The 288,358-nt window shown below is 43.9% G+C and overlaps 3 protein-coding genes across 3 annotated transcripts; 2 read left to right on the top strand and 1 right to left on the bottom strand.

The window, feature by feature from the left end:
- The first annotated feature begins 2,977 nt into the window (after positions 1–2,977).
- On the top strand, positions 2,978–15,542 carry LOC115462862 (immediate early response 3-interacting protein 1). Its single transcript, XM_030192916.1, has 3 exons — positions 2,978–3,123; positions 11,320–11,421; positions 15,046–15,542. The coding sequence occupies exons 1-3, from the start codon at positions 3,033–3,035 to the stop codon at positions 15,099–15,101; spliced, it is 249 nt and encodes an 82-aa protein (XP_030048776.1). The 5' UTR covers positions 2,978–3,032; the 3' UTR covers positions 15,102–15,542.
- A 15,019-nt stretch (positions 15,543–30,561) lies between these two features.
- Positions 30,562–92,330, top strand: LOC115462861 (haloacid dehalogenase-like hydrolase domain-containing protein 2). The gene is made up of 7 exons (XM_030192915.1): positions 30,562–30,651; positions 50,239–50,343; positions 52,097–52,305; positions 57,325–57,409; positions 75,858–76,074; positions 81,638–81,701; positions 91,258–92,330. Exons 2-7 carry the CDS (start codon positions 50,243–50,245, stop codon positions 91,359–91,361), a joined length of 780 nt encoding a protein of 259 aa, XP_030048775.1. The 5' UTR covers positions 30,562–30,651; positions 50,239–50,242; the 3' UTR covers positions 91,362–92,330.
- Positions 92,331–104,819: 12,489 nt separating this feature from the next.
- KATNAL2 (katanin catalytic subunit A1 like 2) lies at positions 104,820–264,546 on the bottom strand. Its single transcript, XM_030192914.1, has 16 exons — positions 264,419–264,546; positions 249,367–249,437; positions 235,792–235,958; positions 231,339–231,384; positions 213,293–213,419; positions 202,561–202,659; positions 193,009–193,107; positions 190,032–190,109; positions 183,408–183,506; positions 178,282–178,345; positions 171,641–171,759; positions 155,705–155,796; positions 138,415–138,525; positions 130,907–131,069; positions 113,898–114,000; positions 104,820–105,955 (listed from the first exon to the last, which is right to left on the bottom strand). Exons 1-16 carry the CDS (start codon positions 264,467–264,469, stop codon positions 105,816–105,818), a joined length of 1,629 nt encoding a protein of 542 aa, XP_030048774.1. The 5' UTR covers positions 264,470–264,546; the 3' UTR covers positions 104,820–105,815.
- Between the last annotated feature and the right edge of the window lie 23,812 nt (positions 264,547–288,358).

The following is a 288,358-nucleotide window of genomic DNA, read 5'->3' as shown; positions in this document are numbered from 1 at the left end:
GCAGCGTTTACATATCGCTGCTGCCAACAGCCAGGAAGTTTGGAGGCCTGCTCCCGCCCCAGTACCCTGGCTGCTCATTACTCAGCTGTCTGTGAGGGAGGCCGGGGCTGCGGGACATTATGTTGCCTCCCTCCTGTGCTTAGCCCTGGGCTCTTCCTCATCTTCTCCCCAGGAACAAGGTAAAAAATGGATTAAAATCGGAGAAAGTTTTTCTTCACCCAACGCGTAATTAAATTCTGGAATTCGTTGTCGGAGAACGTGGTGAAGGCGGTTAGCTTAGCAGAGTTTTAAAAGGGGTTAGACGGTTTCCTAAAGAACAAGTCCATAAACCACTACTAAATGGACTTGGGAAAAATCCACAATTCCAGGAATAACATGTATAGAATGTTTGTACGTTTGGGAAGCTCGCCAGGTGCCCTTGGCCTGGATTGGCTGCTGTCATGGACAGGATGCTGGACTCGATGGACCTTTGGTCCTTTCCCAGTGTGGAATTACTTATGTACAAGGGGGCATGGGTTGGGAGATGGTGCATGGGGGAGAGAGGGAGAAATATTGGACATGATGTGTGGTGGGGCGGAGACCTGTGTGGCTGGGGGGGAATGCAGACCTGTGTGGACGTGGGGGGGGGGGTGCCACGAAAAATTGCTCAGACACGAAGGGTGCCGTGAACCAAAAAAGTTTGGGAACCACTGAGTTAGACTCTTTTGTGGGATCTAGCACCTCAGTTCTGTTCCCTGTATGCAGTCCTGCTTGCTTGCTTGCTTACCTGTTACTGGGGTATACAGCAGTTTATCTCATCTCTTCAAACTTCAAAGGGCTTTATTCTGTCCTTATTATAAGTACATAAGTATTGCCTTGACCTCTGTGTCCTCTGCTTTAGACTCCAGTAACCACCATCTGTTTCTTGATACCCAACCTTTACTTTGAATTCAAGATTAGGTTCTATACTGGTTCTTATCTTACCTTTCCTAGTTCTCGATCAGAGGATCCACATCTTCAGCAGTTCTATTATCAGTTGCTATGCCTCAGGACTCTGTCCTGGGACCTCTCTTCTCTCTATATCTTTATTCCTTAGTAAGCTTACCTCCTCCCATAGATTCCAATAACATCTACCTCTGTGCATTAAAATATCATTGAGCATTCAATCACAAATCTCTTCCTGCTTGTCCAACATTGCTGCCTGGATGTTCCAGCACTGCCATAAAAATCAGAATATAGTTTGTACGATGACTTCCATGAAGTAATGTCTTCTGATCTGCATCTGTTGTGGGGAGGTTGAACTTTTGTGGATGCAGGCATATGTTTACATTTATTTATTTATTTTTATTTATTGCATTTGTATCCCACATTTTCCCACCTTTTTGCAGGCTCAATGTGGCTTATAATACATCATAAATGATGAAGATATAGTAGAAAAATAGGCAATTTAGTTAACAGAAGAATCATGGTAACATGATAATGATATAACAGGATAGTAATATAACAAGCAGATATTATAAGGCAGTTCTGAATATCTGTGAAGGAGTAGTGTATGTTTACATTTGTTGATCTTTGTGGTATGCTTTATTAAAGAGATGGGTCTTATAATAACTGCTATACTGTCAGACCAACATTAAAGTTATGTTTACAGTATTAATATTTTATATTTACATACAAACCCTGGTCCCTGGTAGAATACTTAACATACAAAAAAATGACCAAGGGGGCAATTCTATAACTTGGCACCTCATTAGGTGTCACAATGAAGCATGCTTAGTGACATTTCTATAACGGCTTCAAGGCACATCTATGGTGTGCTGAAAGTTAGGTGCTCCAACTTATATCATGTCAGTGGCTGGTGCTGGATGGGGGAAGGGGTGGCGGTTGTTGAAAGGAAAGCACATTCCAGGGCACTGGGGTGGCAGGAGAGAAGCTGGGAAAAACAAGAGAAATGTGTGTATTGGGGGGGGAGGGGTGCTGGGGCTTTAAAGCTAGGAAAAGAGGAATAAAATATTCAGGGGGAGGGCAAAAGCTGGAGAAAAAAAAGAAAATATTCAGGGGCTGGGGGGAGGGGGACAAATGGTAAGAGGAGAAAATATTGGGGGAAAGAAAGCTGGGGAAGAGAAGAAAACATTCTTGGGCAGGAGGCTGGTTGAGGAGGGAAAGCTGGTGAACAGTAGTTTGTGCAGCTCATACTACCAGATTGGCCCAATGTGGGGGTGGGGCACAAAACAAAAATTGGTCCTAGGTGCCACAACCTCTTAAGCTGGATTTAACTGCTGGCTGGGCCAGCATGTTTCTAAATATAACTGACTCTGGGCAGAACTTCTGCATGAAGGCAGCTCTTCCCTCATTATTCATTAAATAGTAGTAATTAAAAATATCTAGTGAATACTTATAATACACCACTGCGTTCCAGAAAACAGAAAGTGCATGTTCCCACATACCATCTTTCTCTTTAGATCTAGGCACTGGGGAAAAAATTCTAAATTCCTTTCAGGTTTCAACCTAATTAAGGTTTAAAAAAAAAAAACCCGTTGTAGTTTAAAATAAAAACTCTGAATGTTCAACACCTGATTCTCAGAACACGATGTCTGTTAGTGGCCCTTTACTAGGTGAAACAATCTCTGCATTAATACAAGGTCTGTTAGGGTGTCCCTACAACCAGCCCCTCGAAATGACACACTAATTATTACTCTAACCGAGCAAAAGTTATTCCGTTCTGATACTTTCTCTGTCTACATCTGTATGCCGCACAAGCCAGCAGCATGTTTCTGCCATTAAACCTTGTTTCAAACTGTAACGCAGACAAAGTAAGTATAACATGATCAACGTGTACACATCAGTCGTTTTACACTAGCCAATATTGCGGCTGCGCGAGAAGGACTTATTTCAGCTCCTTGACGTCATCGTGGACTCCTCCTCCTAGTATACCTCCTTGAGCTACGCCGATGGATGAAGTTTGTTTCTTGTGGCTTGCCGTACTTGTACAGATTTGTCATTCGTAGAGAAGTTGGGTCGAGCAAGCGATATAGGACGCTGAGAGTGCCAACATGGCGTTTACGTTGTACTCTTTGATCCAGGCGGCTTTGCTTTGTGTGAATGCTATTGCCGTGCTACACGAAGAGAGGTTTCTTAGCAAGAGTGAGTAATATCTTGTAATGAAAAAGCTGAACAGAAGTTAGGGATAGTTGTTTCATTGCTCGTTTAAAACTATACAGCTATTACTAAAAAAAAAACAACAACCCAAAAAGTAGTCAGGAATTCTAATTCCATTGATAGCCCAACCCAGCTTCTCAAAGATCGGCCTTATCTATTACTGTCATTCTAATGCCATCTCAATTGACTGCAATCCAGTGATCATCTCCCTTACCCTTAATTGTTCTCTCTGTCTGTCTGCCTGTCTTATCTAGATAAGCTCTTTGAGCAGGGGCTGTCTTTTTGTGTATGGTGTACAGTGCTGCGTATGCCTTGTAGCGCTATAGAAATGATAAGTAGTAGTAGTGGTATCTCAATCTCTTACCTCTTATCCTGAATGCTAACCTGTAATACTAGAGCTTTTTTTTCAGGGAGTACTGGAACCTTTTTCATTGCATGTTAAAATTGACCCATTGTACCCAAGTATTAATGAAAGAACCCAGGCTTTCCATATGAAGTCTGCCTCTTCATGGATTCTGTGGCTGGCTTTAGGGGGCCAGGCTACTGGAGAGTTGGTCCTTCAGTATTCACCAGGCATTGGCTAGGAAAAAAATGCACTGTGTATTTTATTTGTTTATTTATTACATTTGTATCCCACATTTTCCCACATAGCAGTAGGCTCAATGTGGTTTACAGGTTCCGGAGAGGAGAGTACCAACTCTGGGAATATATACAGAGTGGAAAATAGAGTAACAGTAGGTGAAGGAAGCTGATAAGGTTCCGGAAAAGAGAATACAACTCTGGGACGAATATATAGTACTACTTAACATACAGAGAAAAGTAATCCCAATGAGGCTGATAAGTCTCTGCGGATGGGACTACAGCTTCAAGTGAGTAATACAGAGTAGGATAAGGGTAGAAGTACACTTAATTATAACTAGAGTGGTAAAATTCGTACAGTTTGAAATAATAGGATTATGTGGAAAGGGTATTGTTCATTTCTTAGATCGAAAGATGTGATGCATTGTTCATTAATTAGTTCAGGTGTGCTGGGTAGGCTTTCCGGAAGAGGTGAGTCTTGAGGTATTTTTGAAACTTTAGATGGGTGTTTACAGTTCTAATGTTTCTAGGTAAAGCGTTCCAGAGCTGGGTGCAAATGTAGGAAAAGCTGGATGTGTTGATTTGTATTTTAGTCCTTTACAGTTTGGGTAATGCAGGTTTAGAAACGTTCTAGATGATTCGATGATGTTTCTAGTTGGTAAGTCGATAAGTTCAGTCATGTAGGTTAGGGCCAGACCATGGATTATTTTGTGGACCAGAGTGCAAATTTTGAAGGCTATTCGTTCCTTGGTTGGTAGCCAGTGCAGTATTTCGCGTAGGGGTTTAGCACTTTCGAATCTTGTCTTTCCAAAAATGAGTCTAGCTGCCGTGTTCTGTGCGGTCTGGAGTTTCCTTCTGTTCTTTGCATCCCGCATATACGGAGTTACAGTAGTCAACATGTGATAGTACCATTGTTTGAATTATATTACGGAAAGTTTCCCTTGGAAAGAATTGTTTGATCCGATTGAGTTTCCACATTGCATGGAACATTTTCTTCGTGGTGGCAGAGGCTTGGCTCTCCAGGGTTAGGTTGGTGTCAATAGTAATTCCAAGGATCTTCAGTTTGTCCAATATTGGGAGAGTGTGTTCCTGGGTTTTTATGGATGAAGGGAGGTTTGTTTTGTGGTGAGAAGAGAAAATAAGGCAGTGAATTTTTTCCTTGTTGAATTTGAATGCCGATGCCCAGGCATCCATTAAGCTTAAGCTAGTCTTTATTGCAACAGTGATTTCTGTTGGATTAGAGTAGAATGGTATGTAAATGGAGACATCATCCGCATACAGAAAAGGATTAAGATTATGCTTGTATGGGGCATGAGCAAGGGGGATCATCATCAGATTAAATAATATGGGTGAGAGAGGTGAACCCTGGGGTACTCCGCAATGATGGTGATATGTTTGAGTTTGCTTTTACTTGATAAGATCTCGTGGTTAGGAAAGGGGAGGTTGTTAGTTCTCCTGTGCAGGTGATGATTGTGATGACAGAGAGATATATTTTCAAAGCACTTAGCCTTCCAAAGTTCCATAGGTTTCTATGGAACTTTGGAAGGCTAAGCGCTTTGAAAATATGCCTCCTAGTGTATTGCATCCACATCAAAGGCCATTGTACTAAAAAGATAAAGGCTGGAGGTAGGTGTGATAAACTTTGTCAGAATGGTGTGAGTCCTATACCAGTAGTCCTGTCTGATGAAAATTAAGTGTCTAAATATGTATACTCAGGTGGAAGACTGGCCTAGTAGTGAGAGCAACAGGCTGAGAACTAGGGAAGTCAGTGTTCAGATCGCACGTATACAATTTGTGAGTGTAGTCAATTCACTTATTTATTATACTGTTTTGAAGAAATTCATCCAAGGTGGTGTACAACAAGAATAAGCTGGATGTAGACAGTAAAAATATTCAAATAAAAACAATACATATTTATGGCATAGTACGCTATTTCCTTTAATCACCTTGTGTTAAACCACAAAAATACCTAAATAGGGACCACTGGTGAACTATTCTAATGTTGTATTACCAGGTGGTGGTCAAAATATTCTGCTTCAAACAACTGCAGCTGGTTGTAAATCACACTTATTTATTCTTACTTTTATTAAGAGGACCTCAAATCTTCCCAGCTTGGCTGTTCTATTCAGAACTCATTTGCATGATATTTTCTTACATGCGCTCAAGCTGTTTTCTGAAAGTATTTATTATCACTGGTCCTGTATTTACTATCAAAATCTTTCAGAGGTCAGGTTTCTTACGTCACTGAAAAAAACTCCCAATGGGAGAAAAACCAGTGACTCCTGCCCTCTGAAAAACAGCTTCCCCTTGTACCAAGCAGAATATTTTCTGCAACTGATTCTGTCATTCGTTTACATTTGAATAGGGTTAAATGCAGTGCTCAATCTTCACATTATCCAACCCAGCTTTTCTCTTGGCATTTGGTTTGTGGATCTCTATCCACCCCAAACAAAAACAGTCTGTACTTAGCTTCAGGTCAGGGTTGTCCCTGAGCTGCCAGCTACAAGCTGCACGTATCACAGCTTATTTCCTCTTTCCCATTATGATGTTCTCTAAATCCTTCTGTCCCTTCAACAAGAACGTCTCGTTTCGCTGCTCTCACTGCTGCGTCAGGAAGGAAACACTATCTCTGTCTACTATCCTCCTTGCACATTTTCAAAATGGCCGCAGGTTTTTATAACAAACGCTCAGGCTTGTTCTTATCCAATCAGATTTTCCATTATATTTAAAGGGCTATTCTTTTCTCTTCTTGTACTTGAAAGAACTACTTTCTAGAAAAACGCCTTCCATTCAACATTTTTATTTAAACCATGTGGTTCTACTGTATTATACTGATAAATTAACTTTAGTTCTTTTTGCCACAGTTTCAATGAAACTGTGGCAAAAAGACAGAGAAACAGCTTTATCTTTTCAGTCAAACACCATGGACCCTGAGGCAGTATTTCGAAACTTGGGCCGTGGATGGTGTTCTTTTGACTGCTGAATATAAAAGATAAGTGTACCGATTAGTGAATATTCACACGGTTTTCTTGTGAAGTATTTGAGCAGATCAGCCATACTTTTGTAAAAAGAGGTTTTTGCCTATGATGATTTAGAGGACCTCCTTTATGTTGATGTTATCAACAACGGAGTGTTCCTCTAGATTTTGAGGCTTTTTCTCTACTTAAGTGTATACATCAGATAATTATGGATATTGATTATAGCTAGAAAATAAAGGTGGCCAACTTAAATTACACATGAAGTCAGAAAAGGTACAAGAAAATATCAGCTAGAGTAGGACTGCCACAGTATGTGCAGTTGGTGTTATCCCTTGTGTGTGGGGTTAGCTAGTTAGGTGTTTCTTCCATTAAAGGCTTGGGAGTAGAGCTAAGCTTTCACCTGCTTCCTGAAGTGGAGATGGTAGTTAGGTAAAGCCCTTCTGAGAGTGTGCCCCAAAGGGTGGAGACTACTCCAGAGAAGACTTGTTGGCAGGTGTTAACATTGTGTGATTTTCTTTGGCGAAGATGTAGTTAGGGATATTCCTTGGTAAGCCTTTAGTGCCCTTGGAGGTGTGTGTAGAGAGAGAGATCCTGTTCTTAAGTTCTCTGGCCCATGTCTTTTAAGGGCCTTGAAGTTCAGACGTGGAGTTTTAAGTTTAGCCCTGTATCGTACTGGTAGCCAATGAAGTTTTTTTTGCAAAAATAGAAGATTGTAAGCAATGTGATCACATTGTACCATCAGTCATGCTGTTGCAGGCTCTTCGTATCGAGAACAAAAGTAAGATGGGGGGCATCAGCTCAAAACTTTTTTAAACAGACCTGACATGGTCCGTGTTTTGGTGAAACCACCTGTGTCGGGAATTTAAATGAAATATATATAAAAATACATAAACATGAATTAGTAAATACAAACTTAGACAAGTCATGAATTAGTAAATACAAACTTAGACAAGTCATAATTGTAAAAGGCTACGCAGTAAAGCCACATGTGGCTTCTGCTGCAAAATTAAAACCACATGATTCAGTAAGATAATGAGATGCTGATTTCAAGTGCGCAGAACTTGTGCGCTAATTGGAGGAAGCCTGCCAGACCCATGTGGTGAGGGCCGCTTACTGTGCGTATATCTGAACAAAACAAAAGTGTCAGCACACACATGCACCTGTTGTTCAGTGCACAAATATTAGCCTCACAAAAATTTCTTGGACAAAAAATTTTTGCGAGGCTGATATTTATACACGGGTTTCAGTAAGTCTGAGATTAAACAATATGTGTTGTAAAATACTTCTTTCCTTACCACAAGACCAGCAATTTTGAGACATGGTCGATTCTGTATAGTGTGATCTGACAGGGGTCCATTATGTCCTGAGAGCTAAAAAGTACTTGGACTGTGTTATATTCGCAGATCTAGAAGAAGAAAAGATTGTAGACCTCTCCCACTCCCTCTCTTGGAAGGTGTTAGTTTAAATCTTCTTGCCATGATCTCTGAACCCAAACGATCACTTATGATTAATATGTGTAAGTAGCTTATAGAAATGGGAAGCAGAGTGACCTAATGCATTGAAGTGTCTGCAGTATGTTAGAAGGGAGGGGGGGGGCACAGAGGCATATATACATTGAATTCCTGAATTTTTAATTGAGTGTAATAATTGAAGCCATTTATTTTTTTTTTTTTTAATGTCAGGAAGAGCAAGCTTGATTTTAGCTGTGCAAAAGTTTTAAATGTTGAGGAGGGTTTGTCAGTACTATTACAACCAGAAGAGGAGGAGATAGGTTCATTGTGCGGATTTGTACAAGAGCACAAGTCTCTGATGTCCCATACTCCTAAAGCTTGCCAGCGGGCCCAATACACTTTTTTTTTTTTAAAATCAATTAAGGTGCATGGATTGTACCATTATAGAACTATGTTGAGACCGAGACCAGGGTATATCCAAGGAAGTATCTTAATTCTTTAAGAAGACTATAGGTAGTCTTAATTATGGGGTTGGAGAGAAGGGTAGTTGGGAGCGACATGCCAGGGGTTCTAAATAATAGGATAGGGGACAACAAGAACTGTGCAATTCGTAACCAGCTTTCTAGTGACGTATTGGCATTAGAATTAGTACTGGCTGATAGCCGTATTGCTCCCTGACATAGAATGCATGCTTTGCGATATTTTGTTAAATCAGGAAAATTGACTCCACCAGAGAGTTTGGGGGCCTTCAGTTTAATCAAAGATATCCTAGGTGTTTTCTTCGGTCAGAGGAATTTAACCATTAGTTTCCCTAGTGATGTGCAGAAGGTGGGAGGAAACACAGTGGGAAGCATGTTCAAGGCATACAATATTTTAGGTACTATCATCATTTTCAGGGTGTCTAACCTACCCCACTATGAAGGGTGGAGGTGGGGGGGTCCAGAGGGATAGAGCTTGTTTAACTGTGGTAAGTATTTTATCCATATTGACTTTAATTAAGGATTGTAAATCTCGGACAAACAGGATTCCAAGATATAGGAAATATTCAATCGAAATAGGCAGTCTGGGATGGTAAAAGGAGTAGAAACTTGATTCAATGGCATGCATTTGGTTTTGTCCCAATTTACCTGGTATCCTGAGAGGAAAGAGAACACTGGAACAATACATGTAAATTGCAGTAGTAATGATTATTAGACATATATAACAAAATATCGTCTACATATGCGGCTAACTTAAATTCTAAATGATGAATATTAATACCAGTTATGAGAAGGTCCGGTCTAATCTTGCCCTTGAGCCATTCCTGGCCATGATTAAACAAAAGAGAGGATATAGGGCATCCTTGATGGGTGCCTCTATGTAAGGTAAATAAATCTGATAAGGCACCATTAGCAAAAATCCTTGCGGAAGGAGAAGAGTATAGTAATTTGACCATATGGATAAAAGGTTCAAGAAAGCCAAAGTGTTTGTAAAACTCAAAAAAGGTATGTCCACTCCACTTAGTCAAATGTCTTTTCAGCATCAGTAGACACCATAAGTAAGGGATCAGGCCTTGACCGAGCAGAGTGGAAGAGGTGGTAAAATATCCTGGTGTTCTCAGATCCAAATCGGCCTTTTATACACCCAGATCAGGTTGGCTTTTTAAGTAAAGTGATAACTTTTTCCAATCTGCTAACCATTAATTTGGTAAAAAAATGTTATAATCCAAGTTCAATAGGGATATAGGAAGGTAGTTTTGCACTAATTGTGGGTCACGGTTGGTTTTAGGGAGGATCATTGTGTGTGCCTCCAGAATCCACCCAGTAGAGTGTGGCTGTTGTAATAAGTCCTGAAAGTATAGCTCCAGTTTTGGAGCGAGAAGAGAAGAAAAGGTCTTAAAGAATTCAGCCGGTAGACCGTCTGGTCCAGGTGCTTTAGAAAATGAAAGGGCTTTAATAGCCATTTGTATTTCAGAGATGGTAATATTTTGAGATGGGTATAAGCCACCTGGTCAAGGTGAAATTGAATAGAATCCAAAAAGTCCGAAATGTGTACATTTGTCACAGTTGATTCAATTCTGTAAAGGTCATTATAGATAACGTTTGAAAGACTTGTAGTATATCTGGAGTAGAAGTCTTTATGAATCCAGAATGATGTTTGACAGCAGAGACTCTTTTGTACGTTGCCCTTTTAAAATATGATGCTAATAATTTGCCTGCCTTGTTGGCCGAGGCATAATACACAGAACTCTGTTTGAAATGAATGGCTGTTATGATCTGGCTGAAGATATATTTGAGTTTTAAAGATTAATTCTGATTATTGCTTCTTCTTTTGAAATGTGTTGTAAATAATTACTTCTCCTTGGAGCCCTAAAAAAACCCCCTCAAACCAGTGGATCCCAAACCTGGTCCTGGAGGCACTCCAGCCAGTCAGGTTTTCAGGACACCCACAATGAATATTCATAAGAGAGATTTGCATGCACTGCTCAACTGCATGCAGATCTATCTCATGAATATTCACTGTAGATATACTGAAAACCTGAGTTGCTGGGGTGCCTCCAGGACCAGAATGGAAACCACTGCTTCCAACACAATCGGCACTACATACACTCCTGTTCCCTAGCCTTTCCTCTCTCCTCCCCCTTTCTCACACCTATACACTTGTATGTTGCAGTTTGAATTGGGTTGTAAGACTTCATTTAGCTGAATTTTAAAACCATGCAAACATCATTAATAGATTTTCAAAATTGCAATGACTGCATTTGTGGATCAATCTAAACTAAACTGAGGTATCAAAAGTCAATTTGAAATAGATAATAGAGATGGTCGCTGTATATGTAAGTGTATTTATAGCTGTGGCAGTGTTCTGATAATCTTTCAGTTGAAATAAGAAGAATTCTTTTAAAAGTATTCACTACACTTGTTGCTGTTTGTATATTGTAATTAAGACCAAAGGAAAAACATTATTTCTAAATGTTTACTGTACCACTCTTCATCCTGGCTTAGCAATCAGGGTGGTTTAAAAGTTGACTGATCTCAAAAAGGAGAGGCAGCAGAGAGCAGCAAAAGAAGAATGGGTGGAGGGAGAAACACAGATGGGTATCACCTCTCTACCGCTGGGCCATCATTTAAAGGAAAGGTCAAATAAACAGTTTTTCCAGTAAGTAAAGTTGTGGCTTTTGTTTGTTTTTTTAGTTGGTTGGGGTGCAGACCAAGGCATTGGAGGCTTCGGAGAAGAGCCGGGAGTTAAATCACAACTAATGAACCTTATTCGATCTGTTCGAACTGTTATGAGAGGTAAGACATAAAAGCTTGACTGTGTGCTTACTGTCCTGCACAGTAGGTTTTAAAGCTTTTGGTACTGAGGGTCTGTTGACAAACCCTAACGATTTCACTAAAAACGTACTAATACCTTCTTATGACCTACTGGTACTACTTTGTAGCAAGCTACCTCCTTCTCTCCTCACAAAACAAGAAACATGCCCCTGCTGAAGAGGAGACGGGAAAAGATATAGAAAGTCCAAGCTTCATCCACAAATCTTAGAAGGTAGAACAAAAATTACTTTACTTTGGGGTTCATTTTCAAAAGAGAAACATGACTAAAAAGTGGCATAAAGCAGCATTTGGACGTTTTTCTCACAAAAACGTGCAAATCAGTATTTTCAAAACCTATTTGTAGATGTTTTCCTATGAAGGCCGTCAGAAGTGCATTCAAATCACAAGGGAGTGTATTGGGGGCGTTTCGAAGGCAGGATTAGGGCATGCCTAACACTTGGACATTTTACAGCTATAATGGGACAAAACAAAAACGTCCAGGACTTGAACCAAGACGTTCAGAACGAATAAGGCATAAAAAGGTGCCCTAAATGAAGATGAGCACTGGAGGGAATCGGGGGTGACCCCCCCCAAATGTGAATAAAAATATGACCAGCCTCTATGATGGCTTTAGATGTTAAAATCAGATCTATCAGAGCAGCATGCAGGTCCCTAGAGTAGTGTAGTGGTCGGTGGAGTACACAGTGGGGGACCGAGGTCCCTATCTCCCTCTAGCTATCACACTTGTGGAAGCTATAACCCTCTCCCAAGGTCACCAAAACCCTACTGTACCCACATATAGGTGCCCCTTCACCCATAAGGGCTATTGTATTGGAGGACGGTGGGTTTTGGAGGGCTTAGGACAAGATAAGGGAGCAAAGGTGAGATGAGTACCTGGGAGAATTTTTATGAAGTGCCCTCTAGGGTACCCCATTGCTCTCCTGGGATGTCTGGGGGACCAGTCTACTAAAAATGCTGGCTCCTCCTATATCCCAATGGCATGAATCTGTACATTTTGCACCTTTTTTTTTTTTTTTTTTCAAAATGGGCCAAATCACAAAACCTTGTTCAAAACAGTATTTTCAAAAAAAAAAAAAAAAGATAAAAGCTTTTCTTTTTTGAAAATGACCTTCTTTCCTAGTCAGTTTGGACGTTTTGCGCAAAATGTCCAAAATCAGACTTATGTCATAACGAAAATGCCCGTTTATCACTTTTTTTTGTGCTCATTTTTCTGCTATTTCATATCTACTCTGGGGGATAGGAACAGTGCTAGTCAATGGTGGCAGCTGTCCTGTTAGGCCCAGACCAGCACAGGATGCTAATTGAAGTGCCAGAATATTTTCCACCCCTGCCTCAGCTTCCTCTTTCACCTGCAGTGCCACAGACAGAACAAACCTTTAAAAGACAGAACATTTAGTTCCTTCCTCCTCTCTCAAACATTGTCCTACAAAACCCCCAAACACAATCGGGTAGCACTGCATATACTCCGGTTCCCTAGCCTTTTCTCTCCTCTCCCCCTTTCTCACTCGTAACTTTCCTTTCCTATCCTCCCTTTTTTTCTCCAATCACCATTAAGCCCTGTACATGCACCTGCTTCTTCTCTCTTGCTAATCCTCTTTCCTGTACGTCTGTTTATCTGTAATCCCCCTCGCTATCCTTCTGCCTAAACTTCTATGTCTATAATCTATTTCAATACCTTGTCCTCTCACTAACCATAAGGGCTGTACACTTGTAATCTTGCCAAATGTGAGATTCTAGAAGGCTGTCGTGACAATCTATTTATTTTTTTGTTAAATAACTTTTGCTAATTAACAGTGCTGCTTCCTATTTGCATCTTCTACAATACCATATTTTTATGCATATAAAGCACGCAAATTGAGTGCCTATGTAAAAATAAACTGATATGTGCCCACGCATATAATGCGCGGTATACAGATTTATTTTTCTAAGATGCGCTAATTGCAAAACTAACACATTCGTTTTTAAGAGCTTTTTAGGTTCTTGCAGGCATTATTAGTTCATGAAACCTGCAAAAAACTTAAAAAAAAAAAAAAAAAAAAAGCCTTAAAAACCAATGCGTTAATTTTGCAATTAGCGCAAATTAATAAAAATACACTGGTATATTGCACCCACACATATAGCGCACAGAGGATACACAGAGTGTGTTATGTGTTGTGTGAAAATACAGTAATTGGTAGAAATTTTCTAGTGTCCTTCCTTCCCTGTTCATCCATTATGTAATTTGAAGGTAGTTAAACTCTCCTTTTGTTCCCTCTTCCAGTCTTTAAGGTTCAGTTGGAATCGTGTTAGACCCTCAGTATTGCTGTGCCAAAGGATGTGGCCTAGTAGTTATCCTGGACCTGTAATGCTCTCATTGTAAGGTTTCCTCATAACTAAGCTCAACTGTACCGATTTTTTTAAAAGCGCTGGGCCAGCCCCATGACAGTGATATAGCTGTGGACTGCCATTTGTGAAACTGGGTTTGTTTTTTCAAATCTGGTGTCTACTCTTCAGGGCAGAGAATATAGAAAGACATCATTCAGAGGCTTTACAGCAAGAGGAAGGATTCCTAGTCATTACGCAACAGTGACGCCTATTGCACAGTTTTAAGGTGTGCAGGTAGAAGGTTCTTGAGGGAATAACGAGTTGTGACCTCTGGCCAAGGGCTGTCGTTGTAATGGCTGGTTAGAGAAAGGAGAGGGTTTAAAATGGAGAGATGCCTGGACCACTGAAAATGAGTCGATGACTCAGTGGATAAACCTGGGTATTATTTAAGTTGATTTTAATTTTGAATTCTGCTGTAGTTTGCTATGTCTGTGCTTTTATTTGCCTTGTTTGACTGCCTTGAGTCTTTTATAGAAAAGCTGTTCTACAAATCGATTAAATAGAGGCTGCTTTTGACAGCTGAAAACCCAATAAAGCAGGAGGAAACTGCAGACCAATGCAGAAAACAAAACTACTGTTTTTCTACACTTTTGTGTTTTGGAATTGTCTAATATTGAGCTTACCGTGTTTCCCCGAAAATAAGACACTGTCTTATATTAATTTTTGTCCCCCAAAATGTGCTAGGTCTTATTTTCAGGGGCTGTCTTATTTTTCGGGAAAACATCGGGGTTGGCCCACTCGCCCTCCGTCACTCCTGGAACTAACCTTAAACGCCTCCTTTCACCTTCGCAGCAGGTCAGGCCACTCCTTCCTTCCGTGTCCCGCCCTCGCGTGACGTAACGTCCGCGAGGGTGGGGCACGGAAGGAGGTCTGCCCTGCTGCTGCTTGCTGCGAAGGTGAAAGGAGGCGTTTAAGGTTAGTTCCGGGAGCGACGGAGGGTGGGTGGAGGGGGGCCCGGTGACCTTGGGTGGGGAGGGAGGCCCGGGGGTGGCCTTGTCCGGCTCTCGGCGGCCCTGCTTTCAAACAAAAATTTGCTAGGTCTTACTTTCGGGGGAGGCCTTATATCTACCAATTCAGGAAAACCTCTACTAGGTCTTATTTTCGGGGGATGTCTCACTTTCGGGGAAACAGGGTAAAATATTGCGATAACTGTAAATGATCTCTTGTTAAACGCAGATGGTTATGCTATATTTATAATGTGTAATTTGTTTTCTTTTGCAGTGCCACTAATAGTAGTGAATTCAGTAACCATTGTGTTGCTGTTACTCTTTGGTTAGAAGATGACGCTCCGGAGAAGTTAGTAGCAGCCTTAACCAGAGAGAGACCAGCAAAAGCCATCACTCTAAATGTTACTAAGATGCAAGACAGACGCGTCGCACACATCAGTCATTTTCAAGCCTAGAATTTTTTTTAATCATTTTTGGCCCTACAGTGACAATTACTGGCCAGGAACTACAGTTCTGTGCAGAACATGACTAGCGTGGACTGATTGTCTGGCCACCAGCAATCGCAGTTGATCAGTGAAGGAGAATTCCTTTCCTCAGATGCTGTGGACACTTCCTCCACAGCATCCCTAGCTGACCCGGGGAACAAAAATCATGATGATGTGCAACCCTTTCCACCTGGCTGGCCCCCCTACATTTACTTTTAAACACCAGATGCAGTTTTGTTATGTTCAGACAACAAGGTTGGGGCTGAATAAAAGCACAGGGCTCTCTCTCCTCGGTGCATTTTATTAATGACTGCTTAATAGTTTAACATTGTGTGTTGTAATTGTTAAAGGGGGGGGGGACTGGGGATTTTTGTGCCTTTTAGTAAGAGATGTGCTGTTACTTAGCATACTCGGTATGAGTTCAGATTGGATTGTTTGCATATTGAACATATCTTGCTGGAGCAATCTAAGATTGATGTATATGAGCAATCTTTTCAGGCCCCGAGGGCCTACCTTCAGATGTGCTTAGAAGAAGGGGAATCAGGTCTCAAATGCTTGTGAGCAACCTTGAGGGCCACAATCCAGGTGGATTTTCAAAATGTCTACAACGAATATGGAGGAGATTGATTTGCATGCACTGCTTCCATTGTATGCAAATAGATCTCATTCATATTCATTCTGCAAATCTTGAAAACCCAACTGGGTTGTTGCCCACCCCTGTTCTGATCATTTTAATTTAACCAGTAAAAGGTGTTAAATTTTTGTAGGATCAATATGGCTTGTAGAACCCTGCATGAGCTAACTGTTTTAATTATTGTTTTGAACAGGGAACAAATGGAATGCCCAGGGGTATTGCATATTTACAAAGTAAGATAAATTTTTTGCTAAAAGACTACTCCAGTACATACACAAAATTGTAATGAGATAAGGAGCCTATTCCTATTCTAGGAATAATGAGACTAGTGGGAGCTTTATATAGCCATAAATCTTGGTCAATCAAGATTACTAGTTTCAGTCTTCAACTTGTGTAAGGCATTCTGTGTAGCTGGGTGTCTCAGAGAATTGAGTCTTAAGGATTTTTCTGAGGCACTGCATGGGAGAAGCCAATCCTGAAATAAAAGTCCAAATAGCAATGAAATGGTAACCTCCATCGAAGTCGGACCTTGAACTCCAGGACATATCTACCTGCAGATAGGGGATTTCTATCCCGAGCCTGGTTTACCCTTTCTACATATACACATGCTGGACTGAGTCTTAAGGTTTGAATTGGGATCTGGGAATATTTACCAGTTATGTGAGCTTTGCCACCTGCCACCCCTTAGTTTTATGTCTGCCAAATCACCGTCTACCACATTGGAGTCTGTGGAATAAATTGTATGCTGAGCCCATAATATTGAAGCTGACTTAGGCTGTACCGGAAGCAAAAAAAAAAATGCACTATTCCCAACCATAATTTATTTCAAAATGCAGAGAGAAGTGTTTCAAACTCTTCAGAAAAATGCATTGTTTTATGAAATGAAAACAATTCAGTCCTACTTTAACTATCCTCTTTTAGACGTATTCTAGCCCGATTATTTTACTCGTTCAAAAAATGTACTACGTATATTTTGTTTTCCACAGATTGTAGGAGTTCGTTCTCATGCCTAGTTTATTGGCTCACCCTAAATAAATGTTTCTAGAAAAAGATTTAAACCAAAGTTTAAAAGTGCGTAGTCCGTCGCAGTATTTTACAGAAGTGTCCTCATTTGTATTCAATAATTGTAAATAAAATAAAATTGGTAAGGCTTTTGTGACTAGCTAGTAAACACAATTTCTTTTTTTTAGAGATGGTGGCTGGATGAAATCTGAATGTCATTTTTTCCACTGGTACACAAGTGTAAGGTTCTTCAGTTTCAGCATTTTTAAAACTTCACACTGGGACAAGTAGGAAAGTGAAAAAATGCACCAGAATATTCCTGGCCCTAATTGGGTGATTTAGTTCTTTTCCATTTCCAGGACTGGTTTTTACCATTGTAAATCACTTGACTTTTTCACAATTGAAAGGCGATATATCAAAAATTTAAAAAACAAACAAACATACTTTAGGTCCATCTAAAGGGAAGGTTTACTCCTTGAGCTACTATTGAAAAAGGTGTGAGCTTAATCCAAATCACTTCCCTTGAGGAAGTTAATCTGTATGTTGCCAAATTGAAAAATTAGGATTACTATGGTTTGTGGTTTATTAGATTTGCTATACTGCCTTTTAAAATATAACACCACTGTATACATAAGAATTAATATAGAAATATTTTTAAATGCCATTTTTAGATATGACAACCTTGTACATATTCAACCAAAGGCACCATACTAATGCACATATTCTTCAAAAAGAGATCATAAACAGAAGAAAGGGTCATAATCCACTCACTCCTGGTTCACAAGCATAGCAACATTCCCAGCACAATGGCTATGGTGAACATAGCGCTGATTGTATGAAACTATAGCCAAGGGTATGCAAATGTACTTGGCTTTTTTTACATAAAAATGTGGCTCAAAGTGACTCAGGAAGAGCATTTCAATGTGTTAAGTATTTGCTTAAGGTCTCCATAGCTGGTAATCTTATGGAGAGTGATTATAAAGTACTCTGGCATTGGTATTTTACCCCACAATTCCTTATTAGAATGTTTGGCCAGGATACAGGACTGTGCTGGAGGACCTGTGGAGCTTCCAGAGATATGTATTACATCTAATGATCCTGCTCCATGGGCACAACAGTATTGGATGGAGATACTACAGTTTGTTCAGCAAATACACTGGGTAACATACCCTGCCAAGGCAGGCTGTTGTTTCCTCCAAGAGAATGGCACACAATAGACAAGAGCGGAGATTTACAGAAAAGGACTTTTATCGTATCTGGACGCTGTTCTGGCAGACACTACCCCCAGGGGGTAGAGACCGTATCTGGAATATGTGATCAGAAGTGTGGATAAAAAGCTGCAAGTAGTGAACTGTTACGAATGGGGGAAGGAAAGATAAGGAGAGAAGATGGGAGGGAAGGGGAGAGGGTTTAATGTAATAACAGGTTAGTTGGATTAGTTAGAGTTCGGATTACCTTGGAGTCCCAAAGAAGGCCAGCATCTATATGAACACTCATGGGACTGATAAGGAAGTTTCCGAATACCTGCGAAGTAGAGACTTACTGAAAGCAGGCCAAGGAAGAATCCTAGCTTTGTGTGGTTTAGGACTACTATTACTACTTATCATTTCTATAGTGCTACAAGGCATACGCAGCGCTGTACACCATATACAAAAAGACAGTCCCTGCTCAAAGAGCTTACAATCTAGATAAGACAGGCAGACAGATAGAACAATTATGGGTAAGGGAATAAAGAGGATAAAAAGAACAGGGCAAGTGAGCAGTGGATAGGAGTCAAAAGCAGTGGTAAAGAGGTGGGCTTTAAGTTTGGACTTGAAAACAGCCAAAGAGGGGGCTAGACGTACAGGCTCGGGAAGTTTATTCCAGGTGTGAGGTGCAGCAAGATAAAAGGAACAGAGTCTGGAATTAGCAATATGGGAGAGATCTGCATGAGATATATTTGAATGCACTGCCTCCACTACATGCAAATCTCTCTCATGAATATTCATTGTGAATAAACTGAAAACCCGACTGGCTGGGGTACCTCCAGGACCATGCCTGGGAGCCACTGAGTTAGTGCAAGTGCTAGTAGATACAAATGTTGTCTCTCTTGTTAAAACTAATAAAAAGATTTAAAAATAAAATAAATTAAGCCTGTTGGGGTGAAAACAACTTCATGAATTTGCAAAAAATATATTTGTTGCTAGTAAAATAGCTTTGGCAGCAGCCTGGAAACAGCCCACTCTTCCTTCCACAGTAACAGTGATTCGTTAGCTGGACTATATTTATCAGATGCTATTGACAGCTATACAGATTGGTCATCTATTTAACTTTCATAAGACATAGGATGTGTACTGTGTTTGGAAGCCTTACTATAGACTCTGCCTCACTAACTGCCTTTCTAAGGGTGGGGGTTAGGGGATTTTAGTTGTTTCTTGGATTTCTGTGTAGGTGTGTGTTTTTCATGTGTTGCTATGCTAATTTGTATTTTTATGTTGATTGATAAAGCATTAAAAAAGCACAACAAAAGGAAGAGCATTGCAAAGTCTTGAAGTGATGAAGACAAAAGCACTATCAGATATTGCAAAGAACCTTGTTGATGACTGATGTTAATTAGATGGTGTTCTAACACAAACTTAGCAATAGTGACATGCTATAGTTAGACTATAAGCAAAGGTCAGACCAATGGTCAATCTAGCGCAGTATCCTGTTTCTAACAATGGCCAATCCAGGTCACACGTACCCGGCAAAAACCTAAATAATAGCAACATTCCATGCTGTCAATCCCAGGGAAAGCAGTGGCTTCCCCATATTTGTCTCAATAGCAGACTGGACTTTCCTCCAGGAACTTGTCAAAACCTTTTAAAACCCAGATACACTGGTAAGGTTTGCCTCGTTGCTGATTATACCAAACTCTGCAATAGGGTAGACACCCCTAATGGCATGGATAGCATGAGTAGAGATCCAGCAATGCTTGAAGAATGGTCCAGAATTTGGCACTAAAATTTAATGCTAAAAAAATGCTGGGTTGTGAATTTGGGCTCCAAAAACCCAAGAGAGTGGTACAGTGTAGGGGGTGAAGAACTTTTGTGCATGAAAGAGGAGCAGGACTTGGTTGTGATCATGTGTGATGATCTTAAGGTGGCCAAACAGATAGAAAAGGTGATGGCAAACATTACAAGGATGCTTGGGTGCATAGGGAAAGGAATGTTCAGAAGAAAAAAGGAGGAGATGATGCTTCTGTATAAGTATCTAGTGAGTCCGCATTTAGAGTACAATTCTGGAGATTGCAACTTCAAAAAGATAAATTGTATGGAGTCAGGCCAGAGGGTGGCTTACTAAAATGGTCCGTGCTCATAAAGTGTATGGGAACAGTCTTAAAAATCTCAATAGGTATACTGTGAAAGAAAGGTGGAGAGATACATCAGAGACGTTTAAATATCTCTGGCGAGTCTGTTTCAATAGAAAGGAAGCTGTGGAATGAGGGGGCATAGGATGAAGGTAAAAGGGGACAGACTCAGGAGAAACCTAAGGAAACATTTCTTCATGGAAAGGGTGGTGAATTTGTGGAATGGCTTCCTGATGGCAATGAAGACTGTATCTGAACTCAAGACATCTTAGGTGAAATTCATAGGATCTCTAAGAAATAGTATGAATGGGCACATTGGATAAGCCACATGGTCATTACCTGCCTTGATTTTTCTATATTTCTATGTAAGCTAAGTATAATATTTCATGAAATTGCAATCCTGATGGGGATCTCCATTTCACCCAAGGCTTCTTCAGGGAACAACCTGGTGCTGCAGTGCTTGAACACAATGAGCTAATCATCCATGCTGCATTACAGCTAGTTGAGAGTGCCTTCTTAAATTACTGATCAGGAGCATGGTATCTCCTGCTAATAAACTCCCACCCTGCCAATTAGCTCCTAATTGACAATTTGAGAAGACGCTCTGAACTAGCTAAAATGTGGCTTGGATGATTACTTCATTGTATTCAAGACTGGTAGCACCGGGTTGTCCCCTGAAGAAGCCTTGGGTGAAATGGAGATCTCAATTGGGACTGCATTTTATGTTTCAACATTTTTATTGACCAACCAATACAGAAATAAAATTTGCACACATGAATCTACAAAAGCAATTGTCGTCTGTGATCATTATCATAATCTAACATTATTTTTCCCCCCTTTTCACCCTCCTCCCCTCTTCTTTCCAGTGATACCATCCGATTGTTTTACCCTTCACCCCTCCTGCCCCCTATCCCTCCCTCCCCTATCTCCCTCCTGGCTTGTGTTCTGATAGCCCGGAGAGATTCCTCCCCCTCCGTCTGTTAACTACGAAATTTATGTGTGATCAGGGCTATCTTTAACCTTCAAGTTAGGGTGTTGCATTATGCCAATTAAGTAGTAAACTACGCCCTCTAGGGCTTAATGCCTCCAGATAAGGGCCCCATATCTGTTTAAAATGTACATATCTCTTCGGGGAGCCCCGTGCTTCCCATGTTGCCAAAAGGTGTACCTGATTTCTCCAGTGCCAGTAAGCCGGCGACTCCGGAGCCGTCCAATACTGCAGAACAGTCTTCCGCGCCACCAAGCTCAGCTTACGGCATAAGGTGCGGGCCCCCGCTGAGTGTGTCCTGAAGGCCCTTTTCGTGTTCAATTCAAAGTGATCCCAAGTTCCCGTTACTGATGATCCTAGTATCCGGGACAAGAATCTCTCAACCTGTGTCCAGAAAGCCCTTACCCCTGGACATGCCCAAAATGCATGGAACAATGTATGTGGGGTTTGACTGCATTTAATGCAACTCGCTCCTTGCAGGAGGCCTATATGTGACAACTGTTGCTCTGACATATATGCACGCATGATTGTCCGATAGCCATACTCACGTAGCCTTTCATCTGACATAAGGGTTGCTATTCCCTTCAGCATGGTTCCCCCTTCCCAACCCACCAGGGGTCTCCCTGCTTCTTGTTCCCATCTACCTTTTATAACCTCATAATTCTTTGCCAGAGATCCCCGACGGATCAATGCTTTATGAACTGCCGACACTGACAGGCCTGTTGCTTCTGTTTCTTGAAAAAAAATCCCTCACTCTTTGCCCCAAACCCTGTCTCAGCATAGGTTGATCTAAAGCAGATACATAGTGTTTAATTTGGACATATGCGAACTTATTCCCCCAAGAGACTCCTACTCGTCTCTGCAATTCTTCATAACCTATTAGTTCTCCATCTCTCCCCAGGAGGTGTTTTGGGACTGCATTTTAAGATAGGTGCTCTCAACTTGTATTTTGTTCTCTGCCACAAGTTTATAAGGAGCTCACCAGTAAGAATTTGTTTTGTCATCAATGTCGTTGTAGAGAATTCCCACCTCTAGTCTGGCAGCTTCTGTGCTGCCTTGGAGGAGGGAGGTCTCCTAGAAGGAGAGCATCACCCTGGTGAAGTAGGAAGTACTACTGTAGCCAGGACCTGCCCACCAGGGGATACACTATCCTCTCGCACCAAGGATATGTCTCTGAGAACTTCTGCCCAGGTGGGAAGAATTAGGACAGCTGTTGTAGTTGGTGATTTGATCATTGGGCATGAGGATTGCCTGGCCACTTGCCTGCCTGGTGCGAAGGTGGCAGACCTAATGCATCACCTAGACAGAATCTTAGATAGTGCTGGGAAGGAGCCAGTTGTCTTGGTACGTGTGGGTACCAATTACATAGGAAAATGTGGGAGGGAGGTTCTGGAAGCCAAATTTAGCTCTGACAGGCAGATGAGCAAAAGCCCCACGCTGTTCCAAACAGCGCTCTAAAAATAGCACTGGAACAGCGTGGGGCTTTACCGCACCTATGATCAGAGATAATGCATGCAAATTTAAGCAGCGCAATTATCTCTGATCATCGGTAGAAGTGTGGGCAAATTGTGCCTGTGCATGCGCTCAGCACAATCCTCCCGCAATTGTTTGACAGGTCTGGGCTGTCAAAAGCCCACTCCTGTCAAACACCCGAAAGATCTGCCCCATCCCCTGCCCCGAGCAACGGGGGCTGAAGGTCCGGTGGACCTCCGGTCCCCCCGACGATCCCAGCCCCCCCCCCCCAGGTTCAGGGAGGGCTAGAGATCCGGTGGGTCTCCAGCCCCCCCAACCCCCCCCCCCCGAAACTGGTCCATGGTGGTCACAGCAAAACACCCTCTCACCCAGCAAGTGATCGGGGGGGAGGGGGGGAATGGAGGTCTGGCGGACCTCCAGCCCACCCCAACTCCCCCCCCCCCCCCACAGCATTGTCCGAGCAGTCCCTGGTGTTAGGACAACCCCCTCCCGGCCCCCCTACCTTCAGTTGGAGGAGGGACGCAGTCTGCCTCCCTCCTCTACTTTGGGCTGACGTCGCCGCAAAATGGCGGCACCCAGTGCATCTTGGGATATGCTGGAGTGATTCCCTTACATGGTCTGTAGCCCCACCCAGCACATCCCAAGATGCACGGGGCGGGGCTGGGTGCTGCCATTTTGCGGCTGCGTCAGCCCAAAGAAGAGGAGGGAGGCAGGCTGTGTTCCTCCTCCAACTGAAGGTAGGGGGGCCAGGAGGGGGTTGTCCTAACACTAGATCACCAGGGACTGCTCGGATAATGCTGGGGCGGGGGGGAGTTGGGGTGGGCTGGAGGTATATATATGCAGCTGCAAAGACTTATTGGAACAGTATCAGATAAATTGCTCTGACCATCACCCTCCCATATAACAAAATCTAGCTGGGTGGATACCTAAGTCCATCAACACATCTCCAAAGAACAAAAGTCTGCATACTGGATGAAACTCAGACAATGACTGAGAGACTGAAAAGTCCATCTACCCACCTAACATGACACAAGAAGCCCATCTATGCCAGACTCTTTTAATCCTGTCAAATATGGATGTGTATCTACCAGCAGATGTCCAGACAGAAAGTCTTTTGATGTCATTAATGCATGTGACCAGTTACCATGCTGCATCTCAAAACCAGATGAAACCAGTTTTCAGCTAGCCCTGAGTTTTCATTGGATTGAGTATACCCCAGCTGACGTCAGCCTATGTTCCATCATCAAGAGATTATAAAAAGCCTGGAACATTTTCAGTTCGCTCTCTTGGCTCTTCGCTCTGCCTCTCGCCTCTCTGCTATTCCTGATCTGCACCTCCATGGACCTTGCTAGACTTCATATACATCTAAGATAAGACCCTCTCCAGGCTCCAGCAACAACTCTGCAACAAAAGACTTCTTTTCCAGCAAGGATCTCCTTCATCACTCCAACCAGCAGCCTCCATCAAAGTGAGTTACCATTAATCCAGCCTAATTTATAATTCAGACTTGCTATCTTGAAAAGCACATTCCCACGGTGAATGGAACTACTGTCATTCAATACCACAGCACAGAGTAATCAGTTGTGGGTTACGATGGAATGTAACCTTTTGTTTTAACCTGCTGTGATGGACAATTGACTTAATCAATGGACTAATTGCCACAGGGCAATAGAAAGTTTACAGCAGGTTACCAATAGATTAAGAGAGGATCGTAATGAAGAAGAAATGTTTTTGAATGTCAGCATAATCTACAAGTTTTACACCAGTATTGCTATTGAAAGCAACATTTTTGTTATAAGATCATAAGTGATTCTATTATTCCGGGTGTTCTATTGTTATATTGTTATAGAGTTTGATATTTTGATATTAGTTTTATAAATGTGAATTAGAGTGAATGGATGAATGAATGAATGATAGATATATGGGGATTTTAGACAATAATTGTTAGGTTTATGAGATTAATTGATGTAATAAAGATAAAAATAAATGCAATAGTTGTTGTGTATATTGTATTGTTTAATATTATTACATTACCTTTATTGTAAATACACATTTTAAAGTTAAGTATATGGTCTTTATGTTCTGAGCACATGTCCTTAAACCTTACAGTGCAGGTTAATGTAATTCAACAAATATATTATTTAATTTCCCTTTTCTTACATATTCTTATCATATGACATTATATTTAATTGGTGGAGAATAGAATAGAATACATTGCAATCCGCTTAAGTGCAAGGGTCTGAGACCAAAGAAATACATGCAGTTAACCGGAGTGTGCACTTAACCGTTGTGACCCAAAAAAGAAGCTTGACATCTGATAAACATATGTACAGTATACAGTCTCCATTAACTGACAGGCTTACTTGAAGTAATCAGTCATAGCCCTCTGTACACTCTTGTGTCTGTGATTTCCATAGACTACGTCTGCCAGACGGTAAAAACTGTCATAGCACTGACATCCAGTGGCCTACGGGTAGGCCCGCACAGTGTTGAGACTCTCCAGTACTCTTGCAAAAGTGACAGGAGGTTGTTGAATTTCGTCAGCATGTGCCTCGCTCATTTCATCATCTGTTTCATCATCAGCCGTTGCCTGCATGTAGGCGCATATCTCGACATCAGTGCTGTCGTAAGCTGTTTGTAGATCGTAATCAACAGCTACGTAGTGATGAAACTCCTCTTCAGTAACACCGGCTGGGATGTCAATAGCCTGTTCATCTGACGCGTTTGTAACAGCTGCATCTGTTTCGTCTCTCTCCACATCCCTAACAAAGCTTACCTGCTTGTAGTAGTTCACAATGGTTGCCTGTGTAACATGATTCCAGGCTTCTTTCTGCATATGTAGGGAATCCAACAGTGATAGATTATGAGCCAGTTCAACAGCACGTTTATCCTTGCCAGTCTGGTCATCCATAACGCTCATCAGACGACGTAGCACAAGAGCCCGATAATGTTGTTTGAAATTGGCTATTATGCCCTGATCCATAGGTTGGATCAGAGAGGTAGTGTTTGGTGGCAGGAAGACCACCTTGACGTTAGACAGCCTGACCTCATCACTGTGTGCAGCACAATTATCACAAAGCAACAAAATCTGACGCTTTTGTGCCCGCATTCTAACTTCTTTAGCCACTGTTTCCAAATTTACACAGTCATCCATGAATTTGCGTTAGCCTCGTATGACACAGGAAGTCGCTTAACATTCTTGAAGCAACAGGGCTGTTTGCTCTTTCCAAAGACGAGTGGTTCTAACTTCTCACTCCCATCCGTATTGCAGCAAAGGAGGATCGTCAGTCGGTCCTTTGACGTTTTACTTCCTGTAGTTTCTGCTTGTTTGAATGCAAGTGTTCTATCAGGAATTGCTTGCCAGTACAGTCTGTTTTCATCAGCACTGAAAATGTCAGGAGGTGCAAACGCGTTCAAGATGGTAGGAAGAACTGAAACAACCCAATTTTCAGCACCAAAGTCATCAGCGTCTTGTTTTTCACCATGTTGTTTTTTGAATTTTATGTTGTTCCTCTCCTTCCATCTTTCCAACCATCCAACAGTGGCTTTGAATTCAGTTAGTCCAAGACTTTCAGCTAGCTGATTAGCTTTCTCCATAAGCAATGGACCACTGACAGGAAACTGTCTGCTCCTGACTTGAGAAAACCACCGAAGAAGAGCATCTTCTACCTCCTCAGCTTTTCCCGCCCATTTTCACTTCTGGTGTGGATTTGTATTGTTTTGCCAGTCTTCCAGAAGCTGGTCTTTCTGCTTCAAGATACGTGAAATTTGACTGGGATTGACACCATATTCTTTAAAACAAAAGGGCAGACGATCTGCAAACTCCAAGGTGGAAAAATGACAAAGCAGATCTATATAAGACAAACAATAGTTTATTATTGTAAATCTAATGTCTTCATATTTGTATTCCCTTGTTCTGTTTTTGGTAAGGGTCTATCTGTGTTTTGCATGTGACCAAAGTGTGGTATTCTATCTGCATGTAGTTTCTGTATAGAACTCTGTAGCAGTCCCACTTGTTTTGTTTTACTAGTAGTAGGTGTATTGGCATTCTAGGACCCTGTGTAATATTGTAGTGCTGCCTATTTGTTGGTAGCATTCATGTTGTTTGAATCATAGGAATTAGTACTACTGTTGTATGGTAGGTTTCATACGTGTATGTTGAGTTAGGATTTTTTCAGGTTTGGTAGCGGAGAGATTTATATTGCTGTTATTCAGATGGCATGAGAATCAGAATATATATATATATTTTTTTAATATGATAAATTTCCATGGAACAAATGTGCTAGTTATGATCTGTATCTGTTGTTGGGAGGACATAGGGTTTTTATGGATGCAGGACATGTTTACATTTAATTCATAAGACCTGACATACTGCATCGGACAAAAGGTCCATGGGGGTCATGTACACAGTATCATATATGAAAGCACTGCCCATTAGGTGTGTCCCAAATGAAAAAGGTTGAGAACCACTATACTAGACCAGTCCACACCAGTGGGTCCTGTTCCTTCCTGACCAGCATATGGAGTCTTATCACAATGTCATGAATGTTTCAGTACCAGATTACCTGCTGCTGCTACAGTACATTTTCAGTCTTTTTAAAGACTACTGTACAGTCAATATATTTTTGTCTCTATATCCCTTACAATATTAGACACAGATTATTGAAAAGCATAACATTCATGACATTGTGATAAGACTCCTGATGCAGGCTTCTTAGCCAAAACATGGAGCTGTGTCGAATCTCAAATACTTGCCTTTTAAAATAAAGACTACTCGTTTGAGAATTACTCGACTGCATCGCCGTCCTTCCTTGTGTGGAGAATTGTCCTGCTGCATACACTATTGCTTTGTTTCTTCTTCATGTTCATAGTGTTTGTGTTCTTCCACCTTGGTGGTTTTTCTTTGGTTGGCACAGTATAAGTCATCATAAGAACAAAATATAAGCAAACCAATGGACTCCATTAGGGGCTTATAGCCCATTTAGTTATGTTTAAACAAATGAGAGATCTGCATGAAACAAAATATTTATTTTTATTATTTTGACTTATATTGACTTATAAAACTACTTGTCCCTGAAACGTGCTCAAAACAGATTAATCCATTTATGTATCTAAAATGTCAACTTCTACAAAAGAAATGAAGTGAAGATGTAATTCCATGGGCCCCAATGAGAGTTTAGTTTTACTTCCATTTAATTTCAATATACTCTATCTTACCAGGTTTCCCAAGGCAGATTACAACAGTTAAGATAAACCCATCAGGAAACAGGATATCCTCACTGAGATTTGTTCATGTACTGTATTGTATAGAACAGTGTAGAAAAATGAGCACAAAATTCTAAGAATTTATTACTGCTGTTTCTACCTACTATAATAATTTTTAATGCTGTTTTAGTGATTTTCAATTTGATATATCTCTACATATGGAAAGCTTTCAAATAAAAAAACAACACAGGGGCTCATTTTTAAAGTGGGGTGTTTTTCTCGCATTCCAGGGCCCTTTTATTACAACAGGTAAAAAGCCCCCAGACAAACACAGCCATACAGCAGGGAACCCTTACCACAAGTGATGATCCTAGGTCAGCTGCCACCCGGGTGCAGCACCCCCCCCCCCCCCCCCCCCCCCCGGCGCATCAACCCCCCACCAGGTGCATCTTTACCTGCGGGGAGCAGCTGTGTTACTCTCGGCTCTGCTGACTCCCTGCTCCCTCTGCCCCGGAACAGGAAGTAACCTGTTCCGGGGCAGAGGGAGCAGGGAACCAGCGGAGCCGACAGGCGCGCGGCACCCCCCCCCCCCCCAGTAGCGTGCACCTGGGGCGGACTGCCCCGGCCTTGGTACGCCGCTGCTTACCACCACCCATTGTGGTGGCAATAAGGGATCCCACGATAACTGGGCACCGCACAGCAATGCCCGATTATCACCAGGTTACCGCCATGCAAGCTATTTCCAGGGGAGTTTCTTTTTCCTCTTGGAATGGTGCACACTTGGGGCAGAACTACCACCGATGGTCACTAAGTGCTTTGAAAATAGCATCTATGTAACTTTGTGTCAGTGCTTTGAAAATATGCCTCAAAGGCAGTCATAAGCATTCGCTATTGTTTTTACATAGAAATATCTTTATCGACATCATAAGGAAAACATAAAGGCATATAGCGCGGAACTGACATCTATAATACAGCACTGCAAATAACAAAGCAAGCTCTGCAGCACTGACAAATACATGTTGAATATAACCCTCCACCCTTCACAGAAGGGGGTAGCTAGGTGGGGCCACGGAAGCATGGGCCCCCACAGATTTAGGCCTGGCCCCTTCTACTTTCGACCCCCTGCCGCCAGGTACCTTTGCTGACGGAGGTCCCCAACCCCCGCCAGCCGAAGTCTTCTTCAGCGCCGGTCTCCGGCGCCTTTGCTGATCTGTTTCTGTCCTGACTCCAGATGTCCTGCATGTAGCCCAATACAGGACGTGCGTGCAGGGTGTCAGGACTGACAGAAACAGATCAGCGACGGAGACCAGCGCTGAAGAAGACTTCGGCTGGTGGGGGTTGGGGACCCCCACCAGTAAAGGTACCTGGCGGCGGCTTGGGGAGGCAAGCTAAACTGTGCCCCCCCCCCCCCACCTCTGAACCCCCTCCCGCCGAGGTCTGGCTACGACCCTGCTTCACATACCCTACTACTATTTAGCATTTTTATAGCGCTACAAAGCGTACGCAGCGCTGCACAAACATAGAAGAAGAAAGACAGCCCCTGCTCAAAGAGCTTAAAATCTTAACAGACAAAAAATGAAGCAAGCAAATCAATTAATCTGTAGAGGAGAGGAGGGTAGGTGGAGGCGAGTGGTTACAAGTCAAAAGCAAGGCTAAAGAGGTGGGCTTTCAATCTAGATTTAAAGATGGTCAAGAATGGGGCAAGACGTAGGGGCTCAGGAAGTCTATTCCAGGCGTCGGGTGCAGACCCCTCGAAAACTCCCCACACATCCCCTCCCCTCCTCGCAGAGAGAAGACAAAACCTAGTAGGTTTAATAAAACAATATAAACCTCACAAGTTTGCTACTGTTTTGTCTTATTAAATCTCTTCGGGTTCATGCCGTCTCCTGGTCTTTCTCTAATCTCACCTATCCACACCCACCCTGTTAGAATATCAATGATATGCTTTGATGTCCCCATGCATACTTCCTACCCACCCCCATCCTCCCACCCTGTCAGACTGTCATAGTAATGCTTGAATGTTTTCACTTATATACACTGTCAGCTAGCACATTTGCTTATTTCCGATCTGACGAAGAAGGGCAACCTTCGAAAGCTAATCAAGAAATGTATTAAGTTATGTCCAATAAAAAAGGTATCATCTTATTTTCTTTTCCATGTTTTATTTTGTTTGATTTCTATAGATTCTACATGGAATGTTGCTATTCCACTAGCAACATTCCATGTAGAAGTCAGCCCTTGCAGATCACCAATGTGGCCGCGCAGGCTTCTCCATGGAATGTTGCTAGTGGAATAGCAACATTCCATGTAGAATCTCCAATAGTAGCAACATTCCATGTAGAATCTCCAATAGTATCTATTTTACTGTCATAGTAATGCTTGAATGTTTTCACTTATATACACTGTCAGCTAGCACATTTGCTTATTTCCGATCTGAGGAAGAAGGGCAACCTTCGAAAGCTAATCAAGAAATGTATTAAGTTATGTCCAATAAAAAAGGTATCATCTTATTTTCTTTTCCATGTTTTATTTTGTTTGATTTCTATTGATAACCTTAAGAGCCTAACACGGCTACCACACTCCTCTAATCTCCCGGAGTCCCTGCTTGCGACCCCCCTTTTCATTCGATGATTCTTTTCTCTGTGCCGGAAACAAGAAGTTACGTCAGAGGGGGCGGGACGCCGAGGAGGAAGCGTCAGGCTGCTTTGACTTGGGCAAAATTTGTTTGAATTGCTGCGGTGCCGATTCCAATGACAAGCTGGAAGGTAGGACTCGGAAGTGGGGGAGTTTGAGAACGAAGACAAGATTAGGGAGCGGAAAGAAAGATGCCGCGTGAGGACATTAAAATGCGTGTGACTTGGTATTTTTGGACTGCAAAGTTGTTCCCTGGAGTACTTTATATTTTTAGTGGGGGTGGAGGGGGGATGGGCTGCCGCCTAGCAATATTTCGTTGCTGCTGTTTGTAATACATTTTTATTTTGCTGTTCGTTTGAGCTTTCAGCTGAACCAAAGAACTAGCCAAGCAAGGTGCAACACAGAATTTATGGCAGGGGGGGTGCCGACATTTGAGTACTCCCCCCACCTTCCTACCCAACCTGTTGTTTGCAAAGACAACGTGTGCAGGACTAGAGCATGGTTCTTAAGCAAGCGCTGTGCAGAAAGGAACTCTGGTGTAAGTCTGACAAGAATTGTGCCAGGGTTCCTCCTTGCTCTGTGGAACAGTAGAGGTAGGTTACTGGGCAGCCATAAGGGAGGGTGCCAAAAGCCCTGTCTCCAACCCAGGGGCCAGTCTCTGCAGGGTTACCAGTTCCCAAAGCCTTCGTTTGCAGCTCCTTCCAAATCTGCCACTTAAATTCAGTTATAATTAGTATAGTTTCACAAATGGTGCACGATGCATTAACTGTTGGCACTTATTCCGTCCAGTTGCCTCATACATATACCCCCTGATGTTGAAAGCTATTTAACCAGCTATGTTTAGCAGTTAAAATAGGCCTGTCTTGAACTGCTAAAAAGTAAACCAGTTAGCGCTGAATATCTGCATAACCGGTTAACTTTTCAGTGGTTAAAACTAACCTGGATGTTCAGTGCCGGTCGCCGGGAACAGCCCGGAATTGAATATCCAGGTTTAATGTCGGTGGCATACAGCAAAAGCACAGCCCGCTGAACATTAGGCCCACACTCAATTTAGTCTTTTGTCCTCTGTCCTCTCCCTTTTTTAGCCCATAATACCGGCTTGTATTTTATTGGGGTTTTAGTTTATACCATAAAGATAGATAAACATCTACTGTCTTTTTAAAATTCTTTACCGCTTCCCTTGATGGTAGATAAGAACCAACTGGCCCATTCAGTAAGCCCACTTGTCTCCTCTACTGCCGTAGCTAAGGATGTAGCCTAGTCATCAACAGTACAGGCTTGACTGTCCATGCTCCTTTATTTCTGGCCATCACTCTTCCTTAACAGGAGTTAATAAGGGTCTCTTGGAGCTCCCGGCTACATAAGCTTGACCACCTGCAGGATCCAAGTTAGCATTTTGTCATTTTTCAGTCCTCTGCTGTTCCAGCGAAATGAGCATGCATGCATGTTCCCAGAGCCAACTCACGGGGTTAGTGTGCCCTGAGCCAACTTTTGCAAGAGCAAAGGAACAAGCTGTCATTGCTGTGAAAGGTCAGCCATGAGGCAGACTTTGTTGATGCTCTTGAGTTTTGGTATCCTGATCCAGTGCCTCATCTGGTTTATGCCTTAAGCTGGCCTTGCAAGGTCCCATACCTGCTGGGTGCTAAGGTGGTAAATTTCCCATATCACCTACATAGGATCTTAGAATGTGCAGGGCAAGGATCAGGTGTCTTGGTGCTCGTTGGTATTAATAGCTTCGAAAGGTGCTAAAATGAGGTTATAAAAGCCCATTTAGGTAGAAAATTGAAATGCAAAACCACCTAGATAGCATTCTTAGAAATTTTGTTTTACATGCAGTTCTCCCAAGGCAGATGGCACTCTGGAGTCTCAATATGTGGATAAGATGATGGTGCAGGAAATAGGGCTTTAGATTTTGTTAAGAACTGGGCAACATTCTAGGGAAGGGAAAGCCTTTTGTGAAATGATAGGTTCACCTTAACCAGAGAAAAACTAGCTTGCTAGTGCTAACGTTTAAAAAGGAGAGAGAACAGTTTTCAACCTAGATCCTGGGAGGAAGACGGTTGTTCAGGGGTATATGTTTCGGAATGTGGTATCTTAGAAGGATACTAACTAAATAGCAAAAATAGGACATCCTGATAGGTTGCAAAAGAAGCTCAGGTGTCTTTAAGTAAAGAGCAGCCAGAATTGAAATTTTCCATATGATCCCTGTCTACTGCTACTACTAAGCACACTGTGTATACAAATAAAAAACATACTTTGAAATGTCTGTATGTAAATGCTTTAAGTCTAGAAAATAGTACTGGAGAGCTAGAATACATATCAGTCAATGAAGAGGCAAATATAATTCATATCACAAGTATTCCACAGAGAAGAATTTATTTAGCAAAAACTTCTAGTTTAATGCTGAAATATTTTTTTGTGTGTGTGCTCATATATTTTCAAAGGACACTCACAGACCAGATCAGTCTAAACCAGTGTTTCCCAAGTCTGGTCCTGGAGTACCCCTTGCCAGTCAGTTTTTTTTAGGATATCCACAATGAATATGCATGAAAGAGATTTGCATATAATGGAGGCAGTGTTTGCAAATCAAGTTCATGCATACTCGTTGTGGATATTTTGAAAACCTGACTGCAAAGGGTACTCCAGGACTGGACTAAGGAAGAAACACTGGTCTAAACTGTAGTCCTAATACTTTAGTCATTGCATGCCATTTAAAAAAAAAAACCTTAGCAAACGTCCACCGTGTGTAATCACTTTTGATTTGAGGTAGATAAGTGGAGATGTGGTAGAAGAAGAACAACCCAAGGCTGGCTCAAGGGACCGTGGTGCTCTGAGCCAACTTTTGGTTTGATCCCTTCCCATTGGCACCTCCTCCCCCCCCCCCCCCCCCAGCCTACCTTTAAAAGCAGTTCCTCCTCCTGAATATTGACAGTGCTTCGACTAACTCTACCCCTATCATCCCCTGTGTCTTCCCTCTGCCATGCCCCTGTGGAAACAGGAAGTTATGTCAAAGTAGGGGCCAGAGCTGATGCAGGTAGCGTTAGGTAAAACGCTGAACTGCACCCTTTTGTAAAACTTTTGTAACATTGTAAGCCACATTGAGCCCGCTCTTGTGGGATAATGCGGGGTATAAATGTACCGAAAATAAATAAATTTATTTTTGGATATAGCTCACACCTTTTCAGTAGCACTTCAAAGTGAGTTACATTCAGGTACAGTATATTAAAGAAGGCATTGAGTTAAACAGGATAAAGTTCTGCAGGAAGCAAAATGCGCTGTGGGTTATTTGTGGATAGGGATTCCATATGTGAAGGGAAAGAGAATAGCAGATGGCGTGTACTACTGTCCACCTGACTACAATGAACAGATAGGTGATAAAATGCTAGTAGAAAATTGGCAATGGGATAGATATTCAAAAGGGTTCAAGCAGGCAGGAGAGGCACCTCCCTGCGTAAACTTTGATCAGTGGGCTGGGAGAGGATATTCAGCAGCATTTAACCAGGCAGTGTAGCTGAACATCCCCTCTGACCACCGTATCACTGTCCAGTGAGTGCCAGTGGTGGAGTTGGAGCAGAGCCACAAAACACTTAAAACATCTCTCTCTGGTACACTAAAGCACAGAATTTAACTGGAGTAAGGAACTAATGACGAAAAAAGAAAACAATTTTCCTAGGAATATTTAAGAAACATAGTACTTTTAGTACTACTGTGCAGGAGTAGCCTAATGGTTGGTACACTGGGCTTTGATCCTGGCAGCCAGGGTTCAGTTCCCACTGCAGCTCCTTGTGACGTTGGGCAAGTCACTTAACACTCCATTGCCCCATGTACAGAAACTTACATTGTGAGCCCTCTAGGTACAGAAAAAGTACCTGTATATAATGTGTACAGCTCTGCGTATGTCTAGTAGCGCTGTAGAAATGATTAGTAGTAGTAATACTACGTATCATTTCTTTAGCGCTACTAGATGTATGAGGCGTTGTACACAGAACATATAAGAGACAGTCCCTGCTCAACAATGTAATTCGTTGATTATATACCGCGCAGATCCCAGTGTGAGGTTCAAGGCGGTTTACAAAGCAGTAATCTACATTGGCCGGGAGGGGAGAGGGGGTAAAAAGGGGGGTGGAGCTTTAAAGGGACAGTGTGTGTCTAATCAAGACAGACAAACAGGACAAATAAGGGAATTACTTGAGGTGGGAATTATGGGTACAAAATAAGTGAATAGGAGTTAGGAGTTAAAAGCAGCCTCAAAAAGGTGGATTTTTAGCTTAGATTTGAAGACGGCCAGAACTGGAACTTGGCGTGATTCAGGAAGTCTATTTCAGGCGTACAGTGCAGCAAGATAAAAGGAACGAAGTCTGGAGTTGGCAGTGGAGGAGAAGGGTATAGATAATAGAGATTTAACTGATGAACAGAGTTCCTGGGGAGGAGTGTAGGGAGAAATAAGAGTGAAGCGGTACTGAGGAGCAGCAGAGCGAATGCTGGTTTAGTGCAGATAGCAATAGGGCTAACATCAGAGGAGTTCTTGCCACTCAAAAAGAAAGGTAATTGAAAAGCTTCAAAAGAAAAAACATATTTCACATCCTGATATTTCATTATACATTTACATGGAAACTTAAGAAGAAACTGAACACCAATTGTAGCACCTTAGGTCACAACAGGAATTGCTTCATTTTTTTCTGAGTGGTCCTTGAAGCATCAGGAAACACCCAAACTTAGAATGCTTATTCTGATGAAGGCAGATGAAGGTAGTCTCTGCTTTCTTATCAAAAGATAAATCATCATAGCAGTTTGAAGCCTTCCTCCAGTGTCTCCAGTGCATGACAAGATTAAAGTATTTAAATTCTTGGTCTTAATCAGTATATGAAATTTTCAGCACTGACAGGCTCGTGCTGCCTTGTGATTTAGCAGGAGAGCCTTAAAACATTCTGAAGTCAGCTTAAACAGTTGGGAGGGAAGCGTGTAAGAGAAAGGGAGTTTGTGTCAGATGGTCTGACTGAAGACAGTTAAAAGTTGTAAAATTTGTCTAATTTCACTTGTAATTCAGTGGAATAATAGAATTAGGGCTCCTTTTTCTATTTTTTTTATTCAGAATTTGCTCACACCTTTTTCAGTAGTAGCTCAAGGTGAGTTTCATTCAGGTACAATGGGTGTTTCTCTGTCCCTGGAGGGCTCACAATCTAAGTTTGTACTTGTGGCAATGGAGGGTTAAGTGACTCGCCCAAGGTCACAAGGAAGCAGTAGTGGGATTTGAACCAGCCACCTCTGGATGTCAAGACCAGTGCTCTAACCACTAGGCCACTCCTCCACTCCACTGTGGATTTAGTACACGCTAACAATTAACACACACACACACACACAACTGCTAAGAAGCCCATTTTATTCCTATGGGCTTTTTAGCATTTAGGAGAATCTGCAGGAGCGGAGAACTCAAAAGACCCTCGGGAAAGTGCAGAAGATATAGAAAAGGTGAGGGATTGACCACGGGTACCAGAGACTGGAGACACTTGTCCTTGAGTAAAAACATTTATTGATAATAAGGATTCAACACAATGTTGTGTTTTGGCCAATTAGTGTGAGCAACTGAAGTAATGGCTGATGGAAAAAGCAAACGCAAGGTCAGGACTGTTCTTGGATGAATGTGTTTTATTGTAGAGCCGAACAAACAAACAATTATGAACTAAAAAACGGATAAGAAATCTGAACATTGTGTTCTTATTTCTGCGCAAAAATGTGACCTTGGCATTGAAGCATTGGATTTGTCCTTGCCAATGTTTTTCTGATGGAAGTATTTCCGTGCGGGGTAAGATCATTTATTCAGTCTACCTTGTATATATAGAGGGACTGTGCTGTAAAACTATGTGAATGTGCCTATATATAAATTTGAGCAGGCTCTCTCTTTAATATAAAGTTGAGGGATGTTTTGCTATAAGGGTTCAAAGTGAACTGAATCTGTTGTTTAGCAGTAGTGACAGCTGAATTATCTTTGGGAAGCTCTGAGAGGGAAATGCTGCTACCAGCTGATAGTTCCTCTGTTAGCTGGTGATCATACATTTATTTAGACCTCTGCTGGCTAAAGAAAATTTGTAGGCAAAACCTGATTGACAGGTTGACTGAAACCAAAATACAGTTAAAAGAACTGTGTGAGAGAGTGTGTGTGAGAGTGAAGAAATTTTAAAGAGAAAAAAAACTGCATTATCTAATAATACACAATTGATAAAAGTTTTTTTTTTAAACGCATATAAGACAAGACTCGGACACATAAACATAAAATAATAGGCAGTTAGGTTCTATTTTTGATTTGGTGAAGTCAGAATAGTAGGGAGCAAGAAGAAAGAAGACAAATGCAATTTACTTATCTGAAAGGGATCCAGAAGAACCTGAGAGACAGTGATAGCCAACGCAAGAAATTTTTTCCTGGGAAGAATAGAATAAAAGTTAAGTGAGAAAATTTACACACTAACTTTAAAATTTCTGATGCACACCAACACAGTTCATATTGTTAAACTTACATGGGAGCTGACCTGGAGTGAAGTAGTCTTCACCTACAGGAAAAGAAACAAAACAAAAACTGAAGTATTTAATTTGGTATATATTGATTAAGATAGGGAAACAGAATAAAACTATGAAGCAAAATCTTGTAGAAGTACTTATCTGAAGAAATTTTTGAGAAACTTTTGTTTTTGGTATTGAGAACAACTTGTAGGTCTTGACAGTTGCTAGGTTCTGTTTTTAAAAAGAAAGCAAGAATTGTATTGAGAAACATTTGTGTTGGTATTGTTAGCAACTTTTTTTTATTCTTGAAATAAATGATTTAAAACATTTATATTCAGTAATAATTTGACACTCCTTGTGTTAATAAATTTGCTCAGCTGTAAAGTATGCTGTTATATATTTAGAATTAGAATGAAACGTTCTAGTATGAATACATACCAATATATTTAACGAGAAGATAAAGAAGCTTTCAGTTGAACACATCTTGCTTGTGTTCCTCACTCCTGAGGTACTAAACACTTGGCCAACTGTGATTTTGCAAGAAAAGTAAGGGATGAGGATGATTGCTATATTTGTCCACCTACAAGAACATCACACCTTCTTCCGTACTCCACTCATCTCTTCTCTACATACACAGAGGTTCAATTTCTGACTTGGTACGGTTGACCTTGTATCCCGGCAATTCTCCAAAACGCTCCAGCAAGGCAGGTATGGATTCTTCCAACTGGGTGAGATACAGAAGGATATCATCAGTGTACAAGGTGTGGATCCTGTGATTTTTCTGTATTCCGTGGCTTCTACCATCTTTCTGTACCCATTTGAAATGGGGACACATTCCACCTTCTTGGTCCCTCTACCAAAGCCAAGTGACTTGCTGGAAAAATCATTCTGTAGTCCAATTGGTTAAGTAGAAGCAAGAAAATGAGATTCCAAAGCAAAGATGTATAACTGCACTGTCAGTGGATAGCAAAGGAGGAGGAACATGATAAAGCATCAGTTATGATCAGAATCTAGAGGGAATTAGGCTCAGGAGTAACATTATTTATGTACTAGTAAAAAAGGCCCATTTCTGACACAAATGAAACAGGCGCTAGCAAGGTTTTCCTCGGCTCCCCTGCAGCCACCCACGTCCAGCGACCCTCCTCTCTCCCCGGCCCCCCCTCTTGCCACCCATGTCCAGCGATCCTCCTGTCCTCCTGCAGCCACCCAGGTCCAGCGACCCTCTTCTCTCCCCTGCCCCCCCTCCTGCCACCCATGTCCAGCAACCCTCCTCTGGACATGGATCAGCTGTGAAGCATGGTTCCCCCCCCCCCCCCCCCCCCGGGTTCTGAAGTTGACATCATAATGGCTACGGTGATGTCAGCCTGATCTACAGAGCCTAGCAGACCAACTCGGAATGAGCCACGGTCCCAGGCAAGTCAGAACGTTGGAGGTGAGAATTATTATATAGGAAAGATTTATATTCTGCCAAAAATTTAGGCAGATCACATAATGATAAAAAATATAAACCATTATAAAACAATATCTGCAATAAAAATGGACATGTCACAAACATCACTGGCATCTAAGAGGCTCATATCACATGATCCCCCCAGACTTACCTTATACAGATCTTACCATAATCTTAACTTGTCAAATAAATGTTTCTTGAATTCTCATCATATGTTGATAGGATGTTACATATCATACCCACCACTAATCATTTCCCCAAAGCCAACTGAGAACAAATACCCTACTATCAGATAAAGTTCTCAGTCTTAATGGAAGTATGTTTCACTCCAGCAACAGAAAAAAAAAAAGAGTAATGTATGCATCTCAAAAGAGGGAATTTCAAGCAGACAGACAATGAAAATCTCTTTTAGAAAGCCTATTGGATTCATAAAACAACTTCCTGAGAGAGGTGTTGGGGACAAAAAAAGCTAAGCGCAGCAGAATTTACCTTTAGGGAAACAAGGATAAAGCCACAGGTAATTTGGGGTCTGGAGTATTGCAGGAGACAGGAAAACAGGCAGACCAGTTACAGCTTGTGGCTATACCATTGTATTTTTTATGAAACAAGTGTAGGCTATATAGTCATATGTGTGTAAATATTTCCAAGTTGTTTACATTCACATCTCCGTGCAAAAATGTGACCTTGGCATTGAAGCATTGGATTTGTCCTTTCCAATTTTTTTCTGCTAAAGTATTAACGTGCGTGGTAAGATCATTTATTGAGTATACCTTTTACCTTAGAAGCATTAGTGTAGTAAGTGGCTGATCTCACCAGCTGATAAATGTGCACTTATCAGTACTGATAAAAAGAGCAGATAAAAGATTTGAGCGGCACTGCTAAATCGCACAGTGTGCAGTGTTTTAAGGTCTTAGATTTCACAGTACCCCACAAATTTGCTGATAGGCTCTAATAGAACTTATCACCACCGTCAGTAGCAGTATAAACATAAGTATTCATGTAGTATGCTCCTTCTCTAAATAGCTTACAGTATAATTGGGTACTGTACCTGAGGCAATGGGAGATAGCGACTAGCCCAAGGTCACAAGGAGTGTCTGCGGCAGAAGCCAGATTTCAGCCTTGGCTTACCTTGTTCTTAGCCTGTCTTCTATGTTTGTGCAGCGCTGCGTATGCCTTGTAGCGCTATAGAAATGCTAAATAGTAGTAGTAGTAGTAGAAGTACTGTTGCTCTAACCACAAGGTCATTTTCTTTCAAACTGAGGTAAACTCTTGCAGGAAAAATTACTAATTCTATGCTTCTTGGAAATTAAATTGTAACATAGTTGGGGAAACCAAACTTGAAAGCATTTTTCAGTTTTTCAAGATTTTGTAGAACATTTTCCCTATACAATGCATGCAGAGAGAGAGGGACTATCATTATTCTCTGAAAAGACAGCTATCTTAATTATTATTACAGCTATTATTGTTATGATGGTGATCACATTTGTATCCCACATTATCTCAATCAAGCTCAGGTTCAATGTGGCTTACATTTAAGAAAAACATCAAAAATATGTCAGGTAATTAATTGTTATATGATGTTTACCAGCAGAGGGAGTAGCACCAAAGCTGTGGCAAAATTTTAAATTGCTGAGGACAGAGCAAGGTGGTGAGGGGTAACAGACAGAAGAAGTGAAAGGGTGTGACATACTTGGTAGAAAAGTAGAAGAAGTGAAAGGGAGACTCCTAACCACTACTCACCTGCCCTGTCCTTTTATCCTCACCTCATTATTCCCTTACCCTTATTGTTCTGTCTGTTTGCCTGTCGTATCTAGATTGTAAGCTCTTTGAGCAGGGACTGTCTTCTTTGTGTATAGTGTACAGCGCTGCTTATGCCTTTTAGCGCTATAGAAATGATAAGTAGTAGTAGTACTTAGTAGGAGAGTAGACCATGAGAACATTGGAGGAGGAGGAGAGGGAGTGTCAAAATTGAGCATATAAATGACATCTGGCCAAATTAACACATCTGCCAAATGTAACAGAGTGTTGAAGAGCAAAAATCTCAAACTAGGCAGACTGGATGGACAGTTGGCCTTTCTTTGTCGTTTACTATATAGAAATAAAGGTTAATAACGAACAAAAAGAGGAGAATATAAAGTGATAGTCCAATAAAAAGGTATCGTTTTATATTGTTTATTAACCTTTATACATTTCTAAACTCGGGCACCAATAAAAAGGCATCATTTTGTATTGTTTATTAACTTTTATACATTTCTAAACTCAGGCACACCTCCAGCTCAGCTTCACCCCGGTGTTTCACTCCACCTCACTCCCGAGACTAGGGCCACACAAACAGAATGTTTCTTGAGCTGGGCGCAGGCCGGGGCTGTAATAAATCCAGTAGACTAAGGGTACTCTTTCTTTGGGCACTTACAAGAATTAGTCGAGCAGTCTCCGTGTTGAACTTCAACTTGATTTATTAAACAGTAACTTTGAAAAAACAGTTCATAAACTTGTCAACTTGGTCTGTACAATTCAGGGTATTTTTCTTCAGATGGTCAGCACAAAACATAGTCTCCACATGATAGGACTTTCAAACTTGCAGTTCAGTTCCATCTTAAATCTCATTTGCAACCAGAACAAAGTACTTATCAATCTCCTTTATTTGCAACCAGGGTACCAGCAAGTCGTAATCACACGGTTTCTGATCAGTCCTCAGTCATCTCCATTTATTCTCTTCAGCTGCTCTCTGGCGCATCCTGAAACGAGGTCATTCACACATGCAATGAAAGTCCTGTCAGAAGTGAGGCACGCCCACTCCCACTTCTCCCTGGGGTGTATCACCCCCAAAGGACTCCATCTTGTTCCCAGTTTGGGAACTCCCTGAAGGCACCCACTGCTCTATAGCAGAGGTTTCATGTCACCATACACTGAAAACTGCTTTGATAACCCCAAACTTCCTCCTCGGTACAACAGGTATCGGCGGGGATGATCTACCAAAGACTAGAATTTTCTCCTTGTAATGCCTTTTATTAACTCTTGGCTCTGCCCTCATGGGCTGGCGTTTGCTTTGATTTTCTAACCAGGCTGTCAATACAAGCTCTGTTTCCCTAGTAACATACAGTAGTTAGTGACAGCAGATAAAGACCTGAATGGTCTATCCAGTCTACCCAGCAGTCACATTCATTATCAAGTCATGATTAAATCAACAATGAACGTGATATTATATACTTCATTGTGGTCTTTCTTTGGTGTTTCTGGGACATAGACCGTAGAAGTCTGGCCAGCTCTGTCCTTAGGTTCCAACTACTGGAGTTGCCATCAAAGCCCACTCCAGCCTATCCGAATCTGTCTTGCCATTTGTGGGACCCAATTCGTGAAAGTCTGCCCAGCACTATCCTCGGTTCTGGCTACTGAAGTTGCCATTGAAGCCCTTTCCAGGCCAACCTAAACCGAATTGAAAATACAGAACACAGACCTACAAAGTCTGCCTGACACCGGCCTTAGTTCTTTGCAGCCAAAGTCACCATCCAAGCATCAGTTATACATCCACACACATGTAGCTGTTTAAGATTTTTTTTTTAGTACCATCCATTTTCTAAATAGAGATCCTCTGTGAATTCCATCACAGTTTTTGTCTCTAACATGTCCCCTAGAAAATCCTCCCACCTCCAGCCTTATGCCTGAGCCCTTTTTTGTGGGGGGACATTCAAGCGGACTAACATGGCAACCATACTACTTATCCTATATAATAATTCTCACCACCAACGTTCTAATGTGGGACTACCTGTGTCAGTGGCTCCTGGAGTTGCTTGAGCTAGGCTCCGTAGCCAGGATGATGTCACTAACAACGCGTGTTTCCCTACTCCCTCCCTCTGCCTGGGAATCAGCTGTCAGTGCGCCGCTCCCTGCCACTTCGGAGCAAGTGGCAGGGAGAGGCGCATCAAAAACTGCAAGCGCAGCACCACAGAAACCGCCCCCCCCCCTTGGTGCATCACCCAATCCCCCCCCCAAACACATCAAACACCCCCTCCCCCCACCCAAAGCACATCAACACCCCCCTGGCGCATCAAACCCCCTCGCCACCCGCAGATGTCTATCACACTCTATCTCTCTGTCACACACACACAGTCACTCTGTCTCTCACACACTCTCTCTCACACACACACACACACGCGCTGTCTCTCTCTCATTCTCTCTCTGACACACACACTCCATCTCTCACACACACACACTCTCTCTCTCTCAAACATACACACTCCGAGGAAAACCTTGCTAGCGCCCGTTTCATTTGTGTCAGAAACGGGCCTTTTTTTACTAGTTTACTATATTACTAGGTCTGTGACATGATCAATTAAAAAGAATCAGCAGGAATAGACTAAAGATTAGAGCGCTGTTGTTTTCGTGGACTTGTATCAAAAATGCTGGTCACTGTTGACCTCACTAGTAAAATAAAATGATAGTTTGCAGGTTGACTAGATTTTATTCTAAACGGTCTTATAGAATATTGGGGTTGGAAATATTTTCTATTTGACCTCATGATTTTGTTGTTATTAGTTTCCCTGGTGCACACAATTACATTTTGAGTAGAAGATGGGGGTCTCTTCCCCCCCCCCCCCTTATACAGTGAGGAATGACTACAGACTGTTATTAGGGTCTGATAGACTTAAGTTGCTAAATCTGATAACTGTGGATGAAATTTGGGCCAGTTTACTGGAATTCTCACCGTTTACTTGAGCAGCAAAATTCTCCATTTTAAATATAATTACCATACTAGGTTAATCCATCTAACCCAATATCCTGTTTCTAACAGTGGCTAATCCAGTTCACTTAATAATCAGTAGCAACATTCAATGCTACTTATCCCCAGGAATAAGCAGTGGCTTTCCCCATGTCTATCTTAATGGTTTATGGACTTTACATCCAGGAATTTGTCTAGACTTTTAAAATAAAGCCACACTGGCTGCTTTTACTATGGTCTCTGATAATGAGTTTCTGAGTTTAATTATTGAAACTCCCTCAATAAAGGGGTTTTTGAATGGGACATGTTTGTGTGTTGGAGACAGGCTGCCAGTTGAAATGTATCTTTTCTTGTTCTCACGAATGGAGGAAGTGTTTCAAATATCCGGGTGGGTGCCCACCTATGTAATAGTGATCATCGCACGATATGGTTTGATATAAGGGCGAAGGTGGAGTGTGGACGCACAAAACTCAAAGTACTGGATTTCAGACGTACTGATTTTGATAAAATGGGGGAATACCTGAAGGAGCTGTTGGTGTGGGAAGGCATAGGAGAAGTGGAAAATCAGTGGTCAAAGCTAAAGGCTGCTATAAATATGGTGACTGATCTTTACGCAAGGAAAGTAAACAAAAACAAGAGAAACAGGAAGCCTATATGGTTCTCCAAACAAGTAGCTGAAAAAATAAGAGCAAAAGAGGCTTTGTTCAAGAAATACAAAAGAACGCAACGAGAGGATCACGGAAAAGATTACCGGATTAAACTCAAAGAAGTGAAGAGGGAAATATGGCTAGTGAAAGCGGAAGAAGAAAATGCTAAAGATGTAAAGAGAGGTGACAAGACCTTTTTCACATAGATTGGAGAAAGGAGAAAAGACAGAAATGGAATTGTGGGACTGAAAGATAATGAGAATGGCTATGTGAAGAGTGAGGAGGATAAAGCGAATGTGCTAAACAATTACTTCTCTTCGGTGTTCACGGAGGAAAATCCTGGTGAAGGACCACAGTTGGCTGCTGAGGGAATATCTGGGAATGGAGTGGATACTGCGCTGTTTACAAAAGAAAGAGTTTATAAACAGCTGGAGAATCTGAAGGTGGATGAAGCTATGGGCCGGATGGGGTACATCCCAGGATACTGTTCACAGAGGTCTTGGCGGGACCTCTTAAAGATTTATTTCATAGATCTTTAGAGACAGGAGAGGTTCCACGAGATTGGAGACGAGCGGATGTGGTCCCTCTTCACAAACGTGGAGACATGGAAGAAGTGGGAAACTACAGACCGGTAAGTCTCACATCGGTGGTAGGAAAAATAATGGAGTTGCTGCTGAAAGAAAGGATAGTTAACTTTCTAGAAGCCAATTGATTATAGGACCTGAGGCAACATGGCTTTACCAAAGGATAGTCCTTCCAAACAAATCTTATTGACTTCTTTGACTGGGTGACCAAAGAACTGGATGAAGGACGAGCATTAGATGTAATCTACTTGGATTTTAGCAAAGCCTTTGATATGGTCCCCCACAGAAGACTTGTGAATAAGCTGAAAGGGCTGAACTTAGGACCGAAAGTGGTGAACTGGATAGGAAACTGGTTGACCGACAGGTGGCACAGGGTGTTGGTAAATGGAATCCCCTCGGAGGAAAGGAAGGTGAGCAGTGGATTTCCTCAGGGGTCGGTGCTGGGGCTGATTCTATTTAATATATTTGTGAGAGATATTGCTGAAGGGTTGGAAGGAAAGGTTTGCCTTTTTGCGGATGACACGAAGATAGCCAATAGAGTGGATACTATGGAGGGAGTAGAAACAATGAGAAGGGATCTCCAAAAGTTAGAAGAATGGTCGAGGGTCTAGCAGTTCAAATTTAATGCCAAGAAGTGTAGAGTGATGCACTTGGGGTGCAGAAACCCAAAAGAGAGATACCGAATAGGAGAGGAGAGATTAGTAAGCTTGACTCAGGAAAGAGACCTTGGGGTGTTGGTGTCTTAGGATATGAAGGTGAAGAAACAATGTGACAAGGTGACACCTGTAGCCAGAAGGATACTAGGCTGCATAGAGAGGGGTATAACTAGCAGAAGAAAGGAGGTATTGATGCTCCTCTACAAGTCGTTGGTGATGCCCCCCTTGGAGTATTGTGTTCAGTTTTGGAGGCCGTATCTTGCTAAAGATGTAAAAAGACTGGAAGTGCAAAGAAAAGCTACAAAAATGGTATGGGATTTGCATTGCAGACTTTACAAGGAGAGACTTGCTGACCTGAACATGTATACCTTGGAGGAAAGGAGAATCAGGGGTGACACGATTCAGACGTTCAAATATTTGAAAGGTATTAATCCACAAACAAGCCTTTTCTGGAGACAGGAAGGTAGTAGAACTAGAGGACATGAATTGAGGTTGAAGGGGGGTAGACTCAGGAGTAATGTCAGGAAGTATTTTTTCATGGAATGCTCACCCGCAGGAGGTGGTGGAGATGAAAACGGTAACGGAATTCAAACATACGTGGAATAAACACAAAGGAATCCTGTTTAGGAGGAATGGATCTACAGAATCTTAGCGGAGATTGGGTGGCAACGCTGGTAATTGGGAAGCAAAACCCTGGATCTACAGAATCTTAGCGGACATTGGGTGGCAACGCTGGTAATTGGGAAGCAAAACCAGTGCTGGGCAGACTTCTACGGTCTACTCCCTGATCATAACTGAATAGATATGGATGGGCTGAAGTGTTTAAGGGGCTTCGACGTTAGCTTCAGAACTTTTAGTAGAAGAACAGTGCTGGGCAGACTTCTACGGTCTGTGCCCTGAGAATGGCAAGGACAAATCAAACTCAGGTATACATATAAAGTATCACATACCATGTAAAATTAGTTTATCTTGTTGGGCAGACTGGATGGACCATTCAGGTCTTTATCTGCCATCATTAATTATGTTACTATATTCTCCCTAGCAACCTCACTATGATCTCAGTGTGTGCTATAAGACAGAAGTCACAGCCATATACAAACTTACTGTGTGGAAAAGGGATCACTAGGTGGGATCAAATTGTACATATACAATGAGTATAACTGCTAAACATAAATGATCAGAGTATGTTTAAAGAGAGGCACAAACTATGCAGGCATAAAGGAAGTGTTTTTGGTAGTCGAGCAAATGACACCCTGATACTTAGAGAGGGCAAGTGAAGCGGGCCTAGGGAAGCTTAGTGAGGTTCATGGATAGGTGGTGTGGGGGATGAAAACAAGGAAAGTGGATTGGATAGGATAGGATAAAGTAAAAGGTTTGCTGAAAGTCTGTAATTGCAGAATTTAGTGCAAAGAGGGCTGGGATTCTAAAGGGGCTAAAAGACAGCGAGAGTACCCAGAGAATTCCCCTCTATATCTGTACTTGAGAGGAGAGGGAGGGATTTACAGGATTTGGCCAAAAGAGGACTGAGGTTCCAAAAGAGTGAATACAGAATGATTTCTCTGCTCTGTATGCTGTCAGGATAGTGCAGGTCACAGATCAGAGGACTGGAAAATCCTAAGAGTTAAATTCACAGAAGTGTTTGTGGGGAGAAGGGAAGGAAATCTCACCTGCCAAAACCCATCTACCTCAGGTGGAGACACCAGGTGCCACACATACAAGGGACCAACGGAACTGACCCGGGAGAGGACTCCTGCCAGCTTGGGACCCGAACCTAGGGATGCCCCTGAGGGGGCATTACACTAGTTATTGGTGAAAAAAAATTATTTTGTCTGATTTATTTGTAATGTACTACCTATTAAAGTGTGGTAAGCTTTGCACTTACTGCACATTTAAAGCAAAAGTTAACATGCAGTAAGCATAGAGCAAGGGGCGTGAACTGCACAGGATAGAGAGTTATCACACAGGCATAGCATTACATGCAGGGCTAGATACTGCGGGTGCTCCTGCACTGTTACGCACTACGTGTAACTTGGTGCTGGCCCAGAATAAAATGATGTCGTTAGTGACGAAGCAGTCCCTCTGTCCTATCCCTTGAGCCCAATCATCTTCAGCCCTCCTCCCCCAGGACCTACCTAGGAGTCTTATTAGTGGTCTCCTAATTCTGTCACTGCAGTAGCTAAGGCATTTTTACTGCTGCCCAAAGACCGTGCTGGGGTGCCCAATAGCTGCTGAGAACACTAGCAGTCTTGCTTCACTACTGCAGTGAACGCTGCAAGCCACGCTATAGCTAGAAAAATAATGACAGCCAAAATCTGGGTTATTTTTCCATCCCAGGAGCAACAGGCTACAGGGGTGCAGCCGATGCTCCCGAGCCACATCTTAAAGAAGCCAGTGCTTCCCAAGAGAGGCTGGCTTTCCCCTCCCCCCCACCCCCCCACACCGATGATAGCTCTTTCGCCCTCCAATTGGAAGGCCCCCTCCCAACATCTTTTCAAGCACCTCTTGTCTCTAGTGTGGTCAGACAGGAACAATTCCAGGCCCCTCCTGCCCTTGCCAGTAGCAGGTTCCAAATGCCACCCACAACCCCTAGTGGTAATCTCATGGTACTACCGCTAGGGGGCCAAGTTTCTACATAAAGGCCAAAGAGAGTACTTTGAGAAGGTGGGGGGTGTCATGTTTTAGGAGAACATTCTGATTGCTGTGGATTGTCATTGCAGAGAGAGATCTCAGGAGGCAGCTCAGCGAGTGTGCCCTGGTTCCTCTAAGAAGTTCGTGAGAGTTTCAGGCAGCAACTTTGTGGCTCCATACTTCCAGAGCAGTAGAATAATGCTGCTTGCAAAGTTGTTCACAAACAGCATTATCCGTATACCATGGAAGTCTGTAACCTGTGATACTGAGCTACCATTGGTTGGTGACTCTGGGAAAATTGAGATGTGGTAAAAATCCAATTCTTATGGTACCTTGATTACTCTCTCCCTCTCAACTTAGGACCCCTTTTACCAAGCTGCAGCAAAAGGAGGCTGGCGTTGGTGTGTGTTTTACACGTGTGCAGAGGCCCCCTTTTACCACAGCTGGTAAAAGGGAAGGTCTCGCTTTCCTGCAGGAGGAAGCCCTTTCCGCCACCCATGCGCTACAAAAATAAATACATTTTTGTAGCACTGGAAATGACGGCGTGGTAGGGGTGGGAAGTGCCGTGGGGCTTCTGTGGTAGCCTGGCGGTACTTCCATTATAGCGATTGGTAAGCTCGCGTTGGGGTTACTGCCGCTTAGTAAAAGGAGCCCGTAGTGCTATAATATACTCTGGCTCTTCTAGCATTTGTATACAAACATTTCAAAATGTAACTTTTGTTTGTATCTAGGACAACCTGATTACTTTAGCTTTTACCGCAGCCTCTCCATTGGGATGCCCTAACTTCCTTTAGTGTCCTTCAAAGTTATTTTACGCCAAACCATATGCTTCTGAGTGACTTTCAGCTTTTTCCGTGTTCTAGTTTAAAAGCTGCTATTTCTTTTTAAAAGTTAGTGGCAGAACCCTGGTTTCAGCCTGTGAAAGGTAGAGCTCATCTTTTTGGAATAGGCTCCCTCTTCCCCAGAATATTGCCCAGCCCTTAACAGATCTAAATCCCTCTTCCCTTCATCACTGTTTCATCCATGCATTGAGACTCGAGCTCTGCCTGCCTCTTGGATCCTGCACGTGAAACATGGAGCATTTTTGAGGATGCTGCCCTGGAGGTTCTGGATTTCAACTTCCTGCCTCAGCTTCCAAAACTTCCCTCCCACACCTTTTTTGTTGGTAGTTGGTACCCACATGTACTAAGTCAGCCGGCTTTCTCCCTGGCACTATCTAAAATCTTTTTATTTTATTTATTGCATTTGTATCCCACATTTCCCCACCTATTTGCAGGCTCAATGTGGCTTACATAGTTTTATTAACATTGTCATTCCAGGATATCAGATACAGTTAGTATTGTGCAGAGATTAAGTAGGGAAGAAAGAAGGGAGTGATTAGGGTAGTTATAGAAGGTGGGCTTTCATAACTGAGTAGATTGGTGAGGTGGATTAGTGAGCCCTTACTCCAAGCCCCCTCCCTGCCCGTCTTCAAGTCTTTGCTTAAAGCCCACCTCTTCAATGCTGCGTTCGGCACCTAACCCTTACCGTTCAGTGAATCCAGACTGCCCCAATTTGACTGCCCCTATCGGACCGACCGTTCACTTGTCTATTAGATTGTAAGCTCTTTGAGCAGGGACTGTCTCTCTTTGTTAAATTGTACAGCGCTGCGTAACCCTAGTAGCGCTCTAGAAATGTTAAGTAGTAGTAGTAGGTTATTGGTTCTCATTGTAGGCTTTGTTGAAGAAGTGTGTCTTCAAAGATTTGGGAAAGATGGTTATTTCGTTGATTGTTTTCAGGTCTGTAGGTAATGCATTCCATAACTGTGTGCTCATGTAAGAGAAGGTAGTGGCATGCATCAGCTTGTATTTTAGTCCTTTACAGCTGGGGGGGGTGCAGGTTGAGAAATTTGGGGGATGATCTTGTTGCGTTTCTGGGAGGTAGGTCCACGAGGTTTAGCATGTATATTGGGGCGTCTGCGTGAATGATTTTGTGTACAATCGTGCAGATCTTGAATGCAATTCGTTCCTTGAGTGGGAGCCAGTGAAGTTTCTCTCTTAAGGGTTTTGCACTTTCATATTTGGTTTTTCCAAATATGAGTCTGGCGGCAGTGTTTTCCATCTTATCAAGGAGACATATGAAATTTGCCACCTTTGCTCCAGACAGGCAAGTGAGCAAGTAATCCTCTTTCCTACCAGCCACGTCAACAAGCACATTTTCCAAAAATACCTTAATGTGTGCAGGTCAACAGGAAATGGAGCAAGTTAGGTACAAGTAAGACTGAATAGAAGCTACACAAGCTCATTTTTCAGTTGAAACAACAGATAAGGGACCTGTGTGATTTCAAAAGCTTGGGTTGGGCCGCCTCTTTGGATACTTCTTAGCTCGGCCTAATGAAAGGTATCATGATAGCCAGCAAAGAGTCTGGGTTTCTACAGGACTAGACCTCTGCAGTGCATGGGTAATGATGTATTCAAAGCATACCTGTAATGTCATGATTTTCATTTCAAGATTTAAAGTGTTTCTTTGGACTTTGTGTTGTGTTTTGGTCCCCACCAGAAGTATGGCAGCACGACGGGCACTGAAAGCTGTTTTGGTGGATCTCAGTGGCACACTGCACATTGAAGATTCAGCTGTGCCTGGTGCCCAGGAAGCCCTTAGAAGGTAAGTTAAGCCTCTTCCTCAAATATGTTTCTAGTTGTTAAATTAGAGAGTAAGTATAAGATAATTGGGAACAGTCACAATTAGGGCTGCACATTGTTTAAAATTTTTAATCTCACAATTAATTGTATAAAGCGCTACCCTCTTTCTCAGTGCAAAATATAGCAGATATAAATTCTCAAAACTTGACATATTTCAGTTACTAAACTAAAAATAAAATCATTTTTCTTACCTTTCGTGATTTTTATCTATTTTTTTAATCGTCTCGTTCCCTGTCTTCAGATCTGCTTCCCTGTGCTCTAAATTCTGTTTCCAGGGCCTCCTTTCTATTCACTATTCTTCCATTTTTCTTCGTTCTCAAATCTGTCTAACCTCCCTTCCCTCTTCCTTCATGGGCCCCATCTCCTCCCTCCTCTCCTCTCTCCCCATCTCCTCTCCATGGGCACCATTCCCTACTCTCACTCTTCTACGTGTCCCTGCAGCCCCCTTTCTGTGCTTTCACTTTCCTGCATGCCCCTTGCGGCCCTCCAAAATTGTCTTTAATTCTGCAGTGAAAGCATGCTGCTTCTCACCTGTCCAAAGCCTTTCTCTGTAGCGTCCCACCTCCTCTGACAGAACTTCCTATTTCTGGGCAGGACACTACAGAGAGAGGCTTCAGGCAGGTGAGCAGCAAGCAGCATTAAAAGTAAGTTTGGAAGGCCACAAGGGACAGGTAGAGTGAGAGAAGAGGGGAGCGCACAGGGGAGGGGCCTGCACGAATGCAGGTAGAGGCAAGCAAAGGTGTCGGGAGGAAGAGAGAAGTGGACTGTGAGGGGTGGGAGTGCGGCGCAGGAGTGCAGGTTGCTGGCTGATCTGCAAGGTTTTGTTCACTTATATACACTGTCAGCTAGCACATTTGCTTATTTCCGATCTGACGAAGAAGGGCAACCTTCGAAAGCTAATCAAGAAATGTATTAAGTTATGTCCAATAAAAAAGGTATCATCTTATTTTCTTTTCCATGTTTTATTTTGTTTGATTTCTATTGATAACCTTCTGTTTCTGTGAGTCTGACGTCCTGCATGTACAACGTCAGACTCACAGAAACAGAATGAAGCCTTGCAGATCAGTCAGCAATCCAACGTCAGACTCACAACTGCAGTTGCTGGCTGATCTGCAAGGCTTTGTTCTGTTTCTGTGAGTCTGACGTCCTGCATGTCCAACGTCAGGCTCACAAACAGAACAAAGCCTTGCAGATCAGCCAGCAACTGCTGGCTGATCTGCAAGGCTTCGTTCTGTTTCCTTGAGTCTGACGTCCTGCACGTCCAACGTCAGGCTCACAAACAGAACAAAGCCTTGCAGATCAGCCAGCAACTGCTGGCTGATCTGCAAGGCTTCGTTCTGTTTCCGTGAGTCTGACGTCCTGCACGTCCAACGTCAGACTCACAAACAGAACAAAGCCTTGCAGATGATCTGCAAGGCTTTGTTCTGTTTTTGTGAGTCTGACGTCGTGCAGGACATCAGACTCGCAGAAACAGAACGAAGCCTTGCGCCGGAAGAAGAGGACCTTGGCTGGCGGGGGTTGGGTTCCCCCGCCAGCAAAGGTAGGCGACGGCAGGTTGGGGCAGGAGGGGAGGTCGAGAGGGTTGTCAGCAGGGGGGCGTCCAGGGCCAAATCTATAGGGGCCCAGGCCCCCGTGGCCCCACGTAGCTACGCTACTGGTCATGGGATGTTTTCCTGATAGGTGATGTACTTTTTTCCTTCCCTTCTCTGGCCTAGGTTGCGCAATTCTCCCGTTGCCATTAAATTCGTGACAAACACAACCAAAGAGTGCAAGAAGACCCTCCTGGAAAGGCTGAGGAGACTGGAATTTGACATTACCGAGGATGAGATCTTCACTTCTTTAACTGCAGCTAGAAATCTTCTTGAACAAAAGCATGTCAGACCCCTGTTACTAGTGGACAATAGTGCTCTTCCTGACTTTGAAGGTATAGTGCCTGAACAAAGAATTCATGCTATATTTTTTGGTCTTTCTCAATGTCAGCAGGGAATCCAGGCAGGTTACAATAAGATTTGAAATACAGAAATCTTTTAGTTAATTATCAGATCACATATTAAGATATATCTCGGACAGTCTTCTCTATGGTTTCAACGTATAACCTAAAGTCCTTCCTAATGACTTATCCGTGGACCATTTTAGACTCTTTAACCTTTCACTTTTTTCTTTTTTACCCTGTTCCTTCTATCCTATTTAATTTGATTGTATTTGTATAACAACTGATCTGGCGTTAGCCTCATCAGTACATTGTAAGCCACTTTGTGCCTGCAAAACTGTGGGAAAAAGTGGGATATAAATGTGGTAAAATAACTAAATATATTGAAAACGTATGTTTTCAGAGTTTTACAAAACCAGAGATACTTTGGAACAGTATGAATTTGTTTAGAAATGGAATTCCAAATTTTACTAGATTGATACATAAACAAACTATCCAAGAGTCTTCTATATCGAACCATATTAATAGTTAGAAATCCATGAAAGTGCTAGACCCCTTAGGAAAAAATTACATTGGCTTCCATTAACAGACTGAATTACATTCAAAATTTGCACCTTAGCTCATAAAATCATCACGGAGAGGCCCCGACTTATATGTCAGACATTATAGACCGACCAGCAAGAAATACTAAAAGTTCTTCACGTACTTTCTTAAACCTCCACTACCCTAACTGCAAGGGACTCAAATACAAATCATTATATGCATCCAACTTCTCCTACATCTGCGCACAACGTTGGAATGCACTGCCGAACACCTTGAAAACAACACATGATCTAGCAACTTTCCGGAGGTCACTGAAAACGAACTTATTCAACAAGACCTATAATAAGAATTCTTCATTAAAAAACTTATTTCACATCTATATTAGAACTAATCAACACTGAATTCCTTAAATTGGTTACTTTAATCATATTGTCATGTTACTCTTTGCATATCTTGTAATGTATTAATTATTTCTTTATTTCTAATTCTCATGAATTCCATCTACCTTAATCGAAATAATACTTTGTTCTTCTTATTTCGCTAATGACGACTGTCATGGCGGCATAATGTAAGCCACAGCCACATTGAGCCTGCAAAAAGGTGGGAAAATGTGGGATACAAATGCAGCAAATAAATAAGTAACAATGCAGAATGTAAACAAGAGTTTCTCTGAGAAACAGCAAAAGTTATTAACTGAGTATGTAAATAAGGACAGTAACCATATAAGATTTTAAATACTAACGGGCCCTTTAACAAAGCCGCGGTAAGCACTAGCATGTGGTTGCCACAAGTTAAAAGTGCCTACCGTTGAGCGCTCTGAGGCATCCCACTATAGTTTTCGCATGTATGCACACTTCCCATGCGATAAATAATTTTAATATTTTTAGCGCTGAGGGCATATTTGGGGACGGAGAGTAGGCATGTTCAGCGCCCCCTTTTTTTTTTGCTCCAGAACCATCAGAAGCAAATGACATCTTAGAAAACTGAACATCACAAAACAGGGGTTCATGTTCCACATTAAAATGTGTCTCTTGCAGCTTCACAACCTGGGGTCGATTTGATCTGATTTCCTGCAAAACTAAATGTCTCCTTCTAGAAGAGTTAAAATCTTAAGGTCAATCCCCATGTCTAATAAACTATCGACAAATAAAAGCAAAGAAATTACACAGTCTATGGAAAACTCCCCCCCCCCCCCCCAAGAAAATAAACATCCCACTCAGAATAGAAAAAGATCCCTCCCCCAGCATGAAAAAAACCCAAAGTACTACTATTCTCTTCCCCAACAAAAAAACACTCCAGCCAACAGAAATAAAAACCCAGCTGCCTAGAACTGCCCTCCCCCCAGCCCAAAAATTAAAAAATCACCATCTACAAAAGCAAGCTGAAGCCCACATTGCAAGGAAATGGAAGTTCTGACCCACAACCCCAGTCCAACTCACCCCGCCCCTCCACCCACAACGCAAGAAGAAAAACAGTGGAAAATAAATTTCTTGTACAAAACATATAGTTCAAATAACATAGCAATTCACATAACCATATTTCCTTCTTAACAGTGTATATAACTGAATACAATAAAGAGCATCCCCGAGGCTAGATCTCAAACCAACTTTTGCAAATAGCAAAAATACACCCCAACAAAGAAGGATGTCACTTCAAAGGAGAGAAACAGCAGCTCCAAAGTTAGCAATCAACAGATATCAAGATGTATTGACATTACGAAGAAGTCAAAGTTTAGCGAATCCCAGCAAAAGGGAACCACTGCGTCTTCTGTGTTTTATCCAGGACTCTCGACCACTGTTGGTTTAGAGCGGGTAGCTGGAGCCACTGATGACGAAGATATAGATAAGGGAGGAACTCCCTCCAACCACTGCAGGATCTGCCAAACCTCAGAGATGATGATGATGACGGCGGCAGAAAAAGACCTGCATGGTCCATCCAGTCTGCCCAACAAGATAAACTCATATGTGTATACCTTACCTTGATTTGTACTTGCCTTTTTCAGGGCACAGACCGTACAAGTCTGCCCAGCAGTATTTCCCGCCTCCCAACCACCAGTCCCGCCTCCCATCACCTGCTCTGGCACGGACCGTATAAGTCTGCCCTCCACTATCCTCGCCTCCCAACCACCAACCTCTCTTCCCCCACCTGCTCCGCCACCCAATTTCGGCTAAGCTTCTGAGGATCCATTCCTGCTGCACAGGATTCCTTTATGCATATCCCACGCATGTTTGAATTCCGTTACCGTTTTCATCTCCACCACCTCCCGCGGGAGGGCATTCCAAGCATCCACCACCCTCTCCGTGAAAAAATACTTCCTGACATCTTTTTTGAGTCTGCCCCCCTTCAATCTCATTTCATGTCCTCTCGTTCTACCGCCTTCCCATCTCCGGAAAATATTTTTTTGCGGATTAATACCTTTTAAGTATTTGAACGTCTGTATCATATCACCCCTGTTCCTCCTTTCCTCCAGGGTATACATGTTCAGGTCAGCAAGTCTTTGGTCATACGTCTTGGAACGCAAATCCCATACCATTCTCGTAGCTTTTCACTTAGTGAGTCTTGGCCGCAAAAACAAAAGACAAGGCAAAGGGGAAGCTCCATCGGTATGAAATCTTTTTTCCTTTTTTAAAATCTCCAAACACTGGTTTAAAATCCTTCCGCTTAACCAAATTAAGTGCAGAAACATTCTGGAACACTTGAACTGTAGCATTCTGAGAATATAAAGTTCCCTTTTGAAGAGATTGCTGATAAATGTGCTCCTTCACAGCATAATGGCAAACTGCACCACAATGTCCTTAGGGTGATTTGGGCGGAGGGGGCGGGCTGACCCAGTACATGATGTGCACGCTTGAGCTCAACCGGGGCTGCATCTCCATCTCTGCCAAGAAGTTGTGCATAGCAGCTGCACAATGGCAGGATCAACCTCCACTCCTTTCACCTCAGGCACTCTGCAGATTCTCAGATTTTCTGCTGCCCCCTATTATCCAAATCATGAAGTTTAAGCAGCATGTCTTCATATTGTGTACAAAGAGATCCTGTCTGAGTGCGCAGTGTTTATAGGGCCTCAGTATGGTCATCAACGTGGGTCTCCAAGTCCTCTACTCTTGCGCCCAACTCTCTAAGGTCCCTGTGTACAGTCTTCAAAATCTCATCCCCCATGCTTTTCAAGACTTGGTGCATTTCCATGAAATACTGTTTAAGACCTTGAGGCACGCTGCGACAGGAGGCGGCCTCCTGGTGCTCAGCTGCCGACTGCAAGGACTCCGACTCAGACAGGGAATCAAGGCCTGGTGACACATGGCACGAGAAAGGCTTGTGTCCCGGTTTATGGGAGAGCTTACCGCCCTCCTTAGTGCCAGTACTCAGATACAAATCAACCTATGCGTCCAGCTTCTCTTATATAAGCACGCAACTATGGAACACGCTACCAATAGCCGTGAAAATAACATACAACCACCTAAACTTCCAGAAACTCCTAAAGACTAACCTGTTCGAAAAGGCATACCCTAACGATCCAACCTAAATGCCTTAACCCCGCAACACAACAATATAAACGTTCGTACCGGACATAACCCAACTCTTCCTCCTTATGACCCCTAATGTGTCTATCACACTGATCATTACTCTACCATAACCTCACTTTGTATTGTCCCTACCAGTATTGGCAATCGCCTCTACTGCACTATGTAAGCCACATTGAGCCTGCAAATAGGTGGGAAAATGTGGGATGCAAATGTACCAATAATAATAATATAGATCGGGAAGTCATAAACCTGGTGTAAATCCTCACATATAAATTAGGCGCAGATCCCCCAAATTCTATAATAAATGTGTGCATCTTTAGTGAACACTCCTGACCCACCCGTGCTCCTCCCATGGCCATGCCCCCTTTTCAGTTCGCTGTAAAAGATTTAAGTGTGCATTTTTATACAATAGCACTTAGCAAGAGCACCATATATAGAATCCAGGACACACATACCCCACCTCCCCTCACTTTGGATGCTGATAACCCCTGGCATACTTTTTAAGAGTACATATTCAGCCCAGCCATCAGGGTGGCTTCTCTTATTCTTCATTTTATAGTTACCCATCTCTGGACTAGCAGAGCATAAGTGAAGGGTAAAAACAGAAAAGCATATTGGCCTATAAGCCAGGATAAAAACACACACACACACACACACACACACACACACACACAATACGGGAAATTGTCTAACTGAATTTCTGTTGCACAGTTTGTCGGTTGGCATTTACTGAAAAGACATGATCTATCTTAGATTAAATAGAAAATCTCTCAAAATATTGTACTGCATTGATCATATCTGCACTTTCTTAAGTTGAGTTTGAGTGCATGCAGTATGTACATTTCCTTACTGTGTTTCTTCCTGTCTTGATCAGGGGATTACATGGCCATTTGTTTTGAGCCTGGAACCCCTCATCTGCAGCTTTATTGTTTTGTTTTGTTTGCAGGAATAGATACAAACAATCCCAATGCAGTGGTAATTGGACTAGCACCAGAACATTTTAACTACCAAACTATGAATAAGGCTTTCCGGTAAGTTGTATCCAAGCATCATATCTGTGGTGATAGGAAGGGCAAGTAATTTTACCTCCTTATTCTCCTGCTAGACCAGTTCAGACAAGTGGGTTGTTCTCCTCATCTTGATTTTCAGTGACATCATCGTTAGTATAAGGATTGGTGCACTCCTGGAGCTGTCCAGTATTCTCTGCCACCAGCAGATGGTCACAGTCTGGATAGGTGCAGTAGGAGTTTATTGGTATTCTGGCTCCCTACGGTGTGGTCCAACAATAACGATATCCACAGTAATATGATTGTGACAAAAAGACTCTTTTTATATATTGGAGGAAAAAGCCTCAAATAAACAGAAAACTCCTTCGTTGAATATATCAACATGAGGGAGATCCACTGAATCATCACGGGCAAAAAACCTCCTAATAAATAGAGCTTTTGCGCTTCCAAAAAGGCTTCTGTGCTCACAATAACTGTGTAATATTACTAAGCAGTTCAAGGAATATGCACTTATCTCAAAGAAAGTTTTCAGTTTTCAGTCGAGAACTAATACCTCCCACGGCCCGACTACAGGCCCAAGTTTCGATCCCTGCCTCAGGGTCCATGGTGTCAGACTGTAGAGATCTAAGAAAAAAGTACGTCACAATATCCTCTTCAATTTTAAAACAATAATGAAGGGTTAAGTGTTTTGCCCAAGGTGACAAAGAGCATCAGTAAGATTTGGCTTCTGTGGTTCTCTCTGTCTCTCTCAAGAAAACGTTTGTTCCAACAACCATCAAACTGCGCGCCCCTGAGTTCACTTCAGCCTATAAGTTAGCAATAAGTTGTACCATGCACCTTACTAGAAGCACACAAGTCAAATTCAGATTCCTAAATACAGCCCCACTGAAATTTGGAATGTTAATTTACTTGCTAGTTAGACAACACCATGATCAAAATATTGGAGTCCCTCTGAACCTAGGAAATGCTGCAGTAATTTTTGTTCACTAATTATTCACAAAGTAATTTAATTAATTTTTTGATTTCCATTTTGTCCAAGTGAAGTGATCATTCCTGTTTCAGGGGGCTCTGTCACTTATTCACAGGTTTTGATAAAAAAGTATGCCGGACAGAAAGATCTACCTGATCTCCTATGGTGCCATCTGGAAATCCTGTATCTGGGAGTACATCTGTAAAAACCAGAATCGACCTCTGGTGCAGTGTAATCTGTGTAATTCAGTAATTAGCTAGCATCAGAGCAACCATACTAATGGGTATAAAGTCAGCGAACTCTTTATTCCTTTATAGAAACTAGATGTTCAGATAAGATAAAGAAGACTACCAGTTCTCGTTTAACAGTTTTTCCCTAGTTATATCAAAAGAGGTATAATCTAAGCAAAATCAGAGTTACCTCTGCCTAATAACTGCTCTAGCTTCCTTCAAAGAATCCAAAGGATCCGAATGAAAAAAATAAGAAACAAAATAAGCACCGTCAAGCTAGATGCAAAGCAACGATAAAGGTGGCTATAAGAGAATATGAAAACTTGTCGCAGAGAGAAAACTTCATAGTAACACCTTTTTTAGGTACATCAGAAGCAGAAATCCTGTGAGGGAATCCGTGGGACTGTTTGCTCTTGAAGGAGCAAAAGGAATACTCAGGGAGGACAAGGCCATAGCAGAGAGACTGAATGAATTCTTTGCTTCAATCTTTACAGACAAAGGCGTAAGAGATCCACCTGTACCAGAAATGGTTTTCAAGGGTGACGAAGCGGAGGAACTGAAAGAAGTCTCAGTGAACCTGGAAAACGTACTGAGCCAAATCAACACGCGATAGTCACCTGGACCAGATGGTATACACCCCTGGGCACTGAAAGAACTCAAACATGAAATTGCTGATCTGCGCTTAGAGCCCCTTTTATAAAGCGGCGGTATGCCCAACGCGGGCTTACCGCTCGCTAAAAAGGAAGTACCGCTGGGCTACTGCAGCAGCCTGGTGGTATTTCCCACCCCCAGCACACCGTCACATCCAGCACTACACAAATATATTTATTTTTGTAGCACTGGTGTGTACCCGGTGGTAATCGGGCAGTGCCCACTTGCTGCTCGGTTACTGCTGGGTTAGCGCTGGAGCCCTTACCACCACCTCAATGGGTGGTGATAAGGGCTCCCCCCAAATGGCTGACCTATCTTTTACCAGCTGCCGTAAAAGGGGGCCTCGGCACGTGTCAAAAACATGCACTGTCGCCAGCGCAGTCTTTCTTTTGCTTCAGGTTGGTAAAAGGGGCCCTTAGTGATCTATAACCTGTTATTAAAATCGTCCTTAGTACCTGAAGATTGGAGGGTGGCAAATGTAACACCGATTTTCAAAAAGGGTTCCAGGGGTGATCCGGGAAATTACAGACCGGTAAGCCTGACTTCAGTGCCAGGCAAAATAGTGGAAACTATTATAAAGAATAAAATTACAGAACACGTGTATTAATGGGACAGAGTCAGAATAAGTTTAGCCTAGGGTAGTCTTGCCTCAATAATTCGCTTCATTTCTTTGAAGGCGTGAACAAACATGTGGCTAAAGGTGAGCTAGTTGATGTAGTGTATCTAGATTTCCAGAAAGCTTTTGACAAAGATCCTCATGAGAGGCTCCTAAGAAAATTAAAATGGGATAGGAGGCAATGTCCTTTTGTGGATTAGGAATTGGTTGTTGGACAGAAAATAAAGGTTAGGGTTAAATGGCCATTTTTCTCAATGGAGGAGGGTGAATAGTGGAGTGCTGCAGAGATCTGTACTGAGACCAGTGCTATTTAACATATTTATAAATGATCTGGAAATTGGAACGACGAGTGAGTTGATTAAATTTGCAGATTACACAAAAGTATTCAAAGTTGTCAAAACACATGTGGATTGTGAAAAATTGCAGTAAGACTGTGGGGAAACTGGAAGACTGGGCATCCAAATGGCAGATGAAATTTAATGTGGACAAATGCTGAACACTAATCCGAATCACAGTTACCTGATGGCTTTGGAATCAGCACTCAAGAAAAAGATATAGGTGTCATTGTAGACAATATGCTGAAATCTTCTGCTCAGTGTTTGGCAGCCAAAAAAGCAAACAGGGATGTAAAATAAGACCAACAATATTATAATGCCTCTGTATCACTCCATTGTGCAACCTCACCTTGAGTATTGCGTTCAGTTCTGGTTGCTGTATCTCAAAAAAAGATATAGCGGAATTAGAAAAGGGTCAAAGAAGAGCGACCAAAATGGTAAAGGGGATAGAACTCCTCCCACGTAAGGAAAGGCTAAAGAGGTTAGGGCTTTTCATCTTTGAAAAGAGACGGCTGAGGGGGTGTGTGATTGAGGTCTACAAAATCCTGAGTGGTGTAACAGGTAAAAGTGAATCGATTTTTCACTCTTTCAAAAAGTACAAGGACCATGGGACATTCAATGATCTTACATGGTGATACTTTTAAACCAAATAGTTGGAAATATTTTTTTACTCAAATATTTTTTCACTCAAACACGCTGAAACTCATTGATGGAGGATGTGGTAATGGCGGTTAGCATATCTAGGTTTAAAAAAAAAGGTTTGGACAGGTTCCTGGAGTAAGAGTCCATAGTCTGCTATTGAGATGGACATGGGGAAAGCCACTGTTTGCCCCAGGGTTGGTAGCATGGAATGTTGCTACTATTAGGTTTCTGCCAGGTACTTGTGATCTGGATTGGCAACTGTTGGAAGCAGGATACTGGGCTTGATGGATCATTGGTCTGACCCAGTATGGCTATTCTTGTGTTCTTGGCTCTCAGACTAGATATAATATGACTTTTCCTGTTGAATTTCAACTTTACTTCAGCATTTCCAAACTCTATCCAACTTTTCTACAACAGGCTTACAGCATTATGTACCTTTACAGAAAAAGAAACCCACCGCTTTATAAAATTACTTTTGGAACTGAACATGTGGCTTGCACTCTACTGTACAAAGGGCTGGGATTTGAATCCTAGTTCAGATCTTCCACTCCCTGGGTTTGGTTGGGGATACGTCTGTGAGTGTACCAGTGTGGGGGAAGAAGGACATAGAATCAGTGGCATGGTGAGGCTGTCGGAGGTTCTGGTAGTTGGGGGGAGGGGGTGGTGGTTCCAGTAATGGAGACTTGGAGAGAATCTATTAGCAGCCTTGAAAGTGGTAAGAGACTGTCAGCCACCCTGGGAGTAAGAAGAAGCCAGCAGCAGTCTTGGCAGTGGGCAGAGGTCATCAGTGAGCCCAGATATGGGGAGAGGTTATCAGTGGTCCACTGACTCAGCAGAGGCCAGACTTAGAAGCCCAGTGAGAGAGAGAGATCAGTAAGGGCTATGGAAGGGAATTATTCAGCTAGGCATACTCTTTCTCCTGATTCTGCAACCAGAGGCCAATTCTATAATAAGTGCCAAAAATAAGTTTTAGCCATCCACAACCTACATTTGTATTTATTCATTTTATTTATGACATTTATATCCCGTTTTAGCCCAAGCAGAACTCAGGTTCAGTGTGGCTTACATAACAATTAGAAAAGCATGAACATGACTACAGTCAGCACAGTCAGAAATTTCCCTTGGTCCAATGAAGTTCAATTAAAGAATAAGGCAACTTTTCTTATCAAACTCTGATTCAACATTTGTAAATTCTCAAGCAGAAGAAAGGGGGTGTTGATGCCCCTGTATAAGCCGTTGGTGAGGCCCCACCTGGAGTATTGTGTTCAGTTTTGGAGGCCGTACCTTGCGAAGGATGTAAAAAGAATTGAAGCGGTTCAAAGAAAAGCTACGAGAAAGGCAAGGGATTTGCGTTACAAGACGTATGAGGAGAGACTTGATGACCTGAACATGTATACTCTGGAAGAAAGGAGAAACAGTGGTGATATGATACAGACGTTCAAATATTTGAAAAGTATTAATCCGCAAACGAACCTTTTCCGGAGATGCGAAGAACATGAAATGAGATTGAAGGGGGGCAGACTCAAGAAAAATGTCAGGAAGTATTTTTTCATGGAGAGAGTAGTGGATGCTTGGAATGCCGTCCCGCGGGAGGTGGTGGAAATGAAAACGGTAACAGAATTCAAGCACGCGTGTGATAAACATAAAGGAATCCTGTTCAGAAGGAAGGGATCCTAAGGAGCTTAGCCGAGATTGGGTGGCAGAGCCGGTGGTGGGAGGCGGGGCTGGTGGTTGGGAGGCAGGGATAGTGCTGGGCAGACTTACACGGTCTGTGCCCTGAAAAGGACGGGTACAAATCAAGGTAAGGTATACACAAAAAGTAGCACATATGAGTTTATCTTGTTGAGCAGACTGGATGGACCATGCAGGTCTTTTTCTGCCGTCATCTACTATGTTACTATGTTCTCATTTCTTTAAAACTCCCCCATGTGTTCTATTTCTCCTACCAATAGGGAAGTTAGGATGATGGCTTTTCGTAAGGCAATTGACAGAATAACCATTAACCTGAATGGGTAACAGGCTCTGGCACCAAGACTAATACTGTTTGATTTTCCTAGGGTGGGTGTGTAACTTATCTGATATTTCTTATCATTAGATGGCACGATAAGATAAAATGATTCGTCTATAAAGGAGTTTCAAATCTGAGTAAGTCCTTCCACAGCCTGTAAAAGGAGATGTAGAGGCCAACTCCATACTCAACTGCTTTTATGATTCTCGGCCGTTCATAGTCAGACTTTCATGTCAGAATTGCTTTTTCTACCCTCTATGTCACTGCACAAATTATTCAGCTCTGGATTTTATCTCCTTTCTTCTGACACTGTTGGATAGCTACCACTCCTGAGTCTAGATACAGATCAGCACAGAGAGCACCTGTCACTTTCCCCAAGCAGCAGCTGAGCCATAGCAGCAATCCTAGAGTTATAGAAAACTAGCTACACAAGCCAAACTAAAGGCTTTCTACAAGGATAAACCACCTAGGTGATAGGCAGTGTATAAATGTTTAAAATAAATAAATGACATTTTAACCAGTTCAAACTAAACCAGGCTGTGTCAGTTTTACATCCGTGCATTCATGGAGATAGGGTACAGCTTTTCTTACAAAGGTCAGGACTGCATTTTGTTGTATACTGTGGGGCAAAGCTTTAACTGGTTTAGCCAGGGCTGGCCCATCCAGTAGGCAGGACTAGGCAGTTGCCTAGGGCATGCTTGTTCCAAGTTCAGTCCTTAAGGGCTACAAACAGACCAGGTTTCAGGATATCTCTATGAATATGCATGAGAGAGATCTGTATACAATAGATAAGCGGGCATGCAAATCATTCTCATGCATATTCATTAGGAATATCCTGAAAACCTGGTCTACTGCCAGCCCTCGAGGACTAAGAACATAGTAAGAACATAAGGGTTGCCATACTGGGACAGAGCGAAGGTCTATCAAGCCCAACATCCTGGTTCTAATAATAGCCAATCCAGGTTACAAGTACCTGGCAAGATCCCAGTACAATACATTTTATGCTGCTTATCCTAGAAATAAGCAGTGCATTTTATTATTAAATTATTTTTTAAACCCTGCTAAACTAACTGCTTTTACCACATTCTCTGGCAACATATTCCACAGTTTAATTACACGTTGGGTGAAGAAATATTTAAGTGTAAACAAGCGATTCACGTCTACCCGTTCCACTCCTCTCATTATTTTATAGATCTCTATCATACGCCCCTCAGCCATCTTGTCTCCAAGCTGAAGAACCCTAGCCATTTTAGCCTTTCCTCATAGAGAAGTCATCCCATCCTCTTTATCATTTCTGTCGCCCTTCTCTGTACCTTTTCTAATTCCACTGTATCTTTTTTGAGATGCGGTGACCAGAATTGCACACAATATTTGAGGTGTGGTTGCACCATGGAGCGACACAAAGTCATTATAATGTCCTCATTTTCTAATAATACCTAACATTCTATTTGCTTTCTTATCCGCCACTGCACACAAGTCTAAGGGAACAGTTTGGGGGGGGGAGGGGGGGACGACAAAGAACCACTGTAGTCAAACCAAAACAATAAATCCTGACAACCACACAAAGTGAAAAAACAAAAGGAAGGGGTAGTGCTAGCAGGTCCAAAGGGTCTGAAGGATAATTATGGGTGATGGAGCATAAAGCTGAAGGCTTGTCTAGGACACCTAAATACCCTTACACTAGCCCTGTCCCTGATGACCTGGAGCCATCTGCCCATCTTATTTTACAAGTTGACCAAAACATCTGTAATAAATATTAGAAGAAAATCATGAGTAAGCGTGAAAATTCACTGCATACACTGGCTTTTAATCAGACAGACATAAAAAGAACCCTGTGGTAATTTTCATACATATATATCCTATTACTAGGTTTTGATTTTCCATTTCCACATTTACCTTATGTTTGGTTATTTTACTATTGGTATACTGTTAACAAAAGTGTAAGTTTAATGTTAAACTGTTAACTGCTGTACAGCACCTTGGATGAATCTCATCAAGACAATGAATATTTATATTTATACTCTCTCTCTCTCTTTCTACACTCACACACAACATGTCTAGTTGGGTCATCTATAATGCATGTCTTCCCTTCACTTTGGTAAAAGGCAGTGTGAGGCATAGTGAGAAACCTCATACTCAGTTTATAATCAGGAGTAAAATACACAAAAGCTAAGGTAACATCAGGGCTATAAAGTCCATCAAGGGATACAGGTGAAATTCACAAGAGTAAGGCTGAGGCCTATCCGCAACACCACAAGGAGCTCTGAAGGGAATATACAGTATTGTTCTAATGTAATCTGCTTAGTTTAGGCAGAATATAAAAGTGAGTGAATAAATACACCTGATGGGGCTGTTCAGTACTTAGGTCAGGTTTCATATTCTTTAAGTACTTGTACCCATCTGAAGGGCAGTTCTAGAAACTAAGCACCTGCATTTACGCATCCTTGTGCATTTAAATGGATAGAATACCAGCACTTACGTTCGTAAGTGTACACCTACCTGCTAAAGCAGGCTTGTCCACCCTGTGGCCCGTTGGACAGAACCCGGCCCACCAAGTGCTTTTTTCCTGCCCTCAGAAATTTAGCAGTTCTCGTGTTGCTTGCAGTGGGATTCCTGCTTCCCCACCACCACTCAGCTTTCTGTAAGCATGAGCCATGAGACTTGAAACCATGAGACCAACCCAAACCTCCGGCGCTGCGTGGCTGTAGTTTGCAGAGAGCCAAGTCATGGTAGGGAAGCAGGAGCCCAGTGGTTTCCTCTGCAGCTGAAGCCAGGTGAGGGAAAAGAAAGTGAATGAAGGCTGGAGGGGTTACATGAGCAAAAGAGATGGGATAAAGGCTGTGGGGGGAGGGGGTTGCATGAGCGAGAGAGACTGGGTAAAGGCTGGGGGGGTTACATGAGCGAGAGAGACTGGGTAAAGGTTGGGAGAGGGTTATATGAGCAAGAGAGACTGGGTAAAGGCTGGGGGGGGGGGGGGGGTTACATGAGCCAGAGTGAGAATGGGTGAAGACCGGGGGGGGGGGGGGGGGGGGGGGGGTGGAATGATGGACCATCATATTTTGCCACTATTTGACAAAACATGCAGCAATATGTGACGGGGTAGTAGAAGTCAGTTATTGTTGGTGAGGGGAGAGGGTTATTATAGCTGCTCATTGTTATTAATGTTTTCTATTTGTAATTTACACACAACAGATTCACTGCATATTGTCCTTCAAGTGCAGTTAGTACTGATAATGAAAACAAGAGAACACTTATCTCAATGAACCACCTTTGAGATATAGAGTGAGCATCAAAGTCGTTTCCTTAAATTCTCCTCGCCTCGGGCCAACGATGGCCACCGTTTCACATAGCTGCTTCAGAGTCCTGAGTGGCGGGATCTTTCTGAGAAACGAAAAACAACAGTCACTGATTATACTTCATAAGACACACTCCATATAACGCTCAGAAGTCAAACTTGCAGACTAGTACTTTCACAGACAATGATCTCAGTCCTCCAAGCATAGCATATTAACGATCAGTCTTCAAAATGGCCTCCATTTTAAGATCTCATGATCTTTCAGCAGGATTCCAGGCCAGATTATCAAAATGGCATCATGAGATCTTTTAATGGGGGCCATTTTGAGGACTGTTATTTCTCCTTTAGTTAGAACCACTTTTGTGTATGATTCGGGCAAATAATGAAATACGTGGTGTGCACCTTCAGGACCACACATTAACTGCCTCATAATCGAAAGTGAAAGACGCCCATATTTTGACCCAAATCGGGAGATGGGCGTCTTTCTCGCATGGGTGCCCAAATCGGTATAATTGAAAGCCGATTTTGGTCATCTTCAACTGCACTCCGTCACGGGAACAAATAAAGTCGACTGGGGCGTGTCGGAGGTGTGGTGAAGGCGGAACTGGGGGTGGTTATCAGCCGAACAGAGATGGGTGCGCTCGGGCGATAATCGAAAAAAGAAAGGTGTTTTTAGCGAGAATGTAGGTCACTTTTTTTGGACCCTTTTTTTATCACGAACAGGTCCCAAAAAAGTGCCCTAAATGACCAGATGACCACCGGAGGGAATTGGGGATGATCTCCCCTGACTCCCCCAGTGGTCACTAACCCCCTAACACCAAAAAACAAGAACGTAAAAAAACTTTTTTTTGTCCAGCCTGTATGGCAGCCTCAAATGTCATCCCCAGCTCCATCACAGCAGTATGCAGGTCCCTGGAGCAGTTGTTAGTGGGTGCAGTGGACTTCAGGCAGGTGGACCCTGGCCCATCCCCACCTACCTGTTACACTTGTGGTGGTAAATGGGAGCCCTCTAAACCCCCCCCACAAAACCCACTGTACCCACATGTAGGTGCCCTCCTTCACCATTAAGTGCTATGGTAATGGTGATGAGTTGTGGGGAGTGGGTGTTGGGGGGGGGGGGGGGATATGGGAGGGCTCAGCACCCAAGGGAAGGGAGCTATGCACCTGGGAAGGTAATTTAATGTTTTTTTTCTATTTTTTAAAAGTGCCCCCTAGTGTGCCCGGTTGGTGTCCTGGCATGTGAAGGGGACCAATGCACTACAAATCCTGGCCCCTCCCACGACCCAAAGCCTTGGATTTGTTTGTTTTTGAGCTGGGGCGCTTCGGTTTCGATTATCGCTGAAAAACAAAAATGCCCAGCTCAAAAAACGCCCACATCCAATGCATTTGCCTGACACAACCTGTATTTTCAAAACTAAAGATAGACGGCCATCTTTTTTGAAAATATGGTTCGGCCCGCCCCTTCACAGACCCATTCTCTGAGATGGACGTCCTTACACATGGGCGTTCGCGTTCGATTATGCCCCGCCACAGGTGTTAGCCTACACAGGTGATGTCATTTTAATTTTGGATGATCCACATCATTCTCTTTCAAATCTCCTCCAGACTACTGAATGTTATGGGGTAATTTCTGGATTTCAATTTAACTTGTCTAAATCATTAGCACTTCCATTAACTTTAGATACCCAACTTAACTGGCGAGGGCACTTCCCCTTCCAGTGGGTTTCTTGGCAAATTAAATATCTAGGGGTATATATCTCGGATGATATGTCTAAGCTGTATGACAAGAATGTTCCAGCATTCTATAACATGGCTCTTAAATGTGATGGAACATACTTTGAAGATAGGCATACACATGGGTAGAGTCTAGGTGGGGAGTGGGCAGGGTGCACAGTTACATATGTAAATTATAGAATGATCAAAAATGCATTAAAATTGTAGCAATCTAGGCTAGAGAATGACTTGGGGACAAAGTTTGTCCCCGTAGGTTCTGTCTCCGTCCTCACCCCATCCCCGCAGGTTCTGTCTCCGTCCCCACCCCATCCCCGCATGTTCTGTCTCCGTCCCCGTAGGCCCTGTCTCTGTTCCGGTACCGTCCCCGTGGGCTCCGTCCTTATCTGCAGAAGCCTCAAACACTTATGATTTCATATTTAAATCTTTTTATTAAAGTATAAAAAGAATAATATGCAGTGAATCTGTTGTGTGTAAATTACAAATAGAAAACATTAATAACATTGAGCAGCTATAATAACCCTCTCCCCTTCCAACTCAACAATAACTGACTTCTACTACCCCTAAAAATATTTTTATTTATTTTTGGGAGGGGGCAGAGTGTGGTCATTCCTGTGCTAAACAGCGCGTCCACATTAGTATTCGCTAACTGGTTAGCACAGGAATACCACGTGAATTTTTACCCCTTACAAAATGGGTGGCAATAAGTGCTTACCAGTGGCGTAGCCAGTATGGGGCCACGGGGGCCTGGGCCCCCGTAGATTTGCACCTGGACCCCCTACCGCCGCCCTGCCCAACCCCCCTCCCGCCGCCGACCCGCTGTTGCCTACCTTTACTGGCGGGGGACCCCAGTCCCCGCCAGCCGAGCTCCTCTTCGTCCCAATCCCATGCAAGGCTTCGTGCAGGACGTCAGACTCACAGAAACAGAATGAAGGTCAAAGTTGGTGGCGAGGGGGTTCGGCAATGGCGGGGGGTCAGCAATGGCGGGGGGTGGTCAGCGGCGCCGGGGGGGGGGGCTAAAATGTGGCCATGTGCTAATGGCAACATTAGCGTATGGCTGTTAATACAAAGAATAGAAAATCGGCCATTTTACAGCTGCAGTAAGCATGGAACAAACCCCATATAAGGGTGCGCTAAAGCCACTTTTTGCCACAGCTTAGTAAAAGGAATCCCCAACATTAGGAACATATTTACATCAACTTTGGAGCAGGGGTAAAATTGTGCATGTCAAATTGCATGTTTTTGGGCTGGTTCTAAGAGCCTGTTTTTATAAATGTACATACAGTGGTGGAAATAAGTATTTGATCCCTTGCTGATTTTGTAAGTTTGCCCACTGACAAAGACATGAGCAGCCCATAATTGAAGGGTAGGTTATTGGTAACAGTGAGAGATAGCACATCACAAATTAAATCCGGAAAATCACATTGTGGAAAGTATATGAATTTATTTGCATTCTGCAGAGGGAAATAAGTATTTGATCCCCCACCAACCAGTAAGAGATCTGGCCCCTACAGACCAGGTAGATGCTCCAAATCAACTCATTACCTGCATGACAGACAGCTGTCAGCAATGGTCACCTGTATGAAAGACACCTGTCCACAGACTCAGTGAATCAGTCAGACTCTAACCTCTACAAAATGGCCAAGAGCAAGGAGCTGTCTAAGGATGTCAGGGACAAGATCATACACCTGCACAAGGCTGGAATGGGCTACAAAACCATCAGTAGGACGCTGGGCGAGAAGGAGACAACTGTTGGTGCCATAGTAAGAAAATGGAAGAAGTACAAAATGACTGTCAATCGACAAAGATCTGGGGCTCCACGCAAAATCTCACCTCGTGGGGTATCCTTGATCATGAGGAAGGTTAGAAATCAGCCTACAACTACAAGGGGGGAACTTGTCAATGATCTCAAGGCAGCTGGGACCACTGTCACCACGAAAACCATTGGTAACACATTACGACATAACGGATTGCAATCCTGCAGTGCCCGCAAGGTCCCCCTGCTCCGGAAGGCACATGTGACGGCCCGTCTGAAGTTTGCCAGTGAACACCTGGATGATGCCGAGAGTGATTGGGAGAAGGTGCTGTGGTCAGATGAGACAAAAATTGAGCTCTTTGGCATGAACTCAACTCGCCGTGTTTGGAGGAAGAGAAATGCTGCCTATGACCCAAAGAACACCGTCCCCACTGTCAAGCATGGAGGTGGAAATGTTATGTTTTGGGGATGTTTCTCTGCTAAGGGCACAGGACTACTTCACCGCATCAATGGGAGAATGGATGGGGCCATGTACCGTACAATTCTGAGTGACAACCTCCTTCCCTCCGCCAGGGCCTTAAAAATGGGTCGTGGCTGGGTCTTCCAGCACGACAATGACCCAAAACATACAGCCAAGGCAACAAAGGAGTGGCTCAGGAAGAAGCACATTAGGGTCATGGAGTGGCCTAGCCAGTCACCAGACCTTAATCCCATTGAAAACTTATGGAGGGAGCTGAAGCTGCGAGTTGCCAAGCGACAGCCCAGAACTCTTAATGATTTAGAGATGATCTGCAAAGAGGAGTGGACCAAAATTCCTCCTGACATGTGTGCAAACCTCATCATCAACTACAGAAGACGTCTGACCGCTGTGCTTGCCAACAAGGGTTTTGCCACCAAGTATTAGGTCTTGTTTGCCAGAGGGATTAAATACTTATTTCCCTCTGCAGAATGCAAATAAATTCATATACTTTCCACAATGTGATTTTCCGGATTTAATTTGTGATGTGCTATCTCTCACTGTTACCAATAACCTACCCTTCAATTATGGGCTGCTCATGTCTTTGTCAGTGGGCAAACTTACAAAATCAGCAAGGGATCAAATACTTATTTCCACCACTGTAGGTGCCTAGGTTGCCTTTATAAAATAGGTACCTTCTTGGGATTTAAGCAGAAGCGTCTGTTTTAAAATGAACCCCCACAGTGTTTTGGCCCACTTCCAAGCCTAATAGCATGTAGTGAATTTCAAGGGCACAGATTATACTCCTGGCCTTGGTTACATTTTTACCTCTTGTAATAAAGTCCTTATGCTTCTTAGGTGAGGAACATGCTGATAAGAAGAGGATATGCTTTTTCTGTCAGTACATCACTCTTTATTGCTACCATCTTCAAGGATTTTATTGCAGTAAAGTGAACAAAACTGGGAGGGATTTGTAGCTATTGTCATTCAGTGCATGGTAGTACCAGGAAGATTTTTCCAGGCGATTCCGACATCCATTTACTTCCTTTTATGCCATATATAGTTAGCTGAGTTAGATGTTTCCAAACTGTTCCTAACTTGAATGCTCTTAAGTATTGTGAAAGAGTCACAGAATTATATTGTTCCAAATGATTAACAAAGGTGTACTAGGCTTTTCTCCTGTTTTATATCTATGGGAAAAAATGCTTTGATGCATATAGCTAGAAGTGGAAATGGCATCATATCTCGGGTCCATCTGGATTTAGATTTATTTTTGAATACTCAAACTGAGTTACATTCAGATACAATAGGTGCTTCCCGTCCCAGAGGGCTTAGAATCTATCAAGTCAGTGTTCAAATGCCACATTTATATTATTTAACATTTATATTATTTACATATATTCAGTGCCACTATCTGCAGAAATGGCAGTGACCATTGCTAACTCTCTAGATAGTGATTGAAATTCGGCCACTATCTGGATAGCTGTGCAGTTTAAGTGAGAACAGTCTTTATTTATTTATTTATTTGGATTTTGCTCACACTTTTTTCTGTAGTAGCTCGTTCAGGTACACTGGGTATTTCCCTGTCCCTGGAGGGCTCACAGTCTAAAGGATCCTTTTACTAAGGTGCACTGAAAAATGGCCTGCGCTGGTGTAGACGCGTGTATTGGACATGTGTAGGTACATTTTTCAGCACATCTGGAAAAAAGGCCTTTTTTTTTTTTTTTTGGCACATGTCCATTTTGGGCCTGAGACCTTATCACCACCCATTGACTTAGCGGTAAAGTCTCACGCGTTAAGCGAGCGGTAATCAGCACATGTACACTGCTGATCACTGCTCAGTTAGTGCAGCGTGCCAGAAATTTTCTGGCGTGCTTAGGGGACGCTCGTAAAAACTGAAATTACAACCCGGGCCACGCGGTAGCTCCAAATTGGCGCACGTAGGTGCCTACGCAGCTTAGTAAAAGGGCCTCTCAGTTTGTACCTGAAGCAATGGAGAGTTAAGTGGCTTGCCCAAGATCACAAGGAGTAACAGTGAAATTTGAACCTGGCACCATTCAGATGGTGCATCTGAATATTGGCATATAGGGCATTTATCCACATAGTGGCTGCTGTTATGTAGCTAAGTGCTTTATTTATTTATTTATAGCATTTATATCCCACAATATTCCCACCCACGGGCAGGCTCAATGTGGCGTACAGTAGTTCATAAAGCAAACAATAGGTCAACAAGCATTAATCAATATCTTAAAAGGGAAGAGAAATAACAGAGGAGGGAAAGGATAGAGGATGGCAATGTGTCACTATGTTGGCCGGAGTTCAGAAGGATGTGATGCCAGGTGGATTCGTAGCGTATGCTCTACCAAAAAGGAAGGTCTTGAGTCGCTTCTTGAAGGTTGGGTGATCACAAGTAAATTTGACCATTTGAAGCAGCCCATTCCACAGTTGAGTGCTGAGATAGGAGAAGGGGGATGTCCAGCCCTAAATTTAAAGCTAAGGTGATGGAGAGTGAAGTGATTTGCCTAAGGTGTGATTGTAGACAGTATTCTGAAATCTTCTGCCCAGTGTGCGGCAGCTGCTAAAAAGCAGACAGGATACTAGGATTTATTAGGAAAGGGATGGAATTCTTCCTATATGAGGAAAGGCTAAAGAGGTTAGGGCTGTTCATCTTGGAAAACAGAAAGGTGAGGAGGGATATGATTGATGTCTTCAAAATCCTGAGTGGTATAGAACTAGTAGAAGTGAATCAATTTCTTTTACTGTTTCAAAAAGTGCAAAGACTAGGGGACACTGAATGAAGTTATATGTAAATTCTTTTAAAACAAATAGGAGGAAATATTTTTTCACTCAAAGAATAGTTAAGATCAGGAACTCTTTGCCGGAGGATGTGGTAACAGCGGTTAATGTATCTTGGTTTAAAAAAGGTTTGGATAAGTTCCTGGAGGAAAAGTCCATAGTCTGTTATTGAGAAAGAAAAGGAGGAAGCCACTGCGTGCCCCAGAATTGCTACTAATTGAGTTTCTCCCAGGTACTTGTGACCTCGATTGGCCACTGTTGGAAGCAGGAAACTTGTCTAGATGGACCATTGGGCTGACCCAGTATGGCTATTCTTATATTCTTATCTCAGAAGAAATGGGATTTCAGTCCTCGCTTTCCTGGTTCGGTTCATAGTGTTCTGTTGTAACTGCACCTGCACTCTGTTTATATTTTATATTCACTCATAATTCTATAACAAGACGCCTACTATAGGCACTGGCTATGGTGCCTATTTTAAGCCTAGTATATGAAGAAAAGAAGATGTAAATGGCCAAAAAGGTGAGTACATTGGAGCACTATCACTTATTCCAGCCCTATAACAGGAGTAAATGGCTGTGCATAGATGTTAGTACATAAATATTGCCATACTGGGAAAGACCAAAGGTCCATCAAGCCCAGCATCCTGTTTCCAACAGTGGCCAATCCAGGTCACAAATGCCTGGCAAGATCCAAAAAAAGTACAAATAGAAATAGTGGATTTTCCCCAAGTCCATTTAATAATGGTCTATGGACTTTTTTTTTTAGGAAGCCGTCCAAACCTTTTTTAAACTCTGCTAAGCTAACCGCCTTTACCACATTCTCTGGCAACGAATTCCAGAGTTTAATTACACGTTGAGTGAAGAAAAATTTTCTCCGATTCGTTTTAAATTTACTTACATTGTAGCTTCATCGCATGCCCCCTAGTCCTAGTATTTTTGGAAAGTGTAAACAGACGCTTCACATCTACCCGTTCCACTCCACTCATTATTTTGTAGACCTCTATCATATCTCCCCTCAGCCGTCTTTTCTCCAAGTTGAAGAGCCCTAGCCGCTTTAGCCTTTCCTCATAGGGAAGTCGTCCTATCCCCTTTATCATTTTCGTTGCCCTTCTCTGCACCTTTTCTAATTCCACTATATCTTTTTTGAGATACAGCGACCAGAATTGAACACAATATTCGAGGTCCGATCGCACCATGGAACAATACAAGGGCATTATAACATCCTCTTTTTTGTTTTTCATTCCTTTCCTAATAATACCTAACATTCTATTTGCTTTCTTAGCCGCAGCAGCACACTGAGCAGAAGGTTTCAACATATCAACAACGACACCTAGATCCCTTTCTTGGTCTGTGACTCCTAACGTGGAACCTTGCATGACATAGCTATAATTTGGGTTCCTCTTTCCCACATGCGTCACTTTGCACTTGCTCACATTAAACGTCATCTGCCATTTAGACACCCAGTCTTCCAGCCTCGTGAGTTCCTCTTGTAATTTTTCACAATCCTCCCACGATTTAACGACTTTGAATAACTTTCAGGCTTATTTTTGAAAGAGAAGGCCGCCCATCTGTCAACACAAATTGGAAGATGGGCGTCCTTCTCACACGGTCGCCCAAATCGTCATAATCGAAAGCAGATTTTGGGCGTCCTCAACTGCTTTCCGTCGCGGGGATGACCAAAGTTCAAGGGGGCCTGTCGGAAGCATAGCGAAGTCGGGACTGGGGCATGCTTAACACATGGGCGTCCTCGGCCAATAATGGAAAAAAGAAGGGCATCCCTGAAATATACTTGGATGACTTGGTCCTTTTTTTTTATGACCAAGCCACAAAAATGTGCCCTAAATGACCAGATGACCTCCACTTACTCCCCTAGTGGTCACTAACCCCCTTTGTGGTTGCTTGGGTGTTTTTGACCAATGATTAAAGAAAACAGGCACGAGACAAGGATTGTCTAATCGTCATAGGCTTGCAGCAGCAGGTCATTCCTTTCTGAGGTCTTTTCCCCCTATTTTTTGATAGTGGTGTGAATCACATTCTGAGGTTTTACCTGTGTTTTGACAAAATTCTAGCACAAAAGCTGCAGAAATCACACCTAGATTGATGGTGTGGACATTACACCTGCTGAAGAACAGGCATGTTTTAGCGCGTATTTTATAAAATATGCATGTCACAACTGTGCCCCAAGCATGCTTACTGTACAGCTATACACTGGCTTGCACCCTGCCTACTTTTAGACATGACTTCATTTTATATGAGGCCTTTTCTGTGCATATATCAGCTTTTTATGCACAGAAAAGGTTTAAAACTGATCTTCTAGGCTAACAGTTCATGCAGCATTGCACTGTTATCACACATTAAAACATGTATCAAACACCTAACATGCTTAGGGGCACTTTTACTAAGTGACGGTAAGCCCAACGCGGGCTTACCGCTCGCTAATCCGGAACTACCGCAGGAGCCTGGTGATACTTCCCACCCCCATTATGCACCATTTCCGGTGCTACAAAAATAGTTTATATTTTTGTAGTGCTGGTGCTTAACAGGCAGTAATCGGGCAGTGTCATGTGCTCCCCAGTTACCGCCAGGTTAGCACGGGAGCCATACCGCCACTTCAATGGGTGGTGGTAAGAGCTCCCCCCAAAATGGCCGCACAGTAAGTGGTTCACTTACCACATGGCCATTTCATGTCCAGGAAAAAGGACAGCCTTTTACCTACTGCGGTAAAAAGGGGCCTCAGCGCGCATTAAAAAAACACGCTGATGCCAGCGCAGGCCCCCTTTTACCGCAGCTTAGTAAAAGGGACCCTTAGTAAATAGTCTCTAAAATTATTCAGTGGATTTCTTCTTCCAGTCTATTAGTAGTTGTGACTCTCAGCGTTCAGTTTGACAATGATTGAATCCTCATTCAGTGATGAGTGTCCATAATTATATGGGCTTCATGGTTAATTTGTGTTTATTTTTTTTTTCCCCCTTGTTGTGGTGTTCAGGTTGTTATTGGATGGTGCTCCTCTTATAGCAATACATAAAGCCAGATATTATAAAAGGAAAGATGGGTTGGCTTTAGGACCCGGACCTTTTGTAACTGGATTGGAATATGCCACAGACACAAAAGCCACAGTGGTGGGAAAGCCAGAGAAGACCTTTTTCTTAGAAGCCCTGCGAAGTATGGGATGTACCCCAGAAGAGACTATAATGATTGGCGATGTAAGTATGAAATCAGCAACAAATTGACCATTGCCTGGCAAGTTAATTTTGATGGCTTTAATAGTTTTAGTCTATTGACAGTGATCAGATGAAGTCTAGAAGTACATACATTTTTAAAATACAAATATCAGAGACATCATCCCATGTTTCACATAATAGACTCTTTAAGGCTCAAGATGCTTCTAGAAGACATAAATCCCCAAATTCTATAAAAAGAGCTAAAGGATTTGTGCGCAATTTAATTGAATAAAGAGCCAATTGGCGCCAATAATTGAGATCTTAAGCAACTATTGGTGCTAATTGGATTTAATTAAAATATACATGTGGGCCCAAAAAGAGTGCGTGGCTACAGGAGGGTCGTGGGTGGATAAGGGGCATTCCTTTAATTTTCTTGTGTTGTAGAATAAGAGGCATCCATACCTAATTTAGGCACATGGATTTACCCCAAGGTTTTATTGGTGTAAATGGTGACATTTAATTATAGTTGCAGTTCCTGGCGCTAAGTTCTATTCTGTAAAAGGCAGCTAACTTTAATCACCGTTTATAGAATAGCACTTAGCACTATTTTTTTTACGCCATTTATAGAATTAAGTCCAAAATGGAAGTGGTATTCTTAGTTGATTTGGATGTAAAGACAGAGGGTGTGTATTGTTGCTAGATTTAGGTTAATATTCAGATTAAATAAACTGGCTAATTGGATTCTGTGGAATATCCTCCTAAACATAACCTGCTAAAATTAGCTGTTTTTCTAACCTGCTGGACACAACTTAACTTGCAATACTGACTTCATACTTGCCTTACAATACTACTTACAATCATTCACTCACTCCTATAGTAATATAGCAGAATTTCATCTTTGGGGTCCCAATCACACATGTATACATCAGGAGGTTTGGTGTTAATATATTGGCATCATGTTCAAATTTCATAATGATTGCTATGCTACTGTATGGATTCCTTGGAAGCGCCAGGCCTATGTGAGTGCAACTAAGATCTCTACACTGATTGGGGAAGCTCCATCATAAATTTGACTTCTCCTCCTGAATACATAATTACTGGACATAATATAGAATGTAGGCATCTCTGTCATTCAAATGGAAATCATCACATTGGGAGAAGAGGGTATTGACTGATGCAAATCCAGTTTGTTGTTAACCTTTGATAGAGACACAGCCACATTCCACCACATCACTGTTCTATAGAATTTGAATCATAGAGGGTACACGTTTATCTCTATATATAAAAGGCACCTCCAAAGTTGCAAGATCCCATGAGTGTCTGCCCCGCCCGCGCGTCACAACGTGATGACGTTGAGGGCGGAGCAATGACACTCAAATCGGATTGTCATTGGGTAATCTCTTTTTCCACTCCTCAATGCAGCCGTCATTTCCATACACTCAAAACCAACCAACATCGGCACTGGACCCCCGTCCCCCCGCCCACAGTCCCCCTCACCCACCCTCCCGCAGCCGCTCGCTCATCGTTCCACCGCCCTCCCTCTCCTCTCCGACTCCGGCCATGGTGCACGACGATTACTACACACAAGCAACGAAGCCCATTGGTTAATCTCTGTTTCCACTCCCCAACACAGCCGTCATTCCCATACACTCAAAACCAAGCACACACGTTATTTTTTTCTTCCAAGGAGCACACACACACACACACATTCACTCTCTCTCTCTCACACACAGTCACTCTCACATACACTCTCTCAAACATACACACTCCAAGAAAAACCTTGCTAGCGCCTGTTTCATTTGTGTCAGAAACGGGCCTTTTTTACTAGTATTTAAATATTTCATAAGTTTAATACGTTGTTTTGTGTCTTGTGTGGCATGTTATTGTTTTACTGATACATATTACAATATGGGAGTGTTGAATTTGGTGGTAAAAGGTACACGGGGGAATTTAAGATGTATCACTCACACCCTTTCTTCACACCACATTTCTACAATAACATTTCGAAGAGGGAGATGGTTTATTTAATAGGACGTAGTGACTGTTTTTAATGTATATATGATTCATACTTAATACTCATGGCCATTAAGGGATCAATTGTATAACTAGGCACCTTCATTAGGCACTCTGAGGACAGGTGGTAGGAGCCTATTCTATAAGGGATCGTAGGTGACTAGTTCGGTTATAGAATACTAGCGTAAACCATTATCAGCACACCTACAGTGGGGGAAATAAGTATTTGATCCCTTGCTGATTTTGTAAGTTTGCCCACTGACAAAGACATGAGCAGCCCATAATTGAAGGGTAGGTTATTGGTAACAGTGAGAGATAGCACATCACAAATTAAATCCGGAAAATCACATTGTGGAAAGTATATGAATTTATTTGCATTCTGCAGAGGGAAATAAGTATTTAATCCCTCTGGCAAACAAGACCTAATACTTGGTGGCAAAACCCTTGTTGGCAAGCACAGCGGTCAGACGTCTTCTGTAGTTGATGATGAGGTTTGCACACATGTCAGGAGGAATTTTGGTCCACTCCTCTTTGCAGATCATCTCTAAATCATTAAGAGTTCTGGGCTGTCGCTTGGCAACTCGCAGCTTCAGCTCCCTCCATAAGTTTTCAATGGGATTAAGGTCTGGTGACTGGCTAGGCCACTCCATGACCCTAATGTGCTTCTTCCTGAGCCACTCCTTTGTTGCCTTGGCTGTATGTTTTGGGTCATTGTCGTGCTGGAAGACCTAGCCACGACCCATTTTTAAGGCCCTGGCGGAGGGAAGGAGGTTGTCACTCAGAATTGTACGGTACATGGCCCCATCCATTCTCCCATTGATGCGGTGAAGTAGTCCTGTGCCCTTAGCAGAGAAACACCCCCAAAACATAACATTTCCACCTCCATGCTTGACAGTGGGGACGGTGTTCTTTGGGTCATAGGCAGCATTTCTCTTCCTCCAAACACGGCGAGTTGAGTTCATGCCAAAGAGCTCAATTTTTGTCTCATCTGACCACAGCACCTTCTCCCAATCACTCTCGGCATCATCCAGGTGTTCACTGGCAAACTTCAGACGGGCCGTCACATGTGCCTTCCGGAGCAGGGGGACCTTGCGGGCACTGCAGGATTGCAATCCGTTATGTCGTAATGTGTTACCAATGGTTTTCGTGGTGACAGTGGTCCCAGCTGCCTTGAGATCATTGACAAGTTTCCCCCTTGTAGTTGTAGGCTGATTTCTAACCTTCCTCATGATCAAGGATACCCCACGAGGTGAGATTTTGCGTGGAGCCCCAGATCTTTGTCGATTGACAGTCATTTTGTACTTCTTCCATTTTCTTACTATGGCACCAACAGTTGTCTCCTTCTCGCCCAGCGTCTTACTGATGGTTTTGTAGCCCATTCCAGCCTTGTGCAGGTGTATGATCTTGTCCCTGACATCCTTAGACAGCTCCTTGCTCTTGGCCATTTTGTAGAGGTTAGAGTCTGACTGATTCACTGAGTCTGTGGACAGGTGTCTTTCATACAGGTGACCATTGCCGACAGCTGTCTGTCATGCAGGTAACGAGTTGATTTGGAGCATCTACCTGGTCTGTAGGGGCCAGATCTCTTACTGGTTGGTGGGGGATCAAATACTTATTTCCCTCTGCAGAATGCAAATAAATTCATATACTTTCCACAATGTGATTTTCCGGATTTAATTTGTGATGTGCTATCTCTCACTGTTACCAATAACCTACCCTTCAATTATGGGCTGCTCATGTCTTTGTCAGTGGGCAAACTTACAAAATCAGCAAGGGATCAAATACTTATTTCCCCCACTGTAACTTTTAGGTGTCTGCACTTATACCAGCCATAGAGCTGTGTAATTACAGATACCTAAATGCGGCAGGAATGTGCATAATTTATGTGCCTATGTGGAATCTCCACCTATATGCTGCCCATTCTCCACCCCTGTGTATACCCCCTTACAAATACATTCTATATTAACCCCGGATTCTATATATAGCGCTCAAAATTGTGCGTACAAATTTAGGCGTGCACCCAATTTGCACAATGTAATTGTGTAACAAGCCAATTAATGCCAATAACTGGGCGCTAACAACCAATTATTGGCAACAATTAGAATTCCATTACGGAACTTCTCACTATTCCAGAACCTGTGGGATAATTGAGTCCATCAACCAGCATGTGGAGATAGAGAACTGAAAACTGAGCTGAGACAACATCTCATCCAGTCCAGCTCCTCAGTATTTTCTCTCTCTAGCATGTGGACGGACACACTTTTCAGCCTTTGGTTCTGAGTGATTTGCTCATGATCTAATTGATTAACTGCTACCCCAGTTGAGCTTTGCGGGTGGCTTGAGTCTGCAGAGTCATATCTGGAGGACTTCAGAGTTTACATAGCAAGATGTACTTGGCGAGACTTGCTGACCTAAACATGTATACCCTGGAGGAAAGGAGAAACAGGGGTGATATGAACTGTCCAAACCTTTTTTAAACCCTGCTAAGCTAACTGCTTTTACAACATTCTCTGGCAATGAATTCCAAGGTTTAATTACACATTGTGTGAAGAAATATTTTCTCTGATTTATTTTAAAACTACTACTTTGTAGCTTCATTGCGTGCCCCCCTAGTCCTAGTATTTTTGGAAAGAGTAAACTAGCAATTCACATCTATCCATTCCACTCCGCTCATTATTTTATAGACCTCTATCATATCTCCCCTCAGCCGTCTTTTCTCCAAGCTGAACAGCCTTAGCCACTTTAGCCTTTCCTCATAGAGAAGTTTTCCCTCCTCTTTATCATTTTTGTTGCCCTTCTCTGTACCTTTTCTAATTCCACTATATCTTTTATTGAGATATGGTGACCAGAATTGCACACAGTACTTGTGGTGCAGTTGCACTATAGAGCGATATAAAGGCATTATAACATCTTCATTTTTGTTTTCCATTCCTTTCCTAATAATACCTAACATTCTGTTAGCTTTCTTAGTTGCCACCGCCACCACACACTGAGTAGAGGATTTTAACATCATCAACGATGACACCTAGATCCTTTTCCTGATTGGTGACTCCTAATGGGGAACCTTGCATCAAGTAACTTGAGCTACTACCCCCTCACAGCAGTTACTCCTACCTAACTATATTCAGGTCTGAGTGCTCTAGGAGTTGAATTAAAGTGCATCTGCATTTTTGTTGAGTCAATCATTTTAAGCAACTTTGTGGACAGAGGAGACGAAATTACTGAATTCTCTGTAGAGCCCATCCTCCTCTGTATGCTGAATAGTATTGGGGAGTGGAATTGGGTGTGGAACATTTTTGAATATCTTTTGCTCTATTGAATATTTTTTCAATGTGTTCTTTTATGACAGATTTTAATGTAACTTTTTTTTTCTGATGTTGGCCCTTCAGTAGGCGAATAGTACTAATGCAAACTTAGAAATTAATTTTCTCTTATTTTTTTATCGATGACTTCTGTATTTTAAATTTTTCTTTCATATTTAAGAATAAGAAATTAACATGGTGTATTCTGTATGCATTAAAAGATTTACAGACTAATGAATTGTTTCTAAACTGCTGGTTAAAACTCTTTTCTTTCTTCCCTTCTCCATCAGGACTGCAGGGATGATGTTGGTGGAGCCCAGAATGCTGGAATGCGAGGTATTCTTGTAAAAACTGGTATGTATTTCTGAACAACCAAAAGATGTGAGTATGAGTTCCTAACCTTGTGTTATACCATAGAGCGGCTCAGGCCAGAGTAGCCGTGGAATGGCTCCAGGCACATCCTTAGCAATTTTAACCTTACCTGTTTGCCCTTTGTTTAATTGATTTCCTTTTATCTCTGTCTTATCCATGCTTTGATGTTTCTTTCTTTTTCTTGTTGTATTTTGATTGTAAACCGCGTTATGTGCCCATGAAGAGCAGTATATCAAGTTTAATAAACCATTGTGCATTTCAGTGGAACAGCATCAGGCTGGTCCTGTGCATTTGGCCTCGATATGGTTGCCTCTTCGATTTAGGAGTCTACTTCCTGAGGTGTGCCCTACTGTACTATATACCTCACAGGTTTGAGATCGGCTGAGCGGGGTGCAGGTTTTTCAACTGTCCAAATTTTCACCTATTGTCGCTAACCCCCTTTTCCTTCTGTGCAGGTACCAAGGGCGTTGCAACATTGGGAGGCACTTGGGTTGATTAGATAGGGCCAATTATTTGATGATACTACTACTACTACTACTTCTTAACATTTCTAGAGCGCTACTAGGGTTACGCAGCGCTGTACAATTTAACAAAGAGAGACAGTCCCTGCTCAAAGAGCTTACAATCTAATAGACAAGTGAACGGTCGGTCCGATAGGGGCTGTCAAATTGGGGCAGTCTGGATTCACTGAACGGTAAGGGTTATGTGCCGAACGCAGCATTGAAGAGGTGGGCTTTAAGCAAAGACTTGAAGACGGGCAGGGAGGGGGCTTGGCGTAAGGGCTCAGGAAGGTTGTTCCAAGCATAGGGTGAGGCGAGGCAGAATGAGCGGAGCCTGGAGTTGGCGGTGGTGGAGAAGGGTACTGAGAGGAGGGATTTATCCTGTGAACTGAGGTTACGGGCGGGAACGTAAGGGGAGTTGAGGGTAGAAAGATAGTGAGGGGCAGCAGACTGAGTGCATTTGTAGGTAAGAAGGAGAAGCTTGAATTGAATGTGGTATCTGATCGGAAGCCAGTGAAGTGACCTGAGGAGAGGGGTGATATGAGTATATCGGTTCTGGCGGAATATGAGACGTGCAGCAGAGTTCTGAACAGATTGAAGGGGGGATAGATGGCTAAGTGGGAGGCCGGTGAGGAGTAAGTTGCAGTAGTCCAGGCGAGAGGTAATGAGAGCGTGGACGAGAGTTCGGGTGGCGTGTTCAGTGAGGAAAGGGCGAATTTTGCTGATGTTAAAGAGGAAGAAGCGACAGGTCTTGGCTATCTGCTGGATATGCGCAGAGAAGGAGAGAGAGGAGTTAAAGATGACTCCGAGGTTGCGGGCAGATGAGACGGGGAGGATGAGGGTGTTATCAACTGAGATAGAAAGTGGAGGAAGAGGAGAAGTGGGTTTTGGTGGAAAGACGATAAGCTCGGTCTTGGACATGTTCAGTTTCAGGTGGCGGTTGGACATCCAGGCAGCAATGTCGGATAAGCAGGCCGATACCTTTGCCTGGGTCTCCGCGGTGATGTCTGGTGTGGAGAGATACAGTTGGGTGTCATCAGCATAGAGATGATACTGGAAACCATGAGATGAGATCAGGGAGCCCAGGGAAGAGGTGTAGATTGAGAAGAGAAGGGGTCCAAGGACAGATCCCTGGGGAACACCAACAGATAAGGGGATGGGGGTGGAGGAAGATCCATGAGAGTGAACTTTGAAGGTGCGGTGGGAGAGATAGGAGGAGAACCAGGAGAGGACAGAGCCCTGGAACCCAAATGAGGACAGACTTGATACTAGACTTGATACCTTTTGGGGAATTATCACCGGAATACCCCTTACTCCCTCAGACCTGCAGTCCTTGTTTAGCGCACTTCCTGTCTTCCAAAATTATTAAACCTAGTGTTATTCTGAGAACTCTTTCCTGAAAGACCTCTGTGAGTATTTTCACAACATCCATAAATTAATCTCTGTGCTTTATCGTTACCTCAGGGATAGCTCTCCACTGAGTTTATCCCATAGATCTAGATGGGAAGAGGATTTGAGAGTGAAGTATGAGGAGGGGATGTGGAGAGCTATGAAAGCTGGAGAATGGGGTCAAGGTTATGTATCGGTGGTATCTTACCCCTGTTAGGCTCCTTCATATTTTCTCTAGAGTTACTCCTTTCTGTTGGAGACAATATGGTGGATAGGGTACTGTAGGACATGTTTGGTGGTCCTGTCCTAAAGCAAAAGTTTTTGGAAATCCATATAATTATAGAATTCAAACATGACTGGATATCTTGATACCTTGGGACCTGGGAATCTTTTTATTTAACAAAACTGTACCTGGTCTTCTCTTATGTCGATGGCGATTTGTTATGCAGTGTGTGAATATAGCTTGTCTACCTTTAGCCACAACATGGAGGTCAGAAGGAGTCCTCCCCCCCCCCCCCCCCTTTATAAATGGATTGCTAAGCTCTGGTTTATTTGTGATATGGAGAAATTATCAGTTCAATATGTCGGATCTTTAGTTACATAGTAACATAGTAGATGACAGCAGAAAAAGACCTGCACGGTCCATCCAGTCTGCCCAAGAAGATAAATTCATATGTGCTACTTTTTTATTTGTACTGTCCTCTTCAGGGCACAGACCGTATAAGTCTGCCCAGCACTATTCCTGCCTCCCACCACCGGCTCTGGCACAGACCGTATAAGTCTGCCCAGCACTATCCCCGCCGCCCAACCACCAGCCCCGGCACAGACCGTATAAGTCTGCCCAGCACTAGTCCCGCCTCCCAACCACCAGCCCCGGCACAGACCGTATAAGTCTGCCCAGCACTAGCCCCGCCTCCTAACCACCAGCTCTGGGAAAGGATCTTGGGTCCTTTTCCTTCTGAATGCCCTTAGCGGGAGTTGAGATTTATAGGGGGACTGAAATAGTCTGTTGATGGTCCTGTCATCTTGTAATAAAAGTTGGGGATGGATTTGTTTTATTTACCTTTTTTAGTTTTTTTTAATCCCCCCCACCTTTTTTTTTGTATAAAATGAGAAAAATAAAGGTATCTTTTTTTCTTGATGTTTATACTGTTTCTACTATATTTTGTGACTCTGTAATGTGATTTGAGTGTGTTAATAACAATCTCTGAAAATTTTTTTAAAAAAAGAGATGTAACTAAGGGAACCCCCCTGGTGTGACAGGAATTTCATGGATTATTGTATCTAATGCCGATAGCTGATTTTCGTTTTTCATCACTTCTCTAAATCAGTGAACAAATATGTCGCCTTAGATCAGCGCTGATGGATGCTAGATTAAAAGCAGCAAGTGGTCTTGGAAAAGTCATGCATTTAAGACCATTTGTCTTTGTCATTAGCTATTTATGTGGGTATATATACTCTCATAAAAATAGCTACCCAGTGTGGGCATAAAATTGTGCACCATGAACTGCAACCCATATCCTTTTACTTTCTTTTTGATGGAGATGTTCTGAGCCAGGTTAGCATGGGGGAGTCAAAAAGGCTTGTAACCTTGGAGTTCCAAAATGACAGTCCATATGTTCCATGGCAACAACACAGAATGAATAGGTTCAAGTTTATATGGATTCTTTCTACTGGGCAAATTCCAAAGGGCATTTGTGAAATAACAGCCAGAACACAGTATGTGTGCTGTTTTTTTAAAATGTAAACAGAATACTAATAACATTTAGCATAGAATATCTGAAGAAATGACTGGCCAAGTGCTTGAATATTTGCTTTGCTCATTTTAACAAATAGAACCTAAAGGGGGTAATTTTATAACAGGGCACCTAATTTAATTGGGCAAGAAAGATCCTATTTTTAGCCTATTTTTTTTTAATAAAACAAATGCTCTGCCCAAACTGCACCCCTGAGAATGTGTACGGTACCCACAAATGCTTTACATGTGAAAATGGTTTATAAAATTACCCTCGAAAAGGGCAGTTGTATAATGTAAGCGCCATAATTAATTCCCCCTTGTACACGTAGATGTATAGAGTACTAGCACTTATTTATTTTACAAATTTATATCCCGTTCCATCCACAGTCCTGGGTGGGTTACAACAAACATCTCTATATAATTGGTCAATCTGCCTCCCTGGATGGCTGGCTGGGTTCGTAACAGCATGCAAATGAGCTTACATCAGCCTGCCTCCAGAGTTTCCCTTCCCTCTCAGTGTCCCGCCCTCGTGGAAAGATGAAATGATGTCAGAGGAGGGCGGGACACTGAGAGGGAAGGAAAGGGAAGACTGGAGGCAATGCGAGCCGAGCCTGCCACCACGTCGACCTAAGGGAAGGCTGGAGGTGACACGAACCGAGCCTGCCGCCGCCGCTGCGACCTGAGGTAAAAGGAAAGTTTTAAAGGCAGGGCAGCAGGAAGAAAAAGAGGCCTGATGTGGGAGACTAGGGCAGGCAGGTGAGGGCTGGTTTTAAACTCGACCTTGGATGCTTAAAAGGGAGGCAGGTGGGGGCTGGGGTGAATCACTGGACATGGAGAGGAGAGGAGAATGGCTGGACATGGAGGGAAGGGTAGGGGAGAGAGGAGAAATCACTTAGACGAAAGTCACTGGACATGGATTAGATTGGATGAAATGGAGGGGAGGGGAGGGAAGGGGAGAGAGGAGAAATCGCTTAGATGATAGCCTTCCTAAGGCCCGTTTCATTTTTCGCAAAACGGGCTTTTTTGCTTGTACATACATAATAAACAATTCACATACAACAAAAACATTAAACAAAACTCATACATGTTCACTTAAAACAAAAGTGCCATTATTTAACATCGCACCTAATGTACCTAGCAAGGGGGCGTACACATGGGTGAAGCATGGGCAGGGCTCCTAGTAACGCATGGAAGTTGCGCATGTTCCTGTTGAGTTTAAACACCCACACTTAAGCAGCTGGAGTAACTGCAGAAGTCCAATTGTTAAGCATAGTGATACTGGGTTATGCTAGTGTTCAATAATATAATCAGAATTACTGTCATTTGCCTCAAAGCTCTTAGAAAAAGCGGTTGCGTCTCAGGTGATAGATTTTTGGAGTTCAGCTAATACATTCCACCCTTTTCGGTCTGCTTTTGCGAGGGTTTCAGTGCGGAGACACTGTTAGTGAAACTGCTTGATGAAATTATAGTGTATAGAGATAACCATGGAGACATAATGGTTATACAGTTAGGTTTTTCTTGTTGTTATTGGGACTAGGACAGACAAGGATTTCAAGTGTTTAGATCATATTTTTTTGGGAGAACATTTCGGGTTTTGGTAAATGATATAGTATCTCAGGCTTGGCCTTTATCATTTAGAGTACCGTAAGGGTCTGTTTTAGCCCCCACTTTGTTTAATGATCTTTAGCAAAGATTGAATATTGGTTGGATGATCATTATATGTTTTTGAATCCTGTCAAAAATGAAGTATTATAGTTATCTTCCACATCATTTATTCTGAACATTTCTGATATTTCAGTGCAGATGAAAGAAGCAATAACTTGGGATCCTGAATTACAATTTTCTAAAAACATCTCAAAACTTCATTTTATTATTTAAGGAAAATTCGTACAATGAGGCCTATCTTAGATTTTCAATCAACTAAGACACTTTTGCATATGTTGGTGATTAACAGAATACATTATTGTAATTTTCTCTTAATTAGGTGTCCCCAGTGTCAACTAAAATGTTTACAGTTGATGCAAAATTCTGCAACATAAAATTGATATTACAAATGGTGGAGAGCTATAAGAAACCAGGCTCTATATACCTCTTTTGAATGTTGATGGTTACAGAAATTGATTGTGATGATGAGTTTTACTTGTTTGCACTCTACTCAAATATAATAAACAGAGTGGCATACACTCTGAGGGGGTGGGGAGGGGGTGGAGTTGGAGGGAGAAGGGGAGAAAATGTAAAAAAAACTTTGATGATGAGATTATCACCATGCTTGTACTCAGTTTGTCTTGTTTTCAAATGGATATAGACTGAGATTGTTGGATGAGAATTTTGTTATATCATCAATAAAATTGTTGGAAAATAAGTTACTTTATAATGCCAAGTATCAAGATCATGTGACACCTTTGTTACAAGAGGAACATTAGCATCCTGTGAGAGAGAAAATCAAATTTAAAATGTTATTGCTTTCTCCCAAGGCTTACTATATGGGGATTCCATGGTATTTCCATTCCCTATTGTTGTCTTACCAACCTTCTTGTGTGCTGAGATCTTCTCAAGGAAATACTACTACTACGTATCATTTCTAAAGCGCTACTAGATGTATGCAGTGCTGTACACTTGAACATGAAGAGACAGACCCTGCTTGACAGAGCTTACAATCTAATTAGGACAGAGAAACAAGAGATAAGGGAATATTAAAGTGAGGATTTTATCAGAGAGGCTGTTTGAATTGGGTTCTTGCAAGAAGTCTGGAATGTACGCAAACAGGGGGAGGGTTGGGATAAAAAGTTAAAAGATGGGTGATAATAAGTAATGACATATAATAATGCAGTAAATTTTGATATAGGAGGTTTTTTTTTCCCTTGTGTATCATCAGATTGTGGAATATGTAATTTTTTTAATGTGTCACCAATAAAAATGTTGAAACATAAAGTGAGGATTATAAAATAGGGGTTCTGAACAAGTGAATAAGGGTTAGAAGTTAAAAGCAGGATCAAAAAAGTGAGCTTTTAGCTTAGATTTGAAGACGGTCAGAGATAGAGCTTGACGTACCGGCTCAGGAAGTCTATTCCAGGCATATGGTGCAGCAAGATAAAATGAACGGAGTCTGGAGTTAGCAGTGGAGGAGAAGGGTGCAGATAAGAGAGATTTACCCAGTGAATGGAGTTCCCGGGGAGGAATGTAGGGAGAGATGAGAGTGGAGAGGTACTGAGGAGCTGCAGAGTGAATGCACTTATAGGTCAATAAGAGGAGTTTGAACTGTATGCGGAAACGGATAGGAAGCCAGTGAAGTGACTTGAGGAGAGGGCTAATATGAGCATAACGACACTGGCGGAATATTAGTCTTGCAGCAGAATTTTGAACAGATTGAAGAGGAGAGAGATGGCTAAGTGGGAGACCTGTGAGAAGCAAGTTGCAATAGTCTAAGCGAGAGGTGATAAGAGTGTGGATGAGGGTTCTGGTAGTGTGCTCAGAAAGGAAAGGGTGAATTTTGCTGATATTATAGAGAAAGAAATGACAGGTTTTAGCAGTCTGCTGAATATGTGCAGAGAAGGAGAGGGAGGAGTCAAAGATGACCCCAAGGTTACGAGCTGATGAGACAGAAATAGAGAATGGGGGAGGAGGAGAGGTTGGTTTAGGGGGAAAGATGAGAAGCTCAGTCTTGGTCATGTTTTGAAATAATTTAGTTACATAAGTAATGCCACACTGGGAAAAGACCAAGGGTCCATCGAGCCCAGCATCCTGTCCACGACAGCGGCCAATCCAGGCCAAGGGCACCTTGGCAAGCTTTCTAAATGTACAAACATTCTATACATGTTATTCCTGGAATTGTGAATTTTTCCCAAGTCCATTTAGTAGTGGTTTATGGACTTGTCCTTTAGGAAACCTTCTAACCCCTTTTTAAACTCTGCCAAGCTAACCGCCTTCATCATGTTCTCTGGCAACAAATTCCAGAGTTTAATTATGCGATGGGTGAAGAAAACCTTTCTCCGATTTGTTTTAAATTTACTACACTGTAATTTCATCGCATGCCCCCTAGTCCTAGTATTTTTGGAAAGCTTGAACAGACGCTTCACATCCACCTGTTCCACTCCACTCATTATTTTATATACCTCTATCATGTCTCCCCTCAGCCGTCTCTTCTCCAAGCTGAAAAGCCCTAGCCTCCTTAGTCTTTCTTTATAGGGAAGTTGTCCCATCCCCGCTATCATTTTAGTCGCCCTTCGCTGCACCTTTTTATTCCTTCTCATAAGAGAATTTGGTTAGATTCATCCCGGAATACTGCGTTTAGGGGGTCTTTTACTAAGACACGGTAGCGTTTTTAGCTTGCAGTAGAAATCAGCTGGCGGTAAACACTGACACCTATAGGAATATAATGGGTGTCTCGGCGTTTACCGCCAGCTGATTTCTACCGCAAGCTAAAAATGCTACTGTGGGTTTAGTAAAAGACCCCCCTTAGCTGTGTAGCCCCAGTGCTTTGGAATTCACTCCCTATAGATTTAAGGAAGGGTGGGTCTTATGGATTTAAAAAGTGGAGTGTTTTTAGACAAGCTTTTAATGTATGATTGCTACCATTATTAATTGGAACTGGTACAGTTTGTGAAGTTAGTTTGCTTTTTGTAGAGAAAGTTCCTTATGTGTCACAGATTGTCTATTGTTAAACACTGGTGGAACTTTGTTGCGTTATCCATTCCTTCCAATTGTCTCATAATGTTTGTGTTAGTATTGTTTTTTTTGGCATTTGAGACAGTTCTTTTATATATTGTAATCTGTGTGATTTAGTCTGTGAACGATGGTATAGCAAACACTACGTGTTCTCAGGTATTTAAATAGAAGTGCCCAGTTGTATAATTGCCCCCAAATGACCAGTAACTTTAATTTTACACTCTTGAAGATAAAGGTGAGCTGTGAAATGGAAATAAAAAATTAAAGGCGCCCGGATCATGATAGATTATGACTGAAGGTAACAAAGTAATTTAAAGTCGTAGTGCCTTATCGAGACTTACTCAGATGAGTAGGCAGGTCCTTCAGCACCCCTAAAACTGTTAGTTTATAGTCCCCTGCATATGTTTATATGAAAGAATGGTTCATAATTCTTCTCTCTATAAAAGTGAACATCAGTTGTTCTAAATACAGCTAACATTCAGGAATGCCTGACTCCTTGAGAATGAGAGATCAATTAATCTTTCCTGTGAGAAATCATCACTTTGTTTTATTTGTATTCAAATTTTACCTGCAAGCAGGATTCAGAAGAGCATTCATAAAAGAATAAAATTGACATTCATATGATGTAATATGAATTCTATATGTGGCTGAGAACCTGGGGAACCGAGTTTGATTCCCACTGTAGCTCCTTATGACCGTGGGGAAGTCACCTAACCCTCCATTGCTCCAGGTACAAAAACTGAGCCCACTAGGGACAGAAAGTACCTGTATATAAATTTTAAAAAATGGGAACTGTTTTGGTTGTAGCACAGAAAGGTGGTATATCAAATCCCTGACCCCTTACCCTTTTACCTTTAGGCAGGTTGTAGACGTAGGAATTGAGACGTGCAGGTCATTGCATCTCAGTTTTCGCCTGTATTTTGGAAAAGAATCTGCCGATGTAGATCCCTTTCTAAAATACATGAGAAATAGACATTTATGCACCGGGTGCATACAGCATAAACATCCATTTGAGAAAAACAAACGTTTAAAAATGATACACTAAGGAGCTGAGTGCAAACTAACAAATGCACATTTGAACGAACTGGAACTCTCTTGGGAATGACATTAACACAGAGGGTCCCTTGCTGACTACTGGAATCCCTAATAGTTGAATGAGTTTTCTTAAAGTTTGTACTATTTGATCACGTCAGTCGCCATCTATTAGTTCATCTTTTAGTTGAATATGTTCTTTATTTTATTACAGGAAAGTATCGAGCAGGAGATGAAGATAAAATTAGCCCAGCTCCACACTTAACCTGTGACAGCTTCACATATGCTGTAGATCACATATTACAGAATTTGCTCTGAAGAAGATCATTTTGGCCTGAAGATCTTAAGGAACATGCTTTTGTTTTAAAGACTCTACATAATGTGAATGGGATGCATCTCAGCAGTCCACTGAAGCCTCTAGTTTTGCTGTCTCTCATACTACACCTTCGATCAAAATGTCAGATTATGTTGAAAACTTTGCAAAAAGTGCTTCACACAATAAAATGTGTTCATGATATTTAATAGGCGAGCTGCTGCAAGGCTTTTCACATTTTCAATGAATGAAATTTTGTGGGCCATTGGTACGTTGCAAACTCCTGAAAGCAGCTCGTTGTTAGCATGTAGTTAAAATTAAATTTGAATGTGAAACTAGGTTTGCCTGCCAGATTTCACAGAAAAAAAAATTCACTCCTGCAATATCTAGGACATTTGTTCTGTTGGGTTTATTTGCAATATGTGCACCCTGTTTCTCAAATAGGGTATGCATTTTTTCACACATTAGTATTTATGTGTCTCTTTTTTCATGTCTTAGTACATTGGAGTTAAAATATACAATACAACAATAACAATAACCATTAACAGAAGCACTTGAAAACAGGTATTACAGAATGCGTAAAGCAAATGAATAAATGTAGGAATATTAGGGTTGTCCCAGATGATGTAGAAGAGAAAACCATTTTTTAATAAATCGTTAGAAACTTTAGACCTCTTGGAAATATAAGATTCATATCGATAAGTCATACATACCAAGTGCCACCATTTTCATGAACAAACACCACCTTCAGAACAGTGTTAGAATATTCAGAAGCAAGCAATCTGGATTGTTCAAGGTGTCACGGAAACAAATATTACATAATAAATACTTACAACAAACAGGGTCAGAGTTGAAATGTGGAGGAGATGGTATCCCAAACATTGCAACAATACATTTGTGCTTGATTACAGGACAAACAGGTTGGCAATAAGGTGAGATCAATTTTTTTCCCCTTTCACTGCGACCTCTCTAACCTCATCTCTATTCCTCTACTCCCCTCCTCTTCTCTGCCCTTCTCTTGCGCCCTATGGAATGCCCGCTCTATCTGTAACAAACTCCCCTATATCCAGGACCTCATTATCTCGCGTCACCTACATCTGCTCGCCATAACAGAAACCTGGCTCTGCCCTGATGACTCTGCTTCAGTCGCAGCTCTCTGCCATGGCGGTTATCTTTTTTCACATACTCCTCGCCCTGCTGGTCGCGGGGGCGGTGTTGGACTACTTCTCTCTCCCTCCTCCAGATTTCAACCCCTTCTTCCACCTCAATCTCACTGTTTTTATTCCTTTGAAGTCCACTCTATCCGCCTTTTCTCTCCTCTGCCTCTTTGAATAGCGGTCATTTATCGTCCCCCTGATAAGTCCCTTGCTTCCTTTCTCAGTGACTTTGATGCCTGGCTTGCCTTCTTCCATGATCCTTCCTCCCCCTCTCTCATCCTTGGTGACTTTAATATTCCTGCTAATGATCCTTTCAACTCTTATATTTCCAAGTTACTCGCTTTAACATCCTCCTTTAATCTCCAACTATGCTCCACCCCCCCCCCCCCTCATCAAAATGGTCACTGTCTTGATCTCATCTTCTCCTCCAACTGTTCACCCTCTAGTTTCCTTGCCTCTGATCTTCCTCTCTCTGATCACCATCTTATAACTTTCATACTTAAATCTCCTCCCAGTCCCGTCCTATCTTATCTAATTTATCTAGGAATCTTCACGATATTGACCCTTCATCTCTATCCTCCCATGTTTCAAACCTCCTCTCTACTGTGGCACCATCCACGTCTGTCAACGAGGCTGTTTCTTCTTACAATACTCTATCCTCTGCCTTAGACACACTTGCACCTTTGATGACCCGCCCTATAAGGCATACAAAACCCCAACCTTGGCTGACTTCTAATATCCGCTACCTACATTCCTGTACCCGCTCCGCTGAACGCCTCTGGTGGAAATCTCGGGCCCTTTCTGATTTCTTACACTTTAAGTTCATGCTGACCTCCTTCCAATCTCTTTTACACGCCAAACAGGATTATTATATCCAACTGACCAACTCTCTTGGTTCTAACCCTTGACTTCTCTTCACCACATTGAACTCTCTCCTCAAGGTGCCCCTCCCCCAACTCCCCCGTCATTATCTCCTCAGACCCTTGCTGAATTCTTTCACGACAAGGTTCAAAAGATAAACCTTGAATTCTCTACCTCGCCACCTCTCCCTCCACTAGTCTGTTCCCCTTTCTCTCCTTCCTCTCATTCCTTTTCCTCCTTTCCTGAAGTCAGGGGCGTAGCTATGGGTGGGCCCAGGCCCACCCAATTTCACCTCAGGCCCGCCTACCCAAGCGCACATACACTGCAGCAGCCTAGTGACCACGGGTCCAGAGCAGAAACGGCACCCGCTCTGGCTCAGCTGAAGATGATCTCTCCAGACTCACAGCGGCGAACTGGCGGCGGCAGCAGTAAAAGCATAAAGCGGCCAGGCTCCTCGACGCCGTCCTTCGCTTCCCTGCCCTCTCAGTGTCCAACCCGCCCGAAAGGAAATGACATCAGAGGAAGGTGGGACACTGAGAGGGCAGGGAAGCGAAGGACGGAGTCGAGGAGCCTGGCTGCTTTATGCTTTTATTGCCGCCACCTGCCAGTTCGCCGCTGCGCGTAGAGAAGGAAGGAAGCCATTTAGAAAATCTCTGTTTCTACTCCCCCGCGCAGCCGTCGCCGTTCACTCAAAACACAGCAAGCAACCCGAGCTGCTGCCTGCATCCACGTTGTCGTTCTTTATTGTTGGTAAGCAGAGGGAAGGATGGGACTGGGAGGGTTGGTGAGCAGAGGGAAGGATGGGTCTGGGAGGGGTGGTGAGTACAGAGTATGGGGAATGGGGGACTAATGAAGTGGGTGAAAGATGGGGGAGGAATTTAGGAGACTGGGTAAGGGAGAGACAGAGGGGGGAATGGGAGTGCTCGAGAGGGAATGAGAGGGAAATGGTCAAAGGGGAGATAGAAGAAATTGCTGGACATGGAGGGAGGGCAGGGGAGAGACGAGATTTGCTGGATATGGATGGATAGATGGATGGAGGGAGGGCAGGGGAGTTGCTGGACATGGGTGGATAGAGGGAATGGCAGGGGAGAGGAGAGTTGCTGGACATAGGTGGATGGAGGGCAGAGGAGAGTTGCTGGACATGGATGGAGGGGAGGGCAGTGGAGAGAGGAGGGTTGCTGGACATGGGTGGATCGAGGGGAGGGCAGGGAGAGAATTGTTGGACATGGATGGAGGTGAAGGAAGGGAAGACAGGAAGGAGATAGAAGAAGTTCTGGACATGGATGGAGGGGAGGGAAAACAGGAAGGAGATGCACATGGATGGAGGGGAAGGGAGAGAAGAAATGCTGACATGGGTGGAGGGGAGGGAAGAGAGGAAGGAGATGATATGAGGGTAAAGGAAGAGAAAGGAAAAACTGCACATGGATGGAGAAAATAGGCAGAAGCTGGATCCACTGGACAGTCAAGTCTGCGGAGGACCCAGCTTTTACTTACGGATGTAGAGCAAGAAATGAAGAAGAAAGGAGGAAAGTAAAGAAATAAATGGAAAGGAAGCCCTGGACACGGAGTTAAGAGGACAGATAGCAGCAGAATCGGATACTGGGCCAGCATGATAAGAAAAACAAAGTCACCAGACAACAAAGGTAGAAAAAAATCATTTTATTTTCATTATAGTGTTTGGAATATGTCCACTTTGAGAATCAGGTGCTCAACATTAAAAGTTTATATTTATTTTTTCTTATTTATGGCATTTTATCCCACATTAAACATGAATTAGATTGGAACCTGGGATCATTTAATTTTATTTTTCCTGGTGAGAGTAATGCATTGCCTCCCCCCCCCCCCCCCCAGGCTCTCTCCCCGGCTATAGCCAGCTCTGCAATTTTGAGGGGAGGTGGGGGGGGGGGCGCAGAGGTGGACCGGGGAGAGAGCCTGTTAAACATTTACCAGCAAACCACTGTCTAGTGACCACCCATCCAACCTGTTGGCCCACCCAAAAATTGACTTCTGGCTACGCCACTGCCTGAATTTACTATAGAGGAAACTACACTTCTCCTTTCTTCCTCAAAATGTACCACCTGTTCCTCTCCCATTCCCACCCACCTTCTTAATGCCATCTCACCTGCTCTTATTCCTTTTATCTGTCACATTCTCAACCTCTCATTTTCCACTGCAACTGTCCCTACTGCCTTTAAACATGCTGTGGTCACACCTCTCCTTAAGAAGCCTTCACTCGACCCTACTTGTCCCTCCAATTACTGACCCATCTCCTTCCTTTTCTCTCCAAATTACTTGAGCGTGCTGTTCACCACCGCTGCCTTGATTTTCTCTCCTCGCATGTATTCTTGACCCACTACAATCTGGTTTTCGCCCTCTCCATTCAACCAAAACTGCGCTTACTAAAGTCTCCAATGACCTATTACTGGCTGAATCCAGAGGTCAATATTCTATCCTCATTCTTCTTGATCTTTCCGCGGCTTTTGACACTCAATCATAGCATACTTCTCGATACCCTGTCCTCACTTGGATTCCAGGGCTCTGTCCTGGTTCTCTTCCTACCTCTCCCTCCGCACCTTTAGTGTTCACTCTGGTGGATCCTCTTCTACTTCTATCCCTCTGCCTGTCAGCGTACCTCAGGGTTCTGTTCTTGGTCCCCTCTTTTCTATCTACACTTCTTCCCTTGGTTCATTAATCTCATCCCATGGCTTTTCCTACCATCTCTATGCTGATGACTCCCAAATCTACCTTTCTACCCCTGATATCTCACCTTGCATCCAAACCAAAGTTTCAGTGTGCTTGTCTGACATTGCTGTCTGGATGTCTCAACACCACCTGAAATTAAACATGACCAAAACCGAGCTTCTCATTTTCCCCCCCAAACCCACCTCCCCACTCCCCCGGTTTTCTATTTCTGTTGATGGCTCTCTCATTCTCCCTGTCTCCTCAGCTCGAAACCTTGGGGTCATCTTTGACTCTTCTCTCTCCTTCTCTGCTCATATCCAGCAGATCGCCAAGACCTGTCGTTTCTTTCTTTACAATGTCCGTAAAATCTGCCCCTTTCTTTCCGAGCACTGTACCAAAACCCTCATCCAGACCCTTGTCACCTCTCGTTTAGACTACTGCAATGTGCTTCTTGCTGGCCTCCCACTTAGTCACCTCTCCCCTCTCCAATCGGTTCAAAACTCTGCTGCCCATCTCGTCTTCCGCCAGGGTCACTTTACTCATACTACCATTCTCCTCAAGTCGCTTCACTGGCTCCCTATCCGTTTTCGCATCCTGTTCAAACTTCTTCTACTAACCTATAAATGTACTCACTCTGCTGCTCCCCAGTATCTCTCCACACTCGTCCTTCCCTACACCCCTTCCCGAGCACTCTGCTCCATGGATAAATCCTTCTTATCTGTTCCCTTCTCCACTACTGCCAACTCCAGACTTTGCGCCTTCTGTCTTGCTGCACCCTACGCCTGGAATAAACTTCCTGAGCCCCTACGTCTTGCCCCATCCTTGGCCACCTTTAAATCTAGACTGAAAGCCCACCTCTTTAACATTGCTTTTGACTCGTAACCACTTGTAACCACTTTCCTCCACCTACCCTCCTCTCCTCCTTCCTGTACACATTAATTGATTTGATTTGCTTACTTTATTTTGTGTCTGTAAGCTCTTTGAGCAGGGACTGTCTTTCTTCTATGTTTGTGCAGCGCTGCGTATGCCTTGTAGCGCTATAGAAATGCTAAATAGTAGTAGTAGTAGTAATTTTGAAAAACATTCAGACAAGCAAACACTTGTTTCAAGAAATACAGAGTAAAGCATAAAGTCAAACTAGGTATAAAGGAATAAATTTCCAATTCCAATATATAAGTATACATATAACTCTTTCATTAGACTACCACTAGGAGGAGATGGAAAAATAAGAAACACTTGGGAGAGAATATCAAGTAGAAGAATAATAAAAGGAAAAATCAATTTTATGGAACCTTGTAGAAGTCCAAAAGGCTTTATATACAAAACAAATATAATAATTGTACCTCCGTGGATGATCTGGAACTCTTAAAAATAGAGTCCCAAATCAGGTCCCAATGATCAGGTCTTCAATAGGTTATGAAATTTTAGATTCCCATGTTTTGAGTAATTTAATGCAATTTATTTATTTATTACATTTGTACCCCGCGTTTTCCCACACGTAGCAGGTTCAATGCAGCTTACATAGTAAATAGAATTATAAAGTCTTTTACAAATTGTAATAAACATAGTAATAGTAATGTTTTAAGAATATGTGAATTGAACATAGAAAGGTAAACAAAGCTAAGATAAGCAAAAGGAAAAGAGAATTTGGAGGAGTGTAGTGTAGGGATGATGGAGAAGAAAAGACTAGGGATGAGCATGTGGAGATTGGGAGACATGGTCTAAGATATAATCATCGGCAAAACAGGAGTTACATGGGTGGCCTTAGAGGTTAGGTAGGGTCGTTGGAGTAAGCTTGCATGTGTCTTCAATGTTTTTCTGAAGGGTAGATAGTTGTTAATTATTCGGATGGATCTTGGTAGAGTGTTCCAAAGCTGGCTGCCCAAAAAGGAGAAACTGGATGCATAGGAGGTTTTGTATTTAATTCATTTGTATTTGGGAAGGTGTAGATTGAGGTAAGTACGCGAAGACATTGTTCTGTTTCTAATTGGGAGGTCGATCAGGTTATTCATGTAGCTAGGGGATTCTCCGTATATGATCTTATGAATCATTGTATGGACTTTGAAGTTTATTCTTTCTCTGATGGGGAGCCAATGAAGCTTCTTTCGAAGAGGTGATGCGCTTTCAAATCTTGACTTGCCAAGGATAAGTCTGGCTGCTGTGTTTTGGGTAGTCTGAAGTTTCTTCAGGATTTTGGGTCTTACATCCTAAGAAAACACTGTTGCAATTTCTAATGTGCCTCAATTTTTTTAGCAGCCTAAAGACTTTTGCAGCAACTTTTCATACCTGAGGTTCAAAGGTGAGAAAACTGTTAAGAATGATAACCAAGATTTTAATGTGGGATTCTAAAATATATGAAATATATCATCAGGTTTTTATCAGAAAGAGAGTTGAAAGGACTACTCCGTCAAAAATTTTGGTTTTTTTTCCCCTGTTTAATTTTAATCTAAATTTAGTTGCCCAGGATTCCAAAGCATGTAGACATTTAGGTTCTGGGTTCTTTCACTACCAAAGGACTAGATAAGATGCTTTCTTTGAGGCATGCTTCCAGTACAGTCATTGACTAGCAGGTCAGAGTCCCAGTATCCTGCAAATCTGTGGTTAATGCTTCTTTAGGCTGACCAGTTACTAATTAAAGTTAGGTTTTGCTAATCACCCATTTTTTAATTTGAATTTCAAGTAATAGTAACAATACAAGTTCAGCAGGCCATTAAGTACCTAGAATATTACAAAGCCAGGAACAGCAACCAGCATTTGGAAGTGTTTAAATAATGTTAGCTATTGGTTTTACAGATGTTTTAATTAGCTGCGGTTATTAAAAAATACTATAAGACTCTAGAGATGAAATATTTTGGGAAGTATGGGTTCAATTGGATCCAATTAACTGTAAGCTTAAAAGAGTTCATTAATTGTTTTTCCTCATATTTATGAGAGTAGAACTCAAGAGACCAGGGAGCAATTCAAGCTTTTGGGCACAAGGACAAAACACTTGTTTTACACACAGTTTCTAACGTGAGAATTCATTGCACTTAAGCCTACATGTTCAGAACAATTCAGAACAAAGATGGTTACAACTCATATACTGTGATAGCCTTTTCCAATTATTTTGTCATACTCAAAGTGTTAAAAGTTTATTACTGAGGAGTGGGAATGTGATGTGGGCTTACTAGTCAGATATGGGGGTGGAAGAGCTCCTCTAAAATGGACAAAATTACCCACTGGATCTGAATCCACAGTGGAATTTTCCCTTGCTCTAAAACAGCCTCACTAAGGGCCCCTTTTACTAAGTCGCATAGGCCCCGCATAGGTGCCTATGTTCACCCAAGTGCCAAAATGGACTTTCTGCGTGGCTTTTGAAGTAATTTCAGTTTTGGTGCACATCCGATACACGTCTGAAAAATATTTTTTATTTTGGGTACGCATAACGGACGCACACCAAGTGGCATTTGGCGTGCGTAGGTCATTACCGCCCAAATTCTTTACTGCTAGGTCTATGGCTAGTGACCTATGGCTATGGTTGAACCTCCTCCTTACTTTACATTTATTGAGAGATTGGGTACACCTGAAGTGTAGGCGGGCATAGTTCTTATAGCAAGGGAGAAAACCTAAATTGCAAATTAAACACTTGATGGGACTGGAGTCAGGGAGGTTATGGGCTTCCGGATTTGGTGGTTTATAATCAAGCCTGGTTATTGGTATCAGGGAGTGAGTCATTTACCCCAATCCACTTTGAATGGGCACTTTTTGCCCCATGGAATCTGGTCTTTGTTTAATGCACCATTGGATCAGTTACCTCTAGAGAAGAAAAATTATGTTTTACTACAACCCCTGCATCACACCTGATGTCACTTGATACTATGCTGGGACACTCTCCCACTTGTAGTGAATTGCTTCCCATAGTGGATAATGGGCAATTTCTCCCAGGTATGAACTCAGGGATCATACAGAGCTGGGGCTTCTCATATGATTAACACTTTTTGGGTTCTCCGATACCTTATGCCTCTCTTAGGGAGATATCCAAATTAAGACTGGGGGGTGACCAATTTGCTTATATATAATTGGCTCTTTTGTATTACTTCATTGGACTGCCGGGTGCCTGAGACATGTATAAGTGCTTCTTTAGATGAACCTTTGGGAGGGGTCAGATTTCCTTCTATCATAAAGCATATCAGATTGCGCCCCCCCCCCCAAAGGATTTTGAAAAGCTTCTGAGTCGCTGGGTGCTGGACATGGTATTGGGGGTTCATGCTATCAATATTATGGCCCTGCTCACCCAGATTCCTAAGGCTGGCCATGGAGCAGATCTCCAAGAATGTTAATTTCAAGTTATACACATGGCTTATTATTCCCAAGCACAGGCAGGGCTGGTTTTGGAGAAACAGTGCATTTGCTTGTGTTATTGAAACTGCACCACACCAAAATACACTTAGAAAGAGGAAAGGTTTCCTGCAAATATGGGAAAACTACATACAAGCACTTCCAACAAGAGCTAGGAGTCTTGTTTTAAATGACATAGTTGGACCTTGATTACCCAGACTTCAAACCTGGGAACATACCTTTTGGAATTAGGGTGAGGCAGGAGGGTAGGGGTGAAGGGTGATGAACTACTGGGGTGAAGCTAGTTGAGATGGCTGGTGATTCTAAGATCATTATTTACCACTTGGTTTGTACTTGTGGTGGGTCCACGAATATCAGAGGATTTAGGGGGAGGGTAGGAGGTTAGGAAAATAAAAAGGCGTGCGGTTATCAGGTGGAAGGAGCCTTATAGAGTTAATGTTCTCCTGTTTACAATTTTATAAAGCTAGTATATATGGTTCTCTAAAATAAATTTTAAGGATAAGATTATGTTCTGGATGTAAAGGGAGGGCTCAGACCCTAAGGGTCCAGGCATGGTAGCCATTCCTAGTCCTAATTTACAGGTTATTTACCTTTTAATAATGGCTTACAGACAGGGTTTAGGGATCGTTTAGGGATCGTGGGGAGAGGATGAACTATTTTGATGTCTGTAGAACTTGTAAAGAAGACTCTCAACACACTGTTAGATGGAGTAGTAACAGTTTATTGTTGAAGCACAAAGATCCTTATACAAAATAGGCATGCATGGTTTACAGAGCCAGGGGAGGGTTGGAAACAGTGAACTATAGACCTGTGTTTGAGGTATTCATGAAAATCTGGGACCAAGACTATTCATTAGATTATACCATACTTGTCTGCTGCTTCACTTTTGGCTCCTAATCAATTATCTTGTTTGTAGGGGGGGGGAGGCGATGGGGGCATAAGCAAAGCTCACTCACTCCTTCCCCTTGCGGTTGCCTTCTGCAAATGGCTGCCATAACTTCTCATGGTACCTGTGAAGGAATACAGGTAGGCCTGGGGGAGGAGTGTTTGGGGGTTAAAAATGGTGGCTGGCTAAGGGAGTGGGCGGAAAGGAGTCAGGCTGCTTGCGGGGGGGCTTTAAAAAAAAAAAGTTATGTAGGTTCCAGCCAATATTCAGTGCCGGGACCTGCATACCTAACCCAGCCAACTGCTTTTGAGCTGTTCTAGCTTGGCCAAGTTTGGTACACAGATCCTAGCACTGAATATTGTTGGCACCCACATAACCACTAACTCCTCCCCAGTGCCGCCCCTGACCTGCCCACTTTTAACATGGGTGGTCAGAGACAGTATTCAACAGCATTGCCTAGTTTAGTGTTGCTGAATATCAGGAGAGCCTCTCCTGCCCACTTACAATTGCTCTGAATATCCACAACTATGTTTACTTCCTTAGTCTTCCTGTTCACCATTTGTCTCATTCCTTCTCCAGCCTCCTATTCTCTGTCTTTTATCCACTTTCTAATCCCTTATTTTTATCCTCTATCTTATCTTCTCCCTGGTCTCATCTACTACCACTAATCATTTCTATAGCGTTACTAGAAGTACAGAGTGTGCTGTACACTACAGGACAAATAAGGTATTAGGGAATTACTTAGGATGGAAATGATAAAACAGACATGGGTACTGAACAAGTGAATAGGAGTTAGGAATTAAAAGCAGCACCAAAAAGGTGGGCTATTAGCCTAGATTTGAATACGGCCAGAGATGGAGCTTGATGTACTAACTCAAGAAGTCTATTCCAGGCACATGGTAGCGCAAGATAAAAAGTAACAGTATGGAGTTGGCAGTGGAGAAGGGTACAGATGAGAGATTTGCCCAATGAATGGAGTTCCCAGGAAAAAAAAAAAAAGAGTGGAGAGGTACTGAGAATTTGAAGAGTGAATGCACTTGTAAGTCAATAAGAGGAGTTTGAACTGTATGTAGAAACAGATAGGGAGCAAATGAAGTGACTTAAGGAGAAGGCTAATATGAGCATAGCTACAGTGGTGGAATATAAGTCAGGCAGAATTTTGAATGGATTAGAGGGGAGACAGATGACTTAATGGGAGACCTGTGAGAAGTTGCAATAGTCTAAGCATGAGGTGATAAAGAGTGTAAAGAAGGGCTTTGATAGTGTGCTCAGAAAGGAAGGGACACATTTTGGTGATATAGAGCAAAAAATGAAAGATTTTAGCAGTCTCTTGGAAATGTGCAGACAAAGAGAGGAGCTTCATCACAACTGCTTTCCCTGTTGTTCATTCATGCTGCAGACCCTAATTCTGGGTGTGGTGGCAGTAGCAGGTTGTGAATAGCCATGGGGGTCTGTGAAAGCAGATACTTTGAATTGAGTGACCCAGTGATTATGGGAGTAGGCTGAAAACTAGAAAAGCTAAGTCATTTTCATCCTCCACCCCATAGACCAAGATCACATGTGAGATTTGTATGTGATACTTCCAAGACATAAGTCTACAAAGCTGTGTCAAAAAGGCTTCACAAATGGAAGAAACAGAAAATGACATTTAGCTTTCTTTGATGCCTACATAAAATACTGTAGATAGAGAGAGTGGAGGCAGTTATTAGGACAGGTTTCAAAGGAATTTACCCAGGTACTTACCTGAGAAAATTCCCCAAATTGAAAATTTCCTTCCATTTAATATGTAGCAGCAGACTTCTGAAGCCCAAATTTTCAAAGGGAAAATATTTGACACATCCCACCAGAGAAAAAAAATAAAGAAACATTCTCTTGCTCTTCATTTGCGCACGCACACTCCTCTAGTGTTGGACTGCTGTTCATGTGCTCACTCAGTAAATGCTCCCTCACTAGCTCCACCCATTATGATGTTAAGTTTTTGCAGTTGTAGCTCTCTTTACATCCCTCTTCCCATCATTCCTCCTCCTTTCTCAGCACCCCTTCAAGAACACTTATTGGCTTTCTTCAAGGTCAGCCCAGTGCCTCTTGAAAACTCATTCCCCTTCCCTATGCAGAAGCTTCACTTGCACAGCTACAGAAATCCAGCTGGCGTACCCCTTCCTTTCTGTGATTACAGCCGATTTTGATGGCTCCCACACTCAGTGCCTTCCTCATTGATTGGATCCTGCCCATAGCTTCTGCTGTTAGTTGCACTGGAAGCAGGCAGGGCAGGCTGACTCACAAAGGGAGAAGGATTAGAGAGCTGAAGCGAGAGGTTTTTAATTCTGAAAATATGTCCAGACATTTCTAGCTCTTAGATGTTCATTCAAAAATCTTGTAGAATTCTGAAAAAAGCAAGACACTTGGCAATCCTAACCTTCTGAGCCCTGAGCACATCTGACAGGACCCCTAACATTTTATCTCTGGGCATATATATACCTTGTAGGCCTATGACAATCTGAAAAATAAAATAAAACCCATCAGTTATAGGGGTCTGGCAGCACTGTAGGGTTCAGTGGGAAAAAGAATGCAGAGCATCTTCCTGGAATTATTTCCACTGTGTGTGTGTGTGCGTGTGCGTGCGTATCTCTGGTAGGGCAGTGGAACACCTTTGTGCTGGAGGGACAAAACAAACACATCTCTACCATTACCCCCCAAGCTCTCTAGTTGCTGATGCAGAGTTAAGCAAAATATTGGTTGCCCCATGATCTTATATATTTATGTGCATCTCTGTTTTGAGTGTGTATTAGTGTGTGTGTATCTCTGTTGTATGTATCTATGATGTATAAGTGGGAATGTCTGTGTCTGACTGGAAGAGTGGAGAAGAGGGGAAAGGCAGTTTGAAAGGAGCATTCCTTAACTGCTACGTTTCACTTAATCAAAGTTTCTATGCTACAGCTTTTCCCATAGAAATGTCTTCACTGGGCTTTTCTCTATATCTAATTTGGTCCCATTACATTACATTTATCAGTTTGCTCCCAGAGAGACACTGACATTTCTTGATTCCTTTAATTCTTTCCTACTGTGGTTGGGTTGGAAAGAATACAAGAGCCTTGGTCCTGGCCAACCACTGGGCAGATATTCTTGAAAACACAATTTATATGTGCCATCATTCTTAAAAACAAAAATTTTCAAATGGCTCTGAAAGTTCTGCCACAATACACTATTGGTAAAAAGTAGTCTCCCCAGTAGAGGTTCCTTTTTCTCTTAAGTGGAGTTGGGCATAATGAGCATTTTGAAGGAAGCAATTCAGAAATGTCTATATGATATGACTGCAATCGTTTTATAATATGTATTTTCAAAGCACTTAAACTTACAAAGTTCCATAGGTTACTATGCTTATTTGTAAGTCTAAGTGCTTTGAAAATGAGCCCCAGAGTACAACTTGGTTTCAGATGTCATGCATCCACTAATGAAAGCTATAGTTTAAATAAATAAATAAATATGTCCTCATGAAAGTGCACCTGCACTCAAATTTTATAAGAAAAAGAGGTTCCCTACTTTGCAGAAATGTGTTTGAAAGGATGATTTTATTGGGTGGCACAATCAATTCTATTACATTATTTAAAACATTCCTTACCACAGTCTGACTCAAATTGATTCAAGCACCTTAGCAAATGAAGAAATGCACATCAAACAGCTCTGCAATTTTTATGATACTGCATAGGCAGAATCACTTGAATATTAAGTGGCCTTATGTGGCTTAGTGAAAGTGACAATCTCAGGGTTGATAACAGGTGGTTCAGCTTTATAACAAACAGAAGTAAAATAGTTTGTGTACATTGTTTGCTACAGCAGTCAAATTCCCTTTATAAAATATAAATCTACAGAATGCAAAAAAATGGAGAAGATATATGGTGTTTGAAATATAATCCCAGATGTATGGCTTTTTGTCAAGTGATGAATTACAGACTACTAACCACATTAAAAGAATAATTCACTGCAGATTACATTTTGCATGGCTCTTATGCAGGAAATAAAGAGCTCCATAAAACAAATTCACCAAGGGCAGAGTTATGATTATTGTACAAATCTGAAAACACCAGTATGAAACCTTTCCCATGACCAACATATGGTCACGGGTCGAGTTTTCATCTGTTAAAAGACTCCAAGCATGGAGTCCCTTACCATGTAATTAGCTGGAAAAATCAAGTATACTGCCACCCACCCTTCTTAGCAAAAAAATAAAAAATAGAAAAAATGTAAAGCAGTTGCATAAGAAGAAAACAATAGGAAACTGGTTTGTTCATAATTATTGTTATACATTTTCTTGGCATCTTACACCTTATGAGGTGGTATTAATGCATATAACAGCAATCTTCAACAAATATTTATAAGCACACCAGCTCTCTGTTGGCATTATGAAACGAATTTCTGCAGTAATGCTCTGAATTCCTGCTGTACCCCGTCCCAGGAATCAATTCATACCTAACGATTAAAAGTGCTAGGGCTGTATCTTCATTCATGGCCTAGCTCCTTTAAGGAATAGAACAATGTCATACTGATTCAAATTCCTTTTGCCAGGCTGTGTATTTGTGACTTAAGTTCTTTGCGGATGGTTTGGTGTGAGCTATAACCTCCAAGAAGTCAGATGTGGTGACGGTGTCCAGCTGGATGCTTGGTAGATTGTTGCTTTCTTTAAAAAGAAAACCAAACAAAAACATGAATGCCAGATTAATTCATTAGATATAGTGAGAGCTGTGTTGTAAAATGATTTGTTCACTTTTAGATTTCAGATTTATTACTATTTTCTTGTTCTTCCTTCATAACAAGCAGTTCTTCCTTACAAACTGAACAAGTGTAACAAAATATAAGTAGCAGACAGTTCAGCTTCTTTTTAAGGATTATGGATTGAAATATGAACAGATTATTTCTTCCTTTCTGCTAAAAAAAATGTACTGACTGATTAATCTGCTGTTCAAAGAACTCTTTTTCAACATCAATTGTTTTTTTCCCACTATGATTTAAATGTCTAATGGATGTTTCATTTTCCAGCATATGTGTAGCAAGACTATCATGGACCACAGCCACGTAGCACAAACACTATAATGGAAATTACGTGTATAATTGCTGTTAGAGAATACTAGTGTAAGTCTGCAGTTATGTGTATAACTTTAGGTGCGACCATCTACAGAATCTCCATGGCTGGTGTAAATGCTCATGCCTAATGCTGACAGATAAATAAGTAACTGACAGTATTCTAAAAGGTTTGTGTGTAATTGCTGGACACAGCGAGCCCATGCTCCTCCCATGTCCACACCCCCCTTGCAGGTATACACTAGAGCACTTAGGTGAAAAGTTCTAGAATAGTGTACTGCCAAAGTGCACTTTGTGTGTAACTGCTGTTTTCCCACCATTTAGTTGTGTAATTGCCATTTCAGTACAGAACTTACATGACTGGCACCTAATATCAGGCGCACTATAAAGAACGAGAAGGTAAAGGGGCAATTGTATAATAAAGCATCTATAAAAATTCTCAAGTGTGTTCATTTTATAAAGGCCTTTATAAATTTCTTAACTTTGCACAAAAAAAATTTATATAGAAGATTAGGAGGCTCATTTTTTTAAACAGAAAAACATCCAAAAATGGCACAAAGCGGCAGATGGACTGTTTTTTTTTTTTCAAAAGTTATTTTTAAGACATTTTTCTAGGTGGTTTGTCTAAATCTCAAGTGGACGTGTTGGAGGTGTGTTTTGAGCAGGTCTAGGGCAGGCGTATGATTTGGACGTTTTTCTGCGACAATGGAACATTGTAAAAATGTCCAGGGTAAAAAAAAAAAAAACAACGTTTTTAGCTACACCTGTTTCAAGAATGACTAAGTGCCAAAACTGACCAGATGACCACTGGAGGGATAAAGGCATGACCACCTCTTAATGCCCCAATGGTCACTGACCCCTCCCAAAAGTGACAGTACATACCAAGCTCTATGATAGCTGCAGATCTAATGGCCTTTCCTCTTACAGCAGCAAGCAGGTCCATAAAGTAACCTACCAGTTGGTGCAACTGACTGTAAAAAAAGGGGACCCAAGTCCATATCCCATTCTAACTGGTATACTTGTGGTAGAAAGTGTGAGCACCTCAAACACCACAAAATACCTACTGAACCCACATATAGGTGACACCTGCAGTCATAAATACTATTGTAGAGGTGTACAGTTGGGTACAGTACATTTTTTGCTATTTCTGGAGAGCTTACCATACAATATAAGGGAAGGGGGCCATATCTCAAAAAAGATATAGTGGAATTAGAAAAGGTTAAAGGAAGAACGACCAAAATGATAAAGGGGATGGAACTCCTCTCGTATGATGAAAGGCTAAAGAGGATAAGGCTCTTCAGCTTGGAACAGAGATGGCTGAGGGGGGATATGATTGAGGTCAACAAAATCTTGAGTGGTGTAGAATGGGTAAAAGTGAATTGGTTTTTCACTCTTTCAAAAAAGTACAATGACCAGGGGACACTCAATGAAGTTACACAGAAATATTTTTAAAACAAATAGGAGGAAATATTTTTTTCATTTAGAGAACAGTTAAGCTCTGGAACTCACTGCCAGAGGATGTGGTAACAGCAGTTAGCATATCTGGGTTTAAAAAAGGTTTTGTTCCTGGAGGAAAAGTACATAGTCTGTCATTGATATGGACATGGTGGAAGGCACTGCTTGCCCTGGGATTAGCAGCATGGAATGTTGCTACTAATTGGGTTTCTGCTAGGTACTTATGACTTGGATTGGCCACGGAAGCAGAATACTGGGCTAGATGGACCATTGGTCTGACCCAGTATGGCTATTCTTATGTTCTACAAGCAAAACATGTTTTACATGCAGAATATGCTTTTTAAATAGGTCCTCTATGGAAAGGCATGAATAGCCAGAAGTACATTTTGGAGGGCTCCCATAGGTGGACTGAGGGGGCCCCGATACTCTCCCCTCCCCCCCTTTAACATACAGAAGTCGAAGGCTCTCCTGACAGATGATGATCTCAGATGGGCATTGGGGGGGAGGCACCTTTCCCCTATGCTGGGCGACACAAAATTTTGATACTTAGGGGCTCAGCTGTCTGTGGACTCCTTCAAGCTATATGCTTGTAATATAAGTCTAATACAATTTACCAAGCTCCGTCTAGAGGCATGAAGAACGCTACCTCTATCACTTAGGAGCAGGATAAGCTTAGTGTTTATACACGCTGAAGAACCTTCTTACAAATTACACACAGAGATCACCAGTTATTTAGTAAATTTTGGGGGGGGGGGGGGGGGGGAATAAAAAACTTAAATTGAAAGCAGACAAATTATTGGGCTCATGTTATCAGGGAGGGTTGGGCCTCCTTGATTTACAGTTATATAATCTTGCATGCAACTTGCACCATATAAGAGATTGGATTTTAGATAGCAAAATGTTCACACCAATGTGATTTGAGCAAGCATAGAGAAACCCTTTACACTTCAGCTTTCTGCTGCATGCTCACTCGCAATTGTTCCCGCCACATTTGAGAAACAGTATGCTTGTTCACCCTTTGAAAGCAGCATGGAGGAGGCTTCTGCAGATATGATGGGAAAACCCTGTTTGTAGTGATGTTCACAATAGTGGGGAACCGAGAATTTTTGCCAGGGGTGGAAATGTTACCTTTAGAAGATGGGCTAGCAAGGGCATACAGTTCATTCATAAGGTGGTGCAAGGTGATGGGACTATCCGGCCTATGGAAGAAATAGTTCAGGGACCAGCTAGAAGACAGATGGATCTATTTGCCTATAAGCAGCTAGCTCATTATGACTGTACTACGAAGAGGCAACTTGTTTGTAGGTGCTGCCTCACACCATTCAGAATTTTTTCAGGCAGAAATCCCCCGACCAGCTTCTGTTTCTGGGTTCCATAAGGTCCTTTGCTCATGTCTTCCATTAAAAGATTATAGTACCATTACTAGTTCCTGGGCTATGGAGCTGGGGATAACTTTGACAAATTAGGAATTTGTTCAACTGTTCAGTCTGACGCCTTCAATTACCTGTAGTGCCAACCTATGAGAATGTCGCTTTTGAATACTAGTAAGAGCTTATTTCTTACAGAAACGGGCTTATAGGGCCGCAGCAGTATCGACTCAAAGTTGTACTAAATGTGGGATAAGTGATATAACGCTCTCTCATTTTCTGTGGGGTTGCTCATAGATACAATCTTTTTGCTTGCAAGATTGTCATTTTTCTGGAAAATCTAATGGGAAGACAGATAGTAAGGTCCCCTTTGGGACTCCTATTAGGGAAAATATTAGTATGTGGGTCCCCTTTGGGACTCCTATTAGGGAAAATATTAGTATGTGGTTCTTTCCATAAAGGGGAAAGATTACTGTTAAGCAACGCATGTAGTGTTGTACGGAAGACAAGCCTCCCACACACTGGCACTGATGAAATGCCTTCTACAGCCTGATAACTTTAGAGGCTAGGGACGCCAGACTCACCTTTAAAAGAAAGAGATATTTTTGGACCACCAGGGAGTTATACATTCAATCCCTGCCAACTAGAATGAGGAGTACGATACTGAATGAGCTAGAATTATAGTTGAATGGGTTTGATGTCCTGCTGCCCCCTTTTGCCAACCCACAGGGGGAATGGAATGGAGGGAAAGAGGTAATTTGTTATGATGTTGGGGTTACAAACTTCAAACGAATTGTCATGAAATGTTATTGACTGGTTGTCGTAAGAGCTCTTACTGAGTTACTTTATTTGTTCAATAAAGAGAATTTTCATATCATCTAGTGCCTGAACTGTACAGCTTTCTTAACAGCTGAACTATATAGTATGCAACTAGGTCTCTAAGATATCTATTATTATTAGCAATTAGTACATTTAATTTAGCTGTTCTGTATTTATATCTACGTGAGCTACCTCAGCACTTAAAACCAAATTGGATATTCTAACATCTATGTTTTGACAACATCTTTAGAAGCTACCTCCCTCCAAACTGAGAGCTCCAGAGTAAATGTCAGCTTTCTCTCATGATTTCTATGGCATTAAAGTACTGCTGTGCTGAGGCTCCCTAAAGGCGATGAACCTTTAAGAAGCCAAAACACACTTGAACCCAAGGAATGAAGTGCCTAGGCTTCAGGTACATCAGACACAATGCCACAAGTACCCTTGAATGCAAGTCTCTGATGAAATCCATTCTGCCTTAATCTCTTTCGTGCCGATTTGAAGAACATAAAACTATTCTGCAGAGCTTAGAAGTGTTATGTGAACAGAGCAAGTTATAGATTCAAATGAATATCACCAAGTGAATAGCCATACAAATCTTGAACTAAGAACCAAATGGTCAAAAATAAAAAGCAAAATTAAAACCGAAAGAGTACATCATGAGCATGAGAAGCAGCTTCCAGATACACACAAGAAATGTGAAGATGAGAGTGAACAGCAGGTATAAGTACATACATATTGCCATACTGGGAAAGACCAAAGGTCCATCAAGCCCAGCATCCTGTTTCCAACAGTGGCCAATCCAGGTCACAAATACCTGGCAAGATCCCAAAAAGTACAAAACATTTTATACTGCTTATCCCAGAAATAGTGGATTTTCCCCAAGTCCATTTAATAACGGTCTATGGACTTTTCCTTTAGGAAGCCGTCCAAACCTTTTTTAAACTCCGCTAAGCTAACTGCCTTTACCACATTCTCTGGCAACGAATTCCAGAGTTTAATTACACGTTGAGTGAAGAAAAAGTTTCTCGGATTCGTTTTAAATTTACTACATTGCAGCTTCATTGCATGCCCCCTAATCCTAGTATTTTTGGAAAGCGTGAACAGACGCTTCACATCTACCCGTTCAACTCCACTCATTATTTTATAGACCTCTATCACATCTCCCCTCAGCTGCCTTTTCTCCAAGCTGAAGAGCCCTAGCCGCTTTAGCCTTTCCTCATAGGGAAATCGTCCCATCCCCTTTATCATTTTCGTCGCCCTTCGCTGCACCTTTTCTAATTCCACTATATCTTTTTGAGATAAGGCGACCAGAATTGAACACAATATTCGAGGTGCGGTCGCACCATGGAGCGATACAAAGGCATTATAACATCCTCATTTTTGTTTTCTATTCCTTTCCTAATAATACCCAACATTTTATTTGCTTTCTTAGCCGCAGCAGCACACTGAGCTAGTCTGAAGTAGCATTCAGTACCGTCAGATGACTCCAGCGAAATAACAGACTGCCGCATGCTTAATGGCTACAGATACATAGTACAGAATACAACTGAAAAGTCATTTATATATGGTTTTAATAAATATTGCTTTAAAGTGATTTGCTTTCCCACTATATATGTTCTTTTGTTTAAAAGGCTACTGTCCATAAATGTAGACATGTGAAACCTTATAAATATATACAGTGGTGGAAATAAGTATTTGATCCCTTGCTGATTTTGTAAGTTTGCCCACTGACAAAGACATGAGCAGCCCATAATTGAAGGGTAGGTTATTGGTAACAGTGAGAGATAGCACATCACAAATTAAATCCGGAAAATCACATTGTGGAAAGTATATGAATTTATTTGCATTCTGCAGAGGGAAATAAGTATTTAATCCCTCTGGCAAACAAGACCTAATACTTGGTGGCAAAACCCTTGTTGGCAAGCACAGCGGTCAGACGTCTTCTGTAGTTGATGATGAGGTTTGCACACATGTCAGGAGGAATTTTGGTCCACTCCTCTTTGCAGATCATCTCTAAATCATTAAGAGTTCTGGGCTGTCGCTTGGCAACTCGCAGCTTCAGCTCCCTCCATAAGTTTTCAATGGGATTAAGGTCTGGTGACTGGCTAGGCCACTCCATGACCCTAATGTGCTTCTTCCTGAGCCACTCCTTTGTTGCCTTGGCTGTATGTTTTGGGTCATTGTCGTGCTGGAAGACCCAGCCACGACCCATTTTTAAGGCCCTGGCGGAGGGAAGGAGGTTGTCACTCAGAATTGTACGGTACATGGCCCCATCCATTCTCCCATTGATGCGGTGAAGTAGTCCTGTGCCCTTAGCAGAGAAACACCCCCAAAACATAACATTTCCACCTCCATGCTTGACAGTGGGGACGGTGTTCTTTGGGTCATAGGCAGCATTTCTCTTCCTCCAAACACGGCGAGTTGAGTTCATGCCAAAGAGCTCAATTTTTGTCTCATCTGACCACAGCACCTTCTCCCAATCACTCTCGGCATCATCCAGGTGTTCACTGGCAAACTTCAGACGGACCGTCACATGTGCCTTCCGGAGCAGGGGGACCTTGCGGGCACTGCAGGATTGCAATCCGTTATGTCGTAATGTGTTACCAATGGTTTTCGTGGTGACAGTGGTCCCAGCTGCCTTGAGATCATTGACAAGTTCCCCCCTTGTAGTTGTAGGCTGATTTCTAACCTTCCTCATGATCAAGGATACCCCACGAGGTGAGATTTTGCGTGGAGCCCCAGATCTTTGTCGATTGACAGTCATTTTGTACTTCTTCCATTTTCTTACTATGGCACCAACAGTTGTCTCCTTCTCGCCCAGCGTCTTACTGATGGTTTTGTAGCCCATTCCAGCCTTGTGCAGGTGTATGATCTTGTCCCTGACATCCTTAGACAGCTCCTTGCTCTTGGCCATTTTGTAGAGGTTAGAGTCTGACTGATTCACTGAGTCTGTGGACAGGTGTCTTTCATACAGGTGACCATTGCCGACAGCTGTCTGTCATGCAGGTAACGAGTTGATTTAGAGCATCTACCTGGTCTGTAGGGGCCAGATCTCTTACTGGTTGGTGGGGGATCAAATACTTATTTCCCTCTGCAGAATGCAAATAAATTCATATACTTTCCACAATGTGATTTTCCGGATTTAATTTGTGATGTGCTATCTCTCACTGTTACCAATAACCTACCCTTCAATTATGGGCTGCTCATGTCTTTGTCAGTGGGCAAACTTACAAAATCAGCAAGGGATCAAATACTTATTTCCACCACTGTATATGCTTGTAACTTGTTATAACTGCAAAGACTAGGGGACTCTCAAGGAAGTTACATAGAAACACTTTTAAAACAAATAGGAAGAAATATTTTTTTCACTCAACGAATAGTTAAGCTCTGGAACTCTTTGCTGGAGGAGGTGGTACGAGCGGTTAGCGTATCTGGGTTTAAAAAAAGGTTTGGACAAATTCCTGGAGGAAAAGTCCATAGTCTGCTATTGAGACAGACATGGAAAGCAACTGCTTGCCCTGGGATTTGTAGTATGGAGTGTTGCCACGATTTGGGTTTCTGCCAGGTACTTGCGACCTGGCTTGGCTACTCTTTGGAAAACAGGATACTGGGCTAGATGGACCATTTGTCTGACCCAGTATGGGTACTCTTATGTTCTTATGTCTTTGATGAAAGCAAGCTAATAATCTGGCTGAATTTGAAGTTATTTAGAGGTTTTTGTGCACCACCAAGTACTATAGGATTGTGCAATTTATAAATATTTTAAAATAAATAAAATGCAGAAAATTTAGGAAACTACATAAGTCTAGAGTGAAAGAAGAAAATATGATGCACCAGTTGCTTGACAGTTAAATACTTAACAAGGAAGGACATGGCTTAAAAGTAGTTAATGACAACTACCTGGCTGATGACTTTCAAGGGCATTGAAGATTTTTCTCACTGGTCGCATAGCAGCTTCTTTGCAAACGAGCTTGATGTCAGAACCAGAGTATCCATCCGTCTCCTTGAAAAATATAAAAATTGTGTATTATTCAGACAAATACCTTATTTCATATAACATGAGGACAATGTTAACCTTCCGGAATAGGGAATCACTTAGTACTTTTAGGGCACTGCCAATCATCAGCACTTTTACTGTGAAAAATGTAGAAATAGTATAATATGAAATCCTTCTTATTTTTATATTGAATGTTTCTTTGCCTATAAAAGACAAAGGAAAGGGTAGAGCACAGACAATCCAATGGATTTGTTCCCACTTAACAGAATAAGAAGGGGAAAGGGGGCAGAGGAAGCCAATGAATTTGTTTACACTCAGTGGAATGAATGCTGAAGTTTCAAGCAGGACTGACTCATTCTCTCCTTCATGTCACTCTAGTCCAGGCCTGTCCAACTTTTTTTTGATCAAGGGCCACATTTTATATTTTGTAACTGTCATGAAACGCCTAGCCACCCACCTGGGCTTACCCCGCAGCCACTTACAAGGTCTATCCCCAGCACAGCTCCAGTCCACCTCCACCTGCTGCTTGTGCTCTACACTAGCACCCTCCTCACACCAACTGGGTCACAACCGCCTCTGGGTAAGCCTCCCACTCTCCAATTATCCCCAGTAATTTCTAGGTTACTGAAGCCACACTCCCAGTGGTCCCACATTCCCAAGAAAGCATTCACAGACCCAATACACAAAGCAGTCCGGACAGGCAGAACAAACAAACAAATATGTTTATTCTCAGGACTTGGAACAGTGGACAAAAAATGTGGAATTAGCAAACAGTAACAAGTAACTGAAAAATGGATCAATTAGAAAACTAACTAAACATTTGCATACTTCCTAGAAAGTACCTGGGGAAATCAGGACATATATAGCTGTTCACCAGTTATCAAATACAACTGTTTTTTAAAGGGCTTTAGCAAAGAGCTCTCTCTCTCTCTCTCTGCTCCCGGGCTGAAACAGAAGCAACAGCCAACATCTACTGGGTAATTTCAAACTCCAGGCCAATCAGAGCCCAGAACAGTCAAGTTTCAAATAAAACTGGTTACATCACTACAGGCACTTCCTATTATCTGTGTGCCAACTAAAAGAAAGAGAAGTCTGTCCTCTAACAGCTTTAAGCATAAACATGCACCATCTGCTGGCCAAACAGGAGAAATACACTTCAGACATATCTAAGACAGGAAAACATCCAATTTTCACAGGCTTAACACACACTGTTTCTTCACAATAACATGTGGTGGGCCAAAATGTACATGCACTCACTCTCTTGTGTAACCCCTTCATCATTCACCCAATCTCTCTTTTTCTCTCATATACCCCCCCCCCCCCCCCCCCCACACACACACCTTCACTCAATCTCTTTTTCTTTCAGATAGATTCAGCTTGTGTTTTTGGCTAGCAGTGCTGCTGGATTTGGCTGCCAAGTAGGCAGCATGGTTCACAGCACGCTAGGTGTCACATGGCCAATTGGTATAAAATAAGACACACAGAATTTAAAGCATGCTAATTCTGTTAGCGTATACCAAGCTTTAGTAACAGAGCCCCTTAATAAATTTTACTTCTTCCACTTGAAGTTAACAGTCCAAGATAATAACTGATAATAAAACAGTACTCACAAAAACACTAAAAATAATTTTATGGAACTGCAGCTTTTGCCAAGGATAATCTTAATTGGCTGTCCTGACATGTAAAATGTATCTTATAAAAAAGTCAATCAGCAGCTAGAAGACACATCTGTACTTATGGTCAAGTATAAATATTTTCCAATATATTGTCTTGTCTCCATTTTACAATTAATCATTAGTGTATTCAATTATCTTTGAATAAACTAGGAAACTGCAACATTTGTTTTGGGGTTTTTTTTTGCTAATTTATTCAGCGATCCAAGTAAAGTTTACCCCTACTCCTTTCTGGATAATGCTGTCAGGAAAATTTAAAGCTTAAAGGCACTGTGCACCTTCATTTGCAGAAATGTATTTTTCCCTCCTTAATTGCCTGCACCTCACTCTACAGTTTCTCAGCAATGGTACTCTAGTCAAGGAACAGCAGACCTTAGATGATCATGCATGTGCCAGATGTTAAGTGCTATTGTTGAATTATGCACAGGGCATCCTCACAAGGGTAGAATATTGTCTAACAATTTCCCTAGACCAAGCCAAGAAAAGATCAGACTCCAGTCCAGAAACCAAATGTGATTTCCAGTCCTGGACTATCTCCATTATTTTATTTGTTCAAAATCAGAGCAATGTTCAAACAAGAGTAGACAAGGTACTTTTGCCCATGAGAGGAGGCGCTAAAAATATTCTTGAAACGCTTACAACTGAGGGGCCTCATAGATGGGGCCAATAAAATTGTGACCTTTTCTCTTCTGGACAGGCAGTTGCAAACAGGAACAAAATGGGCTGTTGTGGTGCACCCTCTCCTGAAAACGAATGTCCATGACATCCCTTTTCTGTGTAAACTTAAAGAACGGTCTGCAGACAGCTCAACAACTGGCTAGAAGAAAACTGGCTAGATCTGCATCAATCCAGATTTAGACTTGGGCATGTAACAGTATACAGTTCTCATATCCTGGCTAAATCTCTACAGAAACTGTGATAGGGATTTACCCAGATATTATTGCCATTGAATTTCTCAGCAGCTTTAAACACTGTGGACCTCAACGTTTAGCATGGTTGGCAAAAACAGGTAAAGGAATCAAGGGTAAAAGGTCATAGATTTGGTATACCACTTTTGTTTGGTACAACCAAAGTGGCTTACATTTATTAAATGCAGGTATTTTCTCTGTCCCTAGTGGGCTCACAATCTAAGTTTTGTACCCGTGGCAATGGAGGGTTAAGTGACTTGCCCAGGATCACAAGGAGTCACAGAGGGAACTGAACCTAGTTCACTAGGTTCTCACACCACTGCACTAACCATTCGGCTACTCCTCACTTGGTGACATAGATAGTATATCTGTGGTTTAAATCCTAAGTCAATTCTGATCAGCAAAACCTCATTATTGGCACTGATCATCAAGGCACTAAAAGGATCCATATTGTCACCTCAAGGCTTTAGCTAAGCTATTGCAGTTGATGGGCTCAAAATTCTATATCTATACCAATGATACACAGCTACTCATATCCAGCTTTGAGTTAATTGACAGCCTATTTAACAGCAACTCAAGAATAGGCAAAAACACACACACATACAAAAAAACAACCCCCCCCCTCCCCAAAGGCACTACTAACAACAACAAACTATCTGAACTCAAGTAAAACAGATTATGTGGTTCCTAATATGCATGGCCATGTGACATCAAAATCTTTTGAGAACTATGAACTCACTCTAAAATTACAGGAATATTGCTGGGCTTATCACTTATTTTGATTCTGCAAAATCAAGCAATCTTTAGAAACTGCTTCTATCATTCATAACAATTATGAGAGCTCTCTCCATACATTGAGATGATGAATCTGATTACAGTGATCCATGCCAGGTAGGCTACTGTAAAGCAGTGTGCATTGGTCGAACAACAAAATTTGCAGAGAAGAACATGCATGAGTCTGCGCATCCCCACACCCCTAGCGAAGATCTGGATGCTATAGTAAAGAAGTCATATGCACGCCCCTGGCCAGATATTTTCTACACTCCAGCTGCTTGCTGGCCAGCTGGCGAAGCTCTGCAGCCTGCTCCTGTGGGAGGGTATCTAGAAACATAGAAACATGATGGCAGATAAAGGCCAAATGGCCCATCCAGTCCGTCCATCCTCCATAACCCTTAACTCCTCCTTTTCCTAAGGGATCCCACATTCTTAAACTCTGACACAGTCCTCATCTCCACAATCTCCACCGGGAGGCCATTCCACGCTTCCATCACCCTTTCCATAAATAAATACTTTCTTAGATTCCTCCTAAGCCTATTTCCTGTTAACTTCATTGTATGCCCCCTCATTCCAGAGTTTTCCTTCATTTGAAAAAGGCTTTTTTCCTATACATTAATGCCCCTGAGATGTTTAAATGTTTCTATCATATCTCCTCTTTCCCTCCTTTCTTCCAGCGTATATATGTTGAGGTTCATAAGCCTGTCCTTATATGTTTTATGTCAAAGAGCGCTTACCAATTTTGTAGCCACTCTCTGAACCAACTGCATCCTGTTTATATCTTTCCAAAGCTGCGGTCTCCAGAACTGCACACAATAATTTAAAAGGGGCCTTCACCAGAGACTTATACAAGAGCACCACCACCTCTTTCTTTCTGCTGGTCATCAGTCTCCTTATGCACCCAAGCATCCTTCTGGCTTTGACCGTTGCTTTTTCTACCTGTCTGGCGACTTTAAGGTCATCAGACACAATCAACCCCAAGTCTCGCTCTTCCTTTGTACACAGAAGCACTCTGAATCTTGTGACCCAAGTTCATGACCCTGCATTTTTTAGCATTAACTTTTAGTTGCCAAATATTGGACCGTTCCTCAAGTTTCGCTAAGTCCTTCCTCATGTCATCCACACCCTCCAGGGTGTCCACTCTTGTGCAGAGTTTGGTTATCATCTGCAAAGAGACAAACCTTACCAGACAGTCCTTCCACAATATCACTCACAAAGATATTAAAAGAGCCAGCCCTAGGACCGATCCCTGCGGTACTCCACTGATAACATTCTTATATTCAGAGCACACTCCATTTACCACTACCTTCTGTTTCCTTTCATTCAACCAATTTTTAACCCAGTCAGTTACTCTAGGTCCCATACTGAGGGAGCTCAGTTTATTTATGAGTCACCTGTGCGGAACCGTGTCAAAGGCCTTGCTGAAATCCAAATACACCACATCCAGAGCCCCTCCCACGTCCAAATGTTTGGTCACCCAGTAGAAAAAAATCAATCACATTCGTCTGACACGACCTGCCTCTAGAGAAGCCATGCTGCGTCGGGTCCTGCATTCCATTCAATTCGAGAAACCTTACAATTCTCCTCTTTAGAAGCGTTTTCATTAGTTTACTCACCATCGAAGTTAGATTGATCTGTAATTCCCAACCTCATCCTTACTTCCATTCTTGTGCAAAGGGACCACCTCCACCCTTCTCCAGTCCTTCGGGACCACACCAGACTCTAAGGAAGCATTGAAGAAGTCAGTCAGCAGAGCCGCCAGAACTTCTCCGAGTTCCTTGAGTACCCTTGGATGTATCCCATCAGGCCCCATCCCTTTGTCTACTTTTAGTTTAGCTAGCTCCTCACGAACACTGTCCTCCGAGAAAGGGTCTTGGTCTATCATACATCCATCCCCTTTTGAAGTTTGTTTTCTGTGGTCCTACCCCTGGCCTTTCATCTGTGAACACAGAACAGAAAAAACTGTTAAGCAGTTCAGATTATCCTTATCAGCTTCCACATATTCCTCCCCTTCTTCTGCTTTGAGCCTCGCAATGCTATTTTGGCATTTCCTCCTGTCGCTTACATATCTGAAAAACGTCTTATCCCCCAATTTTACAGTATTAGCTATCTTTTCTTCCATTTGCCTCTTCACTTTCCTGACAGCTTTTCCAGCGTCTCTTAGCTAATCCAGGTATTCTCGCCTGTCTTCTTCTTTCTGAGTCATCTTATATCATATGAAGGTAACCTCCTTTTCTTTACCTTTTCAGCTACTAAGTTCTACTAAGTTCGAGAACCAGAACTGCCTTCTTTTCCTCTTTCCTTTATGTAATTTATTAACATAAATGTTAGTTGCCTTTAAAATAGCTCCTTTCAGTCTTCTCCACTGCTGTTCTACTTCCTTCAGCTGTTCCCATCCTGCTAACTCTTGCTTGAGAAATTCCCCCATCTCAGCAAAGTTAGTTCTTTTGAAATAAACAGAAAAGAGATTCCATGCCCTCCCTGGGTAGGCTTGAAACACCAACCTTTCAGTTAACAGCGGATCGAGCTAATCGACTGAGCCACAGAGACATCTTGTGGAAGATTTAGTATACTGCAGACCGGAGACTGCAAGTAAAGAACATAAGAATAGACATACTGGGTCAGACCAATCGTCCATCGAGACCAGTATTCTGCTTTCCACCGTGGCTAATCCTGGTCACAAGTACCTGGAAGAAACCCAATTAGCAGCAACATTCCATGCTACCAATCCCAGGACAAGCAGCGGCTTCTCCCATGTCCATCTCAATAACAGACTACGGACTTTTCCTCTAGGTTCAAACCTTTTTTAAACCCAGATAAGCTAACCATTATTAACACATCATCCAAAGCAAGCTCCACAGCTTAACTATTCTCTGAGTGAAAAAATATTTCCATGCAATTTCATTGAGTGTCCCTTCGTGTTTATACTTTTTGAAAGAGTGAAAAATCGAAGGAACCCAATTAGTAGCAACATTCCATGTTACCAATCCCAGGGCAAGCAGCGGCTTTCTCCCATGTCCATCTCAATAACAGACTACGGACTTTTCCTCTAGGTTCAAACCTTTTTTAAACCCAGATAAGCTAACCATTATTAAGACATCATCCGAAGCAAGATCCAGAGCTTAACTATTCTCCGAGTGAAAAAATATTTCCATGCAATTTCATTGAGTGTCCCTTCGTTTTTATACTTTTTGAAAGAGTGAAAAATCAATTCACCTTTACCTGTTCTACATCACTCAGGATTTTATAGACCTCAATCATATCTTCCCTCAGCTGTCTCTTTTCCAACCTGAAGAGCCCTAACCTCTTTAGCCTTTTCTGGTATGGGAGGAGTTCCATCCCCTTTGTCATTTTGGTCGCTCTTCTTGAACCTTTTCCAATTACGTAATTTGAGATATGGTGACCAGAATTGGACGCAGTAGTCAAGGTGAGGTCGTACCATACAGTGATACAGAGGCATTATAATATTCTTGGTCTTATTTTGCATCCCTTTCCTAATAATTCCTAGCATCCTGTTTGCTTTTTTGGCTGCTGCCGCACGTTGAACAGAAGATTTCAGCGTATCGTCTGAGTAACACCTAGATCTTTTTCTTCAGGGCTGACTCCTAAGGTGGACCCTAGCATTGGGTAACTATAATTTGGATTATTCTTCCCAATGTGCATCATTTTGTATTTGTCCACATTAAATTTCATCTGCCATTTGTATGCCTAGTCTTCCAGTTACCTAAGGTCTTCCTACAGTTTTTCACAGTCCACATGTGTTTTGACAACTTTGAATAGTTTTGTGTCATCCACAAATTTAATCACCTCACTCATCATTCCGATTTCCATATCATTTATAAATATGTTAAATAGCACCGGTTCCAGTACAGATCCCTACGGCACTACACTATTCACCCTCCTCCATCAAGAAAAATGGCCATTTCTGAGAAGTTCTGAGAGTAGAGAACATTTCTCTGGTAAGAACATTATTTTGCTTAGTGCTTTGGGAACTTAAAGATTGGGGTTTAAAGGAGGAATTGTAGGTTAGTGATAGGCAGAATAAAAATATAAAAAAAAGCAAACTTTACCAACTAATCTCCATGCACTATCCCCCTTAGGTTCAAAACACAAACTTTGTAACTAAGCATTAACAGATAGTCTCTAGAATGCACAGAAGGATCTAGTTCAGTCTTCAATCCCACCCACCCACAACTTCCACCCACCCCTAGCACAACTCTTCATTTACAGTCAGTTATTCTACTCAGGATAACAAGCAAGGAGTGCTCGTACAGAGTTAATTACATTTCATTACTTTAAAAGAAGAAAACACTAAATAAATCACAAAATATACCATATAAGCTAAAAAAAAAATGTATATTAGACTAATATCATTAATACTTTAGCACGTTTTAAATTATTGAAAAACTCAAAAATACTAAGAAAGAGACAGCGGTCCAGCAGCAAGAGGGGTGCTATCCAGTCTTTTGCATTGAGTGTCACGTGTATGATTATCTCCCAGTTGGTGAGCGGTTATATATGTGTTACCAATGCAAAGAGCTCCTAGCTCTCAGAGAATGGGTCCGTTCTCTTGAGGCTAGAGTAACAGACTTGGTGAAGCTGAGGGAGACAGAGAGCTACATAGAGGAGACCTATAGGGACATTGTACAGAAGTTCCACCTCCAGTCTGGAAGCCCCTGTGCTGCCTTGGAAGAGCGAGGTATCCTAGAAGGAGAGCATCACCCTGGTAAAGAAGGAAATACTCCTGTAGCCAGGACCTGCTCACTAGGGGATACACTATCCTCTCGCACCAAGGATATGTCTCCAAGAACTTCTGCCCAGGAGGGAAGGTAAAATTATGTATAATCATACCCGATAATTTTCTTTCCATTAATCATAGCTGATCAATCCATAGACTGGTGGGTTGTGTCCATCTACCAGCAGGTGGAGATAGAGAGCAAACTTTTGCCTCCCTATATGTGGTCATGTGCTGCCGGAAACTCCTCAGTATGTCGATATCAAAGCTCCATCCGCAGGACTCAGCACTTAGAGAATTACACCCACGAAGGGACACTCTGCCCAGCTCACCACCGCCGAAACGGGGGAGGGGAATTAACCCAGCTCATCCCCACACAAGTGGGGGAGGGGAATCCGTCCAGCTCATCCCCGCGGAGCGGGGGAGGGACACCACACCCGCCGATGCGGGAGGATCTGGCTTATCCTGCAACCGCAACCGCGGGAGGAGCTGACTGACCCTAACACCGCCGAAGCGGGAGGGGTACAAAGCTGCCCTACAGCCGCACGAAGCGGGAGGGAGTGCCGGCAGAATTTTAAGTCTCAATCCAGCCCCGTAAAACGGAGGGGAGAGGAATGCAGCAGCTCACTGTAACACAAACTCGTCTTAACTCTTGAAGAATCCAAGTGAAAAAACTTGAACACGAAGTCTTTCTGAAGTAACTGAAGACTAAACTTGAACCTGAAATGCAACCAGAATAAAAACAGTACAGATATCTGGGAGGGGCTATGGATTGATCAGCTATGATTAATGGAAAGAAAATTATCAGGTATGATTATACATAATTTTACCTTCCATATCATCAAGCTGATCAATCCATAGACTGGTGGGATGTACCGAAGCAGTACTCACCCAGGGCGGGACATTGAAATCCCTGACCTCAACACCGAAGCTCCAAACCGGGCCTCCGCCCGTGCAGCCACAGTCAAACGGTAATGCTTGGAGAATGTATGAGCCGAAGCCCAAGTTGCCGCCTTGCATATCTCTTCCAAGGAGACGGATCCGGCCTCTGCCATCGAGGCCGCCTGAGCTCTCGTGGAGTGAGCCTTCAGCTGGATAGGCGGCACCTTCCCCGCGGCCACATAAGCCGCTGCAATGGCTTCCTTGACCCATCTTGCCACTGTAGGCTTAGCAGCCTGCAGACCCTTACGAGGACCTGCAAACAGGACAAACAGATGATCCGATTTCCGGAAATCATTGGTCACTTCCAAGTATCTGATGATGACTCGTCTCACATCCAGATATTTAAGAGCAGAGTACTCCTCTGGGTAGTCCTCCCTACGAAAGGAAGGGAGACAGAGCTGCTGATTCACATGGAAACGAGAAACAATCTTGGGCAGGAAGGAAGACACTGTGCGAATAGTCACTCCTGCCTCAGTGAACTGCAGAAAAGGCTCTCGACATGAGAGCGCCTGGAGCTCGGAAACTCTTCTGGCTGAAGTGATAGCCACCAAAAAGACTGCTTTCAACGTCAGGTCTTTCAGAGATGCCCTCGACAAGGGTTCAAAAGGCGGCTTCTGCAATGCTCTTAGTACCAGGTTGAGATTCCACGCAGGCACCACTGAGTGCAGAGGAGGGCGCAGGTGATTAACTCCCTTGAGAAAGCGCACCACATCTGGCTGCGAAGCCAGGGAAGCACCCTTCAGGCGGCCCCTGAAGCAAGCCAGAGCCGCTACCTGGACTTTAAGGGAACTGAGCGACAGGCCTTTCTCCAGACCTTCTTGCAGGAACGCCAACACTGAAGAAATTGGAGCAGTGAAGGGAGAAAGTGAACCTGCTTCACACCACGCTGCAAAGATACGCCAAACCCTGGCGTAAGCAGTAGAAGTAGAGCGCTTCCTCGCTCTCAGCATAGTGGCGATGACCTTGTCTGAGAAGCCCTTCTTCCTCAGACGCTGCCGCTCAATAGCCAGGCCGTAAGACCAAAGGGGGAGGGATCCTCCATCACCACGGGACCCTGATGTAACAGGCCCTGCTCCACTGGCAGCCGCAGAGGATCGTCGACTGAGAGCCTGATCAAGTCCGCATACCAGGGACGCCTGGGCCAATCCGGACCCACCAGGATTACCCTGCCGGGATGCTTTGCCACCCGGTCTAGCACCCTGCCCAACATGGGCCAGGGCGGGAACACATAGAGAAGCTCTTGTGTCGGCCACTGTTGGAGAAGAGCATCTACTCCCAGGGATCGAGGGTCCCGTCCTCTGCTGAAAAAGCGCGGCACTTGGCAATTGGCCGATGACGCCATCAGATCTAGGCTCGGCTGGCCCCAGCGCTTCGTGATGTCCAAGAACGCCTGAGCAGATAGCTGCCACTCTCCGGGCTCCAAGGTATGGCGACTGAGAAAGTCCGCCTTGACATTCATGACTCCGGCAATGTGGGCCGCTGAAAGCTGCTCCAGGTTCGCTTCCGCCCACTGGCAAAGATTCATAGCCTCCTTGGCTAGAGGGGCGCTCTTGGTACCTCCCTGGCGGTTGACATAGGCCACAGCCGTGGCATTGTCCGACAGGACCCGTACAGGCTTCAACACCAGTACCGGGATGAACTCCAAAAGCGCCAACCGAATGGCTCTGAGTTCCAGGAGGTTGATAGACCACTTTGCCTCTGCAGGAGACCAGAGCCCCTGCGCTGTCCTTCCCAAGCAGTGGGCTCCCCAGCCCGACAACGAGGCGTCCGTCGTGACGACAATCCACTCTGGGGTCACCAGAGGCATTCCCGCAGACAACTTGTCTGTCTGCATCCACCAGCTCAGCGCCTTGCGCACTGCTGGGTCCAAGGGAAGGCGCACAGCATAATCCTCCGACATCGGAGTCCAGCGCTGCAGCAAAGAGTGTTGAAGTGGTCTCATATGAGCCCTGGCCCAGGGCACAACTTCCATCGTGGCCGTCATAGAGCCCAACAGCTGCACATAGTCCCAAGCCCGAAGGGGAGAGGCTACTAAGAACTGGTCCACCTGAGCCTGAAGTTTGACAATCCGATTGTCTGGCAGGAACACTCTGCCCACTTGGGTGTCGAATCGAACTCCCAGGTACTCCAGGGACTGAGTCGGGCGCAGCTGGCTCTTCTCCCAGTTGATGATCCATCCCAGGGAGCTCAAAAGAGCAACTACCCGGTCCACAGCTTTGCCGCACTCTGCATAAGAGGGGGCTCGGATCAACCAGTCGCCCAGATAAGGATGGACTTGTACCCCTTCCTTTCGTAGGAAGGCCGCGATGACCACCATTACTTTGGAAAAGGTCCGCGGAGCAGTAGCCAACCCGAAAGGGAGGGCTCTGAACTGGAAGTGTCGTCCCAGGACTGCAAAACGCAGAAAGCGTTGATGAGGAGGCCAGATGGGAATATGCAGGTACGCTTCCTTGATGTCCAAGGATGCCAGGAACTCTCCTGCCTTCACTGCCGCTATAACAGAGCGGAGAGTCTCCATGCGAAAGTGCCGCACTTTCAAGGCCCGATTGACCCCTTTGAGGTCGAGGATAGGCCGGACAGAACCTCCTTTCTTTGGTACCACAAAGTAAATGGAGTAACGTCCCTTGCCAAGCTGACTTTCTGGCACCGGAACGACCGCGCCCAGGCGGATCAGATTGTCCAAGGTCTGCTGCACTGCCACAGCTTTGACCGGAGACTTGCAGGGAGAGAGTACAAACCCGTCTTTTAAGGGTCGGCAGAACTCTAGTTTGTAGCCGTCTCTGATGACTTCCAGCACCCACGCGTCTGAAGTTATTGTGGTCCACTCGCCCATAAACGAGGACAGCCGTCCTCCAATCTGCACTGGGGCGTGGACCAAGACCCCGTCATTGGGTACGAGACCCTGGGGGAGGACCGGAGGGAGCACCTCCGGGACGGCAGTCTCTGCAAAAGGAATGCTGCTTGGGGGAGAAATTCCTCTTGAAGGAAGAGGGGGCAGAGGAACCCAACTTGCCCGGGCGGTACCGACGGGCTTCCTGCAACCGTCCTCTGGAGGTACCGGGACGAGTACTAGCCCGAGCCCTGACCTCTGGTAATTTCTTGCCCTTAGACGTGCCGAGATCGGTCACGATTTTGTCCAGCTCGACCCCAAAGAGCAGCTTGCCTTTAAAAGGCAACCTAGCCAGGCGGGATTTAGAGGCGTGGTCAGCAGACCAATGTTTCAGCCAAAGCCACCGCCGCGCAGAGATTGTCTGAGCCATGCCTTTCGCTGAGGCCCTCAAGACATCATACAGCAAGTCTGCCAAATAGGCTAAGCCCGATTCCAGGGCCGGCCAATCAGCCCTCAAGGAATGATCCGAGGGGGAAGCCCGCTGCACCATAGTCAGGCACGCCCTGGCCACATAGGAGCCGCAAACTGAGGCCTGCAAACTTAAAGCAGCCGCCTCAAAGGACGACCTTAAGGCCGCCTCCAATCTTCTGTCTTGGGCGTCCTTTAGGGCCGTGCCACCTTCCACCGGCAACGCTGTTTTCTTAGTCACCGCAGTGATTAAAGAATCCACGGTAGGCCACAGATAGGCCTCACGTTCACTCACAGCCAAAGGATAGAGGCGGGACATAGCCCTAGCCACTTTAAGGCTCGCTTCTGGGACATCCCATTGAGCCGAAATTAAGGTGTGCATGGCATCATGCACGTGGAAGGTTCTAGGCGGGCGCTTCGTCCCCAGCATAATGGCAGAGCCAACAGGGGCTGAGGGAGAGACGTCCTCCGGAGAGGAAATCTTCAAAGTGTCCATGGCCTGTAACAACAGGTTGGGCAAATCCTCTGGGCTAAAAAGCCGCGCTGCAGAGGGGTCATCCGCTCCATCCGAGCGGGGATCCGTCTCCTCCAAGGAATCCGCAAAGGACCGTTGGGAGACCTCAGACACGCTGCCCTCATCTACATCGGAGGAGACAAATTCCTCCAAGGCCTGGGAATCAACCCGAGGGCGTTTACCTCTGGGAACCTCAACCTCTTTACCAGACGAGGGAGCAGGGGCAGCGTTGTGCATGAGGAAGGCCTGATGCAGCAGCAAAACAAACTCGGGGGAGAAACCCCCCAGACTGTGCACTTCCGCAGCCTGGGCAACAGCCCTAGACGCACCCTCAACCGGCGCTCGCAATAGCGGGGGAGAGACATGCTGCGCATCCAAAATGGCGTCCGGCGCGAAACTCCGCGAAGGAGCCGCGCGGGAAGAACGGCTCTTAACTTTAGCCGCTTCTGTGCCGTCGCCCAAATTAAGGGCGTTCATGGCATTAATGTCTCCAACCTCAAGGGCGGCCCAAGGAGAAGCCGTCCGAGCCGCGTGGCCGGCCAAGATGGCGGAGGCGAGGAGCGGGGGATGGGCGTTTATGGCGGGAAAAACCGCCACGCCGGAGGAAGGACCGGGACATTCATCGGTCACGAAACTGTCACCCAACAAGGGCGAATCAGGCTTTAAGACCCCCGCATCCCCTCTAGAAGCGCTCAGGCGACCCGGGGAGCGACCCTTTGCGCCCTCGCCCTCCGACGCCATATGCCACGAGGAGAAGAATCGGGGAACCCCCTGCCCGCTATAAAAAGATAAAAATTACCTGCTGTCCGCTCCGAGTTGTAACGACCTGGTGTCCCAGTGAGTAGCCGCAATAGACGCTTAAATAAACGTCGAAATAAACGCCTTTAAGGACGTTCAAAATTTTTTTTTTTTTTTAACGGAGCCAGCGGGAGGGGGGAGAAAAGGAGGGACCTGGCACCACCAGGTTTGCACTTGCTCAAAAGAGCCCTCAACCCCAGGCACTCAACAAAACCTAAAAATTAGGCTTGGAGGCCTAGCCAGAGCTGCTGCTGTGTGTGACCACCACCTGCTGAGATAGAGAACATACTGAGGAGTTTCCGGCAGCACATGACCACATATAGGGAGGCAAAAGTTTGCTCTCTATCTCCACCTGCTGGTAGATGGACACAACCCACCAGTCTATGGATTGATCAGCTTGATGATATGGAAGTGTTAGGACAGCTATTGTAGTTGGTGATTCAATCATTAGACATATAGCTAGCTGGGTGGCTAGTGGACAAGAGGATCGCTTGGTCACTTGTCTGCCTGGTGCGAAGGTGGCGGACCTTATGTGTCATCTAGACAGGATCTTAGATAGTGCCGGGGAGGAGCTGGCTGTCTTGGTACATGTGGGTACCAATGACATAGGAAAATGTGGGAGGCAGGTTCTGGAAGCAAAATTTAGGCTCTTAGGTAGAAAGCTGAAGTCCAGATCTTCCAGGGTAGCATTTTCAGAGATGCTCCCTGTTCCACGCACAGGACCCAAAAGGCAGGTAGAGTTCCGAAGTCTCAACGCATGGTTGAGACGATGGTGCAGGGATGAGGGATTCCGATTTGTTAGGAATTGGGCTACATTCCGGGAAAGGGGTAGACTGTTCTGAAAGGATGGGCTCCACCTTAACCAGGATGGAACCAGGCTGCTGACGCTAACTTTTAAAAAGGAGATAGAACAGCTTTTAAACTAAAATGAGGAGGAAAGCTGACAGTCGCCCAGGAGAGCATGGTTCAGTGTGGAGTATCCTTGAAGGATACTATTGAAACAGGACATTTAGGGAATCCCAGCAGAGAGGTTTCAATAATGCTGAAAGTAAGCCAGGTGTGCTTAATGAGAGAGCAAGATAAAAGATGCACATTATCTCTTTCATTTCTAAGCAGCTTGTAGACCAAAGGAAAACACAATTTGAAATCCAAGTATACAAATGCTAGAAGCCTAAAAAATAAGATGGGCGAGTTAGAGTATATAGCACTAAATGATGAGGTAGATATAATAGGCATCTCAGAGACTTGGTGGAAAGGGGATAATCAATGGGACACTGTGTTAACAGGGTACAAATTGTATTGCAATGATAGAGAGGATCAAATTGTGTGTGTGTGTGTGTGTGTGGGGGGGGGTTGTGCTATATGTTAAAGAGGGAATTGAGTCAAATAAAATAAACATTCCACATTCCACAGATAGCAGCGTGGAATCATTATGGATAGAAATTCCATGTGTGAAGGGAAGGAGTATTCTTTTAGGGTTGTACTACCATCTGCTGGGACAGAATAAACAGACAGATGAAGAAATGTTTACAGAGATTAGGAAAGCTGGCAAATTGGTCAACACTATAATAATGGGTGATTTCAATTACCCCAATATTGACTGGATAAGTGTTACATCAGGGAGTGCAAAGATTAAATTTCTAAATGTAATAAATGACCGCTTCTTGGAGCAGCCGGTCCAGGAACCGACGAGAGGGGGAGACATTTTGGATCTGCTCCTTGGTAGCGATGATCAAGTTTGGGCTACTATCTGGGATGAACCTGCAAAGGAAACCTACGTAGATCCATTTAATTTTCGAAAGGGCGACTAATAAAATGAGGAAAATGGTTAAAAAGAAACAAAGGATCGGCTGCTAAGGTTAGAACACTAAATCAGGCGTGGATGTTATTCAAAAACAGCACCTTGGAAACCCTGTCCAGATGCATTCTATGTATTTGCAAAGGTGGAAAGAAGAGAAAATGACACTCAGCAAGGTCAAAAGGTGAAGTAAAAGAGGCTATTACAGCCAAAAGATTGTCCTTCAAAGAATGGCAAAAGGACCCAAATGAAGAAAATAAGAAGCAACATAAGCACTGGCAAATCAGATGCAAAGCATTAAAAATGAAGGCTAAAACAGAATATGAAGAGAAATTTGCTGCAAAGGCTAAAACTAACAGAAACAACTTTTTCAGGTAAATCAGAAGCAGAAAGCCTGCAAGAGAATCCGTGAGACCATTAGATCATGAAGGAGCAAAAAAGGCATGGCCAGGGAGGACAAGTCCATAGCGAAGAAACTGAATGAAGATTTCTTCTGTCTTTACATTAGAAGATGTAAGAGATCTGCCTGTATTGGAAATGGTTTTCAAGGGTGATGATACAGAGGAACTGAAAGAAATCTAGGTGAACCTGGAAGATGTTCCGAGCCAAATTGACAAGTTAAAGAGTAGTAAATCACCTGGACTGGATGGCATACATCCAAGGGTACTCAAAGAACTCACGCATGAAATTGCTGATCTGCTGTTAGTAATATGTAACCTGTCGTTAAAATCATCCATAGTATCTGAAGATTGGAGGATGGCCAATGTGATGCAGATTTTTTAAAAGGGTTTTAGGGGTGATCCAGGAAATTATAGACCAGTAAGCCTGACAATCGGTGCCGGGCAAAATAGTAGAAATTATTATAAATAATAAAATTACAGAACACGCAGACAAACATGGTTTAATGGGACAGAGTCAGTATGGGTTCAGCCATGGGAAGTCTTGCCTCACCGATTTCCATCATTTCTTTGAAGGCATGAATAAACATGTGGATAAAAGTGAGCAGGTTGATGAAGTGTATCTAGATTTTCAGAAAGCTTTTGATAAAGTTCCTCATGAGAGACTCCTGAGAAAATGAAAGTTATCTTCCACAAAATACCAGAGTTGTAATGAACAAACTCTTCATTCTTCAAAAACTTCATGCAGGAAAAGGAGATCAAGATTAAAATTCTGCAACTGTTGAAGAAAGCCACAAGTGATATGCTTCTTTAGTGGAGTGACAGTGACAAGAGATTGGGGAGAAGACTCCACGAGTAGTAACTGATGACTAGAGAAGAGCTCACAGCAGTTATAGAAGATGCCTTACTTCTACAGTTTACCAGATATAAAATGTTTGCAGCTGCTGCTCTCTCTTTGCTAAGATATCTTTGGTTTGTGATTCTGGGACACCTGATAATAGGTTAATACCCATTCACAATCACCCAGCACTATAATAATCCTGTTCATTAATAAAGGTATAATGTTTGGCTCACCTCACCAAGTAAGCTGTATTCCAGTTCAGTTCTCAGTTCCACCCCTCCACTGTTGCTCACTGGAGGTAGCCAATGCTGAATCATAGCCCGTCTTGCTTCACTATTTGGCAGATCAACTAAAATCCTCTTCTCAAGGCGTCTTAACATCGCATAATCTAACTCCCTAAACAAAGGATATAAATTTTAAAGAAGTAAAATACAACATAAACAGGCCAGTACTTCCAAGTACAATATTTTCCCTGCGGCTAGAGAACTTATAATTTAACAGCTAGAGTTACTAACATGCACTATCATATTAACACGTTATTAGTAACTAGGTTCCATTAAATAGGAGCGGCAGTAAAATAATGGCATCAGCATGCACTAAAACGGTAGCATATGTACATAACTCGAGCTGGACGTTTGTATCGGTGCTGACACTTAAATTAAAAGAGTAACTGTACTGACTGAATGCTGACGTATAAAACAGGACTAGTACAACCTTTAATTAGAAGTAGAGATTGACTAGAAGATGCAAATGTTAAAGCTTACCAATTTTAAGTTTTAATATTACATACAACACAAATGCTCAGCTGATTGGTTGGTGCAAGTATTCCATTTTCTAGAAAGATTTATAAATATAGTTCTTCAAGTAACAGTATCAACTAGAATCTTCTAAATATTGACTTGGCCTAGTTCTTAATTCCAAGATTCCTTTTTTTTTGGAATAAAACATGTAAAGCTTTTATTACAACAATGCCTCTTACTTTAAAAATTCTCCTTTGAGTCTGGGCTATATTTATACTTTACATAGCCCTGCTAAACATAAGCGCAACAGCCTCCTGATTTACTAAGTTTCATACTAGTGGAAATGACTTAGTAGAGGTTACTGTCAGAACCTTTAACTGCTAATACTTGGGAATGAAATAAAATTCTGATAAAAATAGGCACCTTAATGATTGTATTTCATTTTAATTACCAGCTAAAATATTTATAAAGCCTTTTATGCTGTCATTGGTGTTTTATAATGAAATGTTTGTTATGTGAAGTATAGATCATAGGAAGGTTTTACATATTATTATTCTGGGCATAAGGATCAATCACTTCAACAATGCTCTTCATTACATGTACACAATTTCTTTTTCTCAACTTGTGGGATGGAGTCTAAAATTTAAAAGTAAGAACATACATTTTACCTCCCTCCCCCAAGGACTATAAATCAAAGGCCCAGCTGTTAATATGCAGTGCTTCTATGTGGAGACCTCAGAATTTTGGGGCCACAGGTGGGCATGCCAAGTATGATGATTCTCATCAACAAGGAGGACTCAGAAAGAAAGAGCAGATGAGGCTCATGGTCAAATTCTTCATAGGACATGGCATCCTGGGTCCAGGGGAAGAAAGGGCAAGGTTCCATCTGCAGTAGCCACCTACCTTTTGGGTAGTGCTAGCAACTGCCAGGTCTTCATTGCCTGAACCCAGAAAGGAGATGGGAAACAAGGCACTTGCCACAAAGGTATATGGCAGAAACATGGCTGAGGCAGAGCAGGAGATGGTACAGGATCATGAAGCTTCCAGCAAAAAGAATCAGGATTCAGAACATAGCAGGCAACAAAGCAAAAGGTGACAGAAATGTTGATCAAGTTCTGGAAGGTCTAGCCAGGGCTGGGTTTATATAAGTATCCAGACAGGAAATGGCAGGCACAGTCAGCCCAGTCAGCCAAGTGGAGTACACTGACACCTGCTGGCTGGTGGTCAGAGGTTCAAACAAGGTTCTTTCAGGAACTGAGCCATTTACAGTCCAGGGTTGGAATCTCACATTAAGGGCTGTCCTAGATGAATCAAGAAAAGGCTATGTAACACGACTCAACCTCCTGGCTTAGCAAGGAGAGGTTAACAAATAAGAGAAATAGCACTTGTCAAAACACAAACTGGCCTGGGGGTGGGGGGGGGGGGGGGGGGGGCGGGGGAGGAGAAGATTTACAGAGAGGGCTGGAGAAGCAGCCAACAACAACTCTCTAAGGTTCAGGGAGACCATAATGGGAGAGGTGCAGGATAAGTAGGGGAATGCAGCCACACTGTCTGATGGTACCATCAGGAGAAATCCAGCTCGTGAGTCGCTGTCCTATAATCCAGAAAACCTACGAAGGCATTCATGGCATGCATTGGGGGGGGGGGTTCCAGGCTTCCTGCTTTTCCCCTCGAGTGTACATTAAAGCTACTTATTTTTCAACAGAGAAAGGCAGAAGGGTAGGTCAGAAAATGTGGCTGCATTCCCATCTTCGATGGAAAACCTCTGTTACAGGTAAGCAACATTATATTTTTTGTCGATGAGCAGTGGAATATGGTTGTCCCTGTAGTAGTCTAATTTATGGGATATCACAGGTAAAAGAAATGGGCGGTCGGTGTTAAGGCATTAGAAGCGACTGAGGCAGAAAACATGTTCCCTTGATTAGATCTTCAACTAATTCTACTAAACAACTGCTTTCAATATTTACTAGGCTTACCACTAATACTAACTCTGACTGTGATCCTTCCAATCAGTTTCCCTTGGTTGATTCCTCAGTCCAGTATTTTTTTTCAAGATAATCAACTTGCAGAACTCCATTTCACCTTTACTTGATCCCAATTCCATTTCTTCTCCACCTTCATCACAATCACTTTGTTCACGGTGGTCGGATTTTAATCTGCCATCTTTCTTACATCTATAATATCTATGAATATGTCCATCTCCTTTGAACCCTATTCCCCATCAATGATTGAAACTACCATCAACTGGTCTTTTACCTCTAAGCATGTCACAGTTTATGATCAGGCTCGTTAACCAAATCTTGGAAGGTGGTTCTAATACAACCTATTCTTAAAAAGCCAGGCTCTGATCCAAGTTGTCCAGCATATTATCATCCTGTTTCCTACTATTTATTGCTAAAGTAACTGAGAAAATTGTTTTTGATCAGCTTGTATCATATATGGAATCTTTGCATGTTAAATCCTCGTCAATCTAGTTTTCATGCTGGTTACAGCATGGATACAGTTTTTTCTCTCTCTCTTGAGTGAATTGCATAGTAAACTAGATCTAGATTCCATCATGCTATTAATATCTCAACTTGTTAGCTGCCTCTGTATTACTCCATGGTGCGACCTCATCTTGAGTACTGCATTCAGTTCTGGTCACCGTACCTCAAAAAAGATATAGCGGAATTAGAAAAGGTTCAAAGAAGAGCGACCAAAATGATAAAGAGGATGGAACTCCTCTCATATGAGGAAAGGTTAAAGAGGTTAGGGCTCTTCAGCTTGTAAAAAAGAAGGTTGAGGGGAGATATGATTGAGGGCTACAAAATCCTGAGTGGTGTAGAACGAGTAGAAGTAAATTGATTTTTTACTCATTCCAAAAGTACAAAGGCTAGGGAACACTCAAAAACGTTACATGGAAATACTTTTAATCTGGAAGAAATAGGAAGAAAAGCAAAGATAGTTACGTGTAGCTGGTATTCTCCGAGGACAGCAGGCTTCTTATTCTCACAAGTGGGTAGACACCATCCTGCGTTGCCTAGCCCGGCAAATTTGCCATAGAAAAAAACTAGAGCTTTAAGGAGCGCAGCTGCGCTCCAGCATACATATGCAAGTGCCTTCCCGCCCACCAAGCGAATGCACCTGCCTTAGTTTAATACAAAAGTAAAAAAACAAATAAAAACATGCAAATAGACAACTCCAAGGGGAGATGGGCGGGACTGTAAGAATAAGAAGCCTATTGTCCTCAGAGAATACCTGCTACAGGTAAGTATCTTCGCTTTCTCCGAGGACAAGAAGGCTTGCTTATTCTCACAAGTGAGGAATCCCTAGCATCCAGGCTCAACCAAAACAACAAACAGTGGTCAACTGGGCCTTGCACGGCAAGGGCTGAACGCAGATTAACCTGAAACTATATACAAACTAGATGAGAGTGCAGCTTGGAACTGAATAAAACAGGCAAAGGAGGGTGGAGTTGGATTCTAGACCCCAGATTCTGCAGCACTGACTGCCCAAACCAACTGTCGCGTCAGGTGTCCTGCTCAAGGCAGTAGTGAGATGTGAATATGTGGACTGAAGACCAAGTCGCAGCCTTGCAAATCTCTTCAATGGAGGCTGATTTCAAGTGGGCTACCGATGCAGCTATGGCTCTGACATTATGAGTCATGACATGACCCTCCATAGTCAGCCCAGCTTGGGCATAAGCGAAGGAAATGCAATCTGGCAGCCAACTGGATATGGTGCATTTCCCGATGGCGACCCCCCCATGCTATTGGGATCAAAAGAAACAAAAAGCTGGGCGGACTGTCTGTAGGACTTCATCTGCTCCATGTAAAAGGCCAACGCTCTCTTGCAGTCCAAGGTGTGCAAGCTGCTTTCGCCAGGATAGGCATGAGGTTGGGGAAAGAATGTTGGCAAGACAACTGACTGGCTCAGACGGAACTCCAACACCACCTTCGGCAGGAACTTAGGGTGCATGCGGAGGACTACTCTGTGGTGATGAAACTTTAGTATAAGATGCATCTGCTACTAAGGCTTGAAGCTCATTGACCCTGCAAGCTGAAGTAACAGCCACCAAGAAAACAACCTTCCAGGTCAAGTACTTCAAATGGCAGAAATTCAGTGGCTCAAAAGGAGCTTTCATCAGCTTGGTGAGAATGGCGTTGCGATCCCATGACACTGGTGGAAGTTTGACAGGGAGCTTTGACAAAAGCAAACTTCTCATGAAGCGAACTAAAGGCTATCCAGAGATAGGCTTGCCTTCTACACGCTGATAAGCACTAATTGCACTAAGGTGAACCCTTACGAGTTGGTCTTGAGACCACACTCTGATAAATGTAAAAGGTATTCAAGCAGGGTCTGTGTAGGACAAGAAAGGAGATCTATGGCCTTGCTGTCACACCAGACGAAAAACCTCCATTTAAAAGACCACCACCTCTTAGTGCAGGGGTAGGCAACTCCGGTCCTCGAGAGCCGCAGGCAGGTCAGGTTTTCAGGATATCCAAAATGAATATGCATGAGATAGATTTGCATACCATGGAGGCAGTGCTTGCAAATCTATCTCCTGCATATTCATTGTGGATATCCCTGCTCCTGCATCAGTTTCTGTCCTACTGTCCACTCTTTTCTCAGTCTAGATTGTCAATGCTGCCTGCTCCAGCTCTTGGATGCCAAAATGTGTTCTGAAAGGGTTTAGCTTCTCTAAGCCTCTTAAATCAAGTGCTTATACATTTGGTTATTTGAAAAGAACGGTGTTCATATTCTATGCCAGGTTTCACAAGGTTTTTACAATAGTAAATTAGAAGATCAAGAATTACATTATTAAATAATGCTGCAACCAGTACTTCCAGAAATGAAATAACAAGTGTCATTAAATTATCACTGGAAAGAGAAAGGGGAGACCTGAAGAAGGGGTAGGTCAAAATCCAAAGGGAAAGATGGGATCTGGCATGCCCGTATTATGAAGAATTACTTGCTGACTCTGCAAAAAGGACTGAGTCAGGTACTGATTTCTTGGCAACATCTGTAAGTTGACTGAAGATTAATTCTACAGAGAACCATAACACAGGACTGACACTCCCTATCACACTCTCTCTCTCTGTCACACACACATACACTCTCTCACACACACACACTCGCTCTCTCTCTGTCTCTCTCATTCTCTCTCTGACACACACACTCCATCTCTCACACACACACACTCTCTCTCTCTCTCTCAAACATACACACTCCGAGGAAAACCTTGCTAGCACCCGTTTCATTTGTGTCAGAAACGGGCCTTTTTTACTAGTAGTAAATAACTGAACTATATATACACTCATCCCCTAATTCTATAAGAGGCAGATGCTCAAAACTCCGGCGTTGTATTGGACAGAGCCAGAAAAATAGTGCCAGAACAGAAGAACAACTCCCTAATGCTCAACGCTAATGAGATGCAAATACAGACACTTATAGCATTCAGCATTACAGAGTTTGTTGGGAGGATTGTGCCTGGTGCATGCGCTCAGGAGTTGTGCGTGAAGTACAGCTCTTGGCATGCCCAATCAAACTGGCCTTTCTCTCGCCAGAGCTGCCTTTCTTCCCTGATCAGAGCCCCAATATGCCAGCAGAAAAAGCAAGAGAAGAAACAGGTCAGAGAGTAACGAATCACCCTTCCGATATACTGGATGGACAATAAAAAGAATGTACCTTTTTGATCTTCATGGGCAGGGTGGGATGAACTCCACATGCTGTCAGCAAGGACCCTCCTAGCCTTGGTGTCTTTTGTCTCCTCATATGCTGGATGCAACAGAAGTTTGAAAGCACTTTTCATGTTTTCCCTCACAGCTTTCTGCCGGAGTCTGCTGCGGGGATCCGAAGACTGACTGCTCAATACCTCCGCTTCTTCAGAAACCCTAACGCCAGCTCGAGCTGGCATAGGGTTTCCCAAGGTAAGGGCACCCTAGTTAACTGCGCTGTTTTCTAAGCATGGGGTAATAGGAAATGACCTTGTTTTAATGCTATTTGCACTATCCCTTGGCGCGCTCATTATTCCCCATGGAAGGGGCTTCTGAGCATGGTACACCGGCAAACATGGGTGCTAGTCCAGCACTAATGGCCTCCAGAACCCATGTTTGCTTATGAGCATCGGGGCCTAGCTGCGTGCCCAGTTATAGAATAGCTCCGATTACATGTATAATATATTTAGATAATTAGCACTAAATTGGTGCTAAGTATTAATTGATTTTAACAAGCACTAATTGGCACCAAATTAGAGTTGCGTGTGTGACTTACCACTCTATTCTATGAACTTAGCACCTAATTTCTATAGTGTACAACTGCAAGGGGGCATGGACCTGGGAGGGGCATGGACCTGGAAGGGGCATGGGCTCCTGGATGTGGAGACCAAGCCAGGAACGTGACTTGATGGTTTCAGATCACTTGCTGATGAGGTGTGCATCCTCTTCCATCTTGTCACCAAAAAGGTTGTCTCTCTGGTACGTCCACCAGTTTCTCCTGAATCACCGATTCTAGGTCTGAGGATGCAGCCAGGCTAGTCTGTGCAACCCAATACTCATGGCAGAGGCTCTGGATGCCATACCACAGGCAGGAGCATTCCAAGCAATTATGCGCTAACCTTACAGAATACTGTCAGCCAGTATTTTGGTGTATTTACACCAGTCATTGACATGGCATAAGTGCTCACACCTAAAGTTATGGGCTAAAATGTCGACTTATACTAGTATTCTATCATGGCAATTACATGCGTAATTGCTGATACAGGATTTGCACAGCATCCTAGCACCTAACTTTAAGAAACCTTTATAGAATTACCTCCTCAAATACTAGAATATGGCGGCATTAGCACAAACTAATTTTATTCAAAATTATAAGTGCGAGTCAGAAAAACTAAGAGAAAACCAAAGCCAAATCTCCAAATTAACATTTAAGTGTTATACCAAGCTTTTCCCCCTACTGATTAAAAAAAATCTTTATCTGTGTTTTGAGGCCCTGGAAAAGTAGTCACGTTCTTAACCTCTTACCATGGCAGATTAGAAGCTGCTAAAACAAAGACAAGATCTTCAGATCTGGCCAAACCATCCATCTGCACCAATAATTCTGTTTTCATCCTCCGACTTCCTTCATGATCACCACTGCCAAGATTCAAAAGAGTAATTGCATTTCAGTAAATTAAAAGAAAAAGAAAATCTAATTCATGACTGTAGAGTACTGCTCAAGTTTGTCTCTATTTAAACAGCATGATTAGATTTGTTCTTATAGTGTACAGTAACTACATTTCTATTTGACAATAGTGAAGCCTGATTCAGCCAAAATTGTGACAGAGAAAATTTTCAATCAAAAAAGTATTTTCATCCTATGTTTTAACAACACATGGCTCAAAAGATTCAGTATCTAGGAAACCCAAATAAATCATTTTACACGATTTTAGACCAGTCTATGCTCTTAACCACATAATATACTATCAGTTTTTTTCTCTTTTTAGAAATGTGGTCACTCTCCTGGCATTGCTAACATCTGGACTGAGGAGTAGCACACCCAATATGCTTCCATTGTGATGTCTGGCTAAAATAAGGGCAAAAAGCAAACATTTCTTGCTTACACTTCAGTAATCATACTTTTTCATTTAAATAAGCTCCTATGCTATAGGATTCAATAGGGAAAAAAGGAAATTGTTAAATTATGGCAATAAAATTAGAAAAACACTTCTGAATTCATACAGATGTGACACAGACTAGTTTACTGAGACAAAATAGAAAAAATTAGTTGTTTACCTGTGGTTGACCAATTTGTTAACATAGGGGTCCTTTTATTAAGCTGCAGTAAGAAGCTATTGCTGGGTTTTTAGCATGGTAGACAGAAGTGCAAGCCTGTGCTGTGGTTATGGTTTATTAGATTTGATATACTGCTTTTATCTGCCACGGCACAACACAGTGGTGCACAAAAAAAAAAATATGCAATCCACTTGACTAGAAAGGGAGACTGAGTTAAAAAATTCCCACCTTAACTACTTAATGTGAGAGTGGGCATAGGACATAGGTGGGTTAAGGTGTGGCTGCTAAGATATCTAACACACAGGTCAGTACTGCATGCTAGCTACCATGACTGCCGATAGTGTAGTCATACTGTCACCTGACAAGGAAGCAGTAACTACAGCTTTGCTACTGGCCATCTAGTAGCACAGCTCACTGTCGTTGAGCAGCAGTGCTACCTTGAACCCCAAAGAGCCTTCCTGACACACCCTTACACACACAAGGCCAACTCCTGATGGGCCTCCTCACCCCCCCCCCCCCCCCCTTGGAGCCCTATCCTGCCTCCTGACCCATCCCCCTGGGCCATACTTGGAGGTCAGCACTGGTGTCTCAGTGGTCTCATGCAGCAGCAATCCTCTCCCTCCCCTCCCTTCCCCCCCCCCCCCCCCCCGGCCTGGCTCAGTGCCTGAAAACATATTGGCGCCAACAACCCCTAGCAGTAGTTTCACAGTACTAATCCTAGGCATCATTCTTTCATATACAGAGAGTCACTTATCTGAGGACAGCATGCTGAATATTCTTACTGATGAATGTTGTCATCCAACGGAGCCCAGCACAGCAAGCGCTTAAGAGGCCTATTAGGCATGCATTCATCTTCCCACCTTCCATCATCACATGGGACCAGCTCAGTCTAATACAAGAGCTGATAGAATTCAGGTCCAAGGGGAAGTGAGTAGGATAAGAATATTTATCCCACTGTCCTTGGAAATCAGCTGCTACAGGTGAATAACTTCGCTTTCTCAAAGGACAAGCAGGATGTTATTATTCGTAATGATGGGAATTGCTAGCTACCAGACTGTACCAGGTGTTCTCCGAGGACAGCAAGACATGTAGTCTCACATACCAGCGGTGTCATCCAACAGAGCCTGGTGTGGACGTTACCCAGCTTTCTATAGCTTTAAGAAGCTTTTGGCAGCATCAGCAAGTGCCTTCCCGCAGTGGCGTAGCAAGGGCGGGGCGGTGGGGGCGGTCTGCCCCGGGTGCACACCACTGGGGGGGGGGGGGGTATTGGCTCCGCTGGTTCCCTGCTCCCTCTGCCAGAGGGAGCAGGGAACCAGCGGAGCCAACACCCCCCCAGCGGCATGCACACAGCAGGCAACAATGCATTCGGGGGGGGGGGGGGGGGGTTGGGTGATGCGCCGAGGGAGGTGTTATGCTGCACCCGGGGGAGGGGGGTGCGCAGCGGCGAACCACCCCGGGTGGCAGCCGCCCTCGCTACGCCACTGCCTTCCCGCCCAGCGTGATCAAGTAGGACAAGCAGTATAATATCAAAGCTAAAAGAATACAACTCCTAGGGGAGGTGGAAGGGGATGTGAGAATACATGGCCTGCTGTCCTCCGAGAACACCTGCTACAGGTGAGAAACCACTTTTTCAGAGGACAAGCTGGACCTTGTTTCTCAGATATGAGAATCTCTAGCTACCAGGCTCACTGAAAACAACCACCCAAGGACAATAGCAGCAAGGCTAACCAACAATCAAACAACCTTAATTTAAATACACTCATGGTGTGAGATTGCAGCATGGAACAGAATAAAAATGAGCCTAGAAGCGAACAGTTGGATTCTAGACACTAAAATTCTGCAGAACTGTCTGAACCTGTGCTACCTTGGAGGAGGGAGGTCTCCTAGAAGGAGAGCATCACCCTGGTGAAGTAGGAAGTACTCCTGTAGCCAGGACCTGCCCACCAGGGGATGTATTATCCTTTCGCACCGAGGATATATCTCCAAATGTTGCCCGGGAGGGAAAGGTTAGGACAGCTGTTGTACTTGGTGATTCGATCATTAGGCATATAGATAGCTGGGTGGCTGGTGGACATGAGGATCGCCTGGTGACTTGCCTGCCTGGTGCGAAGGTGGCGGACCTCACGCGTCACCTAGATAGGATTTTAGATAGTGCTGGGGAGGAGACGGCTGTCTTGGTACATGTGGGTACTAATGACATAGGAAAATGTGGGAGAGAGGTTCTGGAAGCAAAATTTAGGCTCTTAGGTAGAAAGCTGAAATCCAGATCCTCCAGGGTAGCATTTTCTGAAATGCTACCTGTGCCACGCGCAGGGCCCAAGAGACAGGCAGAGCTCCAGAGTCTCAATGCGTGGATGAGACGATGGTGCAGGGAGGAGGGCTTTAGATTTGTTAGGAACTGGGCAACATTCTGGGGAAGGGGGAGCCTATTCCGAAAGGATGGGCTCCATCTTAACCAGAGTGGGACCAGGCTGCTGGCATCGGCGTTTAAGAAGGAGATAAAGCAGCTTTTAAACTAGAAATGGGGGGAAGGCCAACAGTCGCTCAAAAGAGCATGGTTCGGGATAAGGTATCTTTCAAAGATATCACCATAACAGGGAAGATAGAGTATCCTGATAGTGAGGTTGCAAAAGAGATTGTAGTAGATCGGGTATCTTTAAATAACAATAAAAATCAGACAAAAGATTGCCAATTAATACTGTCAAGTACTAAGCATGATGTACTTAGGAACAACAAACATAGTTTGAAATGTCTATATGCGAATGCCAGGAGCCTAAGAAATAAGATGGGGGAGTTGGAATATATTGCACTAAATGAAAAATTAGATATAATAGGCATCTCTGAGACCTGGTGGAAGGAGGATAACCAGTGGGACACTGTCATACCGGGGTACAAATTATATCGTAGTGATAGGGTGAATCGGATTGGTGGAGGGGTAGCATTGTATATTAACGAGAGCCTTGAATCAAATAGATTGAAAATTCTGCAGGAAACAAAACACTCCTTGGAATCACTGTGGATTGAAATTCCATGTGCAAAAAGGGGAAAAGGATAGTGATAGGAGTGTACTACCGTCCGCCTGGCCAGGACGAACAGACGGATGCGGAAATGTTAAAGGAAATCAGGGACGCAAACAAACTGGGCAACACAATAATAATGGGGGATTTCAATTACCCGCATATAGACTGGGTTAATGTAACATCTGTACACGCAAGGGACATAAGATTTCTTGATGAAATCAAGGACAGCTTCATGGAACAGCTAGTTCAGGAGCCGACAAGAGAAGGAAAAATACTAGACTTAGTCCTTAGTGGTGCTCATGATCTAGTGCAGGGGGTAACGATACGAGGGCCGCTTGATAACAGTGATCATAATATGATCGGTTTTGATATTGGCATTGAAGGAAGTGAAACTAGGAAATCAAGTACGCTAGCGTTTAACTATAGAAAAGGTGATTACGACCAAAATGAGAAAAATGGTGAAAAAAAGACTGAAAGGAGCAGCTCGCAGAGTAAAAAACTTGCATCAGGCGTGGATGCTGTTTAAAAACACCATCCTGGAGGTTCAGGACAAATATATTCCACGTATTAGAAAAAAGGGAAAAAAGACTAAACGTCAGCCGGCGTGGCTAAACAGTAAGATAAAGGAAATCATTAGAGCCAAAAAACAATCCTTCAGAAAGTGGAGAAGAGAACCAACTGAAAGTAACAGGATAGATCATAAGGAATGCCAAGCCAAATGCAAAGCGGAGATAAGGAGGGCAAAAAAGGACTTTGAGAAGAAATTAGCGTTGGAAGCAAAAATACATAGTAAAAATTTTTTTAGATACATTAAAAGCAGGAAACCGGCCAAAGAGTCGGTTGGGCCGCTGGACGAAAATGGTGTTAAAGGGGCGATCAAGGAGGACAAAGCCGTAGCGGAGAAATTAAATGAATTCTTTGCTTCGGTCTTCACCGAGGAGGATTTGGGGGGGACACCGGTGCCGGAAAGAATATTTGAAGCGGGGGAGTCGGAGAAACTAAACAAATTCTCTGTAACCTTGGAGGATGTAATGGGTCAGTTCAGCAAGCTGAAGAGTAGTAAATCACCGGGACCTGATGGTATTCATCCCAGAGTATTAATAGAACTAAAAAATGAACTTGCGGAGCTACTGTTAGAAATATGCAATCTGTCCCTAAAATCGAGTGTAGTACCGGAAGACTGGAGGGTAGCCAATGTTACTCCGATTTTTAAGAAGGGTTCCAGAGGAGATCCGGGAAATTATAGACCGGTGAGTCTGACGTCGGTGCCGGGCAAGATGGTGGAGGCTATTATTAAGAATAAAATTGCAGAGCATATACAAAAACATGGACTGATGAGACAAAGTCAGCACGGATTTAGTGAAGGGAAGTCTTGCCTCACCAATCTAATGCATTTTTTTGAGGGGGTAAGCAAACATGTGGACAATGGGGAGCCGGTTGATATTGTATATCTGGATTTTCAGAAGGCGTTTGACAAAGTGCCGCACGAAAGACTCCTGAAGAAATTGCAGAGTCATGGAATCGGAGGTAGGGTATTATTATGGATTAAGAACTGGTTGAAAGATAGGAAGCAGAGAGTAGGATTGCGTGGCCAGTATTCTCAGTGGAGGAGGGTAGTTAGTGGGGTCCCGCAGGGGTCTGTGCTGGGTCCGTTGCTTTTTAATGTATTTATAAATGACCTAGAGATGGGAATAACTAGTGAGGTAATTAAATTCGCCGATGACACAAAATTATTCAGGGTCGTCAAGTCGCAGGAGGAATGTGAACGATTACAAGAGGACCTTGCGAGACTGGGAGAATGGGCGTGCAAGTGGCAGATGAAGTTCAATGTTGACAAGTGCAAAGTGATGCATGTGGGTAAGAGGAACCCGAATTATAGCTACGTCTTGCAAGGTTCCGCGTTAGGAGTTACGGATCAAGAAAGGGATCTGGGTGTCGTCGTCGATGATACGCTGAAACCTTCTGCTCAGTGTGCTGCTGCGGCTAGGAAAGCGAATAGAATGTTGGGTGTTATTAGGAAGGGTATGGAGTCCAGGTGTGCGGATGTTATAATGCCGTTGTATCGCTCCATGGTGCGACCGCACCTGGAGTATTGTGTTCAGTACTGGTCTCCGTATCTCAAAAAAGATATAGTAGAATTGGAAAAGGTACAGCGAAGGGCGACGAAAATGATAGTGGGGATGGGACGACTTTCCTATGAAGAGAGGCTGAGAAGGCTAGGGCTTTTCAGCTTGGAGAAGAGACGGCTGAGGGGAGATATGATAGAAGTGTATAAAATAATGAGTGGAATGGATCGGGTGGATGTGAAGCGACTGTTCACGCTATCCAAAAATACTAGGACTAGAGGGCATGAGTTGAAGCTACAGTGTGGTAAATTTAAAACGAATCGGAGAAAATTTTTCTTCACCCAACGTGTAATTAGACTCTGGAATTCGTTGCCGGAGAACGTGGTACGGGCGGTTAGCTTGACGGAGTTTAAAAAGGGGTTAGATAGATTCCTAAAGGACAAGTCCATAGACCGCTATTAAATGGACTTGGAAAAATTCCGCATTTTTAGGTATAACTTGTCTGGAATGTTTTTACGTTTGGGGAGCGTGCCAGGTGCCCTTGACCTGGATTGGCCACTGTCGGTGACAGGATGCTGGGCTAGATGGACCTTTGGTCTTTCCCAGTATGGCACTACTTATGTACTTATGTAACCGAACCAGCTGTCGCATCATGTATTTTGGTCAAGGCAGTAATGAGATGAGAATGTATGGTGTGGGGGGCCTGTGTATGGGCACGTTGGGCTAGGTGGTCTGGCATGCATTTAGAGTGACCCTCTGGATGATTTATGAGGCTCCCCAGTGCTGGCCCAAGGCAAGATGCCACCCCCACTCCATGCCAAGATCTCTCCCCCTCCCAAGCCGAGATGCTGCTCACCTTCCTACCTCCAGCCCGTTCGCGGTGTTTACTTGTTTTGTCACTTTCTAAACCTGGCAGCAATTCCCATACGCTGCCCTACCGTTGGCACCCGCCTTTTCCCTTTACTGCGGCTGCCTGAGCCTCTGACGAAACAGGAAATTACATCAGAGAGGCGGTCTCAGTAAAGGGAAGAGGCGGGTGCCGGCGGCAGGGAAACATATGGGAATCTTTAGACAGTGAAAAGGAGAAGTTGGGAAAGTCCCTTTGCAGACAGCTAACCCACACAAAGGTCAGATGATGGGGAAAAGATAGTCTGGCTATGTGACTCGGGATCAGGCTAGGAGGTGTAACCATAATTCCTATAATTAGAGTATGAACTGACGTTTGATAGGATATAAGTTAGATGTGGTTGGAATGGAAGGTAGATTGGTAGGTGGGATGTGCTAAGATGGTAATTAATTTCCTGCTTACTGTAAAATATATACTAAATCAAATTGTATAAATATGAGACCTTTGTAAAGAAGGGCTTAGTAGTTCCTCCAAGCCAGGAAACTGTCTTGGGAAGAAGGGACTCCCTAACTGTCTCTCTTTTATATTTCAGATTTGCCTTGCGCTTATGCTGCTGAACTAAACTTATTCTTTTTCTTTGGAATAAACTTTCTTTTTATTTCTAAGTAACCTGTGAGTTCTTGTTTTACTTTGTATAAGGTATAAGGCTAAGGACCAGGCTGGTGAGCGAATCAGCCATAATCAGATGAGGTAGGATGTATGAGGAGATTGCCAAAAGTGTAGTGATGGTTTTATCTGCCAAAGACACCCGGGAGGAACTGAGTTGGTTCCATGCACCTGTGGGGACTGAGTGAGTATTTTGGAGGTGCAGACATGCATCTGTGTGTGCTGGAGGCTCAAAGTGACGACGGCACTGGTAAGTGGTTATGTATTTTTTTTTGCTGGGGGGGGGAGGTTATATGGGAAATTGTGCTTATTGTGGACGTGTAGTGTAGACTTTTCTTTGTTTTTGGTTGCACTGTATTCCTCTTTGTGTTCTGTGACTGCTAGCACCTTCATTGGCATTACTTTACCCCCCTCCCCCCAGTATGGCGCAATTGAAACTGTTGGCATGTCTGATTTAACCCCATTATTTCTTCTTTTTCTAACAGTAACCGGCCCCCCCCCCGGGTTGGAATGTTAGAGGGGGCGGGGGACATCTGTTTCCACATTAGCATCATTGTCCCTGGCCAGGGCAATCCTTTTGGGGTCAGCTGTCCCCCATCCCTGTGCTGATAGCACCCAGGTTGTTGCTACTCTAGTTTCTATCCATGAGATGTCTAAGAAAGATCGAAATACCGATAGGAACACTAGGCTTCATTATATGAATATTGCAATAAATGGACCAAAGGCACTAAAGACATTTCTGTCCAGTGGCCAGTATGGGGCTCTTTAAGTAAGTCTAATACTGCAAAAACTGAAAAACAGCCAAACCCAATCTCAAAGGGTCAAATGTAGTGAATATACACTAATAAATGACAAATGGGAAATACCCTCAGAAACCAAGGTCACTGCCAAGGTCTGACCATCAAGACACTGATATCTATATAAGATTTGTGTGCCTGTGATCTTCTCTCTTTCATGGGGTATATTTTCCCATATCTTGTCAATAGAATTGATTCACAATGAAACCATTACTGAGCAGCATTACTTAAATAAACAAACTTAGCTGTCTCATTGCTGGCTGAATGCCCCACACTTCAAACTGGTGACTTTCAACAGGGGGGGGGGGGCAGATCGTTTTGCCCACCTCAGGGCTTGGTCAGGAACCACTCAACTTTAGCATAATTGTTGGGGTATGAATCTACAAAAGAAAAGTTTTGTGTCTTAGAGAATTCAAAGTAAATGCACCATTCACACACTCTTACCATCCTATCCCACAATTACAATGTTCAAAGATAAAAGATAAGAAATGAAGAAACCCACCCAATCCAATAGCACTTACTTCTAGCTATCCAAACTTCTTGGAGACCAGCTCTGAATTCCACCTATGCTTCACTTGTAAAGACATTGAAAAAACAACCATCCTACAGAAACTCTAACCTATATCCTATATTAACTAGGGATTCAGTGGAGCAATTTAAAGGGACTGCATACAAGAATTGTTTAAAGTGACAGTAACCAAAAAACGAGACAAGGCAACCATGATTCAAAAGCCACAGTCACCATCCACTGCACTGTTCTTTAATATCACACAGACTGAACTTTCTCAGCCACATTTGCAAACAGTATATGGGACTAAAAATGCTCACAGAAATGCTTAAATATTCAACCCATACATAGTGCACAAACATTCACTGATCCACATAGCAAAACAAAGCATCACTGACGTCATCGTGCAACAACGCGATCAAAATGTTCTCTCATAATAAATTCTCATAGTGATCTTAAAACATGTCCAACAGCAGCAAAAAAACTGACTAAATTGCTTGTGCACTAAATTTCTTTGAAATACAAAAACACCTGCAAACCTGTGTAACAAAACAGGATCATCACTGAAACTCCTACAAGATGTAAATCACTCACACCATAGATAGATTAAACTATTTATGTAACTGGAGGTCTCTAATAATTAAAAAAAAATAGAAGGAATTCTGCTAGATATTATGCAAAAAAATAAAAAAAATCAATAAAAGGCATTCCATTCTATAGAGCTGTTAAGACCATGAGGCTCCATAGTGTTCAAAATAAAAATCCATCGGGGTTTCTTTTCTTTGGAGCAAAAGCTTTCGATTGCCCCCCCCCCCCCCTCGGAAGTGGTTCAACCCTGTCTATGGTGCAGCAATGAGACAGCTAAGTTTGTTTATTTAAGTAATGCTGCTGCTTGGAGAGTTTTTTTGTGCTCAGTAATGGTTTCATTGTGAATCAATTCTATTGACAAGATATGGGAAAATATACCCCATGAAAGAGAGAAGATCACAGGCACACAAATCTTATATAGATATCAGTGTCTTGATGGTCAGACCTTGGCAGTGACCTTGGTTTCTGACGGTATTTCCCATTTGTCATTTATTAGTGTATATTCACTACATTTGACCCTTTGAGATTGGGCTTGGCTGTCAGTTTTTGCAGTATTAGATTATCTTAGTGTGATTAACAGCCCATACTGTTTATTGAACTTTGCTCTTTAAAGTCCAATTTGGCACTCCTGAAGATTTGGCTACAAGCCACGAAAAAGAAACAGCAAATTAGGCTCAGGCATTTGGTCATGTTTAAGTTGTGGTATTCAGTAGCAGAGAGACTGTGGAGTGTAAATCAGACAGGATTAAACAAGGGACACTTCATCACCCTCCCCCTCAGTCCCGCCCAACACTAACCACTACTTTCAGGAATCTCCAGGCTGTCGACCCTCCCACCTTATCCTCTTGTATCTCTAATCTCCTCCCTTCCATCATGTCCTCCGAGTCTGTCGACAAGGCTGTCTCTGCTTACAATACCACTCTCTCCACTGCTCTGGACACACTTGCACCATCCATCTCACGTCCCACAAGGCGTACTAATCCCCAGCCCTGGCTGACTCCTTGCATCCGATACCTTCGCTCCTGCGCCCGATCTGCCGAACGTCTCTGGAGGATATCTCGCACCCATACCGACTTCATTCATTACAAATTCATGCTATCCTCCTTCCAGTCCTCCCTATTCCTTGCCAAACAGGACTATTACACCCAATTGACTAATTCTCTCGGCTCCAACCCTCGTCGTCTCTTCACCACCCTTAACTCCCTCCTCAAAGTGCCCTCTGCTCCCACCCCCCCTCACTCTCTCCTCAATCACTAGCTGACTACTTCCGTGACAAGGTGAAGATCAACCTCGAATTCACTACCAAGCCACCTCCTCCTCTTCACCCTTTAACCCACTTCCTCAACCAACCAACCCAGGCCTCTTTCTCCTCTTTTCCTGATATCACTGAGGAGGAAACCGCCCACCTTCTTTCCTCCTCGAAATGCATCACCTGTTCCTCTGATCCCATCCCCACCGCCTTACTAAACACCATCTCTCCTACTGTCACCCCCCCATCTATCATATCCTCAACCTCTCTCTCTCCACTGCAACTGTCCCTGACACCTTCAAGCATGCTGTAGTCACACCACTTCTCAAAAAACCATCACTAGACCCTGCCTGTCCTTCCAACTACCACCCCATCTCCCTCCTACCCTTCCTCTCCAAGATACTTGAATGCGCCGTTCACAGCCGCTGCCTTGATTTTCTCTCCTCTCATGGCATCCTCGATCCGCTTCAATCCGGTTTTCGCCCTCTACACTCGACAGAAACGGCACTCACTAAAGTCTGTAATAACCTGTTCTTTGCCAAATCCAAAGGTCACTACTCCATCCTCATCCTCCTTGACCTATCCGCCGCTTTTGACACTGTCAATCATAATTTACTTCTTGCTGCACTATCCTCATTTGGGTTCCAGGGCTCTGTCTTCTCCTGGTTCTCCTCTTATCTCTCCCACCATTACCTTCAGAGTACATTCTCATGGATCTTCCTCCACCCACATCCCGCTCTCTGTTGGAGTTCCTCAGGGATCTGTCCTTGGACCCCTTCTTTTTTCAATCTACACCTCTTCCCTGGGCTCGCTGATTTCATCTCATGGTTTCCAATACCATCTTTATGCTGACGACACCCAGCTTTACCTCTCCACACCAGAAATCACTGCAGAAACCCAGGCCAAAGTATCAGCCTGCTTATCCAACATTGCTGCCTGGATGTCCAACCGCCACCTGAAACTGAACATGGCCAAGACCGAGCTCATTATCTTTCCACCCAAACTCACTTCTCCTCTCCCTCCACTCTCTATTTCAGTCGACAACACCCTCATCCTCCCCTCTCATCTGCCCGCAACCTCGGAGTCATCTTCGACTCCTCCCTCTCCTTCTCTGCACATATCCAGCAGACAGCCAAGACCTGTCGCTTCTTTCTCTATATCATCAGCAAAATTCGCCCCTTCCTCTCCGAGCACAGCACCCGAACTCTCATCCACTCTCTCATCACCTCTCGCCTTGACTACTGCAACCTACTCCTCACTGGCCTCCCACTTAACCATCTATCCCCCCTTCAATCCGTTCAGAACTCTGCTGCCTGTCTTATCTTCCACCTAGACCGATATGCTCATATCACCCCTCTCCTCAAGTCACTTCACTGGCTTCCGATCAGGTACCGCATACAGTTCAAGCTTCTCCTACTAACCTACAAATGCACTCAATCTGCAGCCCCTCATTACCTCTCTACCCTCATCTCCCTTTATGCTCCTACCCGTAACCTCCGCTCACAGGACAAATCCCTCCTCTCAGTACCCTTCTCCACCACCGCCAACTCTAGGCTCCGCCCTTTCTGCCTCGCCTCACCCTATGCTTGGAATAAACTCCCTGAGCCCATACGCCAAGCCCCCTCCCTGCCCATCTTCAAATCCTTGCTCAAAGTCCACCTCTTCAATGTCGCTTTCGGCACCTAACCATTGTACCTCTATCCAGGAAATCTAGACTGCCCCCAATTTGATTGACTGCACTTTTTTGACCTTTAGATTGTAAGCTCCTTTGAGCAGGGACTGTCCTTCTTTGTTAGATTGTACAGCGCTGCGTAACCCTGGTAGTGCTTTAGAAATGTTAAATAGTAGTAGTAGTTTAAGTTGTGGTATTCAGTAGCAGAGAGACTGTGGAGTGTAAATCAGACAGGATTAAACAAGGGACCTCCAGCTTGCACAGGAAGAATGCAGTCCATTCCTCCTGTAGCCCTAATAGCAACCCTTTGGTTGGTCAGATCTGTCCTATCTGTAAGCCTGTTACCCTTAATGCTCCTCTTACACAGAGGCAAGAGAGAAGAGGTGTATGTTCAGTATCATGTGTGGTTCAGGACAGTGGCTCCTTATTGCTCATGCCATGCAAGCTGTAACAGCAGTGCTAGGATTAATAGTGATGTCAGCAGATAAATATTTATTTTGGGACAGTGTTTTGCTAGTTTTAGATCACTAGTGTGTTTGATAGCAGTTAAATGTATTTATTTATTTATTTGTAGCATTTGTGTCCCACATATTTGTAGGCTCAATGTGGCTTACATAGTACCGGAAGGCGTTTGCCGGCTCCGGTGAGAACAGATACAAAGTGATAGTGTGGTAGGATAAAGTTCATGTGGCGCTTTCACATTTAGAGAATGTGCTTCAGAGGAGTTGAATCATGTCCATTACTTTAATTTTGTTGTGTTGCAGAGATCAGGCATTTAGGTTGGATCGGCGGGGTATGCCTTTTTGAATAGGTTAGTTTTTAGTAATTTCTGGAAATTTAGGTGGTTGTGAGGCTTATTTTCAAAGCACTTAGCCTCCCAAAGTTCCATAGAAATCTATGGCACTTAGCCTCCCAAAGTGCTTTGAAAATATGCCTCTGTGTGTCACTTTCAAGGCTTTTGGTAGTGTGTTCCAGAGTTGTGTACTTATGTAGGAAAAGCTGGATGCGTAAGTTGATTTGCATTCGAGGCCTTTGCAGTTTGGGTAGTGCAGATTTAGATATGTTCGAGCAAATCTCCTGGACCGGATGGTATTCATCCTAGAGTACTGATAGAACTGAAAAATGAGCTTGCGGAGCTACTGTTAGTGATATGCAATTTATCCTTAAAATCGAGTGTGGTACTGGAAGATTGGAGGGTGGCCAATGTAACGCCGATTTTTTAAAAAGGTTCCAGGGGAGATCCGGGAAATTATAGACCGGTTAGTCTGACGTCGGTGCCGGTGAAAATGGTAGAGGCTATTATCAAAAACAAAATTACAGAGCACATCCAAGGACATGGATTACTGAGACCAAGTCAGCACGGCTTTTGTGTGGGGAAATCTTGCCTGACCAATTTACTTAAATTCTTTGAAGGAGTAAACAAACATGTGGACAAAGGGGAGCCGGTTGATATTGTTTATCTGGGTTTTCAAAAGGCATTTGACAAGGTACTTCATGAAAGGCTACAGAGGAAATTGGAGGGTCATGGGATAGGAGGAAACGTCCTATTGTGGATTAAAAACTGGTTGAAGGATAGGAAACAGAGAGTGGGGTTAAATGGGCAGTATTCACAATGGAGATGTGTAGTTAGTGGGGTTCCTCAGGGGTCTGTGCTAGGACCGCTGCTTTTTAATATATTTATAAATGATTTAGAGAAGGGAGTAACTAGCGAGGTAATTAAATTTGCTGATGACACAAAGTTATTCAAAGTTGTTAACTCGCAACAGGATTGTGAAAAATTACAGAAGGACCTTATGAGACTGGGAGACTGGGCGGCTAAAGTACATAAGTACATAAGTAATGCCATACTGGGAAAAGACCAAGGGTCCATCGAGCCCAGCATCTTGTCCACGACAGCGGCCAATCCAGGCCAAGGGCACCTGGCAAGCTTCCCAAATGTACAAACATTCTATACATGTTATTCCTGGGATTTTGGATTTTTCCAAGTCCGTTTAGTAGCGGTTTATGGACTTGTCCTTTAGGAAACCGTCCAACACCTTTTTAAATGTGAACAAGTGTAATGTGATGCATGTGGGGAAAAAGAACCCGAATTATAGCTATGTCATGCAAGGTTCCATGTTAGGAGTTACGGAACAAAAAAGGGATCTGGGTGTCGTCATCGATAATACACTGAAACCTTTTGCTCACTGTGCTGCTGCGGCTAGGAAAGCGAATAGAATGTTGGGTATTATTAGGAAAGGTATGGAAAACAGGTGGCACATGCTCTCCTTCTGAGATATTTAGGTTATTCTCTCTTTCTATCCCTGTTTGTTTTCCTCTTTCTCTCTTCTCCCCCCCCCCCCCCCCTCTCTCTCTTTGGTTGTGTATCTTTCCCTCTTCCTTGTTTGATTGCCTCTCTATCTCATTTAATTGCCCCCTGTAGATGCTGACAGATTCATGGATGACATTGCCCGTATGATAGGATATCGTCCTTTCCCCTTGATGCAATGGTGCTGGTGGAGGAGTGGCCTAGTGGTTAGAGTGGTGGACTTTGGTCCTGGGGAACTGAATTCGATTTCCACTTCAGGCACAGGCAGCTCCTTGTGACTCTGGGCAAGTCACTTAACCCTCCATTGCCCCATGTAAGCCGCATTGAGCCTGCCATGAGTGGGAAAGCGCGGGGTACAAATGTAACAAAAATAAAATAAATGTTATAATGCTGTTGTATCGCTCCATGGTGAGACCGCACCTTGAGTATTGCATTCAATTCTGGTCGCCGCATCTCAAGAAAGATATAGTAGAATTGGAAAAGGTGCAGCGAAGGGCGACTAAAATGATAGCGGGGATGGGATGACTTCCCTATGAAGAAAGACTAAGGAGGCTACGGCTTTTCAGCTTACTCTCGAAGGCCTTCAAGGAGGGAGATGTTGAAATATAAAATATTGGCATAACCATGAACCTTGGTTCAGGCCTGAGTTATGAATAGGCCCAGACCTCAGTGACTTCTGTGTGACTCAAGAGCTCATGATATGGGCAGACGCCCTTGCGTGCAGACAAAATGAGAAGGACAAGGGTGCAGAAACAGGAAAATATGATTTAGTGACATAAGGGAAACAGGTGGCTGGAAACAGGAACAAGATAATTCCTGTGGGAGGCTGACTAGGCTTTCCGAAAAGTGCTAATCAGGTTTTTATAATATAAACTGTATTTGAACGGTTGCTAAGTATGAATGTATATAAGTGACAGTGTCCAAGCTTTACTTTGGAGAAGGGCAGAAGCAGCTAACACTTTTGTGTAACAGTACTGCCTGTTCTCCCATGAGAAACTGTATCGTGTGATTTGTACTTAAAGTAGTTTACCTTTCTCATACCTACATAGCCTTGGTTTATTTGTTCCCACTATTTGGGGGTGGCTGGTCCATACTAATTTAGAGAAGGATAAATAAACCTAAAAATTCAGTGGTCCATCGTTAAACTTGCATTATCTAGTTTGCATGCACTAATCATTAACGTGTAAGCTGGATAATGCAGGAATGTTCACTCTCCGCCCATAACATGCCCCCTCCTAAAAATATATTTTTTAAAATAGGCAATGTGTGGGTTACAGTGCACAAATAGGCAAAATATCGTAAAACACTTCAACTCATTGAACAGTAGCCTGTTAGCGCAAGCTAACCAAGCATTAAGGAGGGCCCCTTAACTTGTAAGCCCTTGCCATGATCTATTACTGAAAGGGCATTAGCTAAATCCAAAACCCCCTTTTAAAACTTGTGGTTCTTGATGTTGGATGCAAGTACAAAACGTATTATTGAAGTGACTAGCTGGCAATACTCAGCACAAGTTAACTGGCCAGGAATGGCTGCTGACTGATTAACTCATGTCTCGCCAGATAATGGTCATTTTCAGCTGCATTTAATTGGTTAACGCCGCTGAAAATGCCTGGTTAGAACCAAAACTAAAGCTGGCAATGTTGGGGGTGTTCTGGGGGTGTGACTAGTTAAATCCTAATGTCTTGAAATTAACTGGTCAGGCTGAGCGGCCAAATAACGAGTCATGCGCTAGACAGTGTTGAAAACCCCAGATATTCAATGCTGGTCACCAGAAACAGCCCAGCTCTCCACCACTGGCTGAATATCAGGCAGTAGATTTTTATGAAACCTAATACATCTTATTTTGGGCTTTGTTTGTTTTATGGTGTGTGTGGGAGGGGGGAGGAGGGTTATTTGTGTTACCTCTCCTTGATACAGCTTTGGGGCAAAATGCTGCCTATCATGACATTCTATTTTTAAAAGAAAATCATTATCAAATTTTGAGGACAGAAAATCTTCATGCAAGACTATTTATTGTTATTGTTCAAAAATAATGACCAAAGGGTTTTTATTTTTTTTTACTTCCAAAGGTTAGTCAAAAATGTATGAAGTTAGTCCAATAAAAAGTTATCACCTTCCCACTCGTTTTTATTTTTATTAACCGTCATATTAATAAATTGCTTAAAAATAAATCGCATTTTTAAAACCTTTTAGGAAGTACATTTGAGATCAGTAATTAAATAGCCATTGTAAGCCAGATTTTCTGCATGTTTTATGTTTGAAAGTTTTCTGGAGTCTTTTTCCCCTCTGAAAAGCCAGGTGCAAAATAGATGGCCATTTGTCGAAAATAAAATCTATCCAGAATAAACTCATGGCATATGGAGTACCAAGTCTGGAGGGAGAAACTATATCACAGGAGGGGCCCTTCAAATAATAGCTAACAAGTCTCGTTTCTGGAGCCAAGGTATGGACCTCAGCACTGTGGGTGTTAGTCAGATTTATTCCTGTCTGACACAAGATTATGACTGTGAAATTCTGACATATTGTTAATTGTATTGTTTAAATTACGTTATTTTACTATGTTTTAGCTCAAACCTTTTTAAAAACGCAATAACCGCTAGGTAGTAATGCTAAAATGTCAGTAATATCGACATAGCTTAAAATAATTAAATGTTGTTTAAGACTAATGTGTAGGTATGATGACTAAATAAGTACGTACAATTTCTTGTTGAAATTCAAAGTGGTTGCTGAGGACACAGCAGAAAACTGTAGGGAGTTACATTTTATGCCTTAATCTGTAGAATCAGATACACTAGTCTTAATGTAAAGTTATTAATTACCCAGAACCAGCACCTCTCTGACTCATCACAGACTCCAACTCGTCCAAAAAAATGGTAGAAGGTGCATGATAGCAAGCAAGTTCAAATAATACCTGTTCCAAAAAAAAAAAAGAACACAAAGATTTTAGCAAATATGTCATTAAACTTTTCAGAAAGAATATATTATGACTATGTTACTAGTTATACTGTGACATTGACACCAGTGGCCTTTTGAGAAAACAGCTCTAGAAAAGGAGCTGACATCATAGATAATAAGGATGCATTGTTTTAGGATAGCAGGTCTTGAGATTAACCTGAATTTTCATCCAATAATCTGAGAAAATAGAACATATAAGATGTGGAACAGTCTCACCTCTGTCAGAAACCTTTGAGAGCTGTAGACCTACTTTAACTTCTTTGAGAAGGCTATTTGTTGGTCAATCAATTATTTTTAATATACTAAGACTGATTTAATTCATGTGTATAGTTCTTGATTTGCATATACCATTTTGTTTTAAATAAATTTACAAGCCATTTTCATACTTGAATAGGAAATTCAGATATAAGAAAAAAGAAGAAAAGTTTCTTCATAAACTTAAACATAAAGCAAAAATAATATATCTTATTTAGTCCACCGTTTAGAAGAGGCAGGAGCCAATATAAACTCAGGAGAGAGAAAAATAAGAAATCATTAAAGAAAGACTTAGCAGATTATCCACTGTATTATTAATATATTCTCGTCCTAGAAACAGCACTGTTAGAATACAATCTACATCATGACAATTTCTTCTGATCTATAAATTGTTTCAAGTGAACAGGATTAAGAAAAACATATTTAACATCCAAATATTTTATGTTGCATTTGCATGGATAGTTTAAGTTAAATGTGGCTCCCAGCGCCAAAGTAGCTGATCTTAATGCTAAAAAGTCCTTTCTTCTGGTCTGTGTGGATTTAGCAACATCTGGGAATACCCAGATTTTCTCTCCATAAAAAGGGATTTGTAGGTTTCTCAAAGCCAATTTTCTAACCAAATCCAAATCTTGCTGAAATACGAATGAGACCAGAAGTGTTTGTCTATCCATTGTTGAAGATAAAGAAGTTTCTAAAAGTTCTGAAACATTCATATCTCTTTGAGGTTGTTGAGCAAGCGGTAAATCTTCACTTACTTTTTTAACAGGTAGATAATAGACTTTATTCAAAGGCGGAATATTGTCAGAGGTAAATTTTAAATTTTCCGTCAAGTACCTTTTAAATACATCCATAGGAGAATATACTGAAGTACGAGGAAAATTTAACAATCGAAGGTTTAATCTTCGATTGTAATTTTCAAAATATTCAAGTCTATTATGAATCTGAAGATTATCCTGAATCAATTTTGTAGTTATTTCTTTCATTTTCCTAGAATCATCGTTTAGAAGATTTATTTTTTCATTTGTCTCAGTACACATGGTAGTAAATGCAACATTTAAGTTCTGAACGTTTTCTGAAAGTGTATCAATCTTGCCTGATGAAGTTTTCACAGTGTTGTCCAAACGCTGGAGCGCTTCCCATATCGCCTCCAGTGTCACCTTCGCAGTTGGGGCTTTAGATATCATAGGCCTCTCTTGCTGGGCTACAGTGCCCTTCAACTCCGTTGTCTGGGGAGCTCCAGCAGAAACTACGATTTGCCGGCCCAGTGGTGGATCTGTTTCCCCGACTTCCGGGGTCAGCATTCCACCCTCAAAATCGAGTACTGCTGGCTGCAAAGGCGGGAAGAGTATCGGGGGAGACAACGACGTGTCAATTCCCAGGCTATCGGCGTCTCCTAACGCCGATAGATCAGCGGGACCTCCCGAAACTTGCATAGTGGACTGTCGCGTGAGAAACCGTTCAATCGTCTGCTGGTCGGGCGTTGAAGTTAGGGACGGCTGGGCACGCGCCCTAACGGTCCCTTTTCTCTTAGTATGTGGCATTTCCAAAAGGTTTGAGGTAAGTTTTCCAAGAAGAAATCACTAAGAAAAATCGTAACGTTCCAGCAGCGTTGGACTAGTTGCTAACGCAAACTGCTGGTACTGCCGCATACCATTTTGACAATCTTTGTATGTCTATGCAGTACATGATATCGTTAAATAAATCCAGTGAAAATAAACCTGAGAAACTTGCGTTACTGACAACAGATAATAGTGTAGATGACAGCAGATAAAGACCAAAATGGTTTAATCAATCTGTCTAGTACGATGTTTAGGACTGTGACTACTACCCCATGTAGGTCATCCTATGCCCTCTTTAAAGCAAAAATACAGTGATTCCATTGCTATTTTGAGCTGAACTGCCATTCCATGGAGGTTATCCTAGTTCTTTGTTTTCATCCTCTTTCCATTAAAAAAAAAATAGTAAATATTTCAATTCAAGTACATTTTTGCCTGTCTTCTATCTTGAACAACACTAAGGAGCTCTTTTACAAAGGCACATTAGGCTCTATACGCATGCAGCGTGCGGCAAAATGAAGCTACTTCCAGGATACTGCACCCACTGGCGGTAATTTCAGATTTGACACACGCCCATAATGTCTGGATAATGTATTTATTTCCTCCCACGCACGGCCTTTCTGGTGGTAATCGGCAGTTGGCGCGCGTCAACTAGTCACCGTGCGTGTAGCGTGTGATCCCTTACCGCTAGATTAATGGGTGGTGTTAAGGGCTCAGGCCAGTTTTAGGCATGCACTGGTTTCAGTTTTACCACATGCCCTTCTCTTGTCCCATTAAAAAAAAAGCCCTTTTTTGCAGACGCAGTAAAAACTGGCCCGGCGCGTGCCTAAAAGATGAGCCTACACTACCGCAGGACACTTTTTACCGCAGCTTAGTAAAAAGATCCCTAACTCATATGTTTAAAAAAATCCACTCCAAATGAGCTCTCTTCTGCCAATGTGAACCACATCTAATTACTGGAAAAGAGGAAATCCTAGATACTGACATCAGATGGTATTTAAAGCTCACCTGTGTGTGTATAAATATATCTATAGGGTGAGCCAAAAATAAATTAACCTCCTAAACTTTTTGCTGTTTTCTCAGCAACCACTTTGAATTTCAACGTGAAATTTTACAGCTTTATTTGTTACTATCAATGTTTATGTGCCGAGTGGAATGAGATTATCTTTAAACACAGTGAAGTTACAGAAATTTTAGAATGACCATTCAGTGATTTTTATGCATTCAAAAATGTTTGTACTGTAAAACTATAATTATTTGGAAAAAAAAAAAAAAAGAAACCCAGGGTACCAGCTTACTGTTAATGACATCACAGTGGTGGGTGCTCCCCATTACATTGTGCATAGGAACACCATTTCTCCAACAAAAGGTCAAGAAATTTAGCATCTCTATAAAGCTTTAAGGAGGAACTGCTATTACCACACTCTCATCGGACCCACTGAGAAGGCAATCTGCATCTCCACCGAAGTAAGATCAGAGATCTTGTTGGGTCCTGATCTTTCCCAATGGGAAGAACAGCCCAAGAAAGCAGGAAATTATCTGGGGCACAGTGGAGTGTGCTCAGGAGAGATGAGTGTAATCCCTCTCCAGAGGATGGTAGGTTCCCCACATATCCACCGTGTCCAAGGCTTCACAGATCCCCGAGGTGTCACCTGGGGATGTGATCTATCTAACTGCGGGTCAGAAACTTCATTAAAATCCCCTCCCATAAAATATGCAAATTATCCAAACCATGAAGATGCCTCAACAGTAAATTTCCTATCAAATGTGTCTGGTGCATAAACGTAAGAGTACACATTTGGTCCTACTGATGGTGATACTTGCTATGACAAGTCTACCTTGTGGGTTCTAGATCACTTTATGGGTAATCACCTATAATCCCTTGTGCAGCAGTATTATGACTCCTGTTTTTTCCCCCACTGCTGGGGCATGAAAGTACTCCCCCACCCACCATCTACCTAATTAACGTGTTTAACGCTGTTAAGGTGTATCTCCTGTAAAAAAAAGCTATAGAAGCTTGTCATTTATACAGCATATGAAGAATTTTGTGTTGCTTGATAAATGAGTGAATGCCTCCCAACATTCCACATTACTAGCTCAAGGGGCTAAGATGTAAGGTGTGTGACGAGGCAAGAGTGAGGTGTATACTCCTAGACAAAACCCCAGGGATGTCCCAGCCTCCACCCTTATAGTAGACAATGCACACCACAATAGCACCCATTTGGGGAACCCAAGGAATATCCACCTGGAGCCAGAAAAAAAATAAAATGGATACTTTCCAAACCTAGAACCCCTCTCCCATCCCCTTTGAACCCAAACCACCAACACTCAAACTGTTGATACCCCACAAACTGTACAAACCTACCCACCCCCTCTCATCCCTCCCACATCTTACTGAAAAGTGAACCACTTATGGGTTCAGCTGCAGTGTAGTTAATGATGACATTTAAATACAGACTACGCTAATGGTTTCAATGCTTAAGCTGAAACCATTAGAGCATTCGGCTAACAATTAATATGCATCCAAACATGGCACTTAACACCCTTTTAGCACTGGTTGAGCATTGGCCCCTACATCTGGAGAAGAAATGGGGTGAAATTGCTGTCAAGGACAAACTATTTCTATGAGGAAAAGCAGGATAGCAAGTCCTCACTACTGGGTGATGTCATTGATGGTGCCTGGCATGGGAAAACTTCTTCAGTTTAGACACATCGAGAAGCTTTGAGAAGCCTATTGCAGATGTGCATCAGGTCTTAGTCTTTCGGCAGAGATAACTGGACGTGTTACTGTGGCTACCTTCAAGATTTGATCTTTATTCCGTTTAAAATTTTCCAGCAATCCTCCTGCGCAGGGCGGAGTGCCACCATTTTGAAGATGGCAACCCAGAGCAGGAGTGAGTGAGTGAGCATTGCTCTTGCTTCCTAAGAGGTAGGGGATGGGCTAGGCTACCACTAGACCACCAGATCAAAGTTACGGTGGGGGGGGGGGGGGGCACGGCCAGCATGGCTTGAGGGTGGGGACAGCTGCTGAACACCAGTTCAATTTGTGACTCAGGGGAGGGGGATCTGGCTTGGCTGGACCTAGCCTAGCTGGGGATGGCTGCTGGATAATGTGTTGGGGGAGGGGTCCTGGCCTGGCCAGACTGTGGGAGGTGGCCACTGGACTACCAGAGTATTTTGGGTTGGGTTGGTGGTAAGGAGCATGCCTTTTTTTTCCCCCTTTATGTCAATTATCTTATTAGTGCCTGAGCTCAGGCATTGGCAGGAAAATTAGTGATGAGCAGCAAAATACTGCCACAATTTTAACGTGGCATTAAGTTGCATGCTTATTACTCTAAGCATTCCATGGTAACTTTTCTGCATTAGGTTTGCAGTAAAGTGAAACTCTACTGTGTACCTTTGAGCATCGACCCCCTAATCATTGTCTGCAATGGGTCATATGCAAATTTATCACTGAGTAAGAATGCCTTTACTTGCTCTATAATATTCAGTTTCATAGTGGTCAAGCTGAAATTCTCATGGTGGATGATCATGGTAGGAATCTCAGACTCTATTGCTTCTTCTTTTTCTCCCTGGTAAAGGGCACTCAACTTACTACTGAGAACTTGAATTGTAAGTCACACAACACTGAACTGGAAAAAGTGCCATCAATGCACTTGTCTGGAGTTCACTTTCAATCTGAAGAAATTTAAGATGATTATGGTCATATGTCCCTTCAAGAATGTGGGGTACCATTCTTCAACTGCCATCATAATAGCTAATAAATCTGTCTCAGGTATGGTAGTTTTTTTCTTAGGTGACATTAGCTTCTATGAGTAGAAAACATATGGATACAGGAGATTTCCCAGTCTTCCTTGGAGACAAAATGGCACCAATGGCCACTCTGAATGCACTGATCTTAACTATGAGTGGCTGCTCTGGATCTGGGTGTATAAAGATTTAGGTAGCAGTGGGGCCTTTAAACAATCTAAAGTCTGTTGTTGGTCTCAAGCCCATTGGAAAGGGATAACTTCTGTCAGCAGGAATCTTAGGAATTATTGCATTCTCGTTTGTAGCTTTCAAAACTGTCTGTTCCAACATAGCAGAAACCTTCCAGGGTCCATATATATTGCTTCTGGTGAAATTATATATACCAGGAACTCAATGGATTTCTCATCAAATTTACACTTCTCTAACCTGGCACATAGCTTATGCCTTCTTTAATGATGTAGGACCTGACAGACCCTTTGATTGTGTTCCAAAATGTCTTTGGAGAGCATCAAGATGTTGTTTAGGTAAACTATTGGGCTCATTTTTGAAAGAGAAGGACATCCATGATATTGAAACCACCTCCCACTGGAAGCAATGCAGTTGGATGACTCCTGCTAGGCTTAGAGGGAACAGTGCTTCCGGTACTTCTTAGGTAGCTGTTCAGTCTCCACTGTTATTGCTGTACAGCCTTAAAACTCCTGTGGATCATCTTTTGGATAATTTTCCTTCATATCAACATTAGACATACAATTCCGTAGGCAAAACATAGAAGAGAAGGCTATTTCACTTGTCTTCTACTGGATATGGAGCTCATGCCGTTCTAGACTAGTATACTAGCGTAGAACGGCATAATAGTATGTCTAAAATGATGAAGTGTGGAACATTAACAATGAAACTTATATTCCTTCTATACCTCGCGGTTCAAAGCAGATCACAAGAGAACTGGACATATCAAGGAATCTACATACAATAAAGTTTTTCTATTTTTTCAAAATTGAAAATAACTATATCATCTCCTGGTGGTCATGAATCATTGTAAATAACAGAAGTTTGGTCTCTAAGGTCGTAGAACCTAACAGTGGCAAGCCATCAATAGTCCCGATAGCTATGCTCTCATCCTTTCTTCATGCATTGGAACTGCTGTTGAGCAACTATGAGATCCACAATATTGAGGTTCTGGAGTCAATCATAACATAATCTGGTAATGCCTTATCTTTCCACAAAAGATAACCTACAGTAGTCATTTGAGCAATTTGAGCTCCCATCACAACACCCACCTGGGAGGGCTTGTTTATGTTTATTCTCAATCCCCTCATTGTATTAGGGCTAGAAGTGCTTGGTTCCCTACTGGGAGTGATCAGAACTTTAAGGCCTACTCTGTCAGTTGCTTTATGGGTGCCTCAAAAGTACATGACAGAAGCATAGGCTATCCCAATGGTATCTTTCTCTACTGACAGGCAGTGTCTTGCTTACATTTGGTCTCTAATGAAGGACACACCCGATGGTAGTCCAACGGGGGCCTCCAGGGGCATCTCTATCCTGCTGCTGCCCAAAGGATAATTATTCACTGGCTTCTCTTATGACTTTAGCTGTACGTCTCCAGCCTCCATTACCAAAGAACATGGAATTCCCAATGAATCTGACACATAGCCATGTACTATTTATAGGGTTCAAAGTTTTAATTTTCCCTGACTTGTATAGGAAGTGGCTTGTTTGGACTCTAAGATCTAGTTTTCTTGCTACAGTGGCACAGCAAACTGTTTTGCCACATTATGTCTGAAGTTCTCAGTGTAGCCTGTGTGTAGGTACTGCAACTTTGCCTTTAGGTGCAGCAACATTTAGCTACTTTACCTCCCAGTGAATGAAGGAGACTTCTTTGGCTATTTTTCTGTACAAAGTTTAGATATGTTGGGTCCGGTCTTTCCTGTCTGATCAAGTTGGTGTATTTGTATTGAGACAGACATGGGGAAGCCACTGCTTACCCTGGGATTGGTAGCATTAACTGTTGCTACTATTTGGGTTTGGATTGGCCACTGCTATAAACTGGATACTGAGCTAGAAGGACCATTGGCCTGAATGAGTATGGCTATTCTTATGTTCTTTCTACAAAAGTTTGGAGAACTGGAAGCATAAAAACAACAACAAAAAAACCCAGTCCAAATCTTGCTAGGTGTAATGAGACAGGGTATTCTTGATACTGGACTTATCTGGTTAGATCTGTAGTCTCTAGATGCTCTTCTGAGGAGAAAAATGGTCTACTATAAACGTGTACTCTCTCATCTATGCAACTTGGCTTGGTGAAGCCACCCTTAAGGGTTCCAAAGGGACCTAAAACTTGGAGACCAACATTGGAGGAGTAGCTTAATGGCTTGTGCAGTGGGCTGAGAATCTGGGGAACTGGGTTCAGTTGCCACTGCAACTCCTTGTGACCCTGGGCAAGTCCCTTAACGCTCCATTGTCCTAGGTACAACAACAACAAAAACATAGATTGTGAGTGCACTAGAGGACAGCGATAGTGCCTGCATATAATAAAATATAAATCACTTTGGTGTACTACAGAAAGGCAGTATATCAAATCCATGATCCTTTACCCTCTTCTTGGGTTTCCCTGGTGATATACAACAGTTCAATGGCAATGACTGAATGGACTAGATTTGCTAACATGCATTAATGAGTGTTATTGTGAGAATACATGTTATGTAATGCAAGCCCCAGTATTTTCACTCTGGGCCTGGAAGCAACTAGTTTTAATATGAGGCTCAATTTTGTGAAAGGGATTTTCTTTTCCAGATTTCCTCTTTTGGGTGGGGGTGATAAAGGAAAACCCAAAAGAAAAAAAAAAAGGTAACTGAGAGATAAAAATTCTTTTTAGTGTTAATAGGAAAAAATAAATCTTGGAGAGCAAATAGCCACATGGCGGGGACACATAAGGCAGCAGAAGTGCAAAAAACATTCCATACACACAAACCATATAAGGACTATCAAACCCTCTTGCTTGGCTGATTCTTCCCGCTTGTTGACGGAAGAATGTACTGTAAATTTTTGTATTGTGCTCTGATCATTATAGATTAAAGTATTGAAAAAGAAATCTAAATAAATAAAATAATTTTGGTCTGATTGTCACAGTAGAGCAGGGGGTTCTCAACCCAGTCTTTGGGACACATCTAACCAGTCATGTTTTCAGGATACCCACAATAAATAGGAGTAAGATAAATTTTCTTGTACTACCTCCATTGGATACAAATCTATCTCATGCCTATTTATTGTGGATATCCTGAAAACTTGACTGGCTATGTGTGTCCCAAGGAATAGACTGAGAATGCCTGCAACAGGTGAAGTTACGGTAAAATTATGTATCATACCTGATAATTTTCTTTCCATTAATCATAGCTGATCAATCCATAGACTGGTGGGTTGTGTCCATCTACCAGCAGGTGGAGATAGAGAGCAATCCTTTTGCCTCCCTATATGTGGTCATGTGCTGCCGGAAACTCCTCAGTATGTCGATATCCAAGCTCCATCCGCAGGACTCAGCACTTAGAGAATTACACCCACAAAGGGACACTCTGCCCAGCTCACCACCGCCGAAACGGGGGAGGGGAATTAACCCAGCTCATCCCCACACAAATGGGGGAGGGGAATCCGTCCAGCTCATCCCCGCGGAGCGGGGGAGGGACACCACACCCGCCGATGCGGGGGGATCTGGCTTATCCTGCAACCGCGGGAGGAGCTGACTGACCCTAACACCGCCGAAGCGGGAGGGGTACAAAGCTGCCCTACTGCCGCACGAAGCGGGAGGGAGCGCCGGCAGAATTTAAGTCTCAATCCAGCCCCGTAAAACGGAGGGGAGAGGAATGCAGCAGCTCACTGTAACACAAATTCGTCTCAACTCTTGAAGAATCCATTGAAAAACTTGAACACGAAATCCTCCTGAACAGGAACTGAAGACTAAACTTGAACCTGAAATGCAACCAGAATATAAACAATACAGATATCTGGGAGGGGCTATGGATTGATCAGCTATGATTAATGGAAAGAAAATTATCAGGTATGATACATAATTTTACCTTCCATATCATCATGCTGATCAATCCATAGACTGGTGGGATGTACCGAAGCAGTACTCACCCAGGGCGGGACATAGAAATCCCTGACCGCAACACTGAAGCTCCAAACCGGGCCTCCGCCCGAGCAGCCACAGTCAAGCGGTAATGCCTGGAGAAGGTATGGGCCGATGCCCAAGTTGCCGCCTTGCAAATCTCTTCCAAGGAGACGGACCCGGCCTCTGCCATCGAGGCCGCCTGAGCTCTAGTGGAGTGAGCCTTCAGCTGGATAGGCGGCACCTTCCCCGCGGCCACATAAGCCGCTGCAATGGCTTCCTTGACCCATCTTGCCACTGTAGGCTTAGCAGCCTGCAGACCCTTACGAGGACCTGCAAACAGGACAAACAGATGATCCGACTTCCGGAAATCATTGGTCACTTCCAAGTATCTGATGATGACTCGTCTCACATCCAGATATTTGAGAGCAGAGTATTCCTCTGGGTAGTCCTCCCTACGAAAGGAAGGGAGAAAGAGCTGCTGATTCACATGGAAGCAAGAAACAATCTTGGGCAGGAAGGAAGGCACTGTGCGAATAGACACTCCTGCCTCAATGAACTGCAGAAAGGGCTCTCGACATGAGAGTGCCTGGAGCTCGGAAACTCTTCTGGCTGAAGTGATAGCCACCAAAAAGACTGCTTTCAACGTCAGGTCTTTCAGAGATGCCCTTGACAAGGGTTCAAAAGGCGGCTTCTGCAAGGCTCTTAGCACCAGGTTGAGATTCCACGCAGGCACCACTGAGTGCAGAGGAGGGCGCAGGTGATTAACTCCCTTGAGAAAGCGCACCACATCTGGCTGCAAAGCCAGGGAAGCACCCTTCAGGCGGCCCCTGAAGCAAGCCAGAGCCGCTACCTGGACTTTAAGGGAACTGAGCGACAGGCCTTTCTCCAGACCTTCTTGCAGGAACGCCAACACTGAAGAAATTGGAGCAGTGAAGGGAGAAAGTGAGCCTGCTTCACACCATGCTGCAAAGGTACGCCAAACCCTGGCGTAAGCAGTAGAAGTAGAGCGCTTCCTCGCTCTTAGCATAGTGGCGATGACCTTGTCTGAGAAGCCCTTCTTTCTCAGACGCTGCCGCTCAATAGCCAGGCCGTAAGACCAAAGGGGGAGGGATCCTCCATCACCACGGGACCCTGATGCAACAGGCCCTGCTCCACTGGCAGCCGCAGAGGATCGTCCACTGAGAGCCTGATCAAGTCCGCATACCAGGGACGTCTGGGCCAGTCCGGACCCACCAGGATTATCCGGCCCGGATGCTTTGCCACCCGGTCTAGCACCCTGCCCAACATGGGCCAGGACGGGAACACATAGAGAAGCTCCTGTGTCGGCCACTGTTGGAGAAGAGCATCTACTCCCAGGGATCGAGGGTCCCGTCCTCTGCTGAAAAAGCGCGGCACTTGGCCGATGACGCCATCAGATCTAGGCTCGGCTGGCCCCAGCGCTTCGTGATGTCCAAGAACGCCTGAGCAGATAGCTGCCACTCTCCGGGATCCAAGGTATGGCGACTGAGAAAGTCCGCCTTGACATTCATGACTCCAGCAATGTGGGCCGCTGACAGCTGTTCCAGGTTCGCTTCCGCCCACTGGCATAGATTCATGGCCTCCTTGGCTAGAGGGGCACTCTTGGTACCTCCCTGGCGGTTGACATAGGCCACAGCCGTGGCATTGTCCGACAGGACCCGTACTGGCTCCAACGCCAGTACCGGGATGAACTCCAAAAGCGCCAACCGAATGGCTCTGAGTTCCAGGAGGTTGATAGACCACTTTGCCTCTGCAGGAGACCAGAGCCCCTGCGCTGTCCTTCCCAAGCAGTGGGCTCCCCAGCCCGACAAAGAGGCGTCCGTCATGACGACAATCCACTCCGGGGTCACCAGAGGCATTCCTGCAGACAACTTGTCTGTCTGCAGCCACCAGCTCAGAGCCTTGCGCACTGCTGGGTCCAAGGGAAGGCGCACAGCATAATCCTCCGACACCGGAGTCCAGCGCTGCAGCAGAGAGTGTTGTAGTGGTCTCATATGAGCCCTGGCCCAGGGCACTACTTCCATCGTGGCCGTCATAGAGCCCAACAGCTGCACATAGTCCCAAGCCCCAAGAGGAGAGGCTACTAGGAACTGGTCCACGTGAGCCTGAAGTTTGACAATCCGATTGTCTGGCAGGAACACTCTGCCCACTTGGGTGTCGAATCGAACTCCCAGATACTCCAGGGACTGAGTCAGGCGCAGCTGGCTCTTCTCCCAGTTGATGATCCACCCCAGGGAGCTCAAAAGAGCAATCACCCGGTCCACAGCTTTGCCGCACTCTGCATAAGAGGGGGCTCGGATCAACCAGTCGTCCAGATAAGGATGGACTTGTACTCCTTCCTTTCGCAGGAAGGCCGCGATGACCACCATTACTTTGGAGAAGGTCCGCGGAGCAGTAGCCAACCCGAAAGGGAGGGCTCTGAACTGGAAGTGTCAGCCCAGGACTGCAAAACGCAGAAAGCGTTGATGAGGAGGCCAGATGGGAATATGCAGGTACGCTTCCTTGATGTCCAAGGAAGCCAAGAACTCCCCTGCCTTCACTGCCGCTATAACAGAGCGGAGAGTCTCCATGCGAAAGTGCCGCACTTTCAAGGCCCGATTGACCCCTTTGAGGTCGAGGATAGGCCGTACAGAACCTCCTTTCTTTGGTACCACAAAGTAAATGGAGTAACGTCCCTTGCCAATCTGATTTTCTGGCACCGGAACGACCGCACCGAGGCGTATCAGGTTGTCCAAGGTCTGCTGCACTGCCACAGCTTTGACCGGAGACTTGCAGGGAGAGAGTACAAACCCGTCTCTTAAGGGTCGGCAGAACTCTAGCTTGTAGCCGTCTCTGATGATTTCCAGCACCCAAGCGTCTGAAGTTACCCTGGTCCACTCGCCCAGAAACGAGGACAGGCGTCCTCCAATCTGCACTGGGCCATGGACCAGGACCCCGTCATTGGGTACGAGACCCTGGGGGAGGACCGGAGGGCGCACCTCCGGGACGGCGGTCTCTGCGAAAGGAATGCTGCTTGGGGGAGAAGTTCCTCTTGAAGGAAGAGGGGGCAGAGGAGCCCGACTTGCCCGGGCGGTACCGACGGGCTTCCTGAAACCGTCCTCTGGAGATACTGGGGCGAGCACTGGCCCGAGCCCTCTGGAGATACTGGGGCGAGCACTGGCCCGAGCCCTGACCTCTGGTAACCTCTTGCCCTTAGACGTGCCGAGATCGGTCACAATTTTGTCCAGCTCGACCCAAAAGAGCAGCTTGCCTTTAAAAGGCAACTTAGCCAGGCAGGACTTAGAGGCATGGTCCGCAGACCAATGTTTCAGCCAAAGCCACCGCGGCGCAGAGACTGTCTGAGCCATACCTTTAGCTGAGGCTCTCAAGACATCATACAGTAAGTCTGCCAAATAAGCCAGGCACGATTCCAGGGCCGGCCAGTCAGCCCTCAAGGAAGGATCCGAGGGGGAAGCCCGCTGCACAATCGTCAGGCACGCCCTGGCCACATAGGAGCCACAAACTGAGGCCTGTAAACTTAAAGCAGCCGCCTCGAAGGACGACCTTAAGGCCGCTTCCAATCTTCTGTCTTGGGCGTCCTTTAGGGCCGTGCCACCTTCCACCGGCAACGCCGTTTTCTTAGTCACCGCAGTGATTAAAGAATCCACGGTAGGCCAAAGAAAGGTCTCCCGTTCACTTTCAGGCAAAGGATAGAGGCGGGACATAGCCCTAGCCACTTTGAGGCTCGCTTCCGGGACATCCCATTGAGCCGAAATCAAGGTGCGTATGGCATCATGCACGTGGAAGGTTCTAGGCGGGCGCTTCGTCCCCAGCATAATGGCGGAGCCAACAGGGGCTGAGGGAGAGACGTCCTCTGGAGAGGAAATCTTCAAAATGCTCATGGCCTGCATTAACAGGTTGGGCAAGTCCTCTGAGCGAAAGATCTGCGCTGCAGAGGGGTCATCCGCTCCATCCGAGCGGGAATCCGTCTCCTCCAAGGAATCCCCAAAGGACCGTTGGGAGAACTCAGATACGCTGCCCTCATCAGAGGAGACAGAGTCCTCTAAGGCCTGGAAATCCACCCGAGGGCGTTTACTTCCGGGGGCCTCAATCCCTTTATCGGACAAGGGAGCAGGGGCAGCATCTTGCATAAGGAAGGCCTGATGCAGCAGCAAAATAAACTTGGGGGAGAAACCCCCCAGACTGTGCACTTCAGCAGCCTGGGCCACAGCCCTAGACGCACCCTCAACCGGCGCTCGCAAGAGCGGGGGAGAAACATGCTGCGCATCCAAGATGGCGTCCGGCGCGACACTCCACGAAGGAGCCGCGCGGGAAGAACGGTGCTTAACTTTAGTCGCTTTTCTGCCGTCGCCCAAATGAAGGGCGGCCATGGCATTAACGTCTCCCACCTCAAGGACGGCCCAAGAAGAAGCCGTCCGAGCAGCGTGGCCGGCCAAGATGGCGGATCGAGCAGCGGGGGATGGGCGTTTATGGCGGGAAAACCCGCCGCACCGGAGGAAGAACCGGGACCCTGACCGGCCTCCAAACTGACACCCAACAAAGGCGAATCAGACTTTAAAACCCCTGCATCCCCGCTAGACGCGCACACGCGGTCCGGGGAGCGATTCTTTGCGCCCTCGCCCTCCGACGCCATCAGCCACGTGGAGATCAATCGGGGAACCCCCTGCCCGCTACAAAAAAGGTAAAATTACCTGCTTTCCGCGCCGAGCTGTAACGACCTGGTGTCCCAGTGAGTAGCTGCAATAAACGTTTAAATAAACGTCGAAATAAACGCCCTTAAGGACGTCCAAAATTTTTTTTTTTTTTTTAAACGGAGCCAGCGGGAGGGGGGAGAACAGGAGGGACCTGGCACCACCAGGTTTGCACTTGCTCAAGAAGAGCCCTCAACCCCAGGCACTCAACAAAACCTAAAAATTAGGCTTGGAGGCCTAGCCAGAGCTGCTGCTGTGTGTGACCACCACCTGCTGAGATAGAGAACATACTGAGGAGTTTCCGGCAGCACATGACCACATATAGGGAGGCAAAAGGATTGCTCTCTATCTCCACCTGCTGGTAGATGGACACAACCCACCAGTCTATGGATTGATCAGTATGATGATATGGAAACAGTTCTTCCTCTTCAACATCAGCAAAATTCGCCCTTTCCTCTCTGAACACACCACCCGAACTCTCGTCCACGCTCTCATTACCTCTCGCCTTGACTACTGCAACTTACTCCTCACTGGCCTCCCACTTAGCCATCTATCCCCCCTTCAATCTGTTCAGAACTCTGCTGCACATCTTATATTCCCGCCAGAACCGATATACTCATATCACCCCTCTTCTCAGGTCACTTCACTGGCTTCCAATCCGATACCACATTCAGTTCAAGCTTCTCCTTCTTACCTACAAATGTACTCAGTCTGCTGCCCCTCACTACCTCTCTACCCTCATCTCCCCTTATGTTCCCACCCGAAACCTCCGTTCAGAGGACAAATCCCTCCTCTCAGTACCCTTCTCCACCACTGCCAACTCCAGGCTCTGTCCATTCTGCCTCGCCTCACCCTATGCCTGGAACAACCTTCCTGAGCCCTTACGTCAAGCCCCCTCCCTGCCCATCTTCAAGTCTTTGCTTAAAGCCCACCTCTTCAATGCTGCCTTCGGCACCTAACTCTTACCTTCAGGATATCCAGACAGCCCCAATTTGACTGCCCTTATCGAACTGACTACTCACTTGTCCTTTAGATTGTAAGCTCTTTGAGCAGGGACTGTCCTTTTATGTTAAATTGTACAGCGCTGTGTAACCCTAGTAGCGCTTTAGAAATGTTAAGTAGTAGTAGTAGTTCCAACTGAAAATTTCCTTGCAATAATACACATAGATTTTAGGCAACAGCAAGAAAGCAAACCTCAAGGCCTAAAAGAGAACTTTCCACCTGCTTGTTGCAAATCTTATTCATTGTACTCTTTCACAGTGCAAAGGGCCAGGTTATATAAGTAAAAATATATATAAAAGATATGCATGTCGTAGCTCTGTACAGAATACCTATAAAATTTGACTCTGCACATTGCATGTAATTTATTATGTTGGGGTTGCAACATACTTACAAATAATGGCACATGCTAAAGATAAAGAATCCTACCCGCACCAGCTTTTCTGAATCCCCTCTCCACTTGCTGACAATGGTAGATGCTGAAATGTTAAAGAATGTTGTGTTGCATTCAGTAGCAACAGCCTTCGCAAGCAACGTTTTTCCAGTACCTATGATAATGAGAAAATGCCTTTATATATTTTTCTTTTCTATTAAAAATGAGAACAATCCATTTTAGCTGTTTTATTTTATTGCATAATTCTTTAGACCAGGGGTTCTCTATCCAGTCAATAAGGCACACCCAGCCAGTTAGGTTTTCAGGATATTGTGATAACAACACTGGGTCCCATGTTCCTCCAAGCCTTTTATCACTTGCAAAACATTCCCAGCTTTATACTTTCCCTTAGTTCAGGTCACGGCCACAAAGTGATCCACTCCGGGTTATTTTCCTTTATTCTAGCCAAACAGTGATAACACAAGTGCAGCAAAAAAAAATGAAACTAAAAAACCAGCAGTGTCCACAAATGTAAAACCAATTCTAAGAATTTTTGTACCCGGTTCTGTTCCACCAGGGGCATCTGTTTCAATTTCAAAGGTTCTCAACAAGCTTCTTTCTGTGGTCTGCTCCCTTCACTAGAGGGCTCGCAGCGCCCCACTCCAATAAGTTTCTTTCTGTGGCTTCCCACAACTGCCTTTTGCAGTACCTGGCAGGGCAGCCGAGAAGGGGGGGGGGGCCCGGCGCCGGGGTCAGGCCGCCGGCGCTGCAGTCCCCTGTCTCACCTGCCTGCCTCCTCGGCTCTGGGCCCCCTGCATTCAAAGTAGCAGTCGCAGATCGCGTCTCTTCTGGCCTTCCCTCCTTGTATCCCGCCCTTGCGGAAACCAGAAGTTACATCAGATGAGGGCGGGACACAGGGAGGGAAGGCCAGAAGAGACACGATCTGCGACTGCTACTTTGAATGAAGGGGGCCCGGAGCCGTGAAGGCAGGCAGGTGAGACCACGGACTGCAGCGGCGGGGGGAGGTCCGGCAGCAGGGGGAGGGCAGAGGCGGGGCAGCAGGCGGAGGCAGGGCGGCCTTGCCCCGGGCCCAGCCTAGTCTCTCGGCGGCCCTGGTACCTGGAATTCGTTTAGCAGTCTTCCTCTTCCTTTAGCAGCCAGAGTTAGGGTTAACGTTCTTCCTACACGCCATAACATCCGGACTGTGCTCTCTTTCCTCTCTGCCCTTCTGGCTCAAGCATGCCTATTTTCAGCTGGAGATGGGAATGGCTCATCCACCAGCTTCCCCTCCTGATGAAGCATGTCTTGCTTTTTTCACCCAGGGGAGCTGGACTTTCTTACTGAGGCTCCCTCTGGCTGCCCAACAAGGTAACTCCACCTCTAGTTTAGGAGGAACAATCCTAATCCTTTCTTCCTGAGGGTATTCTGCTTTTTCTTTTCCTCCCTTATGGGCTGATGATCAGAAGCAAATGCAGGCGCTAGAGGCTTAGCGCAATACTAGCGCCTGCGTTTGCTACAGCCCCATGATCAGAGTCCCCGAGTACGTGAAAAACGCAACTTGCAAGCAAATGCATGCAAAACAGGGCTCTTAGAACAAGTAGAATGCAAAACGCATGCTAGATGTATTCCACTCCAATAATCAGCGAGCAGCGCGCCAAACATTGGAGTGCGGTCCATGGTAAACCCTACGCCAGCTTGAAGCTGGTGTTAGGGTTTGCAGACAATTGGGGAGGAATGATGAACCCTGTCCAGCATGCATTTGCATACTAGTAGCCCCCCCCCCCCCCCCCCCCAGAGAAGCAGGAACCCCAACCTGACCCCCTCCCAGTGACACAGGGGCTGGAGGTCCAGCAGACCTCCAGTCCTCCGAACCTCCCCCCCCCCCCAACACAAGTTCAGGGGGAGCTGGAGATCCGGTGGGTCTCCAGCCCCCCAACCCCCTCCCCCTAGCATCCCCTCAAATAGAGCCCTGGTGGCCAAGTGGGCCGCTAATCAACACCCCATCGACCTTTGTTGGAGGAGGGAGGTGGCCATTGGTGCTGCCTCAAACCCACTTCCCCTCTCCCTTCACTCTCTATCTCAGTTGAGAACACCCTCATCGTCCCCGTCTCATCTGCCCGCAACCTCGGTGTCATCTTCGACTCCTCCCTCTCCTTTTCTGCGCACATCCAGCAGATAGCCAAGACCTGTCGCTTCTTCCTCTATAACATCAGCAAAATTCGCCCCTTCCTCTCCAAGCACACCACCCGAACTATCATCCACTCTCTCATTACCTCTCGCCTTGACTACTGCAACCTACTCCTGACCGGCCTCCCACGTAGCCATCTACTCCCCCTTCAGTCCATCCAGAACTCTGCCACACGTCTTATCTTCCGCCTTAACCGATATACTCATATCACCCCTCTCCTCAAGTCACTTCACTGGCTCCCAATCAGATACCGCATACAGTTCAAGCTTCTCTTACTCACCTACAAATGCACTCGATCTGCGGCCCCTCCGTACCTCTCTACCCTCATCTCCCCTTACGTCCCTACCCGTAACCTCCGCTCTCAAGACAAATCCCTCCTTTCAGTACCCTTCTCCACCACCTCCAACTCCAGGCTCCATCCCTTCTATCTCGCCTCACCCCATGCCTGGAATACACTCCCTGAGCCCATACGCCGTGCCCCCTCCCTACCCATCTTCAAATCAATGCTCAAAGCCCACCTCTTCAATGTCGCCTTCGGCTCCTAATCACTACACCACTTCTCAGGAAACTTATCTACCCCAACTTGACATTTCGTCCATTAGATTGTAAGCTCTTCCGAGCAGGGACCGTCCTTAATTGTTAATTTGTACAGCGCTGCGTAACCCTAGTAGCGCTCTAGAAATGTTAAGTAGTAGTAGTAGTAATAGTGGATAGAAGTGTAGAAGGATCCACCAGAGTATACATTAAAAGTACGATGGGAGAGAAAAAGAAAACCAGGAAAGAACAGAGCCCTGAAATTCAAGTGAGGACAGCGTATCAAGGAGTAGGCAGTGATGAACAGTGTCAAAAGCAATAGACAGATCGAGAAGCATGGGTCTTTTCTGGGACCTATTTCTTTCAGAATTTATACTAAGTGTCAGGTACCCCAATAGCACCCCTCAAAAAAAAAAAAAGGAGTTATCTGTATTGCGTCTACAGATTAGTAATATTTTTCCTACTCCCTGTTGCCAGAGAAGCAGTCAGCTCTGCAAAAAGAATAGATTGTTAATAAGCCTCTTCCAAATCGTGAGATGATGGCATTTGTTTTTTTGTTTGCAACCTACAACAGAACAGAATTAGTAACAAGTATGAATCGGATATGCAATGAAGCAGCGTCACTCTTTGCAATAACCTGTTATAGCAAAGAGTGATCTGAGTTTCCTGTTTCTACAAGGGTAGGACATTGTAAAGGAACAGGAATGGGTCCAAGCCCAGCTGAAAGCAGAGTGCGATAATTGCTGTCACTGATGCATGCAAGTTTGGAGGACCCAGGTGAGGGGAGAGGGAAAAATGCTGGATCCACTGGGGGCAGAAGAGGGAGCTGGAGATGTGTTGACCTAGGTGAGGGTGGGGGGAGAGAGGGAGAGGCAGCTATGCTGGATGAGGGATAGGTGAGTTAGAACTTGGAAGATGATGTGCTGGATCCATTTTTATTTTTATTGGGGGGGGGGGTGGACATATGCTAGACCTGGAATGGGTGGGGGGGAATGGAGATATGCTGTATATGGGATGGGGGAGAGTTGGAGATATGCTGGACCAGGATGAGGGGGAATGGAGATGTGCTGGACCTGCAGGGAAGAGGGGAGAGAGAGACCGGTTACACTAGCAGAGACAGGTGACACAGACGGGGCAGCTGAATATAAGGCAAGGATAGGGACACTAAAAGGACAGATGCTAAACACGTGAGGAGGATAGAACAGGAACACAGAGGAGAGATGCTGGACAGGACAAATAAGAATGCTGAAAGAAGATGAATGGTGGACAGGACACCCTGGAAAGACAGGAACAGCAGAGAAAAGCGCAAAATATATTTGGACCAAATCGAATGGAAAAATAAAATGCTCACACTACAAAAGGTAGAAAAATGTGTTTTATTTTGAATTTATTAATTGGAATGCGTCACCTTTGGGAAATGACTATTAAATAGTCCACAACCTTACAAAAACAGCTGAGGCTATATAAATGACTCAACACAACCCTGTGTTCATCAATTCTCCCATCACTTTTAAAACAGTGGGTAGATCCAATTATGTTGGAGCCTCAACAGCAACTCGTTTCACACAGGAATAAAATCCTATGACATGTCTGCATCGTCATCGGGTTCCATTAAGAGACTTCTTAATCACTTTATTTTTCAAGAATACAAAAATTAGTATAAACTTTAAAACTTATCGCCATGCTGCATGAGGACAATAGGTCCTACAAGGAAGGCAAATTTTTATTATTAACCCAAACTTGAAACTTCATGCTCCTAAAATTAAAATTGCAGTACCCACAGCCATAGGCTATGGAACCTTAGTATAGGTCTGTCTGTGTTTTGCATGTGTGACCAAGGTATGGTATTCTGCTAGCATGTAGTTTCTATGCAGAGATCTATAGCAGTTCTGTTTGTTCTCACTAGGGGCTGTTCTGGTGTTTAAGGGCCCGGTTTAATATTTAGTGCTGCCTTTTCATGGAAAAAGTTGTTGCTTTTTGAGTCCTGGAGGTTAGTGCTATTATGTTATGGTAAGGTGTTTCTACATAGTGTTTTTCAGTGGAGGGATTATACGTTGGCTTTGTTGATGGAACATTAAAACTAATATAATTTTAGTTTGTCATAACATTAGACAGTTTGCAAAAACCAGCAAATATACGTATGTGTCATTTTTTTCTTCTGAGAAGGGCAACCCTAGTGCAGACAATTGGGTATGTGTGTGTGGGGGTGGGAGAGCAAGGAATAAGGTACAACTGTAGATGAGGCAAGGGGCTTGGAGCAGGAAAAGGGAAGGGAAGGGAATGAAGCACAGCAGGTGTTGAGTTAGTCTCTGTCAAAAAGTTGGCAACCCTATGGATTATTGTTGTTTGTACTCGAGTTCTTTTTGAGACTTTTATAACAGATATTCTCTCACTGGATTTTTTTTTAATTGCTTTCAATTTAGGACTACCATTCGTTTGCCTAGACTTATGAGCCTATTGCTGAAAATCAGTGCCATGTTCTTAAATGCACCTGTTGCCACCCACTTTATATGCTTCTGAATTTAGAAGCTTAGTGAAATTCTGAGTATAAAGTCAGAAACTCATCCCTAGTACATTTTCAAAGAGGCCAATTAAGCAGCATAATTCTAAAGCTAAGAGCATACATTCTTTGAATACCAGGCCTTAAATCTTCTGGTTGAATGAAGACAACCATCTTCTCCTCATGCGTCCAACATCACTTCCAAATGTACTTATCAAACACAAACCACATTCCACCATGTTTTACGGCCCCTGAAACTAACAATGATTAGTCTAGGAAAACCATGGGGCTATTTTACTAAAGTGTGGTAAGATTTTGCACTTACCTCACGTTAAATGTAAAACTTATGGTGTGGTAAGTTATTGGCCCAAAGAAAAAAAAATAATCTGTTGCACCCACATCTTACAAATTCTGCCAATCCTGATCACACCCTCCTGATTCCTCCACCCTGATAACAGCTCCCTGACCCCTCAGTCCCGATCACATCCCCCAATAACCCCACCCCAATCACAGCTCTCTGATCTCAGCCCCCAAAACCAATCACAAACCCCCAACACTGATCATGGCCGCCTCATCACAGGATCACCCCCCCCCCCCTCCTTGATTGGCGAGTCCTACCCCCAAAGCCAGAGAACCCAATCCCCCTTCCTCCCCCTACATATTTCAGCCCTGGAGCTTCTTGACCCAAACCAGGCACTTACCGATACACATCCCTGGTGTCTAGTGTACAGCAGGAGTAGGAGGAGTCTCCTTCTGCTCCTGCCTTGGCCAAAACCTGGGTTCAAAATGGCAAATCTGAACCCTAGCAGTAGTCTTATGGTACTACTACTAGGGGTCAGTCTGTCAATTGTTCTTATATGGCAGACTGACCCCTAGTGGTAGCACCATAAAACTATGCTAGGGGTTAGATCCCCCATTTTGAACCCAGGAGCAGAGAGGTACTGTTCCTGCTCCTTCTACTAGACACCAGTATGGGGGCAAGGATTAGCAACAAAGGCAGGGGCTTGCCGACAGGGGGCCAGTTCTACTATCAGAGGGCTATAATTGGAGAGTTAGCCTTTAAATTGTAGTTCCTTTCCTATTTTTAAATGTATTTTATTTTGTAAACCGCTTAGATCTGCTAGTTAGGCTAGGTGGTATAGCGAGTTTTAACAAACTATAAAGATGTAGCTATGCTATCAGACCGCCAGTAGGGCATACTGTGACAAGTGCAGCTGTGCTGACAGCCATGATAACTAGCGAGTGGTACTTACTCACACCTTAGCTCTCATAGCTGGCCATTCCTCCAAGTCATGCCTGTGACTTGCCTTACCTATGTCCAGCAGCTAGTGCAAATTTTACAGGGCTGGCTGGTTTTAACATGCAGTAGCTGTTACTGCGTGATACAGGTTAGTAAGGCTGCGTGCTAAAACCCACACAAGCTACTTAAAGCAGCTTAATAAAAGGGACCATATAAGTCTCAAACTGTACTTTACCTGGTGGTCCATAGAGCAATAATCCTTTCCAAGGTGAAAGTATTCCAGTAAACAACTGTGGATACTGAAGGAAAAAACAAAAATAGTCAAGAAGCTTAAAATTTAGATGGTTAAATCCTGTTTTCCAGGCTCTTTGGTATGAATTTGGAAACTTTGAGTCAAATCAATATGACAGAAAAGTAACGTTCATTCTAATATACAAGATTATTTCAAGCAGAAAAACATAAGAATATAAGTATTGCCATACTGAGTCAGAATGAAGGTCCATCAAGTCCAGCATCCTGTTTCCAACAGTGGCCAATCCAGGTCACAAGTACCTAGCAAGATCCCTAAAGAGTAAAAATAGATTTTATGCTTCTTATCCCAGGGATAAGCAGTGGATCTTCCTAAGTCCATCTTAATAATGGACTTTTCCTATAGGAACTTGTCCAAACCTTTTTTAAACCCTGCCAAGCTAACTGCTTTTACCACATTCTCTGGCAACAAATTCCAGAGTTTAATTACATGTACCTTAAATAACAATGTTTGGGGCTAGATTTACTGAAGTGTGAAAACACTGTAAATGCATGCTATTAATAAATATGTTTCAGTGTATAATAATGAGACCTATGGTAAATAAATCTCATTAATGCACTCTAAAACATAGGTAAATCTAGCCCTCAATATTTTGGAAAACAATTTTCTTGCTGAACTCCATGTGTGTGCAAAGAGGAGAGAGTGATTATAGCTTCTATTCTTAGGTATTTATAAATTGTATATTTAGGTGAGTATTTTCCAGCTAATTAGGGGATATTGAGATATCAAAAAACAAAGTTACTGACCTGTAGTAGGTGTTTTCTGATGACAGCAGGATACAAAGTCCCACATGTGGGTGACATGATCTGACAAAGCCCTTGCATGGGAGTCACTCTCTAGCTTATTTACACAAAGCGTTTGAGGGTGCTTCACTGCACATGCACACACCTTCCTGCCTACCTCTGTCCCTTGGGTCCTAGCCAGTTGAGTTTCTGGATTACAGAATACAACACCAAAGGGGAGGAGTAAGGGTATGTGAGGCTATGCATCCTGCTATCCTCAGATAACACCTTCTACAGGTAAATAACTGTTTTCTCCAAGGACAAGCATGATAGTATATTCTCACATACAGACCTCCCCAGTTACAGGCTGCCTTCAACAAAAAAGGGGAATAAAATGGAACAACCTTGCAACACACAGGGCTTAAGAAGAACAAATATCATCTCATGAATTTATTTCTTATATTTTGGAAAGCAACCTCCAAATGAACAGTAGTTCTTTAGAAACTGATTTACTAAAGCTGTTTTCCTATTCTGTGTCTGTAGGCAAAGAAACTTTAGTAAATAAGTTCCTTAAGGTGCCTTTGCAATCATTGGCAGAAACCAGAAGTTTCACTTTCTAAATCACTAGTAAAAAAGGCCCGTTTTGTAAACAAATGAAACGGGCGCTAGCAAGGTTTTAGAGAGAGTGAGAGTATGTATATGTATGTGTGTCTGTGTGACACAGAGAAAGTGTGTGTGTGTCTGTGTGAAAGAGTGTGTGCAAGGGTAGGGTGAAAATGAAGAGACAGCAGTGAAATTTTACATAGGACAGCTGAACCATTTGAGGCGTGTCTGTGTGAGAGAGTGTGTATATGTGTGTGGGTGCTTGTGTGTGTGAGATAGAGACAGTGCAAGTGTGTGTGTGTGCGCGTCTGTGTGAAAGAGAGAGTGTGAAAAGACAGCATTAAAATTGTACATAGCACAGCACAAACATTTGAGGCAGTTCTTGCCTTATCTCCCCTGCCGCCCCCTCCATACCCAACGATTCTTTCCTTGTCTTCCATCCCCTCTGTGTCCCATGTGAGTGTGTGTGTGAGAGAGAGAGGTGCTAGCAGTCCCTGTGATAGTGGCAGGTCAGTTGCTTGTTGTGTTCTTCCTTCTGCTTCCTTGTTCCGTAGCATTGTTTCGTGATTGGTCCTTTTAGCGTTGCATTTTACGTTGCCTAGCAACTGTGTGCTGCTGGTTTTCATTGGTCCGCGATGCGTCGTACTTCACGTAGTGTCGCTTAGTAACGGTTTCGCGATGCGATTGGTTGAGTGTCATTGGTCCGCCCTTGACGTCATGACGTTTGACGCGGTGGGCAGGGCAAACACTTATGGGCAATTTGCTGGTTTCACCACCATGCATTTAGAACGTTGGGACTTGTGGAGGCTTCAGAACATTGGAGGTGCGTTTTATATAGAGAGATGTTGTCAGTCATGTGACAGCACCACCTTGATAGATGAAGCAAAGAACCAATTGCTTCTCTCTCATGTATGCCCCCTCCAGCCTTTATGTAGGCTCTGTCTCATGTAACCCCCCCAGCCTTTATGTAGGCTCTGTCTCATGTAACCCCCCCAGCCTTTATGTAGGCTCTTTCTCATGTACCCCCCCCCCCCACCAGCCTTTATGTAGGCTCTCTCTTTTACTCTCTTCCCAAGCCTTTATCCAGTTCTTCTCTCTCAGAGCCTGCCACTTATTCCCCTCACATGCAGAAAAAAAAACTGCACATTTCCTGTTTCCCCATTGCAACTCCGCTTTTTATGAGCTTGAGTTGTGCCGTTCAGAAAATTCAGGATGTAAGCATATCATTTTGAAGGAATTTCTTCACAAAAGACTCCAAGCTTCTCACTTCTTTCCCCAGGGGCCTAAGGAGCAAGTCTTCATACTCTTGTCTGTTTTCAGAGAAGATATGACCACCAGTAAATGGTATAAATTCAGCCTTCCTTTTGACAAGAGGTATAAAGAACAGGGAGAGGGAGGCATCTCTCCCATATTCTCATCTGTACTTCATTCAGAATCCTGTGAATGGGCACTGTCACAGCTGCCCTGGGGGGGGGGGGGGGGGGGGGGGGAGAGGAGGTTTGAGGAATTGGAGGATGTCCAATGTTATGCCTTGGGCTCCTCCTCCATCTCTAAAGGCAATGGACAGCTCCTCTCCTGTAGTGGGGAGGGATCTGACCGGAGACCAATAGATTCCTCCTCCAAGACTACCCTTAGTTCATCTTCAGATGCCCAGGAACATTCGGATTCAGACTCAAAGCACTCAGCAAGACATATCTGGGTCCCTACCTGCCAGGGTGTAGGGTATTGAGGCAACAGAGGTATCTGGTGTGCCGAGGAAGCTTCCTTTCCTGATGGAAAACAGTCTGCACTGATTCCAAGTCCCTTCAAGGCCTCAATGTCGATGGGTCTTCTGCAGGCAGTGCAAGGGTCTCTAGGACCAGCTGGATTGCCTCAAGCCTCGGCATTGGCACTATCAAAGCAGAGGTCTCAATCTGATAAATGAAGCACTCCATCCGCTCCTCAAACTTTTTCAATAGCTACTGGAAGACTGCTATCGACAGAGGTAGGAACATCACAGTTGGAGTGGCCACATCCTCCTGAGTCACCTGGGGTGTATCAGAAACTAGGTCTCACTTTCTTGGAAGCTGCCTCATATCCTCCAATGCCACAAAGGACGAGCAGTCCTCAAATCAGAACTCTTTGAGGACTCTGGTGGCCTCAGTGCTGCACATCAAAGGAGTCCAATGTCAATGTGCCCTGGTCACCATCTGACATCCAGCATCTTTAACCCTTGGCACCACTGCAGACGAGGATGAATTCTTCCTCTTCCTCAGGAGGAGACTAGATGATGACCAATCATGATAGCCTCTATCAGTGCTCAAGTAGCGGATGATCGAGACATTTTCCATATCAATATATTCATAGTGTTCGATGTACCCCCGGAAGCCATAGAGACTGATGTTTCCAATGCCAATGTCGGTGGACCAGACTTATCAGTACCAAAACTCTGTTTGCACTGCTTCTCCCAAACTTGAATCCCTCTCTTTGACATCTGTGAAAGCAACGCATAATGAGGGGGATCATGATTGAGTCCCAGGCATTGCAGGCACCAAGAATGGATATCCGTTATGGATATGGTCCTGTTGCACTGTGAACACTTTTTAAAGCCACTGGGAACTTTTCCTGGAAAATGTCCAGAAAAAGTCACAGTGATATCAAACTACTTCAAGCAACAACAACAAAAAAAAACCCCGACTGGGTATCTTGGTTTACCGAGGCTAAAAGAGGGCCAACGAGAAAAGAAAGAAAAAAAAGACATGACAGTACAGCTTAGCGGCTATGGTGCGATATTGACAAAGCTTATTCACTTTGAATAGGCTCTGTCGGCATTGCTGCATAGGAACTGCTAGCAAGACTTGATAAAAGAGGCCCTAAAGTAGTTATCAGGGACAAAAGACTCCACATAACAGGATTTACACAAATGAAAACTGAAAACAGAGGCAGAAATTCTCTCAAAAGTTCAATGTTATGTCAGCTGATAGGGAACAACAAAATAGTGTGACTGTTATCTTCCATGAAAAATGGTGACTGGCTAGGTCCCACGTGACAGTGACAGGTAGGAAGATGCATACATATGCGGTGAACACTCTCAAGCTTTGTGCAAACAAGCCCGTGATGTCACCCCTATGTGAAACTATGTTATCCTCCCTGACCTTGTTAAAATCAGTGTTTATCAGTGTTTTTGTACCACAGGTACTACTGGTGGGTACCTTTTCCAGAGGAATCAAATATATATTAAAAAGGCACAAAAAACTGAGTGGCAGATACAAGACAAGCAAGGGGAGGAGTGAGGCTGTGCTAGGTGAAGTCATGCTTCTCTGGTATTTATATACTAGGGCTGTATTTCGATTAAAATTTTAATTGCATGATTAAAATAAACAAACAACATACCTTTAGTTGTGATTACAAATTTTAATCAAAATGCAGTCCTAAAAAAATGAAATAATAAAAAGTAGTGAAAAGAAACACAAATTAAAGAATCTAAAACCGCATGCTGAATATCTATAAACAGCCTTATATACACAAAGAAAGTAAAGTGAACACTAAAAAAAAAAAAAAAAATAAGAGACCCCCCCCCCCTCAAAAAAAAAAAAAAAAAGCTTATTGAAAGTCCAGATTATAAGCCCTCCGGGGATAGGTGAAAAAAAAAAAAAAAGATATCCAAATCCCTTCTCTTCTGTGCTATTTGCATCAAAACTGATCTTTGTGAATTTGAGAAACAATTTTTTAAAATACTTCTCTTACCCTTATGGGATACACAACAGCTTCCTTGACTAATTGCTTGGCTGCATCAAGTCCAATAATGTCATCCCACCTCACATTAGGATTATGGAGATAAATGTCCTATAACATACGAAGTTTAAATACGATTAAATACCTCAGTAGCATCAATGTACAGAAGGTGAGCTTTTTTCAAATGAAGGAAAACCCTGAAATGAGAGGGCATAGGAAGAAGTTGAGAGGAAATACGCTTAGGAGGAATCTAAGAAAATACTCCTTCACGGAAAGGGTGGTAGATGCGTGGAATGACCTCCCGGTGGAGGCAGTGGAGACGAAGACTGTCAGAATTTAAGGAAGTGTGGGACAGGTATGTGGGATCCCTTAGGAAAAGGAAGAGTTAGTGGTTACTGAGGAATGGCAATGTGACTTACAATATTATTAGTAAAGTAATACAGTTTATACAATATATTGTGAATACCAATAATGGTATGTAAAGAGAATAAGCAACATTTAAAATGTAGTCATTTGTAAAGAATACTGTTAAATATGCATTTGTAACCATTAATATAATACAGACCTCTTTAATGAGACCCTCTGATCAGTTATATTTGATAATCTGTGAGCAGCATATATCCTGATCTCTCCAAGTACTTTTTAGAAAGTAAACTAATGTTTAGTTTTATAATTAATCCATATTTCAGTTACCTGTTATTGTTTGCTTATTGCACCTTTTCTGTTCATTGTTTAATATTTTTAAGACAATAAACAATTTTCAGTTTATTGCCTCTTGCCTGTCTTGACTGATATGAATCTTAGTGGTTTGTGTGTTGGGTCTGTGAGTGCTTTCTGGGAACTGTGACCTCCAGTTACCACTGGAAGTGGTGGCTCCAGGAACCTAGAGGACTGTTTTCTCTTTCTTTTAGTTGGCACACAGATAATAGGAAGTGCCTGTAGTGATGCAACCAGTTTTTATTTGAAACTTGACTTTTCTGGGCTCTGATTGGCCTGGAGTTTGAAATTACTCAGCAGATGCTGAGGCTCTGTGAACATTTCCTTCAAGCAAATTTAATGATTACAGACTCTGGTCATCGGGATTGTTCTGTTGTGCTGACAGCTGGAAGAGGCCGGGTTTACCCTGTGTAAAGACTTGTTTAGTGACAGCATTTTGCTATCACACAGGCAACTGCAGAATATTGTGAGACCCAATATCCTCTTTTACCAATATTTTCAGGGGAAGGACTTTCTGTTGGGATTAGATGCACAGGAGAACTTGCATCGTGATGCCGTTCAGACAGAGGTAGTATTATTCAAATCAAATACTCCGACGAAAACGTTTGTCCCAAGTACACATCACCTTGAAAAAGCTCTACCACAGTGACATAGTAGATGATGGCAGATAAAGACCTGTATGGTTCATCCAGTCTGCCCAAAAAGATAAACTCATTAAATATGGTATGTGATACTTCATATGTAAACCTGGTCTTGATTTGTCCTTGCCATTTTCATGGCATAGACTGTAGAAGTCTGCCCAGCACTGTCCTTGTTCTAAAGTTTCTGAAGTTAACATCGAAGCCTCTGGAAAGCTCCACTCCAGCCCATCCAAATCTAGTGAGCCACGATCAGGGCACAGACTGTGAGCAGTGCAGAAGTGGGAGGCCTCATTGGGGAAAACTTTGGGAGATGAGGGCTGGGAACTAGCCTATTGTTATGCACATAAATGCACCCAGATTATGCAGTATATTCAACTTCAGTATCAGTTGCTACATAGGGCTTATTGGACATTGGTTCAATTAGAGAAAGCTGGGGTGACTTCATTCACTCTTTGCTGGAGAAATTGTGGGTTCACTGGGACCTTGAAACACTTATGGTGAGAATGACCAGTATTGTATAAATTTTGGCAGATTGTGTGGGATAAAAACAGGAGCAGACTGGTTCCAAGACAGACAAGCATGTCTCTTGGGTTTTAGTTTGCTTTGGTCCCCAGATGGAGAAATGATCTAACTGGGTTTCTCAATTATTGATCTTAGCTGCAAAAATGAGCATAGCCAGGACTTGGAGACAGGAGTGGGGGGCCCCACTTGGGATACCTGGAGGACCGCTACATGTGAACTTAGGCTATTTGATAAAATATCCAAGGACTTACAAGAGCAAGGGGATGCACATACCCAGATATGGCAGATGCTATCAGTGTAATCGCCGGCAGGGACCTGTACCTATATAGTATCCAACTGGGGGTGTGTGTGGACCTTTGTCGGGCAGGGGATGGTGGCACTTTGCGGGTGGAGTTTTCTTTCACCATACATCTGGTTGACTAAACCATGATTCAAACTTCAGTCTGTTCTGACTGGGTGGTGTTATACCTTCTCTTTTGAGATTCCAAACCAAGCATCACTTTTTGTTATTGCTCTCTTTCTGTTTTTGTAGTGGATGGGGGGGGGGGGGGGGGGGGGGGGGGGGGGGATAAGAGAAAAGTATCGTTTTTGTTAGGGGGGGTTCTTATTATTGTTTGTTACCTGTTCTACTTGCCAGTGCACTAGTTGTATTTACCTGATGCAGACTTTAATATGTCTAGGTGTATTTTCTGCAGGTTGGGCCATTCCTGTGTTTACATGAAACTGTGCACAGATTCTGGATATGTTTATTGTTGCATTGTTTGCATAATAAAAGTTAAACTTAAAAAAAATGTTTGTTGTTCCTATTTAGAACTTGCTCAGCGGCTGAGAGTGATAATTTAAAATCTTGAAAATTTGTCTGCTGTGTATTTAAAGACACTGCTCTACTATGGTCTCTATTGCAACCTCACTATCGGGATGCTTTATCTTCCACATGGAAAATATGCTCTATTCTGTGGACCGCACCATTCTTGCATACAATTTTTTTTTTATTGTAACATTCAGGGTCCTGAGAAGAAGCATGTACCTTCTATTAACTGCTATCTAGGGAAATAGATTCAATGGAAAAATTAATTCTTACCTGATAATTTTCTTTCCATTAGTCCCAACAGATCAATGCAGAGACTTGTGGGTTGTGTCCCTCTACCAGCAGGTGGAGATAGAGAGAACCTCAGGTTTCCTATATGTGGACCTGTGCAGCCAGCTGAACCTCAGTATGAACGATACCAAAGCAGTGGAATGGAAACAATAGAAAACTCTCCTGACATTGTCAGACCAATTGCTCAACATACTTCCACCACTTCTATATGTATTTATTTAATTTTATTTTTTAATCAAATGAAAGAACATTCAAAACAATGGAACCCCCAAAAAACTAACCAAACGCAACAAAACTGCAGACAGTAAACCCAGGGGGGGCCCCTAGATTGATCTGTTGGGACTAATGGAAAGAAAAATTATCAGGTAAGAATTAATTTTTCCTTCTATGGCGTCCCACAGATCAATTCAGAGACTTGTGGGATGTACCCAAGCAGTCCTCAAGTAGGGCGGGACACGCCCAAACCCGGCAGAAATCACAGATGAGCCAAACACCGCATCTTGACAAGCTGCCACATCCACCTGATAATGACGAGTGAATGTATGGACCAAAGCCCATGTAGCCGCCCTGCAGATATCTTCAAGAGAAACCAAATGGGACTCTGCATAGGAGGAAGCTTGAGCTCGCGTAGACTGAGCATGAACTTGCAAAGTGAAGAATCCTGAATTGCTCAGGGTAATCTTCCCGGCGGAAGGCTGGCAAATGCAGGGAGTGCCCCAAGTAGAAACGAGAAACCACCTTGGGTAAAAACGAAGGAACTGTCCTAATCGATACCCCCGCCTCCGTAAAACGCAGGAAGGGGTCTCTGCAAGAAAGGGCCTGTAACTCTGAAATTCTCAGAGCGGAAGTAATGGCTACTAGGAAAATCGCCTTCAAGGGGTTCAAAAGGAGGATGCTGAAGCGCTTTGAGAAATAGATTAAGGTTCCAGGATGACAGAACTGGGATGTGAGGAGGGCGCAAACGATTTACGCCCCTCAAGAAACGAACCACATCTGGGTCGGAGGCGAAGGATGCCCCCTGAACCGGCCTCTAAAACATGCCAGAGCTGTCACCTGCTCCTTAAGAGAACTCAACGAGAGTGATTTTTGTACAGCCTCCTGAAGAAAAGTGAGGATAACCTATACTGAAGCCGAAGCCGCTGACAATCCCGAACTCGCACACCACGAATCGAAGGTACGCCACACCCTAGCATAAACTATCAAGGTGGATCTTTTCTGAGCCTACAGCATCGTAGCGATAACCGCGTCCAGATACCATTTTCTTCTCAACCTCGCCCTTTCAACGGCCAGGCCATAAGACCAAAGGGGGAGGGATCCTCCATTGTGACTAGCCCCTGCAGCAGGAGAGTCCTGTGCCGATAGCAGAAAAGGACGATCGAACAGAAGCCTGATCACATCCGCGTACCAGGGTCGTCTGGGCCAATCCGGGGCCACTAGGATCACTCGACCTGGATGACTGGCAATACGAGTCAGTAACCTGCCCACCATTGGCCACAGGGGAAAAGGCATAGAGCAGGCACCTGGGCCAAGGTTGAAGAAGGGCATCGATGCCTTCTGAGCCCAGCTCTCGTCCCCTGCTAAAGAAATGGGGAACCTTCGCATTGAATGCGGTGGCCATTAAGTCCAACTCTGGCATCCCCCAACGGGCAGTTATCTGATCGAAGGCCAGAGGGGAGAGCGTCCACATCCCCGGCTCCAACTGGTAGCGACTGAGAAAGTCCCCTTGCACATTCTGTGACCCCGCTATATGAGCTGCTGTCAAGAAAGAGAGATGAGTCTCTGCCCAATGGCAGATCAGAGCCGCCTCACGCGTTAGTGGTGCACTCCTGGTGCCCCCGACGGTTTACGTAGGCGACCGCCATTGCATTGTCCAAAAGAACGCGAACTGGGCAACCGCGAAGAAGAGACAAACTCCCGAAGGGACAGACGAATCGCCCATAACTCCAAGTGGTTGATGGACCATGACGCTTCCGTCGAAGTCCAAACACCCTGGGCCGTCTGTTGGAGGCAATGAGTCCCCCAGCCAGACAGTGACACATCTGTGGTCACTATCTTCTAGTCCGGGGTTGCCAGAGGAATGCCAGACACCAGATTCTTTTGAATGAACCACCAGTGCATGATTGTGTGAAGACGGGCTGAACATGGCACCCAAACCTCGTAATCCTCCGAGAGCGGAGACCAACGGCTCAGAAGCTGCCACTGGAGGGGGCGCATGTGAGCTCTGGCCCACTTTACCACGTCCAAGGCTGAGGCCATGGAACCTAGAACTTATACATAGTCCCAAGCCCGCGGGTTCGGAGTTGAAACAGCTCGTAACTGAGCCTGTAACCGCTGCGCTTGAGCTGAACGAAGAGAAACTATCCCTGTTCGGGTATCGAAGCACACCCCCAAGTATTCCAGGGTTTGGGAAGGCCTTAGGCTGCACTTCGGGAAGTTGATCACCCAACCAAGCGACTGAAGCAAACCGACAACTCTCCTTGAAAGAAGGCGTCCATACAAGCCAGTCGTCTACATAGGGATGGACCTGAATCCCTTCCTTTCTGAGATAGGCCGCCACTACTACCAGAACCTTGGAAAAGGTCCGAGGCACTGTGACTAGGCCGAAGGGTATCGCTTTGAATTGAAAATGACAACCGAACACTGCAAAGCAAAGAAAGCGTCTGTGGGGATGCCAGATTGGAATGTGTAAATAGGCCTCTTTGAGACTGCCCCTTGGCGGGACATTTGCAAGGAGATTCCAGAAAGGAATCTACTATCGGACGAGCCAATCCTAAATTGTAGTTGTCTCTGATAACCTCCAAGACCCATTTGTCGGATGTTACCCTGGTCCACTCCACCAGGAATAGGGACAGCCTGCCCCCAATAACTGGCTGGAGATGGACCAGGGCCCCATCATTGGGCGGACCTGGCTGCGGGCTGGTTTCTGTTACCGGAAAGGAAGGCATGCCTGCCACCTCGAAAAGGCTGAGGCCTCTGAGAAGATCTTGCTCTCTGAAAAAGGAGGCCCTGTGACCTGGACGGAAACACCGTGTATTCATGAACTTAGGTCTAGGTCCCACCGGTCGCACAAACTTGGACCTGTCTTCTGGGAGGCACTGGCCCTTAGAGTCACCGAGGTCCTTCACAATCTGTTCTAAGTCTATCCCAAACAAAAGCTTTCCCCTAAAAGGAAGCCTTGCTAAACATCTGCAGCCCAATGCCGCAACCACAGCCAGCGACGTGCGGTGACCGCTAGGGAAACCTCCTTCGCTGAAGCCCTCAAAAGATCATAAAGAAGATCCGCAAGGAACTGCACAGAGATGTCCCTCCACCTGCTAGATAGAGAGAATACTGAGGTTCAGCTTGCTGCACAGGTCCACATATAGCAAACCTTAGAGGTTCTCTCTATCTCCACCTGCTGGTAGAGGCACAACCCACAAGTCTCTGGATTGATATGTGGGACGCCATGAAAGTCCCAAATAACCAATCTGCACTTCCAGTACAGTACAGTTACTTCCCACTAACAGTTGATTTAATCTCTATGAAGGATAGAGGAGTTTTACAACCACACTAGTACAAATTCTTGAAAGATCAGACTGGCCCCCTGCCATTTGAAGAACCAAATGGCATTGCTGAGAAAATATTTCAATCATATTTTGAAAATAGCAAATATCTTACTCTGCTTATTACTGCTGCAAGCTCTCTCATTTCACTGTTCATCCCAATAAAAGAACCCAATGGTTTTAACAATCGTTCCTGTAAGAGACAAAAATTCTTTAGTAGGCTTGCAAACTGAAAAATCCTTTAACTTTATCTGGTAATACAAAAAGTTACTTACCCATAGCAGATGTTCTCCGAGGACAGCAGGGTGAATATTCTTACATGTGGGGTTACACCATCCCAATGTAGCCCATGCAGAAATGCTGGCCAGTCTACCTTCTCAAAGCTTTTGGAAGCATGTCTTCAGCCTGCTGCCATCACATACAACCTTGTCAATGTCATATATATAGCTGATAGTATTCAGCACCCAGGGAAGATAAACAAGTAGGTAGGAATATTCACCCTGCTGGCCCCAGAGAACTGCTACATGTCAGAAACTTTGTTATCTCCAAGGACAAGCCAGTATGATCATATTTTTCTTTTTACACATGGGAATGCTTAGCTACTAGGCTGCCTTAAAAAAATAGGGGATAATAACATAGCCCAAAACAAGCAGGGCTCACGGGTTCTGAACGGGAACTAGAGAACCATATGCAGTCAAATCCATTTAATGTCACAACAGTTCATATCACGCCCCACATAATGTCACAGCATTTTTATCCCCAGTTGCACCCATTGTAACTAACAAGGACTTACTCCACCTTTTGTCACTCCGTGTAACGTCACATATCGGTTAATGCCAACAATGTGAGGATGTTATAATGCCGTTGTATCACTCCATGGTGCGACCGCACCTTGAGTATTGTGTTCAATTCTGGTTGCCGCATCTCAAGAAAGATATAGTGGAATTGGAAAAGGTGCAGCGAAGGGCAACTAAAATGATAGCGGGGATGGGACGACTTCCCTATGAGGAAAGACTAAGGAGGCTAGGGGGCTTTTCAGCTTGGAAAAGAGATGGCTGAGGGGAGACATGATAGAGGTATATAAAATAAGGAGTGGAGTGGAACATGTGGATGTGAAGCGTCTGTTCACGCTTTCCAAAAATACTAGGACTGGGGGGCATGCGATGAAACTACAGTGTAGTACATTTTTAAAAAATAGGAGAAAATGTTTCTTCGCCCAACGCATAATTAAACTCTGGAATTCATTGCCGGAGAACATGATGAAGGCGGTAGGCTTGGCAGAGTTTAAAAGGTGGTTGGACGGTTTCCTACAGGTCAAGTCCATAGACCACTACTAAATGGACTTGGGAAAAATCCACAATTTCAGGAATAACTTGTATAAAATGTTTGTATGTTTGGGTAGCTTGCCAGGTGCCCTTGACCTGGATTGGCCGCTGTCGGGGACAGGATGCTGGGCTCGATGGACCTCTGGTCTTTTCCCAGTATGGCATTACTTATGTACTTATGTAACATTAGCTGCTTGGTGAATTAAAATCTACAGCTTAATGTCACAGTGACAAATCTGTGCCGCTGAAACAGCCAATCACAGTGTTATCACATGACAGATATTAGTTCAGCAGAAGCTTCACAAAGACTCCGATTAACAGTGACATGTCAGTCTACACATACACGTTAAAATGGCAGCTAGGTATAAGTGTGTCGATTTAGACCTTATCCAGAGCAGAGAACAAGCAAACATACATAATTATAAATGCAAACACCGACAATAAAAAACAATCTTCACAAAAACTAGAATTGACATTTCCACTGTGTCAAAACCAGATAATAAGTGGGATAATATAATCAAGGATTTTCATTTGTCATTAGCAGCAGCAAGCTGTAAGCACATGCAAACTAGCCTGAACACAGATGTTGAAGAGGCATTGTTAAAAGTAGTTTAAACAGACCCATGCTGCACAACTTCCCAGTAAGTGGGCCGATGTTTACAGAGGTTTCTGAATTTCTGGCTAAAAAGATGGGGTTTCCTGAATGGAAATGTTCCAATGCATTCCTCAAATGCTTTAAAAAAAAAATGCCGTAACGTCGTGTTCAAGGTTGCTACTGGTAAGTGTTTATTTATTTATTAGGATTTATTTACCGCCTTTTTGAAGGAATTAACTCAAGGTGGTGTACAGTAAGAACAGGTCAAACAAGAGCAATAGGCAATTACAGCAGTAAAAATATTCAAACAACAATACAAAGTATGGTCTACTACTTACAATGTCAACACAATACGTAATAGAGCATTATAATTGATAGTGAAGAGTAAAGCAAAGATGTAACATATAGATAGGTAAGACAGTAGGAAGAGTTAGAAAGTAAGGTGACTGATTTAAAGAAAGTTGACCATGAGAACGGAGAGATGGTTAAATATTATCTCAACTAGGGTAGGAGTCGATAAACTAGTCCTGCATAATTGTATTTTAGCCCCTGATTTTATCCACTGAAATCGGTGCAGCAGGTTGCTCAATTAATCAGGAAAGGACTACTGAAAATCTAGGACTAACCTAAAATCTCTCTTAGAACTATGTACCTTGGCAGCTTTCAAGCAGCAGAATTAATAAAAAGTACATTTTTCACTCAAATAGAACATTTGGAACTTGTTGATCTAAAACAGAAAGCAGTAAAATCAAGAATGATATAAATATAGCAACTTCCATCCAGAATGTCTGGGATCAAGATTGCTCCAAAAGGATGTTTCTAAACAATGAAGGTTTAGGATAATGAGAACTTTCAGATAAAAAAAATAAGATCTGAACGGGAGCATTTGCTGGATAACAGAATATTTGAAACCAACCAATTTTCAGACAAAGCAATTTTTTTTCATATAATGGAACACAGGTCAATACCCGTGACTTTAAGATAATGGGAGTTTTTTTGATACAGGAATCTAGGATATAAGGTGCCTCCTACATGTCATGGAGCACTAGAAATTGCACATACACTGGTTAACCTACAGTCAAGACTAATTATCTGGCACTATACAACAGGCGTTGTCTTCCATGTTTTAAAAGTAAGTGGGTTCATTTGACAACACAATGTATGGTACTTACAGAAGGATCAGGATTACAGCTGAGGCTATTTAAAGCTATTTCATTAGACGCTCCTTTGATGGCATCTTGTATCATTCCACGAAAGTCTATTATTTGGCCCTGAAGGGTAACAAAACAAAGTTATACAAGAAGGTTTATCTGCTACAAAAATATTGGTTCTTTAAATTGTCAATAAATGCAAGGCTATTAATGTTTAATAGAGGTCTATAAAATAATGAGTGGGGTGGAAAAGGTAGACGTGAAGCGTCTGTTTACTCTTTCCAAAAATACTAGGACTAGGGGGCATTCGTTGAAGCTACGAAGTAGTAAATTTAAAACGAATAGGAGAAAATTTTTTCATCACTCAACATGTAATTAAACTCTGAAATTTGTTGCCAGAGAATGTGGTAAAGGCGGTTAGCTTAAACGGGGTTTTTAAAAGGTTTGGACGGCTTCCTAAAGGAAGAGTGCATTATTAAAATGGACTTGGGGAAATGCCAGTGCTTATTTCTAGGATACAAATTATAACAAAAAATGGCACCCCTCCACCTAATTTAACTTGAACCATACACAACAAAACTGTCGGTGGAACAACCAAAGCTCATTTATTTGATAAGGGGACGTCTCATACTGTCACATAGGCACTTCTTTTTGTGCTTCTTTAAAGCCTCGGCTTTAGTGACTATATTATAATCATCGACTGCCCCCAACCACCAATAGTGCTATCAACCATCTGAGCATTAGTGTCCTACAATATACATACAAGTGCTTCCACAGTCCTTGTGCTGCAAATAATTCATTTTTTCTTTAGTTTATGTCTATTTTTTTTATATGCACTAACGTCTGTAGCTTATGTGTAGAGCTTAAACTGATACAGAAACAATGTTTAGACTTATCTTCGTCTTACTGAAAACCACACGCTTCTTTTTTGTCTTTAGCTCATGCTGTGGATTCAGTCGTCCTACATTGCTTGGATCTCATTTGTCAGCATTCCGTTAAGCAGCCGGTATATGTCTTGTCCCGACAGGAGCCTGTTTCGCATTGCCTCGCTTTGTCAAGGGAACTTGCATGTACTTCACCAGCAACCAGTGCAGACAAAGAGTCTAGGATAAGCAGCATAAAATGTTCTGTACTTTTTGGGATCTTGCCAGGTATTTGTGACCTGGATTGGCCACTTTTGGAAACAGGATGCTAAGCTTGATGGACCTTTGGTCTGTCCCAGTATGGCAACATTTATGTACTTATTTATTAAATAAAATGCGGCAGGCTTCAGACATAGCTTACTGTGGGTTCCGTGCACAATTTTCCATGATGTTATGGTCACACTATGTACAAAGGAGAAAAAACAGTGCACAAGGAACTGCACAGAAATCAGTGCACTTTATAATTTACCTCCAATGGTAAAGAGGGCAATAGATATTAAACCCGGATGAGGCTGGGGATTTATCATGTGGTCTGAGAAGCAGTCAAGTTAGATGCGGAAGCTGTTATAAATGTATGTGATTCAAGTATGTTCATTGATGAATATTTTATAACCTATGCATGTAATTCGCAACTCTAACAATCCTCTCCACAAACTCCTCCATGGGATTTGTAGTATGGAGTGTTGCAACAATTTGGGTTTCTGCCAGGTACTTGTGACCTGGCTTGGCCACTGTTAGGAAAACAGAATACTGAGCTAGATGGACCATTGGTCTAACCCAGTACGGCCACTCTTATGTTAAATCAAATCTCATCGGTCCGATGATGATTCCATTCGTTGAGCAGAAGAAGTTATGTCTTCCCTGATAATTTTCTTTTCTTTAGTCAGCGACACTATTCTGAACTGTTATCCCTTCCTACCAGCAGGTGGAGATACCGGTAGAGAAAACTGAATTCTGCCAGTGACATAAGCATAAGACGTGCTCCCTGGAACAATCCAGTATCTATCTGCCCAAGCCAAGTCTCTGGGATCGCTCTAGTTTGCCCAGCACAATACATCTCAAATCGTCAAAATGATGTGCAAATCGATCACAGTGTGTTACCATTGGGGCTTCCATCTTATGGGTTTTTAAACATGAACGGTGTTCCATCAATCTCTTTTTCAAAGGTCTAGTTGTCTGTCCTATGTAGGAATAAGCGCATGGGTACTGGATCAAATACACTACCCCAGAGGATTCACAATTAGTTTGTGTTTTCAATATACACTTTTTTCCATTTTTAGCATACACATAGCGATTATCTTCTATCATAATATGGGACAAAGAACAATGGCCACATTTAGTATGGTGGCCATTATCCATATTCCGTCGTTTACCGGTCCACATATCGTTAAGACTCAATCTATTGCTCAAACTGCATCCCCTAGCAATTCTAGACCTAGTCCTTAGTGGAGTGCATGATCTGGTGCAGGAGATAATGGTGCTGGGGCCACTTGATAACAGTGATCATAATATGATCAGATTTGATATCGGCTTTGTAATAAATACACACAGGAAATCCAATACTTTAGCATTTAACTTTCAAAAAGGAGACTATGATAAAATGAGAAGAATGGTGAAAAACAAATTTAGAGGAGAAGCTGTGAAGGTCAAAAAATTTACATTAAGCGTGGATGCTGTTCAAAAACACCATTCTGGAAGCCCAGGCCAAATATATTCTGTGTATTAAAAAAGGAGGACGGAAGACCAAATGACAGCTGGCATGGTTAAAAAGTGAGGTAAAGGAAGCTATTAGAGTTAAAAGGAAAACCTTCAGAAAACTGAAGAAGAATCTGACTGAAAATAATAAGAAACTGCAAGTGAAATGCAAAACGCTGGTAAGGAAGGCAGCGAGGGACTTCGAAAAAAAGATTGCACTTTTTTTTGGTATATTAAAAGCAAGAAGCCGGCGAAAGAATCGGTTGGACCGCTAGATGACCAATGGGTAAAAGGGGCAATCAGGGAAGAAAAAGCCATGGTGGAGAGAAATGAATTCTTTGCTTCGGTCTTCACCGAGGAAGATTTGGGAGATATACTGGTGCCAGAAATGGTATTCAAAGCTAACGAATGGGAGAAACTGAATGAAACCTCTATAGACCTAGAGGATATAATGGGGCAATTTGACAAATTGAAGAATAGCAAATCTCCAGGACCGGATGGTAGTCATCCCAGAGTACTGATAGAACTGAAAAATGAACTTGCAGAACTCTTTTTAGTAATATGTAATTTATCTTTAACATCAAGATTGGTACCGGAAGATTGGAGGGTGGCCAATGTAACACCGATTTTTTAAAAAGATTTGAGAAGATCTGGGAAATTATAGACCGGTGAGCCCGACGTCGGTGCCAGGCAAAACGGTAGAGACTATTATAAAGAACAAAATCACTGAGCATATTCAAAAGCATGGATTAAGGAGAGAAAGCCAACATGGATTTAGTGTAAGGGAAATCTTGCCTCACCAGTCTATTTCTTTGAAGGGGTGAACAAACATGGATAAAGGTGAGCTGGTTGATATTGTGTATCTGGATTTTCAGAAGGCGTTTGACAAAGTACCTCATGAAAGACTCCAGAAGAAATTAAAGAGTCATGGGATAGGAGGTAGTGTCCTGTTGTGGATTAAAAACTGTTTAAAAGATAGAAAACGGAGAGCAGGGTAAAATGGTCAGCATTCTCAATGGAGAAGGGTAGTTAGTGGGTTTCCCCAGGGGTCTGTGCTGGGACCGTTGCTTTTTAACATATTTATAAATGACCTAGAGATGGGAGTAACTAGTGAGGTAATTAAATTGGTTGACACAGTTATTAAAAGTAGTTAAATCGTGGGAGGATTGTGAAAAATTACAAGAGGATCTTACGAGACTGGGAGACTGGGCGTCTAAATGGCAGCTGACGTTTAATGTGAGCAAGTGCAAAGTGATGCATGTGGGAAAGAGGAAACCAAATTATAGTTATGTAATGCAAGGTTCCACATTAGGAGTCACCGACCAGGAATGGGATCTAGGTGTCATCGTTGATGATACGTTGAAACCTTCTGCTCAGAGTGTGGCAGCAGCTAAGAAAGCAAATAGAATGTTTGGTATTATTAGGAAAGGAATGGGAAACAAAAATGAGGACATTATAATGCCTTTGCATTGCTCTATGGTGCGACTGCACCTTGAATATTGTATTCAATTCTGGTCACCGCATCTCAAAAAAGATATAGTGGAATTAGAAAGGGTACAAAGAAGGGCTATGAAAATGATAAAGAGGATGGGACAACTTCCCTATGAGGAAAGGCTAAAGCGGCTAGGGCTCTTCAGCTTGGAGAAAAGACGGCTGAAGGGAGATATGATAGAGGTCTATAAAATAATGAGTGGAGTGGAACGGGTAGACGTGAATCGCTTGTTTACTCTCTCCAAAAATACTAGGACTAGGGGACACGCAATGAAGCTACAAAGTAGTAAATTAAAAACAAATCAGAAAAAATATTTCTTCAGTCAACATGTAATTCAACTCTGGAATCAGTTGCCAGAGAATGTAGTAAAAGCGGTTAGCTTAGTGGGGTTTAAAAAAAAGGTTTGGATGGCTTCCTAAAGGAAAAAGTCCATAGACCAATTATTAAAATGGATATTGTGAAAATCCACTGCTTATTTCTGGAATAAGAATCATAAAATTTATTATACTGTTTTAGGATCTTGCCAGGTACTTGTGACCTGGATTGGCCACTGTTGGAAACAGGATGCTGCGCTTGATGGACCTTCGGTCTGTCCCAGTACGGCAGTACTTATGTACCCCTCAACAGGATTGAAAGAAGTGGATGTCTACAAAACGTGCGTCCTAGAAAATGGGCGAACTACCTTATTCAAGCTTGGTCATAACCATCTGCACATGAAGGTTTACTGCTGGGAAGAACCAGACCCCAGCTCAACCACTCATCAGGACACCTCTCCATCACATTTGGGAGAACATCTGAGAAACTCGGTGTTCCAAGTCACCAAGAATGATGTCAAACCAACTCTTTCAGTAGAAGATAGAGTTCTTGAGAATTGTGGATAAGGAATTCTACAAGGATGAATCCAATAACTGGGTGGATCCAGGGCCGGCTTAACCATTGGACCAGGTGAGGCTCTGGCCCAGGGCACTGGTGATTAAGGGTGGCAAAATACCCAGCCTCTGACCTTACCTGGTCTACAGGTGAAGCCTTTACTTCTCCTCCCCCTCCCCAATATAGTCTTGAACCTTCTCCCCTCCTTGAACCTTACCCCTCCTCCCTGAGAGTCTGGCACTGATCCCTCACGTCTCACTTGCCTGTGGTCCTGTAAAACTGATGTAAACTTTACAGAGCAGTGGGGGAGTGAGAAGTGAGGGAGCAGTGCCAGATCCGCAGGGAGGGGGAGACAGACTGGACTAAGAGGAGGGGCACAAAGACGCTGGCCTAAGGGAGAGAGAGATGACAAACCCAGGGGAAGAGGGAAGGGACACCAGAAACGATATGATGGTGAGCGCTGCTAAAGCAAGATGGCTCAGGGCACCACTATCCCTTGAGCCAGCCCTGGTGGCTTTGCTACCATTCCGGACATCCCAACACGACTACCTAACACAGCAAGCTCTCTCTTATCTCACTTCATTGCAACAGACTCAGAAAGAAACCAGAGAAAAAAAAACAGCACTTAACATTCATGCAGAATTTGCTGGATAATAGCCATGAAGAGCTGGCTCCACTGTTAAAAGACGGTGAAGAATGTTGGTACTTACCTACCTTTGGTGTGTATCATCTACAAAAACCAGGCCAGATAAGGATTGTGTGATTCCAGTGCCCAATTTCAAGGAATCTCACTCAACAATGTGATGCTTTCTGGGCCTCACATGATCAGCAGCCTATTGGGAGTCTTGATCTGCTTCAGAAAAGACCATATCACAATAACAGCAGATATCCAGCATTATTGCTTTGTTGTACACCCAGACTACAGAAATTACTTGAGATTCCTGTAGTACCATGACAACAACATCAACTAGGAAATCGTGACATACAGAATAAGAGTTCATGTCTAACAGTCCATCACCTGCTGTAGCAAACCTACGAACTTAGGACAGCCCAAGAGGGAGAAAGAGAACATGACACAGATGCCAGGCATTTAATTAAGAGAGACTTTTATGTAGATGTTGGTTTGAAGTCCTTACTTACCAAAGGAGAAGCCATTGACTTGCTAAAGAGGACACAAGCAATGCTGGCATAAGCCAATCTAAGACTTCATAAAATCAACAGTCCAGAAGTAATGAGAGCATTTCCTGCCAAGGATCATGCCAAAGATTTAAAGAATCTAGATCTAAGTAGACAATCCTCCACTTCAGAGAAGCTTTGGATTGCATTGGATCAAGGAGAAACCATATACACGCAGAGGTGTCTTGTCTACAGTCAACAGTCCGTACGACTCACTGGGGTTTGTGGCTCCAGTCATCATTCAAGGACAATCCCTACTGAGAGAACTTTCCTAAACTACTGATGAGTGGGATGTTCCACTACCACCAAAAATGCGACAAGAACGGAAGAGATGGAAAGATTTTCTAAAGAGTCCAAAACAACTGCACATCCTACGCACTGACATCCCTGGAACCCTCAGTACTGCCTCTCACAAAGAGATTACATCTTCATCTCATCAACCAGTTGATGAAAGACCAGACACTTACCACCAAAGTGCCATCAGAGATACAGAACTACAGATCACCAATGACAACTTGGCACCACCTAGGAACTTCGACACAAGACTTCCATGAAGACAAGAAACTTCTTCAGCAGAGCCATCACTGAGCCAATGATCCACACCACAAAGAGATGACACCTTGGACTGTTGTCCACTAGAGACGCAAAGACTTTTCTCTCTCCTTTGTATTGGTTGTTTGTTTGTCAGTCTCTCATTTCAGCTCCTGCAAGACTACAAATGAGAAGTTGCCAGAGCAACACTAAACCCGAGACAAGCAAGAAGTTGCCAAGTTAAAGATCCAGATATAAATGGACTTCTGCATGCTTATAATGTTTATAGTTTGAGGAGTTAAATAGTGGTATCTATGGATACTAGGAGGGGAGTCTCTGCCCCCATATTCATGGAAGCAAGATGCATTGTTATGTATATTTGATAATTATCTATATTTAATTGCATTGTCTATGTAATATTTAGCACTGTGTACTGGGGCTTCCACCCCCCCCTATAGTTTGCAGTATCCCGTAATTGACTCCTTATGAGTTTTCCCTATAGGCTGTTAGCTCTGAGTTAGGGCCAGCCCTCCCTCTCTGCCCCTCTGGGCTGAGACCAGTCTTCCTTACATGCCTTTGTGATCAGCAGATGTTCTAGAGGTTGATCCCTCCTTAATTTACTGTAATTCCATCAAGATTATTTACCATTTCCCCAAGTCATTTCCCATTTATTTTCAGTGAGCTTCTTCCCTTTATTCTCCTTTGAATGTTACAGCTATTCCTCTCAGCTGGGCTGAGGTTTTGGCCATATCCTTGCCTCTGGGGTGGCTAGATACAGACTCCATGTGCAGTAGCAAACAATTCTAAGCAACTGAACTGTAAGTTGGATTTTCTTGTTTGTTTATTATGAGTACTACAATAAAGAAGATTTCCTTAAGAACTGAGAGTCTACTGGTAAAGCTTCTACTTGGGGATGGTTTAGCTGGCTGTTTAGCGACACTATACATTGCCTAGAACAGTACATGTCATAAGCTTCATGGTGTCTGGCCTCTGTTGTAATTTATGCAGAGCGTTTATAACAAGTGGGACTGGAAATAAACATAAAGGAGAGCTGAAGTGCAACATATGGTTACGGCATCCCTTGTCACGTGAAGCAGTGCTGGGCATACTAAGCATAAGAGGGGTAACTCTGCATTTTCACTCCTGGTGAACGAGCACCCCAAGACAAAGATGCTGTGAAGAACTCTGCTGAATTTGATGGTTGGTTCTCAACACAGGGGAGAACAGCAGCTTGGATTTGAATACAGTTGGTAACGACAAAGTCCCTGCAGAGGAATTCCCCCAACTCCTCACTTTTTGATATAAAACATGACAACTTAGTTGTCTGTCTGAACTAATACTCAAGAGGACATATATATTGTTCAGAGCTCTAGATGACTGATGTGGAGCAGTCTTATTAGTAAATCTGGAGTACCGCATTGTCACAAAACACCTAGCCACCCGCCTGGGGTTACCCTGCGGCCACTTAGAGGGTCTATCGCCAACACAGCTCAGGTCAGCCTACATCTGCAGCTTGTGCTCTACACTTGCACCCACCGACTGCATCTCAACCGCCTCTGGATGAGTCTCCCGCTCTCAAATTATCCCCAGTGATTTCTAGGTTACTGAGGCCACACTCCCAGTGGTTTCACAGTTTCCATAAAAGCACTTACAGACCCAAAACACAATCCACCAGAATTCTTTATCAGTCCAGACAGACAGAGACAATACACAATTATTTATGGTCTTAAAAACTGAAAAATTAACAAAATTAATGTGCAATCAGCAAACAATAACAGGTAACTGAAATATGGATCAATTATAAACCTAAACGTTTGCTTACTTCCTAGAAAGTACCTGGGAGATCAGGGCATATATCTGTTTACAGAGCTTCAGCAAACATATCTCTTTCTCTCTTTTCCCGGGATGAAACTGAAGCAACAGCCAGCAACAACTGCTGGGTAATTTCAAACTCCAGGTCAATCAGAGCCCAGTCAACAAGATTTCAAATATATACCGTTTCTTGCTTCTTGTTTGCGTCAAACTAAATAAAAAATACTCAGTTCTCTGAGACAGCTTTACAGCAAATAAACACCACCTGCTGGCCAAATAGGAGAAATACACTTCAGAACATAATGCAGGAAAATAGCCAATACATTTACAGGCTTAAAACACTGTTTCTTCACACCCATACCAAACTCATAAACCATCTGCTGCTGGAACAAATGAAAATATTCCAGAATGGGCCATTAAGCAGACATAGAGGAGTCATCCAGTTATGATAGTGGAGCTAGAATTAAAGACCTTGATTTCTGGTCTGCTACTCATTGCGCAGAAGGTAACCAAAGATGAATTTAGGAGCCTGAGAAGTCTTGCACTGTATCTATACTAGTGATGCAAAAACAGATTCTGCACTGAATCAATGACAACAGTGCTGACAAAGGTCAGAACATATCAGTAATATTCTTGCACTGTTGTGAAGATGAAGGTCTACATTTACAGGACATGCTTCGGGAGCCTCAGTGCAGATGGGAATACCATCATCTTTTTGAAGAGAACAACAAAGGAAGCTTTCATTTCAAGCTAGTGTGAATGTTCAGAAGACAACTGCTCTTTTGCCCTGGCAACCTCCAAGGATCTTTTCAGCATTTGAACTGTTTCCACTTACCATTATCCATGCCAGCGCTACATATCCCTCTGAGGACAATCAATTCAACATAATCCACAATAATTATGTATTACTATAAAAATCTGCATTAATGTGGTGACTGATAACCTCACAGTTGGAGTTTTATCTGTGCTTTAATATGCCCCTACAGGACAAGGAGGATTAACTAATGCCCTATTTCTGTGGTTCAGAATGTCATCATTATTATTCTAGGATGGAAACGGATGGATTCTACTGACCCTTCTTGAATGACGGCCTTCTCCTGCTCCACTTCTATTCATCGAGGATACATTTAAACCAAAATCTGAAATTCCTGAAGGACTTGTCCTGCCATTTATCTAAAAAAAGAAAAATGTATTACAGTATAAATTAATGTATCTTGAGCAAGATTTATTAAACCACTAGTAAAAAAAGGCCCGTTTCTCACACAAATGAGAAATGTTCTGTCATAAGTAATAATTGGGAAGGGTGTATGATGAGTAATATGCTCCAGGGGTATGAGATACAGATTGTTTTATCTATGGGTTGTTTTTTGTTTTAATCTTTCTTTTTTTGTGATTTTTATTTATAGTACTTTTTAACAGATAAAGAGTATGCAGACTCCATCCATGTCCAGCATTTCTCTTCTCTTCCTTCCCCTCAATCCATGTCCAGCATTTCTCCTCTCTTCTCTTCCCTCCCCTCCATCCACGTGCATCTCCTTCCTGACTTCCCTCCCCTCCATCCATCCATGTCCGGCAACTCTCCATTCTCCCCTGCCCTCTCCTCCATCCTCCCATATCCAGCAAATTTCCTCTCTCCCCTGCCCCCTCCATTCATCCATCCATGTTCAGCAATTCTCCTCTCTCCCCTGCCCTCCCCTCCATCCATGTCCAGGAACTCGCCATTCTCCCCTGCCCTCTCCTCCTTCCTCAGATATCCAGCAAATTTCCTCTCTCCCCTGCCCTCCCCTCCATTCATCCATGTCCAGCAACTCTCCATTCTCCCCTGCCCTCTTCTCCATCCATTCATGTCCAACAACTCTCCATTTTCCCCTGCCCTCCCCTCCATCCATCCATATCCAGCAAATTTGCTCTCTCCTCTGCCTCCTCCCATCCATGTCCAGCAATTCTCCTCTCTCCCCTGCCCAGCGATCTCTTCTGTCCCCCTGAACTCCCCTCCTCTCCTGTCCAGCATCTCTTCTCCCCATCTCCCTCCTCTCCAATTCCTCCATCTCTTCTCTCCCCCTGCCATCCCATCCATGTCCAGCGGTTCCCCCTGCCCTCCCATCCATATCCAGTGATTCTCCCTGCCCTCCCATCCATGTCCCTGACAGCTCCTCTCCGTTCCTCCCCCCCCCCCCAGCGCGTTTAACCCTTTTACTTTCAGGCGCAGTGACGATAGTGAAGAGGACAAGACAGCTTCTCCCTTCCCTCACACAGTGTCCCACCCTCGCAGAAACAGGAAAGGCATCACCGCGGAAAGCAGGACATTGTGTGAGGGAAGGGAGAAGCTGGAGGCGAGCCCACTATGTTGTCTTCTTCACTGCCGTCGCTGCGCCTGAATGTAAAAGGGTTAAACACGCGCAAGGGGGGGGGGGGGAGGAACGGAGAGGAGGGCTGTCGATCGGGGAGCTGAGGGTGGGAAGGAGCGGAGGGACCATCCGAGAGCTGCCTGGCTGCAGCGCCAGGCAGCCCTGCATTTGGGGGGGGGGGGGGGGGCAGCAGCCAGGGGAAGGTCACAGTTGGGCTGAAGAGGCTTAGTCTCCCCAAGCCTCTTATACGGGGCGCCTATGACTGTCCTCCCATCCCATCCATGTCCATCAATTCTCCTCTGCCCTGCCCTCCCCCTTCCTCCCTCCCTCCCCTCGATGTCCTGCGATTCTCTCCTCCTGACATCTCGCCTCCTGCGTTCCCTTCCCCCTCATTGTTCCGCCCTCTGGCGTCATTACGTTTTGATGCGAGGGCGGGGCAATAAGTAGGAATGGATGTTACGAACCCAGGCATCCAGATGTAGAATATTGGAGGTGCAAATTATTATACAGGATATGTAGATTTTAAAAAGGACATTAGAACAGAGCACAGATTCAACTGGCCAGTGACCTGGAAATTGTCATCCTCATATGACAGACAATGGTAAATAAAAATATACAACAAAAGTAATGCTAGCTTTAAAAGTCCCTACCTAGAGCAAAGGGTACAATTTTGACTATCAATGTCTCCTCGGATTCACTATAGTACGGGTGGTTTGACCCCGCTGAGATGGGCACCCGACTCCTTTCGTTACTTGAGGATTTAATTATCTATGAAAACATCTGAGTTATAGTGGCATAATATTTCTCACTTGTTTGATTTCACGGTTGCCACATTGCAGGCATGGCAGCGTCTTCTCTTAGGATTACTTTAACAATGCTTTCCCTTAAATTTTTGAAAAAGGATATTCATAATTTCCATAGACACCTTTCCCATTTTCGTTAGGGTGGTAAGAAACCAAAAATCGCTATACAAATGATGTTGGGTAATTGGAGGATGGGGGAGGCTTAGCAGTCCCAGATTTATATAAATATAATCACCATCTTTGAGATCGGATTTTGGATACGGAAGAATATACTTCCATACAGGTATAACCGGAACTCTTCGTACCATGGCATTTTATATCCTTATTACAGGTGCCCTGTACTATGCTCCCCCTCTAGGTTGCAAATAGTATTTTATTAGTCTCTCTTGGGAAATTGTGGCAAGACCTCATGAGACGCTGGAGTGCCCCCCCCCCCCCCCCCCCCCGATGTTTCAGTCCTTCTCCCAATTTGTGGCAGCATGGAATTCCTGCCTGGAGTTGAGAATGGGACCTTTCAGCGTTGGAAGGGGATTGGGCTTATGCATCTGGAACATGTTCTCCATCCAGATGGCTCTTTATTACCCTTGCAATCATTGAGGGAAGGCTCTTAAGCTCAGCTGGTGGATGTTTTTGATTATCATCAGTTGTATCATTATGTTTCTTCTTTGGTCAGGGCAGCGCACTCTGGCATTCATAACGTTCGTTTGACTTCTCTTTTGGCTTTCCAAGATAGGGACTATTTGTCTGTTTCATTGCACCATAAGGCCATTTGAGAATTTTCTCCTCCGAGGAACATTTCTGCTTTATTGGCTAAATGGGAGACATATTTGCAGAGGCCTTTGGCCTTTGTTGATTTTGGTAGGTTGGTTGCTAGGACCCCTGCTTTGGTTGTAGCAGCAGATCTACGTGATTGCCTTTATCTTTCAAACACAACTCTTCAATATGGGCGGCACCGACACCCTCATTTGTTATAAATGTAACCAACAACCTATTTCCTTTTTTTCATGCCTTTTGGGAATGTCCCAAGATTTTTTTTTTGGTCCACAGTGGTCCACTATTTGTAACGTCTTTTGGGGTCCACAATCCCACTATCTGAATGGACAAACATGAGGTGTTTTTGTTGCAGAGCAGAGGTAACTGTCTTGCTCATTCCTAAGACGGCCCTCTTGGGTAAAAAAAAAACAACAACAACAACAACAACAAAAACCAAACTCATTTTAAAGGTTTGGACTGTTCCCAACCCTCTTTCATTCTGGAATTGGCGTAATTTTTTCTACCATATTAATTTGTTGGAGAAGCAGAGAGTGGGCTTGTCCTTAAAACGCAAAAAGCAGTTTTTATCAGTGAGGGATCTTTATATACACTCAATTCCTCCCAGAGCCCGCAGTTTGATATTGAATACTTTGTAACATTGAATTGACATAATTTGGTTCCTTTTTTTTTTTTTGGAGGGGGAGGGTGGTTGGGGTGTTGTGGCGGGGCATAATCGAACGGCGCCGGCCTGAACCGTATTATCGAAAAAGATGGCCGGCCATCTTTCGTTTTGATAATACTGTTGGGGCCAGCCAAATGTCAGAGATGGCTGGCATCGGTTTTCGCCGATAATGGAAACCGATGCCGGCCATCTCAAACTCAGCCAAATCCAAGGCATTTGGTTGTAGGAGGAGCCAGCATTTGTAGTGCACTGGTCCCCCTCACATGCCAGGACACCAACCGGGCACCCTAGGGGGCACTGCAGTGGATTTCAAAAATTGCTCCCAGGTGCATACCTCCCTTACCTTCTGTGCTGCGCCCCCCAAAACCCACTACTGCACAACACTACCATAGCCCTAAGGGGTGAAGGGGGGCACTTACATGTGGGTACAGTGGGTTCTGGGGGGGGGGGGGTGTTTGGAGGGCTCCCATTTACTACCACAAGTGTAACAGGTGGGGGGGGGGGGGGGGGGGTTGGGGCCTGGGTCCACCTGCCTGAAGGGCACTGCACCCACTAAAAACTGCTCCAGGGACCTGCATATTGCTGTCATGGAGCTGGGTATGACATTTGAGGCTGGCATACAGGCTGGCAAAAAAATGATTTTTTAATTTTTTGGGGGGGTGGGAGGGGGTTGGTGACCACTAGAGGAGTAAGGGGAGGTCATCCCCGATTCCCTCCGGTGGTCATCTGCTCAGTTGGGGCACTTTTTTGAGGCTTGATCCTAAAAATAAATGGACAAAGTGAAGCCGGCGAAGTGCTCGTCACAGCCGGCCTTCTTTTTTCCATTATCGGCCAAAGCCGGCCATCTCATAACCACGCCCCTGTCCCGCCTTCCATACCCTGCGAAACACCACCCCCTTTAACTTTGGCCAGCTCTGCGACGCAAAGCAGTTGAAGCCAGCCAAAATCGGCTTTCGATTATATCGATTTGGCCGGATTCAGGAAATGGCCGGCCATCTCCCGATTTGTGTCGGAAGATGGCCGGCGATCTCCTTCGAAAATAAGCTGGATAGTCATTCTGGGAAAAATGTTCTCATCTTTCAGGAAGGCTATAAGACATAAAACCACTTTGTGATTTTGCTTGATTGATGTATAGTTGTTCCCAATCCTGGTTGTTTTGTTCTCTTTTTTTGTATAACTTAATAAAAAGATTTAAACATAAATTTCATCTACCATTTGGATGCCCAGTCTTCTAGTTTCCTAAGATCTTCCTGCAATTTTTCACAATTTTGAATAGTTTTGTGTCATCTCAAATTTAATCACCTCACTTGTCATTCTGATACCTAGATCATTTCTACATATGTTAATAGACCCAGTCCCAGGACAGCACCCTGCAGCACTCAACTATTCACCCTCCTCCAAAGAGGAAAAACCCCAGGTAGCCTTCTTTCTAAGAAGCTCAGAGAAGAGAACAAATGCAAAGTGATGCACATTGGGAAGAATAATCTGAACCATAGTTATCAGATGCTAGGGTCCACTTTAGGAGGGGGCGGCAAGGACATTGGCACAACCTTTTTCCTCAAGTGGATCATTACCGCCGATTCACCTTTACCCAGGCCGATGCGATGTGCATGCAGGCCTCTCATCTCCTGGTGCCCGGGAAACAGGAGGAGCCCCAGGGGCAGTGGCGTGCAGCGTGTTGGTAACTCCTGGCCACATGGGAGCTTCTCTTCTGGCCGGGGCTCCGCTCCTACTCCAAAGTCCGTGTTGTTGGGTGTGCTCCAATGCAGCAACATCCTGGACATGGACATACTTTAAAACAAATAGGAGGAAATATTTTTTTCACTCAGTGAATAGTTGAACTCGCTGCCAGAGAATGTGGTAACAGCAGTTAGCTTATCTGGGTTTAAAAAAAAAAAAAGGTTTGGACCTGGAGGAAAAGTCCATAATCTGTTATTGAGATGGACATGGGGGAAGACACTGCTTGCATTGGGATTGGTAGCATGGAATGTTGCTACTATTTGGGTTTCTGCCAGATACTTGTGACCTAGATTGGCCACTGTTGGAAACAGGATACAAGGCTAGATGGACCATTGATCTGACCCAGATTGGCTATTCTTACGTTTTTACATGAGCTTCCCATCCCAAGTTGTATGCATCCATTGTTAACACCTTCTGAGGTGGTGAGATTTGGAATGGTAGGCCCACAGTCAAATTAATCCCAATTATGCACCAGTGAGGAGCATGAGTCAACTGTGGAGGAATCTGGATAACATTCAATAGGTTCCCAGCCCCCTGAGATCACTGGGAAACTAGAGTCCACTGGCTCTCTCTCAAATGGCAACGTGCCATGGGAGTGACATGCACTGCTGAGGCCATGTGGCCCATTAATCTCAACATTTGCAGTGCTGTGACAGGCTTGCTAATTCGAACCTGCGATGTGAGAGTTAAGACCCCTGCTCTTGCTTGAGGAAGAAAAGCCTGAGCCTGCAATGTATCTAGCAGGGGTCCTATGTACTCCAATCGCTGAACTGGGAGTAGGTGGGACCTGGGTAGTTTATCACAAATTCTAGCCGCTCTAACACCCGAACAGTTAGGCACACTGACTGTCCCTCCTGCAATGTGCTCTTAACCAGCCAATCGTCTAGATAAGAAAACACAGACTCCCAGTCGGGGTAATTATCCAGATGGCAGAACACAGTACTGGTAGTGTATTTCCCTATTTGAAATCTGAGATACCTCTTGTAACTGAGATATATCAAAATATGGGTATAGGCATCCTTTAAGTCCAGAGAGCATAGCCAATCTTGTTCCTGAATAATGGGGAGAAGAGTGCCCAGGGAAATCATCCTGAACTTTTCTTTGACCAGGAATTTGTTCAGGGCCCTAAGGTCTAGGATGGGACGAAATTCTCCCATTTTCTTGTGCACAAGTACCTTAAATAGAATCCCTTCCTTTCTTCTCCTGGTGGCCTGGGTTCAATCGCATTGGTCTAGAAGGGCAGAGATTTCCTGGATGGTTACTTGTACTGCTGCTATGCTCTCCTGGAGCCAGTCAAAACGCTCTTCCCATGCTTCAACTGGGAAGCCGGTTGGGACTTCTATGGTCAGGGCAGACAAGGTTGACAATGCGGGATTTGGGCCGAGTCGGCTGGGACTTCTATGGTCAGGGCTGACAAAGGTTGACAATGCGGGTTTTGGGCCGAGTGAGAAGGTGGCAGAAACCTATGCCTTTGAGAGTAGTAGGGTCACCATCTAGGCCCACTCATACACCGCCTAGAAGAAGAGGTTGCAGCTGGAGGCTGCCGAGACAGGGCCTGGATGGTATCAATAAGTTTCTTGATAAGGTCAGAAACCTCCTCCACCCTCTCCCCAAAAAGATTTTCTCCTTGGCAAGGTACGTCTGCCAATTTCTCCTTAACAGTTGATTTCAGGTCAGAGACATGCAGCCATGAATAAGCCAGATACTTCCTGCACTCTAGCTGCTTTTGGTCAACTGGCAAAGCTTTGTGGCCTGCTACTGAGGGATAAAATCTGCAAGACTTAGCATACTGCAAACCAAAGATTTTAAGTAAAGGCTCATATAGAACTGATAGGACTGGATGTGGGCAATAAGCATCAAGGCCTGAAAAGCTTTCCTCTCAAACAAGTCTAATGTCTGAGTCTCTCTACCTGGGAGAGCAGAGGCACGAGTGCTGGAACTTGTACCTGATTTAAGGATGGATTTGACAGCCAAAGAGTGGTGAGGCAGCTGGGCCTTCTCAAATCCAGGAGCCTTCTGGACACGATACTGTGTATTCACCTTGCTTGGTGCAACCTACACTAAGAGGAGAGATTCCCAGTTTGTCAGTGCATCTTTAAATACAGAGTACCATTGCAGGTGACTGATAGTCCAGAAAAGACAACATCTGTGCCCTGGGCTTCTCCTCCAGCTGCAAATTCAATGGCATGGCAGAAGCCATCTCTTTGATGAAATCAAAGAAAGAGAAACCCTCAGGTGGAGATTGAGGTGGGGAGGAATCAGAAGGAACCCCATAAACTTCCTCTTCCGAGAAGTAATGAGGGTGTTCTTCTGATTCCCATGAATGGTCCCAATCAGACTGGACTAAGTACGTACATCTGTGCTTGCACCAGCTCAGTGGAACCACATCCTTGAAACGCCCAAGGGGAGACCATAATCTGTTGTGAAGCAACGAGACAACATATTTTGATTCAGATAAGTTCACATTTTGATTTGATTTTGAATAGAGCACTAAGGTGTGAGGCAATAGCACATACAGAAAATTGAGAGACCCGATGAAAGAAGTGCTATACCACTTGGCAAAGAAACATATTGCATCCAAAAAAAGTGGTTTTTGCTGAGGGCTATCACATTTACACTAAGAGCAGTGAGTAAAAAAAGTTAAAAAAAGTATCAACATTGGTTTTGCATACCATAGGAGACACCTGGATCTGCACTGCATTAGCCAGGATTTTGAGCGGTTTAGGAGTCTTGGGTTTTTTGTTTTTGAGTTCACTTATATATACACTGTCATCTACCACATTTGCTTATTTCCATCTAACGAAGGGCAACCTTCGAAAGCTAATCAAGAAATGTATTAAGTTATGTCCAATAAAAAAAGGTATCATCTTATTTTCTTTTCCACATTTTATTTTGTTTTACTTCATTCAGCATGTAATTAAACTCTGGAATTCTTTGCCAGAGAATGTAGCAAAAGCAGTTAGCTTAACGGGATTTAAAAAAGGTTTGGCTAGCTTCCTAAAAGAAAAGTCCATATCTAGGATAAGCAGTATAAAAAGTATTGTACTGTTTTGGGATCTTGCCAGGCACTTGTAACCTGGATTGGCCACTGTTGTAACAGGATGCTGGGCATAATGGACCTTTGGTCTGCCCAGTATGGCAATCCTTATGAATAACTTGGGGATAACGACAGAGAGCCTGTTGCTTTAATCACTATGCACTAATCACGAGTGCTCTGGAGGCACTGCAGACCGAGCACTCGCCTACAAACAGCTAAGGTAAGTGTCATCAGTATTACATCTTTCTTTTCCCAGTAGGGAGTGCTTAATGCTGTGAGAATTGGAAGGCAGGGAGAGCAAGTGCTATGATGTGAGACAGCTGCAGTTCCAATCCAGAGACATTTGGTTTAAAGGACATTACAGCACTACTGAGCACTGCAATTTAAAAACAACAAAAAAAGTTTTTTAGTTGGTTTATATTTTTAGTCTGGTGAAATTGTTGATTTGCCCACACCAGATTTATTTTGTTGAAACCCTTACATTTCTACTGAATACTTATGAATATACAGCCCAAAGGGATGGGTAATGAACTGGAGGAGTTGTGTATTTGTAGATATGGTGGGATTGCTATAAGGTACCATTTAATTAGTGGATAAGACTGTACCAAATAGTCTTGGATGGATAGAAAACCTCTTAAACCAAATGCTACCTGTACAAAAGGAATTGAGTTTGGATTAACTGCCTGTTGCAAGTTCAGTAAAGTTTTGCCTAACCTTGGCGTGGTGAATATTCCTTGAGAGACAGTGAAGAGCTTATTCCCAGACTGTTAAAAGGATACTCAGACAAAAGCCCATCTTAACATTCTATGGTCTTCTGGATTTTTATCCAGCACTGGCCTGCATCCAAGCTCGAATGAGAAAGATTGGACAATGAGTGGAGAGTTGTGAAAGGAGGAAGATAAGGAATTTATTTTGTTTTGTGGTCTGGGACGGTCGGAATTGAGCTGGTTGGTGAGACCTGGGTTACGTTGTTATAAAGGGAACAGGAAAGGATTTTTTTTAAAAACCCAAAAATAAAGCAAAACACACCCACACAGGAAGGCACTGCGAATAAGAAGAAACACGCACAGTGAGGAGAAACAATGACACGTTCTCCTTGCTGAAAGGAAAAACGAAGACTGAGGGACCCGTGCTCACACAGACGGGAAGACACCAGAGCATGAGAGATGGGATGCTGCTAGAAACGTTTACAATCTTCTCACTAGATGGTGTGTGCAGCAGGCTCCAGACGATGACACCCAACTGAGAATACAACTGGCCTGCTTGTCCTCTGAGAAAAAGCCAGTATGAGTGTAATTAAACTTTAGTTTATTAAAAGTACCCATAAACAAAACTGGAAACTGTAAATCCAATATATCTTACAATACTGACTATAAACCCAACCTGTTTTGGCATCTAGTGCCTGCTTCAGGGGCAAACTGTGATTATGGTAACTAGCTAAAAGAAAATTTGTGGTTGCAGACTAGGGGTTCTCAAACTCCAGATGTTGGATTTAGTTTCCAATTTTGTTTATGGTTGCTTTTAATAAACTGAGGTTTAAATTGCTTGGTACTGGCTTTTTGTGTGTTGCTCTGTGTCTGATATTTTGTGTGCAGCTCGCTGGACTCTTGCCGAGTGTGCACATAGGTTATAGAATAGCAGCACTTATGTTGTAAATGTTAGGCACTGTTCTATAACATAAGTGGCAAAATCACTTAGCATATAGATGTGGGCGGAGCAAGGGCACACCATGGACATGTCACCAAACGATGTGCACAACTCATATCAGTTGTGCGTGTTGCATGGCACACTTTGACATAACAACTTACAACCAGCCACTGTCCTATATTTTGGTGTGACAACTCAGGTTTGCACTAGTATTTTATAATGACTTAGATGTACTCTGAAGCTGTTACAGAATTGATACTAAGTGCCTACATCTTGGCGTCAACTTATAGAATTTCCTTGATTGTCTTTTTCTATCATTTTCTACTTCTATGTTTGCTGTATCCAAAAGTTTAAAATATATCTTGCAGGTTTACTCTGAATAACCAGCAATTAAACGCCGACATGGACATTGTAGAAAAACTTAAAAAAAAAAAAAAGCCTTTATTTGACTTTTAAATGGCAGTGAAACGCATACAACGTTGCACAAATTATACCATAAGTTATTTATATCATTGTGTTATCTTAACACAAGTCATAAATGTATAAGAGTGATGAGCCAAAACAGGGTTACGAGATGAAATTCATCCACAATAAATTAATTAATGTATAATCTTTAAGTGGATTTCCCAGGTGATTGTTGATGGGGATCGGAGAGAGAGAGTCTGCTTTGTTGGTTTGCTTCTAACTAATTTAATATCAAAATGCCAAACCTTGATGTTATTTAATAATGAGATCTACAAATTATAAAACAGGCTATACTGCAATTCACTGTTAAGAGGACATGAATTTGACTGACCTGTTTTGGGCTTTCTTTGTTTGATAGTTTCAGCTCGGCTGTCTTCCCACCGGTTCTGGATAATGGTCGTTGCACTGTCTGATGTGGACTTATGCTCGGAAAAGTCTGGAAATAGTTACTTGATGTCCTAGAATTTAAAAACTTCTGTCAGGAAATTCTCTTTACCTTTTTAGCAGAAAAACATATTAAATCTTTAGGGTCAGCTTTCAAAAACATTACTCTGTGCTTCATTCAGGATATTATATTTTACAAACTTAAATTTAGGTTATTTTCAACCACTTAAGTGTCTGAAAATGTATCTCAAGTTAGGTCTGCAATGCATTTGCTTAGATTTAGATGCCAAGGACTAAAAATCAGTGCAATGTTTCCCTCTTGAATTCTACCTCCTATAGCTAGCCACATGATATGGACCTAAACGTAGGGCTCAGTCCTAGTCATTTTTTAAAGGGGACAATTTTAAGTTCCTAACTTTCCCGACTCATCAGTACAAAAGACTCTGGAGCATGGTAAATGGTCTTAATTCCTACATTGTCTATGCAAGGGAAGTTTAGCATAGGCGATGTATGTTAAAGAGGGAAGACAGCAGAGAAAATGATGATTGTATTCAGCTCTTAATGCTTTTTATTGGTTATTCATATAGATAGCATTTGTTTAACTTTTGAATATCTTATTTCAAAAACTCAGGAAGGATACCTGTCTCTTAAAAATTGCAAGAGCAGCATAACACAACTAAACAGAGAAAATGACAACAGATAGACCATATGGCATATCCAGTCAGCCCACCTATTCCAACTTCTAAGCACTTCAATTCCTTCCTCTCCTTTAGAGATCTTCTGTGCTTGTAACATGCTTTCTTGAATTCAGATAGAGTCCTCATGTTCATCAACTCTGCTGAGAGGCATTTTCCATAAAGAAATATTTCCTTAGATTACTCTGAATCTATTCTCTTTCACCTTCATCTTATGCTCCCACATTCCAGACCTACCTCTAGTACAACCATTCTGCCTCAGATCCTGAAATCCACTGAATTCCAGAAACTACACTACCCTCGGTTTTCATATAGTGTTTCCATTAATTTACTCACTAGACAAAGAACTAACTAGCCGGTAGTTCTCAATCCCCTCCTTAATTCCACTTTTGTGGAGAGGGACCACATCTGTCTTTCTCCAGTCCTTGGAGACTACTCCTGACTTTAAAGAAGCACTGAAAAGGTCAGTGTTGCTGCCAGAACTTTCCCTTAATACCCTCCTATGTATTCCATCTGGCCCCATCGTTTTGTCTACTTTATTCCAGTTATTTTTATATTTACAATAAAACACACAACTACCCACAATTGTAGGTGAGGTACAGAGATAGATAAGTAAAATATTAAAACAATTACAATGAAACTAAAACAAAATTAGAAACAATACAATCAGATACATTGCAATTTAGCTAACTCCTGAATCACAATGTTTTCAAAATCACTTCCCCACGAGAGAGAAAGAGAAAGAGAGAAATTGTAAATATACACTCATGCACCATATTTTTCATCCCCAGTTCCAAATGAGTTAAAAGCCTAAAGAAGCAGTAGGAAAACTGCTAAGTCAACAAGAAAAAAAGGAAGAGCCTGAGCTAATAAACTAACATTGGCTCCTACAATATGAAAGCTTACATGATCTTCAATCTTTTGGGAATGAAGCCCACTCAAGCAATAACTAACAACCACCATCAAAAAGAAATTTGTGATAAATGCAGTAAGTAGTTACAAATACCAATAGAGCAAAGTTACTCACCCTGTAGTAGATGTTCTCCAAGGACAGCAGGACATGTATTCTTACATCTAGGTGATGTCATCCAATGGAGCCCAGTATGGATGCCTTTTTTGCTCCCCCCCCCCCCCCCCCACCACGCATGCGCGAGTACTGTCCCGCCTGACATCAGCACACAGGATCATCAGTATAATGACATAGCTTAAGGAATACAGCTCATAGGGGAGAAGGGAGTGGATGTAAGAATGCATGTCCTACTTTCCTCAGAGAACATCTGCATTCTCCGAGGACAAGAAGGACAGTGTATCTTACATTTGAAAATCTGTAGCTACCAGGCTCATCAAAAACAATAAGGATAGGACAATATGGACTTGAAACAGTAAGACCAACCAGAATCCAATCAACCTTATATATAGTCTGTTATGGAGGTGCTGCCTGGAATAGAATAAAAATGGGCCTAAGAGGGTGGAGCTGGATTCTAGATACTGAACAAATTCTGCAGGACTGTCTGACCAAACCAACTGTCATATTGGGCATACTGCTCAAGGCTTCAATGGAGGCTGATCTCAAGTAGGCTACCGATTCAACCTGGCTCTGATGTTGTGAGCTGTGACATGACCCTCTAAAGTCAGCCCAACCTGTGCATAAGCAAAAGAAATGCAGACTCTATCCAACTGGATAAAGTACATTTACCAATGGCTGCCCCCATCTTGTATGGATGAAAAGAAATAAAAAGCTGGGTGGACTGTCTATGGACTTTCTTCCACTCCAGTACAAGGTGTGCAGTGCACTTTCACCAGGGTGGGCATGAGGATTTGGGAAAACGTTGGTAGGACAATTGACTGATTAAGATGGAAGTCCGATACTATCTTAGGAAGAAACTTAGGATGACTGCAGGGAACTACTCTGTTATGATGAAATCTGGTATAAGGTGGATTAGCTAGTAGGGCTTGACGCTCATTGATTCTGCAAATGACCATCACCACCAAAAATAGGACTCTCCAGGTCAGGTACTTCAGATGACAGGAATCTAGTCGCTCAAAGGGAGCTTTCATCAGCAGATGCTGAGGTCCCATAACACAGTGTCATGACTACAGGAATGGTGAGCCCTTGGACCACAACTGGAGCTGTGGCAGACAAGTCCCCTGGGCTGGCAGAAGGAGAGCTGAGGCAAGACTAGAACAAGGGCAGACAGGACTAGGCAAGACAAAACGAGATAGGGCAAGGCAAGGCTAGGCTGGGCACAACAATGCAAGGTAAGTAAGGAAACAGGGCTAGAACTGAACCTAGACAGGAACAAGGCAAGACAAGGAAACAAGGCTAGAACTGGGTTAAGACAAGACAAGGCAAAAACTGTATCCGGACACAACAAGGAGCAACACAAGACAGGGCTAGGCAGTGTGGCAAGAACTGGAATGCAGACAGGTCAAGGCAAACAAGGAACTAGGCTACAACTGGGTTCAGACAGGCACAAGGGCAAGGCTAGACAAGACAAAGACTGGATCCAGACAATGCAAGAAAAACAAGGTAGCAGGGCTAGAACTGGAACCCATACAAGAAACTAGGTTAGAACCGGGTCCAGACAGGCAAGAACTGGATCCAGACAGGACTGGACAAAGCAACAAACAAGACAGAAAAAAAGACTGGGACTAGGCAAGGCAGGAAACTTGGAACCCAGGTAGGACAATGCAAAACAAGGAGCTAGGCTACAACTGGGTCCAGACAGGCACGACAAGGGCAAGGCTAAACAAGACAAAGACTGGATCCAGACAGGGCAAGGAAAGCAAGGCAGCAGGACCAGAACTGAAACCCAGACAAAAAAACTAGGCTAGAACTGGGTAACAAGACAGGCAAGAACTGGATCAGGCAACAAGCAAGACAGACAAGACTGGGACTGGGAAAGGCAGGGCTTGGAGCTTCACCAACAAGGATTAGAGTAAGGCAAGTTCCAAATGACCAAGGTAAACAGAAGTAAAACCATTACAAAGTTTATTTCTCAAAAGGTAGACTCCAAGACCCTACAAGGGCCGTGTTTCGACACAGAGCCTTCCTCAGGAGTTGTAGCAATTCAAAGCAAGTCAGCATCACTCTCCGGCTTCCTTCACAGAGACGACTGGCTGTTCTACTTTGCAGTGTATACTTTTCCAGTGCATTACTGATGTCTTTCTATTTGTAATTCTGTGAAGGTGACAGGAAAGATGTATCTCAATTATACCATACATGCAAGAATCAAACATACAAACAATAAAACTCAGGAGCGGGAATGGCATAACTGGGAAGAAGGAAGGAGAGAGAGGAAGGGAACAGGAAAATAAAAGATAAAACAGTAAAAGGTCAGTGCTAGCCCTGCGAGCAATAAGCCCCCTCAGAAGTTATAGGCATGTTGGTAAAACCAGGATTTCAGTGCAATTTTAAAGTTTTTAAATGATGGTTCAGCCCTAACAGACAGAAGGAGAGAGTTCCAAAAGAAATGGGTGGAAAAGAAGAAAGCACATGTTAGATCAGATTTCAAATTATATCTAATCTTCTGAGCTTGTACAATTACAAATATTTAGGGTTTTGGGGTTTTTTTTTGTTTTTTAGAAGGGGTGGAATTTTTCCTCCCTTCCACACTTTCTTCCAACTCTATCAGAATCAGTCCCGGGATTCTAGAGCTGTGAGCCGTCATTCACAATTACCCAGGGAGGCCCCTCCCCCCTTATTTTAAATGGCCTTACACTCTCACTGCTCCTTGTATGGTTATTCTAACAATGGTGTGGAATCCTGTACTATGTGGGCCCTATCCAGCCCTTAATGAAGGATACAGCTCTCCACTTCAAAGGACTGTGCACACCGCAGCATCCCCAGCGCCCTTAGACCACATCTGGGAATCAAACAAAGAACCTTCCATAGAATTTGTCACTGAATACACAGGATCAAGCCTCTTTCAACTGAAAAGAAGCTCTGGAATAAGGGGTCATATGAAGAGGAAAAAAGGGCAGAATAAAGTGTATTTTTCTAAGGAAATAGGAGTAGCCTAGTGGTTAGTGCAGTGGACTTTGATCCTGGGGAACTGAGCTCGATTCCCACTGCAGCTCCTTGCAACTCTGGGCAAGTCACTTAACCCTCCATTGCCCCTGGTACAAAATAAGTACCTGAATATATGTAAACTACTTTGAATGTAGTTGCAAAAAAACTCAGAAAAGCAGTATATCAAGTCCCATTTCCCTTTATGGAAAAGAGTGGTGGATACGTGGAACAGCCCTGAGATGGAGACTAACAAGCTCATTTTCAAAGCACTCAGCCTCCCAAAGTTCCATAGAAACCTATGGAACTTAGCCTCCCAAAGTGCTTTGAAAATATGCCTATAAGGACAATATCTAAATTCAAGAAAACATGGGACAATCAAAAAGTTCTCTGAAGAAGAAGGGATTGTAGAGCTGTAGTAGTTGCTGTGAATGGGCAAGTTTGATAGGCTGTATGGTCTGCTATCGTTTTTCTATATTATATAAGTACATAAGTGTTACTACTACTGCTACTTATTTCTATAGTGCTACTAGATGTACATAGTAACATAGTAAATGACGGCAAATAAAGACCTGTACGGTCCATCCAGTCTGCCCAACAAGATAAACTCATTTTACATGGTATATGATACTTTATATGTATACCCAAGTTTGATTCGTCCTTGCCATTCACAAAGCATTACTGGCGTTGCCACCCAATCTCCGCTAAGATTCCCTAGATCCATTCCTTCTAAACAGGATTCCTTTGTGTTTATCCCACGCATGTTTGAATTCCATTACCATTTTCACCTCCACCACCTCCTGCGGGAGGGCATTCTATGTATCCACCACCCTCTCTGTGAAAGGCAACTGAATAATACGAGCGATTACGCAGTATTAACACAAGATCCGGCGGATATGTTAAAGGAGAAGATTCTTAAGATTACAGGCGAAGCCTTTGCCCAAAGCCTTATTACTCAGAAAGAATTTCAATATTTGAATGTGAAAGTCAGTAAGATCCCAGCGTTTTATACCTTACCTAAAGTACATAAAACGTTAAATGACCCTCCGGGCCGCCCCATTGTTTCCAGTAGAGGGTCAGTGCTCGAGCCCTTGTCTACATATGTTGACACTTTAAGACCTTTAGTGGTGGAAGGTCGATCATACATTAGAGATTCCATGCAATTTATGAACTTGCTTGCTGAGTGGTCTCAGTCCAATGAGTCAGTGCTAGAGAATGTGCAACTTGTGACGTTAGATGTAGTCTCATTGTACACAGTCATACCTCAAAAAGAAGCACTTGATGTCATTAAACAGTTTTGGGGGCAACAACCACAAATTGGACCTGAACTGCTGAGTTTGATCTTGCAATTGGCTTCATTAGCCATGGAATATAACTATTTTGAATATGATGGAAGAATATTTCACAAACATCTGGGGTAGCCATGGGTTCAAAGATGGCCCCCTCGATTGCTAACCTGTTTATGAGACACTTTGAAGACCTTTTTGTGTACTCTTGCCCCTTTCAGGATAATATTAAACTTTGGATACGTTATATAGACGACGTGTTCCTTATCTGGGAGGGAGAAGATGTTGAGTTCAATTATTTTAAATCATATCTAGATGGATGTCATCCTAATATAAAATTCACTAAGAATTCTGATAGACAAGAAATAACTTATCTGGACGTGAAAATTATAAAGAGTATGAATGAGTTCCAAACATCAGTTTATAAGAAATCTACGGACAGGAACACATTTCTGCATTATTCTAGTTGTCACCCTAGGGCTTTAAAGGACACTTTGCCTTTTTCACAATTCCTAAGGTACCGCAGGATTTGTTCAGAGGATCATAATTTTCGCCATCAGGCAAAAAATCTACATATTCGCTTGGAAGAAACAGGCTACCCGAAAAGAGTTGTAAAAACTGCTTTTAGAAGAGCTAAATTTAATAATAGGGAGCTTCTTTTGCAACCACAGTTTCAAGCAAATGCGATGGATAATTCAGTGTGGACCTACGTATTGAAATATACCACACAGGCACAATATGTGTCAAAGATTATATGTAGACACTGGAACATTGTACAGACATTGCCGATTTTTGCCAGTTCATCCTTGAGGTTTGCTTTTAGTACAGGAGCAAACCTGAAAGAAGTATTATGTTCAGCAAGAACAAAAGCGTGGCAGAGTAATCTGATGTGTTATGAGGGACAAAAGAAATGTGGCAATTGTTCGATGTGCCCTATGATGTTGGAGATCAAAGAACTATGTGACCCTAGGACAGGGTCTAAATACAGTCTTTATATAAACACTACGTGTAAGTCTAAAGCGGTGATTTATTGCATCATTTGTCCGTACCAACTGTTTTATGTAGGGCAAACTTCACGTCAGTTGTCCATCAGACTTACTGAACATAAAAGTGTAATCACTACAAGAAAGACGACTTCCCCCCTGGCAGTTCATTGTACTGAATTAGCACACCCTTTTACTTCTTAGAAATGTGTAGTGCTACAACAGATTAGCAATGTATGCAACGAAGAAGAACTACGTTGAATCCTCCTGAAAAAAGAGCAGCAATGGATTTTCAGGTTGAATTCTTTACATCCAGACGGTTTAAACGGCAAGATAGAGTGGATTCATTTCTTTTAATTGTGCTTTTTCGCTATAGTTTCTGTCAACATAGTCCCCTCCTCTAAAGTCGTCTGATTGGAGGGAGGACAGATAGCGTCTGACATCAGAAGAAAGCTTAAAATCGCCATGTTTGTTTTTCAAGTTTGCCCTTCATGTGTCCGTCGGCAGCCTGAACGGAATGTAAGCTGTTACAAAAGATTGTTTGATGTTATACTTTGTGAAATTGAATGGCTCATTTTGTTTTTGTATTTTGACAGAATTCTAGACCGGAGGTTCTGAAGCAGCAGTGGCTAAACGGAAGCTAACGTTGATCACGGTCTGAATCAATAACAAAGGAGCCATTGATAAGATTTGAGACTCTTTGCATTAAAGCTGAGTAACTTTTTTTACATCGGAATTGGTTTTATCCATCAGCGATGTTATAGATTTTTTGATGGTTTGAATTAAATAGTTCCAGGAGGTTTTTTTCCTATGATGAAGAAGCCCTAGCCTTTCTATTTGCTTTAAGTTAGGCAAGAAGGTGCTTCTTGAGGTTTTTCCTCCTGTTACACAGAATGACTGGCTTACTTTATTAAAGTTTCCAAACTTTCATATTTATTAAAAAATACTTCATGACATTGCTCCTGAGTGTGCCCCCCTTCAACCTCAATTCATGTCCTCTAGTTCTACCGCCTTTCCATCGCCAGAAAAGGTTTGTTTGTGGATTAATACCTTTCAAATATTTAAATGTTTGTATCATGTCACCCCTTTTCTCCAAGGTATACATGTTCAGGTCAACAACTCACTCCTCGTACAGTTTGCAACGCAAATACCATACCATTTTTGTAGCTTTTCTTTGCACCGCTTCCAGTCTTTTTACATCTTTAGCAAGATAGGGCCTCCAAAACTGAACACAATACTCCAAGTGGGGCCTCACCACCTCCTTTCTTCTGCTGGTTATACCCCTCTCAATGAAGCCTAACATTCTTCTGGCCACGGCCGACGCCTTGTCACAATGTTTCTTCACCTTTAGATCCTCAGACACCAACACCCCAAGGTCTCTCTCCCGACTCGAGTTTACTAATCTCTCCCCTCCTATCCGATCTCTCTATTGGGTTTCTGCACCCCAAGTGCATCACTCTACACTTCTTGGCATTAAATCTTAACTATAACTTATGAAAACCACCAGCATTCGTTAAGTCAACCAACAATCTATAAGTGATAAGGAGTTGTGCTAATTTTTTTCTTTTTTTTACTACTACTACAAATCATTTCTACAGCACTACTATGCAATAGTGCTCAGTGAAAAAGGGCTGTCCTGCAGGACTTATACACAGTATAAACTGTGTTAAACTGCCCAGTGTGACATCATAGCACTCCAACCTCCCTCTCTATAAATCATTAATCAAATTTGCTGATTTTAGTATCCTATTTCATTAGCATCTGCTTTGGAGGTAAAAGAGGTAGAAGAGCCCTTTTTCACTGAGCACTATTGCATATTTTAAAAAAAGAAAAAAATTAGCACAACTGTATCACGTATAGATTGTTGGTTGACTAACGAATGCTGGTGGTTTTCATAAGTTATAATTAACAGATATAAGTAAAACTGGATGAGAATATATACCCCAGAGACTATCACATTAAATCTTAACTGCCAGACCCTCGACCATTCTTCTGTTTGGAGATCCCGTCTCATTGTTTCCACTCCATCCAGGGTATCCACTCTATTGGCTATTTTCGTGTCATCCGCCAAAAAAGGCAAACCTTTCCTTCCAACCCTTCAGCAATATCTCTCACAAATATATTAAACAGAATAGGCCCCAGCACCTACCCCTGAGGAACTCCACTGCTCACCTTCTTTTCCTCCGAGCGAATTCCATTTACTACCAACTTCTGCCACCTGTCGGTCAACCAGTTTCCTATCCAGTTCACCACTTTCGGTCCTAAATTCAACACTTTCAGCTTATTCATGAGTTTTCTGTGGGGGACTGTATCAAAGGCTTTGCTGAAACCCAAGTAGATCAACAGTGTCAAAAGCAGCAGATAGATCGAGAAGGATGAGAATAGAATAGAGACCTTTGGATCTGGCCAGGAACAGGCCATTGAAGACTTTAGCAAGCACTGTTTCAGTTGAATGAAGAGGGCGAAAGCCAGATTGAAATGGATCAAGAATAGCTTGAGATGAAAGAAAGTTAAGACAACGGCAGTGCTTACTTTATTTTTTGTCTATTAGATTGTAAGCTCTTTGAGCAGGGACTGTCTTTCTTCTATGTTTGTGCAGCGCTGCGTACGCCTTGTAGCGCTATAGAAATGCTAAATAGTAGTAGTAGTAGGAAATGGGGCAATAGTTGGAACGACAGGTAGGATCCAATGAAGGTTTTTTTGAGTGGTGTGACAGCATGTTTGAAGGCATCAGTAACAATTGCCGTGGAAAGAGAAAGATTGAGAATAACACAGATAAAAGGAATGATAGTAGAATAAATAGTGCTAAGAGATTGGTGGGAACAGGATCAGAGGAAAGAAAATGTGCAATTTCCTCTTCAGTGATTTCAGAAAAGAAAGATAAGGAGGCAGGGGTTAAACAAGGGTTGAGAGAATGAAGGTGATTTAGTTGAGAATTCAATTTTAATCTTGTGAACCTTATCATGAAAATACTCAGCCAGAGTCTGGGGAGAAAGTGAAGGGGGAGTTGGAGGTGAAGGCACTTTGAGGAGAGAGTTCAGAGTGGCAAAGAGACGTCAAGAGTTTGAGTAAAAAGAAATTGTCAAATGGATGTAGTAGTCCTGTTTGGCAAGTGAAAGAGCAGACTGGAAGGAAGTCAGAAAGAATTTGAAATGTATGAAGTCAGCATGGGCAGGGGATTTCAGCCAAAGGCATTCAGCAGAGCGGACACAGAAACACAGATAGTGGATTCTAAAGGTCAGCCAAGGCTGGGGTTTGCTATGCCTTACAGAACGGGGAATGGAAGGAGCAAAAGTACCCAGAGCTGAGGAAAGAGTAGTATTATAGGAAGAGACAGCCTCATTCACAGACTTGGATAACAGTGGTTGAGAAAGGATTTGAAACACTGGAGGACAGAGTAGTGTTGCCATACTGGGACAGACCGAAGGTCCATCAAGCCCAGTATCCTATTTCCAACAGTGGCCAATCCAGGTCACAAGTACCTGGCAAGAGCCCTAAACAGTACAATACATTTTATGCTGCTTAGCCTAGAAATTGCTTAATGGATTTTTCCCAAGTCCATTTTCATAATGGCATGTGAACTTTTCTTTTAGAAAGCTGTCCAAACTTTTTACAACCCCGCTAACCTAACTACTTTTACCATATTCTCTGACAACTAATGCCAGAGTTTAATTACATGTTGAGTGAAGAAACATTTTCTTCGATTCGTTTTAAATGTACTACCTTGTAGCTTCATTACATGCCTCCTAGTCCTAGTATTTTTGGAAAGAGTAAACAAGCAATTCACATCTACTCGTTCCACTCCACTCATTTTATATACCTCTATCATATCGCCCCTCAGCCGTCTTTTCTCCAAGCTGAAGAGCTCTAGCTGTTTCAGCCTTTCCTCACAGGGAAGACGTCCCATCCCCTTTATCATTTTTGTTGCCCTTCTATGTATGTTTTCTAATTCCACTATATCTTTTGAGATGCGGTGACCAGAATTGCACACAGTATTCGAGGTGCAGTAGAACCATGACGCAATACAAAGGCATTATAACAATCATTTTTATTTTCAATTCCTTTCCTAATAATACCTACGTTTTATTTGCTTTCTTAGCCTCCGCAGCACACTGAGCACAGGTTTTCAAAGTATCGTCAGTGATGACTCCTAGACCCTTTTCCTGGTCGATGACTCTTAACGCGGAACCTTGCATCACGTTCTATAGTTCAGGTTCTTCTTTGCACTTGCTCACATTAAACGTCATCTGCCATTTGGGTGCCCAGTCTCTCAGTCTTGTAAGGCTTTGTCTTCCTTGACTGCCACTTTTAACCCCCAGTCATCTAGCAGTCCAACCAATTGTTTTTCTGGCTTCTTACTTTTAATATACATAAAAAAAATTTTTACTATCTGTTTTTGCCTACAACACAATCTTTTTTCCCCCCCCCAGTCCTTCTTTGCCTTCCTTATCAGCACTTTGCATTTGACTTGCCATTCCTTATGATGTTTCTTATTATTTTCAGTCTGATCCTGCTTCCATTTTCTGAAGGATTTTCTTTGAACTCTAATAGCTTCCTTCACCTCACTTTTTAACCATGCTGATTGTCCTTTGGTCTGCCTTCCTTTTTTAATACACGAAATATATTTGGCCTGGGCTTCCAGGATGGTATTTTTGAACATGCCTGATGTAAATGTTTGACCCTCACAGCTGTTCCTCTAAGTTTTTTTTCACCATTCTTCTCATTTTATCATAGTCTCCTTTTTGAAAGTTAAACACCAATGTATTAGATTTCCTGTGTGTACTTACTCCAGAGGTGATATCAAATCTGATCACTGTTATCAAGCGGCCCCAGCACCATTACCTCCCACACCAGATCATGAGGTCCACTAAGGCTAGGTCTAGAAATTTTCCTTCTCTTGTCGGCTCCTGTACCATCTGCTCCATAAAGCAGTCCTTGATTTTGTCATGGAATTTTACCTCCCTAGCATGCCCTATTACATTTACCCAGTCACTATCAGGATAATTGAAAACACCCATTGTTATTGCGTTGCCCAGTTTGTTAGCCTCCCTAATTTCCGATAGCAAGAACTGAACCTTGCGACCCACCCATCCCTTTCCTCAGAGTGAGCTTCATTTACCACTACCCTCTCTCAATTTCCACAACCAGTTCATATCCCAGGAAGTCACTTCAGGGCCCATACTGAGGGCACTCACATTTTAGCAAAGGTTTTGACATGGTTCCACAAAGATGACTTACAAATAAACTAAGTATACCACATCATTTTTTCCTCTTTTTTGTGCAGGTGTGTATCACGGTCTGTCATGGATTCAGGAATGGCGAGCCCCTGGACTGCAGCTGGAGCTGAGGCAGACAAGTTACCTGGGCTGGCACAAGGCAGAAATCAGAACAAGACAGGACTAGGCAAGACAAAGGTAACAAGATCCAAAAGACAAGACAAAGACCAGATCCAGGCAAGGCAAAGGGGCTAGAACTGGAACAAGGCTAGAACTAGGTTCAGACATGACAAGGCAAGGAAGGGTACGAACTACATCCAGACACAAGAAAGAGCAATACAAGCCAATGCACAAGACTCGGAAAACAAAACAGGAGAAAAGCTAGGCAACAGGAACAAACAGAAGCAAGACTACGGAAAGGGCAATAGCCAGACTTGACTTGGCAGGAACAGAAACCAGAAGGACATAGCTTGACAGGAACAGACTTGACTTGACAAGGGGGAAGGCCGACAGTCGCACAAAAGCTCATGGTTCGGGATAAGGTATCTTTCAAAGATATCACCAAAACAGGGAAGATAGGGTATCCCGATAGTGAGGTTGTAAAAGAGACCGTAGTAGATCAGGTGTCCTTAAATAAAAATAAAAATCAGACAAAAGATTGCAAATTAATACTGTCAAGTACTGAGCATGATGTAAATAGGAACAACAAACGTAGTTTGAAATGTCTATATGCGAATGCCAGGAGCCTAAGAAATAAGATGGTTGTGTAAAGCTGGATATAGGCATGCTGAGAAACTATAAAAAATAATTGGGCCAGGTGCAGAAAAGTTAAATTTAAGAATGAGCGAAGCTTGGAGATAAGAAAACTTGCTAAGGTTGAAACTTTGGTCCTAATTGGATGAGAGATAAGCAAACTCTCTGAAGTTGGAACTTGGTCATAATTGGATGCATGTGCCAATTATGACGAAGTGCAGGTGGGAAAGTAAAATGTTCATAGAGATCTATGGTAGAAAAAAAAAGTATAAAAGGTCTGCTAACTAAGCAGTGCCTCGGAGAAGCCAGTAACCTGTGAAGGTACATGTCATCTGTCGTGAAGTGCTGTTCTACCATGTGAATACCTGATTGCCTGTACTGCCTTTGGGTGAGATGCTTATGCCAATAAACTATCTTACTATATCTTTTGAATTCTGGGTTCCTTTCTAATTACAGAGTTTGATACTGCCCAGACTGTGTAAATCTGTCATGAGTAGATACAAGGTTGGGGTAATTAAGTATTTAGAGGGAACATGCAATTCTTTTCAGGATAGTAAAAAGCCCATGGCTTCCGTTGCCCAAGCTGCACTGGCAGGACCCATTATATTCATAGGGTAGATCGAATTGGTGGAGGGGTAGCATTGTATATTAAGGAGAGCCTTGAATCAAATAGATTGAAAATTCTGCAGGAAGCATAACACTTCTTGGAATCACTGTGGATTGAAATTCCATGTGTAAAGGGGAAAAGGATACTGATAGGAGTGTACTACCGTCCGCCTGGCCAGGATGAACAGACAGATGCAGAAATGTTAAAGGAAATTAGGGACGCAAACAAACTGGGCAACACAATAATAATGGGTGATTTCAATTACCCCAATATTGACTGGGTAAATGTAACATTGGGGCACGCTAGGGAGGTAAAATTCCTTGATGAAATCAAGGACTGCTTTATGGAGCAGCTGGTACAGGAGCCGATGAGAGAAGGAAAAATTCTAGACCTAGTCCTTAGAGGAGTGCATGATCTGGTGCGGGAGGTAATGGAGCTGGGGCTACTTGATAACAGTGATCATAATATGATTGGATTTGATATTAGCTTTGAAGTATACATAGGAAATCAAATACGTTAGCGTTTAACTTCAAAAAAGGAGACTATGATAAAATACGAAGAATGGTGGGGGGGGGGAAAAAAAACACCACCAGGCATGGATGCTGTTCAAAAACACCATCCTGGAAGCCCAGGCCAAATATATTCCGCGTATTAAAAAAGGAAGGAAGGAAGACCAAACGACAGCTGGCATGGTTAAAAAGTGAGGTGAAGGAAGCTATTAGAGCTAAAAGAAAATCCTTCAGAAAATGGAAGAAGGAACCGACTGAAAGTAATAAGACAGCATAAGGAATGTCGAGTCAAATGCAAAGCGTTGATAAGGAAGGCTAAGAGGGACTTAAAAGATTGGAGGCAAAAACACATAGTAAAATTTTTTTAGGTATATTAAAAGCAGGAAGCCGGCAAAAGAATCGGATGGACCGTTAGATGACCAAGTAGTAAAAGGGGCGATCAGGGAAGACAAAGCCGTAGCGGAGAGATTAAATGAATTCTTTGCTTCAGTCTTCACCGATTTGGGTGGGATACCGGTGCCAGAAATGGTATTTGAAGCTGACGAGTCAGAGCAACTTAATGAATTCTGCGTAAACCTGGAGGATGTAATGGGGCAGTTCTACAAACTGAAGAGTAGCAAATCTCCTGGACCGGATGATATTCATCCCAGAGTACTGACAGAACTGAAAAATGAACTTGCGGTGCTATTGTTAGTAATATGTAATTTATCCTTAAAATCGAGTGTGGTAGAGGAAGATTGGAGAGTGGCCAACGTAACGCCAATTTTTTTAAAAGGTTCCTGAGGATATCTGGGAAATTATAGACTGCTGAGTCTGACGTCGGTACCGGGCAAAATGGTAGAGACTATTATAAAGAACAAAATTACAGAGCATATTCAAAAGCATGGATTAATAAAGTCAACATGAATTTAGTGAAGGGAAATCTTGCCTCACCAATCTATTTATTTCTTTGAAGGGGTGAACAAACACGTGAATAAAGGTGAGCCAGTTAATATTGTGCATCTGGATTTTCAGAAGGCGTTTGACAAAGTATCTCATGAAAGACTCCAAAGGAAATTGGAGAGTCATGGGATAGGAGGTAGTGTTCTATTGTGGACTAAAAACTGGTTAAAAGATAGAAAACAGAGAGTAGGGTTAAATGGTCAGCATTCTCAATGGAGAAGGGTAGTTAATGGGGTTCCCCAGGGGTCTGTGCTGGGACCGCTGCTTTTTAACATATTTATAAATGACCTAGAGATGGGAGTAACTAGTGAGGTAATTAAATTTACTGATGACACAAAGTTACTCAAAGTCGTTAAATCGCAGGAGGATCTTACGAGACTGGGAGACTGGGCGTCTAAATGGCAGATGACGTTTAATGGAGCAAGTGCAAAGTGATACATGTGGGAAAGAGGAACCTGAATTATAGCTACGTCATGCAAGGTTCCAAGTTAGGAGTCACAGACCAAGAAAGGGATCTATGTGTCGTCGTCGTCGATGATACGTTGAAACCTTCTGATCAGTGCGCTGCTGCGGCTAAGAAAGCAAAATAGAATGTTAGGTATTATTAGGAAAGGAATGGAAAACAAAAAAAAGAGGACATTATGATGCCTTTGTATCGCTCCATGGTGCGACCGCACCTCGAATATTGTGTTCAATTCTGGTTGCCGCATCTCAAAAAAGATATAGTGGAATTAGAAAAGGTGCAGAGAAGGGCGACAAAAATGATAAAGGGGATGGGACGACTTCCCTATGAGGAAAGGCTAAAGCGACTAGGGCTCTTCAGCTTGGAGAAAAGGCGGCTGAGAGGAGATATGATAGAGGTCTATAAAATAATGAGTGGAATTGAATGGGTAGAAGTGAAGCGTCTGTTTACGCTTTCCAAAAATACTAGGGGGCATGTGATGAAGCTACAATGTAGTAAATTTAAAATGAATCGGAGAAAATATTTCTTCACTCAACGTGTAATTAAACTCTGGAATTCATTGCCACAGAATGTGGTAAAGGTGGTTAGCTTAGCAGAGTTTAAAAAAGGTTTGGACGGCTTCCTAAAGGATCTTGCCAGGTATCTGTGACCTGGATTGGCCACTGTTGGAAACAGGATGCTGGGCTTGATGGACCTTTGGTCTTTCCCAATATGGCAATACTTATGTACTTATGACAGGAACAGGAATCAGGAACAGAGCTCGACTGTAGCAGGAGCCAGGAACTGAGCCTCGGCTTTAGCAGAAAGCAGAAACAGGGTTTGGCAACAGCAGAAAACATGGTTTCAGAAACAAGCATTCAAGGACAAGACTCACAGGAACAAAACTAGGCAGGAATCAAGGCATGCTGGAATAAAGCCAAGCAGGAATTGGATCCAAACAGGGAACACAAAGACAAGGTTAAGAGACCTCTTGCAAAGGCAAAGCATGAAAGTTTCAAGGTGAATTATATAGGACTTTGCTGCTGATGTCACAACTTGGAATAAGGCTTGAATAAATTTGTTGTGAGGCTTGGATAACAGGGAAACCAGAGTGAGGCTTGGATACAGGAAAACAGGTAGCTGATGCATCAATGCAGAGACAAGGCAGTCCAGAGAAGCGACAGAGCCAGATCACTGGAAAAAAGGTGAGTCTGGACGCAGGGGTATGGCCACAACCATGACAGTGTGAATATTTTTCTTATCATATTTGCATTCCTTTCCGTGTTTTAGCTATATTGGTTTTATTTATTAATTGTAAACCACCCTGAGATGCTTACAGGAAGGGCATATAGCAAGTCAAAATAAACCCATAAAGTGCTCTCCCTTGATCCAACTTTCTGCTCACCCAGTTAATGAACGTAATCAGATTTGTCTGACAAGAGCTGCTACTACTGAAACATGCTGCCTTGGGTTCTGCAGGCCATTGGATTCGAGAAATATCACTATCCTCTGTTTTAGATGCATTTCCATTAATTTCCTTAACACAGAGGTCAGACTAACTGGCCTACAGTTCCCAACCTGTTCCTTACTTCCACTTTTATGGAGAGGGACCACATCTGGCCTTCTCCAGTCCTCCAAGACCATTCCCGACTCTACAGAAGCATTGAAAAGGTCAGACAGCAGAGCTGCCAGAAATTCCCTAAGTTCCTTTAGTACCCTCAGATGTATGCCATCCAGCCCCATCGCTTTCTCCTTCTTTAACATTAACTAGCTCCTCATGAACAATGAAAATCGTTCAGAGTGTACCACTCTTCCATTTCTATTTGTGTTTGTCTTCTGCAGTTCGACTCCCTGCCCTTCTGATCTGTAAACACTGAACAGAAATATTTGTTCAGCAATTCCTCCTTATCAGCTTCTACATATTCCTCCCCTTTATTCATGAGTCTCAAAGGATAGCTATGACCAGACACTTGTGTTCTAATTGCTCCTCCGAATACCAACCTGGTGTTTTTAATTGGATGAAAGCTCTTTCTGAACTAGAGCTATCACTTCGTTCTACCCCTGCAGCCTATGTAGTCCAAACTTGTGCCATCTCTTTTCCTTGTGCTGCTACAGTCTTTTTGGCTGAACCTTCTGCTGCTGTTGTTGATAGCATCACAGATCCTTGCCTCTCATTTCTCCCAGCTGCACCTTCAGCTGGCAAAAGGAATGGGTACATCCTCTGGCTATTTGTTCTTTCACTTGTGCTGCCGAATTCCCTGCCTGATCTTCTGCCAGAACATGAGGAGAGCTGGAAACCCCAACAGCTCTTTCAATTGAGACCCCATAATCTCAGCCATACCTTAAGCTAACAGGGTGTGTGAACCTCTGCTGGTTCCTGCACTGTTCTTGCCATGTCTGGAATGTCTCTTAGTCTGCTGTCTACATGTGCACAAAAAAATAACAAGCATACAGATGGAGCACAAAAAAAAAACAAAACCACCACCTCCACTACAAGCACTATTGCTTTTGTCACCTAAAATAAAGAAAAGTATTAGCCAATATATTTTACCTCCTTGACTTTCCTCCGCTTTTTGGCTTTGACTGCAGTTTCACATCTGGAGAAAATTAAAAGCAGAAAAAAAATTATTTAGGAAATGTTTTCAACAGTAAACAGAATAGAAAGTAGACCTAGTTCATAAAAGTGTTTTGCTCAATTCATTTGTTCACCTTTTTAGATACATCGATTTGATTAGGGGGAGTCTTTCCATTTTTTTAGTTTAAGAAATCTTTAAGAGACTTTTCCAGCAAGTTCATACAGTTTCTATTCATAAAAATACCTTCAAAGTCATAAAGGCACAGGATTTCATAATTTATTGACAGCAGAGGCTCAATTAAAGCTCGAAAACAAGCATGGGAAAAGCACTTCAGTATGGCCCACAACTGGTGTCCAGTGCTGTTGTATCCCAGATATAAAGAAGGGGTCTCACTTCTCTTTTCAGTTATTAAACAACCAAAATCTAACTTGTTTAAGGTGAAATTTGAATAACTTTCTAATAGCTTTCAGTAAGTATTGGTGATCCAGGTTAGATGTTTTTAGGAATTTAATCAAATGCAGCTATGGAGAATGCTGTTGTACCATGATTCTATAACCTATTGTGACCACAAAAGCACCCAGTAATAGATGCTTGATGTTTCTTTCATTTGTTCAGAAAGTCTGTCGTATCATGGATGAAGCTGTTTGTCTTGTGCACTAAGTGAGCCTTTTCAAAGGCACGCTAGTATTTTTAGCACTTGCTAAATGCTAGATATGCCCATATATTCCTAAGCGCATCTCCTGCATTTAGTGCACACTAATCATTAGAGCACGCTAAAAATGCTACCCCGCAGCGGTAAAAGACTCCCTTAGGGTTTAAGAATGCCCTCAAAGTCCAGATATTTCCTCTGTGAGTAGCAGCATGTAGAACGTGCCCAAAGAAGGATGGTTTGATATGACTCTCTTTAAAATGTGGCTGTACTTGCTTTAGAAGTGTTTTGATAAGGTTTCTCAACAGTTTTGTATAATCCTGCTTGGGTTCAGTCAGTCAGTTTCCTATAGTATGTGTTGTCTGAGAGCTGTGTCCCCTCCTTCAATGTATTTTTGTGTGTCCATAATCATTACAGAGCCTCCACCAATGCTGGCCTTCTGCCAACCACCTAATCTGAAACAAAAATTTGTGAAAAACATCTCTCCCTGTTTCTCATCTAACTCACCCCTACCCTCTTCCTGTCAGACTGTCATTGGAATGCTTTTATGTTTTACATATATATTCTGATCAGGGCCAGTCTTAGGCAGAGGCGACTGAGGCGGCCGCACAGGGCCCCGCACGGCGCACCTCAACTCTGCCTCTCCCTCCGACCCCCGCTCACTAGCCTCGGACTGCATGCATGCGGCATCATCAATCGTCGTGATCCTCCCGCTCGCGCCGATTCGCTCCGCTGCCTGAGTCACGCCGCCACCGGTGCCCACACAGCCCGCCCACCCCCCGCTCAGGCCGCCGTCAGCTCCTGCCTCCCAGACCAGTCCCTCCCAGCAGCACGACAGAAGTGCAGAACTCGACGGCCCAGCCCCGACACAGCCAGCCAGCCAGTTGTAGCACAGCAGCAGCAGGCACAACGAACGGCTCATGCCTCACCCCAGCTTTTCCCTTCCGCCTTCCCGCTCAATGTCCCACCTCCTTCTGATGGTATTTCCTGTTTCCGCGAGGGCGGGCGGGAGTCATTGAGCAGGAAGGGGAAAGGAGCTGGAGTGTGACTCGGAGCCTCGGTGAGCCATCGTCGATTCGCTGGAGAGTCAAGTAAGTGCCGAAGTGCTGGTGCAAGTGCAACCCTCTCCCTACCCCCACTGACCCACCCCCATCCCACCAATCAAGCAATCTTCTTACTAGTTTTGGTGCCAAAATCAAAATAGTATCACTGGAACTGAATGGGGTGTGCTATGTGCAGGTCAGAGTGTCACCAAAGTCATTGCAGCTGACAAGAAAAAACTCAGATTTTTTCTGCAGATCAAGATTTGCAAGACAGGAGGTAAGTTTGATCTGAGTATAGGACCCCTGGGAATCTAGCATTTGGAATTCTTGATCAGACTCACAGTGTTCCTACTTTAAGCCACCAATAGGGTAAAACCATCTGGCTGACTTCATCTGTAGGCAGGCAGACTGTGACTGGACAAGTGCATCTTATGACCTTTTCCAGAAAGGGACAGAAGCTGCCAGAAAGTTGTAGAAAATAGGAGGGTCTAAAATAATTGTGGTTGCAGCAGGAAACCTCCTCTGACTATACATAGATCTCATTGAGAATCACTATTTCAACCTAAGTTACAAATTACATATTCCCCATTTCAAGTAATTACTATACTCATTTTAATAATGAAATCACTTTATTGATAATTTTATAAAAATAGCCAATTTTCATAACTTTCCTAACATCTATTAATCATAAACACTCTTCATTCAAAACGTCTCTCACTCTCATACATACTTCATCGCCTCCTAGACATTGAAACATAGCTTATAACCATGCTGTCTCTTCTTAAACTTTGACTAATAAATACTGTATCTTTTCTATCTATATATTCCATCTTTGCTTACACCCTATGCTGTTTATTAAAATGTTTTATTCTGTATTGTGTTGGCATTATAATGTAGTATACTATTGGACTCATTTTCGAAAGAGAAGGGTACCCATCTTTCGACACAAATCGGGAGATGGGCGTCCTTCTCCTTATTAAACTGTGGTGAAAAATTGTGGACTGTTTGTGGTATGGGGCTTATAAAACCATCACTTGGAGTCCTGTCGGAAAACTAATGTTATTAAAATTGAGATGCCTTTAATCCACCAAACTCTAGCTACGCTAGGTGAATGTGATTTTCACATTGGTAAACATCAAAGATTTCAGATGCCAGCTATGGGGCTTGTTTTGAAGGTCTGTATAACAATCATGATCCCGCTCGCGTCGATTCGCTCCGCTGCCTCCCGCCACCGGTGCCCACAGCCCATGATAGCATTGTGCTTATTATTTCAATCAGGTTTTTTGTACAAGTTTAACTTCATTTGTCTTTAGTTGAAATTTCATTAAAAAAAAAATTTCTACAAATGGAATAATCTTATCAATGGGGTGGAGCTAGGGTGGGGGTGGAGCTAGGATGGGGCCCCACCAAATTGGTCTGCATAGGGCCCCGCACTTGCTAAGACCGGCCCTGATTCGGATATTTGTCAACATTTACTCATTTCTGATCTGAAGAAGGTGATGCCTTCAAAAAGTAATCAAAAAGTGTATTAAGTGAGTTCGATCAAAAAAAGGTATCATCTTATTTTCTTCTCTGTGTTTTATTTTATTTCTATTTATTACCTTTAAAAGTGGACTAACACGGCTACCACACCACTTTATTCAGGATAATATAAGAGCTAAAGCCCTGGAACTGTCCCTATCCATGGAGCAGGGGAATGTACCCAGGCATCTTTTTTTTTTTTCAGGTAACTGGTACCTGCTGCCTCCTGTCTGTATTATGGCTCCCTGAAAGCTTCTCATTCATAGATATGATAAATATTTTTTTTAGTTTGTTTTTTTATAAGCTTATACATTCCCTTCAGCCCTCAGCTGAGGAGGAGGGAGGAATCAGAGGTGAGACAGAGAAGGAGACCGAGCCACACCCACCCCCACCACTGGAAATGGTCCCATAAGATTGCTACCAGGCAGCAGGTGTCTTCCCAGGCCCCAAACATATCTACTGATTACAGTTACACCAAGTTAAGGCTCATAGGCTAAAGCTGGGGGATCACAAAATTAATTCATCCTGTTCAGTCAGGGCAAAGACCCTCAGATTGATCCCTGGGAGCTTTTTCAACCATGGACTTGAACCTGGGGCTACAGGCCGCGAGAAAGATCATTCTATTGCACCAGACCGTCTGCACCAACTGCTGGAAGCAGAAAAATACTAGCAAGGTACAAGGCCATATCATACTGGTGATGAAATCACCGAACTGTCACCATCTTCTGCCACCATCCTCTGGTTGGGAGATATAACCTACTTGTCTGGGATGGGGTAATAGGATGACAAGAATAGCCATATTTTACCCATGCAATGACGGGGCCAACTTTAGGGAGAAGTGAAGGCTGAGTCTGCAGTTATCCATTTAGCTGTGTTATTTAACCCCTAAACAGATTTTATCACAACCACCATTTATAATCTGCAAAACTGGTCAATGCGGCCCATAACAAATTATCAGTTTAATTTAGGCCTCAAGTAAATGGATACTCATCAGAATGGTCACCGCTTATACAGATATTCAGTGGAGCTCTTTAAACCGACAGTACAGCTTAAACCAACAGTACAGCTGATTATATCTATTAAGTTAAGCACCAGGTTCAGTGTTTCAGTTTAAACAGTGGCTGCCCTGGTTAAAAATCATGCAGAACGTTGGAACTCAGAGACATGCTGTTATCTGCTCCATTCTATAATTGCAACTATTTAAAAATTACATACCTGAATCTCCTGTCTTTTTAGTGACTTTGGGATATTTCTGGAATTTTATATAATAATAACTTTCATATTCCAATAAAATTGTCTCAAGATCTATGTTATCACAAACTTCAAAGCGACGTAGACCTAATTTGGATTCCTGTTCAAGTGCATTTGCAGCATCAATGTACCTGAAAATTTCAAAGACCAAACATAAGTAAAACAGAAACACTGCAATAAAATTAAAGTTAAGGTCAAGCTTCTGGAAAACCCCTAAGAGTGAAACAGTGAAGAGAGAGTTTAACAATTCAAAACAATACATTTTGGGCCTCATTTTATAACCGGAAGCCTATGTGAGAAATCTAAAAAGGTATCTAATTTAAATTTGTTTTATAAAGGCACCATTGCTATCTATGTGCCTTTATAAAATAGGCTCCCAGATCCAGCTCCAATAAGGCACAAATGTTGATACACAAAATTTACACCTGCTCTGAAGTTGTAAGCTTGTACATGTACATACCTATTTTATATAAAAAAAAAAAAAATGTACATCACAACTCTGCCACTGCTCTACCCACACTATATCCCTGCGAATGTCTACATGCAGGCTGTGTAAATGTAGGGGTATACTTCCCATCCACATCCTTTTTTACACACACACATATGAATTTTATAAGAGCCCTGTTCTGCAGATACAACAGGTCTTACACGCAGAAAAAGCTTCATAAAAGTACCCTCAAAAGGGACATCATTTTATGAGGCTTTTTCCATGGGTACACTCAGTTTAACACCTAGGCTGTATGTATATAAAAAGCACAACGGCTAAGACTACGTAGTTTGAAGCAGATCATATGTAGCTGTTCTTAGCGACACAGTTTGGGCAGAGATATGATGTATGGAAAAATTATGTCTTACCTGATAATTTTCTTTCCTTTAATCCTAACAGATCAGTCCAGAACGTGTGGGATGTAGCAAAGCAGTTCACAACTAGGTTGGGAATAGATGAGCAAAAAGAGGCTAATCATTCAGCATAGGGAAGCTGAATACAGACAAAAAAAAAAAACCCCACAACAACAACAACAAAAGAGAAAAAGTAGATGTCAGTGAGGAGAAGACACTGCCAAGCTGAAGGTGAGCAGATTAATAAGGTAAGTTGTGGCATAATGAAGATGTGAACAGAACACATTCAATAAGAGTCTGATACAAATAACCATCTGGAGAGAATTGAGGACTACAAAAGCAGAAGAGGAAGTGAAAGAACAAGCAATAGAAGCCCAGCAGAGATGTGTCACTGTGTACCATTCCAGAGGACAAGACTGAAGGACTGCATAAATAACAACCATGAGACAAAGGATGCAAGAGGAAAATGAACTACAGAATGAGGAACGAAATGGAAGCCTTATTGAAACGCTGTCATGTCATTTACACATAGACCATAATGACCAACTGTGAGGGCATGAAAGCCAGATGGATTATAAACAGAAATGAGAATCAATGAATACTTGGCATTCAGATGGTACCATAACCCTGGAGATAGAAAAGGTGAGAGAACAGCCACCTCAACGTAAAAAAAAAATCATCCCCAATATAAGAAAATCCCAATTATGAATAGCCACACTAAGGAGAGCAATCTACAATACGGAAGATACAGCTATACTAACAAGGAGAAGCATCACCAAATTCCTGAGGTAAATAAAAGGAAAAATAGGAGAAACTAAAGCTTATCTGAGACTACAAACTAGAGCCAGGTGGAGTAAGCCCTCCTAGGTTAAAGGAAAAAAATTTAAGTGAGTAATCGGAGAATTTGAGAATAAAATCTGGCTGCATTCAAAAGGGCTATAGCTAGCTCCCAAAGGCCAAACAGACGCCAATAGAAAGCAACTTGGCTGATATTAGTAAGATCAGAAAAAAAAACTGTTGAGATTAAGATGAAGCTTAGATTAACGAGAGAGGTTTTAAGAGCTGAAGTAAAATTTGCATCTGGGTCCCTTGGTGCTCAGCCAGCTGCACTATTAGACTTGTCTCCAAACTTCTTGGATATTGAGAGGACAAACTAGCTGAGGTACAGAGGTTAAGGTGAGTTAGGTTTGAGAGGATAACCTAAGGTCAGTCGTGGAACATCAGACTATTTCATCAGCCTGTGATACCGTGAGGTTAAGATCTGCTAAGTTTATGAGGCTAAGTTCAGAACAGACTGATAAAGTTTGTACGTTTGGGAAGCTCGCCAGGTGCCCTTGGCCTGGATTGGCCGCTGTCGTGGACAGGATGCTGGGCTCGATGGACCCTTGGTCTTTTCCCAGTGTGGCATTACTTATGTACTTATGAGAAGATGAATTGTGGCTGAAAACAAATCAGATTTGTCCCGAGCAAAAGAGATCAGAACTACAGTGAAATAGAGAAATGAGTTGCGTTCTCAGCTGGTCAACATTGCTGTTGCACAGCTTGATAAAATAGGTATATGTAATGAATGAAGAAACAAGTACAGCCAGAGAAGCCAGTTGAACTGTACGTCTGGGTGGCCAGCCTTGTTGCATAGGCAGAGAGGCCAGGTAAACTGCACAATTTACAGAAGTCAACTGTACAGCACTGATGAACCAGGCAGCCCCACTGTGCCATTGCACCAGATAAGCGCTGTACATAGCTGTTCTAGTCAGCTGCAACATACAAAGCGCTACTGTGGAATTTAAACTGCCAATCCCTGGCTGTGTCCTTGAGTTCTTAGGTGACTTCTTAAACCATTAAGCCACCCCTCCAGTCCACTCAGCAAGACTAGTCAACTGGATTTAAAAATCTTAATTGAGTCTGGACTCTGAAGAAACCTCTGAAGCCTGTGAGGATAGACCCAGTCAAATCTGCAAGATCTGGCTCACCTGACAGAGTTCAGACACAGCTGAATCTGATAGATCTGGCTATAAGTTGTGAGACCATGATGAAAAACTAGGCTGAGCTGATAAAGTTAAGCTCAACTGAGAGCCCAATGATAAACTAAGCTGAATAAACTAACAGCTACTTAGGATATTAGGTTATACCCAAGTAGAAAGGCACAAAAAAAAAGCAAAGTTACTCACCTCTAGCAGATGTTCTCCGAGGACAGCAGGTCAAGTATTCTCACAGCTGGGTGACGTCATTCGATGGAGCCCAATGCAAACGCTGACTAGCAAGATTACTATAGAACTTTCTAAGCATGTGCCACCGCACATGCACTTGTGTCTCAAGGGGGAAGGGGGGGGAGGGTATGCGAGAATAATTAGACTGCTGTCCTCAGAGAAACCCTGCTACAGGTGAGTAACTTAGCTATCTCTGAAGACACGCAAGGTCTATGTATTCTAGGAATCCTTAGTTACCAGGCTCAGCGAAAAAAAAAAAAAAGCTAGGATAATAGGGACTCGAAACGTCGAGACCTTGAAGTCAATCAACCTGAAACTAAATATATTCATCTGGTGAAACTGGGCCTAGGAGGGTGGAGTTGGATTCTAGACAAACATTGAACAAATTCTGCAGGACTGCTTGACCAAATTGGCTGTTACATCGGGTATCCTGCTCAAGGCAATACTGTGATGCAGCTTTGCAAATCTCTATGGTGGTTGACCTCAGGTGGGCTACCGACATAGCCATGGCTCTGACATTATGAGCCTTAACATGACCCTCTAATCAGCCCAAACTGGGCCTAAGTAAAAGATGCAATCTGCTAGACAATTAGAAATTGTGTGTTTGCCAATGGCTACCCCATCCTGTTCGGGTCAAAACAAGCAAAAAGCTAGGTGGACTGCCTATGGGCTTAGGTCGGCTCCAGATAGAAGGCTTGCAATCCAAAGTATGCTTATGCAGTACACTTTTGCCAGGATGGGCATGTGAGTTTGGGGAAAAATGCTGGCAGAACTATTGATTGATTAAGATAGAAGTCTGACACTACCTTAGAAAAGAACTCAGGATGCATGCCGAGAACTACTCTATTGTGCTGAAACTTAATGTAAGGTGGATCAGCTACTAGGGCCTGGAGCTCACTGACCCTGCAAGCTAAAGTTACCGCCACTAAAAATTCAACTATCCAGGTAAAATACTTCAGATGACAGGAATCAAGCGGCTCAAAAGGAGCTTTCATCAGCTGGGTAAGAACAATATTGAGATCCCATGACACGGTTGGAGGTTGATAGGAGGCTGTCAATAACAAATCTCGCATGAAGTGAAAAACTGGAGGCTACACAAAGATCTTACCTCCTACATGATAAGTGCTAACTGCGCTGATATGAGCTCTTACAGAGTTGTTTTTCAGAGCAGTCTCAGAGAGGTGCAGGAGGTAGTCAAACAGTTTATGTGTAGGACATGTGAGGGGGATCTGAGGCCTTGTCCTCACACCAGACTGCAAACCTCCTAAACTTAAATCAGTAACACCTCTTAGTGGAGTCTTTCCTTAAAGCCAGCAAGATGCAGGAGACACCCTCTGGCAAATCTAAAGTTTCAAAATTCGATGCTCTCAACATCCAAGCTGTGAAGGCCAGCGTTTGCAGGCTGGGATGCAGAAGCGACCCCTCGTTCTGCTTGATGAGGGTTGGAAAACAGTCCAATCTCCACAGATCTTTGGAGGATAACTCCAGAAGAAGAAGGAACCAAATCTGTCTCAGTCAGTATGACGCAATTAAGATCATAGTTCCCTGGCCTTGCTCGAGTTTCAGCAAAAGTCTTCTCTATGAGAGCCATTGGAGTATACACATACAGAAGACCCTCTCCCGAATATAGGAGAAAGCCATCTGATGCTAGTCTGCCGTGTGATCTGAGCCTGGAGCAGAACTGGGAGACCTTGTTGGTGAGACGAGTGGCAAAATGATCCACTGAGAGGGTGCCTCACTCTCAGATAATTATGCGGGTTACGCCCATATTGAAAGACCACTCATGCGGTTGCAAAACCCTGCTCAGTCTGTCCACCAGGCAGTTGTCGTTTGGTCTTGCTTGAGTTTCAGCAAAGTCTTCTCTAGGAGAGATATTGGAGAATACTGTGAGGAATATGAGGGCGAGAGGGAGAATGAAGGCACATGGAGGAATGAGGAGGCTCAAGAGGGAGGGAGACTGGGTAGAGAAAAGAAGGAGTCTTTTCCTCTGGGGGATTGCAGAAAAAGAAAAGACTACAATTCCCAACAGCCCCTGAGTAGGTCCCATGGTAGAAACAGAGACTTCAATCCCAGAGAAGGTCAGAAGAAGTGATTTTGAAAAACATGTCCCAGAGAGCCAGGATGAGGGAAGGAGTTCTGAACCTGCCCAATCAAGCAAATGGAGAGCAGCTGAGCAATGGGTGGGGGGGAGGAACCTATGGACTGGCAAGGGGAAGAAGAGGAGGAAGAACTAGAGCAAGAGGAGCCGATGGAGATTGCTGCTCTGACTAAACTAGAAAGAAAGGAGGTGAAACAGCAGAGGGCTGCTTGGGAGGAGAGCCTGGTAGAAGAAGGGAAAAGGTGGCTATCCCACGAGGGGAGCACAGAGAACAGGTTTACCACGGAAGGGTCATGCGGGTGGTGGTCAGGGTATAATGCTGGCCTGGTTGGGGAGACAGACCCTTGCCACTCTCCCTAGGTTGATTTCTTTTGAAAGGGAGAGAGGAGGAGTGGTGGTTTGGGGCATAACTACTATACATGAACTGCTGGGAGTTTGAACCCTTCCTGAACTGCTGTGTTTGGGGAACTGTTTTGCATAACTGCTTACATGAACTGCTGGGGAGTTTGAACCCTTCCTGAACTGCTGTGTTTGGGGAACTGTTTTGCATAACTGCTTACATGAACTGCTGGGGAGTTTGAACCCTTCCTGAACTGCTGTGTTTGGGGAATTGTTTTGCATAACTGCTTACATGAACTGCTGGGGAGTTTGAACCCTTGTTGATCTACCGTGTTTGGAGAATTACTTTGTATATAACTGCTATACATTAACTGCTGGGAGTTGAACCCTTTCTGGAGCTACCGCGTTTGGAGAATTACTTTGCATACCTGCTATACATGAACTGCTGAGATTTTGGAACCTTTTGGGGTTTTTTTGTTTTGTTTTGAATACTATGCTGTTGAACTGCTATGCTTCTTGAGAAATGCTGTGGTGGGGGAACTACCTTTGGAGGAGCAGTTGACACAAAAGGATTACAATAAAGTATAATGATCTGACCTTGTGGATTGCCGTGTGCTCTTTAGCAGTGGATTACAGTACACAACTCAGCTAAAGAGCCGAGGGACTCAAGAGTCTCCTGGTGCAGGAGACTTTTCCAAGAGTCTCCCTGTGGTGGACACCTTACAATACGCATACAGAAGACCCTCTCCACAATATAGGAGAAAGCCATCTGAAGCTAGTCTGCAGTGCAATCTGAGCCTAGAGCAGAACTGGGGGACCCTTGTTGGTGAGATCAGTGGCAAAAAGATCCACCAAGGGGGGTGCCCCACTCTCAAATGATTAGGCGGATTACGCCCATATCGAGAGACCACTCATGCGGATGCAAAACCCTGCTCAGTCTGTCCGCCAGGCAGTTGTCCTTTCCTCGGAGGTATGTGGCTCAGAGGTCCATCCTGTGAAGGAGGGCCCACTAAACACCAAACAGCGGGTAATGGAAGAAGGCTCAACAAACTGTGGGATAACCAAGAAAACTAATTCATTTATAATGAAACAATTCTTGTATAGCTGTGGTATGAATGACTACACGGCACTGTGTTTCAGTAACATGCCTGCCTCAGGAGTCTACAAGTGGGAATCAATCAGTATACAAAACATAAAAAAAGCAATATACTCTAAAACATCAAAGTGTGAAATATTAAAATCATATGAAAACCATAAATGTGCAACATGTATATAAAAGGGAAAATTAGGTTCTTACCTTGGTAATTTTCTTTCCTTTAGTCATAACAGATGAATCCATTACGAGTGGGTTGTGTCCATCAACCAGCAGGGGGAGATAGAGAGCACTGAAAAACCATAGTGCCTCATGGCCAGCTAGCTCCATCTGCCTCTTCAGTATTTGAAGCTTCCAAAGCAGTGTGACACTGCCACATACAATAACATGAACTTTCCTCACAGCGGATGAACACCCAAGAACAGGAGCAACTATTCAAAGGAGGGATGAACTCAACCTCCTGTAACAGAACAGAAATCCTGAAGACTGTTTTCCAACTTCTCCCAATGAAGGAACATATCTACAGGAAAAACTGAACATAAAACAACATCAATCATATAATGAACCACTGAGGGAGGGCTCATGGATTCATTTGCTATGACTAAAGGAAAGAAAATTACCAAGGTAAGAACCTAATCTTCCCTTCCTTGTCATCAAGCAGATGAATCCATTACGAGTGGGATGTAACAAAGCAATCCCTAGATAGGGTGGGAACAAGCCACACCACGCGCCAGCATTTGTGCTCCAAAATGCGCGTCTCTCTAGGCGGCCACATCCAGCCTGTAATGTCGGGCAAGAGAGAGCTTAGAAGCCCAAGTAGCTGCACTACATATCTCTTGAAGAGAATGCTCCAGTTTCAGCCCAGGAAGAGGAAATCGTTCTTGTGGAATGCGCCTTAAAGGCTTCAGGCGGAGGCCGGCCAGACAGCAGATATGCTGAAAAAATAGCTTCCTTGAGCCAACGGGCTATAGTGGCTTTAGACGCTGGAGACCCTCTGTGCGGACCTGACAACAGAACAAAAAGATGATCAGAGGTCCGAAAGGCATTTGACATGCGTAGATACTGCAACAGAGCCCTTCGCACATCTAAGAGGTGCAATTGCCCAAAGGATTCTGTAAACTCCTCTTTAGAAAAGGAGGGCTGGAAAAAAGGTGGTTTCAGCGTTTCACCTAAACCAGCCTAAGGCATGAAGGACGGCATAGGACGTACCATAACTCCGGACTCTGAGAATTGCAGAAAAGGGTCTCGACAGGACAGCACCTGGAGCTCAGATACCCGTCTCGCCGATGCAATGGCCACCAAAAAGACCGTCTTTAGGGTCACATCCTTCTCCGAAGCTCGCCTAAGCGGCTCGAAGGGCGAACACTGAAGGGCCGTTAAAACTAACCCCAGGTTCCAGGCGGGGCACGGAGCTTGCACGGGAGGACGGAGCCGAACCACCCCTCTGAGAAACCGTGCCATATCCGGACAAGCAGCCAGAGAGAGGCCAGCGACCTTCCCTCGAAAACATGCTAAGGCTACCACTTGAACACACAGGGAATTATAGGCAAGGCCTTTTTGTAAACCATCCTGCAAAAAGTCAAGTATCGGCGAGAGAGAAGCCCACATAGGTGTAATTGCTTTAGCAGCACACCAAGCCTCAAACTGGCGCCAAATCCTGGCATAAGCCACGGAAGTGGAAGGCTTGCGGGCCTGTAGGAGAGTTTAAATGACTTTACTGGAGTAGCCCTTGTCTCTCAATTGCGCCCTCTCAATAGCCATGCCATAAGACCAAAGCGGCAGGCATTCTCCATGGTTACCGGCCCCTGTGACAACAGATTCGGTACCAGAGGTAACGGCAGGGGAGCCTTCACCAGTATCCGCCCGAGGTCAGCACACCACGGCCTCCTGGGCCAATCCGGGGCAATGAGAACCACCTCTCCTTGATGTAGCCGAATCCACAGGAGAACTCGCCCTATCAAGGGCCATGGTGGGAACACATACAGGAGGCCCTGAGGACAGGGCTGAGCCAAGGCATCCAACCCTGCCGAGCGAGGATCTCTCCGTCTGCTGTAAAAGCACAGGACTTTGGCATTTGCGCTTGAGGCCATAAGATCCGCTACGGCCGTCCCCCATTTGGTACAGATCTGCAGGAATATTTCGTCTGCAAGTTCCCACTCCGCTGGGTCGATTTGATTCCTGCTTAGATAATCGGCTTGCACGTTGCTCTGACCTGCAATGTGAGCTGCTGACAAACTGCAGCATGCCTTCCCTGGCAATGTGCACCCCAGCCCTTCAGGCTGGCATCTGTTACCACCAGGCACCAATCGGGGAGCACTAGCAGCATACCTCGCTGCAGCATGCTGTCTGAAAGCCACCACTCCATACTGAGTCAGGCCTCAGGGAGCCACGTGAGTCTGCACTGATAATCCTGAGATATTGGAGACCATCATTGAAGCAGGGAACACTGCAGAGGTCTCAGGTGCGCTCTCACCCATGGCACCACTTCTAAGGTGGCTATCATCGACCCCAACAGCTGGAGAATGTCCCAAGCTCGCGGGCGAGGCATCCTCAGGAGCAGACGAACCTGGTTCTGAAGCTTGCACCGCCTTTGCTCGGGTAGGAAGACCATCCCCGAAGCTGTGTCGAACCGGACCCCCAAATATTCTAGAGATTGAGAGGGGGTCAGGTGACATTTGGCTATACTGACAACCCAGCCCAGAGATTGCAGTACTGAAACCACTCTGGCTGTAACATGATGACTCTCTTCTGCAGGGTCTGCTCTGATGAGCCAGTCGTCTAGGTACGGGTGAACCTGGATACCCTCTCGCCTGAGAAAGGCAGCAACTACCACCTTTACCTTTGAAAAGGTTCGGGGAGCTGTGGCGAGGCCAAAAGGCAAGGCCCGAAACTGGAAACGTTTTCCCATCACCGCAAAACGCAGAAACCTCTGGTGCGGGAGCCAAATTGGTATGTGTAAGTAAGCTTCTTTCAGTTCCAGAGACGTGAGAAACTCTCCTGGCTGTACAGCCGCAATGATGGAGCACAGGGTTTCCATATGAAAATGCCGCACTCTCAGAGACTTGTCGACTTCTTTTAAGTCTAGGATTGACCGAAAAAGACCCTCCTTTTCACGGCATCACAAAGTAAACGGAGTAACGGCCAGAGCCGAGCTCGGCTTGAGGCACCGGGCACACCGCCCCTAGGTGAATCAAGCCTTGTAAGGTCTCCTCTACCACTGCCCGTTTGGCGGCAGAACCGCATCGGGACTCCAGAAACACATCTCTTATCGGGGCATTGAGTTCTATTCTGTAGCCATCTCTGATCAGGTCCAAGACCCACTGATCTGAGGAAATCTTGGCCCACTCCTCGTGAAAGAGGGAAAGTCGTCCTCCTATAACAGGGAGCGAGAAGAGGGCCAGCGCACCATCATTGAGAGGGTCGCCCTTCAACTCCAGGCCTTGAGCCAGCTGCTGCAGAACGCTTGTCCGAGCGAAAGGAGTTCCTCTGTTGAAAACGGGCACGAGAAGTGAACCCAGCAGAACGCCCCGGGCGGTACCTTCGAGCTTCTCTGAAGCGAGGTCTGTAAGAGGAGGGAACCGCCTGACCCTTGGAGGAAGGCCGCGGCCTGTCCTCGGGTAAGCGCTGGGGTGTAGCATCCCCCAGGCCTTTAACAATGATCTCCAACTCCTCACCAAACAGGAGGAGGCCTCAAAAGGGCAACTTCACCAACCTTTGCTTAGAGGCCATATCAGCCGCCCAATGCCGTAGCCACAACAGGCGGCAAGCCACCACAGCCATCTGTTTAGCCGAAACTCTGACCAGATCATAAAGGGCGTCAGCCAAGAAAGACAAGGCCGACTCCATCCGCGGTGACACCTCCGCAAGGGGCTCCGCTCCATCTCCGGGCTGTTCCACTGCCTGTTGTAACCAAGCAAGGCAGGCTCGGGCAGCGTAACAGCTGCATGCAGACGCCTGCAAGGATAGGCCTGAAATCTCAAAGGACCGCTTCATAGCTGATTCAAGGCATCGGTCCTGCATGTCCTTCAGGGCAACTCCTCCTTCAACCGGGAGGGTAGTTCTCTTTGACACAGCTGTGACTAGGGCATCCACTTTAGACACAGCTAGGCGCACCAAATTCTCCTCACTTAGAGGGTATAATTGCCCCATAGCCCTAGCAACTTTCAAAGGCCCCTCGGGGTCAGCCAATTGAGCTGAAATAAGCTCTTGGATGGAGTCATGCAAAGGAAAGGCTCGAGTAGGCTTCTTAGTACTTGTCATCCTCAGATTAGCAAAGGAGAGCTCAGCATTCGCGGAATCTTCGATACAGAGGGCCTGCAGTGCATTAGAAATCAGCGCTGGCAGCTCATCGCGGTGGAAAATCCTCACCGCGGAAGGATCATCCGGATCCAGTGGCAATCCTGCACCTTCCTCTGGCTCTCCAGACCACGAGGGCCTGCCAGACCCCTCACTCCTCACATCCCGACCACAGGGGGGGGGGGGGAACGGGGGTGCGCCACCCTCTGAAGGGGAATCCACCCTTCTGCGCTTGTCTTGCGGCCATCTGTCAGGGGAAAACGCACCTGACGGTAATTCAAGGCCGGGCTCTACTGGAGGAGACACAGGCAGCCGGGCCGATTGAGACCCCTGCGGGTGCGGGAGAGCTCTTTTTAACATAAATGCTTTATGCAGCAGTAAAACAAATTCAGGGGAGAATGGCTCACCCTGGCCTCCCGGTTCCAGTCCGGGGGAAATGGCTGTCATATTAGCCTCCATTCGAGGATCCCCTCCAGGATCAAACTCCTCCGCCTCAGCAGGGGTTGCGCCATGCTGTTCCAAAATGGCGCCCGCTGCCAGCTCCACAGAGCAGGAAGAAACCTCGCTCGCCATGCTCAGGCCGGCTCTGACGTCAGAAAAGCACGATTTACAGAGCCCTGTGCTGCTGATCTGCGCTTGCCATAACGGGAACAACGCTTTACAACCTCCGCAGCTATCACCGAAAACGGCAGGAAATTCAAAATGGCGGATTCGCACCAAAATCGTCCCAAACGCGGGCCCACCCCGGAGGACCTTCAAAATGCTCTTACCTTTCCAGATCGAGTCGACAGAGCTCTGATCCGCTGCACAAACTGAAGGATAGGCTCTTTTCTTGGATAGCAGTGCTACAGCGCGAAGCAACTTTTTTTTTTTTTTTGACGCTGTGAGGAAAGTTAGAGGCAACAGCGCAAGAGGCAACTTTTTCCACTCCAGAGGATCAGTAGAGTGGTAAAGGAAGTGAAAGGGCGAACCTATGTGCCTGCATCCACAGCGTGGGCAAAGACAGGGCCAGGGCTTGCCTATGTGTCTACATCCACATCGGGGGCCGTGTAAGGCAGGGAAAGGGCCTACCTATGTGCCTTTAAAGTGGGCACCATCAACCACAACACCCCTGATATAACTGGCAACAGCACAAGAGCCACCCCAGGCAGATTTCTGAAGGAGCTTGAACAAGCTGCGTCCACCCTGCTGGGGAGATAGAGAATACTAAAGAGGCAGATGGAGCTAGCTGGGCCATGAGGCACTATGGTTTTTCAGTGCTCTCTATCTCCCCCTGCTGGTTGATGGACACAACCCACTCGTAATGGATTCATCTGCTTGATGACAAGGAAACTTATGATTTCATATTTAAATCTTTTTATTAAAGTATAAAAAGGAACAATATGCTGTGCAACTGTTGTGTATAAATTACAAATGTTGAGAGCAGCTATAATAAACCCTCCTACCACCACCACCCTCTACCCTTCCAACCCCAACAATAGCTGACTACTACCTCAAGAAATCTTAATCCACTCTGTTAAAATGTCCAGGGGTACAAAATACAACCCATTCTGTATGCCCTAGAGGGGAGAAATATGCCCTATGAAGCACTTATGATTTTTTTAATCTGTAGATCAATAAGAAGTCACCAACAATCTCAGGATTCAGTCTAGCTCTCCTGTCTTTCACAGTCCCCCCCTTCAATAGAAGATGTCTTCTTAGACAATGCGCTGGTAGCAGGATCCCCCATGCAAATTTTGCTAGCTGTGGCCAGCATGTTTACTTGTTTTTCCAAAAAACAAAATATTGTTATCTGCATCAAACATATAAATAACAGTCTAGTTCATTAACAAGCTTCAAAGTAGAAAGAGACGCGGGGACAAAGTTTGTCTCCGTCCTCATGGGCTCCAAACCCAATCCCCGTGGGATCTGCCCTCGCCCCGTCCCATTGTCTAATAATAATAATAATAATAATATTTAAAAAAAGAAAACAAATGCCTATTTTCTTTCTTGGGATGGACATCAAGCCTAGCATCCTGTTTCCAACAGTGGCCAATATAGGTTTCAAGCACCTGGCAAGATCATTACAATACATAGCTGTCCATATAGAATACTAGTGTACTTTTTGCCCCTTCGCCCCATTTTATACTCATCACAGAGCTGGGGTAAATGAGGGGGTGCCTAAACGTAGTTGGAACACAGAATGCTATGAAGTTTCCTGCAAGTTACCCTCTTAAGTGTCCATTTCTGCTTATGGTCCACCCATGCTCCCTCCATGTGAATGTCCCTGTACAAAATATACACTATGAGCACCTATTTATAGAATACCACTTAGGCACCAAAACATGAATATTCTGTACGTTTAGGTGCACAAATTTTAAATATAAGCAACTTGTTATAGAATTGGTCTTTCTATGGATAGTGCCACTGAAAGTTTCCTCTGATCACTCCGGCACTTTGTGCCCAAGATAGAGCAAGGGCATTTTGCCCAGCTATATAGATAGCAGCAAATATTAGACCATACAACTATACGGACAATGGCTTTAAAGCCACAAAATATTCTTGATTTAAAAATCGATTATACAGACAGTATTCTAGAGCTTTTTCATAAACCACTTGTTGCTGCAGCACAATATGGTATTTGAGATTCAAGTCACAAGGTAAAACATTGAAAAAACAAATCATACCCTTCTTGCAAAAGGTAATGCATAATCAGGATGAGAAGATTTTTGCGGCGAGCCTCGGTTCGAATCACATCCTGCAAAAAGAAGTTTTTGTTTAAAATACATAGTCTGATTTTAGTTATTGTGTAAGGCCAGTCTTGGGGAAAAGTGGGGCTAAAAAGTCTGCAAGTTATTTTGCCTGCATAATTTTAAATATAGCATACCTTTTGATCAAGGATATAATTTTCTGCAAGTTATAGAAGAGATAAAATATTGTGTACAAGCAAAATTTTCCAAAACCACTGTAAAACTTATCCTATTCTTAAAAAGCATTGATTTACCCAATTTGAAGGTAGAAATGAGACTGCGGTGAACATAAATAACCAGTAAATAACATCTTGCAATTTAATAATTTAAGTATTAGTATTTGCCAGCATCAGTTGGAGACTCACTCAAATTAAGCCCATCACTGATTTCTGGGTTTTCTTTTCCCAGTACACTGCATAGCACTCCCCATTACAAACCAGGCTGAAGTGTCCAGACATGTCAGCGGTAGGGGAAATCACCTTAAGTCAGCCTCTCAGCCCCCACTGCTGCAGGTAGTTCTTCCCAGGGCTGGTTTAAAGGGAAGCCAGTGTGGCACTGGCTTAGGGCACACAAACCTGTCTCACCAGCTCACCCCTTCCAGAGGTAGGAGCTTGTTGCTTCTGTCCATTGCTCTGGTCCTCCAAAGTCGGTCCTAGCTGACTGGACAGGGAGCCTTTAGAAACAGTAAAATGGGACACCATCATACTAGACCTGTCCAGTGAGTGGGATATGCTCCCCAACTAGCAGACGGGGGTGAAAAGTGAGCTTTGAGTGATGTCATCACTAATATAAGGGAGTGGTGCAGCACTGGAACGTGACAGTATTTCTCCGACTCCAGACAGTGCATCAGGCTTCTTCTTTGAGCCTGGCTGTGGTCTGTGTCCCATGGTTTAGACTCTGGCCAGGTGGAGCTCTCAGGGATCATTTTTACACATGACATTTGCCCTGATTGTGAAAAGACCCTCTTAATCTCAAATGTCAGTCCAAGGGGCCTAGCTTGGTGTGACAAATCTGGCAGTGGTCCAGAGGGCCACTGCAAACAAGATGATTTGACGATCCCCCCCCCTCCCCCCGACCTCAGGACTTCAACTTATGGGTCCCTGGGTCTAGGGATGTCTGTGGCAGTGTTGTCCCACAGGGTTGATTGTTCCCACTGGCCCCAATCAAGGGGGGAGGGGGCACATTTGTGGCTGCATAGCTCCATCAGACCCTACTAAACTGGATCCCTATTTCCGGGCCTTGGGCTATGATAGAAGAGGGGGAAAAAAAAGGTCTGGACAGTGGCACAGAGCAAACAATGCCAAGTCCTATGAGGTAAATTAAGGAAACAAATATAATTCAAATTCATGAAACCATATAAACTCATTTACAAAGCAAAAATAAGTATGTTTTAAGAACTTTTCTAAACAACAAGACGACGTAACTTAACGAACCTTAACCGGCATTCCATATTCTTACTTTAAACTTTTAGTATACTGTACATGCTTAGATTAAGTTCAGGCTTCTAAAGAACATGTTTTGCTGATGCTATGGAAGTCTGTATAGATTAATCAATTACCTCATATGTGTTTAAGGATATAAATATAAGCACTGGCTTGTCATACTTCAAGGAGACTTAGAAGGACAGAGAGCCTTCTCTAACAGTCTTCTCTCTTATTGCAATAAGATATACTGTGCAGCTCTATTAAAGAAACCATTTTACTGACACTGTGTGGGACAATGTATTTTATTTTCTAAATATTTATATACTTTCTACAATAGGAGAACATGGGCTTATACCGATGTGAAAACTCTGATTGGATGGGACACCAGAAGTAACTGTCTGGGTAATAGGTGTGTAAGTGGAGATTAAGTGTTCTTTCACGAACAGAGTTTTTACAATGTTCTAACATACAACTAAACCTTGTATTCAACACCACCAGATGGATCAAGAGTTTGAGTGTACTTCTTTTAATGCAGATAACCCAAAAACAAGGAAAACAAGATTTAGCACATGTGCTCAGAAAGTGTCAGTTACCTAAGAAATTGTAGTTCTCAATACCAACAGTGCTACACATATACAATATAAACTGCTTCCATGCAAATGGACATAACATTTAGGGATTAGGATGGGGACTAAAAATGTGCAGGGATTAGGACAGGGACTAAGTGATTAGATAAGGATATGAACAGAGCTGTAAAACAGTGCAGAAAGATGGGGAGGGAAACAATTTGAAGGATTTATAGGGATTGGGATACAATTGAAGAGGACATATGGCTACAGGAGAGGGAGAGAGGCAAAGGAAAGAGATCTTTGAAGGAGGTGAGGGTATAAATGGGAGGGGGGAGGAGGACTGGTAGCTAGGATAAGGGGAACATAAGAAAGGGAAGGCAAAGAGTACAGAGAGTGGAAACAGGGGACAAGAATGTGTTTAAGACAGTAGGGAGTAAGAAACAAAGCTGGTAAGTAGGTAGTGTATATATATAAATCACACACTGGACCAGGAAGGAAAAGAGAGGCAGTGGAATAGCACTAATCTATCGATCCCGCTTCACCACCAAAAACACCGCCGAGTCCACATCACCTCAACTTGAAATTGCCTCAATCAGAATCCACAACAAAACCCTACGCGATCACTTGAATTGTGTCTTGTTTTACAGACCTCCAGGTAATTGGAATGAAAGCCAGACTAACGTCATGGACTTCATTTCAAAACACATGTGTAACCAACTCCAATATACTAGTATTAGGAGACATCAACCTTCACTTATAAGACTCAAACTCTATCAACGCACAAGATTGTAAGGAATTCCTCCACTTATGGGATCTCAACTGGCCACAAATGCAAGCAACCCACGTCAAAGGGCATACACTCGATCTTATCTCACACAAACTCTCAACAGACCAGAACTTAATAATAACAGATATTAAATGGACAGAAAAACCCTGGACCGATCACTACAAATTAAACTTATCCCTACATTGGCGGAAGAAAGGTTTACACCGAATACAAGAACACACATCACAGCACAAGAGGTCAAGTAGACACGAATACATTCTGGCAACTGATACACAATAACGAATGGACAGCACAAACAAACTCCATATACCACCTCATAGATTGGGATAAAAGATGCAAAAGTATACTAGATGAAATAGCACCCTTACGAACAAGAACCTCACGTAAGCTTAACTTGATACCATGATTCAATGATGAACTGAAAAAGCTAAAAACACAATTCAGGAAACTCGAACGAGAATGGAGAAAAACAAAAGATGAACATACACACAACGCACGGAAACAATACAAAGAAAATACAAATATGCAATAAGACAGGCCAAAAGAGCATACTATAAAACTAAAACAGGGACTGATTACAAAGACACGAAGAAACTATACCAACTAGTGAACAAACTCCTAGACACCAACTTGATCACTACAACGAATACAGACATCCCCTCTGCAGATAAACTTGCCAAGTATTTTTTTTTGTTACATTTGTACCCCACACTTTCCCACTCATGGCAGGCTCAATGCGGCTTACATGGGGCAATGGAGGGTTAAGTGACTTGCCCAGAGTCACAAGGAGCTGCCTGTGCCTGAAGTGGGAATCGAACTCAGTTCCTCAGGACCAAAGTCCACCACCCTAACCACTAGGCCACCTACGCAACACGCTACCTCAGGACAACACTGACATCGAAAACTTCCTTAATGAGTTGGACCCAATCTCTGGAGAATACCCGGCTGACCGAACCTAGTCAAACTATGCCCCATTGACCGTAGAAACAGTTACCCAAGCGATCAGCAGGTTCTCCAACACTCACTGTAAACTCGATACCTGTCCCAGCTACCTAATGAAATCCAACCCTGACCACTTATCCCAGAAACAGTGGATTTTCCCAAAGTCCAATTTAATAACGTCTATGGACTTTTCCTTTAGGAAGCCGTCCAACCCTTTTTTAAACTCTGCTAAGCTAACCGCCTGTACCACATTTTCTGGCAACAAATTCCAGAGTTAAATTACACGTTGAGTGAAGAAAACATTTTCTCGGATTCATTTTAAATTTACTACTTTGTGGCTTCATTGCATACCCCCTAGTCCTACTATTTTTGGAAAGCGTAAACAGACGCTTCACATCTACCCGTTCCACGCCACTCATTATTTTATAGACCTCTATCATATCTCCCCTCAGCCGCCTTTTCTCCAAGCTGAAGAACCCCAGCTGCGTTTGTCTTTCCTCATAGGGAAGTCGTCCCAGCCCCTTTATCATTTTCATCGCCCTTCTCTGCACCTTTTCTAATTCCACTATATCTTTTTTGAGATGCGGCGACCAGAATTGAACACAATATTTGAGGTGCGGTCACACCATGGACCAATACAAAGGCATTATAATATCTTCATTTTTGTTTTCCATTCCTAATAATACCTAACATTCTATTTGCTTTTTTAGCCACTGCAGTACACTGAGCAGAAGGTTTCAGTGTATCAACGACGACACCTAGATCCCTTTTTTGGTTGGTGACTCCTAATGTGGAACCTTGCATGACGTAGCTATAATTCAGGTTCCTCTTTCCCACATGCATCTCTTTGCACTTGCTCACATTAAACGTCATCTGCCATTTAGACGCCCAGTCTCGTATGATCCTCTTGTAATTTTTCACAATCCTCCCACGATTTAACAACTTTGAATAACTGTGTCGTCAACCAATTTAATTACCTCACTAGTTACTCCCATCTCTAGGTCATTTTATAAATATGTTAAAAACCAGCGGTCCCCGCACAGACCCCTGGGGAACCCCACCAACTACCCTTCTCCATTGAGAATACTGACCATTTAACCCTACTCTCTGTTTTCTATCTTTTAAACAGTTTTTAATCCACAACAGGACACTACCTCCTATCCCATGACTCTCCAATTTCCTCGGCAGTCTTTCATGAGGTACTTTGTCAAATGCCTCCTGAAAATCCAGATACACAATATCAACTGGCTCACCTTTATCCACATGTTTGTTCACCCCTTCAAAGAAATGTAATAGATTGGTGAGGCAAGATTTCCCTTCACTAAATTCATGTTGGCTTTGTCTCATTAATTCATGCTTTTGAATATGCTCTGTAATTTTGTTCTTCATAATAGTCTCTACCATTTTGCCCAGCAATGACGTAAGACTCACCGGTCTATAATTTCCCGGCTCTCCCCTGAAACCTTTTTTAAAAATCGGAATTACATTGGCCACCCTCCAATCTTCCGGTACCACGCTCAATTTTAAGGATAAATTACATATTACTAACAATAGTTCCTCAAGTACATCTATCAGTACTCTGAATACTATCCGGTCCAGGACATTTGCTACTCTTCGATTTGTCAAATTGGCCCATTACATCCTCTAGGTCTATAGAGATTTCATTCAGCTTCTCCAACTCGTCAGCTTTGAATACCATTTCTGGCACCGGTATCTCTCCCAAATCTGCCTCAGTGAAGACCGAAGCAAAGTTAACTTCGTACATGTCTCAAAGAGTTCCACAGTGTTAATGTACTGAAATCTTGACATTTCATATTATTCATATGTGGACGATATTACTTTCCTGCAGGATTTACACAAAGAAAATACAAATATGCAAGAAGACAGACCAAAAGGTCTTATTACAAAACTAAAATAGGACCAAATTACAAAGACATGAAGAAACTATTTCAAATCGTAAACAAGCTACTTGACACCACTCCAATCACCACAACCAACACAGGCATCCCATCTGCAGACAAACTTGCTAATTACTTCAAAGAAAAAATAATAATATTACGTAACACACTCCCTCAGCATAACGCCGAAATCGAAAACTTCATCAATGGTCTGTCGGGAGAATACCCAGCAGACCGTACCTAATCAAAATTTGCTCTCCTCACCGTCGAATCAGTTTCCCAAGCGATCTATAGATTCTCCAATACACACTGCAAATTGAACACCTGCCCCCGATCATTTCATAGAAGACCTCACATCCTATCTAAACTACACATTACAACAAGGTCTCTTCCCTGAGGAACATGGCAACATTCTACTCACCCCATTACCTTAAGACAAAGAAAAAAAATGAATGATCTCACCAATTACCACCCAGTCGCATCTATCCCACTTGTAGTCAAATTGATGGAGAGCCTGGTGACCAAACAGCTCACTGACTACATGGAGAAGTTCTCATTACTACATGAATCACAATCAGGATTCCGCCCCCTCCATAGTACTGAAACTGTACTAGTCACCCTCCTGTCCAAATTCAAGCATGAAATAGCCACAGGTAAAAAGCATACTTCTCCAATTTGACATGTCTAGCGCATTCGACATGGTAAACCACAATATACTACTACGTCTCCTAGACCACTTGGGGATTTGTGGAAATATACTTAAGTTGGATCAAAGGTTTCCTAACCACCAGAACATACCAAGTAAAATCAAATACAAACATATCACCACCATGGAAAGCAGACTGTGGTGTACCTCAAGGATCACCATTATCACCAATACTCTTCAACATACTGATGACCCCACTGGCCAAATCAGTACCCAATCAAGTCATCAACCCGTTCATCTGTGCAGACGATGTCACAATCTACACCCCCTTCAAACATGATGACAGAAATCACCAACGAAATCAAACGTGGTCTGAACACCATGGACTCGTGGGCAAATTCATTTCAACTGAAACTGAATACTGAAAAAACACATTGCCTCATCCTCTCATCCCAACACAATAATTACAAACCAACAACCATAACACCCCAGACCATACCCTCCCTATTTCAGACAGCCTCAAAATACTCGGCGTCACGATTTACCACAATCTTACACTTGAGAGCCAAGTAAACTCCACTATAAAGAAAATGTTCCACTCAATATGGAAACTCAAATGTGTAAAACCTTTCTTCCCGAGGGAAATATTCCGTAACCTAATACAAATCAATGGTACTAAGCCATACAGATTACTGCAATGGAATCTATGTGGGATGCAAAGAACAACTCAAAAAGAAACTCCAAACAGCCCAAAACACAGCAGCTAGGTTGATATTCGGAAAAACACGATTCGAAGGGGCCACTCCCCTCCGAGAAAAACTGCACTGGCTCCCAATCAAAGAACAAAGCACCTTCAAAATCTGCACCCTGGTCCACAAGATCATCTACAGCGTAGTCCCAGGTTACATGTCAGACTTTATAGATCTACCAAACAGAAATAGAACCAAATCATCACGATCACACATGAACCTCCACTACCCAAATTGCAAAGGTCTCAAATACAAAGCAACCCATGCATTCAACTTCTACATAAGCACACAACTATGGAACGGACTACCAAAAGCCGTGAAAACAATCCACGACCACCTAAACTTCAGGAAATCACTAAAACCATATCTGTTCAAAAAGGCGTACCCTAGCGACCCAACTTAATTGTCTGAACTCAGCAACACAGCATAACCAAAGATCGTACTGAACATTATAGAACCCCTCCTTTCTCCAACCCTATTGTGCCTGAAACATACCTACCTTATCTGACCTTGACATTACATTGTATTAATCTACCTTATTCGACCTCAACATTACATTGTATTTGTTCCTCTACTGGACTAGGCAAACGCCTTACGATACTATGTAAGCCACATTGGGCCTGCAAATAGGTGGGAAAATGTGGGATACAAATGCAATAAATATTAGGGGTAACACTGGATACTGAACTATGGATAGCATGTTAATGGACAAAAGGCATATTAGAACACTACTGGAGACCAAACATTTGCAATTAGTGATTCAAGCTACAGTGGTGGTGTACTCTGTGGGTGCTGCGACAATCTCACTCCGGGTTTCTGACTCTGGAGATCCAGATCCTAGCATTTAAATTTTGCTCCAAGTCTTTTAATGGTAGCAGTTTTTTTTTATCTCTTTGGAACCCAAATAGGGTCCTCTTGTTGTTAAATGTAGTTGAGAGATTTTATAGAAGCTTCAATTTCATTCACATTCTGAAGACATCTCCCCATCGATTGTGAGAACCAATTTTGCTGGAGTACCTACATGCAGGCCTCTCTCCACCAGCGCCAGTTTATACTCCTAGAACTCTCCTTCTCAAAGTCTCTGCACTTAAGGCCAGAGATATCCACAAACCCACAATCCCCAGTTGTCAAAATTTGCAAACCGTTTGCCTATCAGCTTAAATATATGTTCTACTTCTGGGAATTACAATAACTTTGATTTACCAGTTATGTGGGGGCATACCCAGGTACAGCTCTTCCTGCACTCTTTCAATCTCATCTGAAGTAGAGCAATAGCTTAATGGTTAGTGCAACGGGCTTTGATCCTGGTGACCTGGGTTCGATTCACACTGCAGCTCCTTGTGACCTTGGGCAAGTCACTTAACCCTCCATTGCCCAAGGTACAATATATTGTGAGCCCTCTACGGACAGAGAAAGTACACGCATATAATGTGTACAGCACTGTTCACATCTACTAGCACTATAGAAATTATTAGTAGTAGTATAATATGAAGGCTGCACAGGTGATCCCAGAAAACACTGTTGCAGAACTTACCATATAAACTGCATAGCGCTACCTCCTTGGGAAGCCTAATTATTCTTAGACAGCCTAGACTAATTTCCTTCATCTTCCAGCTTTTCAACTAGGAGTTCCAGTGTTTTTGTTGCTTTACCACAGTCTCTCTCCTTCTCCTAGTCCACTTCCACAACAGATTCCACCCTCCAGCTGCTCAACCTGCTCCCACATCACAGACTGTCCCCTCAAGCCTGCTAACCATCTTGGCAGCTCAGAACTCCTGCAGGCCCAAGAGCACAATCAGCTGATTGTTCTTCTCTGCCCCATCTTTCTCTGGCGCAGGCGCCATAGGTGATGCATTTCCATCTTCTCTGCTTTATTTACATACATGTCTGATCAAATGGGGTGTTTTTGAGGCTTTAGTATATGCGGCATTTGGGATCTGACCAACACCAGTAAAAAAAAAAAAGGTAGTGTGTTTTTAGGCTTTAACATATGTGGCATTTGGGATCTCACTAACACCAGTAAAATTAAAGCTAGTTCCAAAGATAGTAATGAGGATAATCTACTTACTGGTGTTGCCTACTCGCGGGGAGTGGAGAAATTAATTCAATGAAGGGGGCATGGACGGGCATGAAATTAACTTAAATCGTGTCTGTGCTGCATACCTGCTGCTTTTTTTTCCCTTTAAATGTAATGTTTACGTTTCTGAAGTTTTTTTCTGACCAGCCACCCCAATCAGAGTTCTGCTGTCCATCAGTGTCAGCAGGAAAAGAACTTCAAAAGGTTTCAGCCACGGTGAAACCAGCTGTTATAGTGCGCAACAGAAAATATGTGGCCAGCCTTGACACCATTACCATTGTTTTTCCTTAAAAATATGTGCTCAAAGGGCTGAGCGCGTGGTATAGCAGCAGGTGTCCCTACAAACAATCCCTCACTGAGATCAGATAAGCCACCTTAGGCCATGTTTCATATTTAACTGAGATAAAACAATGTACAATGACAATGTGGACACAGCAGCTCATAGTTTGTTTTGGACGTACCAAAATGGTTGCTGCTGGGAGAACGGGCTTCAGCTTTTTGACATCATGCAGTCTCCCGTCATTAAACCTCCTTGGCCAGCCCCACACCTTCCTGCCAGCACCAAGACAAGGCTGAACCCAACTCTCCTATCCCTGCACCCTCCATTCACACCATCTGTAGGCTTCCTTCCCTCCTCCTCCCCCCCCCCCCCCCCAGTTCTGCAGCTCCTTGTGACGCTGGGCAAGTCACTTAAACCTCCATTAGCCCAAGTACATAATATGTAAACCGCTTTGATCGTAAACATAGAAAGACAGTTTATCAAATCCCATCCCCTTTCCCTAGCATCTGGCAGTGCTCACACTACACCGTAAGGACCACCTCCCCACTCAAGGCTGTCGCAACAGTAATTTTCTGCTGCACAGGGAGGGTTAGGAAATAAATGAGAAGCTGGACACCGGGGGGGGGGGGGGGGGGGGGGGGGAGGAAGAAGGGAACAGGAGATGATATGCTAGATATGGAGGGGAGAGGCACAGATCTGAAAGTCACATAGGATGTAATACTACTACTACTTAACATTTCTAAAGCGCTACTAGGGTTACGCAGCGTTGTACAGTTTAACAGAAAAGGACAGTCCCTGCTCAAGGAGCTTACAATCTAAAGGACAAGTGTACAGTCAGTCAAATAGGGCAGTCAAATTGGGGCAGTCTAGATTTCCTGAATAGAGGCATAACGTTTAGGTGCCGAAGGCGACATTGAAGAGGTGGACTTTGAGAAAAGATTTGAAGATGGGCAGGGAGGGGGCTTGGCGAATGGGCTCAGGAAGTTTATTCCAAGCATAGGGTGAGCATTGTGTATTGAGTATTGTGTTCAATTCTGGTTGCCGCATCTCAAGAAAGATATAGTAGAATTGGAAAAGGTGCAGCGAAGGGCGACTAAAATGATAGCGGGGATGGGACGACTTCCCTATGAAGAAAGACTAAGGAGGCTAGGGCTATTCAGCTTGGAGAAGAGACGGCTGAGGGGAGACATGATAGAGGTATATAAAATAATGAGTGGAGTGGAACAGGTGGATGTGAAGCGTCTGTTCACGCTTTCCAAAAATACTAGGACTAGAGGGCATGCGATTAAACTACAGTGTAGTAAATTTAAAACAAATCAGAGAAAATTTTTCTTCACCCAACGTGTAATTAAACTCTAGAATTCATTGCCGGAAAATGTGGTGAAGGCGGTTAGCTTAGCAGAGTTTAAAAAGGGGTTGGACGGTTTCCTAAAGGACAAGTCCATAAACCGCTACTAAACGGACTTGGAAAAATCCAAAATCCCAGGAATAACATGTATAGAATGTTTGTACGTTTGGGAAGCTTGCCAGGTGCCCTTGGCCTGGATTGGCCGCTGTCGTGGACAAGATGCTGGGCTCGATGGACCCTTGGTCTTTTCCCAGTATGGCATTACTTATGTACTTATAGGGTGAGGCGAGGCAGAAAGGCCGGAGCCTGGAGTTGGCGGTGGTAGAGAAGGGTACTGAGAGGAGGGATCTGTCCCGTGAGCGGAGGTTTCGGGTGGGAACGTAAGGGGAGATGAGGGTAAAGAGGTAATGAGGGGCTGTGGACTGAGTGCATTTGTAGGTTAGAAGGAGAAGCTTGAACTGTATGCGGTACCTGATCGGAAGCCAGTGAAGTGACTTGAGGAGAGGGGTGATATCGGTCCAGGCGGAATATAAGACGTGCAGCAGAGTTCTCAATCCAGTGCTAAGAATGGAAATGTATGTAAATATACAAATAGGCTGTCGTTAAATGTACACTATTTCCATATGGTGTGAATTGTTCTTAAGAGCATGCTACCCCCCCCCCCCCCCCCCCCCCCAGGATTCTATATATAGTGCGCCTTGTAGCCTGTGTATATTTGTGCATGCGGCCAATTTATGTGTTCCACTAAATTAACAAGTCAATTAATCTCGATAATTGGATGATAATGACCAATCAACACTAATTGCGAATAACTGAAATTTATGCGCACTTTAGGCGTATTCTAAAAAGCGGCATACATAAATTCCCACACACGCAGCCAAAAAAAGGGGCGGTCATGAGAGGAGTGTGGACATGTTGGGACCAATCGCATCTACACACGTGGTTATAGAATTCGGGCGAGTGCAACTAAATTTAGGCACAGGCATTTACACCAGGCTGCACCTAATCTAGGCATGTTGACCCAGCCTATGCACCAGGGGTGTACCTACGGGGGGGGGGGGGGGGGCACGGGGGCATGGCCACCCCCCCAAATTGGCTATGGAGACCTTGGTTTGACTGGCAGGGGGGGTCCTCAACCCCCACCAACTGAAACGTTTGTTCAGCTTTGGTCTTGCTGCATTGTCTGCCCTTCTCAGTCACGCTATGCATGCCTGTTTTAGTGAAACTGAGCATGCACGACACTAGTCATTAACACGAGCATGCACAGCGCGAGTAAGAGCGGGGCAGACTCTGCAAGACCAGCGCAGGACGCTTCAGCTGGTGGGAATTGGGGACCCCCGCCAAGCAAGGTATGATGTTGTGGCACAGCGGCGGCAGGGAGGCAGGCCAAAGTATGTCTCCCCACTTTGGGCTCTGCCCCCCCCCCCCCCCCCCCCCAATCTAGGTCTGGTTATGCCACTGCTATGCACTATCCTACACACCTCATCTGATATCGAATACCACTAGGCATGTGAATTGAACACACTTAGAATTTAGTTGCCATATATATAGAATCTGGCATTATATGTACACTAGTAAAAAAGGCCTGTTTCTGACACAAATGAAACGGGCGCTAGCAAGGTTTTCCTCGGAGTGTGTATGTTTGAAAGACAGTGTATGAGAGAGATTGAGTGTATGTGTCAGAGAGAAAATGAGAGAGAGACAGAGTGTATGTGTGTTTGTGTGAGAGACAGGGTGTCTGTGTGTGTGAGACTGTGTGTGTGTGACAGAGAAACAGAGTGTGATAGACAGTGTGTCAGAGACAGTGTATGTGAGAGACCGTGAGTGTGTGCGCCCCCCTCCCCACCTCCCACTCCCCTGCCCCCCTCCAGCCATGCATGACCCGTGACCCTCCTCTCCCCTGCCCCCCCCTGCAACCACCCATGTCCAGCGACCCTCCTCTCCCCAGCCCCCCCTGCAGCCACCCATGTCCAGCGACCCTCCTCTCCCCTGCCCCCCCCTGCAGCCACCCATGTCCAGTGACCCTCCCCTCCCCTGCCCCCCCTCCAGCCATCAATGTTCAGCGACCCTCCCCTCCTCCTCTTCCCCCCTCCTGCCCCCCTTCCATCCACCCATGTCCAGCGACCCTCCCCTCCCCCCCTGCGCATCAAACCCCCTCGCCACCCGCAGCTGCCACTGATAACGCTGTCCGGCCACTGCTTCTTCTCCTGTTGAGCAGCAGCAGCCGCTACAAAAAGAAAAAAAAAAAAGCAATAAATGTTTTAAAACCTGAAACACGGCACCGTAGACAGCCATCAGGCATTGACTGTCGGCTCTGCAGCTTCTCACGTCGCTGCGCTTCTCCGGGGTCTTACTCCAGGGGCAGTGACGTGGAGGCGAGAGGAGGAGCGGCTGCAGAGCCGACAGCCAATGCGTGATGGCTGTCTATGGTGCCGCGTTTCAGGTTTAAAAACATTTATGACTTTTTTTCTTTTTGTAGCGGCCGCTGCTGCTGACCAAGAGAAGCAGCAGCAGCCGGACAGCGTTACCAGTGGCAGGTGCGGGTGGCGAGAGGGTTGATGTGCCCCGGGGGGGAGGGTTGATGCACCAAGGGGGGCGACAGCGGGTTGACGGCAGGAGGGTCCTCGGAAGGGGGGGGTGCAAAGTTGGTTGTGGTGGTGGTGGTGGCGGCGAGGGAGGGGGTTGCCAGCTTTCATTGAGTGCTGGTGTGTTGGCTGGAGCGGGAGTGAGAGGGGTGCTGTGAGTGGTTGAGTGCGTATTGTGCGGAGGGCGGGGCTGAGTGCGGTTATGAGATTACGAACACTACAGGGCTTCAAGCATTCTTGCCAGGTGGGCAGTTTTACCAAATTTTGCCGGCCGCGGGATGTGGTTTTTTGGGCGGTTTTCCCGTCGCTGCTGTGCGAGTTCGGCGGTTTTTTCCGAGGCTTCTATTGGTCCAATTCGGTCCAATAGTAGCTTTTCTGGGGCTTCCATTGGTCCATATTGGACCAATAGAAGCCTTTCAGGGGCGGGGTTGACGTCAGGGATGACGTAGGGGCAGGGCTAGTGACGCTGGAGACGGGGATTGGCTACGGGCGGTTTTTGGGCGGGTTTACGGCTTGTTTTGTTCCCAGCTGGCAAGGCTTCACTTGGATGGAGGCAGCTTCAGAACGCTGGAGTCACGGTTGCCAGATGGGCGGTTTTCCGCAACCCACCGCGGGAAACTTTTGTCTGCAACGGGTTGCGGTTTTTTGGGCTCGTTTTGTTTTTTCTGTGCAGGTTTTGGGGCGGTTTTTCGGCCGGCGGGGGTGGGGCTAATGGCATCAGAGGCGGTGTGTGACATTTTGGGCGGGGCCGATGACGGAAGGGGTGGGGCTGATTACGGCAGGGGCGGGGGGTGATGACGGAAGAGGCGAGTTGATGACGGAAGGGGCAGGGTGTGTGGTTTTCGGGCGGGTTTTGACGGTTTTGTGTGGGAATTTTTTTTTTTTTATCTGGCAGCCCTGGTTGGAGTTGTGAATTATGTGTGGGTGGGGTGGGGCGGGGCTGAAGGGGGGGGTCTATGGCTGGTACTTTGAGCCTACAAACACTACAGTGAGCTTCAGAACGTTGGAGGTGGGAATTATTTATATAGATATTGCACACACTATCGGGAAACGGTATGCATTTTAAGAAAAGTCAACACTATATTATATTGTTTCAAAACGACAAAGAAAGAATTCAACATTTTCTAGCTATCCTTCCTTAAAATACTGTAGGCGAATACACGCCAAAAAAAAAAGTTTACCACCTACAATTTGTTTGTTGACCTTTATTTCTACATAAACAATCTTTTGTAAAACAAAAGATAATGTAAAACTTTATTTTTTCCACCTTCAATTTTTCATTTACTTATCCTTATTTCCTGTCCGGTACTAAGGAGAAACAAATTCCTGCGCATGTCCAAACGAATTTCCCCACCCCAGCAGGCCCAATCAGTCAATCAGCGAGCGCATGCGCGACGCCTCACACAAGTTGCCATAACAACATAAAACTTTACACCTGCGCAGGCTCTACCAGACAGCTTCGCAATTTCAGAAATACTATAACGTTTCCCATCTTCTATTAGTATAAACTTGACACGCAGCATGATGTCGCGCGCTAGGGCTGCTCGGATACGCCAGCTTCTCAGACTGTCCTTATGCACAGAAAATCCCTCAAGGGGAAAAAAGAAGGGCAACCTAAGCCCGAGTCAAAAGCAGTATCGCCCACGTCACAGCCTAACTGCTTTGCTCCCCGCCCGCTACTTACCGCTTCCCGTGTTTGATATGCTGTCTTTATTGACTGATAGGATAGTTCCATGGAGAACCTGAGAATGAGCACTGCAACATTAAAACAGCAGCTCCAATTTAATTTACATAATCATTGTTGTGCTCAGGTGGAATGAAAAGGCGTTCGCTGTCACCGGTTGGATCTAAGCTATAGCTTGCCGATTTCTAAAACCAATCACTGCTTAGAATTGCAGACCGGCCATTAGACGCTAACCAATCAAAATTTTAGAGGGGCGGGGAGGGGATAAAACTTATTGTGCGTGGCTGGCTTTGCTGCTGGCTGGTGGTAGTAGTAGTAAGTACTATGAGGGACGGGTTGTAAAGTAACATTTATTTCACTGGTCAGCGTCCTGGACTTTTTTCTTTCTGTCTGAGATCGAGTGGAATTGCTAAACGCAATACAAATCGCACCCTGTTTCAGTTTTAGAATCCTACTAAGAAGCAACAGGCTACTTCAAAGGCAGGATATCATCCCCAGCAGTTGCTAACTTGTCAATCGTTCTAGACAGTCTTCCCACCAACAGTGGTAGCTGTTATTTCACAGCATATTCATAAAGATAGGAAGTGCACTTCAGTATGGTATGGTATATTTCAGTGGCCCCCTGCTGCTCCGCCCTCACGCTGTCTCCTGTTCCAAATTTAACCTCCGTCCTTGTGTGCAGCTGCAGCAGCAGCAGTGGCACAATCTCACAGCTCGGGAATGATTGATGGCCCGTCGTCTCTCTCTCGCTCACTCCCCACTCTCCAAGAACTTCTTGGAAGAAGCTGCCAGCCAGACTAGAACGAGCAAGTGTGCGTGTGTTGGCCTCCCATTAGTCCAATTAGGACCAATAGGAGGGCGTTGTGCCCATCCCACAGCCACAGCGAAAAAGGCCACAACCTGTGGCTTTCAAAAAATACCAGTTGTGGGAACCTGCTCACTTTGGTGGGAATACTTCAAACTGACAACTTTGTTCATATTGTCACAACACAATCTTTTGAGCTGGGAGTGGGCTAAAAAGCTGCAATATCTATTTATTTAATTATTAGGATTTATTTACTGCCTTTTTTGAAGGAATTCACTCAAGGAGGTGTACAGTAATAATAAATCAAACATGAGCAATATGCAATTACAGCACTAAAAATATTCAAATAACAATCCAGCTTATTTTCAAAAGAGATTGCCGGCCATCTTCCGACACAAATCGGGAGATGGCCGGCCATCTCCTGAACCCGGCTAAATCGGTATAATCGAAAGCTGATTTTGGCCGGCGCCAACTGCGTTTCGTCGCAGAGCCGGCCAAACTTCAAGGGGGCATTTCGGCAGGGTAGCGAAGGCGGGGCGGGATGTGGTTACGAGATGGCTGGCTTCGCCTGATTTGTGATTAAGTACATAAATACGTAAGTATTGCCACACTGGGACAGACCAAAGGTCCATCAAGCCCAGCATCCTGTTTCCAACAGTGGTCAATCCAGACCACGAGTACCTGGCAAGATCCCAAAATAGTACAATACATTTTATGTTTCTTATCCTAGAAATAAGCAGTGGATTTTCCCCAAGTAATTTTAATAATGGCTTATGGACTTTTCGTTTAGGAAGCTATCCAAACCTTTTTTAAACCCCACTAAGCTAACTGCTCTTACCACATTCTCTGGCAACGAATTCCAGAGTTTAATTACATGGATGAAGAAATATTTTATCCGATTAATTTTAAATGTACTACTCTGTAGCTTCAATGCGTGCCCCCTAGTCCTAGTATTTTTGGAAAGAGTAAACAAGCGATTCACGTCTTCCCGTTCCATTCCACTCATTATTTTATAGACTTCTATCATATCTCCCATCAGCTGTCTCATCTCCAAGCTGAAGAGCCCCAGCCAATTTAGTCTTTCCATATAGGGAAGTCATCCCAGCCCCTTTATAATTTTTATCTCCCTTTTCTGTACCTTTTCTAATTCCACTATATCTTTTTTTGAGATGTATAATGTCCTCATTTTTGTTTTCCATTCCTTTCCTAATAATACCTAACATTCTATTTGCTTTCTGAGCCACCGCCTCACACGGAACTGAGGGTTTCAACATATCATCACTATGACACCTAGATTCATTTCCTGGTCAGTGACTCCTACTATGAAACCTTGTATTACATATTATAGTTTGGGGTCCTCTTTCCCACATGCATCACTTTGCACTTGCTCATATTAAACGTCATCTGCAATTTAGATGCCTAGTTGTCCAGTTTCGTATGGTCCACTTGTAATTTTTCACAATTCTCTTGCGATTCAACAACTTTGAATAACTTTGTCTCGTCAACAAACGTAATTACCTCAGTAGTTATTCCCATCTCCAGATCATTTATAAATATCTTAAAAAAGCAACGGTCCCAGCACAGACCCCTGGGGAACCCCACTAACTACCCTTCTCCACTGCGAATGCTGACCATTTAACCCTACTCTCTGTTTTCTATCTTTTAACTAGTTTTTAATCCACAATAATACACTATCTCCTATCCCATGACGCTCCAATTTCCTCTGGAATCTTTCATTAGTACTTTGTCTAGTGGTTGGGAGGCGGGGATAGTGCTGGGTAGACTTATACGGTCTGTGCCAGAGCCGGTGGTGGGAGGCGGGGCTGGTGGTTGGGAGGCGGAGATAGTGCTGGGCAGACTTATATGGTCTGTGCCAGAGCTGGTGGTGGGAGGCGGGGATAGTGCTGGGCAGACTTATACGGTCTGTGCCAGAGCTGGTGGTGGGAGGCGGGGCTGGTGGTTTGGAGGCGCGGATAGTGCTGGGCAGACTTATACGATCTGTGCCCTGAAGAGGACAGGTACAAATAAAAAGTAGCACATATGAATTTATCTTGTTGGGCAGACTGGATGGACCGTGCAGGTCTTTTTCTGCCGTCATCTACTATGTTACTATGTCAAATGCTTTTTGAAAATTCAGATACACAATATCAACTGGCTCACCTTTATCCACATGTTTGTTCACCCCTTCAAAGAAATGTAATAGATTTGAGATTTCCCTTCACTAGATCCATGTTGACTTTGTCTCATTAATCCATGCTTTTGAATAGACTGTAATTTTATTTATTTATTTTTTAATTTGTTGCATTTGTATCCCACATTTTCCCACCTTTTTGCAGGCTCAATGTGGCTTACATATTACCGTTAACGGCATTAGCCGATTCCGGTCTGAACAATACATGGTGTGAATGAATACAAGGTGATATTGGAGGAGTGGCCTAGTGGTTAGAGTGGTGGACTTTGGTCCTGGGGAACTGGGTTCGATTCCCACTGCAGGCACAGGCAGCTCCTTGTGACTCTGGGTGTCACTTAACCCTCCATTGCTCCAGGTACAAATAAGTACCTGTATATAATATGTAAGCCGCATTGAGCCTGCTATGAGTGGGAAAGCGTGGTGTACAAATGTAAGAAAAATAAAATAGATAAGGTACATGTATGGTAGGTACAATTGGGGGGAATTTAGGGAGGGAGGGAGGAGGAGCCAGGTAATGTCCATTACGTTCTTTGGTTACATCGTGTCGCAGGTGTCCGTGTATTTTTATGTTGGGCCGGTGGGGTATGCTCTTTTGAACAGGTCTGTTTTTAGTGCTTTCTGGAATTTAAGGTGGTCTGGCATAGTTTTTACTATTTTTGGCAGTGCGTTCCATAGTAGTGCGCTTAAGTAGGAAAAGCTGGATGCATAGGTGGATTTGTATTTGAGTCCTTTGATGCTTGAGTAGTGGAGGTTTTGTTCAGTAGTCTCTACCATTTTGCCCAGCACTGACGTCAGGTTGACTGGTCTATAATTTCCTGGATCACCTCTGCAACCTTTTAAAAAAATTGGGATTACATTGGCCACCTTCCAATCTTCCGGTACCATGCTTGATTTTAAAGATAAATTACATATTACTAACAATAGTTCTATAAGCTAATTTTTCAATTCTGTCAGTACTCTGGGATAAATACCATCCGGTCCAGGCGATTTGCTACTCTTCAATTTGTCAAATTGCACCATTAAATCTTCCAGGTTTATAGAGATTTAATTCAGTTTCTCTGACTCGTCAGCTTTGAATATCTTTTCTGGCACTGCCATCTCTTCCAAATCTTCCTCTCTGAAGACTGAATCAAAGAATTAACTTAATCTCTCCGCTATGGCGTTGTCTTCCCTGACTGACCCTTTTACCCCGCGGTCATCTAGCAGTCCAACTGATTCATGTGCCAGCTTCTTGTTTTTAATATACCGTATTTTTCGGACTATAAGACGCACTTTTTTCCTCCCAAATTTGGGAGGAAAATGGGGGGTGCGTCTTATAGTCCGATGGTAGAGAAATTTAGCAGGCCGCCCTCCCTCCTGCCGAGTTCTGGGATCGTCCTGTAACATAGGGTTAAAAAAATAAAAATATAACCGCCGCCTCATGCACACGTACTCATGATGTCTCCTCCGTCCCGCATTGCACTCCTCTCTTCCTGCAGCCGAAAACTCTTCACTCCCACGCCGGCATTTCTTTTTAAAAGAAAATTGCACTGCTTCCTTCTGCAGCTGGGCCCGAAGTGCGCGACCGCCCCGTCCACCTGGGATCCTGTCTCCCTCAACTTCCTGCGGCCACTTGTCCCCGGGCCATCACCGCCTGAAACCACCGGCCCCAGAAGCACCACGGAGCTCCCCGAACCGCCTATGCCAGCTCCAACAGGCGCCGAAGACCCCGGGGACCCCCGCACACCTCGGGACGCGCTCTGGCACAGAACAGCTGCAGGACTCTCTCTGACCCCAAACACTGAAAATTACCTGCGCTCCCGAACCCCGGGAACCTCAATCGGGCCTCGGATCGGCCCAGAACATCCCCAAAAGTGGCCCCAAGCCCCAACACGGACCCCAAGCAAGTATTTATTATATTTTTATTTTTTTAACCCTATGTTACATTCCTCCCTTCCCCTGCCTTCCCTCTGAGGTGTAAAAGTAATTTTACCTAGTCGGGGCTGCAGTGAAAAGCATGCAGGCTCAGGACCTCACTCTTCCCTTCTGTCTCTCTCAGCTCTCTGGTCCCGCCCTCAAACAGGAAATGAAGGCGGGACCACAGCTGAGAGAGACAGAAGGGAAGAGTGATGTCCTGAGCCTGCATGTTTTTACTGCAGCCCCAACTAGGTAAAATTACTTTTACACCTCAGAGGGAGGGAGGGCAGGGGAACTCGGCAGGGAGGGAGGGAGGGATTCCCCGAACTCGGAAGGAGGGATTCGGACAAGATGCACCGGAGCACCTAAGTTTTAGAGGAGGAAAAAGGTGCGTCTTATAGTCCGAGTTTTTTTTTCCTATTTCCCTCCTCTAAAACCTAGGTGCGTCTTATGGTCCGGTGCGTCTTATAGTTCGAAAAATACGGTACCTAAAATAAAATTACTATGTATTTTTGCCTCCAACGCAATCTTTTATTTTTTCTAAGTCCCTCTTTGCCTTCCTTATCAGCACTTTGCATTTGACTTGCCATTCCTTATACTGTTTGTTATTATTTTCAGTCAAATCCATTTTCTGAAGGATTTTCTTTTAGCTGTAATAGCTTCCTTCACCTCATTTTTTTACCATGCTGGCTGTTGTTTGCCCTTCCTTCCTCCTTTTTTAATACACGGAATATATTTGTCCTGGGTTTCCAAGATGGTATTTTTGAACAGTATCCATGCCTGATGTAAATGTTTGACCTTTGCAGCTGCTTCTCTCATTTTTTTTTTGTACACATTTCTTCTTATTTTATCATAGTCTCCTTTTTGAAAGTTACATGCTAATGTACTGGATTTTCTGCGTGTATTTACTCCAAAGCCGCTATAAAATCTGATCATATTATAATCACTGTTATCAAGCCACCCCCATCACCAATACCTCCTGCATCAGATCATGCGCTCCACTAAGGTCTAGAATTGTTCCTCTACCAGCTGTTTCATAAAGCAGTCCTTGATTTTGTCAATAAATTTTACCTCCCTAGCATGCCCTGATGTTATATTGAAACCACCATTTAACCCACTTGGCTCAGGATTGGACCTCTTGCGTCGTTAGCTGCCCCAGTAGGTACCTGCTTCCTGTGGGTAATGAAGCACCTTTTCTCTCCCAGTGGCATGAGCCTTGGCCCCCCCAAAATTTCCTGTGGGCTTCTGGTTTTGTTGCTGGGGTCCCCAACCCCCGTGCCATTATCCGGCGCCACCACATTGCATGCCCTGCTCGGTCTTCCCCTCACATCCGGCATGCTCCTTTTAGTGAAACTGTGCATGCTCAATTTCACTAAAAGGAGCGTGCAGGATGTGAGGTGAAGACAAAGCAGCAGGGCAGGCAACGCTTCAGCTGGCGGGAGTTGGAGACCCCCCCGCCAGCCAAGGTATTTACTGTGGCAGTGGATGGGGAGCAGTGAGGGGGGGGGGTGGCAGACCAAAATGTGCCCTCTCACCATGAGGTCTGGTTACACCCCTGCGGCCCTCCTGCCCTGCATTGCTTGGATTACCGAGGAACATCTGCTTCTTTGTGTGAGTAGGTTCCTGTTGCGCTGTTCCTCTGTGTGTGTGGGTTCCAGCAGCAACTTCTGCTTCTTTCTGTGAGTGGGTTCCAGTTACGCTGTTCCTCTGTGTCTGCTTGTGTTCCAGTAGCAGCTTCTGCTTCTTAGTGCGAGTGGGTTCCTGTTACGCTGTTCCTTTGTCTGTTTGGGTTCAAGTAGCAGCTTCTGCTTCTATGAATAGGTTCTTGTTTCGCTGTTCCTGTATCTGTTTGGGTTCTAGTAGCAGCTTCTGCTTCTTTGTGCGAGTAGGTTCCCGTTGCGCTGTTCCTCTGTATCTGAGTTCCAGTAGCAGTTTCTGCTTCTTTGTGTGAGCGGGTTCCAGCAATAGCTTCCAGCCGCTGGTTGTGAGTGGGTTCCAATATAGCTTCCAGCTTGTGTACAATCCAGTATTGCTTCTAGCCTTTGTGTATGATTGGGTTCCTGAGAATCTGATAGCTGTGTACAGATGTGGCTTTGGGCCACTTTGCCTTTGCAACTTAGGCACTATCTTTCTTCTGCTTAGTCTATCCCAGTATATTTACTGTAGGTGAGAGGTGTCGGGGCTAGCTCCATGTCTACTAGCCAGAGGTTGGTCTTTCATAGTTTCATTATGAACTAAGGGCTCACACCACGAAGCACAACTGCAAGCAGGTCCCTCGAGTAGCCTAGTGGTCAGTGCAGTGCACTGTAGAGAAAGGGACCCAGGCCCATATCCTACCCTAACTGGTATACTTGGGGTGGAAAGTGTGAGCCCTCCAAAACCCACACAAAATCTACTGTACAGTTGGGTACAGTAGGGCTTTGTGGGTTTTGGAGGGCTCACCATACGATATAAAGGTAAAATTATGTATCATACCTGATAATTTTCTTTCCATTAATCATAGCTGATCAATCCATAGACTGGTGGGTTGTGTCCATCCACCAGCAGGTGGAGATAGAGAGCAAAGCTTTTGCCTCCCTATATGTGGTCATGTGCTGCCGGAAACTCCTCAGTATGTCGATATCAAAGCTCCATCCGCAGGACTCAGCACTTAGAGAATTACACCCACAAAGGGACACTCTGCCCAGCTCACCACCGCCGAAACGGGGGAGGGGAATTAACCCAGCTCATCCCCACACAAGTGGCGGAGGGGAATCCGTCCAGCTCATCCCCGCGGAGCGGGGGAGGGACACCACCCCGCCGATGCAGGGGGATCTGGTTTATCCTGCAACCGCAACCGCGGGAGGAGCTGACTGACCCTAACACCGCCGAAGCGGGAGGGGTACAAAGCTGCCCTACAACCGCACGAAGCGGGAGGGAGCGCCGGCAGAATTTATGTCTCAATCCAGCCCCGTAAAACGGAGGGGAGAGGAATGCAGCAGCTCACTGTAACACAAACTCGTCTCAACTCTTGAAGAATCCAATTGAAAAAACTTGAAGACGAAGTCCTCCTGAACAGGAACTGAAGACTAAACTTGAACCTGAAATACAACCAGAATATAAACAGTACAGATATCTGGGAGGGGCTATGGATTGATCAGCTATGATTAATGGAAAGAAAATTATCAGGTATGATACATAATTTTACCTTCCATATCATCATGCTGATCAATCCATAGACTGGTGGGATGTACCGAAGCAGTACTCACCCAGGGCGGGACATTGAAATCCCTGACCGCAACACTGAAGCTCCAAACCGGGCCTCCGCCCGAGCAGCCACAGTCAAGCGGTAATGCCTGGAGAAGGTATGGGCCGATGCCCAAGTAGCCGCCTTGCAAATCTCTTCCAAGGAGACGGACCCGGCCTCTGCCATCGAGGCCGCCTGAGCTCTAGTGGAGTGAGCCTTCAGCTGGATAGGCGGCACCTTCCCCGCGGCCACATAAGCCGCTGCAATGGCTTCCTTGACCCATCTTGCCACTGTAGGCTTAGCAGCCTGCAGACCCTTACGAGGACCTGCAAACAGGACAAACAGATGATCCGATTTCCGGAAATCATTGGTCACTTCCAAGTATCTGATGATGACTCGTCTCACATCCAGATATTTGAGAGCAGAGTATTCCTCTGGGTAGTCCTCCCTACGAAAGGAAGGGAGACAGAGCTGCTGATTCACATGGAAGCGAGAAACAATCTTGGGCAGGAGGAAGGAAGGCACTGTGCGAATAGTCACTCCTGCCTCAGTGAACTGCAGAAAAGGCTCTCGACATGAGAGTGCCTGGAGCTCGGAAACTCTTCTGGCTGAAGTGACAGCCACCAAAAAGACTGCTTTCAACGTCAGGTCTTTCAGAGATGCCCTCGACAAGGGTTCAAAAGGCGGCTTCTGCAAGGCTCTTAGCACCAGGTTGAGATTCCACGCAGGCACCACTGAGCGCAGAGGAGGGCGCAGGTGATTAACTCCCTTGAGAAAACGTACCACATCTGGCTGCGAAGCCAGGGAAGCACCCTTCAGACGGCCCCTGAAGCAAGCCAGAGCCGCTACCTGGACTTTAAGGGAACTGAGCGACAGGCCTTTCTCCAGACCTTCTTGCAGGAACGCCAGCACTGAAGAAATTGGAGCAGTGAAGGGAGAAAGTGAGCCTGCTTCACACCACGCTGCAAAGGTACGCCAAACCCTGGCGTAAGCAGTAGAAGTAGAGCGCTTCCTCGCTCTCAGCATAGTAGCGATGACCTTGTCTGAGAAGCCCTTCTTCCTCAGATGCTGCCGCTCAATAGCCAGGCCGTAAGACCAAATGGGGAGGGATCCTCCATCACCACGGGACCCTGATGCAACAGGCCCTGCTCCACTGGCAGCCGCAGAGGGTCGTCCACTGAGAGCCTGATCAAGTCCGCATACCAGGGACGTCTGGGCCAGTCCGGACCCACCAGGATTATCCGGCCCGGATGCTTTGCCACACGGTCTAGTACCCTGCCCAACATGGGCCAGGGCGGGAACACATAGAGAAGCTCTTGTGTCGGCCACTGTTGGAGAAGAGCATCTACTCCCAGAGATCGAGGGTCCCGTCCTCTGCTGAAAAAGCGTGGCACTTGGCAATTGGCCGATGACGCCATCAGATCTAGGCTCGGCTGGCCCCAGCGCTTCGTGATGTCCAAGAACGCCTGAGCCGATAACTGCCACTCTCCGGGATCCACGGTATGGCGACTTGAGAAAGTCCGCCTTGACATTCATGACTCCGGCAATGTGGGCCGCTGACAGCTGTTCCAGGTTCGCTTCCGCCCACTGGCATAGATTCATGGCTTCCTTGGCTAGAGGGGCGCTCTTGGTACCTCCCTGGCGGTTGACATAGGCCACAGCCGTGGCATTGTCCGACAGGACCCGTACTGGCTTCAACGCCAGTACCGGGAGGAACTCCAAAAGCGCCAACCGAATAGCTCTGAGTTCCAGGAGGTTGATAGACCACTTTGCCTCTGCAGGAGACCAAAGCCCCTGCGCTGTCCTTCCCATGCAGTGGGCTCCCCAGCCCGTCAACGTGACGACAATCCACTCCGGGGTCACAAGAGGCATCCCTGTCTGCAGCCACCAGCTCAGCGCCTTGCGCACTGCTGGGTCCAAGGGAAGGCGCACAGCATAATCCTCCGACACCGGAGTCCAACGCTGCAGCAGAGAGTGTTGTAGTGGTCTCATATGAGCCCTGGCCCAGGGCACTACTTCCATCGTGGCCGTCATAGAGCCCAACAGCTGCACATAGTCCCAAGCCCGAAGCGGAGAGGCTACTAGGAACTGGTCCACCTGAGCCTGAAGTTTGACAATCCGATTGTCCGGCAGGAACACTCTGCCCACTTGGGTGTCGAATCGAACTCCCAGATACTCCAGGGACTGAGTCGGGCGCAGCTGGCTTTTCTCCCAGTTGATGATCCACCCCAGGGAGCTCAAAAGAGCAATCACCCGGTCCACAGCTTTGCCGCACTCTGCATAAGAGGGGGCTCGGATCAACCAGTCGTCCAGATAAGGATGGACTTGTACTCCTTCCTTTCGCAGGAAGGCCGCGATGACCACCATTACTTTGGAGAAGGTCCGCGGAGCAGTAGCCAACCCGAACGGGAGGGCTCTGAACTGGAAGTGTCGGCCCAGGACTGCAAAACGCAGAAAGCGTTGATGAGGAGGCCAGATGGGAATATGCAAGTACGCTTCCTTGATGTCCAAGGATGCCAGGAACTCCCCTGCCTTCACTGCCGCTATAACAGAGCGGAGAGTCTCCATGCGAAAGTGCCGAACTTTCAAGGCCCGATTGACCCCTTTGAGGTCGAGGATAGGCCGTACAGAACCTCCTTTCTTTGGTACCACAAAGTAAATGGAGTAACGTCCCTTACCAAGCTGATTTTCTGGCACCGGAACGACCGCACCCAGGCAGATCAGATTGTCCAAGGTCTGCTGCACTGCCACAGCTTTGACCGGAGACTTGCAGGGAGAGAGTACAAACCCGTCTCTTAAGGGTCGGCAGAACTCTAGCTTGTAGCCGTCTCTGATGACTTCCAGCACCCAAGCGTCTGAAGTTACCCTGGTCCACTCGCCCAGAAACGAGGACAGGCGTCCTCCAATCTGCACTGGGCCATGGACCAGGACCCCGTCATTGGGTACGAGACCCTGGGGGAGGACCGGAGGGCGCACCTCCGGGACGGCGGTCTCTGCGAAAGGAATGCTGCTTGGGGGAGAAGTTCCTCTTGAAGGAAGAGGGGGCAAAGGAGCCCGACTTGCCCGGGCGGTACCGACGGGCTTCCTGAAACCGTCCTCTGGAGTTACCGGGGCGAGCACTAGCCCGAGCCCTGACCTCTGGTAACCTCTTGCCCTTAGACGTGCCGAGATCGGTCACAATTTTGTCCAGCTCGACCCCAAAGAGCAGCTTGCCTTTAAAAGGCAACTTAGCCAGGCGGGACTTAGAGGCGTGGTCAGCAGACCAATGTTTCAGCCAAAGCCAGCGCCGCGCAGAGATTGTCTGAGCCATACCTTTAGCCGAGGCTCTCAAGACATCATACAGTAAGTCTGCCAAATAAGCCAAGCCCGATTCCAGGGCCGGCCAATCAGCCCTCAAGGAAGGATCCGAGGGGGAAGCCCGCTGCACAATCGTCAGGCACGCCCTGGCCACAGAGGAGCCGCAAACTGAGGCCTGCAAACTTAAGGCAGCCGCCTCGAAGGACGACCTTAAGGCCGCCTCCAATCTTCTGTCTTGGGCGTCCTTTAGGGCCGTGCCACCTTCCACCGGCAACGCCGTTTTCTTAGTCACCGCAGTGATTAAAGAATCCACGGTAGGCCAAAGAAAGGCCTCACGTTCACTTTCAGGCAAAGGATAGAGGCGGGACATAGCCCTAGCCACTTTGAGGCTCGCTTCCGGGACATCCCATTGAGCCGAAATTAAGGTGTGCATGGCATCATGCACGTGGAAGGTTCTAGGCGGGCACTTCGTCCCCAGCATAATGGCGGAGCCAACAGGGGCTGAGGGAGAGACGTCATCTGGAGAGGAAATCTTCAAAATGCTCATGGCCTGCATTAACAGGTTGGGCAAATCCTCTGAGCGAAAGATCTGCGCTGCAGAGGGGTCATCCGCTCCATCGGAGCGGGAATCCGTCTCCTCCAAGGAATCCCCAAAGGACCGTTGGGAGAACTCAGATACGCTGCCCTCATCTACATCAGAGGAGACAGAGTCCTCTAAGCCCTGGGAATCCACCTGAGGGCGTTTACTTCCGGGGGCCTCAACCCCTTTGTCGGACAAGGGAGAAGGGGCAGCGTTTTGCATAAGGAAGGCCTGATGCAGCAGCAAAATAAACTCGAGGGAGAAACCCCCCAGACTGTGTATTTCAGCAGCCTGGGCCACAGCCCTAGATGCACCCTCAACCGGCGCTCGCAAGAGCGGGGGAGAAACATGCTGCGCATCCAAGATGGCGTCCGGCGCGACACTCCGCGAAGGAGCCGCGCGGGAAGAACGGCGCTTAACTTTAGCCGCTTTTTTGCCGTCGCCCAAATCAAGGGCGGCCATGGCATGAACGTCTCCCAGCTCAAGGGCGGCCCAAGAAGAAGCCGTCCAAGCAGAGTGGCCGGCCAAGATGGCGGAGGCGAGCAGCGGGGGATGGGCGTTTATGGCGGGAAAAACCGCCGCACAGGAGGAAGACCCGGGACACTGACCGGCCTCCAAACTGACACCCAACAAGGGCGAATCAGACTTTAAAACCCCCGCATCCCCACTAGAAGCGCACACGCGGTCCTGGGAGCGATTCTTCGCGCCCTCGCCCTCCGACGCCATAGGCCACGTGGAGATCGATCGGGGAACCCCCTGCCCGCTATAAAAAGGTAAAAATTACCTGCTTCTCGCTCCGAGCTGTAACGACCTGGTGTCCCAGTGAGTAGCTGCAATAAACGTTTAAATAAACGTCGAAATAAACGCCCTTAAGGACGTCCAAATTTTTTTTTTTTTTAAACGGAGCCAGCGGGAGGGGGGAGAAAAGGAGGGACCTGGCGCCACCAGGTTTGCACTTGCTCAAGAAGAGCCCTCAACCCCAGGTACTCAACAAAACCTAAAAAATAGGCTTGGAGACCTAGCCAGAGCTGCTGCTGTGTGTGACCACCACCTGCTGAGATAGAGAACATACTGAGGAGTTTCCGGCAGCACATGACCACATATAGGGAGGCAAAAGCTTTGCTCTCTATCTCCACCTGCTGGTGGATGGACACAACCCACCAGTCTATGGATTGATCAGCATGATGATATGGAAAAGGTGTAAGTGAGATGTGTACCTAGGATCTTTCCTGTGAAATGCAATGTAGTGCCCCCCCTAGGATGCCCCACTGCTCTGCTGGGGATGTTTGTGTGGCCAGTCTACTAAGAATGTTGCCCTCACTCCCCACACATTCCAATGGCTTGTTTTTGTGCATTTTCCCCTTGGACTTATTTTTATAAAATGGTCTTAAAAGATAGACACATTGAGCACAAAAACGTCTAGCAAGTGGCCATTTTTTTTTTTTTAATGATTTTACAATATTACATCCATTTCAAAAATGTATTAGATACAGAGAATATATGAAACACACTATAACATAATGAATATATATGTTCTATTTCGACCACAATCAACACCACATTGTGAGGCAAGAAACTAGGAAAATCAAAAAGAAAAGGAAAAAAAAACAGTTATTGAGTTTAGTTTACTCTAATAAGAGGAAAAAAACCCCAGTTACTTGCTAGCCGATATAACAGCATTTTTAAAGTGGGATCTCAGGTCTGAACATCAGTCTTACTATGTTCTTTTGATTCAATATATATTTGCATTTTCCTGGGGTCAAGGAACATATAATTAACACCATCAATAGAGACTAAGCATCTGCATGGATATTTAAGAACAAAAGTCCCAGATATTGCGAGGATTCGTGGTTTAAGCACCAAGAATTCTCGTCTCCGCTTTTGTGTCTCTTTGTTAAGGTCAGGAAAAATCTGAATCTTGGCTCCAAAAAAAAGTGCATTCATATGTCGAAAAAACAATTTGAAGACATTATTTCTATCAAACTCAAGAGCAAATGACACCAAGAGAGTTGTACGTTCGGTAACCACCTCTAATGAACTCTCGAGGAACTTGGTCAAATTCATATCCGGATGAGATTGAGAAACCAGGGGTTGAGACCGAATTCCAGATATATAACGAGCCCCAGTGATAGGAGGAAAACCCTCCACTGGGATTCCTAGGATTTCTCCAAAATATTTTTTAAGCATGTCTTTAGCAGGAATTAAAGGAGACTTGGGAAAGTTAAGGAATCTCAAATTATTTCTCCTCCCCTGATTATCCAGATACTCCAGCTTTTTAGCTAGAGTATCTCTGTCTTTTACCAAAGTTCCTGTCAGGTCTTGAATTTTCTTTAACTCTCCTCCCAAGGCGTCAGTTTTTACTTGATTTTCTTGTATCTTCCCACACAGCTGCTCTTGGGTTTGTTTTAAACTAACAATTTCTTCTTTTATGGACGTTGTTACCTTAGTTAGGCTGGTGTTCATCCCCTGTATGGCATCCCACAACCGCTCCAGCGTTATCACAGCCGGTTTTGTTCTCTCACCGCTTACCCCCGGAGGTGCCACCAGGACAGGAGTGAGTGCAGGGCTCCTTGCACCCAAATCTGTAACCACTGTGTTCTCTGGGGTTGACGCTTCCACGGGGCCTCCTCCGGTTGCTAACGCACTAAACTCTTCGGTTTGCGTTTGCTGCCCCTCCGATAGAGAGCAAACACTTCCGGGTCCTGGTGGAGCTGTGAAGGGAGGCGGACTAAGTGACGCCGCCTCCATGCTGTGGTCCGATAGACCAGCTACGGACCCCATCGTCGCGGGTGCTGGTGTTCTATTCATCTGGACTCCGTACTTCTCCAACGTTTGTTGCTGGAGCGCCGGGCTTCCAGGGCAGGAGGAGGACTGGATCCCTGTTTTCCCCTTCCTTTTCCCCATGAATCTTCAAGGGGAAAAGTGCCGCTTACTCAGGCAACGCTGTCGGGTTTCAGGAGTTCAGAATCTGCTTCCTCTCAAATCGCCATCTTGCCTCAATCCGCAAGTGGCCATTTTTGATAGAAAAAGTTTGGCATTTTTCTGGTTTGAAAATGGCCATGTTTGCTACTAGATTTTTGGATTTTTTTTTTTTTGCAAAAGTCCAAAATCAGATTTAGATGTCATATCGAAATGCCCCTTGAAGGCTCCTTCATTTGAAAGCCTCCTTGTGCTTCTCCACAAGCAATGGCATAGCCATGGAGGGGGGGGGGGGGAATTGTGGGCCTCCCCCCCCCCACTTTGGGCTCAGGCCCCCTCCAAACGTACACGGCACCCATTAAATGTCTGGTGAGGATGCCAAACCCTCATCAACCAAATAAATTTGATGCTGAGCCACTCACCTCCTCCTCATGTTGCTGCAGTAACCCAGAAGTCAGCGGGGTGCCTCCAGTCACCAACACGGGACTCCTCATACATGCTCAGTTCGTACAAGAAGCAGTAAGGAGGAGGGGGGCACTCAGCAGCAAATTTCTTTGGCTGGCAGGGCTTCAGCATTCCCACTAGCAAAGATATTTTGAAAGCACAGGATGGGGGGGAGGGAAATATGCTGCCTCCTTAGTCCATCTCTATTCCCCCTCCCCAAAATCAGAGGGCTGGTGATGCCCCTGTCCACACTAGGTTGCCCAATTTCAACAATTTGTTAAAATGTTTTATTTATTAGATTCAAATATACAAGAATCTACTTTCAATTTCACCAACTGTATTTAACATTTTTATGTCTACATTGGATGTGGACCAATTGGAAAGTGATTAATTAATTAATTTAGACATTTATACCCCACATTATCCTGAACATATTCGAGTTCAATGTGGCTTATAAATAAAACAACAGGCAAGATTTACAATACCATAAAATGTCAAGTAAGAGCACAAGACACAAATAAGAACGAAATAATAAACCATTGATGGCCAAATACAATTTAACACACTCCATCAATGTGTAGAAACCTGGTTGCAGCCCGAGGGCTCACCATTCCTGAAATGTGTCATCTAATTTGACATTTGTTACTGAAAATTGTTGTTTTATTTTGTATGTAATTCTTTTTGTATATCGATTTGGACCTACCTAGGGAGTTAGTGGTTTATAAATATCTAAAAATAGAATAGAATAGCTCTAGCAGTAAAGTGGATCCTAACAGCCCTGGCATTAGGCTGTGGGAAATTACATGGTTATGCACATGCAGAACTTTGCACATAACTTGAGTGCATCCACAGTGCATCAGGGCCAGCGTAACACCTTTAAGGTTGGTGAGGCAAACAAAACAACATTAATCTCTGAACACAATCTTTCTAGGTTTTTTTTTAATATATATATAGGTAAAAAAAAAATCGATTGAGCCATGACCGAAATGGACCACTCCATTCTGCTATGTGCATAATTAGGCAGATCCAACATGAAAGCCTGCAGCTTGGCAACAAATGATATGCAGCATTTCCTTGCAAGCAAGCAGAGAGCCACAACTGAAGAGGAGAAGCTAATGGTCTTCATCCTAAGGTACTGCTTTCTCAGCATTTGAATTTGAAGTGACCACCATAAAAAATACAACTTTCCAGGTCAAATATTTCAGATGACAGGAATCAAGCAGCTGAAAAGGAGCTTTCATCAGCTGGGTGAGGACAACATTGAGATCCTGTGACACAGCTGGAGGGTTGACCAGGAACTTTGTTAATAAAAGTTGCATGAAGCAAACAACTAGAGGCTATACGAGATGGGCTTACCTCTTACATGGTGATGATAAGTACTAATTGCACTTAGATGCCCACGTTGAGAGGCCACTTGTGTGGTTGCAAAACCCTGCTTAGTCTGCCCACCAAGCAGTTGTCCTTTCCTGGTAGGTATGTGGCCCGGAGGTCCTTTCCCTGAAGGATGGCCCACTGCCATATTCCCAGTGCTTTCTGACACACGGGGTAGGATCCCGTGCCCACCTGCTTGTTTACATAAAATATTGCAACCTGATTCGAATTAGAATAATTTGATTCTGTGGCTGATCTCTGAAAGCCTTTAAAGTATTCCAAATGGTCCTTAGCTCAAGCAGGTTGATATGGAGATCTGTCTCCTGAGCAGACCAAGTTCCTTGGGGTAAAGCCCATCTATAAGAGCTCCCCATCTTAGGTTGGTTGCATCCGTAGTTACAACCTTCTGAGGAGGTGGAATTTGAAAAGGTAGTCCCACAGTCAAATTTGTTCAAATTGTCCACCAGAGAAGGGCATGAGCCAACCCTGGCGGAATCTGTATGGCATCTGCTAGATTCCCAGCCACCTGAGAACACTGAGAAACTAGGGTGCACTGGGCTTCTCAAGTGGAGATGTGCCAAGAGAGTGTCATGCACTGTTGAGGCCATGTGACCCATCAATCTCAATATTTGCAGAGCTGTGACCTGCTTGCTTCTTTGGACTTGTAAGGTGAGTGTTGATAAGGTCTCTGCTCTCATTTGTGGAAGAAAAGTCCAAACTTGCAGTGTATCGAGCAGAGCTCCTATGTACTCCAATCACTGGACTGGGAGGAGGGACTTGGGGTAGTTTATGAAGATCCCTAGTAGCTCCAACACCCAAATAGTTAGGTGCATTGACTCTGACACCCCCTCCTGCAATGTGCTCTTGACCAGTCAATTGTCTAGATAGAGAAACACATATACTCCCAGTCTATGCAATTACGCACTACTACCATTAGATACTTTGTGAATACTCTGGGAGCAGACATGATGCCAAATGGCAGAACATGGTACTGGTAGTGGCATTTCCCTGTGCGGAATCTGAGATACTTACTGTGACTGGGAAATATCAAAATGTGGGTACAGGCATCTTTAATTCCAGAGAGCATAACCAATTGTTTTCCTGAATCATGGGGAGAAGGGTGCCCAGGGAAAACATCCTCAACTTTTATTTGACAAGGAATTTGTTCAGATCCATTAGGTCTAAGATGGGACGAAATCACTCCGTCTTTTTTGGGCACAAGGAAGTACCTGGAATAGAATCCTTTTCCTGCTTTTCCTGGTGGTACGGGTTTGACCACATTGGCCTGTAAAACAAAATGGAGATTTCCTCTACAAGTTCCTGCTTGTGCCGACAGCTAATGAATGATGTTGTTGGTTGGCAATTTGGTTGTCTTTGACGCCAATGCAGGGCGTAACCAAGACAGACTCTTTGAAGAACCCACTGGTCAGAGGTTAGAAGAGGCCACCTTTGATGGTAAAAATTCAGCCTTCCCCCTACTGGTAAGTCATCCAGGACAGTTAATTTTAGTGTGGCTATGCTCTCCTGGAGCCAGTCAAAAGCTCGTCCCCTGCTTTGACTAGGAAGCTGGCTGCAGCATGTGAGGGCGGGACCAATGATGGCAAGAATGCTGGGTCTGGAGCTGCTGGGCAGAGCAAGAAGGCAGTGAAAACCTACGCCTTTGAGAGTAGTAGGTCCATTGCTTAGGCCAACTTGAAAACCTCCTAGAAGAGGAGGCTGCAGCTGGAGGTTGCTGGGACAGGTCTAGATGGTATTGGTATGTTTCTTGATGATGTCTGTGACCTCTTCTATGTTATCTCCAAACAGATTGTCATCCTAGCAAGGAATGTCCACCAGTCTCTTCTGAACTGCCGGTTATAGGTCAGAGACAAGCAGTAATGAGTCTGCACATTTCCACAGTCATGGCAGAGAGTCTGGACAATATATCAAAAGAGTTGTATGCGCCCTGGCCAGATATTTTCTACACTCCAGCTGCTTGCTGGCCAACTGGAGCTCTGCAGCCTGCTCCTGAGGGAGTTCTGGACAGATTCAACTGCCAGAGAGTGGTGTGGCAGTTGAGCCCTCTCAAATCTGTGAGCCTTCTGGATACAATACTGCATATCCACCTTCTTAGGTGCAACCTACACTGAGAGGGGAGATTCCCAGTTCTTTATCAGTGCATCTTTAAGGGTAGGGTGCAATGCTACCATGACAACTTTCTTATGAGGAGACTCATAGTCCAGGAGAGTTAACATTTCCGCCCTTGCCATCCCATGTAGGTTCTATCTCCAACTTAAATGGGATGGCAAAAGCCCTCTCCCTGACAAAACTGGTGAAACAGAGACCCTCAGGTGTAGATTTATGTTTCTCTTGAGGTGGGGAGGGATCAGAAGGTATCCCATAAGACTCCTCCTCCATGAAATAATGTGGGTCCCATGAAAGGTCTCATTCGTATTCCTCTCCATACTTAGACTGGGTTGATTGAGTCTGTGCCTGCCTCTGCCTAGTGGAATAATGTCCACACCCCGAAGTGCACTGAGGTACAGCCCTACTCTCAAACTCCGGGAAAGCTTCATCCCCTAATGTTTAGTACTGTATGTGTCAATATCAGCACCCTTCAAGGTGCTGGTGTTGAGGACTTCTACACAGGCATGGATGGAGCCTCAGGAAGAATCTGGGGGTGATCTTCAACTGACTCAAGTGCCCTCAATGCTCGAGCGGTTTGCATTTGCAGCATGTGCGCCAGCCAACTCCTCCTTGAGTATGGCTCGGAACCACTCATCAAAGGAAGGCATCGGAAAAGGCGGGGAAGCCAGAAGAGAGGCAGCCTGAGATGATGTCGGTGCTGAACCCCTAGTGAGGACTTGGCTGCCCAGAGACTTCTGCACCTCTTCCAAAGAGGGGGAGCACACCTCCCGGTGTCGTTGCTTCTCAGTTATCGGCGCTGCCAATGCCCCAGCACTCCCAGCACCGTTCGTTGATGGGGTCGATGCTTATGCTTCTTGGGCTTCCCCCCGATGCTCTGTATCGCAGTCCTCTGGTGCCGACGAGGATGACTTTGAACGCGTACATGCCCTCGGTGTTGGGTCCGATGCTGAATGATGTTGAGAGAGGTGGAGACCTTCTTGATGCCTATGCACTCCCAGTGGATACTGAAGTCTTGGCAGCCATTGAGCTCCATGCTTCCAGTGCCAATGATGATGCACCGACCTTTGAGCAGCCAAAAAGTCTCTCCTGTTGGACCTGGTGCACACTCCATATCCTCAACTGCATTTTTAAACAGAGAGAACAAGAGTTAGGCCCAAGGCACCTGATGCACCAAGAGAGCGGGTCTGTCACAGAAATCACCCGATTACTTTGGACAAATCTGTTGAAGACGCTAGGCGTCTTCTGGGACATCGAGCAAAGAATCATGGCCAAGTTAAACTCAACTGTAAACAGAAAAAGGGACAGCATTCAAACTGAAGTTGGTGCTCTGGCCTAAACAGGCCTAGCAACTAAAAAAAAAAAAAAGAAAGACTTGAAAAAACTACTAAAATTAAAGGGAAAAAATACCCACATGGGAAGGCACTGCAAGCGAGAGAAGTAAGCACTGTGAGGAGAAGACGAAGACATATTCTTCCTTATCCACAGAAATACAAAGACTGGTGAGAAGGCACCACTGCATGTACGGTGGGATGCTGCTAGAAAGTTTGAAGGGGGTATTTTACTAAGGCGCGCTAACGTTTTCAGATTGCGCTAGAAATCAGCTGGCACTAAACGCTGGGCATCTCAGCATTTAGTGCCAGCTGATTTCTAGCGCACCTTAGTAAAAGACCCCCTAAATCTTGCAAGTCAGAGTCCGTACCAGGCTCCTTTGGATGACATCACCCAGCTGTGAGAATACAATGTCCTACTTGTCCTCGGAGAATATCAAGATTAGATTTCTATAATGTACTCTATATTGTTCTGAGTACAAACGGTTTGCACCAGCTTCAACTGATATAGAATGCTGCAGCAAGACTAATAGAAGGTTGCAAGTGATGTGATCACATCACACCATGTCAGCAAAACATTCACTGGCTACCAATACTTTACCATAATGTGTACTGTTATTTAAATAATTTTTTTCTGCTGACAATGTCTTGTACCTATGGCCAGATTATCCTTGCTGTGCACTGCCTTGGACAAGGTAGTAAATAAATCCTAATAAATATACATACCCCCGGGGGAACAGAGCTGCCAATTTAATTAAATGTATACTATCCCGCATCACTTTTAATCATAAGTTGTTAGCCACATTGAACCTGATCTATTGGATAATGTGGGATATAAATGAAATAAATAAATGTACCCAAGTCTAGGAGCTAGACTTACGGGTCTATACAGCTTTAAATTTACACCCTAAAATCCTAAAGCAGTTTGGTATTTTTAGTCCTTGATTCGAATCCACTGGTTCACAAATCTGGTCCTGGAGGCACCTCAGTCAGTCAGGTTTTCAGGATATCCACAATGATTATCCCTCCCCTTCCTTATTGTTTGTGTACCTATGTGTGTGTGCTTTCCTTCCCCTGGCACAGCATTACTATGATTAGTATTATGTAAACTGCTTAGAGGCCAGTTCCTGGCGTGAGCGGTATATCAAATGCTTGTAAAATAAACATAACTAAAATTAAAATTAATGAGAGAGATTTGAATGCAGTGGAGGCAGTGCATGTACAGGGCAGGTGCTAGGGTTTCTGGTGCCCTCCTGCAGGCTATTATTCAGCATCTCCTACCCATCCAGGAGTGGAATCACTATGGTTCCACCCCTACAGTAACCACGCCTGTTTTACCAGCCATGGCGCATATAAACAGTCATCACTGAAAATATTACACCGGTACAGAAGAAAAATAACTTTCCCCCCCTATAAATAATTTCTGTAAGCTGTTACAGCTCCAGTATACCCAAACAGACATAAACCAAATTAGCATACAGACTCTGCCTGCAGCACAATACCAGAAAAACAGAAACACATTGCTATACAATGCAAAATAAGACAGCAGATGTACATTCTCAAATTGACCATATTCCAAACACTAAAATTAAAATGTTTTCTACCTTTGTTGTCTGGTGACTTTGCTTTTCTGATCATGTTGGTCCCAGTCTCTGATTATGATGCTTTCTGTTTTCTTAACTCAATTTCCAGGGCTTCCTTTCCATTTATTTATTTTCCTCCTTTCTTCTTCACTTCTTGCCCTACAACCATAAGTAAAAGCTGTCCTCCACAGACTTGACTGGAGGAGGTGCAGTTTTTCTCCTCTTTTCCCTTTCCCTCATCTCTATCAGTATGCATCTGCTTCTTCATTCTTCCCTTTGCTCCATGTCCAGCATTTGTCCTCTCCACCCTCCATCCATGTCCAGCATTTGTCCTCTCTTCCTTCCCTTCCGTGTGCATCTCCTTGCTCGGTCTTTCCTTCCCTCCATCCCTGTCCAACATTTTGCCTCTCTTCCCTGCCCTCCACTCCATCCATGTCCAGCATTTCTCCTCTTTCCCCTCCCCTCCATGTGCATCTCCTTCCTGTCTTCCCTCTCCTCCATCCATGTCCAGCATTTCTCCTGCCCTCCCCTCTATCCATCCATGTCTAGCAACTCTCCTCTCTCCCCTGCCCTCCCCTCCATATCCAGTGATTCTCCTCTGCCCTCCCCTCCATGTTCAACGATTCTTCTCTATCCCCTGCCCTCCCCTCCATGTCCAGCAATTTCTCCTCTCCCATCCATGTCCAGTGACTCGCCCCAGCCCCCACCTGCCCCCTTTTTCACATCCCCCGCGTTCTAGTTCCAACCCTAGCCCCACCTGCCCACCTTCTTCTTCCACACCCCCCTTTTTGTTCCTGCTGCCCTGCGTTTAAATCTTTTATTTTACCTCAGGTCGTGGTGGTGGCAGTGAAAGCAGTAGGCTCGCCTCCAGCCTTCCCTTCCCTCTCAGTATCCCACCTTCCTCTGATGTAATTTCCTGTTTCTGCAAGGGCAAGACACAGAGGGAAGTGAATGCTGGAGGCGAGCCTGCTGCTTTCACTGCCACCGCGCCTTGAGGTAAAATAAAAGATTTAAATGTAGAGTGGCAGGAACAGAAAGGAGGGCTGTCAGGAAACTGAGGGCGGGCAGGTGAGGACAGAGAGCTGCCTGCAGCTGGGGCTAGAACTGTGGGCTGCCCGGCGGCGGTAAGAATAGCTTACCTCTTCCAGAGGTTGGTGCCCACTTGCCATGCTTACCGCGCTTACCAGGTTGCGCCAGTTCTGTGCATGCAAATCTCTCTCATGAATATTCATTGTAGCTATCCTGAAAACCTGACTGGATGGGGTGTCTCTAGGACCAGGTTTGGGAACTGTTATAACCACGGAGGTTTAATAAACAGGGGTGGAAGTGAGCCTATCTAGTCCACTGTAAGCAAGAAAGCCAATGAGGACAGTGAAGTTTCCCCTTCCCAGATCAACCGTCACCCTTATTCACGCAATTTATTTTATTATACCCCACATTTTCCCGCTAGTTGCAGGCTGAATGTGGCTTACACAAATTTGTAGGAAGGCTACAGTACAGAAAAGTACAATTAAACAGTGTAAAAGTAAAACAGTAAACATCATTTAAACAACAATATATAGAAGATAATAAAGATAATTTGTGACCATGAATCTTGTTAATCAGAATTATGTTGAACCTGGAGAATAAGCCTTCTTGAACAGGACGGACTTCAATAATTTTCTGAAGTTTAAGTAGTTCTGGGTAGATTTAACTGATTTGGGTAAAGCATTCCACAGTTGTGTGCCTATGAATGAAAAGTTGGAGTCATAGGTAGATTTGTACTTAAGGCCACCACAATCTGGGTAGTGTAAATATAAGTAGGATCGTGAGAGACTGGATCTATTCTTGGTGGTAAGTCAACCAATTCAAGCATGTATTCTGGAACTTCCCCATAGATGATCCTGTGAATTAAGGTGCAGACCTTGAAAGCAACTCGTTCTTTAATCAGAAGCCAGTGCAGTTTTTCGCGAAGGGGCTTGGCAGATTCAAATTTAGATTTTCCAAAGATCAGTCTTGCCGCAGTGTTCTGATAAGTTTGAAGTTTCTTGAGTAGATGTTCTTTGCAGCCTGCATAGATACTGTTACAGTAGACCATCTGGCTTAATACCATAGATTGTATCAAATTGCAGAAAACATTATGGGGAAAATAAGGTTTTATTTGTTTGAATCTCCACATTGAATAAAACATTTT

This window comes from Microcaecilia unicolor, chromosome 2, assembly GCF_901765095.1.
Source record: "Microcaecilia unicolor chromosome 2, aMicUni1.1, whole genome shotgun sequence".
Classification (NCBI taxonomy): Eukaryota; Metazoa; Chordata; class Amphibia; order Gymnophiona; family Siphonopidae; genus Microcaecilia; species Microcaecilia unicolor.
This window is presented reverse-complemented; position numbering and strand designations above follow the sequence as displayed.

Coding starts and splice junctions, on each gene's coding strand:
- LOC115462862 (XM_030192916.1), top strand. CDS start 3,033: ATGGCGTTTACGTTGTACTCTTTGATCCAGGCGGCTTTGCTTTGTGTG. Junction 3,124..11,319: donor AGAGAGGTTTCTTAGCAAGA/GTGAGTAATATC, acceptor TTGTTTTTTTAG/TTGGTTGGGGTGCAGACCAA. Junction 11,422..15,045: donor TGTTCGAACTGTTATGAGAG/GTAAGACATAAA, acceptor TTTCTTTTGCAG/TGCCACTAATAGTAGTGAAT.
- LOC115462861 (XM_030192915.1), top strand. CDS start 50,243: ATGGCAGCACGACGGGCACTGAAAGCTGTTTTGGTGGATCTCAGTGGC. Junction 50,344..52,096: donor GCCCAGGAAGCCCTTAGAAG/GTAAGTTAAGCC, acceptor TCTCTGGCCTAG/GTTGCGCAATTCTCCCGTTG. Junction 52,306..57,324: donor TGCTCTTCCTGACTTTGAAG/GTATAGTGCCTG, acceptor TTTTGTTTGCAG/GAATAGATACAAACAATCCC.
- KATNAL2 (XM_030192914.1), bottom strand. CDS start 264,469: ATGGAACTATCCTATCAGTCAATAAAGACAGCATATCAAACACGGGAA. Junction 178,346..183,407: donor CTGTTGTGTATCCCATAAGG/GTAAGAGAAGTA, acceptor TTTTTCCTTCAG/TATCCACAGTTGTTTACTGG. Junction 114,001..130,906: donor AATACAGCTTACTTGGTGAG/GTGAGCCAAACA, acceptor ATATTTTTCAAG/GAGACGGATGGATACTCTGG.